This window comes from Somniosus microcephalus, chromosome 11 (assembly GCF_052327205.1).
Source record: "Somniosus microcephalus isolate GS21.2 chromosome 11, FLI_Smic_1.0, whole genome shotgun sequence".
Taxonomy (NCBI): Eukaryota; Metazoa; Chordata; class Chondrichthyes; order Squaliformes; family Somniosidae; genus Somniosus; species Somniosus microcephalus.
This window is the reverse complement of record NC_140997.1, coordinates 206986704-207275061: the sequence shown is the minus strand read 5'-3', so window position 1 is coordinate 207275061 and position 288358 is coordinate 206986704. Positions and strand designations below refer to the sequence as shown.

The 288358-nt window shown below is 45.7% G+C and overlaps 1 protein-coding gene across 2 annotated transcripts; it reads left to right on the top strand.

Annotated features, from left to right (window-relative positions):
- The first annotated feature begins 54991 nt into the window (after positions 1–54991).
- On the top strand, positions 54992–275422 carry slc6a11b (solute carrier family 6 member 11b). Of its 2 annotated transcripts, XM_086001773.1 has the most exons (15): positions 54993–55493; positions 55798–56033; positions 56344–56478; positions 56580–56720; positions 56867–56957; positions 83535–83667; positions 110516–110650; positions 227969–228072; positions 239678–239802; positions 245864–245976; positions 252079–252216; positions 258037–258139; positions 267004–267104; positions 271614–271784; positions 274306–275422. In XM_086001773.1, exons 2-15 carry the CDS (start codon positions 55814–55816, stop codon positions 274462–274464), a joined length of 1869 nt encoding a protein of 622 aa, XP_085857899.1. In that variant the 5' UTR covers positions 54993–55493; positions 55798–55813; the 3' UTR covers positions 274465–275422. The 2 variants fall into 2 exon arrangements, with proteins under 2 accessions (XP_085857900.1, XP_085857899.1); XM_086001774.1 differs by lacking the exons at positions 245864–245976; positions 252079–252216; positions 258037–258139 and having other exon boundaries at positions 54992–55493.
- Positions 275423–288358: the final 12936 nt, after the last annotated feature.

Here is a 288358-nt window from a genome sequence, read left to right as displayed (position 1 = left end):
GGGGAGAGAAGGGGGGAGGGGGGGAAGGAGAGAGAGACAGATAGAAGGAGAGAGAGAGGGCGAGAGGCCCGCGGCCGCAAATGGAGCCAAGCCCCGGGAACAGGCGTGAGCCGGCTTGAGGCTGTGAGAGACGGCCACGCCCGGTTGCCGGGGTAACCATTCTGCCCCTTCCGAGCCCCCGTCCTCCCAAGCACCGGCCCCGCACTCCCCGCCCCACCCTGCCCCGCACTCCCGAGAGCCCCGCTCTCCCAGCCCCGGCCGCCCCGCACTCCCGAGTGCCCCGCTCTCCGAGCCCCGGCCGCCCCGCCCCGCACTCCCGAGAGCCCCACTCTCCGAGCCCCGGCAGCCCCACTCTCCGAGCCCCGCCCCGCCCTCCCGAGACCCGCCACGCCCCGCACTCCCGAGAGCCCCGCTCTCCGAGCCCCGCCCCCCCCGCCGGAGCTGAGCGGGGAAGAGAGAGAGACGCCGCATTTCAGCTGCTCCTGCTGCGTGCGCACCCTGTGTATGTCCCGTGACCCTCGTGGCCGACGCCGTTGCCCTGGGTAATGTGACGGGGGGGGGGGAACTTGGGGGGGGAGGAGCTTACCAGAAGCCGTGGGACAATTACCTAGCTTGGGCGTGGCTGGGCAGGAGAGGCCCAGGCTTTGAGGCCTAGGTTCTGAGGCCTTACAAAAACGGGGAAAGGTCGGAAAAAGAATCATCAGGTTAGAGAAAATATTTACAAATGAATGAAGTTTTTTTTTTAAACAATTTAATAAAAGCAATTTTTTTTTGCTGGAAATGTAGGTTTGAAAAGAAACACGCAGAAAGCGGGAAAAAGAATGGAATCAAGATGGCTGACACTCACCTCGGTTCAAAACGATTAGGCCCGCCCACACACGCACCGATTGGTCGACCGTCATGTCACCGAAGCGTAGGATTGGTCAATCGTCCTGTCACTCGACTCTAGGAGGGCCCGCATGCGCGACGAACCCGCCCCCGCCACGCAGCGATTGGTCGACCGTCGGGTCGCTCGACCGTACGATTGGTCGACCTTAATGTCACTCTATGCTAATGAGCAGATAATGAGCAGAATTTTGAACGTTTTTTGGATACCGCGGGCGCAATTTTTGTCTCGCCGAAACGTAAATACGCTTATGACCGTTCTGGAATCGTAAGCTTTCTTTTGATGTGACGCACGTGTAGGTACGCTCTATAACTTTAGAGTGTATAGCCGGACAGACAGACGGAAGGACAGACAGACAGACAGATCGATCCTTTTATATATATAGATATTTTTTAAAACTGATCTGCGTTTGGGTACAGAAGGCACAGTATCAAAATTTGCATAGGACACAAAGGCACAGAGCATGGTTAATTGAAACGGACTGTAAATGACTCCAGGTTGTAAGCAGGTTAATAGTCAGCAGATGGAATTTAATATGGAGAAATGTGAAGTAATACATTGGTCAATGGTACCCCCGGGATGTTGATGGTGCGGGATTCGACAATGGTAATGCCATTGAATGTCAAGGGGAGGTGGTTAGGCTCTCGCTTGTTGGAGATGGTCATTGCCTGGCACTTGTGTGGCGCGAATGTTACTTGCCACTTATCAGCACAAGCCTGAATGTCATCCAGTAAAAGGTACTAATCCACATTTTATCCTTTTCCTTATAACAGCTGACAATTTGACTTCAAGTTAATCTGCATGCGGGCACTGGCTGTTTCATTGTCTGAGGAGTTGTGAATGGAACTGAACACTGTGCAATCATCAGCGACCATCCCCACTTCTGACAACACTAGATAACACTTTGCATTTTGTCAGGACATCCCAAAGCACTTCACAGATACTGAATTACTTTTGAAGTGTATTCGCTATTGTTATGTAGGTGAATGCAGCAGCTAATGCACAGCAAAGTCCCACCAGCAGCAAATGAATAAATGACCAGATAATCTGTTTGCGGTGCTGGTTGAGGGAGGAATGGTGGTCAAGACACTAAGAGAACTTACTGCTCTTTTTCAAATAGTGCCATAGGATCTTTTACATCCACCAGAACATGCAGGCAGGGCCTCAGTTGAATGTCTTAACTGAAGTGTAGCACCTCTGATAGATAGTGCAGAACCCCTTCAACACTGCACTGAAGTGCTGGTCTAGATTATCTGCTCAAATCTCAGAGTGCAGCTTGAGCCCACACCTTCTGACTCAGGGTTGAGAGTGCTACCATTCAACCAAACTGACACTTGGTTGGGTTAATGTTGCTAAACAGGAAACAATTCTCCTCTCCTTTTATTTATTGTCATCTTTCAGCTCCACCACTCAAAATACATTTAGAGGAAACTTTCGTTTAACCGGAGGTTAAATGTCCGGAAAGCTCGATCTACCGGCAAATTTCAGGAGCCGTTTCCTATAAGTTTTTTTACTTCTCGTTGCTTTTTTTTTCCAGTCAGGCTCTGCAAGGTCTAGCTGAAGCTGTTGCTTAGCTACAGAGACGCTTTTAAGCTGCGGCTGACTGTTTTGAAGCTGTTGCTAAGCAACAGGGTTTGTTGATTCACACGGAGCTCAAAAGCTCCGTATGTTTTAACATTAGCGCTGGTTTCTACGGCAGTTTTGATGGTACGGCACCAGCTCGGTCCCGTCAGTGCCGGATACCAGAAAGTTTCCTGTATTAATTTTCTGTTTTTAACTTTGATACTACAATCTCTCTATAGCACTTCCATATTTCACCACCTCTATTTTCTATTAGCAATTTTGTTTCTGTTTTCTTCTCATTCACAGTCCAGTCGAAGGTACTAAACACATTTTGTCCTTTTCCTTGTAACAGCTGACAGTTTGATTCCTAGTTAATCTGCAGACTTCTGCAATTTGACTCTGGTTTTCAGGATGCTCTGAGTTGTTGCCTAGGGCTTCTAACCAGCTCTCTTAGTTCTCAATGGAACTGTTATTCAATTTCACGCTTGCCTAGTTTGGTGTCACCAAAATTTTTAGTGTCATCAAGATTTAACAAGGACGCAATTTTTTGAATTGGTAACATTTTAAATGGGTCTGAGTAGTGTCGGGTAACAAGCGATTCCTCCACTCCAGATCATATAGGAATGTCCTCTAGTCTCCACCAACCGACATATGGTCTGGTAACTGGTTACAATGTTTAAATAGATCTGCAAAAGACATTCAGCATGATTTTCTGCTGTAAGACTATGAAAATTAATGGGGGGGGGTTATATTGAACACAAAGTGTCATGGTGGGTCACCTGCTGATGACTGATAACCCTGAGCCACAATCTCTCTCTCTCAAAATGGAAGATTTATATTCTTTTTGGTCTGTTATGTGGATGCAGTATTTGAACATGTGGTACGGTGACAGTTGTTAATGATACTAAGGGTCCTATTTTCAGACATAAAGGCACTGTTTCAAACCACTGAACTATGAAACAACTGCATACTGTTTTTGGCTCCCTGCATTTTGTTACATTAATGGAAATTTAAGCTACCCAACCGTTGGGGACTGGTGGTGTTTGCAGCTGAGCAATCAATCCCTTGAAATGAAGCCCTTGACCTCTATAAGTAATTGCACAGTAATATCGATGGCAGAGCTGATCGAAAAATGGCGTCCTTTTCTAAAACTACACTGTCGTGTATTGATTGCGAGTTTGACACCAGTCAATACGGTAATGTAATGTGCGAGTTTAACACCAGTTAATACGGTAATGTAATATGCGTTGCATTATGGGAATTACCCGGGAAAGCAGCAGTCAGCCATTTTAGAGAATAAAGAGAACATCGCAGTTGTAAGCCTGTCTGCCTGATTCTATGCTTGAATGCGTTCATACAACATTGGCGATGAGGATAACGAACGGAATCATTTTAAATAAGTAGTTGCCCAAGTTTTAGTTAGCTAGGATGGAGAGGACCGGCATTCAAAATTTTGCATGCTTCGCCGAGCCAGCCACGTTGGGTCCAAGATGGACGAGGTGGTTAACGTCTTTTGAGCTTTATGCCGACGGCAAAGGACTCATTATCGACGATACCTCTACAGCTGCCATGAAGCAGAGGAGAAGCGCTCTACTTCTACACCTAGCAGGACCAGATGTCCAGGATATCTTTTCAACTCTGCCGGACACAGGAGAGCCAGCAGACTACACGGCGGCGGTTAGTGCTTTGAATCACTACTTCATGCCCCAGGTCAACGCAGCATTTGCTAGACAACCTTTTCATAAGTTGTCCCAGAAGACAGGTGAGACTGTGCAACAATTTGCTACTCGCTTGCGGCAGGCTGCTAAAGACTGTGCTTTTGGGGGGGATGCGGATAATCAAATAAGAGACGCTATCCTGAGTAGGTGCACGTCAGCCTATGTGCGGAGGAAATTGCTAGAGGAAGGGCATGGTCTAACGCTCGCCCGCACGTTTCAATTGGCCTCACAATGTGAAAACGTCGAGGAGCAGATGTCAGCCATGTCATGTACAGAGAAGGCGGAGACAGATACTGTTCGTCATGTTACACAGAAAAGAGGGTATTATGCGAAAAGCTCGACAGAGAAACCAAAGAGAAATGGCGATAGGAACGAAAGGAAATGTTACAGATGTGGACACACAGACCACATAGGCAAAGATCCGAAATGCCCAGCACACGGACAAACGTGTCATAAGTGCAAGGGAAAGGATCATTTCTCCAAAGTATGCCGCACAAAGGGTACAAAGAAACACAGTGTGAACAATGTAGAGGAACAAAATAACTGTGCATTTGCTGTTACTGGAAATAACGTGACAAAGAGACTTACCTTTTGTGTGGGGGGAGTAAACCTGAGAATGTTAATTGATTTGGGTGCAACTAATAATGTGATAGATGAGAATACATGGGAAGGATTAAAGTCAGAACACATTAAGTGTCAGTCACATGCCCTAAGACAGAGAGAAAGTTATTCTCTTATGCTTCTAGCCGACCACTGTCAGTTAAAGGTGTATTCACATGTGGGATTACAATAGTTAAGAGAGCTGAGCAGGCGGAGTTCATTGTGGTTAAAGGCCATGGAGAGCCGTTGCTAGGAAGGGAGACAGCCATGAAACTGGGAGTTTTAAAAATAGGCGCAGATGTCTCAGCTGTGGTGGATGTAAGACAGCTACTAGAACAGCGGTATCCAAAGGTGTTCCAGGGAGTAGGAAGGCTGAACACAAAACAGATCAGTTTGTATATCGACCCACAAGTGAAGCCTGTGGCCCAGCCACTCAGGCGTATACCATTCAACTTAAGGGGGGCAGTAGAGGCCAAAATAAAACAATTGAGGGACATGGACATTATCGAACCTGTAACTGGTCCCACCCCATGGGTAAATCCTGTGGTTATTGTACCAAAAGCGGATAAGGATGTAAGGTTATGCCTAGACATGAGACGAGCAAACCAGGCAATAGTGAGTGAACGATATCCAATCCCCACCGTTGATGAGATACTCCAAGGTATGAACGGCTCGATGGTGTTTAGTAAGCTAGACCTGAAATGGGGTTATCACCAGCTAGAACTGACCCCTGAGTCACGAGAAATCACAACGTTTGCAGTACATAACGGAGTATACAGGTACAAGAGGCTGATATTCGGTGTATCTTCAGCTAGTGAGCAATATCAGCACGAGATAGCTAATGCCTTAGCTGGAATAGAGGGTGTTGAAAACATCTCAGACGACATTATTGTACATGCACACGACCAGGAAACGCACAACAGACGCTTGCACGCTGTCATGACCAGACTAATGGAAAGTGGACTGACACTAAACTCAGAGAAGTGCCAATTCAACATGGACCGATTGATTTTCATGGGAATCCTGTTGTCTGAAAAGGGCATCGGACCAACAGCAGAGAGAGTGTGAGCAGTGGCAGAAGCTCGGGAACCAGAGAATGCTACAGAGGTGAGGAGTTTCTTGGGACTCGTTGGGTACAGTAGCAGATTCATCCCGCAGTTTGCAACGCTATCAGAGCCACTGCGACACCTGACGAGAAAAGACACACCATTTAAATTTGGATCACAACAGAGACAGTCATTCAGTGCACTCAAGGAAGAGTTGGCCAGAGCTGGCACTTTAGCATATTTTGATAAGGACGCACCAACCAAGGTGATAGCAGATGCCAGTCCTGTAGGTTTAGGCGCAGTACTAGTCCAGGACCAACAGGGACAAGAGGTGCCAATATGCTATGTAAGTCGTAGTTTAACAGACTGTGAGAGGAAATACCCTCAAACAGAGAGAGAAGCCTTAGCTCTTGTATGGGCTTGTGAGAGGCTGCATCCATATGTGTATGGCCGAAAATTTAACTTGGTAACTGACCATAAGCCATTACAAGTGATATACGGCCCACACTCTAAACCCTGTGCCCGTATAGAGAGATGGGTACTTAGATTACAGCCGTATGATTTTAAGGTGATACACATTTCAGGCAAGCAAAACATTGCAGACCCACTGTCACGATTGCTGGGGGAGACAGCAAAACAGGAGAGACATTCTCATGGCTCAGATGAATACGTGAGATTTGTAGCTGTGAGTGCAACACCAAAAGCACTCACTACTAGAGAGGTGGAGGAAGCCTCTGCTACCGACCCAGAGCTGATTGGTATCACAGTATCACAGTATGGTATGGCAGCTGTAGCTACTATGACCGGAAAGCCCTGCAGCGGGTAGTCAAAACTGCCCAACGCATTACCAGCACCCGGCTACCGACCATAGAGCACATATACCAGAAACGCTGTTGACGGAGGCCACGGTCCATCATCAAAGACCCTACCCACCCCAGCCACAGTCTGTTCGCCCTCCTGCCATCTGGGAGACGCTACAGATGCATTCGCACCCATACGACCAGATTTAGGAACAGCTTCTTTCCCAGGGCTGTCATCCTACTGAACTCCACAAATAAACTCTAAAGTCTGCACATCTGCCAATGCACTTTATTATGGCTATGTTTATGTTAATGTATTACAAGCCAAATGTATGTTGAATGTTTAAATGTCTTAATCTAAATGTACACTCTCGGGAGCCGCAAGCCTGCATTTCGTTGTACTGCACTTGTGCACTAACAATGACAATAAAAAAGTTGATTTTGATTGAGGTACGGAAGGCAATCACAAACGGACATTTTGTGAACTGTAAAGCTTATGCAGCAATTGCAAATGAGCTGTGCGTAGTGGGGTATCTAGTTCTTCGGGGAACACGCATCGTGCTACCCACAGTGTTACACGCACGAGCCCTGGTGTTAGCACATGAAGGACACTTGGGAATAGTTGGAACAAAGCAACATCTCAGAACCAAGGTTTGGTGGCCTGGCATGGACAAGGCAGCTGAAAAACACTGTAAAGCGTGCCACGGCTGTCAGATAGTAGCCAGACCCGACCCACCTGAACCGCTGAGACCAACACCATTACCGGAGGGCCCCTGGCAGGATGTAGCTATAGACTTACTGGGACCCTTGCCATCCAACCACTCCATTCTTGTGGTAGTTGATTATTATAGTCGCTACTATGAATACGACATCATGACCTCCACAACAACAGAGAAGGTTATTGATAGTTTAGAGTCAATCTTCAGCTGTCATGGTTTGCCAATCACCTGCAAATCTGATAATGGTCCCCAATTCAGATCTGAATTATTCAAAGGATACTGTGAAAACAACGGGATCAAACACCTGAAAACGACAGCAAAATGGGCTCAGGCTAATGGAGAAGTCGAGCGCCAGAATGCATCGCTGATGAAGAGAATCAGAATTGCTCAGTCAGAAGGACTAGATTGGAAACGTGAAGTTAGAAAATATGTGACTGTGTACAGGAGCATTGACCATGCCACGACAGGAAAGAGCCCGGCAGAGCTGCTCTTTAAACGGAAAATGAGAAGAAAGTTGCCAGACATCACAGAGTCGTGCACAGACATGGAAGTACGTGACCGGGATGCAAAACAAAAAGGCAAGTCCAAACTGTACGCAGATGAACAGCGGAGTACACAATACTCAGAGGTGGAAGTTGGCGACACGGTGCTGGTACGGCAGGACAAAGTGGACAAGTTCACCACTCCTTTTAATGCCACACCCCACAAAGTTTTGAGTAAAACAGGAAGTCAAGTAGTAGTAGAATCTCCAGATGGAGCACGCTACTCGAGAAACACTACGTTTGTGAAGAAATACAGAACCAATAGACCAAAGGAGACACTCCATGAGCAGGAGGAAACACAAGAGACTGAGGACAGTATAGTAGACCCTGACACACATACCACTGTGACACAGGCAATACCCACTGACATCAACATGTCAGACATACCCAATACAGCCAGACCTCAAAGGGTTAAAAGAAAACCCCAAAGACTGTCTAATTATGTCACAACATAAACTGTGCAAGAACTGCATGGGTGATGTTAAATGTTTAAACCTGGGAATTATTTAGTTGTGTGGTAAGACACAAGTTTGTAAAAAGTTTATAAACCAAATAAGTTATGCAGTGTTATTGTAAGCAACTGTTTGTAAACTGCAAGTTTGTTTCCAAGGAAAAGGGGGATGTCGTGTATTGATTGCGAGTTTGACACCAGTCAATACGGTAATGTAATGTGCGAGTTTAACACCAGTTAATACGGTAATGTAATGTGCATTGCATTGTGGGAATTACCCGGGAAAGCGGCAGTCAGCCATTTTAGAGAATAAAGAGAACATCGCAGTTGTAAGCCTGTCTGCCTGATTCTATGCTTGAATGCGTTCATACAACATACACCTTGCTCATATTTTTCAGAGCGCGGAGTGGACTTCCTGGACAACAACCAGGAGCACTAGAATCTTTGGCCCCAGGCTCCGACCCTGTGGTCAGGAAGGAAACCGGAGAGGAAGTCAAGTGGTTTGGGTCACCTAGCAAGTTCAGTGAAAAGTAAATCTCAGTTAGGTCGAAAACTGCATTCAGTTGCCTAGCTGGGAGGAAACTAGGGCCCCAAAAATTCCTTCTGTTCTTTGGCCAGTGCAAGGCCATAAGGTCTATCAGCACTTGCACAAGCTATGGTTGCCAGTAAAGGTTTCAGGCACCCCTCTGCTGATCTCTGAAAACTGCATGCCTGGGCCTAAAGATTGACCTTTGCATCCAGTATTGGAGGACGGAATTCCCTCATTTGCATTTGTTTTATATTCTGTGCCAACAGGCCGGGACACCGGGAAGTGGGAGAGAGGTGCAAGGAGCCAAGGATGTGGTGGAGCACATCAATCACAGAATCACAGAATCCTCACAGTGCAGACAGAGGCCATTTCGGCCCATCGAGCCTGCACCGACACATATCCCACCCTATCCCCGTAACCCCACGTATTTAATCCCCTAACACTAAGGGTCAATTTATCATAGCCAAATCAACCTAACCTGCACATCTTTGGACTGTGGGAGGAAACCGGAGCACCCGGAGGAAACCCACGCAGACACAGGGAGAATGTGCAAACTCCACACAGACAGTCGCCTGAGGCCAGATTTGAACCCGGGTCCCTGGCGCTGTGAGGCAACAGTGCTAACCACTATGCCACCATGCCGCCCTTGGTGGCATCTCCGAATACTTTTCTGGACCCACCTGCCTTATATCTACCAATAAATTGGCAGGGGGCAGCTGGACAGTCTAAGCCAATGCACTTAATGTGAAGGGTCACCCTTGCTTACCTTCTGTGACATGTATTCGTTATTGTGAGTCCTCTTCTAACTCCAGCTTTAGATCTAGCTGTAGCTCTATCTCTATCTATTACACAGAATTACATACGAATTACAACATGGAAACAGGCCGTTCAGCACGACCAGTCCATGTTGGTGTTTATCCACCATCGTCCACATGAGCGGTAGTCCTAATCCCATGTGCCCACCCTGTTCCCATATCCCTTTATTCCCTTTTCCTTTAACCACATATCTAACTTATTCTTAACTATTGACATGGTCTCTGCTTCAATCACTAACTGCAGTAGTGTAGTCCATAGCCTCACAAACCTTTGTTTAAAAAAGTTTCTCCTGCCCTCTGTCCTAAATCTCATATATTTAATCTTATATCTATGTCCCCTCATTCTATAGCTGACAGAAACTGGAAAAAAAACTGTTTCTATCTACTTTGTCCCATCACATCATAATTTTAAAGACCTCTTATCAAATTACTCCTTAATCTCCTCAAGTCTTTCTGTAAGACATCCTTTGTGACTGTGACAAAGGCAAATAATCCCCCCTCGTCCATCTTGACCTGTCTGCAGCCTTTGACATGGTTGACCACTCCATCCTCCTCCAATGCCTCACCACTGTCGTCCAGCTGGGTGGGACTGAACTCGCCTGGTTCCATTCTTGTCTATCTAATTATAGCCAGATAATCACCTGCAACGGCTCCTCTTCCCACTCCCGCATCGTTACCTCTGGTGTCCCCCAAGGAGCTATGCTTTGCCCTCTCTTTTTTCTCATCTCCATGCTGCCCCTTGGTGACATTATCCGAAAACACAGCATCAGTTTCCACATGTACACTGATGACACCCAGCTCTACCTCACCACCTCTTCTCATGACCCCTCCACAGTCTCTAAATTGTCAGACTGCTTGTCCGACATCCAGTACTGGATGAGCAGAAATTTTCTCCAAGTAAATATTGGGATGACTGAAGCCATTGTCTTCGGTCCCCGCTGTTAGATCCGTGTGTTAATGGAGACACGGAATGCAGGAGTTGATTTAACAAGTGTTTACTGAACAAAGTCTGGAGGTGAACTAACTACACAAGACGCTATACAGGCTTATATACCCAAGTGGTCACTACCGGTACTACAGTATACAGGGGCTTCAAAAACATAGTTCCTCTTAAAGGTACATACACTACAATTCCTCCCCTTTTAGATAAATAGTACATAACATTTTAAGTTATCATTAAATAACATTTTTACAAGAACAATAATATACACATTTGCTGAAGTTAATCAATTACAAATTCAGTCTCTCTGGAGGCTTCCTGACTCGGTCTGGATAACGCCTCGGTGGTGTAGTAGGTTCTTTTGGCAAGGTCGATTCGGCTTCAATGCCAGTGTCGGGTTCATCTGGTCCCAGTATCACCGGATCGGAGGTAGATACTATGGGTATCTCTGCTTCATCACTAGGCGTATAGAGTTGTGGTGTAGGTTGTCCTTTTTCGGATGACTCTATGATCTGGTCAGCATGGCGCCTTATTATGCTTTCTCCAATGTCCACGGTATACATCAGCGGTCCTAGTCGTGTGCAAATAGTTCCAGGCTGCCATTTCTCGGTATGGTAGTCCCGGGCCAAAACCGGTTGACCTATCTGGAAGGTTCTAGTTGGCCTTTCATTCATGCTTTGAAATTGTCGGTTCGCTACGTCCCTTCTGACGCTTGGCTTGACCAAATCCAGCCGGCATCTTAGGCTTCTATTGAAAAACATCATGGCGGGGGTTTGGTTTCTAACCACATGTGCTGCATTCCTGTATGCAAACAAGAAGTTATCTACCTTATGTTGTAGATTTATGTCTTCATTACCCATGGCCTTTATGGCCTTCTTGAAGGTCTGGACAAACCTTTCAGCCAATCCATTGGTGGCGGGATGGTATGGGGCGGACGTGTAGTGCTTAACCCCATTGTTTTTTAAGAACTTCCTGAATTCTTCGGATACAAATTGCGGTCCATTATCAGAACAGATCTGTTCAGGCAGCCCATTCCTGGCGAATATGGTCCTTAATACTTTGATGGTTTTTGCCGTGGTGGTGGAGGACATCTTTATTACCTCCGGCCACTTGGAGTGTGCATCCACCGGGATTAAGAACATTGAGTCCATAAATGGACCAGCAAAGTCGATATGTACCCTTTGCCATGGAGATGAGGGCCACTCCCATGGATGTAGAGGGGCTTGTGGTGGGGCGTTTTGGACCTTCTGGCATCCTAGACAGCTCTTGGTCATTTCTTTGATGTCTCCATCGATACCTGGCCACCACACAAACGCTCTGGCTAAGTTCTTCATTTTCACTCCACCCAGATGCCCCTCGTGAAGCTCCTTTAGCACTCTATCCTTGAGTTTGGGTGGAATCACCACTCTGGATCCACGCATCAAGGTTCCTCGGCACACTGACAGCTGTTCTCTTCTTTGCGAGAATGCTGGCAACAATGGTTCGCCATGTGCTGGCCATCCCTTCACCGTTAAATCGTAGACTCGTGAGAGAGTCGGGTCATTTCGCGTTTCCTTTTCAATGGTAGAATTTGTCACCGGTAGACATTCCAATATGGTCGAGTGGAACATCTCCACTGGGTCTACTGTAGGCGCCTCTTCCACCATTGGCAATGGTAGGCGCGATAACCCATCAGCATTCCCATGCTGTTTTGTTCCTTTGTATTCTATGTCATATTGGTGTGCTCCTAGGAAAAGGGACCACCTCTGTAGCCTTTGCGCTGTCATAATGGGAACGCCTTTTTAGGGTTGAATATGGAGACGAGGGGTTGATGGTCAGTCAACAAGGTAAATTTTTGTCCGTGTAGGTAATGGTTGAATTTCTTCACCCCCCACACCAGGCTGAGTGCCTCCCTGTCGATCTGGGCATAGTTACGCTCAGCTGAGTTCAATGAGCATGACGCAAAAGCTATCGGCCGCTCCGAGCCATCAGGGAATCTATGCGATAATACCGCTCCCACGCCGTAAGGGGATGCATCGCACGCCAGTCTGATTGGCAGTGATGGGTTGTAATGAGCCAACACTTCCCTGGACGTGATCAAGCCTTTGCATTTATGGAAGGCACGTTTACAGTCTTCGCTCCATTTCCAAACTACTCCCGTTTGTAGCAGTGCATTAAGAGGGTGCAGAACCGTCGACAAGTTTGGTAAAAATTTATGATAGTAATTTACTAATCCCAGGAACGACCTTAATTGTGAGACATTTTCAGGCGCTGGGGCCTTTACGACCGCTTCAATTTTTTCAGGTGACTTATGCAACCCTTCTTCGTTAATGACATGGCCACAATATGATATTTGTTTCTGGAAAAATTCGCACTTGGGGCGATTTGCTCGTAGGCCCCGTTCTCTCAGCCTCGTGAGCACCCGCTCCAAGTTGGCAAGGTGCTCGTTGTTGTTTTCTCCTGTTACAAGGATGTCGTCTTGGTAGCATTGAGTCCCCGGAATCCCTTGCAGGACTTGCTCCATAGCTCTTTGCCAGATAGCCGGAGCTGATGCCACTCCGAAAACCAGTCGATTGTACTGGTACAGGCCTTTGTGTGTGTTTATCGTGAGATACCTTTTAGAGGCCTCCTCAACCTCCACCTGTAGATATGCCTGTGCTAAGTCAATTTTGGTGAAACGTTTCCCTCCGGATAGTGAGGCGAAAATATCTTCTATCCTCGGAAGAGGATACTGTACCGTGTGAAGAACCGGGTTTACAGTCACCTTGAAGTCCCCACAGATGCGAACTTTTCTCTGTTCTTCAGATTTATCATTATTCAACGTTTTCTTCATGACCGGGACGATGGGTGATGCCCACTCGCTCCAATCTACCTTGGATAACACGCCTGCTTTTTCCAAATTCTCCAGCTCTGTCTCGACAGCTGGACGAATTGCGTATGGCACCGGCCTTGCCTTAAAAAACTTGGGAATTGCCGCATCTTCCACTTTTATTGAGGCGGTGGCGCCTTTCAGGGTTCCTAGTTCCTGTTGAAACACTTCTTTGGCGTTAGCCAAGATGTCTTTTAATCGTCCAGGTATGATGTCATCATCGTTTTTTTTCTTACTGGTCACCGTCAGTGCCTGAATGGAGTGCCAGTCTAAACGTATCTTTCTGATCCATTCACGTCCCAACAACGGTGGACCACCATCTTGCAGAACGTATAAATACAACTTCTGTATTTCCTTGTCGTTGTATACAACAGGCACCCTTATTTTCCCTCTGGGGTATACTTTCTGCCCCGTATATGTCTTCAAGATAATGGATGTGTCTTTCAAAGGTATATGCGGAAATAGCCGCTCGTAATCCCATCGACTTATGACGGTCAGAGCTGATCCTGTATCTAGCTCCATTTTGACTGGGGACCCCGCTATCGTGAGGGTAACCCAAATGGTCTGGTAATCTTCTTTGGCAATTACATTATGTAATTTGAGACAGCTTAGTCTCTTGTTTCTGGAGTCGCCATCGCTCTTCTGGTCTTCGGAGCTACTGTCCGTCATCATTTGTACCTTTCTGTACTTTTCCTTATTGACCTTTTTACTGTCAGCGGATTTCTTTCCAGATCTGCATACATGTGCAATGTGTCCCATCTTTCCGCATTGCCTGCATGTTTTGTCCTTGAACCAGCAGTCCTTCTGGTCATGGGTGGATCTGCCGCAGTGATAACATCTCTCAAAACCCCGTGTCATTTCATGGGTGCCGAAGTCCTGTGGCTTTTGCTGTATCTCTGCAGCTCCTCTTGCTGCTGCTTCGTATGATACAGCCACACTGAAAGCCTTGTCCAGTGTCAAATTTTTCTCAGAAAGTAGTCTTTTCTGTGTTCCTTCGCTTAGGAGACCGCAGACGAATTTGTCTCGTAGAGAATCTGACAGTCCTGCCCCGAATTGGCAGTGCTTTGACAGCTTTCGTAATTCGGTGAGGTAATCAGCGTTACTTTCATTCTTGTGCTGATTCCTCCTGAAGAATTTGAATCGTTCCGCTATCAGCAGCGGTGTTGGGTTTAAGTGCTCCTGTAAGGTATCAACAATCTCCTTAAAATTCTTGTCCATCGGTTTGGCTGGAGTGATCAAGTTTCGTAACAGCCCGTATGTCCTTGCGCCCATCAGATTTAGAAGTACCGATGCCTTTTTATCATCCGCTACTTCATTCGCCTTGCAATATACCTCCACTCTTTCCACATATGTGGTCCAATCTTCTATATCACTATCGAAAGCAGTAATATTGCCAGTCTTCGGCATCTTGAAAATCTAAAATGGCGCTTCCCGCGCTTTTCCTCCTTCCCCGATGGATCAAAATGGCGCCTCCCGTGCTTTTCTTTCTTTCCCGCCGAGTTAAGATGGCGCCTCCCGCGCTTTCCCGCCGCTGCCGCTGCTGCCAACGCTGTTCTCCGCGGTTCCCGTTGCGACCTGCAGCTTTTCGCGGTATTTCTATTTTTTTTTAAATATATCGCTTCAATAGTTTCTCCGTTACTTGGAGAACCGTTCCTGTCGTGGAGCCGACCCTCTGGGACTTTCCCCTCCCTCTGCTCGGTCTGAACGCCGACCTGCTTTGCAGCACCGGCCGCGCCCTGAGTGCTCCACCCTCTATCTCTCTTTGTTTCTGCTTTCCGACTCGCTGCCTGGCCCCGTTGCAGAGCCACCCGATCGAGCTCTAGCCCGCCGCAGCCCAGGAAGGATCAGTGCACTACCTGCCACCAGCCCGTTTAGCTGGTGAAACCACAGTTTTTTGGGTTTTTTTCTTGCTTCTGGCTTCGACCTTCGTCTGAGGAATCGATCTCCTTGAGGTGCTGCCGAATTGCAGGTAAGTTCGTTTCTAACTCGTCGCCACTGTTAGATCCGTGTGTTAATGGAGACATGGAATGCAGGAGTTGATTTAAGAAGTGTTTACTGAACAAAGTCTGGAGGTGAACTAACTACACAAGACGCTATACAGGCTTATATACCCGAGTGGTCACTACTGGTACTACAGTATACAGGGGCTTCAAAAACATAGTTCCTCTTAAAGGTACATACACTACACCCGCCACAAACTCCGTTCGCTAGTCACTGACTCCATCCCTCTTCCTAACATCTGTCTGAGGCTGAACCAGACTGTTCGCAATCTTGGTGTCATATTTGACCACGTATCCGCCGAATAACTAAGACCACCTATTTCCACCTCCCTAACATTGCCCGTCTCCACCCCTGCCTCAGTTCATCTGCTGCTGAAACCCTAATCCGTGCCTTTGTTACCTCTAGACTTGACTATTCCAGCACTCCTGGCTGGCCTCCCCCATTCTACCCTTGAGATCATCCAAAACTCAACTGCCCATGCCCTAACTCGCACCAAGTCAGGGTCAGGTGGATCAAGTTTCAGTAGGTGAACATTTAGGGAATAGTGATCATAGTATCATAAGGATTAGGTTAGCTGTGGAAAAGGACAAAGAGCAATCTAGAATCAAAATACTAAATTGGAGGAAGGCCAATTTCAGTGGGTTGAGAATGGACCTGGCCCAGGTAAATTGGAATCAGGCAAAACTGTAATTGAACAATGGGCTGCCTTTAAAGAGGAGATGGTTCGGGTACATTCCCATGAAGGGGATAGGTAAGGCAACCAAAGCCAGAACTCCCTGGATGATAAAAGAGATAGAGAGTAAGATAAAGCAGAAAAAAGGGATGTATGATAGATACCAGGTTGAGAATACAAGTGAGAACCAGGCTGAATACAAAAAGTTCAGAGGGGAAGTGAAAAAGGAAACAAGAGGGGCAAAGAGAGAGCATGAGAATAGAATGGCAGCTAACAAAAAAAGGAATCTAAAAGTTTTCTATAGGCACATAAATAGTAAATGGGTAGTAAGAGGAGGGGTGGGGCCGATTAGGGACCAAAAAGGAGACCTACACATGGAGGCAGCGGACATGGTTGAGGTACTAAATGAGTACTTTGCATCTGTCTTTACCAAGGAAGAAGATGCTGCCAAAGTCATAGTAAAAGAGGAGGTAGTTGAGATATTGGATGGGATAAAAATTGATAAAGAGGAGGTACTAGAAAGGCTGGCTGTATTTAAAGTAGATAAGTCACCAGGACCAGATGGGATGCATCCTAGGATGCTGAGGGAAGTAAAGGTGGAAATGAAAGAGACACTGGCCATAATCTTCCAATCCTCCTTGGATACAGGGGTGGTGCCAGAGGACTGGAGAATTGCGATTGTTACATCATTGTTCAAAAAACAAGGAGCCAGCATGGATTTGTTAAAGGCAAATCATGTTTAACTAACTTGATTGAATTTTTTGATGAGGTAACAGAGAGGGTTGATGAGGGCACTACGGTTGATGTGGTGTACATGGACTTCCAAAAGGCATTTGATAAAGTGCTACATAATAGGCTTGCCAGAAAAGTTGAAGCCATGGAATAAAAGGGACAGTGGCAGCAAGGATACGAAATTGGCTAAGTGACAGGAAACAGAGAGTAGTGATGAACGGTTGTTTTTCGGACTGGAGGAAGGTATACAGTGGTGTTCCCCAGGGTTTGGTACTAGGACCACTGCTTTTCTTGATATATATTAGTGATTTGGACTTAGGTGTACAGGGCACTATTTCAAAATTTGCAGATGACACAAAACTTGGAAGTATAGTGAACAGTGAGGAGGATAGGAATATACTTCAAGAGGACATAGGGTGGTGGAATGGGCAGACATGTAGCAGATGACGTTTAATGCAGAAAAGTGTGAAGTGATATATTTTGGTAGGAAGAATGAGGAGAGGCAATATAAACTAAAGGGTACAATCCTAAAGGGGGTGCAGGAACAGAGAGACCTGAGGGTATATGTGCATAAATCGTTGAAGGTGGCAGGACAGGTTGAGAAAGCAGTTTAAAAAGTATACGGGATCCTGGGCTTTATAAATAGAGGTATAAGAGTACAAAAGCAAGGAAGTTATGACGAATCTCTATAAAACACTGGTTTGGCCTCAACTGGAGTAATGGCCCATATTTCCGATGCCTACGGGCGCGTGTACGTGGTGCGTACGCACCCGGAAGGGCCCCACAATTTCCGGGTTTACGCAGTGAGTGGTTATGATCTGGAATGCACTGCCTGAAAGGGTGGTGGAGGCAGATTTCAATCATGGCTTTCAAAAGGGAATTAGATAAGTACCTGAAAGAAAAAAAATTGCGAGCTTTAGAGAAAGGGCAGGGGAGTGGGACTAGCTGCAGTGCTCTTGCAGAGAGCTGGCACAGGCTCGATGGGCCGAATGGCCTCCTACTGTGCTGTAACGATTTTATGATTCTATGATTCTAAGTCCCGTGCACCCATCACCCCTGTGCTCACTGACCTATATTGGCTCCTGGTTAAGCAACACCTTGATTTTAAAATTCTCATCCTTGTTTTCAAATCCCTCCATTGCCTCGCCCATCCCTATCTCTGTAATCTCCTCTAGCCCCACAACTCCCTGAGGTATCTGCGCTCCTCTAATTCTGGCCTCTTGAGCATCCCTGATTATAATTGCTTAACCATTGGTGGCCGTGACTTCAGCTGCCTAGGCCCTAAGCTCTGGAATTCCCTCCCTAAACATCTCCGCCTCTCTACCTCTCTTTCCTCCTTTAAGACGCTCCTTAAAACCTACCTCTTTGACCAATCTGTCCTAATTTCTTATGTGACTCGGTGTCAAATTTTTTGTCTTTTAATACTCCTCTGAAGTGCCTTGGGATGTTTTTACTACGTTAAAGGTGCTATATAAGTACAAGTTGTTGTTATATATGTATTTTCCTCATACTAGGCAGCAGCATCCTCGTAAATCTGTGCTGTGCCCTCTTTATTACCTCAACATCCTTTCTATTAGTTTGGAGCCCAAAACTACACACTGCACCAACTGAGGTTTTGTACAGCTTCACCATTACAGCTCAACAACAACTTGCATTTATATAACGGCCCAGAAATTCGGGTCGGGAGCTTCCCACGAGTGCAAGCCCCCGACCTGCACTTACCTAGCGCGCCGGCCGTTGAGCTGTGGGCCCACGTGGGATGCCGATCCTGGGCCTCCTCCAGCTGCCAGCGCGCAGTGCTTGTGTATCCCAGGGGCGCAGTTAGTTAGATGCGTCCCCTGGGATCACGTGGGCCATGGAGAGCCAATGGTAGCAGGGAATGCTTCATTCATAAGTTTAACAGGAAGAGCTGTCAAACCTATAAATACTATAAGCCCCAAAACATCACTAAAACTTCAAATAATTTTTTTTTTAAATCACATTTTTAAAATAAACTATAAATTACATGAAATAACTATTTTAAACAATAATTTAAATTTTTGAAAAAATTAATTACATTTTCTAACGGGGCTAAAAATAAACTTACCTTTCTTTAAAGTATTTAAAAATAATAAACCTGTGGAAAAAATGTTTTAATTTTAATTAATTTACCACTTACCTTGTTAAAAGCAGGCCTTGCGCCTGCTTTTTAAAAGTGTAGCTGCTGGAGGCTTACCCTCCCGGAGAAAGCTGCAAAAAAAACGTAAGTTCAATGTGCATGCGCTGCCTCTCTGGCGCACGCGTTCGACTTCTGAACCCCTTCTTTCAGGGGAACGGAAGTGCCGGTTTCCCGCGCATGCGCAGTGCATGCACGAAACCGGCACTTTAGTTGGGCCTACGTATCAGTATCCCGTGCGTACTCACCCGTGGAGACCCGAATTTCTGGGCTAATGCCTTTAACTTGGTAAAACATCTGAAGATGTTTAAATCTCAGCTTTTATATTCTCCACCTCTTGTCATGAAACCCACTATTCCGTTAGTTTTTTTTATGGCCTTATACAAAACCGTCCGAAAATGACAGTCAGGAAAAGATGGGCTGGCCCATCAAGCCTACCCCACACCATGGTGGCTTGGCTGAACAGTCATGGCTATACACTCATTCCCCATCCCCGACCCACTGCAGCCATGTCATCTCCTGGGAGAGGCAAAGAGCAGAAATAAAACAGGGCCAATAAGGGAAAAACTACTCTGTAACATTCCTCTCTGACTCCCTTAGGCAATGGAATCCAGTCCAGGAGATCACATGGACTAAATATTACTTATAAAAACACTTACCTTCTATATGATGCGACCTCTGCCCCACTCAGGAACTGGTCCAGCTCCATCTTGAAGGTGTGCAGAGAGTCAACACCTCTTATGTTCATTAATAAATAGACATTCTTATTATGAACACAGCTAGCTTTTGCTAGTTACTTTATTGAGCACATGTGGACTAGGTATTGTATCTGTAGAGGCTTCCATCTTGACTGCTGCCTTGTGGGTAGCCTAGTGCCTCATGGGTAATGTAGTCTTAATATATATACAGCTGGGTAGTGTAGTCTTATATACAGCTCTACACAGCTCTACGGCTCCACCTAGTGTCCACTATAGAATGACATGTTATTGATCATTACATCCCCCTTTCTTTGAGGTTTAACAAAATCAATATCAATCAACTTTCAAGAAAACAATAAAGATAATATCAGTAACACTTTTGTTAGTGCTCTATAAACATAAACATTTTCAAAACAGTCAACACATTTTCAAAGCTTTACATTGTACTCAAAGATTAAGTCTATCAGGCTCTTTTACTTCACGTGTGGATCTTCTCAACACGGGTAAGTCTGATGTGTCTTCATGAGATTGTTCTGGTGGTGAATGACAAGATGCAGTTGCGGCATTGTCATCAATCTGGTCTTGAATAGTCTCTTGTGTTTTTAGGAGGGAACGGCGGTTCCTCCTGAGAATCTGTCCTTCCTCAGTTCTAACAGTGTATGACCTTGGTCCTACTTCCTCAAGAACTGTAGCTTTCCTGTTCCATGCATCTGGATCCTCAATCCTGACAACATCATCCCTTGTCAATGGTTTTAGAGTTTTGGATGACTTGTCATAGTATGATTTCTGTTTCAGCTTTAACAGTTGAAGTCTCTGTCTCAGTTCCTCACTTTGCTGTTCTTTTGCACAGCAGGGTAGTGTGGTGCACAACTTGCGACCCATTAGTAGTTCAGCAGGTGAAGAACCACAGTCTAAAGGTGAGGCTCGGTAGCTCAGCAGGGCGAGATAAGGATCAGACTTGCTTTCTGTCGCTTTCTTCAGTAGCTGCTTGAGAACTTGAACACCTTTCTCTGCCTTACCATTTGACTGAGCATACAAAGGACTTTATGTGATGTGCTGAAAGTCATAATGTGCTGCAAACTGTTGCCACTCCTTACAGATGAAGCACGGACCATTGTCGCTAATGGCAATCCTGGGAATTCCATGTCTGGCAAAGATGGATTTCACATGCATTATGACACTGCTTGCTGTGGTGCTTGAGAGCAGCGCCATCTTAGGATAGTTAGAATAGTAGTCAATCACTATTAGATAGTCTTTACCATTTAAATGAAAAAGGTCCATACCAACCTTTTGCCATGCTGCTGTTGGTATGTCAGCTACTATCATTGGTTCCTTTGCTTGTTTGTTTTGGTGTTTCTGACATGTCTCACATTTGCCTATCATGTTCTCAATGTCCTTATTTATGCCAGGCCAATAAACAGTGTCTCATGCTCTCCTTTTGCATTTTTCAATTCCGAGGTGTCCCTCATGAATCCTTTTGAGCATGTCTTGACGTAGAGCCTGTGGAATGACTATTCTGTTCTGTTTTAGTAATAGTCCACTTGCAACACTCAATTCTGACCCTATGTGAAAATATTTTGGACAGGAACCTTTTGGCCAACCATGATGAATGTTCTCTATTACTGTTTGTAATACTGTATCTTTTACTGTTTCTTCTGCTATTTGCTTTGATTTTGTGTCTGACACGGGCAGCGCAGCAGTGACCATACTCACATGAACATCCACGTCTTCTTCAGTAGAGCTCACATGACTCATTGTGGGTGCTCGGGATAGTGCATCTGCTAACACTATGTATTTGCCTGGTGTGTAGATCTGTTCAAAGTCATATCTTTGCAGCTTCATCATGAGTCGTTGAATCCTTGGAGACATCTCATTCAGGTTTTTTTTTATGATGGCAACCAGAGGGCTGTGGTCTGTCTCAACTGTGAAGGTGGGAAGTCCATATATGTAGCCATGAAACTTTTCTAGTCCAACTACCAAGCCTAGACATTCCTTTTCAATCTGGGCGTATCGACACTCAGTATCAGTCATAGACCTGGAGGCATAGGCAACAGTCTTCCAATCTTCACCCTCTGCTTGTAGCAAGACCGCACCTAGGCCATCTTTTGATGCATCCGTTGACACTTTGATTCTTTTTGTTGGGTCAAAGAAGGTGAGTACAGGTGTGGTTGCCAGCACTGTTTTGCGGTTTATCCACTCTTGTTCATGTCTTTCTGTCCATGCGAACTCATTTGTTTTATGTAGCAGGTCTCCCAGACAGGCTGTCTTGGCTGACAAGTTAGGAATGAACTTTCCAATGAAGTTTATCATCCCCATGATGCGTAGCACTCCTTTTTTGTCAGTGGGTCGGGGCATTTTGAGTACGGCGTTTACTTTTTCCATATCTGGCTCTATTCCTTTACCAGATAGATTATCTCCTAGGAAAGTGACTTCCTGGACGCCAAACTGACACTTGGCTTTGTTGAGCTTCAGTCCATTCCGGCATATGCTCTGTAGCACTTTAGTCAGTCTCTCATTGTGTTCTTTCAGTGTGGAGCCCCAGATGATGATGTCATCAACATAGACCCGAACTCCTTCCAGACCTTCAATTATGTGTTCCATCGCTCTATGAAAGATTTCAGATGCAGATATTATCCCGAAAGGCATTCTGAGGAAACAATACCTGCCAAATGGTGTGTTGAAGGTACAGTATTTGGTGCTCTCTTCATCCAGTTTTAGTTGCCAAAATCCTTGTGAGGCATCGAGCTTTGTAAAGTATCTGGCACCTGACATTTCACTGGTGATTTCTTCTCGCTTGGGAATCTGGTAGTGTTCACGTTTTATGTTTGCATTTAAGTCCTTTGGATCCATGCATATTCTTAGATCATTGTTCTTTTTCTTTACACATACCATGGAGTTAACCCAGTCTGTTGGCTCTTCGGCTTTCCTGATGACTCCTAGCGTGGTCATTCTGTCCAGTTCATTCTTGAGCCGGTCACGCAGGGGTGCTGGAACTCTTCGTGGAGCATGTACCACTGGCTGAGCATTCTGCTTTAGCTGGATCTTGTAAGTGAATGGTAGAACTCCAAATCCTTTGAACACATCCTGGAAATTATTCGCTACAGAATCCACCGAGTCATCTGGTCTGCTTATGGCACAGTTTATACGGTAGACTCTTTTGACCAGTTCTAAGTCCTCACAAGCTTTATCACCCAGTAGTGAATCAAGCCTTTCAGCCACAACAGAAAACATGAGATGATGCACTTTGTCTTTGACTGTCACTTTAAGTCTGCATACACCTAAGCTATCTATTTTCTGTCCATTATAGTCCTTCAGTAGTACTGACTTTTTCTGTATTTTGGGCTTTTTCATATTGTTAATGTCACTCATACTGATTAAGTTTGCTTTTGCCCCAGTGTCTAGTTTCAAGGTAACTAATGCTCCATTTACCTGCAGTGGGATCATCCATTTGTCCTCTTTTACTGCATTAACTTTATGTTCAGCCTTGTCCATTTCTGAGGGCTGCACATTTTCTGTATCCTTTTTGATATTGTCACATGACACCATTCCTACAAAAAATGTCTCACTTAAATCAGTGTCCTCAATTACATTAACTCGTCGCCCTTTCTTAGTTTGTACTTTTGAAAAGCATTGTTTGGCAAAGTGATTCTTTCCACTACACTTTGTGCACATTTTTCCAAACGCTGGGCATTGTCTTAACTGGTGTTTGTAACCACAACATTTACAATTAAAAAATTCATCCTCCGATTGCTTTTCATTTCTGTTCTGCCCATGTTTCTTCCCCTTATAGGACACAGCACCGACAGCAGCATTATCACTCATTACAATCGCATCATTATTGATTTCGCTGAAAGTCTTCGCGTGCTTTCGAGCTAGCTCGCTGGCTTGGCATATTTTCACCGCATTTTCCAAATTTAGTTCGGTTTCTCTCAACAGACGTTCCCTGACTTTTTTTATCATGAATACCAAACACAATCTGGTCACGAATCATGGATGCTTTGAGCTCAGAGAAATTACATGTCTATGCTTTCAGTTTCAGATCAGTTATAAAGCTATCAAAAGTCTCATTTTGCTGCTGTGTCCAAGAACAGAAGATGTATCTTTCATAGGTCTCATTCTTTTTGGGAGAGCAATGTGCATCAAATTTTTTTAGCACATCTTCTAATTTTTCTCTGTTCTCCACTGGATTAAATACAAATGTCTTAAATACCTCTATCGCCTGTGGGCCTGCAACCGTAAGCAGCAACGCTATTTTTCTTGCATCTGGCTTCGTACCGAATCCGATGGCTGCAATGTAGAGTTCGAATTGTTGTTTAAAAATCCGCCAATTGTAGTCGACATTTCCCTCGAGATTCAAACGCTCTGGTGGCTTCAAATTCTCCATGTCGCTTTTCACAATTTTCAGCAGATCTTCACCACCCTGGTACCATCTTATGTTCATTAATAAATAGACATTCTTATTATGAACACAGCTAGCTTTTGCTAGTTACTTTATTGAGCGCATGTGGACTAGGTATTGTATCTGTAGAGGCTTCCATCTTGACTGCTGCCTTGTGGGTAGCCTAGTGCCTCATGGGTAATGTAGTCTTAATATATATACAGCTGGGTAGTGTAGTCTTATATACAGCTCTACACAGCTCTACGGCTCCACCTAGTGTCCACTATAGAATGACATGTTATTGATCATTACAGTGTACAGAGAGTCAACACCCACCACATCAGCTGGCAACGTATTCCAGAGGCTCACTACTCTCTGGGAAAAGATGAACAGCCTAACATCCAGTCTATTCCTACTTTTATATAGTTTAAACTCATGTCCCCATGTCCTCCTCAATCTGTTAAACTGGAATAATCAATCAATAGGGACTCTATCCAGCCCTTTCATTATTTTATAGACCTCTATGAGGTCACTTCTAAGTCTACGCTGCTCTAAAGTAAATAGACCAAGGTCCTTAAGCCTATCTGAGTAGCTGAGATTCTTTAAGCTAGGAATCATTCTTGCAGCTCTCCTCTGTACTTTTTCCAAGGCCACTATATCACCCACCAGATGAGGGGACCAAAGCTAGGCACAACACTCCAGATGTAGTCTGAGCAGACACATAGCAGATGACGTTTAATGCAGAAAAGTGTGAAGTGATATATTTTGGTAGGAAGAATGAGGAGATGGTGTCCTTTGATTTATGGTTCTATTAATATGACCCAATACCATGTTTCTCTATATTGATCTTGAACCTTTAGTGATTTATTCACAATAATACCAAGATCTTTTTCTTTCTCGACCTCTTTCAGTATTGTTCCCTCCAAATGATACGTGTATTCTGTGTTGGCCTGACCAACATACGTGACATTATCTTTATCTAAATTAAATGCCTTTTGCCAATGTGTGGCCCACTTCCATAGCACATCTAAATCTTTTTGGAATTGATTGCACTCCTCTACTGTCTTAGTCCTTGCACAGATTTTAGTGCCATCTGCAAACTTACTTACCGTACTCCCAACACTGCTGTCCAGGTCATTAATAAAGACTGTGAAGAGTAGCGGGCCTAGGGGGATACCACTTGTAACGTGTCTCCAAGCTAAACCATATCTGTTAACTACAACTTTTTGGCTGTGGGATTGAAACCAATTCCTAATCCACCATTCACATTTCTACTGATACCACAAGATTCCATCTTGTGAAGTAACCTAGTGGGAGGAACCTTATCAAAGGCTTTCTAAAAGTCCAAGTAGACAATGTCTATCAGATTTCCCTCATCCACTACCCTAGTGACTTCATCAAAAAACTTATCAAATTTGTTAGGTTCGACCTATTTTTTTCGGAAGCCATGTTGTGCATTTCTAATGACCCCTTCCCTTTCCCAGTGATCATAAAGGACATCTCTTATGATCCCTTCTAGCACCTTCCCAATAATGGATGTCAGGCTGATAGGCATATAGTTCCCTGGCTCTGATTTGTCCCCTTTTTTTGAAAATAGGAACTAGCTTCCAGTCTAAGGGAACTATCCCTGACTCCACTGAACTATTGAAGTACAGGTAATGGGCAAGCGACTCACAAAGCGCCTGTCCAATCTTCTTAATTACTCTTGGCTGGATATTATCCGGACATGGAGCCCTATCAATTTTGAGCTTCCCTAATCTATCCAAAATTACATTACTATCTATTTTAATATTAATGGCCCAGAAATTCGGGTCGGGGGCTTCCCGCGGGTGTAAGCCCCAGACCTGCACTTACCTTGCACGCCAGCCGTTGAGCTGTGGGCCCGCGTGGAATTGCGATCCTGGGCCTCCTCCAACTGCCGGCGCGCAGTGCTTGCGTATCCCAGGGGCGCAGTTAGTTCGATGCGTCCCCTGGGATCACGTGGGCCATGGAGAGCCAATGGTAGCAGGGAATGCTTCATTCATAAGTTTGACAGGAACGGCTGTCAAACTTATAAATACTATAAGCCCCAAAACATCACTAAATCTTCAAATAATTTGTTTTTTAAATCACATTTTTAAATAAACTATAAATTACATGAAATAACTATTTTAAACAATAATTTAAATTTTTGAAAAAAATAATTTTATTTTCTAACGGGGCTAAAAATAAACTTACCTTTCTTTAAAATATTTAAAAATAATAAACCTGTTGAAAAATGTTTTAATTTTAATTAATTCACCACTTACCTTGTAAAAAGCAGGCCTTGCGACTGCTTTTTACATGTCTAACTTCTGGAGACTTACCTTCCCGGGAAAACCTGCAAAAAAAACGTAAAAACGTAAGCCTCTCCTGCGCACGCGTTCGACCTCTGAACCCCTTCTTTCAGGGGAACGGAAGTGCCGGTTTCCCACGCATGCGTAGTGCATGCAGGAAACCGGCACTTCCATTGGGCCTACGGGTGAGTACCCAGCGCGTACTCACCCGTGGAGACCTGAATTTCTGGGCCAATAATGCTATTCAATACTGAGTGCTCCTCATCTGGAATATAAGCATCATCTACAGGTGTATAGACTGATGTGAAATAGTCATTCAGCACTTCTGCCATAACCTGAGAATCATAGAATGGTTACAGCACAGAAGGAGGCCATTCAGCCTGTCGAGCCCGTGCCGGCTCTCTGCAAGAGCACTTCAGCTAGTCCCACTCCCCTGCCCTTTTCCCATAGCTCTGCAATTTTTTTTTCTTCAGGTACTTATCCAATTCCCTTTTGAAAGCCACAATTGAGTCTGCCTTCACCACCCTTTCAGACAGTGAATTCCAGATCCTAACCACTCGCTGAGTAAAAAAGAATCATTCTGAATCTGCCCTACATAGGTCCCATACGGTCCTTAATGGTCTTTTGACTTCTGACATATCTAAAAAGCTTTTGCTATTACTGTCACAATTATGCACCATCTTCTTTTCCAAAGATCTCTTGGCTAATCGTATGGCTATTTTTGCCTTCCTTAATTGCATGCAATCAGTTATCCATTTGAAGTGCTGCTTTTAACATCTTGTGAACGTGAATCTCCAATTTCTTTCCTTCTTTTACATCACCCAGCTTTCTCCCATTCAAAGTATAATGACTACTTTTACTTTGTTTTAAACCTAAATGTACCACCTCAAATTTACTGACATTAAAATACATCTGCCACCTTTTTTGCCCATTCCACCATCTTATCAATATCCCCTTTGCCAATTCCTTTGATCCTCAAAATAATTTACTATGCCTCCAATTTAGTATTATCTGCAAATTCAGATGTCATTCCTTCTAGCCCTATGTGTAAATCATTGATGTACACGGTGAACAGAAGTAGTCCTAGAACAGAACGTTTAAGTGCTTTCTGTCCTGTGGGTGTATCTGCAGACACTGCCATCTCTTCTGCAGCCTGAGGGCTTCCAGATGAAGGTCTGCTGCCTCTGTGTGCAAACAATGCAGAAGGAACATAGGAACAGGAGGTTGCAATTCAGCCCCTCGAGGTCATGTACTAGTCACAGGACTCACCCAGAATGTCGTTGCAAGGATTTGGAGCTGTGCAAATCAGGCAGTTACTCACAGGAGAGTCACCAACAAGCAGACTGGGGCTCAGACTATGCTTGAAACCCCATTAGCAGGGATCTTTGCAAATGTACAAGTGTCTGCATTCCTTAGCTGAGATTCTCCATTCCTTCCCTCAAAAGCCAAAGCCACTCTTGATAGCCTCTTGTGTTCTGATGCCCAATGTATCCAAAGAAGTTTTGTGTTCAGGCTCTAAGCTATCACATGCTGTAGCTGCGCCCTTGGAGACTACAATGCAAATGTGCACAATGTCAGCATGAATCTGGGAGAACCTCTGCTCCATGGTTCTAGCCAGTTGGCCTACATTGATGGACATCCAAGTATGCTCCTTCATAGCATCTAGACTTGCTTCACAGAGCCAAGTGATCTTTCCACATCTGCAAAAGGTTCCAACATTCTCCATTCCCAGGGATGCTATCAGAGGTCTCTATTCCTATTAATACGGCAGTGGCATGAGGTTACATAAACCTCTACAAAGGGCCTGCTGTGCTCTCTGTAGACTGTCTTGTGTTCACTTTCTGCCTGGTGCTATCATCTCGAAGGTGAAGTGTGCCCTTGTTGGGAAAGGGAGGTGCTAGTGGTCCTAGGAGTATAGGACATGGCGTACATAGTGCAGTCATAGCAATAACATTGATATAAAAGGGAGAACGACATGCTTCTGAAAGCAAATCTACCATATGCTCATCAGACACCATTACTATACAAACACATTTGTGGATATACAACCCACCTTGGGGGGCGGGCATCCATTGAGTGTTGCAGGCCCAATAAAATCAAGCATGCACTTTATCCAGGGGTGCAGTGGTTTGCAGTTAAACTGCTGCCACCAGTTCCTGCCTGCTCTGGCACTGTGTGCAATCTCACCCTGCAACAAGCCGAATGTTAGCAAGATTGCTTTAATGCAAACAACCCGCTGTCCTTTTCTCCTCACTCCTCTGTGAAGTGCCTTGGAATATTTTTTCTATGTTAAAGGCACCATATAAATGCAAGTTGTTGTTGCCACAAACCTTATTTCCAATTGCAAGTGCTCAGCTTAGTGGAAAAATAATTAATGCCAGTTGAAAGGATTTTCAAAAAATATTTGGACTGATTTGATTTATCTTCTTCCTTTTACTGGTAGATTTGGATGACTGCTCATATTTGATTTGTTGTTTTTGGATGACCTTGCTAGTTACTCATTGAAATTTTATGGGGGAGAAATTCATTATCGTCCCGTTTGGGGTGCTAACTTTTAAAAGTTGAGAAAATTAGCCTCAGGCGCTAATGTTTCTAAACTTTTGAAAAATTTGGTTTTGCGCTGCAGGAAGGAAGTGGAGCGCTAAATCAAGCTCTCCACTTCCTTCTTGGAGTGCGATCGGCAGCAGGCAGGGCGGAGACTTCAGCAGCACTGCACACTGGGCCGTGCAGCGCTGCTGCGTTCAAAGGCTCCTTCCCTCCCTTAAAAGGAAGGGCCATCGCTGCAGGCTCTGCAATTTAAAAAGTACCTACCTGGACCACCAAGGCAGCCACGATCCCACACGATCAGCCCGGCACTCAAGCAGAGTGCCAGGCTGATTGATCGCAGGCAGGAACCCGTGAAAAAAACTGGAAGAAGAAAGGTAAGTTTATTTTTACTTATTTCGACCACCTCGCCTTTAATCATTGCCCCCCTTAGTGGCCGGCCGCCCGATGCACGCCTCCTGCAGCTGTCGGTGTTTTTGCCCGGCACTGCTGCAGGGGGCGCAAGTCAATTTCGGGTCTGGGGCGCTACCAGGGTGATGCGCCGGCGATGACGGCACGATCTCCGGGTGAAGGAGATCGGGGCGCAATGCCATAGCGCCGCCGCAAAACTCCCACCGAATATGGCGGGAGTCAATGTCAGCACCGCGCCCAGTCGCAAAGCCATTTGCGCCCTGAACAGGAAGCACAAAGGCACCCAATTTCGCCCCCTATTTAGCTGCTTTCCTGGTGTTTGATTGGTACATTCCCTACCTCTTCACTTGTGATTTTCTGTGTTACAAATATGAAGTTTGTGTCCATCAGGTGCAACTATGGCACAAACATTTGCATGTACAAAGATGCGATAATTGCAATGTCATGCCAAAGTGTGATACTGAAGTGTGATGCCTGAGGGGTGATAGACATAGGCGTGCACATTTTGCAAGACATAAAATTACTGAATACTTGAAAGCTAGCTGTAGCGCTCAACTGCAGATGTGACACTATCGCCCTGATTTTAACCTAATCCTGCCCAGTTTAGGTCAGCCGCCCGTTTTTGCACCCCACCCCTTTTTATGCCCCATTGCCTTCAGGCGCAATAGGTTAAAATTGGGGCTTATATTCATTTTAATGGTGAGGATGAAATTGGGAAGAAAAGAATCAAACCAAACTTTGTCAATTTGATTAAATCAAGGCAAATACATTATTTTCTTTGTTTAATATTGGATTTTATTTTTGTTTCATCATGACACATTATGGCCCCAATATTTACGGGGAGGTGGGGAGAGTGCGGGGTGAGGGGGTGGGGGCTGTCATAGTGGACTGGAAGCCCGGAAATGCAGGTAACGTGGAGGTCCTGCTGAATTTAACGGAGCTTATTTGAATTTTTTTTCTCTCCATTTCCCACCCAACAGCCAGCCAGATTGAGAAGCTGGCTGACTGGCTGGCGGGCGGGAAGGCCTGCACTGGAAGGCTGTAGCCGGGGAGCGGAGGGGAGGGAGGGAAAGATTGCAGGGGTTGAAGAGATTGCGGGGGGGGGGGAGATCGCGGGGGAATTGAAGAGTTCGCTGGTGGAAGGGGGGGAGATCATGGGTCGAGGGAGATCACGGGGGGGGGGGAAGCGGGGCGGGTGGTTGATAAGATCGCAAGTCGGGGGTAGCATATTTAAATAACTGACCTGCCTCTTGAGACCAGGTTCATTGCCTCCCCATCCCACCTCCGTTAAAACCAGAAGTGGTGGGTACGGGATGGGTGTCTGATTTTTGAAAATTTTAACCTACCCCTCGCTCCACTCCTGCCCGATGTGGGGGGTTTAAAATCCCCCCCTTATGTTTTGGAGCCAGATATTAATTGTTGCTGCTGTGACAGCTAACATGAAAACTGTGAAAATTCCACATGGTAATTCAATGCACAGGGTCAGATATTGACATTTACAGCTTCACGCATTCTAGATATTGCCTCATTGTACCTTTGCATTAAAAAGAATATTGCTTGTGCTCTCTGCAAACAGTTGCACCATTGCATTTTGATGTTTGAAGTTTGACTGGGCTTTTAATCAGTTTTAATGACTAACTGAAACAGACTCGAACAATCTTTCAATCTCTCTGTTGAAACACGAAGGTATACAATGACCCATTCAAGGCTGCATCTGCTGGTCAAAAGAACTTGAAGCTTTTCTGCTTATGATCATATTTCTGAGTAACTCCATAACTATAAATGAAAATGAAACTAGGGGGACGAAAATGCAGTCAGACTGGGAATGTGTCTGCTGATGCCCTCTACTCTGACCCTGCCAGAGCTTGCATTGTCAGTGAGAGGGCACCTCATTTTCACCAGCCAGTCCCATGCTGCTGTAAACTCTGGGATATCAGCTAACCAGAAAAGGGTGCTTTGCTCCCCTTGGCAAGGGGGCTTATACTAAAAGTTTTTTTAAGAAGTCTTCAAGGGTGCAACCACTTCACTGCACAGGATTAGCTATATTCATCTGCTTTTTTTTTTAACATTGCCGTTCATCTATTTGAAGAGTGTGCAAGGGTGTTGGGAAATTTATCTGTTGCAACAGTTCCCAGGCCGCATCCATACCAGGAAAACCAAGTGTAGCAGGCCTGATGCCTGGCTCCGCCGGGGTAGCCCAATTTCTCAGTGGGGTCCTAAAACAGGCGTATGTAATGCCTAACACCTGTTTTAGGTGGCTGCCCAGATACCTGAAAATCGTCCAACGCTAATACGGCATAGGACGTTTTTCAGGCATCCTTGGGGTGCAGGGCATAGCCCTGCAAAATTGGTCATTCCTGCCCCTGTTTTCCGTCCAGAAAACCAATGCAACAATCACCAATTTCTACACCAACTCAGACTGATTAAGGCTGCAAAAGCAACGATCTGAGTTTTGCACCATATTTTGCAACTGCTTACTTCAGTGACAGGACCAATACAAACGACCGTCTCCTGGAGCCAGATTTTGGCCAGTCGGAGACTGATTAAATGTATGTCTTACAATGCATTCTCAAACAGGAGGATGAAAGAGCCAGAGAAAACCAGGTGAGGACTTTACTTAAACTTAAAGCGTGCAAAAGGTATCAGCGGACTAAAGTCTTTAACGAACCTGACCTGAAGCTCATAAATAATGTCTACTTTTGCTTGTCTACTTTTGCATCCAAGTATTTTTGACATTGCTTATAATCTGCATTTAGCAGTGAGATGGGACCATAACCTTTGCACTGAAGAAAGTCCTTAAACTTCTCAGTCACCTAACAGAGTGTAAAAGCCGGCCCTCTGAGAACGTGTGAGTGACAGCTAATAATAGATGGAATTCCGTTTTTGGCAATAACCGCTGATTGAAATTCAAGCATAAGTCTGTCTGTACCCTATGATTTTCCGCAGCTGCATTTCATTAACCACTCTTTGAACCTTATTCCACTCAATTGGTCCCTGTCAATCATGATTTGTCCCCTGCTTCCAATGTGGCAATAATCAACTCTGAGAAAGCAGTCTTATATTGCTCTATATTTCCCTGAGATTCTGTGTTGTAGGTGTATTTGAACATGTGAAACTCCCTATAAATTGCTACTGAGTTTATATGAAACTTTGCCTTCTTATCTGTTATAGATAGTATCATTGTTGTCCCCTCTATCATTTCAGCACAGCTCCTAATGGTCATCTGGTGTTTCAGCCTAATTGCAACTTCTATTACATACAAAGCTAAATCCTAGCCTGTTCTATCAGAACAGAATTTAAGGCAAAGTAGGCTTTAATTTTTGCCTCATTTCTTCTATATCAGTCATGTTCTTTTCTTTCTCACACTCTTTAACATTCTTCTACTCTAAAGCAACTCCCTAGCTTTCATCTTATTACTTCTGTATAGACCAAAATATGTCCCTCAAAACTATCAATGGTTCTCCCATACAGTTATTCTGGATGCCATTGATCCTTGGGTCTCCTAACATAAGAACATAAGAAATAGGAGCAGGAATAGGCCACTTGGCCCCTCAAGCCTGCTCCGCCATTCAATAAGATCATGGCTGATCTTGGGCTCAAAGCCAGTTCCCTGCCTGCTCCCCATAACCCTTCACTCCCTTATCTTGCAAAAATCTATCTCCACCTTAAATGTATTTAATGACCCAGCCTCCATGGCTCTCTGGGGCAGAGAATTCCACAGATTTACGACCCTCTGAGAGAAGAAATTCCTCCTCAGCTCAGTTCTAAAAGGGCGACCCTTTATTCTGAAACTATGCCCCCGAGTTCTAGATTTCCCCACGAGGGGAAACATCCTCTCTGCATCTACCTTGTTGAGCCCCCTCAGCATCTTACATATTTCAATAAGATCACCTCTCATTCTTCTAAATTCCAATGTGTATAGGCCCAACCTGCTCAACCTTTCTTCATAAGTCAACCCCCTCATCTCAGGAATCAACCGTATGAATCATCTCTGAACTGCCTCCAATGCATGTACTGTAGATCCTTCCTTAAATAAGGAGAGCAAAACTGTACGCAGTACTCAAGGTGTGGTCTCACCAATACCCTGTACAGTTGTAGCAGGACTTCCCTGCTTTTATACTCCAACCCCCTTGCAATAAAGGCCAACATTCCATTTGCCTTTTTGATTACTTGCTGTACCTGCATGCTAACTTTTTGTATTTTATGCACAAGGACCCCTAGGTCCCGCTGAACTGTAGCATTTTGTAATCTCTATTTAAATAATATTTAGCTTTTTTATTTTTCCTGCCAAAGTGGATAACCTTGCACTTTCCCACATTATACCCCATCTGCCAAATGTTTGCCCACTCACTTAGCCTGTCTATATCCCTTTGCAGATTCTTTGAGTCCTCTGCACAACTTGCTTTCCCACCCATCTTTGTATCATCCGCAAACTTGGCTATATTACACTCGGTCCCTTCATCCAAGTCATTAATGTAGATTGTAAATAGTTGAGGCCCCAACACTGATCCCTGTGGCACCCCACTAGTTACCGTTTGCCAACTGGAAAATGACCCATTTATCCCGACTCTCTGCTTTCTGTTGTTAGCCAATTCTCTATCCATGCTAATATATTACCCCCAACTCCGTGAGCTCTTATCTTATGCAGTAACCTTTTATGTGGCACCTTATCGAATGCCTTCTGGAAATCCAAATACACCACATCCACTGGCTCACCTTTGTCCTCCCTGCTCGTTACATCCTCAGAGAACTCCAGCAAATTTGTTAAACATGATTTCCCTTTCATAAAACCATGCTGACTCTGCTTGACTGCATTATGATTTTCCAAATGCCCTGCTACTGCTTCCTTAATGAAGGACTCCAGCATTTTCCCAACGACAGATGTTAGGCTAACTGGTCTATAGTTTCTATGAAGTGTTCCACAACCATCTCTGTTTAACAAACTTTGTATTATTAAGTTCTGACGAAAGGTCATCAACCTGAAATGTTAACTCTGTTTCTCTCTTCACAGATGCTGGCAGACCTGCTGAGTATCTCCAGCATTTTCTGTTTTTATTTGTATTATCAACAATTGTTCTCCATTTTATCTTACTGCCAATGGGTCAAACATAACTGTAGTGGGGGAATGATTTGAGATAGCCTCAACAATCTCCCTAGAATCCAGAAAATCTGTGGGATTGCCATCTCAGCATATTTGCTAAGATTTGCATGCTGGTGACCTTTGGCGCTAACCCTGGCAAAGAATGCAGGCTCTGGGGAGGTCATCTCATTTTAATATGCCAGGCAGGCACGAACAACCAATAGAAGTACATCTTTGGTGTCCCCTAGAGGGGCACGGGGGGGGGGGGAGGAGGGAGGTTGCCAGCACCCTGTGCCCCCTCCCCCCCGGCCACCTCAAGAAGATTCCAGGAGTGTGCCTTTATAAGAGGTCTGAAAAATAATGTCACTTACTGTTTCCCACTCTTTCAACTTAGAGTGCACCATGAGGATAACTGATATAGTTATTCTACTGCTGCACTGGGTAGGCCATGTTAAGCATTACTGTGCCAAAAAAACTTACTACTCCAGGATCATCTTATAGAGCAAGGACAAGTTAAGGCTCTTTTTCTCCACAACTAAGTTTTTCCTCAAACCCCTTTCCCTCACCATCAGTAACAAGTTTGAAGAGCTGATAGATACCTTTGTCTCTAAGACTGAGACCATCTGTGCAACTACATCCTGCCACTTTCCTTTCCTCTCCTCCCTTGTTCCCAACCTCCCTAGTCTCCCACCCACTCTAGCCCCGATCACTTATTCCTGCAGCTTCTTTCCCATCTCTCCTTCCCAACTCCTCCACCATCTCCATGTTCTTCTCTTTCATTAGATCCACCTCCTGCCTCCTTGATCCCCTCCCATCTCAACTCCTGAGCACTCAACTAACCCTCCTGGACTCCATGCTAGCTGACATTGTTAATTGCATCTTATTCTCAGACACCAATCCTCTCCTTTCAAAACTGCCATCATCAAAAAAAACAATCATTGGACCCATCCTTCCTCTCCAACTACTGCCCCCAATTGCAAACCTTCCTTTCATCACTAAGATCCTTGGACATATCATCAGCATACCCATCATCCCAAAAACTCTCTGATCCAACCACTGCAACCTAGCTTCCAATCTTTTCATGCACTGGAATTCCCTGGCCAAAGTTATGAATTACATCCTCTGTGACCGTGATGCCTTACCCTCCTTGATCTCTTGTAGTGTTTGATATGGTTGACCATGCCATTCCCTTACATCGCCTCGCCTCCACTGTCCAGCTCTGTCTATCTTTGTGTGGTTCCACTCCTACCTGTCCGAATGCAGACAGCACATCTCCAGCCTCTGTTCAATCGTCTTCAGAATCCCTCCCTAGGGCATATTTTTGGCTTCCTCCTCCACCTCTCAGCATGCTGCCCCTTGATGACGTCATCTGCAGGCACGGGATTACATTCTGTATGCATTCTGATTACGCCCAGATCCACCTCTCCACCACTTCTCTTAGCCCATGACCATATTTCTACTGTCAGACTGTCTATCCAACATCAATTCATGGATCAGCCAAAAATTCCTCCAATTGATCTTCGGGAAGCCCAAAGCCATCATCTTTGGCCCTTGCCACAAAATTCTCAAACTTCTCTGTTTTGTTACTGTCTCCATCTTCCCATCCCCGGCCATTCACTCAGGATGAAGCAGGGCCATGCCCGAAATAGACATTAGGATATGCAAATAGGGGACCTAATGCCGGGTTGAGGCCCCCTTCCTGAAAATGGGCTGCCCTGAATGCAGCTGGCACCACTGGGTTGGCTGCATTCAGGATAACCATGTCTACATGTGCTCCTACTGCTCGAGAGCAGTCCTGAAAACTGATGCAGGCACCCAATAGGCACCCTCCACCCCTCCTGATCATCCCCCTCCCTCCCAATTGCCTCCCCCCAAGGGTCGTTCCCAGGGAGTAAACCGGTCCAACACGTGCAACCAGCAAGCTGCCTCTGGATGCCCATTTGCTCGCCAGCAATGTGCTGATGAGGCCCGAGGTCCAATTTTGGATGAACCTTGGGCCTCTGGCACATGCTCCAAGCACGCCGCCTATTTGAGGGTCTAAAATGACCTAAAACAAATTTGCATTTCCCCATCCCCACCATATTTTCAACCAAACTTTCATTCAGCCCTGCTAATGTCTTCCTCTGTGTCTTGGGGCAGGATTTTCATTGAGGAGGCGTGTAGGAGGCGGGACTACAACTTTCGGGGTTGTAGTCCCGCCTCCATCGAGTTGTGGCCAACCCACGCGATTTTTTACTTGATTGACCTTGTTAGCAGGCCAATTAAGGACCACCTGGCAACATGTGACGTAAAAGATTGACATTTCAACTGTCAAGAGCTTTTGACAGATGAAATATCAGCGTTTGACAGCTCTTTGAAGCTGTCAAACACTGACAATCTGTACTCCAAGTTAATTCCTTCCTCTCAGGCTGATTTAGAAATCTCTCCAGAACAGAAAGCTGAATGCTGCAACTTTTGACAGCTCACGGCCATTCTGCTTTCTGTGCCGGTGAGATGAGGGACTCCCGAGACCTGAAGGAAGGAAGGCTGTAAAGGTAAGTAAAACGTCTTTAAACACTTTACACACATCAAACATACTTACCTCTGCACTCATGCACCCATCACTCACCTGAACACCGGACATCTCAAACCCTCCAAGCCCTTCAGCCCGACGGCCCGCCTCGCTAACTTGGCGTGGTTTGGAGCCATCGAGAATCCCACACTTCAGCAATAAAAATAGGGATTAGGCTAAAAACTGCTTGTTAACAGGCAGTTAATTGGCACTAATCCCCTTCCTGCCTCGGGGAGGCGGGTCCCAGCACAGGTCGGGTATCTGCCTCCTTTGAAACTGGCATGGAGGCGGGTTGGGGGCGGGATGAGTTCGTGCCCCCCAATTTCGAGATTTTAACCCCCCACACGCCTCCAATCCCGCCTCCACGGCCCAATGAAAATCCTGCCCTTGGTGTCTGTTCCCTTATATATTTCTTTTTTTCTCCCCTTCCGTAAAAAACCTTGGGATGTTTTCAATGTCAAAGGTGTTATATAGAATTGTTTAGATGAGCATTATGAGTGCATGAGTATTATATCATCCAATAGGGATGTTTTTTTGCACTTTTCAGGCTTGCAGCAGGCTTTTCTAATTCCTCTTTAGTAAGTGAGATGTCGTCATCTAAGGCACAGAAACGAGCATTTCAAGAGATTCATCCAACAGTGTCATCATTGAGAGCTCAGTGGTGAATTCTTTCCAGCATTTTTTATTTTAGTGCTAGTATTTATTATTTGATCAAAAGCATTCCATGAAGAAGAAAGACAGGTATTTATATAGCACATTTCATGGCCTCAGAAGCTCCCTTTAGAGCCAATGAATTACTTTTTCAAGTGTTGTCAGTATTGTAATGTAAAAAGCACAGCAGCCAATTTGCATACAGCAAAGTCTCACAAACAGCAATGAGATCATGAGCAGAAATCTGTTTTAGTGGTGTTGGTTGAGAGATAATATTGGCCAGGCTACCGGGAGAACTCCCCTGCTCTTCTTTGAATAGGGCCATGGGATCTTTTATGTCCACCTGAGAGGGCAGATGGGGCCTCGGTTTAACATTTCATCTGAAAGACGGCACCTCCGACAGTGCAGAGCTCCCTCAATACTGCACTGAAGTGCCAGCCTAGATTTTGCACTTAAGTCTCTGGAATGAGACATGAACCCACGATGTTCTGACTCAGAGGCAAGAGTGCTACCACTGAGCCATGGCTGACGCTTGAGCAGGCAAATCCTTTACTAATCATGTTTGATTACGCGTACTATTTAAATTGGAAGTTTCACAGAACTCAGTCACATAAACTGAGATTCAGGTAGACAGAGTTTGGCTAGATTCCTGCTTCAGTATCAGTAACTTTGTAACTTGTACATATTTATTTACCCTATTACTGTTTGAAGTGCTGATATTGTACTGCCAGTTCTGTTTTTTGTTATTTAACATTTCATTTATCTGAATTACATTGCTAAGTGACATCCAAAATGTATTTAAAATCATTTATACGTAGCGACAGAATGCTATCCATTTGTATACCGCATATCAATTTATTCATTAATGAATCTGTGCGATTACTTTTCTAGTTTTAATAGTTAATGCGATAAGCTAATAACGGGTAACCCTTTCTGTCTGTACATAATATTCACTTTATGCATCTTCTATTTATGTATGGCCGTTTCAGATGACATGGTGAGTGCTGATTTTTCTAGCAGCTGGATCATCCGTCATCTACTGATATACCTGGATGATAGCCAGCAGATTCCAACAAGATATTGTTTCTTCATATCAGATTGTTACTTAGCCCCCATTTAGCCCTACCCCTTCATAAGTCCAAATCAATCACAATGAATATCATTTTTAGTGTTTCTTAGAAATATTATCTTAAACATTCTGCTTAACAAGAAGCTTTAAATCAAAGATCAATGCAGCTTTCTTTCAGGATCACCTCCACTTATTCCAACTTAACGTGATACACGTCTTGGTAACTGTTTCCCTGGCCCTTCCAGTAGCTTACGGGAAACTTTTACTTCAGGGGGGCTCAGAAATCTTATATTCTCCCAAAGTCATGAAGGAGCTTCCATAGTGAATGGTCAACATAGAAATGCTATAATTAATGTCTTACTCTCACATGCCCAACTCTTTTTTTCTTACAGAAACAGACCCTTTCAAAGGCCGGATGCTCCAGAGTCCACCTTCAGCAAACTCATATTTTGATCTGAGAACAAACAACAGCTGAGATGTTGTTTAGAAGGAAAAGTGGGTGGTCTGTTAACTTGTATTTCTCAGAACAATTAGGCTTTCTGTGAGGTCCTTCCTCTGTGGTCCTGTGTGTATTCAATCTAGGCTTTGGAAAGTGAAGCTTACACCCTGGTGGGCAGAATAGAGCTAGGGTTCAAGGACTGACCGGAAAAAAAGAGATCTGAAATTCTGATAACCTGAAGAACAGCATCCAGTTTTGCCATCATATTTCTAGATATTGTTTCGCTGTGACCTATGCATAACAGAATCATAAACCTCGGCTTTAGAAATGGGTTCATAATTTTGTTACATGTAACGTACAGAGAAAATTTCTCAATATTTGTAGCATTTAGAACAGGATTTCTTTTTTAAAATGGTCAGATAGAGTGCTAAAATACATTTGAATGACTTAGCATCCTGGATAGTCCTTATTCTATATTCTTATAATCTAATAGGGTGAACATGCATTGAGACTTAGGCCATGATTTTGCCTACCAAGGCGGGTCTGGTGCGACTGGGGTCGGTGGCGGGATGCGACCCCGCTGCTGGCTCCATCCCACTCTGTGAAATGAATTTTATGCTTATTGGTTTGATAAGCCTGCTCAGCGAGTTTCCCGGCCAATTGAAGGAAGCTGGTCTGATGACGTCACTTGATGACGCGTCATCAGCCTTAAAGTGACCATGTCCAAATTGATTTTGACAGTTCTACTGTCAGTGTTCGACAGCACTGAGGTGCTGCAAACACTAACAATCACTGCACAGAGGTGCACGGCTGCACCCAGGCTCTCCCATGACTCCCGTCACAGCACGCAGGGAGGTTCTCTTCCCTTACAATAGGCGGAGGAGACCTCCCCAGGAGGTCAATGCAGCCTGGTTGCACATTGCACAGGAGGACGCAAGCAGGGATGTCGTCAGGAGGACCAGGCTGCAGTGGGGCAAACCCTTCAATGATCCCAGCACCCCATCCACCACCTTAAACATTCACTCCCTCCACCACCCGGTGCAGTGTCTGCAGTGTGTACCATCTACAAAATGCACTGCAGCAACTCACCAAGGCTTCTTCGGCAGCACCTCCCAAACCCGCGACCTCTTCCACCTAGAAGGGCAAGGGCAGCAGGCGCATGGGAACACCACCACCTGCAAGTTCCCCTCCCAGTCACACACCATCCTGACTTAGAAGTATATCGCCGATCCTTCATCGTTGCTGGGTCAAAATCCTGGAACTCCCTACCTAACAGCACTGTGGGGTACCTTCACCACACAGACTGCAGTGGTTCAAGAAAGTGGCTCACCACCACCTTCTCAAGGGCAATTAGGGATGGCCAATTAATGCTGGCCTTGCCAGCGACGCCCACATCCCATAAATGAATTTTTTTTTTAAATCAGGAATTGTTACTGCAAAGCCACACTCAACCTCACCCTGCTGTGCCTCTCATCACATCCTCATCACTCTGCCTTCCCTACCCTACTCCTGCACATCCTTACACTAACTTACCTTGCACCTCCACCCATCCCTCTCTATCTACATTATCACTTCCCCATCTCACTAGCCACCCCCACACTCACCTTCATCCTAGTCCAATCATACCAAGTAACAACACACTTGGGTGCTTTAGCCAATGTTCATGTGAAGTTTCTGTTGATGTGCTGTCAAACATTGAAATTTTCAACACTTTGCGTTCTTGGACAGATTTGTGTGCACCTTTGGAAGTGGCTTAGTGAGTTGCAGTGAATGGTGAGACATAATGGTATCCCCTACAATGGCAATGAATGTGAAAGGAATGGCTTGGGCATTGTAGGGATGCTTTATGGCGTTGGTGTGAGGTGGTGCCAACCTGGCGCATCATGTGGCAGAAAGGGTGTACAGTGTTAAGTGAAGCTAAGGCCATCCCTAGCGACCCAGGCAGCAATGTGGTCGGGTGCTGATGTCCTGTGTCCTGTACAGCATCAGTTGATTATGGAGAAGGTTGATGTTGTTGTTGGTGCTGCTGGTGTGCCTGGTACTGCTGATGTTGGGGCTGATCGTGGTGGGATTCTGAGGACCAAGGTGAGATAGTTTCAAGGGCACCGATGCTGATGTAATAAATGGCAGGTGAACTTGAGATGACAGAAGTGATCTGTCAATGGTGAGAGAGGTTGTTCCAATGAGGTGACACTGGATAGAGAGTTTGCTCCAAACAGTTGCAAGCTGCATAAAGCTCAATCTGTCTTCCAAATGCAGTAAGCAACAGCTTCTAACCTTGGAAAGTGAACAGCTATGAAATGGGAGCTTTTATAGCACATTTGCAGCTGTCAAGTTAAGAAATCATCCCATGATGACACAACTCCCAACCTTCTTACTTGACGTGATTCCCGAGCAGCGGGGAAGCCGTTGGCGAACTCTTAAAATCTAAAGGTGAGCTTAAAATTGTTTTAAAGTGCCTGTTAACAAGCTCTTACTAATCTAAATTGCCTCCCCTGCCGCTTGGTGTCGGGTCTGTTCAGCGATGACAGACCCGACATCTGGGAGACTAGCGTGAAGGCGGGTTGACAGTGGGTTCCCTACCCGCTGTCAAAAAAAAATTTCCCCACCCAACCCACCACCAAATGCGCCCGCTGACCCCCCGGAAAATTCTCCCCTTAGTCTCCATTGAGAAAATGTTTATCACACCTAGGCATGAAGGGTGTCACTTCAAATACATTTCTATTAGAAAGAACTTGCATTTGTATAGCGCCTTTCAGGACCTCAGGAAACCCCAAAGCATTCTACAGCCAATTAAATACTCTTTTTGACTTTTATAATGTAGTAAACATGGCAGCCAATTTGTGCACAGCAAGCTCCCACAAACAGCAATGTGATAATGACCAGATAATCTGGGTTTTTTTTAGTGATGTTGGTTGAGGGATAAATATTGACCAGGATACCGGGGAGAACTCCTCTGCTCTTCTTCGAAATAACGCGTGGTATCTTTTACATCCACCCGAGAGGAAAGAGGGGGCCTCGGTTTAACGTCTCATCCAAAAGAAAAGCTTATCTCCTTTATGTTATGAAAAGCGTTCAAGTATTATTTGGACAGTAACAGTTTAATTATGAAAGGAGGCAGTTCCAGCATTTCATTGGTTTATTAAGATACAGTATGTGTTTGTAAAGATTTCCTTTGATCCATATTACAATGAAATTGTAAACATGTTCTAAAATGCTAAAAGATTTACAATTTCACTCAAAATATAAAACAGAAGAGATCTTCACCAAAACATTTACAGTGCTGCTACACATAGCAACCAGAGGAATTCTTGTCAACCTGTGGTAGAGTTTGTGAAGATTAATAAACTCAAGGAAAGGGCTACAAAAAGTTGCTATTAGGAACACAGGAGAATTACATGGAATCAGATAACGGGGACCGTTTTTGAGAAAACAATGTAACAGAAGGTACCTTATCACGAGGAATGTGGCAACCTAAAGGTTAGTTCTAAAATCTAATCTCCGGCTCACTGGAGAGAATAGTAGGGGAAAAACCTTCTTCAAAGAAATTACATTAATACAAAAGTCACAGATTGCAACAAGTTCTTTTTCACTGTGATTTGCAAGAGCTAAATCAACTAGCTATTGATTTGAAGGTGCCTAACAAGAATTACATTAAAGAACCACATAGGGTGGTCTTACTAACAGTTTGAAAATCAGATTGTACTTTGATACTCACCCAATGTGGATACAAGTGCACCAATGAAAGTCAAAAAACATCTTCAGTGGGAATAAAAGATCCTTCCCTTCTGGAATTCAGTCCCTGGCATTCCCTCTCTAGGAGTATGATTGTTGATTTAAAGTCCTTTGACCACGCTGGCTCTGATCCATTGTTGCAGCCTGTAATGCAGCAAACTCTTTAATATTTAACTTTTGGTTATATTTATCCAGTATTCCCATACGATAGGAGCAGGAGTAGGCCATTCGGCCCCTCGAGCCTGCTCCGCCATTCAATGCGATCATGGCTGATCATCCAAATTCAGTACCCTGTCCCTGCTTTCTCCCCATATCCCTTGATCCCTTTAGCCTTAAGAAATATATCTAACTCCTTCTTGAATATATTTAATGAATTGGCCTCAACTGCCTTGTGTGGTAGAGAATTCCACAAGTTCACCACTCTCTGGGTGAAGAAATTCCTCCTCATCTCTGTCCTAAATGGCTTACCCCTTATCTTTAGACTGTGACCCCTGGTTCTGGACTCACCCGCCATCGGGAACATCCTTCCTGCATCTAGTCTGTATAGTCCTGTTAGAATTTTATATGTTTCAATGAGATCCCCTCTCATTCTTCTAAAGTCCAGTGAATATAAGCTCAATCGACCCAATCTCTCCTCATACGTCATTCCTGCCATCCCAGGTATCAGTCTGGTGAATCTTCGCTGCACTCCCTCCATGGCAAGAACATCCTTCCTCAGATAAGGCGACCAAAACTGCACACAATACTCAAGGTGTGGTCTCACCAAAGCCCTGTACAACTGCAGCAAGACATCCTTGCTCCTGTACTCGAATCCTCTCACTATGAAGGCCAACATACCATTTGCCTTCTTAACCGCCTGCTGCACCTGCATGCTTACCTTCAGCGACTGGTGCACAAGGACACCCAAGTCTCATTGCACTTCCCCTTCTCCCAATCTATTGCCGTTCAGATAATAATCTGTCTTCCTGTTTTTGCCACCGAAGTGGATAACCTCGCATTTATCCACATTATACTGCATCTGCCATGCATCTGCCCAATCACCCAACCTGTCCAAATCATACTGGAGTTTCTCGGCATGCCCACCCAGCATTGTGTCGTCTGCAAACTTGGAGATATTGGCCTAGAAATTCAGTTGGGCGCGCCAGCCGTTAGCGCCTTAGGAGGAGTAGATCTCGAGCGCTAGGCACTTAGCGCCCGGGCGCAGCGCGATCTGCGCCTCGCCCCAACTTCAGTAGACATTTAGCGCCGGCGCAAAGTCTTAGCGCGCCCTGCTGCGCGCGCAGATCATGATGTCATTTCGTCGTGCAACGCCCTTTGTGCGCCCGGAACCGGAACTTCACTCGCACCGCCCCATTGTGCGCCGGGCGGCCCTAACGACTGTGAAGTGGAATGGTACACAGCCGAGGCGTGCCGCGGGGAGCGCAAATTAAAGGGCACTTACCCTGCACTATAAAGGCCAGCCATTTTGCAGCATTCACTCTTGTGCAACGGTTTTTTGGAGAGAGACCAAGGAGGAGAGCTTACTGCTTTGGCCCAACACTAGGACAGGTATTTTTGGCTCAGGCCAGAGCTTACCAATTATCTTTGCCTTCATTGAGATCTCAGTGTTTGCCAGCATATAATGGGGGCTGCATTGGGTGCCAACGCTGAGTTTCAGCCTTATGCCGGAAGGGCTTACAGATGCCGTGAGAGAGTGGCAGCCCTGGCTAGACGCAGAGGGGGCAACAGGCGTCGCCAAGTGAGGCCTTACCCACCCAGGGTATACCGCCAGCAGTCCTCCTATCTGACCATGTCTGCCGCGCAGTGTGTTAGGAGGCTGCGATTCAGAAGGGAGGTGGTTGCAGACATCTGCCAGCTGCTGCACAGAGATCTGCGTCCACAGCTGATGCGCAGGACATCTCTGTCGGTGGCAGTGAAGGTGACGGCGGCTCTCAACTTCTATGCCACCGGCTCCTTCCAATCCGCTGCTGGGGACATCGCTAACATCTCCCAGTTCGCCGTGCATTGCTGCATCCGCCAGGTGACCAATGCCCTTTTCAGAAGGAGAGGTCAATTCATCTCCTTCCCCATGACCCTGGACAAGCAGCAGCAGCGTGCAGTGGGATTTGCAAGAATAGCGGGCTTCCCCATGGTGCAGGGCGCCATTGACTGCACGCATGTGGCTTTGCGGGCACCTCTGGAGCATGCCGAGGATTACCGCAACCGGAAGGGCTACCATTCCCTCAACGTACAGCTGGTCTGTGACCACAGGCAGCGCATCCTAGCTGTCAATGCCCGCTTTCCAGGCAGCAGCCACGATGCCTTTATCCTGCGACAGACAACTGTGGCTGACATGTTCCAGGCACAGCCTCACCCAAGAGGATGGCTTATCGGGGACAAAGGCTATCCTTTGTGTACCTGGCTCATGACCCCGCTCCGCGCACCCACGACCCCTGCTGAAGAGGCATACAACGAGAGCCATCAAGCGACTAGGAACATCATAGAACAATCGGCGTCCTCAAGCAACGGTTCCGCTGTCTGGATCGCTCCGGGGGAGCCCTCCAGTATTCGCAGGAGCGAGTCTCCCAATTCGTCGTCACTTGCTGCATGCTGCACAACCTGGCTATCCGCAGGACTCAGGCACTGCCACCTCACGTTGGACCACCACCTCAGGAGGAGGAGCAGGAGGAGGAGGAGGACGAGGAGTACCAGCCCAGGAGGGAGGCAGAAGGTCCAAGGGCCGCCCGTCGGCGGCTTATTGACCGTCACTTCTAGGCCCCCTGTCAGGGAATGGCTTGTGCCAATGAAAGAACATGATTGCAGCCGCTCCGCAAGCCCTCAGCCGGTTAAGGCAACAAACACTTCAAAGATCAAACATGGACAATGTGAATAAATAAAATGCTTTATTGTACAAACTCAGGGCCCTTCCCACATGAAAACCAAAAACAGACGAAAACCCCAAAAAACACTCACACACATGACTCACTCCCACAGCCTGGGGAGCATTAACAAAAGATGTAAACAAAAATGGCCTTCATCCTCGGCCTTCACAAAACACACATTCCAGAAAACACAACATTTGGACACACCCTCTACTTAGTGGCCTGCGAGGGCGATGCCTTCCGCAAACTTTGGCGGCCCCTGCACGCCCTGCTGCTCCTCCTCAAAGTGAGGCCATTGGCTGCTGCAAGGCTGGGGGCAGGCTCCTGAGGGGCACATGTCGTGACGGCAGATGCCCTTGGGGGTCGGCCTAGACGAGGTCTGGCCGTCGAGGGGCCGGCTGGTGAATGCTGCAGCTGTGGCTGGCCAGCATCAGTTGCTGCAGCAGCTCCTGGCAGCTCCACTGGGGGAGTGGCAGTGGCGGCTGGAGGAATGGGGGCAAGCTGGCGGATGGCAGGCGCTCGCTGGTCGCCTGAGACACTGGCACTCGGCCGGGCCAGCACTGCAGCATGCGCACCAATCTGCCGAGGGACAGACCGCTGTGCTGCTGCAGCGCGCCGGGTGCCCTGGCGATGCCTGGCTGACACAGCGAGTGTGGCAGCAGTGAGTGCCCGTGTTGACCTGTTCAGTGACCACATCAGAGCACCCAGTGACTGCATGGCACCACTGATCACCTGGCCACTCGCTGCCTGAGCTGCCCCAAATTCCGCCCGACTGGTGGCCTGTGAGGCCCCGAACTCGGTCACACTCCGAGACAGGGGCTCGATGGCCTCAGGCAACCGTGCCACTACCCCCATGAGCTCCGTGTGCCGGCGCTCCGAGTCCGCGGACAAGTTCTCGAGGCGGCGCATCTCCTCGGCGTTGGCCATCTCCGGACTGGAGGCCGGACTCTCCCTCTGGGGAGAAGGCCGCCGAGCTGGCCGACCCTTCCTGCGTTGCTGGACGCCGCTGGGCCCAGCAATTGGACTCCCCTCCGACCCTTCCCCCCTCTGGGGAGAAGGCCGCTGAGCTTCCACCCCCCTCCCGCGTTTCTGCAGGCCGCTGGTCCCAGGAGCTCCCCTCCCCTCCGACACTTCCCCCACGCTCCCCTCCAGGGAAGACGTGTCCCCTACATTGGCATGGGTTGCTGCGGCTGAGGGTTCCCCTGATGGGCCGCCTTCCTCTTGCTCCTCCTCCTCCTCCTCTTCTGAGGGGCTGTCACTGGCAACTTCAGGGACCTCCTCCTCACCATCTGAAAGCAGGAAGGCACAAGAGTAGCTTTAGAGTGAGGAGAGGGCGTCAGCGAGGGATGCATGAGTGGTGGCATTCAGCGCATTGGTCGGACAGTGGCAAAGGATGTAGATCTGATGCGCAAGTGGGACGAGAGAGGTCCAAAAGGTGATGTCCTTACCATTGGTGCCCAGAACAGGGTCGGCATCTCCAGATGCAACGGGGCCAATCACCTGGGCACCCATGATGCGCTCCACGCGATGTTGCAGCTCGGTGAGCGGCTGGATCTGGGGTCCGCCTCCCCCGGTCGCATTCCGGCTCCTCTTATTATTGGCCAGCTTGGCCTGCAAGAGAAAGGACGGCCTCTAAGTACAGTGTGTAGCCCTGATCTTGTGTGCACTGCCTCCCATGGTCGAATAGCCTGGCCAGTGTGTTAAGTGCACAATGTGCAATTGATGTTCATGAGTGTCCCATAGCTGCTGCATGAGGGCTGGCCATTAGGGCTTTCAGGTCCCTTTGCCCATAATGTGAGGTGCACATGCAAGGATGAGGAGGACACTGGAAAGGGCACTCACCCTGACAATCCTGGCGAGGTCATTCAGCTTTTTGTGGCATTGGACACCGCTCCTGGGGACCTCGCTGTTGGATGACACCTTGGTGGCGACATGCCTCCAGGCTCTCCGGTAGACGCGGGCCGGCGGCTTCCTGCCATTGTCCGGAAACAAAATATGGCGTCTCTTCTCCACAGCACCAACCAGCACCCTCAGATCAAGCTCTGAGAAGCGCTGCGCTCGTTCATGGGCCTTCTCCATGGTTTCAGGCGCTATTTGGGTCCAGCAGCAGTGTTCAGGCCTAGCTGCAGGGCTCCACTATCCAGGGCGTGGCAGCAGACCAAGTCGACCCTTCCCCCTTAAGAGCTGGCCGGCGCCAGGGTGTCTGCTGTCAATCAAGAAATGGCCGCACCTGTGCTGCGCCCGGCCTCGGCGCTCTCGCTCAGGAGCTCCGGCTTAGCGCCTAAAGAGAGGCGTGCATCGCCAGTTTTAGCGCTCGAGCAAACTCTTAGGGCGAAGCTAATGCATATCGGAGAAGTGGCCTCGAATTTGCGCCGGGCGCAAACTTTAGCGGCCGCCCGACTTTACCGCCCCAAAAGTGGCTATAATGAATTTCTAGGCCATTACATCTAGTTCCCTCGTCTAGATCATTAATATATATTGTGAATAGCTGGGGTCCAAGCACCGATCCCTGCGGTACCCCACTAGTCACTGCCTGCCACTCGGAAAGAGACCCGTTTATTCCAACTCTTTGCTTCCTGTCTGCCAACCAGTTCTCTATCCAAGTCAGTACCTTATCCTCAATCCCATGTGCTTTAATTTTACATGCTAATCTCTTATGCGGGACCTTATCGAAAGCCTTCTGAAAGTCCAAATACACCACATCCACTGATTCTCCCTTATCTATTCCACCAGTTACATCCTCAAAAAATTCCAGTAATTAGTCAAGCACGATTTACCTTTTGTAAATTCATGTTGACTTTGTCCGATCCTGTCACTGTTTTCCAACTGCTCTGCTATTACATCTTTTATAATGGACTCTAGCATTTTCCCCACTACCGATGTCAGGCTTACCGGTCTATAATTCCCCGTTTTCTCTCTACCACCTTTTTTGAATAGTTGGGTTACATTAGCTACCCTCCAATCCATGGGAACTGTGCCAGAGTCTATCGAATTTTGGAAACGCCCCTCAATCTCCTATGCACACAATGAGTTGTCATTAAAGCAATGAGAAAGCAGTTTATCTGTAGCCCTGAGTGGCCAGCCTGAAATCAGAATCCATTGTGTTCTAAATTGTAGCAGTTTCAAATCATTCAGAAAATCCAAAGTTGGATGCAGTTTGTGAATAACCGTTTTATTAGGTTTCTGATAATAACAGGTTCTTTTACCCTGTCATTGCAATCTTGACAGGGCACAAGAATTCCATACAGCCCCTTCAGCCCAAAAGGCAGGATAAATGTGTGCACTCTCAGTCCACTGATGTCGTGCCATCCCATTCCTATATGCCAATATATGTTCGCATAAACTCTAATCTACACTAACCATCAACCCTTGGTGGCTTGTACATAGTGCCCAAGTACTCTGTTCTCTAGCCCATTAAACACCATCTAAATTTAAAGGTTCTCCAATTTGAGGGTCTCTTTAAGTCCAAGTCTCACCAATTATTATGGTTCACCATAATTATCTAGTTCACTTCACCTTTTCTTTTTTTGGTGGCTGGCACCCAACCCATATTCTGCAGAGTTTGAAAGCAAAATACTGCAGCTGCTGGAAATCTGAAATAAAACCGAAAATGCTGGAAATACTCAGCAGGTCAGGCAGCACCTGTGGAGCGAGAGAAACAGAGTTAGCGTTTCAGGTTAATGACCCTTTCACCAATTTTAGTGGGGGATAAAAATGGTTGCGAGAAAGAGTAGTGTGGCACTGGTAGAAAATGCTAATGGAACAATTGTCTGTGTTCAGCACTGCTCTGAGGGTGTTGCCTCTTCAAGAATGCATTAACAAACAATTTCCTCACCATTGGAATATTGTAGTATCTATGTCACAGGACCGTTTTCCAAAGGTGGATATGGAAAAGTTGTTTCCACCTGTCTCCGCACAGGCCACTCACCAGCTTTTACACTGTAAATACCACACAGGCACAGAAATTTAAAGGGACCGCACATTAAAATAGGCCATGCAGAACAAAGTGCAGCTTCCAGGGAACATTGGTGACACCTATCAGCCTATATCATGGCACAAACTACTTTTGACATATATGCCTCTCTGCTGTTCCTGTGAAACTTCAAGCATGCCACAGCTGAAGGACATCTATGTAAGCAAAGTGGAATCTACAAAATGTTGGAATCCCTCTATCATGGTTGTCTGTAACTGTTCTCTAAGCCAGCTGGTCATGGCTTGGACCCCAAAGCCTTCATAGTAGCAATGGGAGTATCTGTGAGAAAAGGTTCGAATGTGTCTTTGTCCTGCACAACGGAGGTCTCGATTGAAGATGCCACCAGTGTTAACATGTACTCTGTGGCAGACTGTGGTGCATATAACAGTTGCTCCATGGCATTACTTATAGAAAATGGCATTGAACTGCTATTTATTACTCAGATCACCACCACATATTTCTACCATACCATGGTATTCTTTAAGTTGTGAAACTTCTTCCAGATCTCCAGCCACACTTTCAGTGATATATTGCCATGCTTGTCACATCCTTTGCATATGTGAGAATAGAGCTCCCCACCAAAAATCTGCTCACGTTTCTCCAGAACACAGGTAACTAGCGTGCGTATTGTCTCCTTTGTAAAACTGCATCTTTCAACTTGCAATTAAGGCATTGTCCTGAAAGACTGCAAATGATTTCACATTTATACTAGTTAAATGGCTTGTTAATTTCTTGAGATGCTTTAAAGGATCATTATTTTAGGTGCATCATGATTGGCTCCCAGCTTTTTGTAACCATTATATATAAAAAATACCTTTATAAAATGCAGTGGGGGATAAATTGGATAGCCCCTGAAAATGGGCGTGGGGATTGTGAGGTGCCCATTGATTGCAATGCAGGCAGCAAGCCAACTTTGTGCTGCCTGTTCATTTGAATGTTCTCTGCATCCAGCCAGCACTAACTGCGCTGTTCATTGGCTGGACGCAACAGCAGGGGGGGCAATATGCTGAACTGGAGGTCTTGGTGGAGGAGGTGGCAAGGAGGAGAGATGTCTTGTATCCGCAGGGGGGAAAGGAGGCACGGTGGCATAGTGGTTAGCACTGTTGCCTCACAGCGCCAGGGACCCGGGTTCAAATCCGGCCTCGGGTGACTGTCTGTGTGGAGTTTGCACATTCTCCCCGTGTTTGCGTGGGTTTCCTCCGGGTGCTCCGGTTTCCTCCCACAGTCCAAAGATGTGCGGGTTAGGTTGATTGGCCATGATAAAAATTGGCCCTTAGTGTTAGTGGGGATTAAATACACGGGGTTACGGGGATAGGGCTTGGGTGGGATGGCTGTCGGTGTAGGGACCGGGTGCTAGGGTTTGGATGATCAGCCATGATCTCGTTGAATGGCGGAGCAGGCTCGAAGGGCCGAATGGCCTACTCCTGCTCCTATCTTCTATGTTTCTAAGACACATGGTCAAAAGGCAGTGGGAGCAGATAGCCATGGCGGTCAATGCCAGGAGTCAAGCCCCGAGGACCTGGATGCAGTGCCGCAAGAGTTCAATGACCAAACACGAGTGGTCAAGGTCAGTGAGTGCATCTTCAAGTGCCAAATCCTAACAACTGCACCACTAGCCTCAGCCACTGCTCAAATCACCATAGCCCAATCACTCACCTACCAACAATCTCTAGCAATCAGGCCTCATACCTAGCAGTCATATGCTTCACCTCACCCTCACACACTTAGCACTGCTGCAAGCTTCACACTGACATCTCACAGGTTGCACACACTGGCAGCTATTCAACCATGACAGCCACATTACCTAAACAGATTGCACGACACTCACTGACTCACTTCCCTCTCTCTTGCAGGACAAGGTGGCGCACAACTGGAGGCAGCAGGAGCTAACCGGAGGGAGACAGCTGCACCTGCATGTCCTAACCCCCATGGAGGAGATGGTGCTGGCCATTGCTGAGGCTATGGCCAGTGGCCCGGCTGAAACCATCAAAGATGCCGGTATCCTCATACCTTATCCTCCTTTTCACATCCCACTTCCCCCTCATCCCACACTCTCTTCTGATTTACAAGCTGCAGATGGTGTAAGCATGCACTTCTTACTTTCCCCTCTCCACTTACCACAACCTTACCCTTGAGCCTTTTTCCTTTCAGTTACCCAAGAGGTGCAACCTGGCCAGGCAGTGGGGCAGCACCAACAAGAGAGTGATGATGAAGACACAGCACCATCACTTGGTATCACACTCGCAGCCACCAGCTCAGATACTGACACTGTGCGCATCTTAGAGGATAGATTAGAGGTGGGATCTGCACGTGGTGAGACACCGGGCACAAGTGGGCTGCAGCCAGGGCAGGGGGCAAGTATAGCGCAGGTGCCAGCTCGCCGGAGGGAGAGGTCACACATGGGTCCCGCTACAGAGGACTCAGATGAGGACTTCGATAGGGCAGCCTACAGAAGAATGCTGATGGGTATGCACAACAAAATGCTTGGAGCATTGGGAAGCCTGCCTGAAAGCCTGCGGTCAATGTCAAGTAGCATGGAGGAGTCCAGCATCAACTTGGCATCGGGCTTTGCGCAGAGGTTGGAACACAACCTTTCCAGCATGGTAGTGGTGGCCAACTCAGTCCGCAAACTTGTGGACTCAACCATGATGCAGCATCTGATGGCCGAAGTCGCAGCTTCCATTGCAGAACAAGCAGCAGCCACCCAATGTCGGAGTGCTGCAGTGGAAGCTCAGGCTGATGTCATGCAATGTCAGCTTGCTGCACCATGGCTGTGGATTGTAGTGTTCAAAGAGGCTTGCAAGATGCCACAGCTGTCCAGCAATCTGTCCTCCAACAGATTACTAGGATTGCTGAGGTGCCGTCCCAGGGGAGTGGTAGTGGCACCATGGAGCACGAATCCGCAGTCCCCTCTCAGGAAGATAGCATTCGTCCTCCCACCCCTGCCACTCCGCCAGTGCTGTTGCCTGTCAGCCAGCCAGCCCAGACTGCGGCTGTCCATGCTGAGATGGTGCAGTCCGCAGCCGGGCCTTCTAGATCCAGAGCTGCTTGCGGTCGTCTGGCAAGGCCATCCTTGGTCTCCAAGGTCTCCGCCACTGAAAGTGAGCAGCCTTCCGCCAGCCATGCTGCAGCCACTGGGGTAGCACTGCATACAGGCACGGGCACACGGACAACAGGCACTAAGGGAGTGCGCATGGGTGATTAGTTGACTTTTGTATGTAATATGGCATGGTTTCATTTATAAATTTGGTTTGGAATGTTTATTTTGTGGTGGTTTTTATTTTAGCATTGTGATGGTCAGTGACAGACAGACGTTAAGGTGAGGGTCTGTTGGTGAACGGGGAATTGGGGCTATGGTTACTGGTATCGCACTCAGATGAGTTCTTCACGGACGGCCTGGGCAGAAAGGGGCTGTCTAGTTTGCCTCCTTCCTTCCTAGTCCCCCTCTTCCTGTTCCTACTCATGCTCCTCAGTTGCTCGCCGTATAGCTGGTGGCAAGGGCTGTCTTCTCATGATGGTGAAGTTATGCAACATGCAGCAGACCACCACAAATCTTGACAACCGCTCCGCCGAGTACTGCAGGGCTCCTCCAGAGCGGTCCAGGCAGGGGAAGCGCTGTTTCAGCAAGGCCAATGATCTGCTCTATGATGTTTCGTGTGGCAGCATGGCTCTCATTGTATGCATGCTGCCCTCAACTCCACTTTCCTGCCCTATCCCCTATCAGTGAGGACGTCCTCACTAAAGCACAGACATCTTACACACAGTTCCTCGCTGATATGGCTTCCTGCTGAGAGTCCTTCACCCCCTCCTCCTCCTCTCTCTTCAAGCAGCTTGTCCTGCTCTGCATGGGCTCTGTTCATTCTCCAAGTCATGCTGTATTCCAAGGAGAATTCCTACTAGTGCACCCATGTCTGGGAGCAACTGGTTTGTGCCGATGCCTTGAAGTCAGCAAAAAGCCTTTCAGCACCTGCCACACCACTCCCTGTAGACATTTGCAACGTGAAACTGTAGAAAGCACTAAAAAATTGTAGAATTGTAGCAACAGCCAGAAGAGATCAACTAGCAAATAACCTGTAAGTAGTTGATGATCCCTTTAAATAGTGCTGGTGGGGGGTCCTTCCTGCTGCTGAATGTGTGTTCAGCTGTGCGAAGTTAAGAGAGGGTGTTCGCTGGAGCTCCAAAATAGCACCGCTGGCGTCAAATCAGATCTGCCTGCTCTGCATACTTCCAGTGGACATTCACTACGCCATGCTAACGCCTGCACCAATATGGTGTCTGGTGCGATTTGCCCCACAAGTTTGCGCGCACGCCACGGGCCTCTTTGGAGCTCTAAGGGCACTCGTAGGGCCCAAAATATGGGTGCTAACGAGCCCAATTTCTCGCCCTTCACATTTTAGTTCCTTTAGTGGAGACACAATACCACTTTTTGTTGCATCAAATATTCCTTATGCTGAAGCCCATAGTGGTGTATTGAACTATCATTTCTGTTTCTCGTGTCTTATTTGTATGGTAGTTGAGTAATTGGACCTGATTTACCTGGTAGTCTGGTATCTGACTGCATTGCAGTGAGGGATGTAGATGGAGCTTCACTGGTGATGAGAGGAGAGGCTCTCTATCGTGTCATGCACTGGCCCCTGCGTATTATTTTAGATTTGGAAAATATTTTCTGGGCGAGGGAGTTCTCGGGAACCTGCTTACTTGGAAACTTGAACTAAAGATAGACTATAACATCTGAGAAGATACATTACACCGTTCTTTTTTCCGCAAAAGTAGTAACTTTTACAGGTTGCAATTAACGCCTCTCCCACAATAAAGCGCGACAGATTCTGTACAGAAGATTCTTACAGGTTACAAAAATTACGTTTCTATTCATAAGTGGTAAAACAAAAAATAAACGATTACGATCACAGCAGTGCCGATTCTACAGACCTTACAGGCACTGCCATGCGGAACTGTACACAAGCACTTCAAACATTTGTATCGACATAAATATTCATGACTGCCTCGTTGTGTTTGCCACAAGCCAGGCTCTGAGGTTTGTGGGTGCTGTTAAATTGTGAAAGCGCGGGAGGATCCGCAAAGGAAAGAATTATTGCAACTTTGGAAGTTAAACAAATCATCCTATTTGTTTTGATCCGACATTCGAATCTCCCCCCTTCTGTTACCAAACACTCCCCTCCCCTGCGTATCAGTGAGGACTATGGACATTAATCACCTCGAAGTAGCTGGCTGCTCACTTCTACCGGGACTCCCGCATGCACCGCATGCCCTTCGAGTCAGAGGTGTTAGTTTGGTGATCTCTCTCTCTCTCTATAGATTTAAACAGTTGCATTTCCTTTTTTCCTTCCTTTAATTTGCCGGCTGGAAATCCAGTTTTCAGAACCACTCGCCCCCTCATCTTGTAAAGATGCAACAGCTGCTTTTCGACTTCCCTCCAGTAACTCGGCTCACGATGTTGCGCCATTAATTGATACATTCCGTACGGCAAGCGAGGGGGCTCAGTTAGCACATGGCTCGGCTCCAGTGAACCGCAGCAGCATCTGAGAAAAGAGTGCGTTTGTTTGCTCAAGTCAGTCGTTTCGCAGAAGGCATCAGCAGAGTACCAAGTGCATCTGAACTGATCCGCACACACACACACGCACAAAAAATAAAAGCCGTTGCGGCATTCCCTTGGACCGGCTTTCGGGCAGTCAGAAGCTCAGGGGCAGTGCAGCAAGGCAGCAGGAGCGCCGTTCCAAGCAGGCGGGTTTACAGCGCCAACTCTTACCGGGTGAGTAATTGATCATCATCATGTCACTTTCAGCATTCGGTTGCGCTGTGAGCAGATCTTCATTAATTTATCAATGAAGACCTGCATCTCTAAATAACGGGAGGGAGGGGGGGGGGGGGTGTTGTTTTTGGTTGAGCTGGTCACACTTTTTTGGGGGGGTCTCTGCATTTTCCAGCCCACTGCAAATTATAGTTTTGATACTAATCGATTCGCGGGAGAGAGAACAAAAGTGGAAGTTTTCAGCGTTGATCGGAAGGAAAACAAGGCGACGGGCCGGCACCTAAACTTTCCGTTCTCCTTTCAGGCCGTTTTCAAGCGTCATGACAACGGATAAAGCTATTCCAATAATCAATGGGAAACCAGAAGATGCGATGGACACCGAAGCTTCCAACGTCAATCTAGTTCGCACCAACGACAAGAAAGTGTCAGAAAGAGGCCATTGGAATAACAAAATCGAATTTGTCCTGTCTGTGGCGGGGGAGATCATTGGATTAGGAAACGTGTGGCGATTCCCTTACCTCTGTTACAAGAACGGAGGCGGTACAGTTACATGGAATTTCATTTTTTTTAAATCTTAAAATTAGTATATTTTAATAGTCACTCGTTGAGAGTTCTTTCTGCTTAAAACTGCAACGTGCGCAGAATCCAGAAAAAAACCCTCCCTAAGATGTGCTGTGTGCAGTGTGACTGAACAAATGTATATGGAAATAAGTTTTACCCTCACAAGTAAATTTAAGCTGAGGTGTTAACTGGTAGAGTAACTATGGTTACGTAAAGGAGTGAAATACATTTGCTGATTTGATTCTGTGTTCAACTCTTAGTTAAGATTGTTGGCCTCGTTTGCTTCCAGGGGCTTTTCTTATCCCATACGTGATTTTTTTCATCGGGTGTGGAATACCGGTGTTTTTGCTGGAGACTGCACTGGGCCAGTATACCAGCCAGGGAGGGATCACATGTTGGAGGAAAGTTTGCCCGCTTTTTGAAGGTAACTTTAGTGGCGCGTTGAGTCTGAGCATTACTGGCGAATTGCGTGGATAAAACATTTACGCACAGCTAATGGAAAACAAATTTGACCTTCATTTGCAGGTATCGGATATGCCACCCAGGTGATCGAGGCACATTTGAACGTGTTTTACATCATTGTTTTGGCGTGGGCCATATTCTACCTATTCAACTGCTTTACAACTGAACTCCCTTGGGCTACCTGTGGGCACTACTGGAACACAGGTAAGGTGTGAAGACTGCTGCACCTCTCTGATACAGTTAGTTAAAATAACCTTTAAAAGTGTTACAGATTTAATTTGGGTGCATTCACCTTCACTGATTGATGGTTATTGTTTTAATCATGGATTGTTTCTTTATTTCCCTTGAAGACAACTGTTTAGATTTTCAGAAGCTGAATTCCAGCAATTGCAGTGACACAGCCGCACAAAATTCAACTTCGCCTGTCATTGAGTTCTGGGAGTAAGTATAGAATAACCGGATTAAAGAAAAAACATCAAATAAAGAATTTCATGCAAAATATACATTTTAGAAAACGTTTGAATGCGTATTGAAAGTATGTATTAAGCATTTCAATCGATCAAGTTTACCATATATTTTGTAACTAATTAGGAAGATTGCACATTCTCCTTCACTTAGAATCATAGAGGTTTACAGCACAGAAGGATGTCCATTGGGTTTGTGCCAGCTCTTAGATGGAACTAGTTGCTATTTGTTAATGGGCTTTTCATGTAGGTACAAAGAATTTTAGACACTCAAGTTTCCCCAGTGTTTTATAGACTCCTGTTTTCAAATTAAAATGAATCATAAAGTTTTTCAATGCATATGGACAGACACATACGCAAAGTACTTGGTACAAAGCTAATTGTGGCGATTCTAAATGCTTTTCTGAAGATTTCATATCTAATCAGGGCAATTTAACACACCATTACCTTTTAGATCTAGTTAATCTTTTATACTACCCTTTTATGGCTAATATACTCTGCAATTTTTTCTGGGGGGAAAAAAGCAAACTTTAAATATACACTTGAGATAATTATGAAAAACAGGTAGTCAGGGAAGGAATTACAACTGTGTGGAGTTACTGCCCATAGAAACCCAAAGGCAATAAGAGACATCATGTGCATCTGTAATTCATCCTTTGACCATTTATTATCGAGTACATTACTTATAAGGTACTTATATTCATGCAAAATTGCCTCTAGGCAGTAGAATAACCTGCCAGTTATTATTTTCTAAGCTCACCGATGAAGCATGTTCACTTAGGTGAGGTACTACAGAGCTTCTGGTGTCGGCAACTTTAGGAAAGGAGGGGAGAAACATGGAAACATATTTTTTAAAGGAATCTATGAAATTGTTTCAGAATGCAGCTCCACAGGTAGTGCATATGGCCACACTGCCTCTTTCCAAGTCAGTTCAGCAATGATATGGCGTGGGCCATATTCTACCTGTTCAACTGCAAAAAACATTATAAATGAAAGCAATGCACACCATTTGATACTGTCCAATAGCTCACAATTAGTTTATTATTGCTGGACGTACATCAACCAGGCTTCTATTTTATTGACGGTAATTTACAGGGATCAAAGTGTGTCACTGTATCAATCTGTAAATAAATTCACAGGGACTTGTAATAGTATAAAGTTCAAAACCTATGGTACTTTACTTTTGTTATTGTGCTGACTATACTTTTATATTTAATATATTTTAGTTTAATGTTTTCTGAATATTAATTCTGTCAGGTGGGACAAGTATTATCCAAAGACATTGAAAGTTGTCTTGCTAATTGAAGCTTCCAATATGGTCGTAAAAGGCAGTAGAGGCCAATACATTAAATATATTCAAGAAGGAATTGGATATATTTCTTAAGGCTAAAGGGATCAAGGGGTATGGGGAGAAAGCAGGGACAGGGCACTGAATTTGGATGATCAGCCATGATCGCATTGAATGGCGGAGCAGGCTCGAGGGGCCGAAAGGCCTACTCCTGCTCCTATCTTCTATGTTTCTATTACAATGTAGGATTTAAAAGTGATGAATGGTTCATTGGTTATCATGCTGGAGCATTAGACTTTGAGCTATGGGACCCAAGTTTAAAATACAGTCTTGATTAATATTTGCATTAGGGAAGAGTCATTAGTTTATGCAAGGCTGCATTCTTGGAGGAATGGAAAGGTGGTGAGAATGGATTCCTTCTCATATATTGTTGAAGCACACCCTTTGGTGTAGTAACCAAAAAATAACATTAAAAGCATCCGCACCAATGTGGCTGGTCTAGAATAGCTCCTAATGAAGAGAAAATGGATGTTAATGGTGGGAAACTTAGAGAAGGGAAGCAAACAGAAAAGTGTTGAAGCATTATGAGAATTCGTTAACAAGCATAAAAAATCTAAGCTCTGAATAAGACAAGAGCAAGTGAGTTATTATAGCCCTTTGTACAAGTGAACCAGTGTAATGCACCGTTGATTGTGCGGTGCTTAATTTATTGTGTGAGTTCAAAATGTTATAGAACAAGTTGCTCCTTACATGATTAATTAACCACAGCTCATTATGATTTTAGTTAACCACCATTTTCCCAGCAGGTAGAGTTAGCTATTACTTTATTTTTTCAATGTAGTTAATTATCATGTAACTTGCTTCTGGAGTTATCACTGACACCCAAAAGATAAATTGAGATACTGATGTTAGCGTAAATGTTTATATGCATCATTTTGTAAGGGATGTAATAAAGGGCAGGGTGTATTTTTAGTATATAGTATGTTAATCCATCTTCCTTACTATAAAACTAAATTGGAGTGAGAGAGAATCTTAACTCCGTATACTGAATGTGTTCTTGATAGAGATCAAATAATTTTTTAATATTAACCAATACAAAGTTCACGGTGTGATGTACTGTGAGACTTGAAACCAACTTGCTAATATAGCATTATGCTTTTCTAGACCTAAATATAATGAAAATTGTGTATGACAATTAGGCACAATTTTCCAGCTGATTCAGTACTGAGATTGAACATAGCCCTAGCGACAGTTAACCGATCCTAATTACATGCAGTGACTGACAGCAATAGAGACACTCCTCTTAATATAGTATTAATTTGTCATTCAATTTATGTTTGTGAATTAACAAGTTGCTACAAGAAATGTTTCATAGGTAGAGTTGTTCGGTGTCAGCAGTTGTTCAGTGGGTAGCACTCTTGTCCTGAGTCAGAAGGTTGTGGGTTCAAGTCCCACTCCAGAGACTTGAGCACAAAATCTAGGCTGACACTCCAGTGCAGTACTGAGGGAGTGCTGCACTGTAGGAGGTGCTGCCTTTCGGATGAAATGGTAAACCGAGGCCCTGTCTGCCCTCTCAGGTGGATGTAAAAGATCCTACGGCATTATTTCGAAGAAGAGCAGGGGAGTTATCCCCGGTGTCCTGGCCAATACTTAACCCTCAATCAACGGCACTAAAACAGATGATCTGGTCATTGCTGATTGTGGAACCTTGCTGTGCGCAAACTGGCTGCTGCTTGTCCTATATTACAAAAATGACTACGCTTCAAAAGTATTTAATCGGCTGTAAAGCTCTTTGGGACATCCTGAGGTTATGAAAGGCGCTATGAAAATATAAGTTTTATTTATTTCTATAAAGACATAAGGGGTGACTTTCCTTACCATTTTTGCATGCAGGAATTGTGCAGAATTGTCTTTTAGTGAGTAAATTTGGGTGGAAGCTATTTTCACTAATTGTGCACTTTTAATGCGCTTCCCTTGAATTTCCTCGTGCTTCTTGAGTCTTCACGCAATCTGCTCACAGCTTCCCCAATGGTCTGATTTGCACACATCAGAGTGAAGGGCCAGTGGTGTGGCAGTTCTGACTTTCCTGGGTTTGCATTGCTATTGCACTCTGGGCAGCTCAGACTGAGATATATGAGGTGTAGTAGCTGGCAGGATGATCTGATCAGGACAGAAGTGAGGAGTTTGTGAGCTCGAAGAGTCTGGAGACTTCAGAGTGATTTCTGCAGCTTGGAAATGCAGTTTTAACCTGTTTTAAAAAAAAAAAAAATCTACATAGACCTGAACTTGATTCTGACCGCTTCTCATATGGCTTTTCCTATGGACATACCACTGTGTGCTGTTATCATGGAGGGGGTGAAGGAGCAACACAGGATAAAGGAAAGGAAAGTCAGGCACCATTTAAGGAATATGCAGTCCCCTCTCACCCCCTCCAAAAGGAATATACAGGCAGCACAGGTCATATTAGGACCTCTCTTAAGAACTCTGCAAAAGAATCGTGTCAATGTCTGATATACAGGAAGTTGCCATGATGCCTTCATCCTTCGGCATTTGAGACTCCTTGGACTCTTCAGGGAAGAGAACTAGATCCACTGATGGATTCTGGGTGACAAAGCAGGCCTCCAGCTCCCACAGCTGATGAGACACAATCAGAACACCCCAAACAGCAGCAGAGGAGCACCACAGTGAGACACAATCAGAACGCCCCAAACAGCAGAGGAGCACCACAGTGAGACACAATCAGAATACCCCACACAGCAGCAGAGGAGCACCACAGTGAGACACAATCAGAACACCCCAAACAGCAGCAGAGGAGCACCACAGTGAGACACAATCAGAACACCCCAAACAACAGCAGAGGAGCACCACAGTGAGACACAATCAGAACACCCCAAACAGCAGCAGAGGAGCACCACAGTGAGACACAATCAGAACACCACAAACAACAGCAGAGGAGCACCACAGTGAGACACAATCAGAACACCACAAACAACAGCAGAGGAGCACCACAGTGAGACACAATCAGAACACCCCAAACAGCAGCAGAGGAGCACCACAGTGAGACACAATCAGAACACCCCAAACAGCAGCAGAGGAGCACCACAGTGAGACACAATCAGAACACCCCAAACAGCAGCAGAGGAGCACCACAGTGAGACACAATTAGAACACCCCACACAGCAGCAGAGGAGCACCACAGTGAGACACAATCAGAACGCCCCACACAACAGCAGAGGAGCACCACAGTGAGACACAATCAGAACACCCCAAACAACAGCAGAGGAGCACCACAGTGAGACACAATCAGAACACCCCACACAGCAGCAGAGGAGCACCACAGTGAGACACAATCAGAACACCCCACACAGCAGCAGAGGAGCACCACAGTGAGACACAATCGGAACACCCCAAACAGCAGCAGAGGAGCACCACAGTGAGACACAATCAGAACACCCCAAACAACAGCAGAGGAGCACCACAGTGAGACACAATCAGAACACCACAAACAGCAGCAGAGGAGCACCACAGTGAGACACAATCAGAACACCACAAACAACAGCAGAGGAGCACCACAGTGAGACACAATCAGAACACCCCACACAGTAGCAGAGGAGCACCACAGTGAGACACAATCAGAACACCCCACACAGCAGCAGAGGAGCACCACAGTGAGACACAATCAGAACACCCCAAACAACAGCAGAGGAGCACCACAGTGAGACACAATCAGAACACCCCAAACAACAGCAGAGGAGCACCACAGTGAGACACAATCAGAACACCACAAACAACAGCAGAGGAGCACCACAGTGAGACACAATCAGAACACCCCAAACAGCAGCAGAGCAGCACCACAGTGAGACACAATCAGAACACCCCAAACAGCAGCAGAGGAGCACCACAGTGAGACACAATCAGAACACCACAAACAACAGCAGAGGAGCACCACAGTGAGACACAATCAGAACACCCCACACAGCAGCAGGGGAGCACCACAGTGAGACACAATCAGAACACCCCAAACAACAGCAGAGGAGCACCACAGTGAGACACAATCAGAACACCCCAAACAGCAGCAGAGGAGCACCACAGTGAGACACAATCAGAACACCCGAAACAGCAGCAGAGGAGCACCATAGTGAGACACTATCAGAACACCCCAAACAACAGCAGAGGAGCACCACAGTGAGACACAATCAGAACACCCCAAACAGCAGCAGAGGAGCATCACAGTCAGACACAATCAGAACACCCCAAACAGCAGCAGAGGAGCACCACAGTGAGACACAACCAGAACACCCCAAACAGCAGCAGAGGAGCACCACAGTGAGACACAATCAGAACACCCCAAACAGCAGCAGAGGAGCACCACAGTGAGACACAATCAGAACACCCCAAACAGCAGCAGAGGAGCACCACAGTGAGACACAATTAGAACACCCCACACAGCAGCAGAGGAGCACCACAGTGAGACACAATCAGAACGCCCCACACAGCAGCAGAGGAGCACCACAGTGAGACACAAACAGAACACCCCAAACAGCAGCAGAGGAGCACCACAGTGAGACACAATCAGAACGCCCCAAACAGCAGCAGAGGAGCACCACGGTGAGACACAATCAGAACGCCCCAAACAGCAGCAGAGGAGCACCACAGTGAGACACAATCAGAACACCCCACACAGCAGCAGAGGAGCACCACAGTGAGACACAATCAGAACACCCCAAACAGCAGCAGAGGAGCACCACAGTGAGACACAATCAGAACACCCCACACAGCAGCAGAGGAGCACCACAGTGAGACACAATCAGAACACCGCAAACAGCAGCAGAGGAGCACCACAGTGAGACACAATCAGAACGCCCCACACAGCAGCAGAGGAGCACCACAGTGAGACACAATCAGAACACCCCAAACAACAGCAGAGGAGCACCACAGTGAGACACAATCAGAACACCCCAAACAACAGCAGAGGAGCACCACAGTGAGACACAATCAGAACACCACAAACAACAGCAGAGGAGCACCACAGTGAGACACAATCAGAACACCCCAAACAGCAGCAGAGCAGCACCACAGTGAGACACAATCAGAACACCCCAAACAACAGCAGAGGAGCACCACAGTGAGACACAATCAGAACACCCCAAACAGCAGCAGAGGAGCACCACAGTGAGACACAATCAGAACACCACAAACAACAGCAGAGGAGCACCACAGTGAGACACAATCAGAACACCCCACACAGCAGCAGGGGAGCACCACAGTGAGACACAATCAGAACACCCCAAACAATAGCAGAGGAGCACCAAAGTGAGACACAATCAGAACACCCCAAACAGCAGCAGAGGAGCACCACAGTGAGACACAATCAGAACACCCGAAACAGCAGCAGAGGAGCACCATAGTGAGACACTATCAGAGCACCCCAAACAACAGCAGAGGAGCACCACAGTGAGACACAATCAGAACACCCCAAACAACAGCAGAGGAGCACCACAGTGAGACACAATCAGAACACCCCAAACAACAGCAGAGGAGCACCACAGTGAGACACAATCAGAACACCCCAAACAGCAGCAGAGGAGCACCACAGTGAGACACAATCAGAAAGCCCCAAACAACAGCAGAGGAGCACCACAGTGAGACACAATCAGAACACCCCACACAACAGCAGAGGAGCACCACAGTGAGACACAATCAGAACACCCCAAACAACAGCAGAGGAGCACCACAGTGAGACACAATCAGAACACCCCAAACAGCAGCAGAGGAGCACCACGGTGAGACACAATCAGAACGCCCCAAACAGCAGCAGAGGAGCACCACAGTGAGACACAATCAGAACACCCCAAACAACAGCAGAGGACCACCACAGTGAGACACAATCAGAACACCACAAACAGCAGCAGAGGAGCACCAGTGAGACACAATCAGAACACCCCAAACAGCAGCAGAGGAGCACCACAGTGAGACACAATCAGAACACCCCACACAGCAGCAGAGGAGCACCACAGTGAGACACAATCAGAACACCGCAAACAGCAGCAGAGGAGCACCACAGTGAGACACAATCAGAACGCCCCACACAGCAGCAGAGGAGCACCACAGTGAGACACAATCAGAACACCCCAAACAACAGCAGAGGAGCACCACAGTGAGACACAATCAGAACACCCCACACAGCAGCAGGGGAGCACCACAGTGAGACACAATCAGAACACCCCAAACAATAGCAGAGGAGCACCAAAGTGAGACACAATCAGAACACCCCAAACAGCAGCAGAGGAGCACCACAGTGAGACACAATCAGAACACCCGAAACAGCAGCAGAGGAGCACCATAGTGAGACACTATCAGAACACCCCAAACAACAGCAGAGGAGCACCACAGTGAGACACAATCAGAACACCCCAAACAGCAGCAGAGGAGCACCAAAGTCAGACACAATCAGAACACCCCAAACAACAGCAGAGGAGCACCACAGTGAGACAGAATCAGAACACCCCAAACAACAGCAGAGGAGCACCACAGTGAGACACAATCAGAACACCCCAAACAGCAGCAGAGGAGCACCACAGTGAGACACAATCAGAACGCCCCAAACAACAGCAGGGGAGCACCACAGTGAGACACAATCAGAACACCCCACACAACAGCAGAGGAGCACCACAGTGAGACACAATCAGAACACCCCAAACAACAGCAGAGGAGCACCACAGTGAGACACAATCAGAACACCCCAAACAGCAGCAGAGGAGCACCACGGTGAGACACAATCAGAACGCCCCAAACAGCAGCAGAGGAGCACCACAGTCAGACACAATCAGAACACCCCAAACAACAGCAGAGGACCACCACAGTGAGACACAATCAGAACACCACAAACAGCAGCAGAGGAGCACCAGTGAGACACAATCAGAACACCCCAAACAGCAGCAGAGGAGCACCACAGTGAGACACAATCAGAACACCGCAAACAGCAGCAGAGGAGCACCACAGTGAGACACAATCAGAACGCCCCACACAGCAGCAGAGGAGCACCACAGTGAGACACAATCAGAACACCCCAAACAACAGCAGAGGAGCACCACAGTGAGACACAATCAGAACACCCCAAACAACAGCAGAGGAGCACCACAGTGAGACACAATCAGAACACCACAAACAACAGCAGAGGAGCACCACAGTGAGACACAATCAGAACACCCCAAACAGCAGCAGAGCAGCACCACAGTGAGACACAATCAGAACACCCCAAACAGCAGCAGAGGAGCACCACAGTGAGACACAATCAGAACACCACAAACAACAGCAGAGGAGCACCACAGTGAGACACAATCAGAACACCCCACACAGCAGCAGGGGAGCACCACAGTGAGACACAATCAGAACACCCCAAACAATAGCAGAGGAGCACCAAAGTGAGACACAATCAGAACACCCCAAACAGCAGCAGAGGAGCACCACAGTGAGACACAATCAGAACACCCGAAACAGCAGCAGAGGAGCACCATAGTGAGACACTATCAGAACACCCCAAACAACAGCAGAGGAGCACCACAGTGAGACACAATCAGAACACCCCAAACAGCAGCAGAGGAGCACCACAGTCAGACACAATCAGAACACCCCAAACAACAGCAGAGGAGCACCACAGTGAGACACAATCAGAACACCCCAAACAACAGCAGAGGAGCACCACAGTGAGACACAATCAGAACACCCCAAACAGCAGCAGAGGAGCACCACAGTGAGACACAATCAGAACGCCCCACACAGCAGCAGAGGAGCACCACAGTGAGACACAATCAGAACACCCCAAACAACAGCAGAGGAGCACCACAGTGAGACACAATCAGAACACCCCAAACAACAGCAGAGGAGCACCACAGTGAGACACAATCAGAACACCACAAACAACAGCAGAGGAGCACCACAGTGAGACACAATCAGAACACCCCAAACAGCAGCAGAGCAGCACCACAGTGAGACACAATCAGAACACCCCAAACAGCAGCAGAGGAGCACCACAGTGAGACACAATCAGAACACCCCAAACAGCAGCAGAGGAGCACCACAGTGAGACACAATCAGAACGCCCCAAACAACAGCAGAGGAGCACCACAGTGAGACACAATCAGAACACCCCACACAACAGCAGAGGAGCACCACAGTGAGACACAATCAGAACACCCCACACAGCAGCAGAGGAGCACCACAGTGAGACACAATCAGAACACCACAAACAACAGCAGAGGAGCACCACAGTGAGACACAATCAGAACACCCCACACAGCAGCAGGGGAGCACCACAGTGAGACACAATCAGAACACCCCAAACAATAGCAGAGGAGCACCAAAGTGAGACACAATCAGAACACCCCAAACAGCAGCAGAGGAGCACCACAGTGAGACACATTCAGAACACCCGAAACAGCAGCAGAGGAGCACCATAGTGAGACACTATCAGAACACCCCAAACAACAGCAGAGGAGCACCACAGTGAGACACAATCAGAACACCCCAAACAGCAGCAGAGGAGCACCACAGTCAGACACAATCAGAACACCCCAAACAACAGCAGAGGAGCACCACAGTGAGACACAATCAGAACACCCCAAACAACAGCAGAGGAGCACCACAGTGAGACACAATCAGAACACCCCAAACAGCAGCAGAGGAGCACCACAGTGAGACACAATCAGAACGCCCCAAACAACAGCAGGGGAGCACCACAGTGAGACACAATCAGAACACCCCACACAACAGCAGAGGAGCACCACAGTGAGACACAATCAGAACACCCCAAACAACAGCAGAGGAGCACCACAGTGAGACACAATCAGAACACCCCAAACAGCAGCAGAGGAGCACCACGGTGAGGCACAATCAGAACGCCCCAAACAGCAGCAGAGGAGCACCACAGTGAGACACAATCAGAACACCCCAAACAACAGCAGAGGACCACCACAGTGAGACACAATCAGAGCACCAGAAACAGCAGCAAGGAGCACCAGTGAGACACAATCAGAACACCCCAAACAGCAGCAGAGGAGCACCACAGTGAGACACAATCAGAACACCCCACACAGCAGCGGAGGAGCACCACAGTGAGACACAATCAGAACACCGCAAACAGCAGCAGAGGAGCACCACAGTGAGACACAATCAGAACGCCCCACACAGCAGCAGAGGAGCACCACAGTGAGACACAATCAGAACACCCCAAACAACAGCAGAGGAGCACCACAGTGAGACACAATCAGAACACCCCAAACAACAGCAGAGGAGCACCACAGTGAGACACAATCAGAACACCACAAACAGCAGCAGAGGAGCACCATAGTGAGACACTATCAGAACACCCCAAACAACAGCAGAGGAGCACCACAGTGAGACACAATCAGAACACCCCAAACAGCAGCAGAGGAGCACCACAGTCAGACACAATCAGAACACCCCAAACAACAGCAGAGGAGCACCACAGTGAGACACAATCAGAACACCCCAAACAACAGCAGAGGAGCACCACAGTGAGACACAATCAGAACACCCCAAACAGCAGCAGAGGAGCACCACAGTGAGACACAATCAGAACGCCCCACACAGCAGCAGAGGAGCACCACAGTGAGACACAATCAGAACACCCCAAACAACAGCAGAGGAGCACCACAGTGAGACACAATCAGAACACCCCAAACAACAGCAGAGGAGCACCACAGTGAGACACAATCAGAACACCACAAACAACAGCAGAGGAGCACCACAGTGAGACACAATCAGAACACCCCAAACAGCAGCAGAGCAGCACCACAGTGAGACACAATCAGAACACCCCAAACAGCAGCAGAGGAGCACCACAGTGAGACACAATCAGAACACCACAAACAACAGCAGAGGAGCACCACAGTGAGACACAATCAGAACACCCCACACAGCAGCAGGGGAGCACCACAGTGAGACACAATCAGAACACCCCAAACAACAGCAGAGGAGCACCACAGTGAGACACAATCAGAACACCCCAAACAGCAGCAGAGGAGCACCACAGTGAGACACAATCAGAAGACCCGAAACAGCAGCAGAGGAGCACCATAGTGAGACACTATCAGAACACCCCAAACAACAGCAGAGGAGCACCACAGTGAGACACAATCAGAACACCCCAAACAGCAGCAGAGGAGCATCACAGTCAGACACAATCAGAACACCCCAAACAGCAGCAGAGGAGCACCACAGTGAGACACAATCAGAACACCCCAAACAGCAGCAGAGGAGCACCACAGTGAGAGACAATCAGAACACCCCAAACAGCAGCAGAGGAGCACCACAGTGAGACACAATTAGAACACCCCACACAGCAGCAGAGGAGCACCACAGTGCGACACAGTCAGAACGCCCCACACAGCAGCAGAGGAGCACCACAGTGAGACACAATCAGAACACCCCAAACAATAGCAGAGGAGCACCACAGTGAGACACAATCAGAACACCCCAAACAGCAGCAGAGGAGCACCACAGTGAGACACAATCAGAACGCCCCAAACAGCAGCAGAGGAGCACCACGGTGAGACACAATCAGAACGCCCCAAACAGCAGCAGAGGAGCTCCACAGTGAGACACAATCAGAACACCCCACACAGCAGCAGAGGAGCACCACAGTGAGACACAATCAGAACACCCCAAACAGCAGCAGAGGAGCACCACAGTGAGACACAATCAGAACACCCCAAACAACAGCAGAGGAGCACCACAGTGAGACACAATCAGAACACCACAAACAGCAGCAGAGGAGCACCAGTGAGACACAATCAGAACACCCCAAACAGCAGCAGAGGAGCACCACAGTGAGACACAATCAGAACACCCCACACAGCAGCAGAGGAGCACCACAGTGAGACACAATCAGAACACCGCAAACAGCAGCAGAGGAGCACCACAGTGAGACATAATCAGAACGCCCCACACAGCAGCAGAGGAGCACCACAGTGAGACACAATCAGAACACCCCAAACAACAGCAGAGGAGCACCACAGTGAGACACAATCAGAACACCACAAACAACAGCAGAGGAGCACCACAGTGAGACACAATCAGAACACCCCAAACAGCAGCAGAGGAGCACCACAGTGAGACACAATCAGAACACCCCAAACAGCAGCAGAGGAGCACCACAGTGAGACACAATCAGAACACCACAAACAACAGCAGAGGAGCACCACAGTGAGACACAATCAGAACACCTCACACAGCAGCAGGGGAGCACCACAGTGAGACACAATCAGAACACCCCAAACAATAGCAGAGGAGCACCAAAGTGAGACACAATCAGAACACCCCAAACAGCAGCAGAGGAGCACCACAGTGAGACACAATCAGAACACCCGAAACAGCAGCAGAGGAGCACCATAGTGAGACACTATCAGAACACCCCAAACAACAGCAGAGGAGCACCACAGTGAGACACAATCAGAACACCCCAAACAGCAGCAGAGGAGCACCACAGTCAGACACAATCAGAACACCCCAAACAACAGCAGAGGAGCACCACAGTGAGACACAATCAGAACACCCCAAACAACAGCAGAGGAGCACCACAGTGAGAAACAATCAGAACACCCCAAACAGCAGCAGAGGAGCACCACAGTGAGACACAATCAGAACGCCCCAAACAACAGCAGAGGAGCACCACAGTGAGACACAATCAGAACACCCCACACAACAGCAGAGGAGCACCACAGTGAGACACAATCAGAACACCCCAAACAACAGCAGAGGAGCACCACAGTGAGACACAATCAGAACACCCCAAACAGCAGCAGAGGAGCACCACAGTGAGACACAATCAGAACACCCCACACAGCAGCAGAGGAGCACCACAGTGAGACACAATCAGAACACCCCACACAGCAGCAGAGGAGCACCACAGTGAGACACAATCAGAACACCCCAAACAACAGCAGAGGAGCACCACAGTGAGACACAATCAGAAGACCCCAAACAGCAGCAGAGGAGCACCACAGTGAGACACAATCAGAACACCCCAAACAACAGCAGAGGAGCACCACAGTGAGACACAATCAGAACACCCCAAACAGCAGCAGAGGAGCACCACAGTGAGACACAATCAGAACACCCCAAACAGCAGCAGAGGAGCACCAGAGTGAGACACAATCAGAGCACCCCAAACAGCAGCAGAGGAGCACCACAGTGAGACACAATCAGAACACCCCACACAGCAGCAGAGGAGCACCACAGTGAGACACAATCAGAACGCCCCAAACAACAGCAGAGGAGCACCACAGTGAGACACAATCAGAACGCCCCAAACAGCAGCAGAGGAGCACCACAGTGAGACACAATCAGAACACCCCAAACAGCAGCAGAGGAGCACCACAGTGAGACACAATCAGAACACCCCACACAGCAGCAGAGGAGCACCACAGTGAGACACAATCAGAACACCCCAAACAACAGCAGAGGAGCACCACAGTGAGACACAATCAGAACACACCAAACAACAGCAGAGGAGCACCACAGTGAGACACAATCAGAACGCCCCAAACAGCAGCAGAGGAGCACCACAGTGAGACACAATCAGAACACGCCAAACAACAGCAGAGGAGCACCACAGTGAGACACAATCAGAACACCCCAAACAGCAGCAGAGGAGCACCACATTGAGACACAATCAGAACACCCCAAACAGCAGCAGAGGAGCACCACAGTGAGACACAATCAGAGCACCCCAAACAGCAGCAGAGGAGCACCACAGTGAGACACAAGCAGAACACCCCACACAGCAGCAGAGGAGCACCACAGTGAGACACAATCAGAACACCCCAAACAACAGCAGAGGAGCACCACAGTGAGACACAATCAGAACGCCCCAAACAGCAGCAGAGGAGCACCACAGTGAGACACAATCAGAAGACCCGAAACAGCAGCAGAGGAGCACCATAGTGAGACACTATCAGAACACCCCAAACAACAGCAGAGGAGCACCACAGTGAGACACAATCAGAACACCCCAAACAGCAGCAGAGGAGCATCACAGTCAGACACAATCAGAACACCCCAAACAGCAGCAGAGGAGCACCACAGTGAGACACAATCAGAACACCCCAAACAGCAGCAGAGGAGCACCACAGTGAGACACAATCAGAACACCCCAAACAGCAGCAGAGGAGCACCACAGTGAGACACAATTAGAACACCCCACACAGCAGCAGAGGAGCACCACAGTGAGACACAGTCAGAACGCCCCACACAGCAGCAGAGGAGCACCACAGTGAGACACAATCAGAACACCCCAAACAATAGCAGAGGAGCACCACAGTGAGACACAATCAGAACACCCCAAACAGCAGCAGAGGAGCACCACAGTGAGACACAATCAGAACGCCCCAAACAGCAGCAGAGGAGCACCACGGTGAGACACAATCAGAACGCCCCAAACAGCAGCAGAGGAGCTCCACAGTGAGACACAATCAGAACACCCCACACAGCAGCAGAGGAGCACCACAGTGAGACACAATCAGAACACCCCAAACAGCAGCAGAGGAGCACCACAGTGAGACACAATCAGAACACCACAAACAGCAGCAGAGGAGCACCAGTGAGACACAATCAGAACACCCCAAACAGCAGCAGAGGAGCACCACAGTGAGACACAACCAGAACACCCCACACAGCAGCAGAGGAGCACCACAGTGAGACACAATCAGAACACCGCAAACAGCAGCAGAGGAGCACCACAGTGAGACATAATCAGAACACCCCACACAGCAGCAGAGGAGCACCACAGTGAGACACAATCAGAACACCCCAAACAACAGCAGAGGAGCACCACAGTGAGACACAATCAGAACACCACAAACAACAGCAGAGGAGCACCACAGTGAGACACAATCAGAACACCCCAAACAGCAGCAGAGGAGCACCACAGTGAGACACAATCAGAACACCCCAAACAGCAGCAGAGGAGCACCACAGTGAGACACAATCAGAACACCACAAACAACAGCAGAGGAGCACCACAGTGAGACACAATCAGAACACCCCACACAGCAGCAGGGGAGCACCACAGTGAGACACAATCAGAACACCCCAAACAATAGCAGAGGAGCACCAAAGTGAGACACAATCAGAACACCCCAAACAGCAGCAGAGGAGCACCACAGTGAGACACAATCAGAACACCCGAAACAGCAGCAGAGGAGCACCATAGTGAGACACTATCAGAACACCCCAAACAACAGCAGAGGAGCACCACAGTGAGACACAATCAGAACACCCCAAACAGCAGCAGAGGAGCACCACAGTCAGACACAATCAGAACACCCCAAACAACAGCAGAGGAGCACCACAGTGAGACACAATCAGAACACCCCAAACAACAGCAGAGGAGCACCACAGTGAGAAACAATCAGAACACCCCAAACAGCAGCAGAGGAGCACCACAGTGAGACACAATCAGAACGCCCCAAACAACAGCAGAGGAGCACCACAGTGAGACACAATCAGAACACCCCACACAACAGCAGAGGAGCACCACAGTGAGACACAATCAGAACACCCCAAACAACAGCAGAGGAGCACCACAGTGAGACACAATCAGAACACCCCAAACAGCAGCAGAGGAGCACCACAGTGAGACACAATCAGAACACCCCACACAGCAGCAGAGGAGCACCACAGTGAGACACAGTCAGAACGCCCCACACAGCAGCAGAGGAGCACCACAGTGAGACACAATCAGAACACCCCAAACAATAGCAGAGGAGCACCACAGTGAGACACAATCAGAACACCCCAAACAGCAGCAGAGGAGCACCACAGTGAGACACAATCAGAACGCCCCAAACAGCAGCAGAGGAGCACCACGGTGAGACACAATCAGAACGCCCCAAACAGCAGCAGAGGAGCTCCACAGTGAGACACAATCAGAACACCCCACACAGCAGCAGAGGAGCACCACAGTGAGAAACAATCAGAACACCCCAAACAGCAGCAGAGGAGCACCACAGTGAGACACAATCAGAACACCACAAACAGCAGCAGAGGAGCACCAGTGAGACACAATCAGAACACCCCAAACAGCAGCAGAGGAGCACCACAGTGAGACACAACCAGAACACCCCACACAGCAGCAGAGGAGCACCACAGTGAGACACAATCAGAACACCGCAAACAGCAGCAGAGGAGCACCACAGTGAGACATAATCAGAACACCCCACACAGCAGCAGAGGAGCACCACAGTGAGACACAATCAGAACACCCCAAACAACAGCAGAGGAGCACCACAGTGAGACACAATCAGAACACCACAAACAACAGCAGAGGAGCACCACAGTGAGACACAATCAGAACACCCCAAACAGCAGCAGAGGAGCACCACAGTGAGACACAATCAGAACACCCCAAACAGCAGCAGAGGAGCACCACAGTGAGACACAATCAGAACACCACAAACAACAGCAGAGGAGCACCACAGTGAGACACAATCAGAACACCCCACACAGCAGCAGGGGAGCACCACAGTGAGACACAATCAGAACACCCCAAACAATAGCAGAGGAGCACCAAAGTGAGACACAATCAGAACACCCCAAACAGCAGCAGAGGAGCACCACAGTGAGACACAATCAGAACACCCGAAACAGCAGCAGAGGAGCACCATAGTGAGACACTATCAGAACACCCCAAACAACAGCAGAGGAGCACCACAGTGAGACACAATCAGAACACCCCAAACAGCAGCAGAGGAGCACCACAGTCAGACACAATCAGAACACCCCAAACAACAGCAGAGGAGCACCACAGTGAGACACAATCAGAACACCCCAAACAACAGCAGAGGAGCACCACAGTGAGAAACAATCAGAACACCCCAAACAGCAGCAGAGGAGCACCACAGTGAGACACAATCAGAACGCCCCAAACAACAGCAGAGGAGCACCACAGTGAGACACAATCAGAACACCCCACACAACAGCAGAGGAGCACCACAGTGAGACACAATCAGAACACCCCAAACAACAGCAGAGGAGCACCACAGTGAGACACAATCAGAACACCCCAAACAGCAGCAGAGGAGCACCACAGTGAGACACAATCAGAACACCCCACACAGCAGCAGAGGAGCACCACAGTGAGACACAATCAGAACACCCCACACAGCAGCAGAGGAGCACCACAGTGAGACACAATCAGAACACCCCAAACAACAGCAGAGGAGCACCACAGTGAGACACAATCAGAAGACCCCAAACAGCAGCAGAGGAGCACCACAGTGAGACACAATCAGAACACCCCAAACAACAGCAGAGGAGCACCACAGTGAGACACAATCAGAACACCCCAAACAGCAGCAGAGGAGCACCACAGTGAGACACAATCAGAACACCCCACACAGCAGCAGAGGAGCACCACAGTGAGACACAATCAGAACGCCCCAAACAACAGCAGAGGAGCACCACAGTGAGACACAATCAGAACGCCCCAAACAGCAGCAGAGGAGCACCACAGTGAGACACAATCAGAACACCCCAAACAGCAGCAGAGGAGCACCACAGTGAGACACAATCAGAACACCCCACACAGCAGCAGAGGAGCACCACAGTGAGACACAATCAGAACACCCCAAACAACAGCAGAGGAGCACCACAGTGAGACACAATCAGAACACACCAAACAACAGCAGAGGAGCACCACCGTGAGACACAATCAGAACGCCCCAAACAGCAGCAGAGGAGCACCACAGTGAGACACAATCAGAACACGCCAAACAACAGCAGAGGAGCACCACAGTGAGACACAATCAGAACACCCCAAACAGCAGCAGAGGAGCACCACATTGAGACACAATCAGAACACCCCAAACAGCAGCAGAGGAGCACCACAGTGAGACACAATCAGAGCACCCCAAACAGCAGCAGAGGAGCACCACAGTGAGACACAAGCAGAACACCCCACACAGCAGCAGAGGAGCACCACAGTGAGACACAATCAGAACACCCCAAACAACAGCAGAGGAGCACCACAGTGAGACACAATCAGAACGCCCCAAACAGCAGCAGAGGAGCACCACAGTGAGACACAATCAGAGCACCCCAAACAGCAGCAGAGGAGCACCACAGTGAGACACAATCAGAACACCCCACACAGCAGCGAGGAGCACCACAGTGAGACACAATCAGAACACCCCAAACAACAGCAGAGGAGCACCACAGTGAGACACAATCAGAACACACCAAACAACAGCAGAGGAGCACCACAGTGAGACACAATCAGAACACCCCACATAACAGCTGAGGAGCACCACAGTGAGACACAATCAGAACACACCAAACAACAGCAGAGGAGCACCACAGTGAGACACAATCAGAACACCCCACACAACAGCAGAGGAGCACCACAGTGAGACACAATCAGAACACCCCAAACAGCAGCAGAGGAGCACCACAGTGAGACACAATCAGAACACCCCAAACAGCAGCAGAGGAGCACCACAGTGAGTCACAGTCAGAACACCCCAAACAACAGCAGAGGAGCACCACAGTGAGACACAATCAGAGCACCCCAAACAACAGCAGAGGAGCACCACAGTGAGACACAATCAGAACGCCCCACACAGCAGCAGAGGAGCACCACAGTGAGACACAATCAGAACACCCCACACAGCAGCAGAGCAGCACCACAGTGAGACACAATCAGAACACCCCAAACAGTAGCAGAGGAGCACCACAGTGAGACACAATCAGAACACCCCAAACAGCAGCAGAGGAGCACCACAGTGAGACACAATCAGAACACCCCAAACAGCAGCAGAGGAGCACCACAGTGAGACACAATCAGAGCACCCCAAACAGCAGCAGAGGAGCACCACAGTGAGACACAATCAGAACACTCCACACAGCAGCAGAGGAGCACCACAGTGAGACACAATCAGAACACCCCAAACAGCAGCAGAGGAGCACCACAGTGAGACACAATCAGAACACCCCACACAGCAGCAGAGGAGCACCACAGTGAGACACAATCAGAACACCCCAAACAACAGCAGAGAAGCACCACAGTGAGACACAATCAGAACACCACAAACAACAGCAGAGGAGCACCACAGTGAGACACAATCAGAACACCCCAAACAACAGCAGAGGAGCACCACAGTGAGACACAATCAGAACACTCCACACAGCAGAGCAGCACCACAGTGAGACACAATCAGAACACCCCAAACAGCAGCAGAGGAGCACCACAGTGAGACACAATCAGAACACCCCAAACAACAGCAGAGAAGCACCACAGTGAGACACAATCAGAACACCCCACACAGCAGCAGAGGAGCACCACAGTGAGACACAATCAGAACACCCCAAACAACAGCAGAGAAGCACCACAGTGAGACACAATCAGAACACCACAAACAGCAGCAGAGGAGCACCACAGTGAGACACAATCAGAACACCCCAAACAACAGCAGAGAAGCACCACAGTGAGACTCAATCAGAACACCCCAAACAGCAGCAGAGGAGCACCACAGTGAGACACAATCAGAACACCCCAAACAGCAGCAGAGGAGCACCACAGTGAGACACAATCAGAACACCCCAAACAGCAGCAGAGGAGCACCACAGTGAGACACAATCAGTGCACCCGAAACAGCAGCAGAGGAGCACCACAGTGAGACACAATCAGAACACCCCAAACAGCAGCAGAGGAGCACCACAGTGAGACACAATCAGAACACCCCAAACAGCAGCAGAGGAGCACCACAGTGAGATACAATCAGTACACCCCAAACAGCAGCAGAGGAGCACCACAGTGAGACTCAATCAGAACACCCCAAACAGCAGCAGAGGAGCACCACAGTGAGACACATTCAGAACACCCCAAACAACAGCAGAGGAGCACCACAGTGAGACACAAACAGAACGCCCCAAATAACAGCAGAGCAGCACCACAGTGAGACACAATCAGAACACCCCAAACAACAGCAGAGGAGCACCACAGTGAGACACAATCAGAACACCCCAAACAGCAGCAGAGGAGCACCACAGTGAGACACAATCAGAACACCCCAAACAGCAGCAGAGGAGCACCACAGTGAGACACAATCAGAACACCCCAAACTGCAGCAGAGGAGCACCACAGTGAGACACAATCAGAACACCCCACACAGCAGCAGAGGAGCACCACAGTGAGACACAATCAGAATGCCCCAAACAACAGCAGAGGAGCACCACAGTGAGACACAATCAGAACACCCCAAACAGCAGCAGAGGAGCACCACAGTGAGACACAATCAGAACACCCCAAACAGCAGCAGAGGAGCACCACAGTGAGACACAATCAGAACGCCCCAAACAGCAGCAGAGGAGCACCACAGTGAGACACAATCAGAACACCCCAAACAGCAGCAGAGGAGCACCACAGTGAGACACAATCAGTACACCCCACACAGCAGCAGAGGAGCACCACAGTGAGACACAATCAGAACGCACCAAACAACAGCAGAGGAGCACCACAGTGAGACACAATCAGAACACCCCACACAGCAGCAGAGGAGCACCACAGTGAGACACAATCAGAACACCCCACACAACAGCAGAGGAGCACCACAGTGAGACACACTCAGAACACCCCAAACAGCAGCAGAGGAGCACCACAGTGAGACACAATCAGAACACCCCACACAGCAGCAGAGGAGCACCAGTGAGACACAATCAGAACACCCCAAACAGCAGCAGAGGAGCACCACAGTGAGACACAATCAGAACACCCCAAACAACAGCAGAGAAGCACCACAGTGAGACACAATCAGAACACCACAAACAACAGCAGAGGAGCACCACAGTGAGACACAATCAGAACACCCCAAACAACAGCAGAGGAGCACCAGTGAGACACAATCAGAACACCCCAAACAGCAGCAGAGGAGCACCACAGTGAGACACAATCAGTACACCCCAAACAGCAGCAGAGGAGCACCACAGTGAGACACCATCAGAACGCCCCAAACAGCAGCAGAGGAGCACCACAGTGAGACAGAATCAGTACACTCCAAGCAGCAGCAGAGGAGCACCACAGTGAGACACAATCAGAACGCCCCAAACAGCAGCAGAGGAGCACCACAGTGAGACACAATCAGAACACCCCAAACAGCAGCAGAGGAGCACCACAGTGAGACACAATCAGAACACCCCAAACAGCAGCAGAGGTGCACCACAGTGAGACACAATCAGAACACCCCACACAGCAGCAGAGGAGCACCACAGTGAGTCACAATCAGAACACCCCAAACAGCAGCAGAGGAGCACCACAGTGAGACACAATCAGAACACCCCAAACAGCAGCAGAGGAGCACCACAGTGAGACACAATCAGAACACCCCAAACAGCAGCAGAGGAGCACCACAGTGAGACACAATCAGAACACCCCAAACAGCAGCAGAGGAGCACCACAGTGAGACACATTCAGAACACCCCAAACAACAGCAGAGGAGCACCACAGTGAGACACAAACAGAACGCCCCAAATAACAGCAGAGCAGCACCACAGTGAGACACAATCAGAACACCCCAAACAACAGCAGAGGAGCACCACAGTGAGACACAATCAGAACACCCCAAACAGCAGCAGAGGAGCACCACAGTGAGACACAATCAGAACACCCCAAACAGCAGCAGAGGAGCACCACAGTGAGACACAATCAGAACGCCCCACACAGCAGCAGAGGAGCACCACAGTGAGACACAATCAGAACATGATCGAGAAATCCAGCGATGTGTTGAAAGCTGCCTGGGCAGGTCGGGAGATGGGATCGGCAGTATGCTGCAGATCAGGTGTCCAGAACAGAGATCGCCTATTGTGCTCTTCACAACTTTGCCATTCTGGTAAAACTGCGTTGTGACATGGCTAAGGAGGAAGCCCTGGCTCTGGTGGATCTAAGATTGCATAGAACAGACCATCAGGGTGATGTGCACACAGAAGAGTCCTCGCTGACTGCTGCATGGAGCACCAGAGGATAAGCCTTTGTAGAAGTTTGCTCCTATGTCTAACTTGGTATTCCTTGGATACCACAGTCTGACCTCCTTTTCCCCTCACTTGCAAATAAAGAGACATTCACTCAATCCACTACCCATCCTATCATGTGATAACACATCAACTGTCTTTACCCTGATGTGTTCAAGCCAGTAATCATCACCTGAAATGAGCCAGCACCAAATGAGCACCTTTCCTGTATTGACTGTATCCTCCATGAATAACAATGTGCCATGTCAGTGCACACTCTATGTTAATAAAATAATTGCAAAGTGCAGGCAAACAATCACCTAATTATTGCCTAACTATGCTTCCTCTAGGCATCTACATGTGCCTTTCTATCATCTATTCTAGTGCTCCTTCTAAGTGCCATCTGAGGGCCAGGATCACAGAAAGTGATTGGCTCATCATGCTATACAGAAGAGGCATAGGACAGAGTTATCCCTTGTCTCATTGCAGCTAGCTCCTGGCGTAGAGCCACTGCTGGCTGTGTCTCCTGGGCAGCCTGGTCTTGCCTCGCATGTTTCACTGGCATATTGTTCTGAGGGGCAGTGGCGGATTCACAGCATGTGCTGCTGTCCTCCGAGACAGTAGTATCAGGCTAGTGGACTCCAGCATTCCATTGGGCCCTGTGGTCCCAATGATAAGTGGCATGGCTGGTATAATGGCTAACAGATTCTGAAGGCCCTGATGCACAGCAATCACTATGGTCTGAAACCCACGCTCCAATCTATCTCCTATTACTTCCAGAGCTGCAGTTTGTGCTTCAGTGGACATGGAGGCGCCAACTGGTTGCTGGCCGCTTCTTAGCTGGGCTTCTGCTGCAGATTGCAATGAAGCTGTCACTTGCTCCATTGGTACCCACACAGAGCAGAAAGATTTTGCCACAAAGGAGATTTGTAGACTGAAGATGTCACACCCGCCAGTTGTTGTACGACCTCGGAGGTTGACGTAGGTATAATGTTCCTCAAACATCCTTTTATCAGGTGAGTACCCATGAATTCTGGGACCCTTGTGCAGAGGAAGATGGGGACGGATGAGTCAGCTGCAATTGGTGGGTTGATCTCATCTTATCGTAATAAGGGAGTAAAAACTCTCCAGGTCCTCCTCCTCCTCCTGCTCCATTATCATCTTCCTCCTCCTGTGCTTCCCTACTACTGCAGTGGATCTGCAGGAAAGAATGGGTAGAAGATAAGAATGGTTGAGCATTACTTCCTGAGGATTAAGGAGACAGAAAAAGGTGTGCTTCAGGGGAAATCCAGGGTGACACTAACCTGGCACCAACAAGATGCCACCAAACTTGCTATCTCTCATGATAGTAGCTAAGTGAGCACCCACAAGCTGCATGGGCTTGTCCTCGACGGATTTGAGGGGTTTAAAGAGGGGATGCCCCCTCCGTTGGCCTGCCTTCGGCGGGCATTGTGCGCCAATTTGTCCTGCAAAAACTTGAGCAAATTATGGTAAGGCTAGAAGTTGAGGAGTGTGTGCCAAGTGTCAAGTGAAAGCTGAGGTGAGGTGTCAAGCTGTTAAACTGGATGATGGAGTTCTAGGGTTGTACATGTAAGAAATTGCTGTGAGGGTTGCTGGGTAGCCATAGAGCCACTTTTCACCAGAGTACAGTACAAAGAGTGTGCTGGTGCTCGTTCAAAGTGGGCAAGGAAGAAAATTAAAGAGTGCCGAGTGTATTACCTTGCTAGCCCTGGTGAGGCCACTGAACTTTTTGTGGCACTAGTCTGCAGTCCCGGAGATGAGAGAGTTAGTAGCCGGTGCTAGTGTCACATCCCTCCAGCCAACACGAGTTACAGTTCTGGCTAGCTTGGTGGCACCCACACCAAGTGCGTCCTGCCTTCGATTTCTTTGAGGAGGGCTCGGAGGTCTGAATCAGTGATGTTCTGTGTTCTTCCTCACTGGCTTGGTGCCATGCTCTGCTGCCCTCTGGGTCCAGATGGGGTGTGTGTAGGTATAATCCTGTACAAGTAAACCATAAATATCACAAAGACATGCAGTGAAGGTACTTGAGAGTGAAGTGAAAGGCCCAAGCACTTCTCCTCTCTTGCCAGTTTGTCTCCTAGTCCGCTGATGAAGAATGCAGGCTGAGCTGTGACTTTAAAGGATGCACAGAAGTTTCCAAGTAGTTCAGCTGTTTTTACATGGGTTTTGCACCAATGTCTTACCAATGGCAATGCAAATGAGCAGACCCAGGAAACTTGTGTGTAACCTCCTCCAGAGGCCACCAACAGGTGCAATTTTATTTTTAAGGGGCAAAAGCTGTTTAACACATTTCGAGGAAATGCTAGGCCGTATCTTTGGCAGCTGCATCACAAACTGCTCTGGTGTAGAGTTTTATTAATGGCAAGCAAACACATTGTATTCACATTTACATTTCTAATTTAACATGGCCTAACCACAAAAATGATTAATTCTAATTCATTTTGAATGTTTAAAGTCAAAACCCTGTAATAATTTTTGGGCTGACCATGCTGTGAAAGCTAGATTATAACAAAGCAAATAAAGTATTAAGGTCACTTTAAGAATTACTAAAGGAGTAACTATTGATCCGATTGTTTTAGAATCATAGGATCATAGCATGGTTACAGCACAGAGGGAGGCCAGTCGGCCCGTCGAGCCCGTGCCGGCTCTCTGCAAGAGCACTTCAGCTAGTCCCACTCCCCCGCCCTTTCCCTGTAGCCCTGCAAATTTTTTTCCTTCAGGTACTTATCCAAATACCTTTTGAAAGCCACAATTGAGTCTGCCTCCACCACCCTTTCAGGTAGTGCATTCCAGATCATAACCATTCGCTGCGTAATTTTTTTTTCCTCATGTCGCCTTTGATTATTTTGCCAGTCACCTTAAATCTGTGTCCACTGGTTCTCGACCCTTCCGCCAATGGGAAACATTTCTCTCTATCTACTCTGTCCAGACCCTCATGAATTTGAACACCTCTATCAAATCCCCTCTCAACCTTCTCTGCTCTAATGAGAAAAAGCCCAGCTTCTCCAGTCTATCCACGTAACTGAAGTCCCTCATCCCTGGAATCATTCTCGTAAATCTTTACTGCACCCTCTCCAAGGCCTTCCTAAAGTGCGGTGCCCGGAATTGGACACAATACTCCAGTTGAGGCCGAACCAGTGGTTTTTAAAGGTTCATCAATGGAATCTGTTTTTCAATGGAATGTGAGAACTTACCTTTGAACCACTATTGAAACAAGGTTTGCAGTAGTAGAGGCACTGCATCTAGGACAGAATATCAACTCCTTATCTTTTCAATGGTTCGGTGGACAATGGTTTAAGATTGTTTTCACTCCACCCTCAGTTTTAATTCCACCAAACGGTGATCATGAATGTTTAACCACACCGTATAAGAACAAAATAATGAACTACAAATTCCATGAAAAAATTCTCTTGTGTCTTGAAATATCAGAGTGTAAATCTTCAGGCGTGTACTAATCTAGGTATGTATCTCACAAACAGCAAAAGTTGCAGCTCCCCTTACCAGGCAGTCTTTCCAGGTAACATCAGTTTGGGCCCCATAACATGAAGGCTCGACCTGGGAGCCAGCTAGTGGGAGCGTCGGTGGATGTTCTTATCAGTCCCTGCACAGTTATTCTTGCCCCCAAACCCTTTCTCTTGTGATAGTTAATAATTCATCCTGATGACCTCTCCACTGCACTCAATTCTTTTCATTACACTATCAGCCTTTGTTCCTCTCAACCCTAACCTTGAGAATCTCCCAATCCATGCTTCTCAACTCCTAGGGCGTGCACTTTATAGTTATTTTGCTAGTCACTGTACAGATATAATGAGTTGGAGTAAATACACAAATGACCATGCGATGTAAATTTTGCATTAACTCTCTGAAATCCTAATTTTCTGTGTTCCAAAAGCTGTATTACACAGTGGGGAATCAGGATTATTAGATAGATTTTAGATTTGGAACAACCTAATTAACTTGTTAATATAACAGAATTCGATAAAGACAGGTTATCAAGGTTCGTGACTTGTGGTAACTTTATCAAAATACGAAACGCAATTTTTACTGTCTATATAGAGTTACTCATTTGGTATGTACGTTCATATTTATTTCCAACTACTTGTAACCTTTTGCTAAAAATGAAAAACTGACAAAATGTAACTGAGCTAACTGGTGCGTATTGTAGCATGATGAAAAAGATTGGTTTAAAGAGGTTTGTAATAAAATATTATTAATGATCCTCAGACGTAGAGTGCTTGGATTATCAAGTGGAATCGACCATATTGGAAGTATACGATGGGAACTGGCCCTCTGTCTTCTTGCTGCTTGGATAATCTGTTATTTCTGCATTTGGAAGGGACCAAAGTCCACCGGAAAGGTGAGTTTATACATAACTACTTAGTTATATTTAACATTCGAAACTATAGAAATATAGGCATCATCTGAACACTGCTTTTATAGTCTGAATGGAAGAATCCACTTTCCTCAGCAATAGTATTTAATGCGGTTTGACATCAATCAATAGTATAGTATCTAATTCTACTGCTGGCTGTGTAATTCCTTCAGTTATTACTGGTGGTTTAGGGTAATTTCCTTTGCAAAGCCAATTGGCTCAACATCACCAAATAAAATGGTTTTATAAAAATGCTGATCAGCTCTTGTACTTCCATATAAAGTGGTTCTGACATACATAGAAATAATTTAACATTGATTTTGTTTTTAGGACATTTTCATATTTTACATACTGCATCACTGTTAGTTTTAGGTCTGAAGAAAGCCAGTTTGTACTGTACAATGAATTGGTGTATAGGTTTCTCATGGACTAGCCTCTTTCTTGTACTTAATGCTGTCACTGCATTTGATAGGACGCTCGGTGTTACCTTTCACTGCTGTGCTAAGCTCTTTAGCTGCAAGGGAATAATTGTCGGAGATATGTGTTTATCCATGGCCATGATAAATACTGTTCAGTGATCACAAGGTCAGTTTTTCCTCTCGCCCCAAAAAGGAGCATCCCATTGCCACACAGTGTTCCCTCTAGCGCCCAGCGAAGCACTGGCAAACCTTGCTCACTGAAAACAGGCACATGTGAATGCGAGCCAAGGCTGAACTGTGATCTCCTGACTCTCTGGTTTAGTTGGCTCTTGACTTCTAAATTTACATTGAATAATGTGCATGCCGCATAGGGTATTTTATTTATAAACCTTGTTACAATGTATATATCATAAAACGTAGAAAAGTTACAAAGTCAATGTCAAATGATAGCCACATATAATAGGCTTATGAATTTGCAGTCCATAACTCAACTGACACAGAAAGAGATGGAGTAGTGTTGTGATCAGAACCTTTTACAATACTACACTGTAGTAGGGAATTATATAGTAGGCTATAATGATGCAATTTATAATAATAAAAGTTTGTACCTATACTTTTATTAATTAGTTGAAACATATTTGGTAAGACATTTAGAAATGACTTAACGTGACAACAACACAAAATGCAACCAGTCGTATCAATATGCAGGAGTCTAAAAGCCCTGATTTATCCCCAATCCCCACTTGTGTGTTTACAAGCCCAGCCTCATACGTGGTCCATGCAGGTGCCACTGCAGCTTGTTTAGCTGCAGTAAAGATAGCAAATTGAGCTTGTTGAGGTTTCAAAATAAGTTAACAGTTTGAATGAATTCCGTAGCAGGATTAACATCAAATTGATATTGATAGTAAAACCATGGCGGACTTGGTTTGTAGGCTGGCGTTGTCTTTATTAACATCAACACTAAGTACGCTGCCATATCAGTGACCAGAACCTGACGCACCACTGTGTTTGTGATCATTTGTTGTGTTCCTTGCAATGTAAGAAATTACAAATGATTAAATTTACGAATATTTCAGTGGGCTCCACCCTTCCTATACCAGATAAGGTCCTGGTTGCGGTTTCTTCTCCACATTTGAGTTGACTGGACTGTTCAGTTACAGTATTAATTAACTTTTGTTTCAGAAGAAACTGCCTCTTGTGTAGATGCAAATTGCCCTTTGATTACTAAGAAGTCACTGTTTTAGTGAACAGTCAAAGTTATTAAACGCATATTAATTCCACCTATCACTGCCCCAATAATGGGCAATAATGCTGGAAATGTTACTTTGAAAATGTTTAATGGACAACTTAGACAGAGCACTGTTAAAAATTAAAAATAAGCGATTGTGAACCAGATTGGAAAATGAACGCGAGCTGTGGACGCCTTCTACCTTTGCATTTTGTCCAGTTTCCCTCACATCAGAGGAAGCCTTACTTACCCTGATGCCAGCAGCTCAGATTCTGTCATTGGCTGCACTCAGAAGGGTTTTCAAAAGCACACTATAACGAGCCTAATGGATTCAATGAGGCATAAAGGAACACTGAAGAAAGGAAAAGAGATGTGTGAAAAAAAGGAATGAGCTACATTGTGATAGCCCAGGAAAAGGAGCTAGGCAGCAATGATTATATCTCCTGAAGTGTCTTTTGTTTCAGTTTGCAGTACTAGCAAAGAATGGCCCTTCACGGAGAGGCATTAATAGTAGGGCAAAGATTGATCTCTGTATTCACAGGAGGGAAGAAGAACGTTCATGAGATGCATGCAGAGTTTCTGCTCTCCAACCTCCCCTGTGTGAGGAATTAAAGCAGCTAGTGAAAGATTTTTTTCCCCGTTGAGATCTAAGCATTCAAGGCTGTCTCCAGGCTAGTTGCTGGATGTCTTTGTATTTGTCGTTGGAAAGTTTTTCACATATTTGTCGACACAGGAGTAGTGGTAAACTGCTAATCCGAATCAAATGGCTCAAGAACTAACAACATTCTGAGAACCTTGTACTGCACAGGCTGATCTAAAATAGAATAAACTGGCAAAATCATTACAGAAACAGACTCCTAAAAAGATAGCCACTAATTATTTTCTAACTTGTAGAAAAGAAGTTGTAAAAAGCACAGCAAATATATACTTGGAAAAGAACAATTTGCATGGCTATGGGGAAAGAACAGGGGAGTGGGACTAATTGGAGAGCTCTTTCAAAGAGCTGGCACAAGAACGATGGGCCGAATGGCCTCCTTTAGTGCTGTACGATTTTATGAAATATGGAGGTATGCGTTTTCATTTTCTGGTACTTTGTATTAGGATTGAACTGTACAGTTAAGGCTGCAAAGAAGGAATAAGTCAGGCATGAAGCCACAGCTAATGTTACATCAAACACTAGATAATGGCATTATACTAACAGAAACACCCAGGAACAAGTTCAATCTACACATACTGCACAGCATCCAAATTAGTGGAATGTTAGTGTTTGAAGGTGGATCGGGGAGGGGTCGTATTAAGAGGCTTAAGTTATTCCATTCAGTATATAATAATGAATTAAAAGTGCATTTCTTTCTAAATCCAATTAACAGTATCTAAAAACGAGAACATTACCCGATTAATGTATACGTGAATGAAGTTATGAGCGTTCATCATTCACAGAAAGTAATTAAAGGAATAACATTTTAATGAAGCAGGTGTCTAGAGGTTATATTAATTAAAGACAACTCACGAAATGTTTATATCAGAAGGAAATTCAAGAACGGTTTTATTATGCCCAAGTTATTGAAGGTGTGATTTTTGGGCTTTGAATAACTATCAAATGCTTGCTCTTAGAAAATGTCAGACAGTTTTCTTTGCCTGAGAAAACATATAGGGGGCGAATTCCCCTTGTTTGCGCCTCTGATGGAAGGCGCTAATGGGACGCAAATTGTGTTGCGTCCCCCCGAGGCGATAACCGCACCTCCCGCGAAATTCGGCGGGCAGTTAGCGGCGGTGCTACCGGTTTTCGGCCCGATCTTCTGCGCCCGGAGATCGTGACGTCATCTCCGGGCGCATCGCCCCGTTAGTGCTCCCAATGCAAAATTCCCGTTTTTTCTCCTGCCTGTGCGCCTCTGTTTTTTAGCGACAGGTTCGGCAGGCATTTTCCAGTCGGGAGGCCTGTGGAGGAGCGCTATTTAAAGGCGTCCACTCCCGGTTCTTGTTTGTGTCGGCCAGGACACCAAACTTATTGCTGCTCAGAAGCAAAGAGCCCTTTTGATTATTGGAAGCGTTTTTGAGATTTCAGAGTTTGCTGCTGAATAAGGAATCTTCATTTGCATTCGGGTGTGATTTGTTGGTTATTAGGCAGTTCTTCTCAGAGCAATGAAAAGGGTCTGCAGTCTGTGTCCATTCTCCTCGAAGCAAGCAAAACTGCAAATGAGCATCTGGTGAATGATCGGATCTCCCCTTTTAAGAGTAGCAAAGAAGCAGCGCGAGTGATCAAATCTGTTTGGAACTCACCTGAAATTCGGCTGCTCTCTGGTGTTAGCACCCCTGTAGCGCCCCACTGAGGACAATAGCGCCCCTCTCCCTTGCTGGGGCGATGCCAGGGAATTTAGGTGAGGTTCAGAATCATTCGCGCCGGGTGCTAACTTTTCAAACGTTTTACAGTTAGCGCCCCAGATGGCCCTTATGGGGAATTTTGCCCCCATGGTTGTGATTGACTAGAATGATGCAATATTTTGGTGCTGTAAGAATCAATTTATAATAAACGATTAAAGGGCAAGTGAGGGAGCACATTAAATATTGTTAGTGGGATTTACAGAGCTAACTTGAGAATGTATCACTTCAGTAAAATCTGCCTTCCACGAAGCTCAGCAAGAATATAGCTATGAATCTTTGCTGGAAACTACCTATTGCCATTCGGCCAGCTGAGGAATCGTTTTGATACGTTGTGTGAACACTGAGGTGATACGCAGTTCCATACTTTAAGACTGAAAGCTATTTGTATCAGACGGCTGTGAGGTAGGACAGGCTGTATTGAGAGCCTTTGCTGTTGAGATCACTTTCTATCTCTGCATCTTTGATGTATCCGTCTGTCTCACTGTAAATAAGGCTGTGCCAAACCTAGCGATCACTCACTGAATTAAAGGTCATGTATGATTTGTGGATCCAGTGTGCCATTTTTCTATAACAAAGACTACACATAAACCACAGTTAAGTTGTAGCATTTTGATGGATCTTAAATCTAAGATTATTTTAAATGTTTGGAACAGTTGCTAACTTTGTGCATCAAAATGTGACTATAAGTGAAGAAAATCAGGAAATATGAGGCAGAAATATCAGGATTATGCAGCATTAAACATTATTATGATTATATTTTAGTTCTTATAGGCTGCAATTGATGTCTGGGATACAAATATTGTAGAGTACTAGTCATCGAATTCTGAATCTTGCATTTGATAAATGTTAAATTTTCCTGCACAATTGCTGTATGTAATGAAATCCAAATTCAAAATCACAATCGTTAGATGTTGGAATGATCCCTCCCATGCATTTTCTTAGCACGAATGTTAAAGGGCCTAGTAATGATTGGTATTAATTGTTGCCTGTTAGTTGGAGCATCATCCTCACTATATAAACAGCAAGAACATGTTATTATCTACAGAAACAGTTTAATTGTGCGGCATTCGATTTCCTAAAACTGCTCTTGGATTAATGCTGCAGCGTGTATTATTGAGATAGGCTAATTGAGAGTCTAAAGCTTGTACAGCATTTAAACAAGAGGTGAACTTTATTTTGTATAACACTGAATAGCCTGGTTTGAAATATACTGCCATAAGTCAGCTTAATAAATCTTATTGACATGTACTGTTCACTGTGCCAATTTCAATCAATACTAAAAATATAAAGTATGGTAACAATCTCATTTTAACACTACCTTTAGGAACCATATAAATGTGTGCTAGTGAAGAGCATTTTGCAGAGGCAGTTTTAATCACTCTTTCTGTTGGTAAGATAGCTCGAAGCAGCGAATGTTATACCCAAGATCATGGAATATCAGAAGGAATCCCCGTGAGGGATTGTCTTATATGTAGGACAGCAATCGGTACCTTATTTGATGTTGCATATAAATTGTTGTTCCTTTCATAGCAAGTATCTGTACAGAATAGATGTAAATGAGTTTGATTACTTTGCGTGACTTCAGATTTGTTGCACTTGATAATTTTCTAGATCACAAAATATTAAAAGAAAGGTATTCAGTAAATACCAGCAATCAAGTGGTTAAAGGTGAAGGAAAGTCAAGGAGGACTGATTTTTATTCAAAGTACTCCCTCATTCTATATTGAAAAAACATATGCTCATAAAATATTTGTTGACTTTTTATGAAATGTTTACCCCCGTGGAATGGTTTGATAGAATTTGCATTTCTTCCAGGCTTTTGTTGGTGCAGGCAGAGATTAATACAAGAGAACCATTTCCCCAATCTGCTTAGTGGGTGTTCTTAAGTAACGTGTTTCTCTAATTGAATGGTTTATGATTTGTTTTCCTGTTTTCTTTGGTTAAGCTCTTGAGTCACAAGTTTGGACAGTGGCCATAGCTAGTCCATAGAACAGAGCTTTCATCCTTCCTGACTTGCTTCATCAGTGGGAGAGCATTATTCCTTTTTATGGAATGTCTAATTTTTTTTCACTTGGGATTTACCTTCAAAATATCATAGCTCACTAAGGTAAGGCTCAGAAAAAAAGGTTTCCTCTCAGATATTAGCTAAGTTAGGAGCGTGGATTCATTCCCTCAGAATGTAACAGTTTCTCTTCATGGTAGCGTAGACAGGGACTATATTTTGTTCTCTTTGGCCTCTATTTAAAATAGTGTAATCAATTGAACTCTGATCCATTTAATCAATGTAGTGCCTTAGAGTTTCCACTTAGTGGACTCTCAGTGGCACTATCACCTACCTGGCACTTTGTATATTTTTCACTACTCACAGTAACCCGCCAGATTAAACTATTCAATTGACCACATGGATATGTAATTTTGGCCAGAAATAGTGCCACAACCAATGATAAAAATAGGCCTAGAATCCCAGTTCAAACAGATAAGTAGGGATTGAGTTACATCAATGGAATATTTTTTGTGTTGCAAGCCCTCTCTGAAATGCTGTTGGATACTTGAGTCCTCCCTGATATGGACAGGGCCCAACTATGTCACAGACAATTCAGGCCATTCAAAAAAAAGCTCACCAGTGCCAAAATAAAATTGATCTCTGGTTAGTAGAGTGGAAAGTCAGGACATGGGTTTCTCCTGACCAGCTTAGCAACTGTATTCCACACCATTATCAGTAAGCAGTTACCATCATTGTTAACCCTGGTAGCAAAACCATTTGTTAATCGGTTATATTAGCATCAGGTAAAAAAAAAACATAAATCAGTTAATATACTTTAACCATCATAAGGAACATCTAGACCAGTGTAGTTAGCTAAAGTGGTGGCAGATTAATTTCATTAAAATATTAGACCACCACAGCTAAGACGAAGCTTAAGAAGAAATGCCTCTTGTTACTCACTTTACATGCATTAGTTAGCCAGTTTTATGGCTCTGATTTCTCTCATCAAAGCTGAAGGGAGAATGTTTTTCCATTCAAGATAGTGCAGTTGGATGAACTAGCCACCCTAATTCATTCAGTCAGAGAAAGGATAACATTATTCCATCCAGCTAGAGGGCCTGGACTGGGCCTAACAAGATCTTCGTTTTTTTTACGATCACTTAAATGGTACTTTCAGAATGAAGACAATAGCAGATTTTTTTTCATTGCTATGAAGGTTTCTTCCTCCCCTCAATTTTTCCTGAAGGTGTTGATTTCTCAGTGGGACATGGTACTATAGGTGGCAGTTGTCTTTCTTACCTCACCCAATGTTGATGTGTGTGAAGGTTTCGCTAATTTTATGAACAGCCTTTTGCAATGATTAAAAAATGTATTTATTTTAATATAGAGCTCGTTCCACAGCAGCTTCAAACATTATGTTGAAAAACAAAATACTTGCTGCCTAGCAACCACAAAAATAAATCACACGGGTACTTGAAGTTTTACTGTCTTGTGCCATCGCTGCAGCGTCTAAATGCCCCTAGTAAGAACACTCAGACGTGGAAATGTTTATTAACATTTGCTGCAATTTCTTCTTCAAGCTCCCCCATACATTTAAAATAAATGAGCTCAGTTTTTGCAAAAATCACAAGATAATTACAATGAGGAAGAACCCTGAGAGTCTTGTTGCTGTGTGTGAAACGGTTGCTGGAAAAGGTGTTCTAAGTCTTTACAAAAAAAATGTGCCATATGCAGGGACTGGAATTAATGTACAAAATCACCCACGTACCTAGTTTGTAAATTTTCTCCAATTAAATATTGGGAAGACCGAAGCCAATGGCCCAGAACTTGGTGTCGGGGGTTTGCCACGCGTGCAAGCCCCCGATGTGCACTTACCCGGCGCGCCGACATCTGAAACCTGGCCCACAGTGGATTTCCTGTCACTGGCCCGGTTCAGATGTCGGCGCACAGTGCTTACCTGATCCAGCGGCGTACTTAGTGCGATGTGCCGGCTGGGATCAAGTGAGCACTCTGCAGCCAATCAGGGGAAGGGAAACTCATTCATGAGTTTGATAATAAAGACTGTCAAACTCATGAAAACTATGGGGGCCCAAAACACTAGTTAAACTTTAAATAAAATTTATAAAAACATCCCACTGATTATAATAACTATAAATAAGTTTTTAAAAATGTTTTAAACAACTAATCAATTTTTTGAAAAAAATAAATTTTTAAAAAATAGGGTCTAAAACTAAACTTACCACCCTGTAAATTCTTTAAAAATAACAAACCTGTGGAAAAAAAAATTCTACATTGTACTAAAAGCCCACTTACCTGAAAAACGACATACTTACGTCTTGTTTTTCCATGCGTAAAGACCGGAGGCCTTTACACGCGCACAACTTTGAAAAAAAAAAGGAATTTTACTGCGCACGCGCTGCCTGTGCAGTCGCACGCGTTCTGCCTCTGATCCCCTTCGTTCAGAGGACAGGAAATGCCGGTTTTCCCCGCATGCGCTGTGCATGCTGAAAACCGGCATTTCCTCCGGCCAGACGCGTGAGTACCCCGACCGTACTCACGCGTTTGGAAAGGAATTACTGGGCCATTATTTTCGATCCCTGCCACAAACTCCGTTCCCTAGCCACTGACTCCATCCCTCTCCCTAACATTTGTCTGAGGCTGAACCTTGGTGTCATATTTGACCCTGAAATGAGCTCCCAACCACATATCCGCGGCATAACTAAGACCGCCTATTTCCACCTCCGTAACATCGCCCGTCTCCACCCTTGCCTCAGCTCATCCGTTGCTGAAACCCTCATTCATGCTTTTGTTACCTCTAGACTTGACTATTCCAACGTACTCCTGGCTGGCTTCCCACGTTCTACCCTACATAAACTTGAGGTCATCCAAAACTCAGCTGCCCATGTCCTAACTCGCACCAAGTCCTGTTCACCCTTCACCCTTGTGCTCGCTGACCTACATTGGCTCCCGGTTAAGCAAAGTTTCAATTTCAAAATTCTCATCCTTGTTTTCAAATCCCTCCATGGCCTTGCCCCTCCCTATCTCTGTAATCTCCTTCAGCCCCACAACCGCCCCCCCCCCCGAGATATCTGCGCTCCTCTAATTCTGCCCTCTTGAGCATCGATGATTCTAATCGCTCCACCATTGGTGGCCGTGCCTTCTGTTGCCTAGGCCCTAAGCTCTGGAATTCCCTGCCTATAACCTCTCCGTCTCACTACCTCTCTTTCCTCCTTTAAGACACTCCTTAAAACCTACCTCTTTGACCAAGCTTTTGGTCACCTGCCCTAACTAAACCTACTATCACCTTATATGGCTCGGTGTCAAATTTGTTTTGTCTTAGAATACTCCTTTGAAGCGCATTGGGACGTTTTACTATGTTAAAGGTGCTATATAAATACACATTGTTGTTGTATGGATAAGCTGTGCTATGGGGAGAGGAGCTAACAAGATCAATGTGAAATTCAGTGTGGGACCAATTGACATCAATTGCATATATAACATTGAGGGACATGTTGGACTGACCAGCATCTCCCAGAAGCTGGCCCAGTGATTTGGGTGCATGTATGCTTGACCACCCAATTTTGCATTCACGCTCCCCATTAGCATCGCTCTGGCGGCCAGCAGATCCTTGTAAAATAAGGAACCTTTCTAAATTGAGACAGTCGAGCCACCTAATTCTCTCAGCGTGGAGGACCATCACACTTTCCTGCTGCATTATGTTACAGAAATCGGTTTTCTGCAGCATTTGTAAAATTGTGGTAATAATTATTTTTTGAATTTCATCTCCTCCAGACAGCTTCAGAATATACCGATAATTCAGGTTCCATGATTTTACTCATTGCAATGGCTACAATTTGCTGAATGTAAATCGGGTTGTTTCACTATTGAGACTGCGTAGAATCACTGTCAGCAAACAGAGTTCCCTAAATAATGCACACGACAAGATCCAGGGTTTTATGAGCTACACATTTTGGATTGATATGAAGTACTGTACAACCGATAGAATTTTATCCAAATGGACCATAATGACAAGTTTGAGTTTTACACCAGTCAAACTTTTATATTGGGTTCGCTGGGTGTCTTGTAGAGCAGACATACATTGGAGCAGTCGTCAGACTGATGCCAGTCAATGAGCTCATGGCTGACCTGTACCTCAACTCCATTTACCTGCCTTTGCTTTACAATCCCTTGATACCTTTACAAAAATCTATCAATCTCGGTCTAGAAAATTTTACTTGACCCAGTATCCACAGCCTTTAGGGGGAACGAATTCCAGATTGCCATTAACTTTTATATGAAAAAGTGCTTCCTGATTTCACTGCTAAATGGCCTCGCTCTCATTTTAAGATTATGCCCCTAGTTCTAGATTCCCCCACCAGAGGAAATAGTTTCTCTGTATCTACCTTATAGAATTGCTTTATCATTTTAAAGACCTTGATTAGATCACCCCTCAACCATCTAAACTCAAGGGAATACAAACCAAATGTAGAGAATGTTGCATTAGTGATGGTAGTGTACTGTTTCTTTCTTGAGTGTGAAAGACTAACTGGAGAAGTTTAATATTTACAAGGGTATATAGATGACTGAATGAAAACAGCATCACAACTCCTCCAGCGGCAGAATTGGTAAAGTCAATACTTAACTGAGCCATACAGGACAAGAAGGTCCACGGGTTTATTCCTGGTCTGTGGTGAGATGGCAGATGTCTGCTGAGTTGGGGTGGGGTGGGGGGTGGGGCTGTAGGTTTAGTTAGGGTTCCTGCACCAGTTTGCAATCCTGCTGGAAAGTATGCATGTGTGGTTTCAGATGAAGCCAGAATTGGACTTTGTTGTGTCCCACATTCATCATCCCAGACAGACAGTACTCCCTGCCCAGGAGCTGAATGGTCACTCAGGGTATTCCAGTATTTTAATATCTTGAGTGGAGAAGGGGTGAAAATTGAAGTATGAGAAAGGGATGTGCAAGGCAGCATCATTGAGTGAGCAGGGATTTGTTTATTTTAATCTAAAATAGATGATGTGGTCAGGGCCATTAAGTTATCAACTGTAATTAATAGTTTTACAGTCCTTAGAAATAATTATCACATTTTCAATTTGCAAAAAATCACTCGTACACAGTGTCTATTACCTTAACCCCCTCTCTGGTTTGGTCCTGCAGTATATAATTTCTGTTCTTAGTCAAAGTTCCGCTAATTAATTGCGTGCAAATATGAGAGCTTTATTTCATTGATTTAGTCCAATAGGACTAAAGTAAAGAAGTCAAATGATGTGGAGTGTTTTGTTGATATATAATTGATCATAACAGGCGAGCTTCGTACAGAACATTCAGTGCTGATACATAATTAAATATGATGAAGTCAGAATTGCGGAGAGTTTAATTACCAGAAGCTTAAAAAAAACTTGTGTAAGAAAACGAACAATCATTTACCTGTCAGGCTGTTTTCAACATTTAAGTTATCTGGCAAGGCTTCCAGCTTTTGATTTGTGTATTGAAAAATGTTTACATTTTTTTGACTTCCTTATGAGTATGTTGACTGATTTTTGTGTTTTATCTTCTCCTGAATTCAGTCAGAAATCTGGTGAAATCAGCTGCAAGGACATCTTTGGTGAAGCAGCAGTTTTGGGTGCCCTGCTTTAGGCAAGATGTCAAGGGTTCAGAAGAGATTTACCAAAATGACAGCAGGGATGAAAGCCTTTAGTTATGAGGAAGGACTAGAGAAACTAGGACTCTTTTCACTGGAACGGAGAATGATAGAGCTGTTTAAGATGATGGGGGTTTTGATCAAAGTAAATGGGGGAAATACTATTTCCACTGGTCAGTGGGTCAGTAATCAGAGGACATGTGTTTAACATGGAAAAGAATGAAGGGAGAAGTTAGAAGAGTTTTTTTTTACACAGCGGGTTGTTAGGACATGGAATGCCTGACTAGAAACAGTGATAGAAGCAGAATCCATAACAGCTTTTTAAAGGGAAGTGATTAAATATTTGGGAAAAAAATGATATAGGCATGGGGAAAGAGGAGCAAATGGGTCTAAGTGGATCGCTCCTTTTGAGAGCTGGCATGGGGGCAATGGGCTGAATGGCAGCCTTTCTTGCCTTAAGATTCAATGATGGTGAAATTGAACTTTGGCAGGGGTACGAAATGGGTGGTAGTTGGCCATGTTACATGTTTTTCGTAATTTAAGCTCAGTAAGGAGAAAATAATTTTTTTACCGAAACCGGTTTAGATAAACTGTTGTATTGGCTGGCTAGAAATTGTATTATCCTGTTTTACTTGCAACTCTATACCAATTTGAAAGCGGTACTGAATGCTTACTGGAGCAAAGCCAGACTAATGTAATAGCAGTTTAAAAACTTACCTCTGAAGATCTGTCAAAAATGATTTTCTATCACTTTTGCATTGGTGCCTGTAAACAGTGTTCAGCCACCAGACACATACCTGCGCAATGCCTCAGACGTTATTGTGTATGTGTGATGTGGACTGATTGCCTGTAGTAGACAGTTGCTGCAGCTATGTTGCCCTTCCTGTGATGACCCCATTATTTTGAGTATTTTGCCAGCAGTATTCAGCCATCAGACTCTGAAATGATGAATGCTGTTTTCTTAAAAGGGTGCAGCAGTGAAGAGAAAACGGGATAGAAACATTTTTGAAAATCCGCCCCCTATAGCTGTGAAAACACACAGCTGGCGTCCTATTTCGTGGGATACATGATCACGGCCGTGATTTTTTTTACTCCCATTATTGTCACCAAGGTTTCAATAGGATAAATCCGGAATGGATAGTAATTCCTCTGATCCCCAAGTCAATGAACAGGCAACACTAACAAAACAATTGAGACAGGGCCAGTTTGATGGAATGAGGAGGGGCTTTTACAATTTTCTTTCATTAACAATTAGAATAACTCCTCTGGTCTTGGCGGAAGATCATTATGAAAAATTATTAAGGGGCCCTCACGATATCCAGCCAGCTCTCCCTCAGTCATAATGCCCAGTCTGTAGTTTCCAGCCTGGTACCCTATTGCTACCTTTCTATCTGGCTTTCCTTCCCTTTTCTTTGCATAATGACTGTTGCTGACACTTCCCTTGGAGTGCTGGAGCTGGCAAATTGCAAAAATAAATCTCAGTGAGATGAATAAGCAGGATGTCAAGCCTCACCTGATCCTTATCCAGCCATCTTTTGCAAAAAAAAATGTAGAGACTACAAAATGCTGTTTATATATTTTGTGGGTGATTTTATCATGCCTCTGCATGCAATGCTAACAAAACAGTTAGGGCAGGGCCAGTTTGATGGAATGTGGGGCCCATTAAATCACTGTGGTATCACTTGCAGATTGAAATTGTGCAATCGGCTATAAAACAGTGGGACTCACCGAAACAAAACTGCGGCTGGAGTTCACAGCGCGGACCACCTTCCTGAGCTCATTTTCCCTTTGAATAGTTCATGTGCTGTTCTCATTACATAGTGAGGGGCTTACACAGAACGCTCTATATGTATTCATAATTATAGCATGGGGATATGCATGCAACATTATACCTGCGGTATGACGGGAGATGGGGCAGAGGGTTGGAGACCAACTCAAAAGAAGTAAAGAATACTTAAATATTTGAAGAGTGTAGTAATATATATTAACAATTTTAAAAAAATGTATATAATAGCATCACATTTAGCTTGTTATGTAGTCTTGCATGGGCTGGAAATTGCTGTCAGCATAATGCATTAACACCATCAATATCCTGGGGGGGTCACCATTGACCAGACCCTCAACTGGGCCAACCACATAAATGCTGTGACTACAAGAGCAGGTCAGAGGCTGGGTATTCTGCGGCGAATGTCTCACCTCCTGACTCCCCAAAGCCTTTCCACCATCTACAAGGCACAAGTCAGGAGTGTGCTGGAATACTCTTCACTTGCCTGGATGGGTACAGCTGCAACAACACTCAAGAAGCTCGACACCATCCAGGACAAAGCAGTCTGCGATTCAAGAAGGCTCACCGCCACCTTCTCAAGGGCAAGTAGGGATGGGCAATAACCGCTGGCCTTGTTAGCGATGCCCATATCCCAAGAATGGATAATTTAACAAACAATAGTGGAATGGAGAGCAGCAGTTCCCAGGGTTGTGAGTCTCGTGCTCCTTGCCCTGGTTGAACGTCAGGACTTTTCAACAGGCCATGCACTCCATGCACGAACTATGCAGTAAAGTTATTTGGAATGCAGATTAGGGGATCATTGGTTACCTGTTCATCCACAGCTACACATGTCCAGATGGAATCCTCCACACTCTTAGCCACACCTTACAGGGGTCTGCGAGAAGCTTTTAGGAAGTCCGCCAGTTGGTTTGTCCCCATCAATATACAGGTTGTCATCGCCCGTGCAGCGGAGCGAGGCGCTACCGGTTACTGCCGCCTCTAAACTCCCACTGAATTTAACGGGAGTCATTAGCGGCGCCGCGCCCAGGTGAAAAGTCGCTTGCGCCCCCGGAGGCGCTAACAGGAGGCGCAAATGCGCCGAATTTTTAGCTCCAGACATTTCCCCACAACTGAGGTAAGATTCACTGGCCTATAATTTACAGTTTTATCCCTTTCCCCTTTCTTGAACATTTGCCACCCTGCAGTCCTTTAACAGATTTCCATTTCCAAATACTTTAGGAAAATTATGGTTAATGCCGCTGGTGTCTTTTTCCCAACCTAGAATCTTAGGGGGAGTAATTCATTATAGTCCCGTTTTGGGCGCTAAATTTAAAAGTTGAGAAAATTAGCCTCAGGCGCTAATGTTTCCAAACTTTAAAAAATTGTGTTTTTGCGCTCCAGTAAGGAAGTGGAATGCTAAATCAAGCTCTCCACTTCCTTCTTGGAGCGCGATCGGCTGCAGGCGGGGCAGAGACTTCAGCAGCGCTGCACACTGGGCCGTGCAGCGCTGTCGCGTTCAACGGCTCCTTCCCTCCCTTAAAGGGAAGGGCCATCGCTGCAGGCTCTGCAGTAGAAAAATTGCCTACCTGGACCACCAAGGCAGCCACAATCCCGCGCCATCAGCCCGGCACTCAAGCAGAGTGCCGGGCTGATCGATCGTGGGCAGAAACCCGTGAAATAAAGCGGAACAAGAAAGGTACATTTTTTTTTACTTACCTCGGCCATCTCGCCTTTAATCATCACCCCCAAAGCGGCCGGCGCCCGATGCTCACCTCCTGCAGCTGTCAGTGTTGTTGCCCGGCGCTGCTGCATGGGGCGGAAGTCAATTTTGGGTCTGGCGCGCTTCCGGGGCGATGCGCATGCCGATGACATCACAATCTCCGGGTGAAGGAGATCAGGGCGCAACACCGTAGCGCTGCCGCAAAACTCCTGCCGAATATGGCGGGAGTCGATGTCAGCGCTGCGCCTGGTCGCAAAGCCATTTGCACCCCATTAGTGCCCCCCGGGGTAGCTAACGGGAGGCTCAAATGCACCCAATTTCACCCTCATAGAATCATAGAATGATACAGCGCAGAAGGAGGCCATTCGGCCCATCGTGCCTATGCCGGCTCTTTGAAAGAGCTTTCAATTAGTCCCACTCCCCTGCTCTTTCCCCAGAACCCTGTAATTTTTTTCCCTTCAAGTATTTATCCAATTCTCTTTTGAATGTTACTGTTGATTCTGTTTCCAGATCACAGTGCATTCCAGATCACAACAACCTGCTGCGCAAAAAAATGTTTCCTCATGTCACCTCTGGTTCTTTTGCCAATCACCTTAAATTTGTGTCCTCTGGTTACCAAACCTTCTGCCACTGGAAATAGTTTCTCCTTATTCATTCTATCAAAATCGTTCATGATCTTGAACACTCTGGCCTAGAAATTCAGTTGGCGCCGCGCCAGGGCTTTAGCGCCGGAAATTTAGCGCCGGCGCTAAGTCCCCCTGCGCGCGCCAAAAATTCAGTAGCGCCGCGCCCAAACGGCTGCCGGCGCTACAGGAGGGTGTCAGCGCCTCGAAATGGGCGCTGACTGCCGCATTGCGGCGCAATTCCGGCGCTGCGGCACCCGATGCGGTGCGGCAGGCTGGGGAAGTGCAGGCCTCCTCCTTCAGTTAAGGAGGAGCTGCCTGCACCCGCCCGCTGGCCGTTGAAATCTTGAAAAAAATGAGCCCGGCACCTCGGAGAAGTGCCGGGCTCGCAGGCCAGACGCATCTGTTCCGCGGGGGGGGGGGGTGGAGGAGTCCGGGGAGGGAGGTGCGGGCAGGTGGCCGGCGGGAAAGCGGCCGGCCGCTGCGCGACCTTAATGCGCCGGCGCTAACTCGCGTAGGACTCTGCTGAAACATCGTTAGTTGCGGCTGCCACGGGCGAGGCGGCCGCAACTCAATTTCGGCGTTGGGGCCCGTCACCACGGCAACCGGGACGCTGCGCACACCGATGACGTCATCGGTGCCGGCGCAGCGCAACCGGTCTAACGCCGATGGCAGGGCCCCATTGAATTTACAAACCGGCCATAACTCCGGCGCTAGGCCCTCTAGCGCCTCAAATGGGGCGCTAACCCTACTGAATTTTCAGCCCTCTATCTCTTAACCTACTCTACTTTGAGGAGAACAACCCCAGCTTCTCCAGTCTCTCCACATAACTGGAGTCTAACCAGTGTTTTATGAAGGTTTAGAGTAGAAATAGTCAGAGTAGAAATAGAAGGATACTTCAGATGAATACGTGGCTAGAGGAATGGTACCAGGGGGAGGGATTCAAGTTCCTGGGACATTGGAACTGGTTCTGGGGGAGGTGGGACCAGTTCAAACCGGACGGTCTGCACCTGGGCAGGGCTGGAACCAATGTCCTAGGGGGAGTGTTTGCTAGTGCTGTGGGGGAGGGTTTAAACTAAAATGGCAGGGGGTTGGGAACCTGAGCAGGAAGACAGAGGAAAGGGAAACAAGGATAAAAGCAAAAGATAGGAAGGAGAAAAACAAAAGTGGCGGTCAGAGAAATCAACGGTTTAAATCAAACATGGCCACAGTAAATAATAATTCTAATAGGTCTAAGAGCGTTAAAAAAACAAGCCTGAAGGCTTTGTGTCTTAATGCAAGGAGCATTTGTAATAAGGTGGATGAATTGGCTGCGCAAATAGAAGTAAACAAATACGATTTGGTTGGGATTACGGAAACGTGGCTCAAGGAAGGCCAGGACTGGGAACTCAACATCCAGGGGTATTCGATATTCAGGAAAGATAGGCAAAAAGGAAAGGGAGGTGGGGTAGCATTACTGGTTAAAGAAGGGATTAACACAATTGTAATGAAGGATATTAGCTCTGATGAGGTGGAATCTGTATGGGTAGAATTGAGAAATACTAAGGGGAAAAAAACGTTAGTGGGAGTGGTTTATAGACCTCCAAACAGTAAGGCGGAGGTTGGGGATGGCATTCAAAGACAAATTAAAGAAGCGTGCCATAAGGGCACAGCAGTCATCATGGGTGACTTTAACCTACATATAGATTGGGCCAACCAAATGAGTAACAATACTGTGGAGGAGGAATTCCTGGAGTGTTTACGGGATGGTTTCCTGGACCAATATGTCGAGGAACCAACCAGAGATCAGGCCATCTTAGACTGGGTATTATGTAACGAGAAAGGATTAATTAGCAATCTTGTTGTAAGAGGCCCCTTGGGTCGGAGCGATCATAATATGATCGAATTCTTCATTAAGATGGAGAATGAAGTAGTTGACTCGGAGACGAGGGTCCTCAATTTAAATAAAGGAAACTATGATGGTCTGAGGAGCGAGTTGGGTAGGATTGATTGGGGAATGGCACTCAAAGGGTTGACGGTGGATAGGCAATGGCAAACATTCAAAGACCGAATGGATGAACTACAGAATTTGTTCATCCCAGTTTGGCATAAAAATAAAACAAAAAAGGTGACACAACCGTGGCTAACAAGGGAAATTAGGGTAGCTTAAGGTCCAAGGAGAGGGCATATAAATTGGCCAGAAAAAGCAATAACCCTGAGGATTGGGAGCAGTTTAGGATTCAACAAAGGAGGACAAAGGGATTAATTAAGAAAGGGAAAATAGAATATGAGAGTAAGCTTGCAGAGAACATAAAAACTGACTGTAAAAGCTTTTATAGATATGTGAAGAGAAAATGATTGGTGAAGTCAAGCGTAGGTCCCTTGCAGTCAGAATCGGGGGAATTTATAATGGGGAACAAAGAAATGGCAGACCAACTAAATACATATTTTGGTTCTGTCTTCACAAAGGAGGACACAAATAACCTCCCAGAGATGCCGGGGAACATAGGGTCTGATGAAAGGGTGGAACTGAAAGAAATCAGTATTTGTAGGGAAATGATGTTAGGAAAATTGATGGGACTGAAGGCCGATAAATCCCCAGGGCCTGATAATCTACATCCCAGGGTACTTAAGGAAGTGGCCCTAGAAGTAGTAGATGCATTGCTGGTCATCTTCCAGAACTCGATAGACTCTGGAACGGTACCCATGGATTGGCGGGTAGCTAATGTTACCCCACTATTCAAAAAAGGTGGTAGAGAAAAGGCAGGGAACTATAGACCGGTAAGCTTGACATCGGTAGTGGGGAAAATGCTAGAGTCCATTATAAAAGATGTAATAGCAGAGCACTTGGAAAGCAGTGACTGGATCGGACAAAGTCAACATGGATTTACAAAAGGTAAATCATGCTTGACTAATCTACTGGAATTTTTTGAGGATGTAACTGGTAAAATAGATAAGGGAGAACCAGTGGATGTGGTGTATTTGGACTTTCAGAAGGCTTTTGATAAGGTCCCGCATAAGAGATTAGCGTGCAAAATTAAGGCACATGGGATTGGGGGCAAGGTATTGACTTGGATAGAGAACTGGTTGGCGGACAGAAAGCAAAGAGTTGGAATAAACGGGTCATTTTCCGAGTGGCAGGCAGTAACTAGTGGGGTACCGCAAGGATCGATCCTAGGACCCCAGCTGTTCACAATATATATTAATGATCTGGACGAGGGAATTGGATGTAATATCTCCAAATTTGCAGACGACACAAAGCTGGGGGGGAGGGTATGCTGTGAGGAGGATGTCGTGAAACTCCAGCACGATTTGGACAGGTTGGGTGATTGGGCAGAAACATGGCAAATGCACTATAATGTGGATAAATGTGAGGTTATCCACTTTGGTGGCAAAAACAGGAAGGCAGATTATTATTTGAATGGTAATAGTTTGGGAGAAGGGGAAGTGCAAAGAGACCTGGGTGTTCTTGTACACCAGTCGCTGAAGGTAAGCATGCAGGTGCAGCAGGCGGTTAAGAAGGCAAATGGTATGTTGGCCTTCGTAGCAAGAGGGTTCGAGTACAAGAACAAGGATGTCTTGCTACAGTTGTACAGGGCCTTGGTGAGACCACACCTTGAGTATTGTGTGCAGTTTTGGTCGCCTTACCTGAGGAAGGACGTTCTTGCCATGGAAGGAGTGCAGCGAAGATTCACCAGGCTGATACCTGGGATGGCAGGAATGACGTATGAGGAGAGATTGTGTCGATTGGGCTTATACTCACTGGAGTTTAGAAGATTGAGAGGGGATCTCATCGAAACCTATAAAATTCTGTCAGGCCTGGACAGACTAGATGCAGGAAGGATGTTTCTGATGGCCGGGGAGTCCAGAACCAGGGGTCATAGTCTAAGGATAAGGGGTAAGCCATTTAGGACTGAAATGAGGAGGAATTTCTTCACCCAGAGAGTGGTGAACCTGTGGAATTCTCTGCCACAGAGGGCGGTGGAGGCCAGTTCATTAAGTATATTCAAGAAAGAGTTGGATATATTTCTTAAGGCTAAAGGGATCAAGGGATATGGAGAGAAGGCAGGGACCGGGTACTGAATTTGGATGATCAGCCATGATCTCATTGAATGGCGGAGCAGGCTCGAAGGGCCGAATGGCCTACTCCTGCTCCTATCTTCTATGTATCTAGCATAACATCCTTTTATACTCTATTCCTCTATTAATAAAGCCAAGGATCCCGTATGCTTTTTTAACAGCCTCCTCAACTTATTCTGCCGCTTGCAAAGATTTGTGTACATACACTCCCAGATCTCTTTTCAGTACGCTGGGATGCATACTATCTGGGCTAGGTAACTTTAATATGTTGCATATCAGGAGACGTGTGTATTTTTCAAGCTGCCCTTCAGAATTTAAAAGGTTAAGAGAAGCAGGAAATAGTTACCCAGATTCATGACAGCTATTTAGTCTGTGTGAAGAAAACTATTTATACTTGTATATGACTGTCGATATCAACGTAAAAATATCACTTCTCAGGCCCAGATGACTTAGAGGCTTGTAAAATTTTCAACATTTGAAATATCTACAAAGGGGTTTGACAATGAGATGGTATACTTTCCAAATTTGGAGAAAAGGTAATGCAGAGGCAGCATTTTGCACAAGATGGAGGAAAAATTAGACAATGAAAAACTTCATAAATGTTGAAAAATGTATAAAGGTATTAATAGCACTTAGGAATTTGATTGTAGAAAGACATTGTAAAGTCATAACTGAAGATGCACATAGATTTATAGTATCTAAACAGTGAAGACCTTGGTTGTTCACCAATTAAATATTGGGAATTTTTTAAAATATTATCTATAAAGCTATTTATTCATAAATCTCAAAACTCTTACAAAGTATAACTAGGAGAATGTAGAGAACCATAAGATAATTCTATAATTGATGGTAATTAATAAAAAATGTGGATTTTGGCTTTAAATGAAAACACAGTTTTGAAAGTTTTAAAAGGAACAAATGTATAAATAAATTTAAAACAAGAAATGCCTGATACAATCAACTTTGATGTAAATTAGAGAAATGTAAATTCCCTTTATGAATATGTTTTTGAATGTGTAATTTTCCCTGTTGTATTTTTTTGGTTTATATTTTTTCTTTATGGGGAGTGAGCCTTTGGCTTAATGATAGCATTTCTGCCTCTGAGTGAGAAGGTGAAGGGTTCGAGCCCCACTCCAGACAGCTCTGGCAAGTGGAGACTAGAATGTGGGGAGTGAAATTGGTTTTACACTTTGCTCGATTTTCCCCAGTGCACTGAGTCACAACTGAACTCCAAGTGGCCCGAGCAACAACTCAAACTGCCCATGCTTCTGCACTAACAAGCACTTAATTGACAGTCTACCACATAGAAGTTATAAAAGTTTAACAAATTTCCGTTTCCAAATACTTTAAGGAAAATTATGGTTAATGCCTCTGCTGTCACCTCCCGAACCTAGAATAATAGAAACATAGAATGATACAGCACAGAAGGAGGCCATTCGACCCATCGTGCCTGTGCTGGCTCTTTGGTAGAGCTACCAATTAGTCCCACACCCCTGCTCTTTACCCATAGCCCTGTAATTTTTTTTCCTTCAAGTATTTATCCAATTCTCTGTCAAATGTTACTATTGAATCTGCTTCCATCACCCTTTCAGGCAGTGCATTCCAGATCACAACAACTCGCTGTGCAAAAAAAAGTTTCCTCATGTCGCCTCTGGTTCTTTTGCCAATCACCTTAAATTTGTGTCCTCTGGTTACCAAACCTTCTGCCACTGGAAACAGTTTCTCCTCATTTATTCTATCAAAACTGTTCATGATTTTGAACACCTCTATCAAATCTCTTAACCTTCTCTGCTCCAAGGAGAACAATCCCAACTTCACCAGTCTCTCCACATCACTGAAGTCCCTCATCCCTGGTACCATTCTAGTAGATCACTTCTGCACCCTCTCAAAGACCTTGTCATCCTTCCTAAAGTGTGGTGCCTGGAAGTGAACACAATACTCCAGCTGAGACCTTACCAGTGTTTTATAAAGGTTTAGCATAACTTCCTTGCTTTTATACTCTATTCCTCTATTAATAAAGCCCAGGATCCCATATGCTTTTTTAACAGCCTTCTCAACTTGCCCTGCCACCTTCAAAGATTTGTGTACATACACTCCCAGATCTCTCTTCAGTACGCTGGGATGCATACTATCTGGGCTAGGTAACTTTAATATGTTGCATATCAGGAGACCTGTGTATTTTTCAAGCTGCCCTTCAGAATTTAAAAGGTTAAGAAAAGCAGGAAATAGTTATCCAGAGTCATGACAACTATTTAGTCTGTGTGAAGAAAACTATTTATACTTGTATATGACTGTCGATATCAATGTAAAAATATTACTCCTCAGGCCCAGATGACTTAGAGGCTTGTAAAATTTTCAACATTTGAAATATCTACAAAGGGGTTTGACAATGAGATGGTATACTTTCCAAATTTGGAGAAAAGGTAATGCAGAGGCAGCATTTTGCACAAGATGGAGGAAAAATTAGACAATGAAAAACTTCATAAATGTTGAAAAATGTATAAAAGTGTTAATAGCACTGAGGAATTTGATTGTAGAAAGACATCGTAAAGTCATAACTGAAGATGCACATAAATTTACAGTATCTAAACAGTGAAGATCTTGGCTCTTCACCAATTAAATATTGGCAAAGTTTTTCTTAATAGCTAAACAGCTAATTATTCATAAATATCAAAAACTGTTACAAAGTATAATTAGTAGAATGTAGAGAATCATAAGATAATTCTATAATTAATGGTAATTAATAAAAAATGTGGATTTTGGATTTAAATGCAAACAGTTTTGAATGTTTTAAAAGGAACAAATGTATAAATATTTAAAACAAGAAATGCCTGATACAATCAACTTTGATGTAAATTAGAGAAATATAAATTTCTTTTATGAATATGAGTTTTCCCTGTTTGTTGTATTTTTTTTGGTTTATATTTTTTATTTATGGGGAGTGAGCCTTTGGCTTAATGATAGCATTTCTGCTTCTGAGTGAGAAGGTGAAGGGTTCGAGCCCCACTCCAGACAGCCCTAGCTAGTGGAGACTAGAATGTGAGGGGTGAAATTGGTTTTACACTTAGCTCGATTTTCCCCAGTGCACTGAGTCACAACTGAACTCCAAGTGGCCCGAGCAACAATTCAAACTGCCCATGCTTCTGCACTAACAAGCACTTAATTGTCAGTCTCCCACATAGAAGTTATCAACGTGTCTGGTGTGAAAATTCAAAATGGGCCAGATTTTGCTGGCGCGTGCCCCATTAGACTTGTTTGTGCACATTTAGGCTTGAAAATATTTTGCCCACAAAGTTGCTGAAAGTGCGAGCTGATAACGGCGTAGTGTTTTCAACAGGGCACCTGGAACCTTGGAGAACAATGGGACAAACAGTAGCCTGTATTTTCCGATCCTGGGCCTCGTCAAACTCCAAGTGTGCAGGGCCTATGTATCCCAGAGGCGCAGGTAGTTCGCAGCATCCCTGGGATCACTTGAGCCATGGGGAGCCAATCACAGAAGGGAATCTCTCTTCATACATTTGACAGGAAGACCCGTCAAATATATGAATGGAGATTACCCCAAAAACATAGTAAAACTTTAAATACATTTTTTTTAAATCACATTTTTAAAATGACTTGAAATTACAATAAATTAAACATTTTAAACAAAAATTAAAGTTTTTTACGGGGCTAAAAATAAACTTACCTTTTTTTAAAAGTACTATATTTTTTAAATTATAAAGCAGTGAAAATTTAAAAAAAACTTTTTTTCAACTCTTATCCTTGTAAAAGCAGGCCTTACGCCTGCTTTTACCAGGCATAAGAATTGTAAGGGTTTTCTGCGGGCGGAGGGGCTCCAAAAAGCGGAACTATCCGCCCGCAGAGGCCCTTCTCCAGGGCAGCCAGAGGATCTGTCAAGACCATTCTTGACAGATTGGAAATGCCGGTTTTCAGCGCATGCGCTGTGCATGCCTGAAACCAGCATTTCCGATGTCCCTTTGGGTGTGTACACAGCGTGTACACCCGTAGGGATCGGAGTATCTTGGCCAGTGTATCTCCTTAACCAATGCGATTTAAAGATTGAGAAATAAACAGAGGAAGGACTGAGAAGGAGGGTGAATTAGAGTGGGTGAATTCAATGCCAAATCAGGTATAGAAAGAGAAATAAAGAGTGGGAAAGAAAGATTGGATTAAGTGAGATTGAAATGGAGACAGAAAGGAAACGTAAGGATCCTCAAGATTATAATTGCTCAACCTTTGATGGCCGTGCCTTTTGTTGCCTAGGCCCTAAGCTCTGGAATTCCCCGCTTAAACCTGTCCGCCTCGCTACCTCTCAGACGCTCCTTAAAACCTACCTCTTTGACCAAGCTTTTGATCACCTGCCCTAATTTATCCTTATGTGGATTGGTGTCAATTTTTTTTTGTCTTAAAATACTCCTGTGCAGTGCTTTGGGATGTTTTACTATGTTAAAGGTGCTATATAAATACAAGTTGTTGTTGTAAGAAAATAAGAATAAAAATATAAAATTTGACATTTTTGAAATCTCCTAAAACACTTCACAACCTGAAGGAATGTGACTCCACACTTATAATTGTTCACTTTCTGGGCAAGAGAGGTCTATTGGTAGTTATTAACACTTATCACATCGTTAAAAGAGTACTTACGCTGTTAATTACTAGACTTAACTTTCTGTGGTGAGTTTAATGGGCAATTAATGTGCAAATGCAGCAAGTTCATCAAACTCACGGGAAGGTTAAGGGCGAGATGCTGTTTTTTGCAAAGCTAACAGTGGAGTGACGCAAATCGACCAGCAACTTGTGCCGATTCGCAATTCACGGGGTATCCCTTCCTCGCTACAAGTTGCTAGCCGATTTGTGCATTAATAACGGCGTGAGTTGTCAGATGCTGTTATTTTGTCAGTGAAATGTTATGCTAGTGCAGCAGGAGTCTGTGAAAGTTGGAGGTTAAGGCACATTTGGAGACAGAGTAGAGAAGCTTTGCTGTGCAGCTGACCAACGCTACACATACCCTGGACCTGGCTTGTACTGACACCGGGTGCCAGTAGTGTTCCCTCCTCTAACACTGACATCTTTCCCTTTGATGAATAGAAAAACACCCAACACATCTGCCCACTTTTAGTTTGATGTATAGTGTGACATGTCATCCATTACTCCTGATATTGATGTGCAGAATTAGTCTGATATCACTTTTTTTATCGTGGTCTTTCTACTTTCTACACTGGCACTACCATGGTGTTATAGTTGAGTGCTTATTCAATACTGGTTTAGCCATTGCTATTGCATGCAAGTTTGCTTCTATAGTGTTTTCACGATGTTGACCTTCCCGGGACAATGTTCCGAATGTGCGCTACTGCGGGAGCTTTGTCTGCCAGCTGTGTGTACTGGGACAATGTGATAAGCGCAGCCCTCAGCGATGCTCCCCATCGATCGCCCACTCGTGTAAAATCAAACCTAATTGGGACCGAATTTAACTTGTGTGCAACCAATCGACGGAGACCAATAGGTGCTGGCCGGCCGCCTCTTAAGTTTAGTGGGTGTCAAAAAGGCGGCCGGCCAGCAAGGTAAGTTGTGGGGGGGGGGGGCGCGGACGGGGTTCGTGATTGTGGATGCTGGGGGTCCTGGGGCGGCAGTGACCTGGATTATTTTTGTAGGCCCCGGTGAAGCATTTCTGTTCCTCTGGGGCCCACAATAGTAATTCGACACTTACCTTTGGCGGGCCTCTTCAGTTCCATTGCCTGTGGAATTGGTCACCAGTTCCGACCAAAAATGGCAGTCTGGGCTCTACTTAAGTCATAGGGCCCCGATTTCTATATTAAACGGGGCCTATCTCCTGAAACAGGCGGGCCCTTTGAACATCCAGTGGTAGGCACCCTTTCAAAATGGAGCCTGGCACATCGTCGGTGTTAACGGGGTGGTACGTCTACCGAATCTATTTTGAGGCTGTCACCGCTCCGTTAATGCCAGACGAAGGCAGTGAAAATTGACCCTATTGTGCATAGCCTTTTGCATAACGTAACAATATATATTATTTCCATCTGCCGGGTGAAATCACACTAAGCGATATCAGCACATACCAATGCATTAACGCATTTGTAAGAAATTCCTTTGAGCTGTTGTAATAACGGCATTAACCCAACAGTTTTGAACAAATTAACACCTTTGTTAAAAAGTGGCCACAGAAATTTCATCTGCGGCATCACGTTTGATATTGGACAGTGTGATCTCATCCCATTTTGTATTTTATGTCATTCCCTATTCATAGAACCACAGAAGTTTACAGCACAGCCATTTGGTTCATTGCGTCTGCGCCAGCTCTTTGTTACCGCAATCCAAAATTAATCCCCTGCCCTGCTCTCTCCCACAGCCTGGTATCTTCCTCTGCTTCAAATATTTATCCGACTTTCCCTTAAAAACACATGCAAGGGCCTCTGCCTCAACCACTTCCTGTGACAAAGCGTTCCAAACTCCAACAGCCCTCCTTGGAAGGAAATTTCTCCTAATTCAGTCTTTCGGGGTAAAAACCCTCTTTTAATGAAAAACAGGTGAAAGAATAAAGTTTTTCCATAACAACCTGTTACTGAAATCGTGGGAAAGGCTTTGAAAATGCTGTTTCTCAGAACATGATTGCATAAGTACCCCCTTAAATATGGACATTATAGGGACTCTCATTTTTTGATGCTGAAAGAGGAATCTCAATTTGAAAAATGCCCATATTCACTTTATAATTGTAATTTGACGATGTGTTTCTATGCATTTCTGAACGTTAATGGAATGGCATCACACAAGTGATGGAATCATGCATTTTGTTACCCCATGTATCATTTTTTTTAAATGCATGAGTTATGTAAAGCTAAATTTTTAAAAACACAGAAAAACCGGTGATTTTCATATGGTCGGGCGTTATTGCAGATAATGCAGGGTGTGTAACAGTTGCCAGGTAATGCTGATTATTATCCTTTTGTTGGAGAATAGTACAAAGGCAGAGCTGATGGCTTGTATCCTCTGTTTTCAGGTGGTGTATGTAACAGCAACGTTCCCCTACCTGATGCTGCTGATTTTATTGATTCGAGGAGTGACTCTTCCCGGAGCTGCAGATGGAATCAAGTTTTACCTTTACCCGGACATCTCACGTCTGTCAGATCCTCAGGTAGGAACACCAAGTACAGATATTATATTTCAGTCCTCACCTTCAGCCGACACAAGTAATGAACGGAGTGGCGAGCAGGCCCCATATTGATAAAGTTCAGGGACTAGTGACCCAGTTGCTGTAAGTAAAGTTCACTGAATGCATAATGAAAACAAACCATTATACACATGATCACTGATCTATAGGGCCGTCGTGGTAACTAAGTTGAATTGAGGGTTGGAGCCTGTAGGCAAAATACGGAGGAAACTGTTGCACAATTCATCATAATTTCTATAAATTGAAGCAGTTTACTGTTTCTAATCCCAAAAGGCTAATTTCATGATTAGTTCCTGAAAAGTGGATATATTGTTTATCAGCATTTGTTGTCATATTAGAAATTAAGGGGGAAAAATTGAGTCGCGCCCCCTTTGGGGCGCTAACTTGGCCGGGGCGCTACTTTTAGCGCCCTGACAAAATTAGCGCCCCCGCGGCCAAAATTCATCGGTAGCGCCCCAAGAGAGAAGTGGGGTACTACAGGAAGTGCCCCGCCTCCCTCTTGGGGCGCTGCGAGTGAATACCGTGGTGCTACGTGCAGCAGCGCCACGCTCTGCGCCACGTCGCGCCGCGGTACTGCAGGCCTTGCTCCCCTTCTTAAAGGGGAGGGGCCTTGCGCAGCATGACCCGGGGCCCAGCTGGGCCACCAGCGATTGGAGTGCCGGCAAAAGAGGCCGGCACTCAAGAGAAGTGCTGGGCTCACGGAGCGCAGCCGGCACTCCGTGGGGGGGCTTCATAGGAGGCCGGGGACGGCAGAGGGGGCAGGTGCTGGCAGGCAGCCAGCAACAAAAATGGCCGCCCGGCACCTTCCCTTTAATTAGCGCCGCCCCAGCCACAGGTATGCCCCCCCTCACCCCGTCGGACATAGCATCCAGCGGTAAGTCAGGGGGCGCTACAGAAGATCGTGGCCGGTGCGCAATTGGGGCGCTGCGCACGGTGATGACGTTATCGCCGGCTGTGCAGTGCCGTGGGGCACTAACGGTTACCGCTGCTGCTAACCCCCCTGCTGAATTTCACGGGAAGCGTTGGCGGCGCCGCACCCAGGCGCTAGTTGCTTTGCGCCCCGTTAGCACCCTCTTAGGGCGCTAATGGGAGGCGCAAAGCAACCGAATTTTTAGGCCTAAGAATATTCTGTCGCAGGAGTTCTTCTGTACTTTTGACAGTGAAAAAAGTGTTCCATTATGGTGTTCCAAAGTGTAAACATTGTTGTCATTACTTTTAATTGAGTCTAATCTGGTAGATTTATTCAATAAAAGAATCAGTGAGACATTGACAGAAGGCAACTGTGTGTTAGCACAGTATAATGTATAGCCTGGACAAAGACAAAATAAAGTTCAATGTACAGGAGTTAAACCAATGGACTAAGTTGTAATTGTCCTTAAACAGAAGCTGTGGGGTCTTTGGTAGGAGTTTTGTTCTCTGTGAAACATGTTTCTGGCATCAGTGTTTATATCGAATTAATTTACTGCCAGTTTGCAAGGCATATGCAGTCCTGGGGCAACCTGCTGCAATTCTCAGCCTCTCTTCAGTGGCGTCCCTTGAAAGTACAGTCAAGACCGGGAACTCAAAATCCGGGCTTCACACCTGCATTTCACCACTCTCTGGCACAATGTGTTGGAGTCACTGTAACACCTGTACATACTAGTAGTTTTAATTGGGTTTGAAGCCCATAACTGTCTCAGCAGCACCACTTGTAGAAACTGCCACAACTGTCTATAATGATTTTCTTTTAAGTATATCTTGGATTGGAAAAACACAATCAGAAAATGTACGCCACCCGCTGCTTCAGTTGGCAGCAGTCAGTTACACATCACAAAACAGTTTCTTGGGCCCCCACTGTGACACACAAAGCTTGCACAAAACCTTAAAGATCATTGATAGAGCTCTCACTGAAGGCATAGCTAGCATCAAGTGTCCCATGGTTCATATTATTATAATACTCATGAGACACACAACATTGCCCTTTCAACGGTAATAAATATAAATTAATTTTAATGAGACAAGAAGAAAAATGCCACACAATATACCAAAGCTCGTGCAGCACTTCTTTTTAAAGCAATAGAACATATATGGGGCCAGACTTTGAATTGTTGTTCACTGACTATAATTCTGTGCACTGATCTCCATGTTCAGTTGTCCAATCTGCCCTCCCATTGAGCGAGGCTCCATGCCAGGAGCACGAGCCCGTAAAAGTTACCCCAAAGACTATTTGGTAACTTGGTAACTCTGAACGTCTGCCTATTAGAGTCCAGTTGTAACAGGGTGGGTGGAAGGAGAAATGGCAGGAGAGGACTGAGGGGAGTCAGAGCTCCCTGGAATAATTCTAATACTTGGACTTTTTTGATTCCTTATCAGGGTGAGACGTCTCAAGATCTTTACACGATGAATAACTTTTGAAGTGTAGTGACTGTTATTACGTAGGCAAATACATTTTGCAGTTTGAGACAGCGGGTGTTCTAAAAATAAAAATAACACATCTTGGTACAGAAGGTATTGCACGCAGCACCAGTTCATTGAACTGGAATCTGTTGTCTTAGTTTCACTTTACTCTTCAGAAAGAGCCTGCATTGGAAGATAAATGGGAATGCTGAGGTGCATCTTCCATGATTTCTGAAAGAAATTTTAAAGTAAGTCAGTGAAAGATAGCTGTTTGGACATTGTCAAATGGTATTTTCCAAAGAAACGGTGGTTACTTTGAGAGGAACTTGTGTTCACACGTATGGATATGAAGCACTGGCAAAGTGCTTGGGGGTTTTCAGTCCATCTATTCCAACAAAGGCTGTGGCCCCTCTAAATAAGGCCCACTTATATGTCCTATATATTTGTGTCAGCTAATGTTAGTGATGCTTGCAATTGGCGGATAGATACCAGCAAACACTAGACTAACTTATATGTGAAAAGATAGAAGTGATTAAAATAAAAATAGTGTCTTTTTATCCTGAGCAATGCTGAGGTTCTGTTACAAACCAAGAGATTGTTCTGTCTGCTGTTGATTTGTAAGTTGCAACTATACGCACTTGACTCTTATAAATTCTTCATCTGATTGCTTGAAAGAGCCTTTAATTAGCTGACTCTGGTATTCCATAGAGCAGCAGCCCAGAGGATGTTGATTAAACAGAATCCAGATGTGAGAGGAGTCAAAGTAAATAAAAATAGTGTTCAGAGGTCCCACAAGCAGCCGTGACGTAATTGCTGTAAGTGCAGAAAATCTAAACAATTGTAAAGAGAAAAAGGCAGAAGTTCAAGGATCTCTCGTTCAATCACAACGGTCAACTTTGAAAGGAGAGCAGAGAAGTCAGGGCAACTGGAGAGCAGTGGTAAATGTGAGCGATCACTGATGCTGATGAAAGCCAAAAAGACTTTGTCAGCTTTTAATAGCTTTATCGCTGAACGTATAGGAGAGGCAAGAAAAATGACTGTACAGAGAGTAATGGATACAATTTAAGATCACGAGGTTGACAGGCTACCTACATTACAAAAACAAATGCAGAGGCGGCTAGTGAAAGATCAGCCAAAATGCATATGCAAATACTGTTAACTGTTGACCAATTAAAATGAGATCCAGCACATGTCAAACACAACAGGCAAGGCGCACGTAAAGGAAACAAAAAAGTGGAGGAAATTATCTCCACTAACTGAAAGAAAAGCTACAACTCAGAGAAAGCTGCAACTTCAGATATACCTGGTGGGTAAAAATGGCTAAAAAAGTTGATTGTGAATGGGGAAAAAAAGTTTTATTTATATAGCGTTTTATCATATCTGTCAGGTAAAGTGCATTCACTATTGTTATTTAGACTAAAATGGCAGCCATTTTGCTCACAGATGGTGACACTGAGATGAATGGCCAGTTAATCTGTTTTTGGTGGGATTTGAGACAAAGATTTTAGCCTGTACAAGGACAATGCCCAAACTTATTACACCATCCAATTCCTCTGCCTCCTGCCACGCAGATTATTGAATCATTGGATCTGTTCTTAAAGTAAACTGATTGAACTATTTGTTAGGATTTTAAAAAGTATGTCGCACAAAAGTGCATATTTTGAAATATGTTTTGTGGTCCGTGTATATAGCTTACAGGCACGTACTACCACTTATTGTGGTTTTCCACTGCTAGACACAGTTAGCACTATAGATGAACCTTCCGTAGTGCACTTGTGCACTAACAATGACAATAAAGTTGATTATGATTATGATTATGATTATGAACTTTAGTACGTACAATCATGCAATGCTGGATGAAACTATTTGATCAGGATTAAGATTTGGTTTAAATATTTAGCTTAGCTCAACTATATTGAGTCCATATGAATATGTTTAATGAACAATGCTGATTTGATGCAGACATTCTCTGGTAAAGTCTGAAAGATTTACTACTCGTATCATGTTTAACTAAATTGATTGAGATTTTGATGCGGTAACAGAGAGGGTTGATGAGGGCAATGCAGTTGACGTGGTGTACATGGATTTCCAAAAGGCGTTTGATAAAGTGCCGCATAATAGACTCACCAGCAAAGTTGAAGCCCATAGAATAAAAGGGACAGTGGCAGCATGGATACAAAATTGGCTAAGTGACAGGAAACAGAGTAGTGGTGAATGGTTGTTTTTCGGACTGGAGGAAGATATACAGTGGTGTTCCCCAGGGGTCGGTACTAGGACCACTGCTTTTCTTGATAAATATTAATGACTTGGACTTGGGAATACAGGGTACAATTTTGAAATTTGCAGATAACACAAAACTTGGAGTAAAGTGAACAGTGAGGAGGATAGTGATAGACTTCAAGAGGACATAGACAGGCTGGTGAAATGGGCAGACACGTGGCAGATGCAATTTAATGCAGAAAAGTGCGAAGTGATACATTTTGGTAGGAAGAATGAGGAGAGGCAATATAAACTAAAGGGTACAATTCTAAAGGGGGTGCATGAACAGAGAGACCTGGGGGTATATGTGCACAAATCATTGAAGGTGGCAGGGCAGGTTGAGAAAGCGGTTAAAAATGCATGCGGGATTCTGGGCTTTATAAATAGAGGCATAGAGTACAAAAGCAAGGAAGTTATGATGAACCTTTATAAAACACTGGTTTGGCCTCAACTGGAGTATTGTGTCCAATTCTGGGCATCGCACTTTAGGAAGGATGTGAAGGCCTTAGAGAAGGCGTAGAAAAGATTTACGAGAATGATTCCAGGGATGAGGGACTTCAGGTACGTAGATTGACTGGAGAAGCTGGAGTTATTCTCCTTAGAGCAGAAAAGGTTGAGAGGAGATTTGATAGAGGTATTCAAAATCATGAGGGGTCTTGACAGAGTCGATAGAGAGAAACTGTTCCCATTGGTGGAAGGGTCAAGAACCAGAGGACACAGATTCAAGGTGATTGGCAAAAGAACCAAAGGCGACATGAGGGAAAACTTTTTTATGCAGCGAGTGGTTATGATCTGGAGTGCACTGCCTGAGAGGGTGGTGGAGGCAGACTCAATCGTGGCTTTCAAAAGGGAATTGGATAAGTACCTGAAGGAAGAAAATTTGCAGGGCTACGGGGAAAGGGCGGGGGAGTGGGACTAGCTGAAGTGATCTTGCAGAGAGCCGGCACGGGCTCGACAGGCCGAATGGCCTCCTTCTGTGCTGTAACCATTCTATGATCCTATGGGGGAAAAATTGAGTTGATTTGCACCTCTTGTTAGCGCCCCCGGGGGATGCTAATGGGGCGCAAATCCCCTAGCGCCCGGGCACAGTGCCGCTAGCACCTCCTGTGAAATTCAGCAGGAGGTTAGTGGCGGTGGTAGCCGGTAGCACCCCGTGGCGCTGCGCCGCCGGCGATGACGTCATTGTCGTGCGCAGCGCCCCACTTGCGTCCCGGCCACAGACTTCACTTGCGCCCCCTGAACTATCGCCGGACGATATGGCCGACAGTGTCAGGGGGGGCGTTTTTGCAGCCGCGGCGGCGGTGATATCAAAAGCGACAGATGTCGGGTGGCCATATTTTTTGTCCGACTGCCAGCACCTGCCCCCTTCCCCTTTTTTCCTCGGGGTGCCGGCCGCGATCACTCAGCCCAGCACTTCCCTTGAGTGCCAGGCTGTTTTCACGGCACTCCGCTCCCTGGTGGTCCAGCAGGGTCCCGGTGCGCGTGGCGCTAGGCCCCTCCCCTTTAATCAGCGGAGGAGGCCTGCAATGACGTGGCGCTATGTGCCGATGCGTGTGGCACTGTTGCACGTAGTGCTGCGATCTTCAGTAGTAGCACCCCAAGAAGGAGGTGGAACGCTTCCAGTAGCGCTTCACCTCCTGCTTGGGGCGCTACTAATGAATTTCTGGCGGAGGGGCTTGTTCAGCATTGTGTTAAGTCGTTTCTTTGAAGCATCTATACTGAAGACGTTTTTTCCAGTCTAGTTTTAACTTTCTCAACCAGTTTTGCCCATGAGGGTTGGCCTGTTGTTGTAGCTCGCTACAATAATAAGCAGCTTTACTGACTGGCCATTGTGTTGAACTGTACATTCCATTTGTCCACATGTCTCTATGGTTTCTCCGGAGTAGGTTTTTAACTCTATGGTACTCTTTGTAAGTGGTACTTGATTAAACTTACTCTCATATGTGCCCTTACTCATGATAGAGCAGTCCGCTGCCATGTCGATACACATATCAATATATCGCTCGTTGATCAAAAGTTTTGTACGGAAGTCTTTCTCACGACTGCTAATGTTGCCGCTAGTGGCACTAGATACTATAGATGCCTAGTTCTTCAACATCAGGTGTGTTCACTTCAATATTGTGAACTCCTCCCTTTTGTTGTCGCTGCTTTGCATTGCCACTAGAATGGTTCTTACTTCCTACTTTAGATCTAGCTCTGCAAGCTGTTGAAATATGGTCTTGCTTCTGGCAGTGAAAACACTTTGCATTTCTGTATTGGCAGGGCTGTGGTGAGTGATTTCCATTGCAGTGATAACCAGTCACTGAACTGCTCTCTCTGACATGCTTTTGACCCAGTCTCACAGCTTTAGGTTTGGCGGTGGCTTTGTGACTGTAGACCTCAGCTGCACTAGTCACTTGAGTTGGACGGAGCTCCCTAGCATTCTTAGACGCCATCTCCATAGATAGGGCAATTTTGCATGCTGTGTCAAACGTTAGGTTCGGAGTGTTCAGTAACTTGGACTGTGTGCGCTCATCAACCAGCCCACACACAAACTTATGTCGCAACACTCGATCCAAAAATGTGCCGAAGATACAATGCAAAGACAGGTTTTTAAGAGCTACAATGTACTCACTGATGGTTTCACTTTGTTTTTGGTTTCTGGTACCAAACTTATAGCTCTCTGATATTTCTAACGACTTTGGGTTGAAATGGTTCTCGAGTTTCTCGACAATGTCTTCAAACGACCCATTCTTCACTTTCCCTGGCCTGAGTAGGTTTGTCTCCATTAGAAAAATTGCTTTCCTCCGTTCATGAATTAATTTATTTTGACTTGAACATTCTCATCTGCACCTTCAGTCTCAATAATGTTATTGGCCCTAAAAAAATCTCCACCCGCTCAATGTAAGAACTGAATGGTTTGCGAGCTCAGTCATACATGCCGAGGCTTCCGATGAATCCCGTAGGCGCGGCCATGATTGTCCCGATCCCATTGAACAGTCACTCGGCACGCTATCTGCATACCTTTGCGAATCAATGCCGCTGTTGCTGTGTATACATACACGCGAAGGCGAAGCACAGACGATTCTGCATGAGCATTAACAGTAAAACAGCGCAAAAAATTCAGTTCAGGTGTCACAAATTCACCTTAAACTTGTCCACTCGAAGGTTGAACACTGTGTCCTTCCATGATCCCTAAAAATGGTTTTGGGATCCCATTGTCGTCGGCAAAATGTAATACACTGGGGTAGAACAAATGAAGGACTGAGACAGGATGAGTTGCTCGTTCATGTGCTTGCTTTATTAGGCCAGAGCGAACTGAGCATGCTCATACCAAATCATGTAATAATACATTACAACTGCAGGAAGATATCAATGAACTGGTCTGGTGGGCAGAAAAGTGGCAAATGGAATTCATTATGAAGAAGTATGAGGTAATGCTTTTGGGGAGTGCAAACATGGCAAGAAAATACACAATAAATGGTAGGCTACTGAGAAGTGTAGAGGAACAGAGGGACCTTGGAGTGCATGTCCACAGATCCCTGAAGGTAGCAGGACAGTTAGATAAGACGGTTAAGAAGGCATATGGATACTTTTCTTTATTAGCTGAGGCATAGAATATAAGAGCTGGTAGGTTATGCTAGAACTGTATAAAACACCAGTTAGGCCACAGCTAGAGTATTGCGTACAGTTCTGGTCTCCACATTACAGGAAGGATGTGATCACACTAGGGAGGACACAGAGGAGATTTATGAGGATGTTGCCAGGACTGGAGAATTTTAGCTATGAGGAAAGATTGGATAGGCTGGGGTTGTTTTCTTTGGAACAGAGGAGGCTGAGGGGAGATTTAGTTGAGGTGTATAAAATTATGAGGGGCCTAGATAGAGTGGATAGGAAGGACCTATTTTCCTTAGCAGAGAGGTCAATAACCAGGGGCTGTGGATTTAAAGTAATTGGTAGAAGGATTAGAGGGGAGTTGAGAAGTTTTTACACCCAGAGGGGGATGGGGGTCTGGAACTCACTGCCTGAAAGGGTGATAGAGGCAGAAATCCTCATCACATTAAAAAATTACTTGGATATGCACTTGAAGTGTTGTAACCTATAAGGCTACGGACCAAGAGCTGGAAAGTGGGATTAGGCTGGATAGCTCTTTTTCGGCCGGCACAGACACGATGGGCCGAATGGCCTCCTTCTGCGCTGTAAATTTCTACCTATGATACAGTATAAAAGCAGAGTCCCTTTGGTGCTAGATCCTATTTAATTTGCTCATTTTATTAACTAATTCACAAAATGCATTTACAGTATTTTCCTTTACAGCATTACATAAACCATCTGGTTTAGTTCCAAATGATGATTAAGTTTGTTCAGTGTTATGATAGCCTCGAGGCAGTAACTGAGATTGAAACAAGCTGTGAGGATCATGAGACCGTGACAGGAATAAAGCTGTACTAAATTTGAAACTGCAGAGGTATCTGGTGTGAGGATTTAAGATAGAAAGGGGTATAACTTTTAAAAGTTTGGAAATGTAGCTCCAGGTGCTATGTTTTTCTCACTTTTAAAAAATTTGAATTTCTCGCTCTAAGAGGGAGGTGGAGCGCTAAATCAGCAGCAGGCGGGGCGGTGAGTTCGGCGGCGCTGCACACTGGGCCGTGCAGCGCTGCCGCGTTGGAAGGCTCCTTCCTGCCCTTAAAGGGAAGGGCCATCGCTGCAGGCTCTGCAAAAGAAACGGCTCCTACCTGGACCACCAAGGGAGCGGCGAATCTGAGCGATCAGCCCGGCACCCACTCAGAGTGCCGGGCTGATCGATCGCAGGCAGGAACCTGCGGAACAAAACAGGTACTTTTTTACTTCGGTCACCTTGCCTTTAAGCATCGCCCCCCCCACCCCCCCCGAAGCGGCCGGTCGCGCGATGCACCTCCCCTGAAGCTGGACGTTGTTTTCGCCCGGTTATACTTCAGGGGGCGGAAATGAATTTTGGGCACAGGGCGCTACTGGGGCACTGCGTGGCCGGATGACGTCAGGATCTCTGGCCGCAGGCGGGCATGGCGATAGGGGTTACCGTCGGGAGGCGCTAAGGCACCGAATTTCTAGCCCTTTAAAGTCTCCCATATTCCTATCTAATATTAACTTCAGTTTTGGGAAAGGCATAAGCAAGCTTATTTGTTTGCTTATTTATATTTTCAATAATGTATGTTTGTGAGTTCAATGATTTGGTTTCACTTTCCATTAACAATTGATGATTAATCAATTGACCGAGAAAGAAACGAGAGTAGGTTATTTCAGTTGGTTTTTTTCACTGCAGAGATAGCTTTAACTCATGGCAACCTCTGACCTCTTCATGGTCTGGACTTTCCTCGAAAACCCCCAGTATTTAGGTGGATCCGCAGCAGTAAATGAAGGGAAATGGGGCAGTGAGGTGTTCACCGCAACCCCACCTCACAAATGGCTGGTCAGTATTTTCCTCCCAGGAACCCGAGCCTTCTGCCCTGAGTTTCCCTGTGTATAAATGGTGGCCGGTGGGCTTGGGTTTAATGAACCTCTCTACTTCTCTCTCTATCCACCCTTATACCACCACCAGCAAACAATGTGACTGCAAACTTGGCACTGTGAAGGCCAGTACAGTGTCTCAGAGGTGGGAGTGTAGAGTGGGGCCAAGGTTTCTGGAATATTTTCTTACCTGCGGGTCTTTCAGAGTCTGAGAAGGGACTATGATTTCTGAAACTTTTTTTTTACATCTTAGGCCTTTAGAAGTACTTCAGAAATTTAAAGTGAGTACAGAAAAAAAAAATCAAGAATTTGTGGGAAAATAATGGATTTCCTTATGGGAATACCCTGATGCTGCAGGTGGGCCTTCTGTAGTGTATGTACCCGTCTACCTTTAAGGGAACTATTGAATGTAACCGTTCACCTTTAAGAGAACTACTTTAGGTGTGGCACTATTTGTTTGGCTTCTGTATACTGTAATACCGATAGTGACCACACCAGTATATAAGTGTTGTGGCCGGATTGCTGGGGCAGATTCGCCCGGACCTTCGAATAGTAAAGACCTGTTTGTTTGTTACTTCTGAAGTCTGTGTATTTATTAACTGCACAACCCACAGACTTTACAGTGGCGACGAGGCCGATCGTACCCTGCGGCAAGACTACCAAAGCAGCGAAGGGCGTCGAAGAGAGGCAACCGCCCTCGTCGTGCTGCTGGGAGAAAACACGAGGCTGCAGCAACAGAAAGAGAAAACACGAGGCGGCAGCAACAGAAAGGAAGCAGACTAGCAACAAAAGTTCATCAGCAACAGGCACTGACTACCCTTTTACCACGGTGCGGAGTGAGCCGATCAGCAGGAAACAAGGCGGCCGCGGAGACTGTGAGTAGGGGAAGGTGTAGAGAATATCCGGAGGATAAGGGCTGTGCACTCGACCACGGTCGAGGGGGGAACGGAGCCGGTCAGAAAGTCGGGTCCAACGGCGTCGTGAGACAGTCAGACCTCGATCGGCGGGAAAAGCTGGGCAGCGACCGCAGCCACGAAGCGCTGAGACTGGGAGTAGGCGCGGGAAGAGAAACCCAGCCGCAGCCGGGGAGGGAAACACCGGTCTGCGAGAGGGCTGGGAGGCGAACAGGAACCGTGCGGGTGGGAGAGAGAGACAGAGCCGAGCAAGGGGAGAGAGACTGCGCGAGAGCCAGTCCAGTGGCTGAGCTGTCCTCCACCAACGGGGTAACCAGAGCCGGTAGAACCGAACGTGCGGGAGAGGGAGAGACAGAGCCGAGCAAGGGGAGAGAGACTGTGCGAGAGCCAGTCCAGCGGCTGAACTGTTCTTCACCAACGGGGCACCCAGGGCCGGTAGAACCGAACGTGCGGGAGAGAGAGCGACAGAGCCGGGTACGGAGAGAGAGGCTGCGCGAGAGCCAGTCCAGCGGCTGAACTGTCCTCCGTTAACAGGGTGTACCCAGCGCCGGTAGAGCCGTGCGGGCAGGAGGAAAAGACAGAGCCGAGTAAGGGGAGCTGTGCGAGAGCCAGCCCAGCGGCTGAACCTGTCCGCTGTGGGGAAAGCGTACCCCTTCCACCAGGAAGAAACGCGGGAAGCCGCCATTAGGCGGAGGAGACGACAGAAGCGGGAAACCGCCATTGAAGTGGGCGGGGCGAGAAGGAAAGAGCGGGAAACCGCCATTTTCGCGGGAAAACCGCCATCTTAGAAATAAACAAATAAATAAGAATACTTAAAGAAATACTGGTGCTGCTCCCAAGGGAAGAAAGATGCCTAAGAGAGGGAATATTAACGATTTTAATTCTGAAATAGAAGACTGGGCCACGTACGTGGAACGCATAGAGATCTATTGCGAAGCCAACAAAATAGAGGAAGACGACAAGGCAATAACATTGCTAAACTCGATGGGGGCAAAAACATACGGGCTCTTGAAGCATCTAATAGCACCAAATAAACCAGCGGATCAGACCTTCGAAGAGATTGTGGCTGTGCTGAAGGACCACTTGAACCCCACACCGTTGATGCTGGCTGAACGATTCAAATTCTACACAAGAACGCAGAGGAAAGACGAAAGCAATGCGGAATACTTGGTCGAACTGCGTAGGCTAGCGAAATACTGCCAGTTCGGAGGGAATCTGACAGAAGCGCTGCGGGACAAGTTCGTATGCGGATTGTCCAAAGAAGGGACGCAGAAGCGACTACTGGAAGAGAATGACCTCACACTGGACAGGGCTGTCCTTAGAGCTGCATCGCACGAAGCCGCAGCGAAAGGAACGGCGGAAATGCAACTAAAGGCGGCGGCACTCGGGGTGGACCAAATTACTTCAAGCACAACAAAATGCTACCGTTGTGGGAAGACAACGCATGACCAGAATCAATGCTGGTTTAAGAACCAAGAGTGTAGGAAATGTGGCAAACTGGGTCACATCGCGAAGGTATGCCGGTCCGGGAAAAAGACCAACAATCAAAGGAAGCCACCACAAGAAAAGTACAACAAGGTACACAAGGTGGCTGAGAAGAGTTCAGACGAACAGAATTCAGACTCAGACCCAAACAACCAGGAGCTGGGTAGTCTGAGAATCCACAATGTGGGTAAAGAAACGGATCTACAGACCATCTGGGTCATACTAAAAATAGCTGGAGTCCAAGTAAGAATGGAGCTGGACACTGGATCAGCTCTATCAGTCATCAACCGAAGGGACTACCACCGGCTATTCTCTCACATACCTTTAAGAAATACCAAGTTCGTATTACAGACATACACGGGGCATAACGTATACCCCGTGGGGAAAATAAGAGTCAAGGTGAGAGATAGGGGTAAAGAACACCCAAGAATGAACTTGTACGTATTACCTGAGGGAGGACCACCACTTCTAGGACGGGAGTGGATTAAGAAAATAGACATGGAATGGCATTACCTAAAAGCCATAATGAGGGAGGACTCGGTGCAAGCTATTAGCTCAGATTCTGAAATGGATGATGATAAGACCAATTCGAATATGGAAGACAAGGCTAAAAGGGACTTGCCGACGATGGGGAAGAAAACGAAGACATGCAGAAGGACTTATGGTACCAAGAAGAATAAAGCTGCAGAGCAGAACTCCAGGTTGACAGAGAATTCTGAGCCTGTTCAAGCAAAGGATTCATCCACGACGGAAGAACACCGAGCTCGGACGCAAACTTATGTCAAAGTACGACAACAATTAGAACAGTTGAGTGACCGTCTCGTACAAGAGATGAAAAATATGGAAAAGTTCTGGGACACCGAATGGGAGAACCTGGAAAGACAACAGAGACAGCTAGCTCAAGCAGAGAGCGACCATAGAGCCATCGTGGCCAAATACCAATCACATTCCCCTGATGCTGTTCAGGAACTAGAATATTTACAGAACGAACCAAAGGAAGAGGAATCTTCAGGAAGCCAGGATTTTATTCCAGTTCTTCTCTACGACTCCTTACAAGCAGAGTGTGAGAAGTTGAAAGAACAGTATGAACAGGCCCAGGCTACAATTCTGGAGGGGGTTAACTCGGCAACCTCCGAAAAGCTAGTTTCAGTAGAAGCATATGAACAACTAAAGGTTGAACATGAGCAAGAAGTCCAAAGGCTGCAGGAAATTCTTGATGGGCTCAAGGCCAAGACAGACTCATCGGTAGAAGTTCCATCCATAGATGAGAAATTAGAGGTGAAAAACATGGCAGAGCATGAAAGACAGGATGTCCAAGAACTCATAAAAACATTGAAGGACACCCAAGACAAATATGAGGCGGCAATGACCGAGGTTCAACAACTTGAAGAACAGATTCAACTGGGAATCCTTTCAGTGGAAGAAAAGGAAACTGTAAGAAACTCAGAGACTGTAAGAATGGTCCCTGAACATGAACTAGAGAGCATCAGGGCGCAACTTTTCCGAGCGCTGAAAGCCAAAGTTCAAGAGGAACAGAAGGTGGAAGTATTGGAGGGAAAGGTGGATGAAATGGAGAAGACTCTGATCCACCGTGTTCCCAGGGAAGAGTTAACGGTCAGCCAACTCCTTCATATGCTGAAGGACAAGACTCTGCAAGGGGAACAATCTGAACACGAGCTTCAATCTTCAGGGGGAACGAGTTCGGAGCTCTCAAAAGTCACGGAGATAGCTGAGGTGGCAACACAAATTTTACAAGGATGCCAAAAGTACGTTGAATCACGTCAAGGTGAACAGAAGAATGTGGAAACCGTTACTTCAGTAGAAGGATTAAATAGCCTGATAACGCAATTCCCGATGGAAGGGAAGGTATTGAACTCACAAATGAGGTCCGTCGTGAAGGAATGGCAGATAACCCAGGAAGAGCGGGATGAATATGAATGCATGAAGAAGTCTTTTCAAGAAAGATGTCTAGGGAAGGAACCACCGTCAGCTAACGTCCAGACGGGTGAGGAGGAAGAAGAAGGCTCTCTCGCTGGCCTAACTCAGGACGAACCCGAATATTACCATGACCTGTTGAGTGACACTGAATATTACGAGGATGTGGTCTGCCCAGCTTGTGATGAAAACTCCCAAAGTGCTGAAATCCGGATGAAGCACTTAAGGTCTAAGGAACATAGAGAGTTGGTGGCGCTACAGCTGGCAGCCGAGAAAGGAGCTCCGAGAGTTTCAAAAAGGCAGAAAAGAAAAAGAAGAAGCAGAAGATAATAACTGTCTAAAATATTAGCACTTCTACCATCTCAGGCGGGACACTACGAAAGGAGCTAAATTAGTTGAAAAACTGGAAAATGTCAAGACAGCCAGTTGGTTGTAAAAGTCCGCACTGCTGGTTCAACAGGACGAAAGTTCAAGCTGTTACGTCAAGAAAAAGGCTATGGAGGAGTCACGCTAGCCAGGTGAACCGGCTACACCAAAGAAATGTTGTTCGGAACGAGTCAAGATCAGAGACTGAATCTATGAACTGTTTCCGCAGAGACTGAACCTGTGAACTGTTCCACCGAGATTATATCTGTAATTTGTTTTATAGGAAGTTGAAGATATGTATGTTTAACGGGGACTCTGTAAGTAATAAGCTAAAAAGGGGGGATTGTAGTGTATGTACCCGTCTACCTTTAAGGGAACTATTGAATGTAACCGTTCACCTTTAAGAGAACTACTTTAGGTGTGGCACTATTTGTTTGGCTTCTGTATACTGTAATACCGATAGTGACCACACCAGTATATAAGTGTTGTGGCCGGATTGCTGGGGCAGATTCGCCCGGACCTTCGAATAGTAAAGACCTGTTTGTTTGTTACTTCTGAAGTCTGTGTATTTATTAACTGCACAACCCACAGACTTTACACCTTCTGCTTGCACTGCTCCACAGCTCTGTCTCAGGTGGGAGCAGGGTTGGGGACAAGACCGTACACATAGCCAGGGTAGACTGCCAGCACCTGCATGGGCACATCAGTCGCAGCTTCCAGAGTGAAGTTCACCAGAAGCCCATATGGGCTGAAGAATTAATTTTAAAAACTTTTCAGCTGCCTTTGGAGCCACTCTGACTAGAGAAGGAAATTTATTCCCTCTGCGGTCGATCACCTTACTCTAATAGTGGTTAGAGGCCTTCAGAAGGCCTCAAAGGGACTCGCGCCAGGTCTCGGTTAGCATGAATTCCGCCAGTCCTTTCAAGGGTGTAAAGGGAAGAGTTTCCCGTGGAAGTCTAGGAACTGCCCTCAACATGCTCCCTTGATATGGGGATGTGGGTGGAAGATCCCTCTGCTCATGCCCTCCAACAGCCCCCCCCCCCCAACTCTAATTTAAAGGTCAGGTCCAAATGATGCAAAATCCAGGCAGAGTCAGGTTCTGGCCCAGATTCTGACCCACCCCCCAGTCCCAGGAGTTTTGGAGCCTGAAGAGAAGCTGGAGGTGTTAATACAAGCTCCCACACCCCGTATAAAATGTGTCAAGAGTTAAAAACATTTCTAGCATTACAGAATTCGTAGAGGAAATTGATGCTAAATCAGTCTACCACAGTCATTCCTTCAGCGAAACTGTGACAAGACACAAGCAGTAGCTGTAGTGTGACAAATGAAAAGGTTGCCATTGAATTGGGATATTAATGTGCAAAGATCCCGACTTACCAAATCATTTAGCACACATGTTTCACCATATGGTTGGATGTTGTAACTTCTTACACAGTAAAGGTGGTCCAGAAAAAGAAAGCAATTATCATTGAATGTCAAGTTTTAACAAGGGCAAAGAAGAGAAAGCATCAGCCATTGTATGCGGTGTCACTGAATTTCACCAATATCGTCAGGACAGTAAATTTACTATGAAGGTGTTGATAAATCTTTACAAGATGTTGGTTAGGCCACAGTTGGAGTACTAATATACAGTTTTGGGTTCTCCTTTATAGTGAAGGTATTGGAGCCACGGAAAAGGTGCAGTGTAGCTTTAGTCGGATGACACCACAGCTAAAAGGATCATGATGACAGACCAGGACTGTATTCACTGGAGTGGAGAATGCTGAGAGAGTATCTGATAGAAGTGTTTAAAGTTTTGAAAGGATTTGTTAGGATAAATAGTGGAAGATTATTTCCACTGATTAGTGAATCAATACAAGGAGGCATAAATTTAGGATTAGTACCAAAAGCATAAAGGAGGAGGTTAGAATTTTTTTTTTTTCATGTAACACATTATTAGAATATGGAATAAATTACTGCAACTGTTTATTGAAGCTGAGTAAATCACAGTGTTTCAGAGAGGATTAGAAAACACTTGAGGAATAATATTGAAAGGTACAGGAAAGAGCAGAGAAAATGGAACTGGAGATAGCTCCAGTGTCACAGGCATGATGGAGCAAATTACTTTCATTGGTGCTGAAATTTCTATAGTTCTTATGATAAGAAGGGGCATGTTCCTGCTCTGTAAGAAGAAACACGAGCAAGGAGGCCATTGGGGTATGAGGGAAGAGTTAAGTTTGCCTAGTGAAGTGCCAGGAGTAACCATAAACTCTTAGAGTTTGCTTAGCTGCCTTATGAAGTTCAGGATGAACCCTTTATGAAATTGGTTACCATGTTTTTCTCTTTTTTTAGTGGTTGGAGAGACAATGCATATTGTGACACTGCCTATCACTGTGCATTCCATTATTTCCGTACTGGGCAGCTTTGGCCCTTATTCTAACCTAACTTGCCTGGCGAAAACAGGGAGAGGTCGGATTGGACACCCGATTTACACCTCGCCAGGTTTTGCGCTGTGTTTTGGGGTGTAACCTTGGGTGGAGTGTAAATCAGGCTTCCGACAGCAAATATCCACCCAGTTCTTGCCAGGTAGGTTCTGTTAAAATCAGGGCATTGACGTAGTCCTGGAGACCTGGTCTATGATTTTGGCAGCAACCAGGAGGCCGAGGTGATCAATGCTGTTGTTTTTATACCAGTATGTGAAAGTACAAAGCACCAGCAAAGGCTGACAATCCAATGCATATTTCATTTGCCATTTTATCTGTACAAATTCCAAGGTAAAATCAATTTGTGTGAAATTTCTTTTATAGGTGATCTGGTAGTGACATAAAATATGCTGCTGCTGCAACTAAGAAGTCCCGATACAGTACTGCTAAGATAGTAGTTGCATAGCTTAAATGAGTTTTTTTTATAACTGTGGAGGAAATATAGTGTAATACAGTGGGGGGGGGGGGAAAGAGAACAATTTGACCAGAGATGGAACAGTATTGCACAACTATTATTAATAATATAGAAGCTTCCTGCATACGTTTAAACATATGATTGACCAGGCACTTCCATGAAAATCAATTAGGTGAGCCAGTTGTGCTAAAAGTGCAAAAATATATAAAAGTTGATTTAACGAATTTGGACTCTGGGCATCGAGCTTCGCGCCTCAGGAGTGCAATCAGGAATGAAGGCAAGGAGGCCAGCATGCCCCGCAGGATTGTCTGTCCATTAGTGCAAATTTGTAAAGTTACCCCTATAGTGACTGGATGGCCTAAAAATATCCATAATGATGCCTTGGCATCACACTTTGCACTGATCGCGAGAACTGTCTGCCTGTATGAGTTGTGTGCTGTGGCGATTATGTGTGAAAATTCCTTCGGTACTACAACCAGGGCTGTTATTTGAGCTACGTGAGGCACATTCCTGACCTGGTTAAAATAGAAATGTGGAGGCCTCAACTGGATGATATGGGGCCTCCCACGTAAACAGCTGCAAAATACATTCGTCGCACAGAAGTACCCCTGCTATTGCTCAGTTCTATACTTGGAAGCAGACAAGTGAACTGTGGCAGAGTTCAGGTTGGTTTAAAGGCAGACTGATGTATCTCACTGTTATTGATGCTTATTCCAGATGGCGAGATGTGCTTGCCATGTTCTCAGCTTTCACTGCCAAATCCACAGGGATCAAAATTCTTCCTGCTAATAATTTTCGCAGAACTGTTGTCATGACTACAATGGGATTTCCCAGCTCTTTTAGCTAAATTTGTCAGCAGGAGAGTTTTAAGCATTAAGTCGGTTGGTGTGGCACTGTTTAAGGTTGTTTCCTATCATCCTGCATTGGGTGAGTAATTTGTGCAGGTGATAAATTGTTGGAGACATTTGCCTTCCAGCAGTGGCAATCAAACTTTCTGTGTGTTTATTGAAACATATGCAGCTATGAATGAATTCACCTGTGGAGTAAATTTTGAATGAACTAACCAGAATCAGGATCAAAGTGGTTTGTTTGTTAGTTTTGTCCGGTTTTGAAGAAAGAATGGTGTCCACCTTGCTTCTGCCCACTTTCGGCCCGGCCCGGCCCGCGCTAAACGCTACCTTGGTGAGGGCAATAGCGTGGGCGATGCGTGCATGCGCTGGCAGTATGCAGAGTAGGCAGATCGTGACGCCAGTCAGCGTCTAACACTGATTTGACGCACAACCTGCCATTTTCAACCTCGCCGCTCTATTCAACACCCTCTCCTAAACACACGCGGCTGAATGTGGCCCCCCCCCACCCCCACCCACACCCCCCACCAGCACAATATAAAGGGACACATCTCATAAACGAATTAAAAAAAACTTGCAGGTAAGTTGATTATTTCTCTTGTACTGGCTCTTGCAGAGTTTATATAAACACTGGCTTGCTGGAAGACATTTATAATATTGTTAAAGTATGCAGGGAGTGCTGCTGAATGTTGGGACGGCGTTGGCTGCTACTGGACGCCCTATGACTAAACCAATTGCTCCCAGTCATGGGGGCTCTACGTGCAGTCCCCCTCGTGCCGCAGCATGACAGGGAGATGGAGCAGAGGTAATAAAGCATGCAAGCTGCTCGCAGAGGGAAGAGCAGGAGGGGGAGGAGGTCTCTCAGCAGGAGGCCTTACCCACCGAGGGTCTTCAGGGAGCACTTCTCCTCCCTGCACCTAAGCCAGGAGCAGTGTGTTCAGTGGCTCTGCGTCACCAAGGAGGTGGTCATGGAACTCTGCCACCTCTTGGAACCAGACCTGCAGCCTCAGAGCAGGGCGATGACAGTATTCAAGGTGACCGTGGCCCTGAATTTTTTTCTCCAGCAGATCCTTCCAGACTAGAACAGACGACATAGCAAACATCTCGCAGTTCGCTGTCCATTGCTGCATCCAGGAGGTCACAGAGGCTCTGTACTCTAGGAGAGGGGACTTCATTGTCTTCTCTCAATGGTTCTGCTGCCTTGACCGCTCGGGAGAAGCACTCCAGTACTTACTGGAGTGGGCCTCCCAATTCGTAGTGGTCTGCTGCATCCTCCACAACTTGGAGCCCGGTGACTCACCACATGCAGATCACGCCTCTATATTACTTATCAAATCACCCCTCAACCTCCTCTGCTCTAATGAAAACAAATCCAGCTATCCTCTAAAATTCGTGCAGTGCCATTTTCTGAGCTGGTGCCTGGGAGTGTCAGATCGAGTGACGGTGTCGCTTCTTAGAGTCATAGAATCATAACGGCACAGAAGGAGGCCATTTGGCCCATCGAGTCCGTGCCGGCTCTCTGCAGAGCAATCCAGTTGTAGTGTATGTACCTTTAAGAACCCCTGTGTACTGTAATACCGGTAGTGACCACTCGGGTATATAAGCCTGTATAGAGTCTTGTATCTTTTAGTTCACCTCCAGACTTTGTTCAGTGAACACCTGTTAAACCAACTCCTGCATTCCGTGTCTCCATTAACACACGGATACAACAGTGGCGACGAATTGGAAACGGACTTACCTGCAATTCAGCAGCACCTCAAGGAGATCGATTCATCAGACGAAGGTCGAAGAAGAAAAAAAAAACAAAAAAACTGTGGTTTCACCAGCTAGCCGGGCTGGTGGCAGGTACTGCACTAATCCTTCCTGGGCGGCGGGCTGGGGCTCGATCGGGTGGCTCTGCAGCGGGGCCGAGCAGTGAGTCGGAAGGCGGAGGCAAACAGAGACGGAGGGTGGAGGACTCGGGAGACGGCCGGCACTGCAAAGCAGGTCGGCGTTCGGACCAAGCAGAGGGAAGGAAAAGTCCCAGAGAGTCCGGCGGGAACGAGTCTCCAACTATTAAAAATATCTGTGTAAATAAAAACCGCAGAGAACAGCGTTGTCAGCAGCGGCAGCGGCGGGAAAGTGCGGGAGGCGCCATTTTTTTCTCGGCAGGGAAGAAAGGTAAGCGCGGGAGGCGCCATTTTTGATTTTCAGGATGCCTAAGACTGGCAATATTACTGCTTTCGATAGTAATATAGAGGATTGGACCACATATGTGGAAAGAGTGGAGGTATATTGCACAGCGAATGAATTAGAGGATGATAAAAAGGCATCGGTACTTCTAAATCTGATGGGCGCAAGGACATACGGGCTGTTACGAAACTTAATCACTCCAGCCAAACCGATGGACAAGAATTTTAAGGAGATTGTTGATACCCTACAGGAGCACTTAAACCCAACACCGCTGCTGATAGCGGAACGATTCAAATTCTTCAGGAGGAATCAGCACAAGAATGAAAGTAACGCTGATTACCTCACCGAATTAAGAAAGCTGTCAAAGCACTGCCAATTCGGGGCAGGACTGGCAGATTCTCTATGAGACAAATTCGTCTGCGGTCTCCTAAGTGAAGGAACACAGAAAAAGCTACTTTCTGAGAAAGATTTGACACTGGACAAGGCTTTCAGTGTGGCTGTATCATACGAAGCAGCAGCAAGAGGAGCTGCAGAGATACAGCAAAAGCCACAGGACTTCGGCACCCATGTAATGACACGGGGTTTCGAGAGATGTTATCGCTGCGGCAGATCCACCCATGACCAGAGGGACTGCTGATTCAAGGACAAAGCATGCAGGCAATGCGGAAAGATGGGACACATTGCACGTGTATGCCGATCTGGAAACAAAAAATCCACTGACAGAAAAAAAATCAATAAAGAAAAGTACAGAAAGGTACAAATGATGACGGACAGTAGCTCCGAAGACCAGAAGAGCGATAGCAACTCCGGAAACAAGAGACTAAGCTGTCTCAAATTACATAATGTAATTGCCAAAGAAGATTACCAGACCATTTGGGTTACCCTCACGATAGCGGGGTCCCCAGTTAAAATGGAGCTAGATACAGGATCAGCTCTGACCGTCATAAGTCGACGGGATTACGAGCGGCTATTTCCGCATATACCTTTGAAAGACACATCCATTATCTTGAAGACATATACGGGGCAGAAAGTATACCCCAGAGGGAAAATAAGGGTGCCTGTTGTATACAACGACAAGGAAATACAGAAGTTGTATTTATACGTTCTGCAAGATGGTGGTCCACCGCTGTTGGGACGTGAATGGATCAGGAAGATACGTTTAGACTGGCACTCCATTCAGGCACTGACGGTGACCAGTAAAAAAAAATGATGATGACGTCATACCTGAACGATTAAAAGACATCTTGGCCAACGCCAAAGAAGTGTTTCAACAGGAACTAGGAACCTTGAAAGGCGTCACCGCCTCAATAAAATTTGAAGATGCGGCAATTCCCAAGTTTTTTAAGGCAAGGCCGGTGCCATACTCAGTTCGTCCGGCAGTCGAGGCAGAGCTGGCGAATTTGGAAAAGGCAGGCGTGTTATCCAAGGTAGATTGGAGCGAGTGGGCAACACCCATCATCCCGGTCATTAAGAAAACGTTGAATAATGATAAATCTGAAGAACAGAGAAAAATTCGCATCTGTGGGGACTTCAAGGTGACTGTAAACCCGGTCCTTCACATGGTACAGTATCCTCTTCCGAGGATAGAAGATATTTTCGCCTCACTATCTGGAGGGAAACGTTTCACCAAAATTGACTTGGCACAGGCATATCTACAGATGGAGGTTGAGGAGGCCTCTAAAAAGTATCTCACGATAAACACACACAAGGGCCTGTACCAGTACAATCGACTGGTTTTCGGAGTAGCATCAGCTCCAGCTATCTGGCAAAGAGCTATGGAGCAAGTCCTGCAAGGGATTCCGGGGACTCAATGCTACCTAGACGACATCCTTGTAACAGGAGAAAACGACAACGAGCACCTTGCCAATTTGGAGCAGGTGCTCACTAGGCTGAGAGAACGGGGCCTACGAGCAAATCGCCCCAAGTGCGAATTTTTCCAGAAACAAATATATTGTGGCCATATAATTAACGAAGAAGGGTTGCATAAGTCACCTGAAAAAATTGAAGCGGCCATAAAAGCCCCAGCACCTGAAAATGTCTCACAATTAAGATCGTTCCTGGGATTGATAAATTAATATCATAAATTTTTACCGAACTTGTCAACTGTTCTGCACCCTCTTAACGCACTGCTACAAACGGGAGTAATGTGGAAATGGAGCGAAGACTGTAAACGTGCCTTCCATAAATGCAAAGGCTTGATCACGTCCAAGGAAGTGTTGGCTCATTACAACCCATCACTGCCGATCAGACTGGCGTGCGATGCATCCCCTTACGGCACAGGAGCGGTATTATCGCATAGATTCCCTGATGGCTCGGAGCGGCCGATAGCTTTTGCATCACGCTCATTGAACTCAGCTGAGCGTAACTATGCCCAGATCGACAGGGAAGCACTCAGCCTGGTGTGGGGAGTGAAGAAATTCAACCATTACCTACACGGACAAAAATTTACCTTGTTGACTGACCATCAACCCCTCGTCTCCATATTCAACCCTAAAACGGGCATTCCCATTATGACAGCGCAAAGGCTACAGAGGTGGTCCCTTTTCCTAGGGGCACACCAATATGACATAGAATACAAAGGATCAAAACAGCATGAGAATGCTGACAGTTTATCGCGCCTACCGTTGCCAACGGTAGAAGAGGCACCTACAGTGGACCCAGTGGAGATGTTCCACTCAACCATAGTGGAATGTCTACCAGTAACAAATTCTACCATTGAAAAGGAAACGAGAAATGACCCGACTCTCTCACGAGTCTACGATTTAACGGTGAAGGGATGGCCAGCACATGGCGAACCACTGCTGCTAGCATTCTCGCAAAGAAGAGAACAGCTGTCAGTGTGCCGAGGAACCTTGATGTGTGGATCCAGAGTGGTGATTCCACCCAAACTCCAGGATAAATTGCTCAAGGAGCTTCACGAGGGGCATCTGGGTGGAGTGAAAATGAAGAACCTAGCCAGAGCGTTTGTGTGGTGGCCAGGTATCGATGGAGACATCAAAGAAATGACCAAGAGCTGTCTAGGATGCCAGAAGGTCCAAAACGCCCCACCACAAGCCCCTCTACATCCATGGGAGTGGCCCTCATCTCCATGGCAAAGGGTACATATCGACTTTGCTGGTCCATTTATGGACTCAATGTTCTTAATCGCGGTTGATGCACACTCCAAGTGGCCGGAGGTAATAAAGATGTCCTCCACCACCACGGAAAAAACCATCACAGTATTAAGGACCATATTTGCCAGGAATGGGCTGCCTGAACAGATCTGTTCTGATAATGGACCGCAATTTGTGTCCGAAGAATTCAGGAAGATCTTAAAAAACAATGGGGTTAAGCACTACACGTCCGCCCCATACCATCTCGCCACCAATGGATTAGCTGAAAGGTTTGTCCAGACCTTCAAGAAGGCCATAAAGGCCATGGGTAATGAAGACATAAATCTACAACATAAGGTAGATAACTTCTTGTTTGCGTACAGGAATGCAACACGTGGTTACAAACCAAACTCCCGCCATGTTTTTTTTTCAACAGAAGACTAAGATGCCGGCTGGATTTGATCAAGCCAAACATCAGAAGGGACGTAGAGAACCGGCAATTTCAAGGCATGAATGAGAGGTCAACTAGAACCTTCCAGATAGGTCAACAAGTTTTGGCCCGGGACTACCGTACCGAGAAATGGCAGCCTGGAACTATTTGCACACGACTAGGACCGCTGATGTATACTGTGGACATTGGAGAAAGCATAATAAGGCACCATGCTGACCAGATCATAGAGTCATCCGAAAAGGGACAACCTACACCACAACTCTATGCGCCTAATGATGAAGCAGAGATACCCATAGTATCTACCTCCGATCCGGTGATACTGGAACCAGATGAACCCGACACTGGCATTCAAGCCGAATCGACCTTGCCAAAAGAACCTACTACACCACCAAAAACTATTACACCACCGAGGCGTTATCCGGACCGAGTCAGGAAGCCTCCAGAGAGACTGACTTATAATTGATTAACTGCAGCAAATGTGTAGATTATTGTTCTTGTAAACATGTTAATTAATGATTACTTAAAATGTTATGTACTAATTATCTAAAAGGGGAGGAATTGTAGTGTATGTACCTTTAAGAACCCCTGTGTACTGTAATACCGGTAGTAACCACTCGGGTATATAAGCCTGTATAGCGTCTTGTATCTTTTAGTTCACCTCCAGACTTTGTTCAGTAAACACCTGTTAAACCAACTCCTGCATTCCGTGTCTCCATTAACACACGGATACAACACCAGTCAGTCCCATTCCCCCGCTCTATCCCTGTAACCCTGCAAGCTTATTTCCCTCAAGTGCCTATCCAGTCGCCCCTTGAAAACATTGAGGCCCCGATTTTCGGGCAGCTGTCGGGCGGCTTTTCATGCGGCCGTGGTCCGAAAATCGCGGAAAAAGCGGGTCGGGACCCCCCCCGCCTGATTCCCCGCCCCCGTCCGACTTTCGGACCGCCGTTTCACGTGCCCCGCTTCAGTCCCGCCCGCCGCTGGCGGGACTGCTCGTCGGCACACTAATCACCAATGATCACCTTGTTAAGGACGATTTTCCCGTGCCGTTGCGACTTTGGGGCTTTCCCCAGCTGAAACCCGCCTGCGGGGAACCCCGCCGATGAGAGCTGGCGTGAAAACAGCTGGCTTGCTTGCTTGCAGCAGCAGGTCGCTGAGGGCTGAAGAGATTTAAAGAGGCAGCATTTACAGGCTGCAGGAACTTGTTGATCAAGGCTTGGGGGAACTATTTGAAGCCTTAGGAGCAGCTGCAGAAAGTTGGAGCCTCACACACTTCTTCAGTGTGAGCTCCTGGGAAGCCCCTCTCACCACCCTAACTCAGGACCTCCTCAACCGAGGCATCTGCTAGAAGCATGGGAGGCCTTTGGCACCTTCCCTTCCTGGCATTAGAGGATCTCCAACAGCAGAGGTGGCAGCAGCAGAACCAGGAACAGCAGGATGATTACCAGGAGCACCAGGCTGCTGCTCACTCACCTGAAGCTGCACAATCCAGAAGGGGCCAGCGCTTGGAAGTGGCTTGAGAGCACCTTGCTGCGCTTTAGGGGGCCAGTGGGACCCGTTTCTGCACTGGCAGTCCTACTCAGAAGGACTTCCATGAAGATCTGGTTTCTCTGTTCAACAGATGGCCAACGCTCCTCAAGAGATGTCATTCTCTTATGAGCACTCACCATGTTTTCCGTATGCTGGCGAGTTATCTCCTCCATTGAGGTTGCCAACCTTTCCATGGTGCTGCGTTCATGCACCAATGACTCCACAAAGGCTCTGCTCATGGTCGCTATGGACTCCTCCATTCGCTCCACACTCGCAGCGACCCTGGAGACAAAACCTGCCAGAGACTCCTGCATCTGTGCATGGAGATTCATCAGCTCTTCTCTTGCGGATGGACCCAGAGGCAGAGGGTCGAGATGCAGCGCAGCTGAGCTGAGCTGGCAGAGCCCTGCGCCCTCCGACGAGGACTCTCCACTGCTGTCCCTGTGTCCAGAATCTGCTGAGGCTCACTTGTCAGCTGTGAAACACCAGGTGACAACACTACTCTATGTCCCAAAGGTCCCCCCGAGGTGTGAGTGTCTGCGCTGGTGCTGGGTGCGCTTACTTCTGCTGACGCTGCACCCTCAGAGGTTGGAGCTTCCTCTGAGGAGTCTGGCTGCACAGCCTCTTCCTCCTCCACAGTGAGGACGGGGGATCTGGATGGTACTGTGGGGGAGTAAAGGAAGGAGTTACAGATGTAATGCCAAGGTTCCTCTGGTGACTCCCAGCGAGTTGGCATCTGCTGACACCTGCATCCATGCAGCATTGGTCTCAGTGGGAGGCCTCTTCCTCCCTGACCTAGGGAAGAGGACCTCCCTGTGGGCCCTAACCCTATCCAATAATGCCTGCAGTGAAGCCTCGTCGAATTTGAAGGCAGCTCGGGGTCTGGCACTGGCCACAGCTGCTGCAGGCTCCTCTGCCATCCTGTATGGTTCATTTGGAAGCCTTCAGAGGATGCAGTGCTTGACATGGACCTTGAAAGCACCACGAATGATGACATCATACTGTGGGGATTTCTGACTCGATTTAGACAATTAGCAAGGCTTCCCACATGCTGGGAATTAATTGGCCAATTGAGGGAAAATTGCATGGGGCTGGCTGACACTTTTTTATGTGTGTCAGAAACCCCACATTCGGGGAAATCCGACCATTTCCCACACAAGCCGAAAATCGGGGCCTGAGTGTCTCCGCCTCCACCACTTCCATCGGCAGCGAGTTCCAGGTCCTCACCACTCGCTGAGTAAAAAAGTTTTTCCTCACATCCCCACTATATCTCTTGCCCATAACCTTAAATCTGTGTCCCCTAGTCCTCGTACCATCAACTAGTGGGAACAGCCTTTCCCCGTCTAGCCTATCCAAACCTGTCATAATCTTGTACACCTCTATCAAATCACCCCTCAACCTCCTTTGTTCTAATGAAAACAAATCCAGCTTCTCCAACCTGTCCTTGTAGCTAAGATCCCCCATCTCCGGAACCATTCTGGTAAATCTCCTCTGCACCCTCTCAAGGGCCTTCACTTTCTATCACTCTCCTCCTCTACTTCTTCCTGCACAGGCTGGGCTGGTGGCAGTTCTTGGGTATCTAAAAAGAGAAAGGCGCAATGGTCGGGTTATGGTGAGGGGGGGAGGAAAGCAAGATGTGCATACTTACACCATCAGCAGCTTGTAAGTGAGGAGAGATTGCAGGATGAGGGGAAGTGGGATGTGAGAAGAAGGATTAGGTATGAGCATACCGTCATCATCAATGCTTTCAGCTTCGTCGATCACCACAGCCTCAGTGACGGTTCCTCCAATTATATCTAGAACCATCTGCTCCAGTTGGGTCAGATTCTGCAGCCATGCTTGCCCCCTGCCTGTTAGCTCTTCCTGGTGCCAGTGAAACGTCACCTTGGCCTTCAAGAGAAAGGGAAGTGTGTCAGTGAGTGTGGTGCAATGTGTTTGAGTGATATGCCTCTCATGTTTAAATATCTGACATTGTGTGCAAGGTGTGAGATGTGGGTGTGAGGCTTGCAACAGTGGTTAGTGTGTGAGGAGGGTGAGTTGAAGCTATGATTGTGAGGTATGAGTCGTGATTGCTAGAGATTGTTGGTAGGTGAGTGATGGGGGTGTGGTACATTGAGCAGTGTGTGAGGCTAGTGGTGCAGTTGGTGGGATATGGCATTTGAAGATTCATTCACTCACCTTGACCACTCGTGTGAGGTCATTAAACTACTTCCGACATTTGATCCCTGTCCTGGGGGAAAGACTGGTGACACTGACCGCTTCAGCTATCTTCTCCCACTGCCTTCGTACAGTGTGCCTGGAAGGCCTCCTGGCCCTCTGCAGGTAGAGGACCTGTCTCCTCCTGCACTAAGGCCTCCAGCGCTGCATCCGAGAATCGAGGTGCCCTTCCTCTGCCCCTGTTGTGACATTGCTTACTTCCCCTTTGCGTACCTCCAGTCAGAATGAGGTACTTCTGTCACAAAGCACCTCCCCTTTAAGTAGTGCAGACAGCGTTTCACTCTGCAGGCAACCTTTAAATACAGAACAGGTTCCCACGATATTGGGCCCCCTGATGAGGGACTGAGCCAACCAGCAACGCGTTCAGCGCTGTGCTCAAAGCTTCAATCATGTTACTGAGCAGTCAGCACAAATTTCATGTGCTGCCTGCATTACTTTAAACAGGTGTGGGCAGATTGCGCATCGCGATTCCCGCGCCCATTTTCAGGCCTAATCCACTTTAGCCCCCTAAGACCTTTCTGGGGAGGTGATTGGCACCAAAGATCAAGAAAACCTTTGGGAGAGTAAATGAGTGATTTTGTTTAAATAGTAGCTGCATTGGTTAAAATATTTTTTTTTTAGTTACTGTGGAGATAATGTAGTGTAATACTGTGGGCGAGAAAAACAGAACCTGTCAAGAAGCAATATTGCACAACGATTGTACAACAATATAGAAGTTTCCTGCGTCAGGCACTTCTGTGGAAATGAATTTGGTGAATTGAGCAGAGATCAAAGCAGTGTGTGCATAGTCAACCAGTAGCCAGATTGGACCTAGGCAGAGCAGGAGAGCCTCTGTACTATGTAGCGTTTATGTGGGAAAAGTCAAGACAACTGGTTTGTCTGGAAGTTTATGTTCTCAGTAAAGAAACTTTTTGTTCAATAAGTATAAATAGACGTGTTTATGGAGCTGACTGTGCGAGTGTGGAGAACAAGCAGTCATCCGAGAAAGGTTACTGGGTTTAATGGGGGAACTAGAGTGAAAGAACAATCCATCAAAACTGAGAAAAGGGTTTGAAATTGAAGCATGAGATGTTAGTAACATATTCTTATGTGGAATTAGATATATACTTGAAAAGGAAAACATTTGCAGGGCTATGGGGAAAGAGCCGGCACAGGCACGATGGGCTGAAGGGCCTCATTCTGTGCTGTATGATTCTATAATATGACCTCTATAACTGCATTTCAAAGCACTTCGTTATGCAAAGTGTTTTGAGATGTTTTGATGTGATAAGCCACTATGCAAGTATATGGTTACAATGGGAAAGGAAGGAGAAAGGTGACAGTCGTTCAAAGAAATTTAGAATCTCATTGCATGACTCTACAATCCAGTGCTCCCAGTGGGGAGCAGCACTCGCAAGCAGCGAATCTCGGGGGATATTAAGTGCGAGTCCATTAGCTTGAATAGATGAAAACCACAGGCTGTGCATCCGTAAAATGTCCCCCATGTCCTGCTTAGTGTAGGTGAAACGGTTTCTTTCAAAACAGCGAGCAGCCGAGGAGGAGCGGACCGAGCCGGGAACCGGAGCAGAGGCCAGTACGGGGATCCAGGAGGTAGTGTTGGAGGAGCCGCAGCCCTTGCTCTTGTCCAACAGGTTTGAGGCTCTTACTCCCTATGAGGATGGGAACGGGGACTGCGGGGAGGATGAGCAACCCGGCCACAGCACCGTGGAGCGGGGGGCCATTCAAATGGGGGGAGATAAAAGAAATGTTGTAGTGGTAGGGGATAGTATCGTTAGGGGGATAGATAGAGTTCTTTGCAGCCGAGAGCGAGAGTCCTGAAGGCTGTGTTGCCTGCCCGGTGCCAGGGTTAAGGACATCTCCTCTGGGCTGGAGAGAAACTTGGAGTGGGAGGGGGAGGATCCAGTTGTCGTGGCCCATGTTGGTACCAGCGACATAGATAGGACAAGGAAGGAGGTTCTGCTGAGGGAGTTTGAGCAGCTAGGGGTCAAATTAAAAAGCAGAACCACAAGCGTAATAATCTCTGGATTACTACCTGAGCCACGTGCAAATTTGGCTAGGGTAAATAAAATTAGAGAGTTAAATGCGTGGCTCAAAGACTGGTGTGGGAGAAATGGGTTTTGCTTCCTGGGACACTGGCATCAGTACTGGGACAGGAGAGAGCTGTTCCGTTGGGACGGACTTCACTTGGCCAGTGCTGGGACTAGAGTCCTGGCGAATCGAATAACTAGGGCTGTAGAGAGGGCTTTAAACTAATTAGTGGGGGGGAGGTTTTAAGAGTGAGAAAAATAAAAATGACAGCGGAGAAGGCAATAGAGCAAGGTAGCAGTGGGGGAATTAAAAACCAGAGCGTGTCAGGAAGGGACAGACTGGATAATGATAAAGGTAAAGTAGTAAAAGGGGTAAAAGCAGGAATAAATTGTCAGAAAACATATTTGAAAGTTCTTTATCTGAATGCACGCAGCATTCGTAACAAAATTGACGAGTTGACAGTACAAATAACTACACATGGGTATGATCTGGTGGTCATTATGGAAACATGGCTGCAAGATAATCATGACTGGGAACTAAACATACAAGTGTATTTGACAATTAGGAAGGACAGACAGGAAGGAATGGGAGGTGGGGTTGCTATGTTAATCAAGGATGGAATCACTGCAATAGTCAGAAATGATATTGGGTCAAAGGATCAGGATAGTGAAATAGTTTGGGTGGAGATAAGGAATAATAAGGGGAAAAAGTCACTAGTGGGCGTAGTCTATAGGCCTCCTAACAGTTGCAACTCTTGGTCAGAGTATAAATCAGGAAATAGTTGGGGCTTGTAATAAGGGAACTGTAAAGTCCGCGCCTCAATAATACACGGACTTCGGGAGAACAGTTTAACAGGTACTTTACTGAACAAGAGGCAGCTTGAAACTGAAACTACAGAAGCCTGCTAGGGCCTTTTATACAGGGGTGGTCACTGCCGGTACTGCAGTCTAAGACCAGTTATTCCCTTAAAGGTACATACACAACAATTCCTCCCCTTTTAGATAAACAGTACATAACATTCATTTAACAACTAAATAATAGCTAATTACAATTACAATTTTCTCAGTAATATATACATCAACTGAAATAGTCATTTATAAGTTCAGTCTTTGAGGAGGCTTCCTGATCCGGACTGGATAGCGCCTTTCTCGAGTATCCTGTTCTGGCGGTGGAGTCAATTCTGGCTCATTGTCATTGGTTGGTTCGTCAGCTTCCAATACCCCTGCTTCTGAGGTAGACGCAATCTGTACTTCGGGCTCATTACCAGGTGCACATGCTTGTGGTACAGGTTTGGCTTGTTCCTGTGACTCTAGAATCTGGTCAGCATGGCGTCTCACGATGCTCTCTCCAATGTCCACTGTGTACATTAGTGGTCCCTGCTGTGTGCATATCGTGCCTGGCTGCCATTTTTCTGTTCGGTAATCGCGGGCCAAGACGGGTTGCCCTATCTTGAAGCTCCTGGTTGGCTTCTCATTTATGTGCTGGAACTGCTTATCCTCAACATCTCGTCTTATGTTTGGTTTGAGCAAATCCAAGCGACATCTTAGTCTTCGGTTGAAAAACAGTACGGCTGGAGTTTGGTTGGTTACTGCATGTGTCGCATTCTGGTAAGCAAACAGGAAGTTATCCACCTTGTGCTGTAGTGGTATGTCGTCATTATACATTGCCTTTATGGCCTTTTTAAAGGTCTGAACAAACCTCTCAGCCAATCCATTTGTGGCTGGATGATATGGGGCAGATGTGTAATGTTTCACCCCATTATTCTTCAGGAACCTCCGGAAATCCTCAGACACAAACTGTGGGCCATTGTCGGAACAGATCTGTTCTGGCAACCCATTCCTGGCGAAGATGGTCCTTAGGGCTGCGATAGTTTTCTCCGTGGTGGTGGAGGACATTTTAATGACCTCTGGCTATTTCGAATGGGCGTCCACAGCGATTAGAAACATTGAGTCCATAAATGGACCAGCGAAATCAATGTGTACCCGTTGCCATGGAGATGAGGGCCACTCCCATGGATGTAGCGGGGCCTGTGGTGGAGCGTTTTGGACCTTCTGGCATCCTGTGCATCTCTTGGTCATATCCTCAATTTCTTTATCGATTCCCGGCCACCACACAAACGCCCTGGCTAGGCTCTTCATTTTTACCCCTCCCAGATGACCCTCGTGAAGCTCATTGAGTACTCTATCTCTCAACTTGGGTGGAATTACGACTCGGGATCCACACATCAAGGTTCCCCGGCACACTGACAGCTGTTCCCTCCTTGGCGAGAATGCTGGCAACAGTGAGTCGCCATATGCTGGCCATCCCTTCACCATCAAATCATAGACCCGAGAGAGTGTCGGGTCATTTTGGGTCTCCTTCTCAATACTTGCGTTTGTAACAGGCAGACATTCGACTATGGTCGCGTGGAATATCTCCACCAGGTCCACTGCAGGTGCTTCTTCCGCCATAGGCAACGGTAGGCGCGACAGCCCATCAGCGTTTCCATGTTGTTTCGTACCTTTGTACTCTATGTCATACTGATGTGCCCCTAGAAAAAGTGACCATCTTTGCAGCCGTTGCGCCGTCATCACCGGAACGCCCTTCTTTGGGTTAAAAATTGAGACCAGGGGTTGATGATCAGTCAGTAGGGTGAATTTCTGCCTGTGCAGATAGTGATTGAACTTCTTCACCCCCCACACCAGGCTGAGGGCCTCCCTGTCAATCTGGGCGTAGTTACGCTCGGCTGAGGTTAGCAAGCGCGATGCAAAGGCTATTGGCCTCTCTGAACCGTCACGGAATTTATGTGACAGCACCGCTCCAATGCCGTAAGGTGACGCATCACATGCCAACCGAATCGGTAGTGTTGGGTTGTAGTGGGCCAATACTTCTTTTGAAGTGATTTGGCATTTACATTCCTGAAAGGCACGCTTACACTCATCACTCCATTTCCATGTTACACCAGTTTGAAGGAGGGCGTTCAGTGGGTGCAGAATTGTAGATAAATTCGGCAAGAACTTATGGTAGTAGTTCACCAACCCGAGGAACGACCTCAGTTGCGACACATTTTCTGGTGCTGGAGCCTTGACTACAGCCTCAATCTTGTCCGGCGACTTATACAACCCTTCCTCATCAATCATGTGGCCACAATACGAGATTTGTCTCCTGAAGAACTCGCATTTGGGACAGTTGGCTCGTAGCCCATATTCCTGCAATCTCGTGAGCGCCTGTTCCAGGTTGGCAAGGTGTTCATTGTCATTTTCGCCCGTAACCAGGATGTCGTCCAAATAACACTGGGTCCCCGGGATCCCTTGCAGGACTTGTTCCATTGCCCTCTGCCACATAGCCGGGGCCGATGCTACCCCAAATACCAGTCGATTGTACTGGTAAAGGCCTTTGTGAGTGTTTATCGTGAGGTATTTCCTAGATGCTTCTTCCACCTCCATTTGTAGATACGCTTGAGCCAGGTCAATCTTTGTAAAACATTTCCCTCCAGATAGTGAGGCGAAAATATCTTCTATCCGTGGAAGCGGATACTGTACTGTGTGCAGGACTGGGTTCACAGTCACCTTGAAGTCCCCACAGATGCGAACCTTCCTTGGCTCCCCAGGCGTGCTACAGGAACGATGGGTGTGGCCCACTCGCTCCAGTCCACCTTAGACAGCACCCCCGAACGCTCCAGACTCTCCAGTTCAGCTTCCACAGCTGGGCGTATCACGTATGGCACCGGTCTGGCCTTGAAAAATTTTGGGGTTGCGTTATCCTCAATCTTTATGGTTGCCTTTACTCCTTTTAGAGTCCCAAGTCCTTGTTGGAACACCTCTTCCGCGTCAGATAGAATTTGTGACAGACGTCCAGGTGCAACATCATCATCTTTTTTTCAGTCACAGTTAGTGCCAGAATGGAATGCCAATCCAATTGTAGTCTTCGGATCCATTCACGTCCCAATAATGGTGGTCCTCCATCTCGTAGTATATACATGTATAGTTTCTGTGTTTCCTTTCCGTTATATTCAACTGGCACCCTTATTTTTCCTCTGGGGTAGACCTTTTGCCCCGTGTATGTCTTCAATACAATGGACGTGTCCTTTAAGGGTATGTGTGAGAATAGCCGCTCATAGTCTCATCGATTCATGACAGTTAGGGCTGATCCTGTGTCCAATTCCATCTTCACTGGGGACCCTGCTATCATGAGGGTGACCCAAATGGTTCGGTGATCTTCTTTTGCGATCACGTTGTGTAACTTTAAACAACTTAGTCGCCTGCTCCCGGAGTCCTTATCACTCTCCTGATCTTCTGAACTATTATCTGTCAGTTTCTTTACTTTCCTGTACTGTTCCTTAGTAGGTCTTGTCGTGTTGGTCTTCTTTCCCGACCTGCAGACTCTTGCTATATGTCCCATTTTCCCGCATTCCCTGCATATTTTGTCTTTAAACCAGCAGTCCTTCTGCTCATGGGTTGTTCTGCCGCAGCGATAGCACTTTTCGGCTCCATACGCCATTTCGTTAGCGCTGTATTCTTGTGGTTTCTGTTGTATTTCCGCAGCTCCCCATGCTGCTGCTTCGTAGGATACTGCCACGCTGAAAGCCTGTTCTAGCGTCAGGTCCTTTTTTGAAAGTAGTCGTTTCTGGGTTCCTTCATTCTGGAGCCTGCAGACAAACTTATCCCGTAAGGTGTCTGCCAGTCCTGCTCCGAACTGGCAGTGCTTCGATAACTTGCGTAGTTCCGTAAGATAGTCAGCATTGTTCTCATCTTTGTGCTGGTTTCTTTTATGGAACTTGAATCTTTCTGCTATCAGCAGTGGTGTAGGGCTTAGATGTTCCTGTAAGATATGAACAATCTCCTCAAAACTTTTCTCCATTGGTTTAGCTGGGGTAATTAAATTCCGCAATAGGCCGTACGTACTCGCACCCATCAGATTTAATAATACCGACGCCCTCTTTCCATCAGCCACCTCATTTGCCTTGCAGTACACTTCAATTCTTTCTACATACATGGTCCAGTCTTCTACCTCGTTGTCGAAAGCAGTGATACTGCCACTTTTCGGCATCTTGGGCGATTTAAAATGGCGCCTCCCGCGCTTTTGCTTCTTCCCCAATGGAATAAAATGGCGCCTCCCGCACTTTTGCTTCTTCCCCAACGGGATAAAATGGCGCCTCCCGCACTTTTGCTTCTTCCCCTTACTGCCACGCTGCTCCTAGCGTTCTAAGGGGTAATGGCGGCGACCCGTAGCTTCGGCACGTCTCGCTTTCCTTCCCCCCCGTTTAGTTTCTCTCCGCTGTCCTGTTCTCGAACACCGACCGCGCCCTGTGCGCTCCACCCTCTCTTGTTTTCTTTTCCCGGCGACGCTGCGCGGCCCGATTTGTAGAGCCGCTCGATCGAGCTTGAGCCCGCCGCAGTCCAGAAGGGTCAGCGCACAGCCTGCTACCAGCACGATTCGCTGGAACCACAGTCTCTCCCGCAATTCTCCAAACACCGATGGATTCTTTGGGCGGTTGCCCTCGGTCGACGCCCGTTGCTCAGACTACGACCTTCCAGGACCTTCCTTTCAGGCGAGATCCCCGTGAGATGATGCCACACTGCAGGTGAGTTCGAACTTACTCGTCGCCACTGTAAAGTCCGCGCCTCAATAATACACGGACTTCGGGAGAACAGTTTAACAGGTACTTTACTGAACAAGAGGCAGCTTGAAACTGAAACTACAGAAGCCTGCTAGGGCCTTTTATACAGGGGTGGTCACTGCCGGTACTGCAGTCTAAGACCAGTTATTCCCTTAAAGGTACATATACAACAGGAACAGCTATAATCATGGGGGATTTTAACTTTCATATTGACTGGACTAATCAAATTGGGCATGGCAGCCTTGAGGAAGAGTTCATGGAGTGTATTAGGGACGGGTTCCTTGAGCAATATGTAACTGAACCAACCAGGGGGCAGGCAATCTTAGATCTGGTCCTGTGTAATGAGACAGGATTAATAAAAAATGTCCTAGTAAAGGATCCCCTTGGAATGAGTGACCATAATATGGTTGAATTCCAAATTCAGTTTGAGGATGAGAGAGTTGGATCTCAAACCAGCGTACTGAGCTTAAATAAAGGAGACTATGAAGGTATGAGAGTAGAATTGACTAAAGTGGACTGGGAAAACAGATTAAAGTGTAAAACGGTACAAGAGCAGTGGTCTACATTCAAGGAGATATTTCACATCTTTCAAGATAAATATATTCCACTGAGGAAAAAGGGGAATAAAAGAAAAGACAGCCATCCATGGCTTAGTAAAGTAATAAAGGATAGTATCCGACTGAAAACAAGGGCATATAAAGTAGCCAAATCTAGTGGGAGGATAGAAGATTGGGAAGCATTTAAAAGCCAGCAAACAATAACTAACAGATTAATTAAGAAAGGGAAGATAGATTGTGAAAGTAAACTAGCAAAAAATATAAAAACAGATAGCAAGAGTTTCTACAGCTATATAAAAAGAAAAAGGGTGGCTAAAGTGAACGTTGGTCCCTTAGAGGATGGGACCGGGAAACTAGTGGTGGGGAACATGGAGATGGCAAAGACGCTGAACAAATATTTTGTATCAGTCTTTACAGTAGAGGACACTAAAAATATCCCAACACTGGACAAACAGGCGGCAATGGTGGTGGGGGGGGGAGCTAAACACGATTAAAATCACTAAGGAGATGGTACTCAGTAAAATAATGGGACTTAAGGCGGATAAATCCCCTGGACCTGATGGCCTACATCCTAGGGTCTTGAGAGAAGTGGCGGTAGGGATTGTGGATGCATTGGTGATTATTTTCCAGAACTCCCTGGACTCAGGAAAGGTCCTGGCAGATTGGAAAACTGCTAATGTAACACCCTTATTTAAGAAGGGAAGTAGACAAAAAGCTGGAAACTATAGACCAGTTAGCCTAACATCTGTGGTTGGCAAAATGTTGGAGTCCATTATTAAGGAAACAGTAACAGAGCATTTGGATAAACATAATTTAATAGAACAGAGTCAGCATGGTTTTATGAAGGGGAAGTCATGTTTGACAAATTTGCTCGAATTCTTTGAGGATGTAACATACAGGGTGGATAAAGGGGAACCAGTGGATGTAGTGTATTTGGACTTCCAAAAGGCATTTGACAAGGTTCCACACAAAAGATTACTGATCAAGATAAGAAATCACGGGATTGGGGGTAATATACTGGCATGGGTGGAAGATTGGCTATCTAACAGAAAACAAAGAGTTGAGATAAATGGTTCATTCTCGGGCTGGCAATCAGTAACTAGTGGTGTTCCGCAGGGGTCAGTGCTGGGACCCCAACTCTTTACAATCTATATTAACGATTTGGAGGAAGGGACCGAGTGCAACATATCCAAGTTTGCCGACGATACAAAGATGGGAGGGAAAGCAGTGAGTGAGGAGGACATAAAAAACCTGCAAAAGGACATAGACAGGCTAAGTGAGTGGGCAGAGATTTGGCAGATGCAATATAACGTTGGAAAGTGTGAGGTTATGCACTTTGGCAGAAAAAATCAAAGAGCAAGTTATTATCTAAATGGAGAGAAACTGCAAAGTGCTACAGTACAAAGGGATCTGGGGGTCCTGGTGCATGAAACACAAAAAGTTAGTATGCAGGTGCAGCAGGTGATCAGGAAGGCCAATGGAATCTTGGCTTTTATTGCAAGGGGGATGGAGTATAAAAACAGGGAAGTCTTGCTGCAGTTATACAGGGTATTGGTGAGGCCACACCTGGAATGCTGCGTGCAGTTTTGGTTTCCATATTTAAGAAAAGATATACTTGCTCTCGAGGCGGTTCAGAGAAGGTTCACTCGGTTGATTCCGGAGATGAGGGGGTTGACGTATGAGGAAAGGTTGAGTAGGTTGGGACTCTACTCATTGGAGTTCAGAAGAATGAGAGGCGATCTTATCGAAACATATAAGATTGTGAGGGGGCTTGATCGGGTGGATGCGGTGAGGATGTTTCCACTGATGGGTGAGACTAGAACTAGGGGGCATAATCTAAGAATAAGGGGCTGCCCTTTCAAAACTGAGATGAGGAGAAACTTCTTCACTCAGAGGGTAGTAAATCTATGGAATTTGCTACCCCAGAGAGCTGCGGAAGCTGCAACATTAAATAAATTTAAAATGGAGATAGACAGTTTCCTAGCAGAGAAGGGAATTAGGGGTTACGGGGAGAGGGCAGGGAAGTGGACGTGAGTCTAGATTTGGATCAGCCATGATCCTATTGAATGGTGGAGCAGGCCCGAGGGGCCGTATAGCCTACTCCTGCTCCTACGTCTTATGTTCTTATGTTCTTATGTAAATAAAGAGCGCGGTCTGAGAGAGGCCTGAACTCACTGCGAGCAGCTGAGGAGGAGCAGACCGAGCTGGGAACTGGTGCAGAGAGGAAAAAATCCAGGAGTCCAAAAAACAAGGAGTGACGTCACAGGAAAGCAGGGAAGTGATTGGTTGGTCAGTATTTCTCTCTTTATCTTGGGCATTGGTTTAAATTGGTTTAAACAGAAGAGGAGGACCAGGCAGGTAGTGCAGGAGTTCCCTGAGCCCATCTTGCTCACCAACCAGTATTCGGTGCTGAGTACTGGTGAGGGCGATGGTTCCTCTGGGGAGTGCAGCCCGAGTCAAGTCCACAGCACCATGGAAGGCTCAGTTGCGCAGGTGGTGGGGAAGAGGAGAGGGAGAGCAATAGTGATAGGGGATTCAGGGAGAGCAATAGTGAGAGGGGATTCAATAGTTAGGGGAGCAGACAGGCGTTTCTGCAGCCGCAGACGTGGCTCCAGGATGGTATGCTGCCTCCCTGGTTCCACGGTCAAGGATGTCATTGAACGGCTGCAGGGCATTCTGAGGGGGGAGGGTGAACAGCCAGAGGCTGTGGCCCATATCGGTACCAACGACATAGGTAGGAAGAGGGATGAAGTCCTGTAGGCAGAGTATAGGGAGCTAGGAAAGAGGTTAAAAAGCAGGACCTCAAAGGTAGTAATCTCCGGGTTACTACCAGTGCCACGTGCTAGTGAGTAGAGAAATAGGAAGATAGAGCAGATGAATGTGTGGCTGGAGAGATGGTGTAGGAGGGAAGGCTTTAGATTCCTGAGGAATTGGTACCGTTTCTGGGGGAGGTGGGACCTCTACATGCCAGACGGGTTGCACCTCAATGGGAACGGGACCAATATCCTCGCGGGAGGGTTTGCTAGTGCTGTTGGGGAGGGTTTAAACTAGTTTGGCAGAGGGATGGGAACCTAAGTATAGAGTCAATAGGGAGGGAAGAAAAACTGAAATTGGAAAACAAATATGTAGAAAGTAAATTGGAAGGACAGAGGAATCAAGGGCTAGATAGTAGTCAACAAGGAGGTTTGCCTGTACTAAATGGTATATACTTCAATGCAAGGAGTATAGCGAACAAGGCAGATGAGCTGAGGGCACAGGTAGATACTTGGGACTATGATATTATAGCTATTACAGAGACGTGGCTGAAAGAGGGGCAGGTATGGCAGCTCAACATTCCTGGTTACAGGATTTTCAGATGGGATAGAGAGGGAGGTAAAAAGGGAGGGGGGGGTCGCAGTATTGATTAAAGAAACTATTACAGCTGTGAGGAGGAATGATATGTTGGAGGGATCATCAAACGAGGCCATATGGGTCGAATTGAAAAACAAAAAAGGGGCGATAACACTGTACTACAGACCCCCAAACAGTGAGAGGGAGATAGAAGAACAAATATGTAGACAAATTTCTGTGAAGTGCAAAAACTATAGGGCAATAATAGTAGGGGATTTTAACTACCCCAATATTAACTGGGATAAAATTAGTGTGAAGGGTATAGAGGGTGCGGAATTCCTAAAATGCACCCAGGAGAACTTTTTTAGCCAGTATGTAGCAAGCCCAACAAGGGAGGGGGCGGTTCTGGACTTAGTTTTAGGGAATGAAGCTGGGCAGGTAGATGGCGTATCAGTGGGGGAGCATTTTGGTGCTAGTGATCATAATTCTGTTGGATTTAAAGTAGTTATGGAAAAGGACAAGGATAGACCACAAATAAAAATTCTAAATTGGGGAAAAGCAAATTTTGCTAAGCTCAGAGGGGATTTAGCCATAGTGGACTGGAAACAGCTACTTGACGGTAAATCAGTGTCAGAGCAGTGGGAGGCATTCAAGGAGGAGATCCGGAGGGTTCAGACCAAATATGTGCCCTTAAAGAAAACAGGTGGGACTAACAAATCTAGAGCCCCCTGGATGTCTAGAGACATACAGAGTAGGATAAAGAAAAAAAGGGAGGCGTATGACAGATACCGAGGGCTAAATACTCCAGAATCTTTAGAGGAGTACAGAAAGTGCAGGGGTGCAATTAAAGATGATATTAGGAAAGCAAAGAGAGAGCATGAAAAATTATTGGCAAGTAAAATCAAGGAAAACCCAAAGATGTTTTATAAATATATTAAGAGTAAGAGGATAACTAAAGAAAGGGTAGGGCCTATTAGAGATCATGAGGGTAATCTGTGTGTGGAGGCGGGAGACGTCGGTAGGGTTCTTAATGAACACTTTGCGTCTGTTTTCACAAAGGAGAAGGGCGAAGCAGACATTGCTATCAGGGAGGAGGAGTGAGAAATCTTAGATTAAATAAACAGTGAGAGAGGAAGTATTAAGGGGTTTAGCAGCTTTAAAAGTGGATAAATCCCCAGGCCCGGATGAAATGTATCCCAGGCTGTTAAGTGAAGCAAAAGAGGAAATAGCAGAGGCCCTGACCATCATTTTCCAATCCTCTCTGACTTCAGGTGTGGTGCCGGAGGACTGGAGGACTGCTAATGTGGTACCCTTGTTTAAAAAGGGAGAAAAGGATAGACCGAGTAATTACAGGCCAGTCAGCCTAACCTCGGTGGTGGGAAAATTATTGGAAAGAATTCTGAAAGACAGGATAAATCTTCATTTAGAAAGACACGGATAAATCAAGGATAGTCAGCACGGATTTGTTAAGGGAAGGTCGTGTCTGACAAACTTGGTTGAATTTTTTGAGGAGGTAACAAGGAGGGTAGATGAGGGCAGTGTGTTTGATGTAGTGTATATGGACTTTAGCAAGGCTTTTGATAAGGTTCCACATGGCAGACTGGTCCCAAGGTTAAAAGCCCATGGGCTCCAGGGCAAAGTGTCAAGTTGATTCAAAACTGGCTCGGAGACAAGAAGCAGAGGTTAATGGTTGATGGGTGTTTTTGTGACTGGAAGGCTGTTTCCAGTGGGGTTCCGCAGGGCTCAGTACTTGTTCCCTTGCTTTTTGTGGTATATATCAATGATCTTGACTTGAATATAGGGGGTATGATTAAGAAGTTTGCAGATGATACTAAAATCGGCTGTGTGGTTGATACTGAAGAAGAAAGCTGTAGACTGCAGGAAGATATCAATAAATAGGTCAGGTGGGCAGAACAGTGGCAAATGGAATTCAATCCGGAGAAGTGTGAGGTAATGCATTTTGGGAGGGCTAACAAGGAAAGGGAATACACATTAAATGGTAGGACACTGAGCAGTGTAGAGGAACAAAGGGACCTTGGAGTGCATGTCCACAGATCCCTGAAGGTAGCAGGCCAGATAGATAAGGTGGTTAAGAAGGCATACCGAATGCTTGCCTTTATTAGCCGTGGAATAGAATACAAGAGCAGGGGGGTTATGCTTCAACTGTATAAAACACTAGTTAGGCCTCAGCTAGAGTACTGCGTGCAGTTCTGGTCACCACATTACAGGAAAGATGTGATTGCACTAGAGAGGGTACAGAGGAGATTTACAAGGATGTTGCCGGGAGTAGAGAATCTTAGCTATGAGGAAAGACTGGATAGGCTGGGTTTGTTTTCCTTGGAACAGAGGAGGCTGAGGGGAGACCTTATTGAGGTGTATAAAATTATGAGGGGCATAGATAAAGTGGATAGAAAGGAACTATTTCCCTTAGCAGAGGGGTCACAAACCAGGGGGCACAGATTTAAAGTAATTGGTGGAAGGTTTAGAGGGGATTTGAGGGGAAATGTCTTCACCCAGAGGATTGTGGTGGTCTGGAACTCACTGCCTGAAAGGGTGGTAGAGGCAGGAACCCTAACCACATTTAAAAAGTACTTGGATGTGCACGTGGGATGCTGTAACCTGCAGGGCTATGGACCTAGAGCTGGGAAGTGGGATTAGGCTGGATAGCTCTTTGTTGGCTGGCGTGGACAAGATGGGCTGAAATGGTCTCCAAGCTAGGCCTCCTTCCGTGCTGTAACTTTCTATGATTCTATGAACAGAGTAACTTTACCTGACGTTTACAGCTTGGGTAACAGGTCTGGTCAGATAAACTGATAACACCCAAAAGAACAGTATAATGGGTTACCATAGTTACATGACTCCATATATCTATTCTGATTGGCTAATGCTTGCATCATACAACACAGTACAAAATACACAGATCACAGTAATCACATGTAGTGAACCCACTGCTTTTGACCAGTAAAGTTTCTTAAAGAAAGACACACAACTTGAATTTTGTATCAGAGCTTTAATAATCATCATGTGCTTCTCAAAATTATTATTTTCCTAAAATTTCAGTTGAGGTAAACTTATTATTTTCAACAGTTAATTATTAATAACAGCATTTAGTGGTACATCACCGACATTGCTGGGCTGCATCACAATTAGAGATGAATCAGTTTGTCATAATTAAAGTGTCAGGAGTTAGACTTCGGGTGGATATAACAGTGATAATACTTGTTTGGGACGAATTGAAACACTTTAATTACATTTTCACTAATAGAGATGTTTGTATCTGGCCAATTTTCTTTCATATATGATCTCAGCTGCACCTTGGACTGCAGTCCTAGTTGCTCTGAGGTTCAATTAAAATGTGTATTCATTCAGTTGTTTTCAGCTGGAGTTTTTTTTAAATTTCATTCTTGGGATGTGGACATCACCGGCAAGGCCAGCATTTATTGCCCTCAAGAAGGTGGTGGTGAGCCACCTTCTTGAATACAGCTGAATGGCTTGCTAGGACATTTCAGAGGGCAGTTAAGAGTCAACCACATTGCTGTGGGTCTGGAGTCACATACAGGCCAGACCAGGTAAGGACGGCAGATTTCCTTCCCTAAAGGACATTAGTGAACCAGATGGGTTTTTACAACAATCCGGTAGTTTGATGGTCACCCTTACTGTTACTGTTATGTATTGTGTGTTCTATTGTGTGTTCTCCTCCCACCTGTGGTGGCGCTGTCACAGGAGATAAATGGTTGGGTGTTCTCGGTTAAGTTTAGCTCTCTTTGTTCGGAACTTTCCAGAACTTCCTTTCCTTCCAATAAAGCACTTCATGTTTGAATCTCTGAGTTCTGAGTCCTAAATTGTGTTTAGGTAGAAAGGTACCGACACAACAAGTGGCGACGAGGATGGGATGAATCTGCGTTGTGGGAACTTTCTTGTTTTCGACTACAAAAGACTCGGAACAGAGATTGCAGCATCACATTAACGTTACGGCAGTGAGTAAACAGAAATTTTAATTTGAAACGTCAGATGGCTACTATATTAGGAAACATCGGTGATTTTGATGAAAATGTGGAGCAATGGAGCACGTATACGGAACGTTTTGACTATTTTGTATTGGCAAACGCGGTGGCAAATGAAAAGGTCGTGCCTACCGTTTTGAGTGTAATTGGGCCGAAGACATTCAATTTACTTTGCAGCCTCGTGCAACCAGATAAGCCAGGAACTAAAACATATAAGCAACTAGTGGAAATTATTGGAGCACATTTTTCACCAAAACCTCTGGTTATTGCTGAGAGATTTAGATTTCACAAACGGAATCAAGAGGAGGAGGAATCAGTGACGATGTTTATTGCTGCTTTAAAAAGGTTATCAGAACACTGCGAGTTCAAGGAGTTGCTGAAGGACACCATTAGAGACAGACTCGTGTGTGGTCTGCAAAATGCAGCCACACAGAAGCGCCTTCTTACTGAGGACAACCTTACTCTTGAAAAGGCCATTGAATTTAGTGTCTCCATGGAGATGGCGGAAAAGGAGGCTCACCAGTTGAGTTCAACAGGGAGAGTTCACAAGGTGTCGTCTGAGCCTAAAGGTGCGTGGAACGGCACATGTTACCGTTGTGGGAAAACGGGCCATCACGCTAATGACTGCTGGTGTACGGAGCTGGAATGCCGAAATTGTGGCAAAAAGGGTCACATTGAACGCGTCTGTAGAGGTAAAAAAAGAACAGACAGAGCTGGGAAGCATGGAAGCAAAATGTCTGTATTTGGACAAGAGAGGAAAAAGAGTGTTCATTCAGTGCAGTATGATGGAACAAGCAAAACAGAGGGGAGCGACACCTCTGAGGAGGAAGAGGTGCACATACTGACGGTTGCAGGTGATTCAAATGGCTACTGGGTGTCACCACTGGTGGAGGGACAATCAGTGCGGATGGAGGTGGACACAGGCGCGGCTGTGTCCCTTGTTTCAGACACTGTCTACAACAAAATGCTAAATCATCTTACCCTTCAGCCAACAAACATTGTGCTAAAGACGTATACCGGCGAACCTGTGGCCATGAGAGGCGCCATTGAGGTGACAGTTAAATTGACCGGACAGACTGCAAAACTGCCACTATATGTGGTAAAGGGAAATTACCCATCGCTACTGGGACGTGCATGGCTAGAGAAAATCACGCTGGACTGGCCTGCAGTCCGCATGATGTCAAAAGGGGAGTCAGGTCTGACTGCAGTGTTAAACAAACAAGCAGAACTCTTCAATGGGGAACTTGGGAGCATGAAAAAGATCAGTGTGAGACTGGACATTAAACCTGACAGCAAGCCGAAGTTTCACAAAGCCCGACCTGTACCCTATCCAATTAGGCCAAAAGTTGAGGCTAACTTGGAGGCCTTAGTCGAGAATGGAGTCCTGGAGCCTGTGAGTGTGAGCAAATGGGCCACACCCATTGTTCCTGTCCTGAAAAAGGATGGATCTGTTCGAATCTGCGGGGATTTTAAAGTGACTATTAACCCGGTGCTGTCTGCGGAACAGTACCCTCTTCCCCTCATTGATGATCTTTTTACGGGCCTGGCCGGAGGGCAAAAGTTCAGCAAAATAGACTTATGCCAGGCTTATCTACAAATGCATGTCGATGACAAATCAAAGGAGCTGCTGACAATTGTGACACACAAGGGGCTATACAGGTACTGCCGCCTTCCGTTTGGAATTACGTCGGCCCCTGCTCTATTCCAAAGGGCAATGGATCAGATTTTGAGTGGACTGCCAGGAGTCCAGTGCTACCTGGACGATATCCTTGTCACTGGGACAAATGAGGAGGATCATCTTCTGAACTTGGATGCGACACTACAACGACTGAAAGAGTACGGACTCAGAGTTCGTAAAGACAAATGTGAATTCTTTCAGTCTTCAGTTGAGTACCTGGGGCATGTGATTGACGCTACTGGCCTGCATAAGGCGCCGTCAAAGGTCAAGGCGATCGTGGAGGCCCCAGCACCCCAGAATGTGAGCCAGTTACGTTCATTTCTGGGGCTACTTAACTACTATGGGAAGTTTATTCCAGACTTAGCAACATTGCTGAAGCCGTTACATCAGTTGCTATGTCAAGGCAAAACATGGAAATGGACTGAACTGTGCAACGAAGCTTTCGCCCAAGCAAAGAAAGCATTGCTGAAATCGGAGGTCCTGACACACTTCGACCCAACGCTACCCGTGCAGCTAGCATGTGATGCATCACCATATGGTGTGGGAGCAGTCATATCCCACATCATGCCTTCGGGTGAAGAGAAATCTATCGCCTTCGCATCACGCACCTTGAACAAGGCCGAGAGTAACTATGCGCAGATCGAGCGCGAGGCCTTGGGAATCGTTTTTGGAATTCGAAAATTTCATCAGTACCTGTTTGGGAGAAGGTTCACACTCCTGACGGACCACCGTCCATTGACTTCAATCTTCGGGCCCCACACCGGAATTCCGTCTCTCGCTGCAAGCAGGATGCAAAGGTGGGCTTTACTGTTGTCAGGACACACATACGACATCAAATATCGCAAATCAGACTTGCACGGCAACGCAGACGGTCTCTTGAGGCTACCCTTGCCTGTTACACCCCCAGAGCCTCGTCAGATAGACATCTTCTACTTTAGACAAGTGGAGGGAGCACCTGTCACTGCAGTTCAGGTGCGAAGGTACACCCGCAACGATCCAGTCCTGTCTGAGGTAATGGACGATGTCATTCGAGGGAGAGCTATAGGAGATTCCCCTAGTTTGAAACCTTATGTTTCAAAAAGAAATGAGCTCTCCGCCCAGACAGGTTGTCTTCTTTGGGGACGCCGTGTCATCATTCCGCCACCTCTGAGGGAACCTATACTGCAACAACTTCATACAGGCCACAGTGGGATGGTTCGGATGAAGGAAATGGCAAGAAGCTACTTCCGGTGGCCAGGTCTCGATGGGAATATTGAGGAGAAAGCCAAAACATGTTCCCCATGTCAAAGGGTCCGGAATGTTCCACAGCTGGCAACCCTACACCCCTGGGATTGGCCTGCAGAAGTGTGGCAGCGAGTACATGTGGACTTCGCCAGTCCTTTCGAAGAGAAGATGTTTATGGTGGTTGTAGATGCTCGTAGCAAGTGGCCGGAGGTCGCTGTGATGAGGTCTACCACGGCAGAGAAAACAATTGAGAAACTTGGTGAGATGTTCAGCCGTTATGGCTCACCGGAACAACTCGTAAGTGACAACGATCCACAATTTGTATCACAGGAGTTTGCAACCTTCCTGCATGTGAATGGTGTCCAACACATCAGGTCTGCGCCCTATCATCCCTCCACTAACGGCCAGGCAGAAAGGTTCGTGCAAACTTTGAAGCACGCCTTGAAGGCATTGCAAGGTCAGGGCTCAATCCACCAATGTCTGAACAGCTTCCTGTTGTCCTACAGGAACGAGCCGCATGCCACAACCAAAACTTCCCCCGCTTCGCTCATGATGAAGAGGCAGTTGCGGACAAGTTTTGACTTACTCAAACCTCCAAGGGCAGAGCAGGTTGTCCATCGTCAATAACAAGCTCAAGTTGAAAAGAGAGAGAAAAGAGCCAAGGAGAGACGGTTTCATCCGGGAGAGCACGTCCTAGCTCAAAACTACAACACTGGACCAAAATGGTTTTCTGCTAAGTTGATCGCGCAGACGGGCCCTGTGTCTTACACGGTTGAGACTGCTGAGGACGTCGTCTGGAGAAGACACACAGACCAACTGTTGCTAGGAGCAGAGACAGCCACAGAGGCTCCAACGGCTGGTTGGCCTGAACTGTTTCCGGATGATACCGCAAACCAGCATCCTTTGCCACAGTGCTCTTCTCCAACACAGGAAGTCAAAGGGACTGTTCCACCTGTGCAAACTCCTGACTTTCAACTGACACAGGCACCTTCTCCATCTAGGCCTGTGTCAATGCCTACTGCTGTGGAAGCCAGTGATGAGCGCCGGTATCCTGTCAGAGAGCGGTGGCCTCCAAGACGCTTGGATCTGTAGGCTTAGCGACTTACCCACAAGACTGGGGCAGAATAAACCCCAGGGTAAAGTCAGGGTTTGAGGCAGTCTACCTCTACCCTTGGTTAGTTGAGTGCATTGAAAGTAACTTACCTGTTGAGGAATAATGTGGACCTTCCATTTAAGAGGGGAGGAAATGTTATGTATTATGTGTTCTATTGTGTGTTCTCCTCCCACCTGTGGTGGCGCTGTCACAGGAGATAAATGGTTGGGTGTTCTCGGTTAAGTTTAGCTCTCTTTGTTCGGAACTTTCCAGAACTTCCCTTCCTTCCAATAAAGCACTTCATGTTTGAATCTCTGAGTTCTGAGTCCTAAATTGTGTTTAGGTAGAAAGGTACCAACACAACAGTTACTAGCTTTTTATTCCAGATTTATTTAATTTACTGAATTTAAATTCCCCAGCTGTCACAGTGGGATTTGAACTCATGTCTCCAGATCAGCATAACTGGGCCACAGGGTCCTGAAAACTAGACCAAGACTTTGACCGAACGCCTCAGCTGGTGTAAGTGATCAGAGAGAGAGAGGTGGTCTCTGTCTCAGCCTTCTCCCGCCATCTGTCACATATGGGACTGCTACTCGGAGCTACTGCCATGGTTCACATGCTGGTCCCATATGATGGACAGGGAAGGAGTGGCCAATGGTGGTCTTGGCAGGAATGGAAGGAAAGAAAATCAGGTCAGGGCGGTGAGGCAGTGCTAGGGGGGATAACAGAGGAAAATCCCTCTCTCACTATCTAAGGCCAAAGATTTGGCTGAGGTACGGAAGGGCTGCCAATAAGTTTGGAGCTGTATCACAGTGAGAAGCCGTGCCTTGAGGAGAGGACGGTTGAATACTGTTAGACCCGTGTATCTTAATGTTGTGTCCTTCAATAATCAGACAACAGACTGCAGGGAACGATTCAACAGGTGTTTACTGAATGAGGGTTACTCTAGAACTAATTGTACAGATCACTACTCAGGGTTTATATACAGGTGTGGTCACGGCCGGTACTACAGTATACAGGAGCTGTAAAAAGTAGTTCTCTCCCCTAAGGTAAATATTACATTACATACATTACAATTCCTCCCCTTTTAGATTAACAGTACCATAATACTCATTTAACAATTAACATTTTTAATATACAATGTTATATGAAAATAGTCCATTCATATATTCAGTCTCTGGGGAAGCTTCCTGATTCTTTCTGGATAACGCCTTTCCCGAGTGTCTTGCTCTTGGTGCGGAGGCGATTCTAGCACCCTGTCGTCAGTTGATTCATCAGCTTCCAATGCTATTGTTTCTGAGGTAGATGCAACCTGTATGTCGGGTTCCTCACCAGGTACGTATGGCCGAGACATGGGGTTGACTCATTCCTGTGACTCTAGGATCTGGTCAGCATGGCATCTCACAATGCTCTCCCCAACATCCACTGTGTACATTAGTGGCCCCTGCCATGTGCATATCGTTCCTGGTTGCCATTTCTCTGTTCGGTAGTCGGGGGCAAGACTGGTTGCCCTACATTGAAGCTCCTTGTCGGCTTCTCATTGATGTGCTTGAATTGCTTACTCTCAACATCTCTTCGTACATTTGGTCTGAGCAAATCCAGATGAGATCTCAACCTTCGGTTAAAGAACATCATGGCCGGGGCCTGGTTGGTGACTGCATGTGTCGCATTTCTGTAGGCTAACAGGAAATTATCCACCTTATGCTGCAGTGGAATGTCGTCATCGCACATGGCCTTTACTGCTTTTTTAAAGGTTTGTATGAACCTCTCAGCCAATCCATTTGTGGCTGGATGATACGGGGCGGATGTGTAATGCCTTACCCCATTCCTTTTCATAAATCTTCGAAACTCTTCGGACACAAACTGTGGTCTGTTATCAGAGCAAATCTGCTCTGGCAAGCCGTTCCTGGCAAAAATGGTCCGTAGGACTGCAATAGTTTTCTCCGTTGTGGTGGAGGACATTTTGATGACCTCAGGCCATTTCGAGTGCGCATCCACGGCTATTAAAAACATTGAGTCCATGAATGGACCAGCAAAAATCAATATGCACCCGTTGCCATGGAGATGAGGGCCACTCCCATGGGTGTAGAGGGGCATGTGGTGGTGCATTTTGGACCTTCTGGCATCCTGAGCAACTCTTTGTCAGGTCCTCGATTTGCTGATCGATTCCCGGCCACCACACATAAGCCCTAGCAAGGCTTTTCATTTTCACCCCTCCCACATGACCTTCGTGAAGCTCATTGAGCACTCTCTCCCTTAACTTGGGTGGAATTACCACTCGGGATCCACACATCAAGGTCCCCTGGCATACTGACAGCTGTTCTCTTCTGGATGAGAATGCTGGCAACAGTGAGTCGCCATGTGCTGGCCATCCCTTCACCGTCAAATCATATACCCGAGACAGTGTCGGGTCATTTCGGGTCTCCTTCTCTATACCAGCGTTAGTTACCGGCAAGCATTCAATTATAGTGGTATGAAATATTTCGACAGGATCCACTGCTGGTGCTTCCTCCGCAGTAGGCAGTGGCAGGCGTGATAGCCCATCAGCGTTTCCATGCTGTTTCGTGCCCTTATATTCGATTTCATACTGGTGCGCCCCTAGAAAAAGGGACCATCTTTGTAGCCGTTGCGCAGTCATCACCGGAACGCCCTTCTTTGGATTAAAGATGGAGACAAGTGGTTGGTGGTCAGTCAGCAAGCTGAACTTCTGCCCGTGCCGATAGTGATTGAACTTTTTCACTCCCCACACTAGGCTGAGGGCCTCCCTGTCAATCTGGGCGTAGTTATGCTCGGCTGAGGTTAGTGATTGTGACGCAAAGGCTATTGGCCTCTCTGAGCCGTCCGAGAATTGGAGCGACAGCACCGCTCCAATGCCGTAGGGTGACGCATCACATGCCAACCAAATTGGTAATGCTGGGTTGTAATGGGCCAATACCTCTTTCGATGTGATTAGTGTTTTGCTCTTCTGGAAAGCTCGTCTACATTCGTCACTCCACTTCCATGGCACCCCAGTTTGCAGTAGGGTGTTCAGTGGGTGTAGTATTGTAGACAAATTTGGCAAGAACTTATGGTAGTAGTTTACCAGCCCGAGGAACGACCTCAGTTGTGACACATTTTCCGGTGCTGGAGCCTTGACTACTGCCTCAATCTTCTCTGGGGACTTATGTAACCCCTCTTTATCGATAACGTGGCCACAATACGAGATCTGTTTTCTAAAAAACTTGCATTTAGGGCGGTTAGCTCGGAGCCCATATTCCTGCAATCTAGTGAGCACCTGCTCCAGGTTGGCAAGGTGATCACTGTCATTTTCGCCCATGACCAGGATGTTGTCCAAATAACACTGGGTCCCTGGGATCCCTTGCAGGACTTGTTCCATTGCCCTCTGCCAAATAGCCGGAGCTGATGCTACCCCGAATACCAGTATTGGTAGAGACCTTTATGGGTGTTGATTGTGAGGTATTTTTTTTATGCTTCTTCTACCTCCATTTGCAGATACGCCTGGGCCAGATCAATCTTAGTGAAGCGTTTCCCTCCAGATAGCGAGGTGAAAATATCTTCAATCCGCGGAAGTGGATATTGTACGGTGTGAAGGACCGGGTTCACTGTTACCTTAAAGTCCCCACAGATGCAAACCTTCCTTGGTTCCCCAGGCGTGCTGCTCAACGACTTTTTCATCACAGGGACGATGGGTGTAGCCCACTTGCTCCAGTCTACCTTGGACAGTACACCTGAACATTCCAGACTCTCCAGCTCTGCTTCGACGGCTGGGCGGATCGCATAAGGTACCGGTCTGGCCTTAAAAAATTTTGGGCTTGCGTTTTCTTCAATTTTAATCATCGCTGTCATGCCTTTTAGTGTTCCGAGTCCTTGCTGGAACACTTCTTTCGCATCAGTTAGGATCTTTGACAGTCGCCCAGGTGTGACGTCGTCATCCTTTTTGTCAGCCACAGTCAGTGCCTGTATGGAATGCCAATCTAGCTGTATCTTCCGGATCCATTCACGTCCTAGTAGTGGTGGTCCTCCATCTGGCAATACATATAGGTCCATTTTTGGTGTTTCCTTGCCGTTATATATAACGTTCACCCTTATTTTTCCTTTGGGGTAGACTTTTTGCCCCGTGTACGTCTTCAAGACAATCTTTGTATCTCTCAAGGGTATATGTGAGAATAGCCGCTTGTAGTCCCTTCGGTTTATGACTGTTAGGGCTGATCCTGTGTCCAATTCCATTTTCAATTGGACTCCTGCTATCTTGAGCGTGACCCAGATAGTTTGGTGATCCTCCGTTTTGATCACGTTATGTAGTTTCAGACAACCCAGCTCCTTGCTTCCGGAGTCTGTATCACTCTTCTGTTCGTCTGAACTACTCTCCGTCACCTTATGTACCTTCTTGTACTTCTCCTGTGGAGATTTCTTGCTGCTGGTTATCTTTCCTGACCTGCAGACTCTTGCTATGTGTCCTACTTTTCCACACTGTCTGCACACTTTGTCCTTGAACCAGCAATCATTATGGTCGTGTGTTGTTCTGCCGCAGCGATAGCACTTCACTGTTCCGTATGACATTTCATTTGTGCCATATTCTTGCGGTCTCCGTTGTATCTCTGCAGCGCCCTATGCTGCTGCTTCGTGTGATACTGCAATGCTGAAAGCCTTGTCCAGCGTAAGATCCTTTTCTGATAGAAGCCGTTTCTGGGTTCCTTCACTTTGAAGCCCACACACAAACTTGTCCCTTAAAGTATCTGCTAGTCCCGTTCCAAACTGGCAGTGTTTCGATAGCTTGCGCAGTTCCGTTAAACACTCAGCATTACTTTCATCTTTATGCTGGTTCCTTTTGTGAAACTTAAATCTTTCTGCTATCAGCAGCGGTGTGGGGTTTAAGTGGTCCTGTAGGATTGACACTATGTTTTCAAAATCCTTTTCTACTGGCTTCTCTGGGGTTACTAGGTTTCGCAGTAAGCCATACGTTTTTGCACCCATTGAATTCAACAATACCAGCGCTTTCTTGTCATCTGGCACTTCATTCGCCTTGCATTATACTTCTATGCGTTCGACATATGTCGTCCAATCTTCGACTTCATTGTCAAACGCTGTGATACTGCCACACTTCGGCATTTTTGGGTGTGGTTAGACAGGCTTAAAATGGCGTCTCCCGCGCTTTCCTTTCTTCCCCGCTGCGGCTTAAAATGGCGTCTCCCGCGCTGCTGCCAACGCCGCTCTCGGCGGTCCTCGTGGCAAATGGCGACGCCCTGTGGGTTTCGTGCGCTGCTCCTGACGCCGCTCTCTGCGGTCCTCGTGGCAATGGCAGCGCCTCGCGTTTTCCTGCGCGCCTCTCTCCCCCGTCGACGCTGCTCGGCCCTTGAACACTGGCTGCGCTCTGCTCTCTCTCGTCTCTCTCCCCGTTGACGCCGCTCGGTCCTGAACACCGGTTGCGCCCTGTGCGCTCTGCCCTCTCTCTCTCCCCCGTCGACGCTGCTCGGCCCTTGAACACCGGCTGCGCTCTGCTCTCTCTCGTCTCTCTCCCCGTTGACGCCGCTCGGTCCTGAACACCGGCTGCGCCCTGTGTGCTCTGCCCTCGCTGTCCGGGAAGGGTCTGCGCAGTACCTGTTGCCAGCCCGTTTCGCTGGACCACCGTGACTGGAAAGCCAAGCCTGGCTCTCGACAGCCTCCCCTGCGATGCTCAAATCTCTGCTGGATGACTGGGCGGTTGCCCGTGGTCGACGCCCGTGCTTCTGGACTCGACCTTCTTCCACTGTTCTCCAGGAGCGAATCCTTGGGAGGTGATGCAGAGTTGCAGGTAGGTTCGAATCTGCCTCGTCGCCAATGTTAGATCCGTGTATCTTAATGTTGTGTCCTTCAATAATCAGACAACAGACTGCAGGGAACGATTCAACAGGTGTTTACTGAATGAGGGTTACTCTGGAACTAACTATACAGATCACTACTCAGGGTTTATATACAGGTGTGGTCACGGCCGGTACTACAGTATACAGGAGCTATAAAGAGTAGTTCTCTCCCTTACATTACATACATTACAAATACCGTTGAAAAAAACTCAAATAAATTATTGTTGCCGTCGCATTTATAAAGCATGTAAGATAAGGTCAGGCAGATAGAAAAGCTTATGAGATGATGTTTACGTTGGCTGAGTTGTTCTTAAAGGGGAATCATTTTTTCAAATTCATTCTCTGGATATGGGCATCGTAGCAAGGCCAGCATTTATTGCCCATCTCTAGTTGCCTTTGAGAAGATGGTGAGCCATATTCTTGAACGGCTGCAATCCATGTGGTGGAGGTACTCCCTCAGTTCTGTTAGAGAGGGATTTCCCAGATTTTGACCCAGCAACAATGAAGGAACGACGATATATGTCCAAGTCGGGATGGCGTCTGACTTGGAGGGAAACTTGGAGGTGATGGCGTTCCTCTTTGTAGTTCGCTGTATTGGTGATAAGTTATCAGTTATCAAGGCCCTGATATTTACGGGGAGGCGGGGAGGGTGTTTGGGAAGCTGAACACGAATGAAGATTCTGGTAAAGCAGATGACACGGAGCTCCTGTTAACAGCAGGAGCTCATTATCATTTTTTTGATCCATTTGCTGCCCAGCTGCTGGCCAAATGGATAGCCTGGCCGGCGGCCGAGAGGGAAAACCAGGGGCAGGAGGCCGCAGCCGGGGACCCTTGGGGACAGAGAGGGGAGCGAGGTTGCGATGTTGGAGGAGGGAGAGAGGCCGCGATGTTGGGGGGGGAGGAAGAGAGGCCGCGATGTTGCGGGGGGGAGAGAGGCCGCGATGCTGGGGGGGGGAGTGAGGCCGCGATGTTGGCGGGGGGGTAGAGAGGCCGCGATGTTGCGGGGGGGGAGAGAGGCCGCGATGTTGGGGGGGGTGGGGGCGAGGTCGCGATGTTGGGGGGGGAGAGAGGCCGCGATGTTGCGGGGGGGAGAGAGGCCGCGATGTTGGGGGGGGGCGAGAGAGGCCGTGATGTTGGGGGGGGGGCGAGAGAGGCCATGATGTTGGGGGGGGGAGAGAGGCCACGATGTTGGGGGGGGGGAGTGAGGCCGCGATGTTGGGGGGGGGTAGAGAGGCCGCGATGTTGCGGGGGGAGAGAGGTCGCAATGTTGGGGGTGGGGTGGGGGGGAGTTCGCGATGTTGGGGGGGGAGAGAGGCCGCGATGTTGCGGGGGGGGAGAGAGGCCGCGATGTTGCGGGGGGGAGAGAGGCCGCGATGTTGGGGGGGGGCGAGAGAGGCCATGATGTTGGGGGGGGAGAGAGGCCGCGATGTTGGGGGGGCGAGAGAGGCCGTGATGTTGGGGGGGGGCGAGAGAGGCCATGATGTTGGGGGGGGGCGAGAGAGGCCGCGATGTTGGGGGGGGGGCGAGAGAGGCCGTGATGTTGCGGGGGGGAGAGAGGCCGCGATGTTGGAGGGGGGAGAGAGGCCGCGATGTTGCGGGGGGGCGAGAGAGGCCGCGATGTTGGGGGGGGGAGAGAGGCCATGATGTTGCGGGGGGGAGAGAGGCCGCGATGTTGTGGGGGGAGAGAGGCCATGATGTTGCGGGGGGAGGGGGGCAGTGGTTGGGGAGAGGCTACAATGTGGATGGGGGACAGAGGTTGGCGATCAGGAGGGGGGTCGGCCGAAGGCTTCCTTGTCAGGCCTGGGGGAGAGCACTCCTGCTCTTCCTGACCCACAAGGAGTGCTGAAAAAGATTTTACAAGGATGATACCAGAAATGCGAGGTTATACCTATCAGGAAAGGATGAACAGGCTGGGTCTTTTCTCTTGAACAGAGAAGGCTGAGGGTTGACCTAATAGAGGTCTTTAAAATTCTGAAAAGTTTTGATAGAGTGGATACAGTGAGAGCGTTTCCACTTGTGGGGAAGAGCAAAACTAGAGGCCATCAATATAAGATAGTCACCAAGAAATCAAATAGGGAATTCAGAAGAAACTTCTTTACCCAAAGAGTGGTGAGAATGTGGAACTCGCTACCACAGGGAGTGGTTGAGGCGAATAGTATAGATACATTTAAGGGGAGGCTAGATAAGCATATGAGGGAGAAGGGAATAGAGGGTTATGCTGATATAGTTAGATTAGGAAGGACGGGAGGAAGCTCGTGTGGAGCATAAACGCTGGCATGGACTGGTTGGGCCGAATGGCCTGTTTCTGTGCTGTATATTCTATGCAATTCTATGTTACATGTAGGGCTCAATTTTCCAAGCCCCAAGGAGGCGGGTTTGGAGGCGGGAGTGGTGGAAAAATTGCAGAATCGGGGGCAGGAACCCGTCCCGCCCCCAACCCGCCTCCGTGCCAATGTCCCATGAGGCGGGTACCCGACCTGTGCTGGGAACCGCCTCCCCGAGGCGGGAAGGGGATTAGTGCCATTTAACTGCCTGTTAACAGGCAGTTTTTTGCCTAATCCCTATTTTTTAGCCCTGAAGTGTGGGCTGTCCGGCGGCTCCGAACCACGCCAAGTTAGCGAGGCAGACCGTCAGTCTGCAGGGGTTGGAGGGGTCGAGATGTTCGTTGTGCAGGTGAGTCATGGGTGCATGTGTGCAGAGGTAAGTGTGTGAGGTAAGTGTAAAGTGTTTTAATAAGTTTTACTTACCTTTACTTTCTCCTGCAGGCTTCCTTCCTTCAGTTCTTGGGAGTCCTTCAGCTCACCGGCACAGAAAGCAGAATGGCCGCTGAACTGTCAAAAGCTGCAGTCTCTGCTTTCTGGTCTGGAGAGTTCTCTAACTGAGTCTGAGTAGAAGGACTCAAGTTAGAAGACAGATTGTCAGTGTTTGACAGCTTCACAGAGCTGTCAAAATGCTGATTTTTCATCTGTCAGAAGCTCTTGACAGATGAAATGTCAATCGCTGACGTCACCAGTAACCAGGTGTCCCTTAATTGGCCTGATGAACCGGCTGGGCGGGCTTAACAAGGTCAATCAAGGGAAAATAGTGTGGGTTGGCCACAAGTCGATGGAGGCGGGACTACAACCCAAAAAGCTCCCCATTGACAAAATCGAGCCCGTAATGTTTTACCAAAAAATTATTACTTTCGAAAGGTTTAAGTATCACAATGAACTTGTCACTTAATGTGGGATAATGTAGTGCCACTGATATGCGGGACCAGTTAGGCTATCCCAAATGAGATAGAAAATCAATGGAGAAATTACCATTTGAAAGAAAATAATTTATATAGCGCCTTTCACGACCACCGGATGTCCCAACGCACTTTACAGCCAATGAAGTACTTTTTTTGAAGTGTAGTTACTGTTGTAATGTAGGAAACGCAGCAGCCAATTTGTGCACAGCAAGCTCCCACAAACAGCAATGTGATAATGACCAGATGATCTGTTTTAATGATGTTCATTGAGGGATAAATATTGGCCAAGTCACCGGGGAGAGCTCCGCTGCTCTTTTTCGAAATAGTGCCATGGGATTGTTTACATCCACCTGAGAGAGCAGGTTTAATGCCTCATCCGAAAAACGGCATCGCCAACAGTGCAGCGCCCCCTCAGCACTGCAGTGTCAAGCCTAGATTTTTGTGTTCAAGTCTCTGGAGTGGGACTATGAACCCACAACCTTCTGACTCAAAGGCGAGCGTGCTACCCACTGAGCCACAGCTGACACCATTTGTTCTACTAATGTGCTGACAGATGGCAAATAAAGAAAAAAATGGTCTAATGAAAGAAATACAATGGAAGGAAATTTGTCCCAGATTTTTTGGGGGGTGCAGATTAATGTGAATGCTATAGTAAGGAAAGATTGTACAGTGTTCGTCAAAATATTTTGTATACTGAGCTATGAAGTCAAAAAAGTGCTCAAGAAAGTGGGCCATAATTTGCTGTCAAAATAACGGTGAGGCGAGTAGCACTTGTCGTTATTTAAGCGCAAATGCTACAGCAAATTCAGGTGGGGTCAGATGCGCGGTTAAACAAGGAAATCCGAAAGTTGCTGTCCGAGCTGCGCCGTCCTGCCATTAACGCCACGAAAACGGCATCTCGCTGTCTGGTTCACCATTGGACGGCGTGAAGTTGCTGTATTTGCGTGGTAGATACAAACTAAACTCGCCATGGAAAGTTAAGTCCTGTCCATTTCAGTCTAAGTACCCTTTAAATGACATGTCTGCCAAACAACCTCTCTGGCACTGAAAATTAACTATTACAAGTGTGGAGTCTCATTTCTTCAGGTTTTAATTGTTGAAGATTTAAAAATCATAAAATTTAAAATAAACTTTTTTTAATTTTTCCTTTCTGCTTTTTTTCTCTCTCTTAATCTAATTTTTATTTCCCTGTCTTTATTTCTCTTTCTGTACCTGATTTGACATTGAATTCACCCACTCTATTTTACACTTTCCTTCTCAGTCCTTGCGCTGTTAATTTCACAATCATTCAATCTGATTGGTTAAGGAGATACACAGTTGCTTGCCCTGTTCACTCTGGTCCCAGATGCCCGGTTTCCCTCGCCGCGGAGTTAGCAGCTCGACCTTTCCGCAACTTGTGGTGCAAAATATCATCGTGCTTAAACGGGCAAGGGCAAGTCTAACTGCAGCAGATCAGTGTATATTGGCCCAGAAATTCGGGTCGGGGGCTTCCCGCGGGTGCAAGCCCCCGACCTGCACTTACCTAGCGCGCCAGCCGTTGAGCTGTGGGCCCCTGTGGAATTCCGATCCTGGGCCTGCTCCAGCTGCCGGCGCGCAGTGCTTGCGTATCCCAGGGGCGCAGTTAGTTCGATGCGTCCCCTGGGATCACGTGGGCCGTGGGCAGCCAATCGGAGCAGGGAATGCCCCATTCATAAGTCTGACAGGAAGTGCTGTCAAACTTAGAAATACTACGGGCCCCTTCTTCTTACAAAACATCACTAAATCTTCAAATACATTTTATTTTAAATCACATTTTTTAAATAAACTATAAATTAAATGAAATAACTATTTTAAACAATAATTTAAATTTTTGAAAAAAATAATTTTATTTTCTAACGGGGCTAAAAATAAACTTACCTTGCTTTAAAGTATTTAAAAATAATAAACCTGTGGAAAAAATGTTTTAATTTTAATGAATTCACCACCACCCCGTGCGTACTCACCCGTGGAGATGCAAATTTCTGGGTCATTATGTAGTGTATAGTGTGGTTTTGTGATCAGTGTATATTATGTAGTGTATAGTGTGATTTTGCATTTAACTAAGTGACTGGTTATCTGAGGTTTGGAGTAATTAACATTAATTTATTCTACTGGAATGGAAATGCATATATAAAGATGAAGAGGACAGCACCTAGCTCCAGGCAGTGAGCAAGCACTCCTGTTTTGTGAATGTGCTGAGTGTGCTGTGGCAAGTCAAGTACTGTTAAGTACAAAGATATTTTGGAAACAAGACATTGCATCTGCCAAGATTGATTGCGCATTCATTTTCAAAAAGATTATGAACCAAACATCAAATGATTTTCTGAGTAAGAAAGGGCTTGAAGTGTTTACCTGTTAGTTTTTGCAATTGCTTCTTCCAAAAAACAATGTTATTTATGCAGTGCCTTATGGTATTGTATTTCTGAAACCTCAGTGCACTTCACATGCAATGAATTACTTTGAAACTCAATGACTGTTGCTATGTAGGCAAATGCGTTTCTTCAGAACTCAAGTGCCAGAGTCAGCGATTTAGGTCAGACGCCATTGTGTGACAATCAAAATAATCGTGTCCAAATATTTTTGCTGTCATTCTCCTTAACCTAGTTGCCCATTTAATTTATTGCAAAGTCAATGGGACTGATTTTCCCCTGCATGCACCCGTGAGCACATAGTTCAGGGACATAATGCAGAAGAATTAGGGACATAGGGGTGATTTTGCCAATGGGGGCGCGTTGGAGGCGGGACTGCTGCTTGTCGGGTTTTAGTCCCGCCTCCCATCGACGTCCGGCCAACCCACGCTATTTTCCCTTGATTGAACTTGTTAAGCCCGCCCAGCGGGTTTAGCAGGCCAATTAAGGGGAAGCCGGTTACAGAGAACGTCAGTGTATGACGTTTCATCTGTCAAAAATTTTTGACAGATGAATTGTCATCATTTGACAGCTTTGAGAAGCTGTCAAACACTGACATTCTCTGTTGTTTGGTGAGTTCTTGTACTCAAGGCTCACCAAACCTATTTCCAGAGTAGAAAGCAGATGGCTGTTGCATTGGAGAATGCAGCAGCCATTCTGTCATCTCAGCCGTAGAGATACCGGAGCCTCCGGATCCCCAATGATTGAAACCTGCAGGAAAAAACAAAGGTAAGGAAGCTTTTTCCAAGTCTTTTCACTCACCTCACATAATTACCTCTCCACACTTGCACCCATCACTCACCTCCACAGCGCACTTTTCGGCCCCTCTGACCCCCGCAGACCCACTGCTCGCCTCGCTGACCCTGGCAGGGTTTCCCGACGTCGGGAAGCCCGCACTTCTGTTGGAAAAATGGGGATAATCCTCTTAACTGCCTGTTAACTACCTGTTAGCAGGCAGTTAAGTGGCTGTAATCCCCTTCCCGCCTCGAGGAGATGGGACCCAGCACGGGTCGGGTACCCATCTCCTGGGAAGATGGTACGGAGGTGGGTTGGGGGCACGATGGGTACCCGCCCCCAGATTCTACCATTTTACCAGCAGTCCGGCCTCCGAACCCACCTCCCCAGGGCTGGCAAAATCACCCCTGTAGACAAGTTACATTGGCTGTCCAACTCTTTTGTGCTTGATGTGTATTCCCTGGGGAATTACCAGACATGGGCATGAGCATTTAAATCCAATACTAATGAAGTGCTGTCAAAGCACTTTCCCGGGTTTTCATCAAACAGACGCTCAAGAAGATCACCCATTGAAAGTGGGCCTTCGAGGATGTGGTCAGCCTCTTCGAGATTGGAGAATTGAAAAAAGGCTGCCAGAGACTGCTTAGACCTCCAGATTATAGAATTTTGCATTGTACCAGCCCAGCAAGGAGGAGGCTGCAGACCATCTGGCTGTGGTTTTTAACAGCAGCCAGAATGTCCCGAAGCCAGTAGGCCAAGTGGCCTCCCTTGATCTGGGGGCACCCACACATTTTTGGTCATTTCCGTGTCCGAATGAAGGTCAGGCATGCAAATGAGCTGAATCCCGACACTCATTGGGCTTCAGCTCTGTGCTCCTTTCGAGCGCAGTGCAGCAATTTACACGGAGGGAAAGCTGCCGAGGAAAACCAGCATTAGACACAATCACATACTCACTTTTTACAGATTGAAATAATGTTTTTTTCTTTGTAATCAACTAACCCCTGTTGCATCTTAAATTAAGTCCTGTGAACATGAGAGGAAAACGGCTAGGAAAGTCTGCCCATATTGTTGGCAGATCACGAGTTGGGACTCCCTTCTCGTGCTCACATAGCAGCTTGCTGTGTTTAAACAAGTATTATTGAAAGCCACCATTGAGTTCTGCTGGTTATGATTTAAACACGTTCCAGATGAATTATTTGATCTATGATCTTGGCATACCTTGACATTCAGTTCATGACAGAAGAAGGAAAATTTCCATTTCTTGTTGATCTTATGAAGATGCCAATTGATTTTGTGATTACACAAGATGCTGGATTTTACAATATAATGTTTCAAAACCTTTTCAACTGTTGCCAGGCATTAAAAATAGTCTACAGCAAGGTCAATAAAAAGCGTAAAGGAGAAAAAAAAGTACAGCACAATGTAATACAAAGTCATAGAATCATAGAATGGTTACAGCACAGAAGGAGGCCATTCGGCCCATCGAGCCCGTGCCAGCTCTCTGCAAGAGCAGTTCAGCTAGTCCCACTCCCCTGCCCTTTCGTCGTAGCCCTGCAAATGTTTTTCCTTCAGGTACTTATCCAACTCCCTTTTGAAAGTCATGATCGAGTCTGACTCCAGCACCCTTTCAGGCAGTGCATTCCAGTAATAAATATAGTTAGGTGGAGTAGATACAGTTAAAATGTAAAGATTGCACTGCCAGGTATAATTGAGGTGCAGATTCCCTGAAGCTTTTAACGTAACAGTGTCTGTTTTTAAGCACATGCACAGTGCAAAACAGCGTATTTCCATGTATGTTATATGCACAGACATAAGGGAGGCCAATGCTAGTTGTGTAATAGAACAAAACAGTGGCTGCTCTTTAATCAAAGCAATCTGTCCAGCATTTGAGTACGAACGAATCGGGGTCCCGCACAGTTGGGCTCACTCTCGTTTACTAATTCCTCCGCTGTGAGAGGATGTGTTGTGGATATGGAAGTTGGTGAGGAGACATTCACTGCCTGCACAGCAACAGATATGTATGAATAGTTACTTTTTATCCAGTAGGTACTGCAGATGCCTTTCCAACAACTTGGGTCGTTTCCTCGATCTGAAACTTGGCCTGTTGCCATATGGAGTGCCCGAAGTAGAACAATTCACTTCATTTAGGAGATGAAGCTGTGCATTTGGTTATTTCAGCTGCAAAAACAATCCCACACAATGACAGGCAACATACATGTTTATTTTCAGACTAGTAATCCAGAGGCCTGGACTAATGATCCAGAGACGAGAGTTCAAATCCCACCACGGCAGCTGGGAAATTTAAATTCAGTTAATTAAATAAATCTGGAATAAAAAGCTAGTATCAGTAATGGTGACCATGAAACTACCGGATTGTTGTAAAAACCCATCTGGTTCACTAATGTCCTTCAGGGAAGGAAATCTGCCATCTTTACCCGGTCTGGCCTATATGTGACTCCAGACCCACAGCATGTGGTTAACTCTTAACTGCCCTCTGAAATGGCCTAGCAAGCCATTCAATTGTATAAGGCGGCTCACCACCACCTTCTCGAGGACAATTAGGGTTGGGCAATAAATGTTGGCCTTGTCAGTGACTTCCACATCCCGAGAATGAATTAAAAAAAAGATTAAGTTTATAACCAGCATTAAGCCTCAGTATTGAGGTAAAAACAGAAAATGCTGGAAATACTCAGCAGGTCAGGCAGCATCTGTGGAGAGAGAAACAGAGTTAAAGGCTGGAATTTTACCGGCGCTGAGAGGGTGAGATCGGAGGCGGGTTAGCTGTCAAAATAGAAAAGATTGACAGCGGGTTGGGAACTCCCAGGTGTCGGGTCTGTCAGCGCTGAACAGACCCGACACCAAGCGATGGGGGAGACAATTTAGATCATTAAATGCATTGTTAAGAGGCAATTAAGTCTTATTTTAAGTTTACCTTTAGATTTTTAGAGTTCACCAATGGCTTGCCTGCTGCCCAGGGACTCACGTCAGGTAAGGAGGTCAGGAGTTGTGTCATTTACTAACTTCACAGCTGCAAATGGTCTATAAAAGCTCCCATTTCATAGCTGTTCACTTTCCAAGGTTAGAAGCTGTTGCTTACTGCATTTGGAAGACAGATTGAGCTTTATGCAGGTTGCAAGTGTTTGGAGCAAAATCTCTATCCAGTGTCACCTCATTGGAACAACCTCTCTCACCATTGACAGATCGCTTCTGTCATCTCAACCTCACCTGCCATCTATTACATCAGCATCGGTGCCCTTGAAAAAATCTCACCTTGGTCCTCAGAATCCCACCACGATCAGCCCCAACACCAGCAGCACCAGACACACCAGCAGCACCAACAACAGCACCAACCTTCTCCATAATCAACTGATGTTACACAGGACATCAGCACCCAACCACATTGCTGTCCGGTAACCCAGGGATGGCCTCACCATGGCCAGGTTTACTTCACTTGATGCTGTACACCTGGCTGCCACATGATGCGCCAGGTTGGCACCACCCCACACCAACACCATAAAGCATCCCTACAATGCCCAAGCCATTCCTTTCACACTCATCACCATTGTCTTACCATTCACTGCAACTCACGAAGCCACTTCCAAAGGTGCACACAGGTCTGTCCAAGAAAGCAAAGTGTTGAAAATAAAGATTTCAATGTTTGACAGCACATTACCAGAAACTTTCGTGTAGAACATTAGCTAAACCACCCAAGTGCCTACCCTTGTGTGTTGTTAGTTGGTATGCTTGCAGTAGGATGAGGGTGAGTGTGAGGGGTGGCTAGTGAGATGGGAATGTGATAATATACTGTAGATAGAGAGGGATGGGTGGAGGTGGAAGGTAAGTTAGTGTGAGTAAAGATGTGCAGGAGTAGGATAGGGAAGGCAGAGTGATGGGGATGTGATGAGTGGCTCAACAGGATGAGGTTGAGTGTGGCTTTGCAGTAACATTTCGTGATCTACTGAGATCATTGAAAGGTTTGCGCCACTGCAGCCTGGTCCTCCTGATGACGTCCCTGCTTGTGCCCTCCTGTGCAATGTGCAACCAGGCTGCGTTGGTCTCCTGGGGAGGTCTCTTCCGCCCATGGGAAGGGAAGAGAACCTCCCTGCATGCTGTGACTCCCTCCATAAGCATATGGAGGGAGTCGTGGGAGAGCCTGGGTGCAGTCATGCACCTCTGTGCAGTGCTTGTCAGTGTTTGCAGCACCTCAATGCTGTAGAACACTGACAGCAGAACTGTCAAAATCAATCCCTTTAAGGAAACCGGCTGATGATGCGTCATCAAATGATGTCATCAGACCCACTTCCTATTAATTGGCTGGAAACCTTGCTGGGCGGGCTTAACAAGCCCCATCAATGGAAAATCATTTGGAGAGTGCGGGCTGGAGCAGGCAGCGGGCTGGGACCGTGACACTGACCCCGGCCGCCCCGGACCCACCTCGGTCGGCAACATCGTGGCTAACGGTTCAGGTCGATGACCTTTCGTGAGGTGAAGCATTTAGCGATGAGATCTAATTTATGGTATAGATTAAACCCCTTCTACTCGAGTGTTGTTATACTTCCACAGAAGGTTTCATGGAGGCAGTTACAGAACGTCTGAACATGATCTGATTTATTTTAGGGAAGAAAAAGGATCCTTTCAATTTTGACGGCTGCAGCTATTTTATGACACATTATTTTGCCCGGCAAACAGATGTCTGCTGTTCAATCTGAGTGTTAAAGCAGACAACATAAACTAAAATGCAGGCAATTACAACACAAACTATGATAAAGGCACTAACATTGTTGTTAACAAATCTAAGTGAACAAAACAATGCACATATTTTAAAGCAATATTGCTTCCTTCATTCTTATTTTGATTTTAAGTTTGATTTTAAAGAATATTGGTTAGGAAAAGGAAGACATAGCAGCCAAGGCCACTACCTGTAAGTCTACATCTGCCTTTGGAACCACAAACCGCACTAGCTCCCATTTTCATCTTTCCCGACTTTCATCTATTCGCAGAAAAGCTTTTATATTTGTTTTCAACAGTTTTTTGTTTTGTTTTTGTAGTAATGCACCTTTAGGGCTCAGTATTGAGGTCCAGCATTTAGTGATGAAATCTAATTTGTGAACAGAAAGCTTACTTACCCACATACACAAAAAAAAACTGTTAAACCCTTTGGTGAAGGCTAATTTTGACAAAATCTATTGGTTTTCCTGACGGTTGGATGAATGCAGGGATTGTGTTCAGTACCCATGAGTTCGACCAACAGGGAGAGAGGTTGCACCACTAAGTTCTCCCAACTCCATCAGTTATGCCTCAGATGCACACCTAATGGACTTGAAGGGTTTTATGCATTTTTCTGCCACAAGACCATCAAAAACTTCCCCTCCCCCATGACATCTACAAACTGCAGGTGTTTCACTCTTGCAGTTTAGGACACAATCTTAGCTCCAGGATTGTGCTGCCACCTTCAAACTCCTTCCCAGTCCAGTGGAAATGCAAGCAAAGAGCTAAAGATCTTTCAGTCCCTCTGACATTAAAGGTGAATTGAGTTATAATTGCAAAACTGTACATTAATTTCAGATGTTCATGTTGCCATAGTCTGAGTTCTTATTTTGGTGAAAATTACAATGATGGGGAGTAGAATATTACAAACGGCAGATAGGTGGGGAGACAGTAGGATCACTGGAATTTCTGACAGTTTAAAGGTTAACAGTATTCCAGCAATCTGACTGTTTCGATATTTGATGAAATATTCCATTTTAGCACTTGGAAAACAGTGACAGGATCGGACAAAGTCAACATGGATTTACAAAAGGTAAATCGTGCTTGACTAATCTACTGGAATTTTTTGAGAATGTAACTGGTAAAATAGATAAGGGAGAACCAGTGGATGTGGTGTATTTGGACTTTCAGAAGGCTTTCGATAAGGTCCCGCATAAGAGATTAGCGTGTAAAGTTAAGGCACATGGGATTGGGGGCAAGGTATTGACTTGGATAGAGAACTGGTTGGCAGACAGAAAGCAAAGAGTTGGAATAAACGGGTCTTTTTCCGAGTGGCAGGCAGTGACTAGTGGGGTACCGCAGGGATCGGTGCTAGGACCCCAGCTATTCACAATATATATTAATGATCTAGACAAGGGAACTAGATGTAATATCTCCAAATTTGCAGATGACACAAAGCTGGGTGGGCGTGTGTGCTGTGAGGAGGATGCCGAGAAACTCCAGTATGATTTGGACAGGTTGGGTGATTGGGCAAAAGCATGGCAGATGCAATATAACGTGGATAAATGTGAGGTTACCCACTTTGGTGGCAAAAACAGGAAGGCAGATTATTATCTGAATGGCAATAGATTGGGAGAAGGGGAAGTGCAACGAGACCTGGGTGTCCTTGTGCACCAGTCGCTGAAGGTAAGCATGCAGGTGCAGCAGGCGGTTAAGAAGGCAAATGGCATGTTGGCCTTCGTAGTGAGAGGGTTTGAGTACAGGAACAAGGATGTCTTGCTGCAGTTATACAAGGCCTTGGTGAGACCACATCTTGAGTATTGTGTGCAGTTTTGGTCGCCTTATCTGAGGAAGGATGTTCTTGCCATGGAAGGAGTTCAGCGAAGATTCACCAGGCTGATACCTGGGATGGCAGGAACGACGTATGAGGAGAGATTGGGTCGATTGGGCTTGTACTTGCTGGAGTTTAGAAGAATGAGAGGGGATCTCATTGAAACTTATAAAATTCTGACAGGACTGGACAGACTAGGTGCAGGAAGGATGTTCCCGATGGTCGGGGAGTCCAGAACCAGGGGTCACAGTCTAAGGATAAGGGGTAGGCCATTTAGGACAGAAATGAGGAGGAATTTCTTCACCCAGAGAGTGGTGAACCTGTGGAATTCTCTACCACCGAAGGCAGTAGAGGCCAATACATTAAATATATTCAAGAAGGAATTGGATATATTTCTTAAGGCTAAAGGGATCAAGGGGTATGGGGAGAAAGCAGGGACCGGGTACTGAATTTGGATGATCAGCCATGATCGCATTGAATGGCAGAGCAGGCTCAAGGGGCCGAATGGCCTACTCCTGCTCCTATCTTCTATGTTTCTATGTAAATGTCCAGTTGTAAAATTCAGGTTAATTTGTAGTTTCCTCCCTCCAGACATACATTTAAAATGTGCCAGACAAACGAGCCTGGATTTTAACGTCCAACGGGAATGATACGGAAGGGGGCCGCGGTGGACAGGAGATTTTAAACTCACTGGTCTCATTTGCATGAGCTGTAGTCTCCTGCCCAAACCCAGCGGGAAGCGATAGCTGACCAGCGGGCAGGAGTGAATAGGTTTCCTGCTGCTGCTGGCCCACAAGGAAACAGGAAAAAACATTTGCTAACCTGCTCTCCCAATGCTCCGCACTGTATAATCTAGGCTATAAAACCAACTAAACTTTGGCCTTATTTCCTTTGACTGAATTTTAAAAATAGACACTCTCCATTCAGACACAGCTGGAATCAGGTTTTCAATAGCGCTGGACTCCAGCCATATGTTTAGCCAGTGGGGGTTAGGGGCCATCTCATTTCCCTTGCTATAATTTAGCTCTCCAGTTAGTTGCTCAGGTGAACGTCCCTGCCCTCTCCTTTGTGCCAACACTGGTCATTTGAATATTCATATCTGACGGCTTCTTACTGTCGTGAAAGTGAAAGTCGATTGGTGGATCTATCTACTTGCAATAACGCTTTACAGTTCGCACAGAGAGAAACCAGTCTTATCAGCAAAGAATATTTGCTTATTTTGCAGGAGGAAGGTTAATAGAGTCCCCTGCATCCACTAGGATTGCTGCTTCATATTCTTCAAGAGTGTGTTATGCTGTGACCTGAATCCACATCTCACCTCCCTCTTCATTTGAGCCTGTCTTTAATCTCTGGAATATAATTAGTTGTCCGTTTCATGTGTGACATTGAAAATGATGCCCTCCGAGCTCAAAGGGGAATCCGTACATTGATTATGTAACTGATGTATCAATTTTGAATCAGACATGGGGGTGAGTAATAGTTCTCCAATGGTGCATTCATGCTACAGCTTTAGGAAGCAGCTTTGCCTGAACCTGCAGACTGTAGCTCTGAAGTGAAGTGGAGTGAGACTACCTCCTCCAGACAGCCTCACTCCTCTTCACTCCAATGTCAGCTCAGGCCCTAACTCCAGAGTCAGTCTGCATTTACACTGTGACTGCAGCATCGGAACAAAGTGAACTTGCTTCACACAGACACTACAGCTGAGAGAACCCTGACATACATGGTAATCAAGTTTATTGTCGGTTTCTTTAAGCAAATATCTATCACTTCCCCAATATCTGCCCAGTAAAGTATCATCAACTTTTTACTGTCTTGTCTAATCTGGACATTAGATAGCTTTTGCAATTTCTGCCACATTTATATTGATGATTTATAGAAAATGTTCAAAATGTAACCAAATGCTCCATTTCTGCAGTAAACATTTATCACAAAGTAAATTCTGGCTAAAGAATGATTAGATCCCTCAGCCAAACAGATTCAGACTCCAGCAGTTCTTTGAGATACTCTTCCACTACTCCTGCTGTTACATTCCTTCAACAGGTACAGAATACAAAACAATGCCATGCGCCAAATTCAATTGATTACATTTTAATTTCCTCTTAGTGAACCGCAAGTGCGTTAAATAAATGAGTTGATTTTTCTCCTTTTTTAAAAAAGAAATCACACTGGCAGATCTGCACATTCCTCAGTGTAGTTTCTGTGATATTAGGTGGATCACAACCAACTTACATTTTTTGAAATATATTTTTGGATCTTTCTTTCTAGAACTAATGCATCTAATACTATTGTTGAGCCACTTGCTAACCATGGACTTAATGAACTCAAAATATGCAAATGTTGGCTAATTCTCCCATGTAGTGTGCATGCCTGCTGTGCTTCTTGTTCTGATTAAGTAAGTGTAGTAAAACGAGTAGGCCCTGCATTAGTTTCTGCTTACATTGGCAGACGCCTATGTTGAAGTAACTATTTGTGGCTGCTCTTTGCTGTCTGTTTTCACATTTGACCAGCTTCAAAGTACGCAGCCACTGACTCCTGGACCAGGTCAGTCATTTATCAAAACTGTGAGGATGAATGCATATAATGGATATGTTTTCTGGCTGCCATAGCCAGTGGCACAGAAGTGGAACAAGCAATCACGTCAACATAAACGCCTGACAATGTAAGCACAAACTAATGCAGGAAGATCAGTGTTGCCAGATCTGTGTCACTTTTGCACCTTGAACAAGCTTCCATTGGCCTTTAAGGCCAGACTAAAGTGCTCTCACCTGAAACAAGTGAGAGTTTCATTTTTAAAATGCATTTACGTTAAGCATAGCACAATTTTCTGTCCATTTAAGACAGGAATGTGTTGTACTCTCCGGCTGGGCTGGGCCTACAGGTTTGGTCCAGTAGAATTTGGGGTCCTTCATAAATCGTATGTTTGAATGTTACAGTAACTGCCATGGGAAATACAATATTCTGTCACATACTGTTGGCCAAAAGACATTTTATAAATTTACCCTCTGTTATAACATGGCTCTATAGATCTTCCTTTAGATTCACTGTAATCCACTTTCCCAACACACCATTCTGTGATGTTTAGGTGAAATTTGTTTTTTATTGAAAAATTGGAGAATTCCTATTTTTCTCCATGATTAAAGACAAACTAACGTAATTGTGTGAATGGGTGTCTTTGAAATGTGTGATTCTGAGTATACAGTTTTGTTAATTGGTTTGTAAATTATGGAATAAAATAGACATTCGCCAATCACGCATTCACAAAGGAATTTCACCATATATGAACTCTAGGCAGTCAAAAACCTTCTCAGAATCAATAAATGATCCTTGAGTCTCTACGTATTTGTAACAACTTGTTATAAAACAAATATTTTACAAATGCACATTCTCCTCTAAATCTCTGAATTTCTCAAAGTTCGTCATCTGTAACAATCGTCAAAATTGGCCATTTTCTTTACAGCGGTTAAAAACAATGCAAAAATCCTACTGCAAATGTAAAGTTTCCTGGAAAATGGAATTGCGTCCAACTAAAGTGGCTTTTTATCACGTTGATTCGATACTCTATTTTCAGTTGGATGTGGCTGCAGAAATCATTTGAGCTCTTTATCTGAATCATGCTTTCAGGATTTGACTTTTCCCCAACAACATCTTTTTGTACAGTGTTTCGAATGAACACAACCAGAATCTGTTAAAAAATGAATGCAACTAAGAAGACTGCAATCATAAGACCACAGTTACTAATCGCATTAGCATTAGGGTTTTCGAGCTAAATACATAAACTAAATTCCGAATTGATAACAGTGATGGCAACTAATACGAGTGAAGTTCATATAAATACTCAGGGGCCAAGATTCCTTGTGGGAGGCAGGGGTTTCCTGTGGAACTAGATCTCCTGTGCTTCTACCCAAAGAAGATTCCTCGATAAACTCCAGTCAGTCAGTCGGGATTGGGGGGGGGGTGGACAGCGGGAGGGGGGTGGGGGGTCTGGCAGGTTGGCAAATTAACCTTCTACCAACTCCCTTTATGTCTAGCAGAGAATTTGGGGGCATAGCTGGGAGCATTCCCAGGCTATCCCAGGAACTCTGCCCAATATGCCCTCCTAAGATCCAGTGGAAGTCTCGGCTACTGAGAGCAGCCCTGGGTTCAGTACTGTACCTTCTCAAAGCCCCAAACTTTTCAAGGAGCAAAGGTAATTGATCCTAAGAAGGAACTACGATATTCTAGCATTTCTTCAGGGCAGACGTCTTTGTAGGCATGGACCACACACTCGATTATTAAAATGATGACTATCCCTTGGATTTGGGATGGGCTCAACATTGCTCCCAGTATGCAGTCAGTAGTCCCACTCTTGCTGCAGTTCCGGCAGTAGAGCAGGGACCCCAGAATTTTGGGCTCCTACTGTTTAACTCATAACTCATGTTCAAATGTTATAGTAACTATGGGACTTAAAGTACTTTGTCACAAACCAGTTGCCAAAATTTCCGGTTGTTGTGTTCTGCATCTATTTATTGGTTATTTATTTAGTTATCATTAGTGATGAACACATTCGGTTACGAGAGTTCCTATATTACAGAAGCACGAGAGATTAATCACATTGGCATTTTTTGTTCAAGCTATACTTTTCTGGGATTTTAGATTAATCATTACGCATGCACACAGTATAGAAAAATTGCACGGTTGATTTGCAGAGCAGTGCATTGCATAAAGGCTAGATCTCACATTAAAGAACAGAATCACAGTATTTTCAATTGAAAAAATGTATATTCCTACCTCTTTTGTAAGTTTATTTCAGCCTTATTCTGTACACAACTATGCACACTACCCACTTTTCCGTTACAGTTTTCAGACAACCTGTTCTGAGGCCTCTCCCGCTATTGAAGCCCAGGAAACTCAGTTGTTTTTGCAATGATATTTCTTTTTCTAGTTTGTCCTCTTTGAACTTTGTGAACCCTAGAGGTTGGGAGAGGGTTTTTCTTGAAAGGGCTGTTCTTAAAACTGTTGGCTAATTGGTAAGTGAACCCTAAATGAGAACACTAAGATCTGTTGGTATGAGCGATTCAGATATATACAAATTAATGGAAAATTAATAGGTGATCCCTGAGGCTCCATGGATCTGAAGAAGATAACAGGGAATGTGCAATAATTGTTTGACTCCCCTCATGCCGTCACAGATGGCTCAAACTGAGAATAATAGTAAGGAAACGCTTTTCCTAAAACTTTATAGTGCAGTATGCTGCTGCAGTAATAAAAAAGAAAGACTTGCATTTATATAGCACATTTCACGACCTCAAGACGTCCCAAAGTGCATTACAGTCAATGAAGCACTTTTAAAGTGTAGTCACTATTATAATGTAGGAAGGGTTCCCCCCTGCCCTAGCCCTGAATTCGCATCTTTCTCCAGTTTCTCTCTGATCTCCCCTCATGGCCTCTCCGCACTCATCTTGTCCACTTCCTGCTCCCTCGACCCTATTCCCACCAAACTGCTGACCACCCAACTTCCTTTTCTGGCTCCCATGTTAGCTGACATTGTTAATGGTTCTCTCGCCTCAGGTACTGTCCCCCTCTCCCTCAAATCTGCCGTCATCACTCCTCTCCTCAAAAAAACAACTCTTGGCCCCTCCGTCCTTGCAAACTACCACCCCATCTACAACCTCCCTTTCCTCTCCAAAGTCCTTGAACATGTTGGCGCCTCCCAAATCCGTGCCCATCTTTCCCGCAATTCCATGTTTGAATCCCTCCAATCAGGTTTCCGCCCTTGCCACAGTACCGAAACCATTCTTATCAAAGTCACAAATGACATCCTTTGTAACTGTGACCAAGGTAAACTATCCCTCCTTGTCCTTCTTGACTTGTCTGTAGTCTTTCACATGGTTGATCACTCCAGCCTTCTCCAACACCTCTCCACCATCGTCCAGCTGGGTGGGACTGCACTCGCCTGGTTCCATTCTTATCTATCTGATCATAGCCAGAGAATCACCTGCAATGGCTTCTCTTCCCACTCCTACATTATTACCTCTGGTGTCCCCCAAGAATCTAACCTTGGCCCCCTCCTATTTCTCATCTACATGTTGCCCCTTAGCGACATCATCCAAAAACACAGCGTCAGTTTCCACATGTACACTGATGACACCCAGCTCTACCTCACTACCAGTTCTCTCGACCCCTCCACAGTCTCTAAATTGTCAGACTGCTTGTCCGACATCCAGTTCTGGATGAGCAGCAATTTTCTCCAGTTAAATATTGGGAAGACCGAAGCCATTGTTTTCAGTCTCCGCCACGAACTCCGTTCCCTAGCCACTGACTCCATCCCTCTCCCTAACATCTGTCTGAGGCTGAACCACACTGTTCGTAACCTTGGTGTCATATTTGACCCTGAAATGAGCTTCCGACCACATATCCGCAGCATAACTAAGACCGCCTATTTCCATCTCCGTAACATCACCCGTCTCCGCCCTTGCCTCAGCTCATCCGCTGCTGAAACCCTCATCCATGCCTTTGTTACCTCTAGACTTGACTATTCCAACGCACTACTGGCCAGCCTCCCACGTTCTACCCTACATAAACTTGAGGTGATCCAAAACTCGCACCAAGTCCCGTTCACCCATCACCCCTGTGCTCGCTGACCAACATGGGCTCCCAGTTAAGCAACGCCTCGATTTCAAAATTCTCATCCTTGTTTTCAAATCCCTCCATGGCCTCGCCCCTTCCTATCTTTGTAATCTCCTCCAGCCCCACAAACCACTCCCCCCGCCCCCGGAGATATCTGCGCTCCTCTAATTCTGCCCTGTTGAGCATCCCTGATTATAATCGCTCAACCATTGGTGGCCGTGCCTTCTGTTGCCTAGGCCCAAAGCTCTGGAATTCCCTGCCTAAACCTCTCTGCCTCACTACCTCTCTGTCCTCCTTTAAGACACTCCTTAAAAACCTACTTCTTTGACCAAGCTTTTGGTCACCTGCCCTAATTTCTCCTTATGTGGCTCAGTGTCAAATTTTTTGTCTTATAATACTCCTGTGAAGCGCCTGGGGACGTTTTACTTCGTTAAAGGTGCTATATAAATACAAGTTGTTGTTGAGTAATATTAGGCCTCCCCTTAATTCTACTCTAAAATGTTACAAAATATAGAATAAAAGGTAACTTTGCAGACTTGAATTACATATATTTATTCCTAGGAGATAGTTACCATTTATAGAGGAGAGGTCTATTCTGCTGTACCCACCTGGCATAATATGCAAAGAAACACGGGCTCCTCTATCACTGACACAACTTGTGCTCAGCCCCTGTTCTGTGCATACAGGTTACCCAGTTTACAGCAGACATACAGCTATACAGTACATACAACATTGACACTGATACATAAACTACTTGTACCTTATCACATACTTGTGAATAGTTCCTGTTTACCTACTGTACATGACTCTGTGAAGGTTAACACTTGCATGGCAAGTCAAGAAATAACTAGTGAGTATCCTAAGGCAAAATTTCGTATTTTAAAATAGGCTTTAGATATTCAGTTGACATTAAAGAACATGCAAAATTTTAGATTCAGAGAGAGGGTGGACCGAGATAGAAAACAAAGAATAAAACATTGTAATTTGGAGTTTATCTACAGCAGGGATGTCCAGGTTTTTGTCTTTATGGACTGCATGGGTGCCTACCGTGGAGCCTCAGGGATCACCTATTAAGTTCCCATTAATTTGCCTATATCTCAAATGCTCATCCTAATAGATCTCAGTGTTCTCAATTAGGGTTCATTCACCAATTAGCCAACAGTTTGAAGAAGAGCTGTTTCAACAAACACCCTCTCCAAACACAAAGTTCAGAGAGACCAAACCAGAAAAAGAAATACAAATGCTGAAACAACTGAGCTGTCTGGACTTTGAGAGCCAGGCACCAGGTTTTGGGAACCACATGGGTCTGTATATCTGTACCCCAGGTCATTCAGTTACTCTTCTCGATTTAAAATGTTACCATTTAAGTGCATTTTGTTTCCCTATTCTCACTGCAAAATGTATTACTTCACATTTTCCACATTGAACTGCATCTTATCTGCCCACCTTGCTAGCCTATCCATGTCCCCTTGCAGTCTTTCATAATGTCGAGTTGCTACAGCTGGGAGTGTTTTATCACAAGGGAACATTTTTTTGGTAGTCTGGTGAGGTCAATGATCACTTAACATTGTTATCAGTCAATATAACTTGGAGGGAGAAAGGGTGTTGTTGATAGTAGTGGTCAGCATGTTAGTGGGTATGCAAGCAATTTTGTTTTTATAAGTGAAGAGTGTGGGACGAAGGACTGTATCCATATTCCCTGGTGTTGCAGGGATGCTGGCACACGTGAAATATTGTAAAAGGCCATCATCTTTGCCTTTGAAATTATGCTGTGTGGTTAAATAAAAAACTTTACAATAGAGCAAAAGGAGTCCATATGAATGGAACAAGCATCAATATTTATATAACATAATTTCAAGCTGTATGACTTCCAAAACCGAGGATGAAAGTTTTTTTACTTACTTGAATATGGACCCAGGAGAACCAGGCATGCTTCTCCTGGCTCCACTTTAAAGCTTTTGGTCATTGCTTGTTCCCGGTTGAGTCCTCAGTGATGCAAGAGGACCAATTTTGTGCGGTACTCTTGTGCATCAGTTTCAGCGCAGCAGTTCGTGCTCACCATTGGTTACACGCCTGCCTTCAGGCACAAACCGATTCCGAGGCCCACGTGTTTTCATAATGAACCTCATAAAATCCAATTAGATATGTACTACTGCTTCAATTGAGGGACTATGATAACTCTTTCTCTAGTGTACAGTTTGTATGCATATTCAAAGTGTAGTGCAGACAAAGAGATGGTGGGAGATTTTCAATTTCCCTCTGAAATGGGCGCGAGATTAGCGGAACAGCCACGCCACCCGCCCAAAGCCGGCTCCGTTCTGGAAGAGTGGGAAATCGGCCAGCTCTCTGCTCCTCCTGACTCCAGAGAAAGAAAAGAAAAATAAGATTGGGGCTCTTTGATGGAGCAGCCACCAATGGTCCCTTTAATATATACATGGGAAAAGCATATTTGATGTATGATCAGCCCATCAGCCTCAGTTGTAGTATTGTGTCCATTTCTGGTCATCGCACTTTAGGGGAAAGATGTGAAGGCCTTAGAGAAGGCATAGAAAAGATTTACGAGAATGATTCCAGGGATGAGGGACTTCAGTTATGTGGATAGACTGGAGAAGCTGGGGTTGTTCTCCTTGGAGCAGAGAAGCTTGAGAGGAGATTTGATAGAGGTATTCAAAATCATGAAGGGTCTAGACAGAGTAGATAGAGAGAAACTGTTCCCATTGGCGGAAGGGCTGAGAACCAGAGGACACAGATTTAAGGTGACTGGCAAAAGAACCAAAGGCGACACGAGGAAAAACTTTTTTATGCAACGAGTGGTTATGATCTGGAATGCGCTGCCTGAGAGGGTGGTGGAGGCAGATTCAATCGTGGCTTTCAAAAGGGAGTTGGAGAAGTACCTGAAGGGAAAAAATTTGCAGGGCTACGGGGAAAGGGTGGGGGAGTGAGACTAGCTGAAGTGCTCTTGCAGAGAGCCGGCACGGGCTGGAAGGGCCGAAGGGCCTCCTTCTGTGCTGTAACCATTCTCTGATTCTGTGATTCTATGATTGTACTTCAAAATTGCAATCGGGTTCCTACTACGGCATTGGTCCCCGATTTTGCATATTTAAACAGGTGGGTATGCTGTGTGCCTATTTCCAGGCCTGGCTGAAAATTGCATCAGATGGGCCTTGGGCAGCCATGAGGTGACTGAGCGTTCTTCCCGCCTCCCCCCCCCCCTCAATTCTCCTCTACCAGCCGCCCTTACATCAAGCAAAAAATGGGCAGGCAGCAGCTAAAACCGCCCCTCTACAGTTTGGTATTTGTCTCAGATATGAGGAGAGCCAATGCCATCCACTTTGTGGCTTGTGTCAATAAACACCGGTTGACCTTTAAAACCTGCAAGGCAAATTTTATTTGCTAGTACTCTAGTATGACTTTATGTGTACTTTCGACATGATGCCGCATACCTTAGCGTCCCAGGGCACCACTGTGTTTAAGACACTTACGTATTATGTTGGCATCTCTACCGTGAGGCCTACCAGCCACATAAAAAAGTAAAAAGAACCAAATGTTATGTAAAAGCTTAGGTTAATCGTAAATAGCTGGCAATGAATCTGTAAACATTTTGCTTTGTTTTATACAGTTACTGAGTTTGACTGTGCGAGGGAGTTGAACTAACATCAGTAGAAATCTAATCAATAACCCAGGACACTTTGGTCAGCTTGGTTCAATAGTGTGTGTGTGTGTGTGTTCACTGAACTACCTGCAGATCCTGCTTCTGTAACTCTCCTAAGCTACTACTCCTGATGTTATCGGCACTCACTATTTAAATACAAATATTCCAAAGTAAACAGAATTTGACTGAAGAAACAAAGGGTTGAACACATTGTACAGGATTTTTTCCATTGATATTTTTTAAGGAGAACCTTTTTAACTTGAGTCTTGTTAGGGACTTTAATAAAATTGTCTATCAGCGCCTCAGTATCCAGTTGGAGCAAGATCCAACAAACAGAATGTGGAAACTGAACAAATTATAAAATGCGGAAACGCCATCAAAAGCAAAAGCTGGTGTAGGTCAAATGAGTTCATTGTTTTGGAATAAAAACAGAAAATGCTGGAAACATCCAGCAGGATGAAAGTTGAAAGCAGGTCGATGCTTCGGGTGAGACCCTCCTCAGGACTGGATCCAAGCCTGCGTCTGACCAGTTTCTGAGGAGGGGTTTAACCCGTCCCTTCTCTCCCAGATGCTGAACGCCAGCTGTGCATTGACAGCAATCTCTTCCCTTATTTCAGATTATCCAGTTTTGCTTTTTCTTTCTTTTTGGGGAGTTATTTTAATACTTGTTGAAATTCTGAGTCAGAGCACACAAGAGAAACGATGCTTATTTTATTGTAACTTGTGTCTGTGGCCTCGATGCTCCACTGACCCGAGAAATCTGTGACGCCCCGATTGTATGGTGGATGTAAATTATTGACGTGTGACAAGTCATAAGGCAGAGAAATCTAAAGGTAGAAAGAAAAACCGTGAATCCTGGAAAATAAAAACAGATAATACTGAAAATACCCAGCAGGTTGATCAGTGCCTGAAAGAGACAGACAAGTTAATATTTCAGGCTTGACTCTTCAGAAAAATGTGATTAAAGTCAGGAATTGCATTTATATAGCACCTTTCACATCCTGAGATGTCCCAAAGTGCTTCACAGACAATGAATTACCTTTGGAGTGCAGTCATTTTTGTTTTGTAGACAAGAGTCAATTTATGCACAACAAGATCCCGCAAACAGCAATGAGTTGAACAATCAGTTATTCTGTTTTTGGTGGTGTTGCTGAGGGATGAATATTGGCCAGGACACTTTTGGTCTTCTTTGGAAAAAATGCCATGGGATCTTTTATGTCCATCTTAATAGGTGGGGAGAGCCTCAGTTTAATGTCCCATCCAAAAGATAGCACCTCTGACAATGCAGCACCCTGGTAGTGTATTGAAGTGTCCTGGGGTGGGGCTTGAACCCACAGTTTTCTGGCTCAGCAATGGGAGTGCTCCCACTGAGCCACTGGCACTTCAACGTATTACAGTAAGAGTTTACATTCATTTTAGTTGTTACTAATAACAGATAGATACCTAATATCTTCTTCTTAGGCAGTCCCTCGGAACCGAGGATGACTTGCTTCCACACTAAAAATGAGTTCGCAGGTGACTGATGAGTCCACTGCGGGACCTACAGTCTCTGTCACAGGTGGGGCAGATGGTGGTTGAAGGGGCGGGCAGGTGGGGTGCTTGGGTTGACGTGCGCTCCTTCCACTGTTTGCGCTTGGCTTCCGCTTGCTCCCTACGAAGAGACTCGAGGTGTTCGGCGCCTTCCCGGATGCTTCTCCTCCACTTTGTGTGGTCTTGGGCCAGGGATTCCCAGGTGTCGGTGGGGATGTTGCACTTTTTCAAGAAGGCTTTGAGGGTGTCCTTGAAGCGTTTCCTCTGCCCACCTGGGGCTCTCTTGCCGTGCCAGAGCTCCGAGTAGAGCGCTTGTTTTGGGAGTCTCATATCGGGCATGCGGACAATGTGACAAGTCCATCAGAGCTGATTGAGCGTGGTCAAAGCTTCGATGCTGGGGATGTTGGCCTGAGCAAGAACACTGACATTGGTGCGCCTATCCTGCCAATGGATTTGCAGGATCTTGCGGAGGCAGCGTTGCTGGTACCTCTCCAGTGCTTTGAAGTGCCTGCTGTACATGGTCCATGTCTCTGAGGCATACAGCAGGGCGGGGTATCACTGCTGCTCTGTAGACCATGAGCTTAGTGCTGGGTATACCTAATATGGCAGCAAGCAGTAAGCAAGGTTCAAGTGTAGGCTTTTCAGTGAAACTGTATCCTGAAATGTTTTAAGACTATTATTGTAACATCTGAATATTTAAAAAAAAACTCTGTTGGAAACATCATGTGGATTCATTGGGGGGCATTTTAATTCCCAAGAACGGGTGGATTTGGGATGGGTGGAAAGTAAAAATTTCAATCCCGGCTCCAACCCGCCCACGGCGGCGGATCACGGGGAGGGCGGGTCGGTCATTGAAATCTTTTACGGCTGCTGTGTGCCTCCATTTTTACATTACTTTTATTTTTAACTAATGTTGGCCGGGTTTCCCGGGGCTCGGGAAACCCGGCAGGTAAAAGGAGGCAAGAAGGGCTGATCCTTAAGGTTATTACATTTATAGCACTGTTTGAGGAACAGGAGTATTCCCGCCAGGCCCAACAAACAAACCTCTTCACAGACACAATGACCAGCCGAAACCACCCCCCCATCCAACTCCCCACGATCTCCACGATCTACCTCCAATGATCTATCACTGACCTCCACGATCTCCTCCCTACCTCCACGATCTCCCCCTGTGATCTCCCCCCAAACTCCACAATCTCCCCCCCCCCGCAACTTCCACGATCTCCCCCCCGTGATCTACCCTCAAACTTCATGATCTCCCCCCAACCTCCATGATCTCCCCCTGACCGCCACGATCTCCCCACCTATGATGGCCACACCGTGATCTCCCCCTTGACCTCCACGATCCACCCCGACCTCCACAATCCACCCCCGACCTCCATGATCCACCCCCGACCTCCACGATCCATCCCCGACCTCCACGATCTAGCCCTGGTGACCTCTGCCCCCTCGCATTCTCCCCCCACTCCGCGATCTCCCCCCTCCCCTGTGATTTCACCCTCCCCGCGCGATCTTCCCCTCCCTCCCATCTCTCTCTCTCTCCCTCCCTCCCTCTTCTCAACTCCCTGGTTGTGGCCTTGTGTTGCAGGCTTTCCCGGCCAACAGACAACCAGCCTATCAATTAGACTAACCTGCAGAAAATATTTAAAAGGCATAGTTTCAGCAGGACGTCCAGGAACCCTTACTTCCGGGTTTCCCATCCGGAAATCCTCCCCTTCTCCCCGGCTCTCTCCACAGCCCAAAGTAAATATCAGGGCCGCTGTCTGCTGTTTTATTAAACAGTACAGAACAAATAGTTAATTTATAATAAAGATCATCTGACTTGCATGCTAGAAATTCCTTAAGGCAAATAAACTATCCAGACAAGAATGCTCTTTTAAAGTGAGTTGGCGTATTAGTTTTAAGTTGGTTTTGGCCAGCTTTAACCAAAACAACATTAAACAGGCTCTGTCATGCCATAAAAGTGGATCAATGATGAACAATTAAATAAGTAAAGGTTTGCGGTTATGTTATTCTGTTCTAACTTATATTACTACCAGCAAATTTAGAGTGACCATTGTATCTTTGAGAAGCCACTTGCACATTATGCAGTTGGAGGAGCAGAGAGATCTAGGGATGCAAATATATAGGGGGCAAAATTCGGTTGGTTAGTGCCTCCGGGAGCGCTAGGAACTTAGCGCCTGAGCGCAGTGATTTTAGCGCCGCTCGCAAAATTGACCAGTCATTTTGCAGCGGCGCTAAACACTACCGCCACGATCTCCTGCGCCCGCAGATCGTCAAGTGTGCAACGCCCTGGACCGGATATTGAGTCTCGCCCCCTGCCTTAACGCCTGCCACTAGGAATGACAGGTAGCGGGGAACGTTTTCAAGTCGGGAAGGGGCTGGGGGAGCGCTATTTAAAGGCAGGCGCTTCCTGCCTTTTCTTGTCGGCAAGATTTTTGGTTTTAACGCTGTCCTAAGGAGTTTTGGCCCTCAGCACCACTTTTGAGGTTCTTAAGTGCTGAGCTCTTTCCCTGGGCCTATCCATTAGTGCTTCCAACACAATTGCTTTTGAGGTCTCTCCAGGCTGAGATTCAAGGCTGCAATGAGCAGGGAATTGCTGACCAGCAAGATGGCCCCGCCCCTTTAAGAACTGGACGGCGCCAGTGTGTCTGGCTTCCATGGTAATTGGCATCGCCTGAGCTTTGGTAGTGTTCTGAGGTAGTGCCTTGCTCCCCGACGTTTGTGCCTTAAGAGAGGTGTGTAGCACCTGATTTAGTGCTCAAATCACCTCCAGGGGCGATAGAGGTGAATTTTGCAGTCGGAGGCGATAATTAACGCCGAGCGCTAAACTTTGCGCCCGGCCGATATTAGTGCCCCAAAATGGGCAATACCGAATTTTTCCCCCTTAGACCTTTAAAGAAAAGACCATAAAAAAGCCAAATGCAATTCTGAGTTTTATAAAAAGACGCATTGAATACAAAAGCAAGGAAGTGATGTTAAATCTGTACAGGACATTGGTTAAGCCACATTTGAAGTCCTTGTGTAGTTCTGGGTGCCCCATTGCAGGTAAGATATTAGAGCCATGGAAAAGGAGACAGTGAAGATTTACCAGAATGTTACAGAATGAGAAGCTATAGACACAGAGAAAGGTTAAACAATTAGTGCTTTTTAAACTGGAATAGAGAAGAACAGGCAAAGATCTAATAGAGGCCTCCTAAATTATGAAAGGTTTTGAGATGGTAAAAGGTGGTATCTGCTGGTTGGCAAAGTTGCAGCAAGGAGGCATAGACTGAGGATATTCATTATTATAACAAAGAGGGGATGGTTGAAGAAATGGTTTTCACACAGTTATTAGAACACAGAGAGGTAGCATTTCCACGGTGGTTCTACCAAGTTCCCATTTGCATAGTTGCTGCAGGGTTTCTGCCGTAGTTATAATGGGAGAACTTCCATGGAAATCGTACCCGGGAATGCTTTAGCACAAATGGCTAATGAGACAGAGATTATCATTTAAAATGGAAATATAAGTATTATAAAAGGATACAAGGAAAAGCAGTAAAATGGATTAAAGCAGATAGTTCCAGTTAAAGAGCTAGCGCCTGCACAGGCTAGATGGACCAAATTGCTACCATGACCAATGTTCCCCCTAAGCGGCCGCGCACCGACCGCGAGGTCCCATGCAGGCCGCTCACCAGTGCTGCAGTTGGAAGAGATACGGTGCAGGCGTGGCCGCGCAGCAAGGATAAAGGGCCTGCGCAGGGAAATAGAAATTAAAGGGAACATTGACCACGGCTATTGTAATTGAATCGATTCTAATCTTGCCACAAGGCTGCACTTTAAAATAAACATGCATTTCACATGCTAAAATAGGGAAGGACTTCCCAATTCATTTACACTCGGGCACAGAAATTCTGCGGCCTCAGAGCCAGGGTCTTCTTGGAAAACAAACTTATTTGAAAATGTTGCCCTTGAGATTATCCAACCAGGATTTAAGGAAAATTCAACAATAGGAAAAATGAGGTTCAGCTGACCTATTGTAAGGACTCTTCTGTGCCTGCCGGGCAGAGGGCAGCCCTGCCCCAAATTCAAATAGAAGACAGGCACAGGAAAATCTTTCCCAGAGAGCTTGACCTGCAGCACACTTGGCTAGGAGCAGCTATTAAAGGGCTGCAGCTACCCATTCAAAAGGAAGTTAGAGAAGGGGCGAAAGTAGAGGCATTGATCACAATGACACACCGGGGATGTGTGAGCAACATTGCTGCCTTTGACGCTGAACGAGCGTGGCCGTATTTGGGGCTGAAGACCACCCTCCCATAAAAGTTTGGATACCAGCAGTATAGAGATTTCGGACCCAGTTAAGGCAGCCACTCTGGTCTCTTGCACCTGTTTGCAAATGAGGGTATTTTCTGGTATCAGAAGGAAGGTGAAGATAAGTGTGTGCCTCACTTCAGCAAACATTTCCTGTGGTGTCCTTCAAGCAGGCACACACCTAAGCTGAGAATTCCTGCATCCTCTGGGCGGTACCATTTCAAATATTATACATGACATTTGCTTGTTTGCATGCACTCTTTTATTGTACCATGGCTAGAAGGCACACTTTTCTTACAGGTGGAGATGATGGATATATAGCTGCAAACAGATGCTCAGGCTGCCAGGCCAAGCCTTCCTGTGCTGTTAGGGCATTTCTCAATGGGGTCAGCAGACATGGATACAGAGGTTAGGCTTTATCTCCTATGAGCCATCTCTTAACCCCCCTCCCAGTGTTTTTTCTCCTTCCAAACGTACAGACACATTAGACTGTTGCTTACTGCTGCCATCATGGCTGCCTCCTGCATAACTGCTATTGCTGTGCATATTGATATTTCTGAGACCATTTATCACCTGATCATTAACCCTTTCTTTGCACGTGGGCCATAGGGTTGATGTAAGGAACCCTGCTACTCAAAAGTGCCATCTGTGACACCTTGCATTCGAGGGAAGCCTACCACAAGGATATTCATCCCATCCAGCTGATGCCTCCTTTCTACAGCAAAGGCGATGAAGAACTGATAATAAATTTGTCTAAGCGTTAATCTGTTAATAATAACTGTGAGTCAGCCTATTTGCATCTTTATTCCCAGATCCAGGGGCATCTTTATTTTTCTTTATCCTTTGGTACTCCCGAAGTGTTTGTCACTTGCTTGATAAAGATGGGCACTGTAGACTGCCTGATGTGGCACATGTCCTTGGAGTGGCTTGAAAGGATTGAGAGCATGAAAGCTTCATGCTGTGTAAACCGTTACTACTTTGGGCAGAGTCTTACTCTTTCTAGATATTGTCCGCAGGCCATCCTGCAGCAGATGGTACAGCTATGTGACAGCCTATCACGTGAAGCCTCCTCTAGCATGCCAACGTAACTGTGCTGGTCCTACATAAACTCCTTTTCCTTATCTGAAATATCGGGCGTATTCAGAATCCAGCAAGAAATGTCCATGTGTGGCGTGCTACTTAAATGCCAGCAGGAAACAAAAAACACAAGAATAAATCCCCAAAATGAAAAAAAAGTTCCCAGCAAAAAAAAATGCACAGATAAAATACAGTAAAAATTGTACCAAAAATGCAACCCTCTTCCTCCCCGCCCCCACCAAACCCCAGACTTTAACAGCTTACAGGACATATGCCTACCTTTAAGAAGCCTGCTTGAGGAGGCCAACCCCTAACCCCAGGATCCCCCAAACCACCTATTTCAACTGGGAAAGCAGCCCCTTGTTCACAGGCAGGAGTTCCTGACGGCAATGATGTTCAGGGCACGCACAGGCACCCTATAAAAGCTTTTACAGTCAGTTTTTATGTTCCCTGGTAGCTTACTCTCATATTCTATTTTCCCTTTCCCTTAGTGAAGGATATTAGCTCTGATGATGTGGAATCTGTATGGGTAGAATTGAGAAATACTAAGGGGAAAAAAACATTAGTGGGAGTGGTATATAGACCTCCCAACAGTAAGGCGAAGGTTGGGGATGGCATGAAAAGGGAAATTAAAGAAGCATGCAATAAGGGCACAGCAGTCATCATGGGTGACTTTAATCTACATATAGATTGGGCCAACCAAATTAGTAACAATACTGTGGAGGAGGAATTCCTGGAGTGTTTACAGGATGGTTTCCTGGACCAATATGTCGAGGAACCAACCAGAGATTAGGCCATCTTAGACTGGGTATTATGTAACGAGAAAGGATTAATTAGCAATCTTGTTGTACGAGGCCCCTTGGGTCGGAGCGATCATAATATGATTGAATTCTTCATTAAGATGGAGAATGAAGTAGTTGACTCAGAGACAAGGGTCCTCAATTTAAATAAAGGAAACTACGATGGTCTGAGGAGCGAGTTGGGTAGGATTGATTGGGGAATGGCACTCAAAGGGTTGATGGTGGATAGGCAATGGCAAATATTCAAAGACCGAATGGATGAGCTACAGAATTTGTTCATCCCAGTTTGGCATAAAAATAAAACAAAAAAGGTGACTCAACCATGGCTAACAAGGGAAATTAGGGATAGCATAAGATCCAAGGAGACGACATATAAATTGGCCAGAAAAAGCTATAATCCTGAGGATTGGGAGCAGTTTAGGATTCAACAAAGGAGGACAAAGGGATTAATTAAGAAAGGGAAACTAGAATATGAGAGTAAGCTACCAGGGAACATAAAAACTGACTGTAAAAGCTTTTATAGATATGTGAAGAGAAAAAGATTGGTGAAGTCAAGCGTAGGTCCCTTGCAGTCAGAATCAGGGGAATTTATAATGGGAAACAAAGAAATGGCAGACCAACTAAATTCATACTTTGGTTCTGTCTTCACAAAGGAGGACACAAGTAACCTCCCAGAGATGCCGGGGAACATAGGGTCTGATGAAAGGGTGAAACTGAAAGAAATCAGTATTTGTAGGGAAATGGTGTTAGGAAAATTGATGGGACTGAAGGCCGATAAATCCCCAGGGCCTGATAATCTACATCCCAGGGTACTTAAGGAAGTGGCCATAGAAATAGTAGATGCATTGCTGGTCATCTTCCAGAACTCGATAGACTCTGGAACAGTACCCATGGATTGGATGGTAGCTAATGTTACCCCACTATTCAAAAAAGGTGGTAGAGAAAAAGCGGGGAATTATAGACCGGTAAGCCTGACATTGGTAGTGGGGAAAATGCTAGAGTCTATTATAAAAGATGTAATAGCAGAGCACTTGGAAAGCAGTGACAGGATCGGACAAAGTCAACATGGATTTACCAAAGGTAAATCATGCTTGACTAATCTACTGGAATTTTTTGAGGATGTAACTGGTAAAATAGATAAGGGAGAACCAGTGGATGTGGTGTATTTGGACTTTCAGAAGGCTTTCGATAAGGTCCCACATAAGAGATTAGCGTGCAAAATTAAGGCACATGGGATTGGGGGCAAGGTATTGACTTGGATAGAGAACTGGTTGGCGGACAGAAAGCAAAGAGTTGGAATAAACGGGTCGTTTTCCGAGTGGCAGGCAGTGACTAGTGGAGTACCGCAAGGATCGGTCCTAGGATCCCAGTTGTTCACAATATATATTAATGATCTGGACGAGGGAATTGGATGTAATATCTCCAAATTTTCAGATGACACAAAGCTGGGTGGGAGGGTAAGCTGTGAGGAGGATGTCGTGAAACTCCAGTACGATTTGGACAGGTTGGGTGATTGGGCAGAAACATGGCAAATGCACTATAACGTGGATAAATGTGAGGTTATCCACTTTAGTGGCAAAAACAGGAAGGCAGATTATTATTTGAATGGCAATAGATTGGGAGAAGGGGAAGTGCAAAGAGACCTGGGTGTTCTTGTGCACCAGTCACTGAAGGTAAGCATGCAGGTGCAGCAGGCGGTTAAGAAGGCAAATGGTATGTTGGCCTTCGTAGCAAGAGGGTTCGAGTACAGGAACAAGGATGTCTTGCTACAGTTGTACAGGGCCTTGGTGAGACCGCACCTTGAGTATTGTGTGCAGTTTTGGTCACCTTACCTGAGGAAGGACGTTCTTGCCATGGAAGGAGTGCAGCGAAGATTCACCAGGCTGATACCTGGGATGGCAGGAATGACGTATGAGGAGAGATTTGTGTCGATTGGGCTTATACTCACTGGAGTTTAGAAGATTGAGAGGGGATCTCATCGAAACCTATAAAATTCTGGCAGACCTGGACAGACTCGATGCAGGAAGGATGTTTATGATGGCCGGGGAGTCCAGAACCAGGGGTCATAGTCTAAGGATAAGGGGCAAGCCATTTAGGACTGAAATGAGGAGGAATTTCTTCACCCAGAGAGTGGTGAACCTGTGGAATTCTCTGCCACAGAGGGCGGTGGAGGCCAGTTCATTAAATATATTCAAGAAAGAGTTGGATATATTTCTTGAGGCTAAAGGGATCAAGGGATATGGGGAGAAGGCAGGGACAGGGTACTGAAATTGGATGATCAGCCATGATCTCATTGAATGGCGGAGCAGGCTCGAAGGGCTGAATGGCCTACTCCTGCTCCTACCTTCTATGTTTCTATCACCGGAGCTGCTCAGGAGAGGAGCCACAACCCCAAATGGCAGTCAGAAATACTGTTTACTAATTACTTTTAGATGAGGGACTAAGGTTAAATAATTAGCAATGATAACGAGGCCCATTCATGCCTGCAGCAGGGCCTCACCATTTGAGAAATCAGGCGTGTGCGTCTGTGTGCCCAACTTCTCCACCCACTACCACTTCCTGTGAGACTGTGTGAGACTGCTGGAGCCTCAGAAAATTTACCTCCATGTAAACGCAACCATTCTTGATGCTATTAATGTGACTCCCTGCAACCTTTTAAAGAGGAATTCCTAAAAACACAGGCTCTTTATGTGTTCTGTGATGTAAGTGAGGGGTTTGTGCAGCTATTATATAAATACATGTGTGTTCATAAATCGAATGAAATATAGGTTCAAAGTAAGGGCACTGAGAACTGCCAGGGGATGAACAAGGGGCATTTGTACTCTCCCATTTCCTAGTAATGAATTTATTCATTAGGGTCGATACCCAATAAAAGTAAGAACACACAAAACCAACTGCCTAGCAACCTAAATAAATCTGAAAATGGAGTGAAAAAGAAGTCATTTTCATGTAATTGGGTTCTTTCAAAAAATGCTGTCAAGTGTACAGTACAAAAGCAGCTGTTTCTTTATTTTCTCTGATGTATTTCCTATTTTAACAGAATAAAAAGAGCTGTATTCAACCATTTTCCCAAATAAGATCCAACAACCAAGACCTCTGTGTATTTCTGAACAAAATACATAAATGAACACTGTGAAGGTTGTTACGAGAGAAGGGAAGACTGTGAGGAGTGTTTCCTGTTTGAAACACTACTTCCTCCCCCAGCCCCGCCTCGCCCCCACCCGCACCCCCCCCCCGCCCACCCCCAGCTCGAGCTTAAAAAGTATAGGGGAGAATTTTACACTTCAGCGCTCCCAGCATGGAGCTATGTGTGAGGGAAATGGATGTTGGGAATTCAGCCTGCCTGATTCTTGGCCCACTTGATTCATTGTCCATTCATTTTAACCATGCAGGCAAAAAATTGGGTGTACTGGCCTCCACACCCAAATTCCTGATAGGCTCTCCCATTGCGTGGAGCCCTGCAACATGAAGTGTATAATTTTACCCCCAAACATATGCCCAATGTATCCGCACCAACACATGTCCCAACCTGTATTTTTTGTAAATACAATGGGGCAAATTTTCCGCTTTGATGCTCACGTGGATGGAGAGCATAGAGGAAGATTGGGCAGGAAGGAATGCATGGCTGTACTGGAAAATCAGGTGAGTTTCGTTATCAGCGTGTGATACTCCCGTCCCAATTTTCCTCGATGTGTTTTACACAGATGATGCATTATACTCGAGCACTAAAGAGGAAGATCTCACCTCCGCCCCCTCCCGACCAAAGGGACCTGCTTTTTAGGCCGGGATTTTGCCAATGGAGGCGAGTTGGAGGCGGGACTGCTGCTTGTCGGGTTTCAGTCCCGCCTCCTACGACTTCCGGCCAACCCACGCTATTTTCCCTTGATTGACCTTGTTGAGCCCGCCCAGCGGGCTTAGCAGGCCAATTAAGGGGAAGCCGGTTACAGAGAACGTCAGCCTATGACGTTTCATCTGTCAAAAGTTTTTGACAGGTGAATTGTCATGGTTTGACAGCTCTGTGAAGCTGTCAAACACTGACATTCTATGTTGTTTGATGAGTTCTTGTATTCAAGACTCATCAAACATCTTTTGTGAGCAGAAATTAGATGGCTGTTTCATCGGAGAATGCAGCAGCCATCTGTCATCTCTACCGGTGAGATGCGGGACACTCTGGTTCCCCAACTGTTGAAGCCTGCAACCGCCCCCATTTTCTGCCATTTTCCCGGCAGTCCCGCCTCCAAACCTGCCTCCCCAGGGCTGGCAGAATCCAGCCCCTAGTGTTAGCCTTGCTCAGTGGCAGCGCTCTCACCTCTGAGTCAGTAAGTTGTGGTTTCAAGCCCCACTCCACTGTTGAGGCAGTGCTGCACAAGTTGAGGTGCCACCTTTTGCCGAGGTCCCGTCTGCCCTCTTTGGTGGACGCAAACGATCCCTTGGTACTATTCAGAGAATAGCTGGGGCGCTCTCCTGATGCCAACATTTATCCCTCAACCAACAACTCCCAAATCTCTGGATTACTCCCGGTGCCACGTGCTAGTGAGTATAGGAATAGGAGGATAGAGCAGATGAATGCGTGGCTAAAGAGTTGGTGCAGGAGGGAGGTCTTTAGTTTCCTGGATCACTGCGCCTGCTTCTGGGGAAGGTGGGACTTGTACAAGTCGGACGGGTTGCACCTGAACCAGAGCGGGACAAATATCCTTGCGGGGAGGTTTGCTAGCACTGTTTGGGGGGGGTTAAACTAAAATGGCAGGGGGTTGGGAACCTGAGCAGGGAGACAGAGGAAAGGAAAACAGAGACAAAAGCAAAAGATAGGAAGGAGAAAAACAAAAGTGGCAGTCAGAGAAATCAACGGTTTAAATCAAACGTGGCCACAGTAAATAATAATTCTAATAGGCCTAAGAGCGTTAAAAAAACAAGCCTGAAGGCTTTGGCCTAGAAATTGAGTTGGCGCCGCGCCAGGGCTTTAGAGCCGGAAATTTAGCGCCGGCGCTAAGTCCCCCTGCGCGCGCCAAAAATTCAGTAGCGCCGCGCCCAGACGGCTGCCGGCGCTACTGGCGGGCGTGAGCGCCTCCCAATGGGCGCTGACTGCCGCATTGCGGCGCTAATCCGGCGCTGCGGGACCCGATGCGGTGCGGCAGGCTGGGGAAGTGCAGGCCTCCTCCTTCAGTTAAGGAGGAGCTGCCTGCACCCGCCCGCTGTCCGTTCAAATATTGAAAAAAATGAGCCCGGCACCTCGGACAAGTGCCGGGCTTGCAGGCCAGACGCATCTGTTCCGCGGGGGGGGGTGGAGGAGTCCAGGGAGGGAGGTGCGGGCAGGCGGCCGGCGGGAAAGCGGCCGGCCACCGCGCGACCTTAATGCGCCGGCGCTAACTCGGGGAAGACTCGGTTGAAAAAATCTTAGTTGCGGCTGCCACGGGCGAGGCGGCCGCAACTCAATTTCGGCGCTGGGGCCCGTCACCACGGCAACCGGGACGCTGCGCACACTGATGACGTCATCGGTGCCGGCGCAGCGCAACCGGTCTACCGCCGATTCTAGGGCCCCAGGGAATTTCTAAACTGGCCATAACTCCGGCGCTAGGCCCTCTAGCGCCTCAAATGCGGCGCTAAGGCTACTCAATTTCTAGGCCTTTGTGTCTTAATGCGAGGAGCATTTGTAATAAGGTGGATGAATTGGCTGCGCAAATAGAGGTAAACGAATATGATTTGGTTGGGATTACGGAAACGTGGCTCAAGGATGGCCAAGACTGGGAACTCAACATTCAGGGGTATTCGATATTTAGGAAAGATAGGCAAAAAGGAAAGGGAGGTGGGGTAGCATTACTGGTTAAAGAAGGGATTAATACAATTGTAATGAAGGATACTAGCTCTGATGATGTGGAATCTGTATGGGTAGAATTGAGAAATACTAAGGGGAAAAAAACATTAGTGGGAGTGGTGTATAGACCTCCAAACAGTAAAGCGGAGGTTGGGGATGGCATTAAAAGGGAAATTAAAGAAGCGTGCAATAAGGGCACAGCAGTCATCATGGGTGACTTTAATGTACATATGGATTGGGCCAACCAAATTAGTAACAATACTGTGGAGGAGGAATTCCTGGAGTGTTTACGGGATGGTTTCCTGGACCAATATGTCGAGGAACCAACCAGAGATCAGGCCATCTTAGACTGGGTATTATGTAACGAGAAAGGATTAATTAGCAATCTTGTTGTATGAGGCCCCTTGGGTCGGAGCGATCATAATATGATCAAATTCTTCATTAAGATGGAGAATGAAGTAGTTGACTCAGAGACAAGGGTCCTCAATTTAAATAAAGGAAACTACGATGGTCTGAGGAGCGAGTTGGGTAAGATTGATTGGGGAATGGCACTCAAAGGGTTGACGGTGGATAGGCAATGGCAAACATTCAAAGACCGAATGGATGAGCTACAGAATTTGTTCATCCCAGTTTGGCATAAAAATAAAACAAAGAAGGTGACTCAACCGTGGCTAACAAGGGAAATTAGGGATAGCATAAGATCCAAGGAGAGGACATATAAATTGGCTAGAAAAAGCAACAATCCTGAGGATTGGGAGCAGTTTAGGAGTCAACAAAGGAGGACAAAGGGATTAATTAAGAAAGGGAAAATAGAATATGAGAGTAAGCTACCAGGGAACATAAAAACTGACTGTAAAAGCTTTTATAGATATGTGAAGAGAAAAAGATTGGTGAAGTCAAGCGTAGGTCCCTTACAGTCAGAATCAGGGGAATTTATAATGGGAAACAAGGAAATGGCAGACCAACTAAATACATACTTTGGTTCTGTCTTCACAAAGGAGGACACAAATAACCTCCCAGAGATGCCGGAGAACATAGGGTCTGATGAAAGGGTGGAACTGAAAGAAATCAGTATTTGTAGGGAAATGGTGTTAGGAAAATTGATGGGACTGAAGGCCGATAAATCCCCAGGGCCTGATGGTCTACATCCCAGGGTACTTAAGGAAGTGGCCCTAGAGATAGTAGATGCATTGCTGGTCATCTTCCAGAACTCGATAGGCTCTGGAACGATACCCATGGATTGGAGGGTAGCTAATGTTACCCCACTATTCAAAAAAGGTGGTAGAGAAAAAGCGGGGAATTATAGACCGGTAAGCCTGACATTGGTAGTGGGGAAAATGCTAGAGTCTATTATAAAAGATGTAATAGCAGAGCACTTGGAAAGCAGTGACAGGATCGGACAAAGTCAACATGGATTTACCAAAGGTAAATCATGCTTGACTAATCTACTGGAATTTTTTGAGGATGTAACTGGCAAAATAGATAAGGGAGTAACTGGTAAAATAGATAAGGGAGGACCAGTGGATGTGGTGTATTTGGACTTTCAGAAGGCTTTCGATAAGGTCCCACATAAGAGATTAGCGTGCAAAATTAAGGCACATGGGATTGGGGGCAAGGTATTAACTTGAATAAAGAACTAGTTGGCGGACAGAAAGCAAAGAGTTGGAATAAACGGGTCGTTTTCCGAGTGGCAGGCAGTGACTAGTGGGGTACCGCAAGGATTGGTCCTAGGACCCCAGCTGTTCACAATATATATTAATGATCTGGACGAGGGAATTGGATGTAATATCTCCAAATTTGCAGACGACACAAAGCTGGGTGGGAGGGTAAGCTGTGAGGAGGATGTCGTGAAACTCCAGTACGATTTGGACAGGTTGGGTGATTGGGCAGAAACATGGCAAATGCACTATAATGTGGATAAATGTGAGGTTATCCACTTTGGTGGCAAAAACAGGAAGGCAGATTATTATTTGAATGGCAATAGATTGGGAGAAGGGGAAGTGCAAAGAGACCTGGGTGTCCTTGTGCACCAGTCGCTGAAGGTAAGCATGCAGGTGCAGCAGGCGGTTAAGAAGGCAAATGGTATGTTGGCCTTTGTAGCAAGAGGGTTCGAGTACAGGAACAAGGATGTCTTGCTACAGTTGTACAGGGCCTTGGTGAGACCGCACCTTGAGTATTGTGTGCAGTTTTGGTCACCTTACCTGAGGAAGGACGTTCTTGCCATGGAGGGAGTGCAGCGAAGATTCACCAGGCTGATACCTGGGATGGCAGGAATGACGTATGAGGAGAGATTGTGTCGATTGGGCTTATACTCACTGGAGTTTAGAAGATTGAGAGGGGATCTCATCGAAACCTATAAAATTCTGTCAGGTCTGGACAGACTAGATGCAGGAAGGATGTTTCTGATGGCCGGGGAGTCCAGAACCAGGGGTCATAGTCTAAGGATAAGGGGTAAGCCATTTAGGACTGAAATGAGGAGGAATTTCTTCACCCAGAGAGTGGTGAACCTGTGGAATTCTCTGCCACAGAGGGCGGTGGAGGCCAGTTCATTAAATATATTCAAGAAAGAGTTGGATATATTTCTTGAGGCTAAAGGGATCAAGGGATATGGGGAGAAGGCAGGGACAGGGTACTGAAATTGGATGATCAGCCATGATCTCATTGAATGGCGGAGCAGGCTCGAAGGGCCGAATGGCCTACTCCTGCTCCTATCTTCTATGAATCTATGAATATGTGGTCATTTATCTCATTGCTGTTTGTGGTATGTTGCTGTGCACAAATTGGGTGCCACATTTGCCTACATAACAACATTGAGTGCACTTCAAAAGTAATTCATAAGCTGTGAAGCACTTTGCGACATCCTGAGGACGTGAAAAGCCCTATATAAATGATATTTCTTCTCTTTCCTGTTACTGTGTTGTCTCGGAATATACACAACCTCTACTTGGCACTGAAGGAGAAGGCTGTATTTGACCTGTGAACTCAATCTGAAAATTGAAGATTCAGTAAATAAGTTAGGTATTCAAATATATCAAATTAGTTGAGCACTTGTTTGAAGGGCATGTGCAGTATTCACTGTTTTGTACAGATTATAGAAAATTCTTGTAAAGAGAAGGCTATATCACCATCAGTTCCTAGTCAATGGGCAGAAATGTATAGTACGTGCTATATTTCTAAGAACAAAGAACAAGCTTTGGAATCTACATAAAATTGCAGAAATTACTATTATTATGCCAATCACAATCTGAGAATATCAACTGTGCTGTAATTATCAGGCTGCTGTTGCATATGACTCGAGGTTAAGAAAAAAGGTCAGCTCACTTGAAACCATAATGGGGAGTGATCATCTATTTTCAATTTTGCAACAGGACAATACTTGTATTATAACTTTTGTAAAATAAAGAAAAACATTGACAGCAGCCATTTGAAACCCCAAGCATGAAGTATAATACTTTAGTGTTCCTGGAGCAGTGTTGCTTGTGACTGGAGAGCATACTGGAATTTTGACCACCCCCCAGTTCATTGCCCTCACAATTCTGTATCGATTACTTTAATGAGTAGAAAATCATGGGCACCTTGAATTGAATTCCAGATGTTGCTCATGTTGCAAGCAGCTCTGCACTGGGAGTGCTAAAGACAAAGACCTACCCTTTGAATATATCAGCAGCCAAATTTAAGGGGCAGGGTTAATATTACTAACATAGTCACTGCAATAAACCAGAAAACACAAAAGGAATATTATAGCCCCAAAGAATTTACATGGAAATTCTTGGCAAGACGCCTGCAATTTTCTGATTGCACACCTGGAAGGGTATGGAACCTGCTGCTGGCACACATTCATAAAATCAGCCCTTATATTTCAGTTTTATAAAATGTGGGTCAGTCTGCACTTGGAGTATGATGCATTTTGGATATCGAGGCACTGGAGAAGATGCAGAGGATGACACTTAGTTACAAGGATAGAATTAGAGAGTAAGTTGTTTACTGAAGAAACCTAGGCTCAAGGAAGAAATAATTGGAACTTTTTAAATTGTAAAGGATTGTCAGAGAGTAGTAGTAGGACAGGAGGACATGTCAATAAAAATGTAAGTAACAGGTCAGAATGCCAGTAAGTAAGTCCACTCCAGGGACTTGAGCACAAAAATCTAGGCTGACACTCCAGTGCAGTGCTGAGGGAGTGCTGCACTGTCAGAGGTGCTGTCTTTTGGATGACACATTAATCCGAGGCCCCATCTGCTCTCTCAGGTGGACGTAAAAGATCCCATGGCACTATTTCGAAGAAGAGCAGGGGAGTTATCCCCGGAGTTATCCCTGGTGTCCTGGCCAATATTTATTCCTCAATCAACATAACAAAAACAGATTATCCGGTCATTATCACATTGTTGTTTGTAGGAGCTTGCTGTGTGCAATTTGGCTGCCGCATTTCCTACATTACAACAGTGACTACACTCCAAAAAAAAAGTACTTAATTGGCTGTAAAGTGCTTTGGGATGTCCGGTGGTCATGAAAGGCAAATATAAATACAAGTCTTTTTTTCTCGGAAGACTGTCACCCATTGGAACAGCTGGGTGTGGTAAATATGAGTACAGTACGGACCTTTAAGAAGGTACTTGGCAAGTTGATGAGTGAGAAGAACAATGCAGCCTCTTGTAATTCTGGGTGGGATGGCATTAGTTAATTAAATCCACCAAATCATGGTTAACCATTGTCTCCCAAAGCTTGCTCAAAATTACCCAATGGAGTTGGAAAAGAATTTCCACAACTTTTTCTTAAAATTAGTCACTTTTTTTTTGTTTCCTCAAGGATTTAGCATTACTGGTGGCTAGGGAAGACAGGTAATCACTGATAGGCTTCACAACCATTTCTCACCCTCCTTTTCATCTATTTATATGATGCAGTACCAGCCATGTGGGCATTGAACCATAGTGCAAAATTTGGAGTATCTCTATCATGTGAACACAATAGAGTCATAGGGCTGGATTTTAATTCAGGGGCGGGCTGGGGTCATGTAATCCGCATTTCGTGTTATCCACCTGAATCTAAATCGATGTGGGAGGTTGATGCGACTTTAACTTAATTGGCCAATTGAGTTCCAACGTGTGGGAAACCATGGCAAATGAGTTTTTCCAGTCTGAAAGTCGCCTCCGATGACATCATCATTGCTGCTGCATTTAAGGTCTGCAACAAGCCTTGCTTCTTCTGCAGACTGCCAACTTTTTGGCCTTTCATGCTACAGGGACCTGGAGGCAGAATGACCAGCGAGAGACCTAGGTCTGCTCCCAGGTTTGATCATGTTGCCTTGCAAGCTTTAGTTTAGGGAGCAAGAGCTCATAAAGAGGTGCTCTTCCTTTCTTCAGGGAGGAAGAAGCCTCCCCAGCAGACCAAGGCTGTGTGGATCCAGGTGGCAGAGGAGGTCAACTCATTGTCAGTAACCCGCAGAACCTGGATTCAGTGCAGGAAGAGATTTCATGACCTTCTGCGCACTGGAAAAAATGAGTATGAATTTCCCATCACCCTCAATCTGATCCTCATTGCCTTTCCTCACCAGCACTCAGCTTTAGCAATCTCTTCCTCCACATCCCACTTGACACTGACATCCATGTACCCTTTCCCATTCCCTCTCTCTCTATGGTCACATTCACCTAACTATTCGACTATGCAGCCCTCACACCCCCCATCACTGTGATGCTATGAAAACAACTGACAACACACAGGGAGGGCCCTTGGTCTTGCCACCTCACTCCATCTTTGTCTCCTTCTAAGTATCTATGCTATGGAATCTCTACACTCCTTCGTTCTCACTCAACCTCCACTTGTCTCGCTCATTGCAGGAAAAGAGAGCTCACAATAAGCGAGAAAGAGCGAGGACAGGAGGAGTGACACCCTCAGTAGACCACCTCACCCACTGGGAGGAGGCGGTCCTGGAAAATCGTAGGAGTGGAGGAAGATGCGCAAGTGGGGGACGGACAGAGGGGTGCATCACAGCAAGCTGGTGACAGAATAGTTTCCATCTCATTGACATTGCATGAGTCACTGATAATGATTCTGAAGCTCTAACAGATGAACTAATGATCATCTGCAATATGCAATGTGCATGTAACCTTGGCATCACATCTCTGACTCTCCTTTACTCCCCCACAGGACCATTGCAAGCACCCGTCCCCACTAGCCAGGAGGAAAAGCATGAGCCTCAAGACTCCTCAGAGGAAGCTGCAACCTCTGAGGACGCAGCGTCAGCAGAATTCAGCGCACCCAGCACCAGCGCAGACACTCACACCTCGATGGGACCTTCGGGACATAGAGTAGTGTTGTCACCTGGTGTATCATAGCTCACAAGTGAGCATCAGCAGATTGTGGAGGCAGGGAAAGCAGTGGAGAGTCCTAGTCGGAGGGCGCAGGACTCTGCCAGCTCGACTCAGCTGCATGTCGACCCTCTGCCTCTGGGTCCATCCATAGATGCAGGAGTCTCTGGCAGGTTTTGTCTCCAGGGTCGCTGCGAGTGTGGAGCGAATGGAGGAGTCCATAGCGAACATGAGCAGAGCCTTTGTGGAGTTATTGGCACATGAACGCATCACCATGGAAAGGATGGCAACCTCCATGGAGGTGATAAGTCGCCAGAGTGCAGAAAACATGGTGAGTGTTCAGAATAGAATGATATCTCTGGAGGAGCGATGGTCATCTATTGAACAGAGAAACCAGACCTTCATGGAAGTCCTTCTGAGTAGGACTGCCAGTGCAGATACGGGTCCCCATAGCCCCCCTGATGTGCAGCAAGGAGCTCTCAAGCCACTTGCAAGCGCTGAGAGGGACCTGACCTTTGAGAGGGAAGTTGGTGGCAGACATCAAGGAAGTGGGGGCTCCTCTCCAAGCGCTCACACTTCCATGCCACTGCAGAGCCCTCGGTCAGAGCCCCACCAGAGTCCACACCCATCTGAGATCGGCGTCTCAACCCCTGCACAGCCGCAGGAGCAGCAGACTGTTGCCGATCCCTCACAGGTTCGCATCCCCAGAGGACGCCTGCCAAAGGTTTCGAGACAGGAGCAGCAGGAAAGTGAGCAAGGAGCCTCCACATCTGCTGAAGCCACAGGGGAAGCACCACATAGGAGCACGCGTAAGAGAAAGATACTGCACAAATAGTCACAAGGGTAGTCACTTCGGTGAAATTTGATGTTTTCTGTGAAAAAGCCATCAGATGAATAATGTAAATAAAAAATCTGATGCCTACTGCTGTAGTTGTGGCGTGTGTCATTTCGCGAATGGGACTTTCACATTGAGGGCTTAGGATTACTTGCGATTGTCAGTATGGTGGTCAAAGTGCTGGGAATCCTCTGGTCCTTGGCCATTGTCGATGTTCAGGTAAGAAGCTGCGAGGCAAAAGTGCTTGATTGGCTAGGCTAAGCAAATCTGGCCAAGATGAGTGCGTTCCTTGCATCCCGGGTAGCAATGTTCTCGTGTACTGCTGCCGCTGGTTGATGGGCCTCTGCAAGATGTTCGTTTTTGCTCTCTTCCTCCTCCTCCTCATCTGAGGAGGATATGTGAGAAGCCACTTGGTCCTCAGGAATCTGCAAGCCACGACGCTGTGCCATGTTTTGAAGTGCACAGCAAACCACGACGATTCTGGAGACCCTGGCTGCTGAGTACTGTAGGGCTCCACCTGATCTATCCAGGCATCTGAAGTGCATCTTCAGCAGACAGATGGTTTGCTCAATTATGGCTCTGGTGGACATGTGGCTGGAGTTGTAGTGCTCCTCAGCTTCGTTGGATGGGCTCCTCAACGGCGTCATTAGCCACGTCCTCAGGGGATAGCCCTTGTCTCCAAGTAGCCATCCGTTAAGTTGGTCTGGCGGACTGAATAGCGGAGGCACACTAGACTGGCGCAGTATGAAGGAGTCAAGACAACTGCCAGGGTGCTTGGCACAAACATGCAAAATTTCCTTCTTGTGGTCACACACCAGCTGAATGTTAAGGGAGTGGAAGCCCTTGCGGTTGACAAAAATACTTGGATTGCGATGGGGTGCCTTAAGGGCCACATGTGTGCAGTCAATGACGCCCTGCACCCTTGGAAAGCCTGCCAGATTAGTTAATCCAACCACACGTGCCGTGACACTTGCTTGATCCTTGGTGAAATGGATGTGATTGTGCGCGATGGCAAAGAGGCCATCGGTTACCTGCGTGATGCAAGTGTGTGCGGCCGCCTGGGAGATGCCGCTGATGTCTGCTGCTGATCCCTGGAATGAGCCTGAGGCAAAAAAGTTGAGTGCGGTGGTGACTTTGACGGCCACTGGTAAGGGTTGTCCACCTGGTCCTCTGGGCTCCAGGTCTTGTTGCAGCATTGCGCAGATGTCACCCACTACCTCTCGCGAAAGTCGGAGCCACCTTTGGCACTGCTGCTCAGACATGTTGAGGTAGCTGACCCTGTGTCTGTAGACCCTGTTTGGGGGTATCTCCTGCGCCTGGGCTTCCATCCGCTGGCCCCTTCTGGCCTGTGCAGCTTCAGGTGGGTGAGCAGCAGCTTGGCGCTCCTGTTGTTGCTGCTGCTGTTGGTGCTGCTGCTGTTGGTGCTGCTGTTGTTCCTGGTTCTGCTGGTGCTGCGGCTGGTCTTCATCCTCATCTAATGTCCAGAAGGGAAGGAAATAAATGGCTCCCATGCTTCTGGTATATGCCTCAGTTGAGGAAGCGCTCAGTGAAGGTGGCGAGAGGGGTTTCTCAGGAGGTCACACAGGAGATGGGTGTCAGGCTCCAAACTTCCACAGCTGTGGTTATGCCTTCTAAAAGTTCCCCCAGACCTGAGACTACAAAGTCCTGCCACCTGCAAATGATGGCTGATCAAATCTCCTCTTTAATGGTTGAGCTGCAGCTGATAGTCAGCAATCCAATTGTGCTCCCGCCAGGTTTCACCGTCGTGTTTCAGAACAGGCGTGTTTCACGTGGGAAAAGGGTTAAAATCGCAAAGGCCTTTCAAAATGGCATTATAGAGGCAATTTAGTGCTTGTTAAGGGCCTCTTGGAGGTGGGACGGAGACAGGACCATTAGACACAAATGAATGAAAATTGCTTGGGGGCGGGGTTAGGCCCGCATGCCAGTTTTTGCAATTTTAACCCCCACACGCCTCCAATCCCACCTCCATGGCCCCATGAAAATCCTGCCCATAGAGTCATACTTATACAGCACAGAAAGAGGCCCTTCAGCCCATCGTGTCCGCGCCAGCCATCAAGCCCTGTCTATTCTAATCCCATTTTCCAGCACTTGGTCCGTAGCCTTGTATGCTATGGCGTTTCAAGTGCTCATCTAAATGCTTCTTGAATGTTGTGAGGGTTCCTGCCTCTACCACCCTTTCAGGCAGTGAGTTGCACATTCCAACCACCCTCTGGGTGGAAAAGTTTTTCCTCAAATCCCCTCTATGCCCCATATAATTTTGTACACCTCAATCAGGTTCCCCCTCAGCCTTCTCTGCTCTAAGGAAAACAACTCCAGCCTGTCCAGTCTCTCTTCATAGCTGAAGCGCTGCAGCCCAGGTAACATCCTGGTGAATCTCCTCTGCACCCTCTCCAATGCAATCACATCCTTCCTATAGTGTGGTGACCAGAACTGCACACAGTATTCCAGCTGTGGCCTAACTAGCGTTTTGTACAGCTCCATCATAACCTCCCTGCTCTTATATTCTATGCCTCGGCTAATGAAGGCAAGTATCCCATATGCCTATTTAACCACCTTATCTACCTGTCCTGCTGCCTTCAGGGATCTATGTACATGCACACCAAGGTCCCTCTGATCCTCTGTCCTTCCTAGAATATTTTACATTAGAATTATGGTAAACATAGTTATTACAGTACATGGTGTAAATAATTTATGTTGTACAAAAATTGAGCTTCAAGTAGCAATTCTTATTTGGTTAATATGCTGTAATAGTTCAAAGGTCCAAGAGCGTGGGTACATTAATCATTTCTGTTTATTGTAGTTACATTATTCACATTACATTTTATAATTTTGGAATTAGTATAATTGTGCGGTAAGTTAAAATTATAGGGCACATTCAGTGATCCTATGCTCCCAGCGGCGAGCACGGGGTCAGAGATCAACCCGCTCTCACTTTGAGTGGGCATTCTCCACTGGATTGCTGAATTTAACCTTACAGTTTTTTCTGCACTTGGTTCCTGAAAAGCTCACAATTTTTACAAAACAGTGGATTAAATAAACACAGGCTGTAAGAAATAAGGTGGTTGCTAATAGCAACAATGATTTTTTGGCATTAACCAGGTACAGAAATATTTTTCACAGATGTTATTGTGTTCTTAACAAATTCATCTGGGAGGATAGAATGAAGGCACTTCAGTCTTTCTCATCTTTCTTCGATGACAGCAAAGCCTCAATGTAGATTAAACTTGTGACATATAAGCCAGGTTTCACAACAGTTTTCCCACAGAACTCCTGGGTATTTTGCCACAAATCCACCTCATGCACAAGATCCAGGACAAGCTCTGAGGTAGATTTGTGGCAAAAACAGGAAAGAGTTGAATGGAGGAACACTATGACCTTCACTGACCTGTCACTGAGATTACTGGACCCACAGTCAGCATTATGACAGGCACATCTCTTTGCTAAAGCCCCTCTCATAAGCATCTGGATTAAGCAGCTAGTGCTGGGCGGGGGAGTGGGACTAGCTGAAGTGCTCTTGCAGCGAGTCGGCACGGGCTCGACGGACCGAATGGCCTCTTTCTGTGCTGTAACTATTCTATGATTCTATGTGCAAGCTTGATATATGGCACTAGACGGGACATTTAGAACATTAAAATAGCTTGTACTTTACAGTCAGCCTGCGTAGGTCCTTCAGCCATGTTAAAGGCCGATGTCCACTCTCTTTCCTTTTGGGTGGGAGGTAATGGGTGGCATGGCATAGTGTGGAAGGGAAAGGAGCTACCAATGGTTACAGGCTGCATATGGAGTGGGCGTTGTGTGGAAAATGTGACACTCAGCAGCTCCTTCATCCTCTCCCCTAACCACTCGTGCTTCTCCCCAACCCCTTTCTCCCATCGTGCTGTATACCCCTTCATTATCGCGCTGCACTTTCCCCTTCTGACTAATCCATTGTTTCACCCTGCCTGTCTTTATCTCTCACATCCTAGCCTTTCTCTCTTTTGCGCCCACTGAACTTAATACATTTTCTGAAGTTGCACGGTGGCATAGTGGTTAGCACTGTTGCCTCACAGCGCCAGGGACCCGGGTTCGAATCTGGCCTCGGGTGACTGCCTGTGTGGAGTTTGCACATTCTCCCCGTGTTTGCGTGGGTTTCCTCCGGGTGCTCCGGTTTCCTCCCACAGTCCAAAGATGTGCGGGTTAGGTTGATTGGCTATGATAAATTGACCCTTAGTGTTAGGGGGATTAAATACGTGGGGTTACGGGGATAGGGTGGGATATGTGTTGGTGTAGGGGTTACGGGGATCGGGTGGGATATGTGTCGGTGCAGGCTCGATGGGCCGAAATGGCCTCTATCTGCACTGTGGGGTTTCTGTGATTCTGTGAAAATAAAAGTTGCAGCAGGAGTGCAATTAGTACACTATCATTTTTTCTCACTTTGTCTCTCACACACAGACACAGCGACACAAACATACGCACACAGCTTTATTGTTTTTAAAAATACTCAATATAAATATTAACTCAGTATAGCTTTTGAAATGTGTCTACTTGTTTTCAACATAATTTAAAGAAAAGCTACTGGACAGAAACTGCTAGGAAGAAGCTAAGGAAAAATATTCACTCAATACAGCTGCCTGAATGGTACTGATGTATTCTGGGAAAATAGATACACTGCACATGCTCAGACTGCTCAATCTGAATTCAACCCACAACATCACAGCTCTGAGCAACAACATCAAGTCCAACCTCAGGCTCTTGAGAGAGACTGAGATGTTCAAGTAATGATGGCATTAAAAGGCACAAAAGACAATTCAGTGGCTAAACGTAAACATGTTATTGTGAAATATGTATTTTTAAAATTTTGTTTAAACTGTTACTTTGGACATTACGAATTTTAATTACTGAGAAAAAACTGGTAATGTAAATGTTTCCATAAAGCATCTTGAGTGATTTGTGAGGAATACTCACCAAGACTAGTGGGCTATGTGACAGGTAGGTGTTATGTGACAGATGCTGTGGCAACTGTAACATTGGAAGTTCCATCGAAACACCATCTACAGGCACTGGCGCAGCGTTTTGCCGGAGGCGTGCAGGCCGGGGCCTGCTTTTGCAATGTTAAAGTTCGTTCATGCGTGCAGCGCGAAGTTGTGAATGGGCCGTGCACCCAAAAAAAAAATGACGGGAACAGTGACAGGCATAACAGGAATTTCAAGAAAAGGCAAACACTTTTATAATGGAATTCACCATAAGAGCAATTTGATATAGAATTTTCCAATAAAATGTGTGCCCCACACACATAATAGCATTCATTAACAAACAACCCAACAGTTCAGAGATAATGCAACAATGTCTGGAGCACTAATTGTAAAAGCTTCCCCGTAGTCTCATTCTTGGATCATCAGCATTGTCCATGCTAGCCAGTGAAAGGGCTAAATATCTTTGTGATACCTTTCACATAATGTACACTTGTAGATCGGGGATATTTATGTTCAAACATGTATTTTAGCTGGTTATACAAATTCTGACGTCAAACGAATGTTTTAATTTATTACAAATAACAGAACTGGTTAGCATTAGCTGCTTACAAACATGGCAATTAGAATAACAGTATAATACAGCATGGCCTAGTTAATGGGATTCCCACAAAGGAGAGGATTCCTTGAATATGATAGCAAAATATTGCGGATGCTGGAAATCCAAAATAACAACAGAAATCCTTGAATGGTTGTTTAGGCATCTATTCATTTTCATATATCTGTGGCATTTGTTTAATTGGGATGACTGGAGAATGGAAATATATGCTCGTCATCAGAATGTTCCCATTAAGAGGCTTCAGCTGCACCAGAATCAACTCACACCGACAAAGATACGTTGCATTACGCAACACAGGGAATTATGGTAATGAGGGCTGTTTGTTTCTCTGAATGACAGTGGCACTTCCTGTTCTTTGTCAAAACAAACCCTTTTCTTTTCTCTTGACCTTTGGTGTGTACCGTTTGCCGGCGAGTTAGACACATGCTTGAATAAGTGTATCACTCAAAGCCACCCTGCAGACAACAGTGCTGTTCACCCATCTATGGTACTGCAATGAATAAACTGAGAGTGTGTTTTAACTGAGCTGACAACATCAAATCGAGCTAAATTACTAATGCAAATGGCACTGGAATTTTACATCTACTTTTGTCCTGGAAACTTGTATATTTTAATGAGAGTTAGCACACTGTCCTTCTAAATTAGGGGGAAAAGTAAGTATCAAAATGTAATCATTACAAAGCTCAGTGAAAAACCTCATACCATTTTTCAAAATTGAGAAATGCAGAATGTTTATTTGAAGAGTATAACATAATCATAAGGCTATCTTTGTGTTTATTTCCTTTATGTATTTACAGGTCTGTGCATGAGCACACCAACTGTTCCATGTTTTCACCCTCTTGAGTGGAGCGGAAAGTCATTTGACTCTCCTCCAGCCAGTTTTTCCTCCTTGCCCAAAGACCCTGTCAAAACTGTCAGAATTCACCCTGGAGGGGAAGCCCAAGTGTGAAACATTTTGAACCACACTGGTTTGTTTTGTAGAAAGGCTCGGATTTCTAAGCTAACTCATATGGATAAATTTTCCGGTGAAAAGAAACTAAATTTCTTTCTTTCTTTAAAGTTACGATACAATACACACCACAACAACTTGCATTTATATAGCGCCTTTAACTAGGAAAATGCCCCAAGGCATTTCACAGAAGACATCCCTAGATAGCAGAGTAGTGTCATGGACAGGAGAATTGATGGGCTGGATTTTAACAACCCCGGTGGGTCCCAGGCGGGCGACGTCTGACGTAATAAAGACTCACTACGCACTTGGTTGTACATAAAGCAAGGCTTTAATCGACTTGTAACAAGTAGCCACTAGCTTCCTGTTTCCAGACTGTCTCTGGCCAAGCTGGGCCCACGCCCTAGTATTTATACTCCTCGGGCGGCGCCCTCAGCTGGCCGTTCAGTAGTACTTCCTTGTAGAAGTTTCAATTTATGACAACGCCTGTGGCGGGTCCTGGCCCCGCTGCCGGCTCCAGCCTTCTGTGTAGAATGATTTTACATTGATTGGGCTTGTCAAGCCCACCCAGTGCGTTTCCTGGCCAATTGAAGGAAGGCGGTCTGATGACGTCATTTGATGACGCTTCATCAGCCGGTTTCCTTAAAGGGACCATGCACAAATTTACTTTGACCATTGTGCTGTCAGTGTTCTACAGCATTGAGGTGCTGCAAATACTGACAATCAATGCACAGAGGTGCATAGCTGTACCCAGGCTCTCCCATGACTCCTTTCATATGTTTATGGAGGGAGTCACAGCACGCAGGGAGATTCGCTTCCCTTCCAATGGGTGGAAGAGACCTCCCCAGGAGATCAACACAGCCTGGTTGCACATTGCACAGGGGGACAGAAGCAGGGCTGTCATCAGGAGGACCAAGCTGCAGTGGCGCAAACATTTCAATGATCTCAGTAAATCATGAAACATTACTGCAAAGCCACACTCAATCTCATCCTGCTGTACCACTCATCACATCCCCATCACTCTGCCTTCCCTACCCTACTCCTGCACATCTTTACTCTCACCAGCTTACCTTGCACCTCCACCCATCCCTTTCTACTTACATTATCACATCCCCGTCTCACTAGCCACCCCTCACACTCACTCTCATCCAAGTCCAATCATACCAGCTAACAACACACAAGGGTAGGCACTTGGATATTTTAGCCAATGTTCATGTGAAGTTTCTGTTAGTGTGCTGTCAAACACTGAAATCTTTATTTTCAACACTTTGCGTTCTTGGACAGATTTGTGTGAACCTTTGGGAGTGGCTTAGTGAGTTGTAGTGAATGCTGAGACATAATGGTACCCCCCACAATGGTGATGAGTATGAAACTAATGGCTTGGGCATTGCAGAGATGCTTTATGGTGTTGGTATGGGGTGGTGCCAACCTGATTCATCATGTGGCAGCCAGGCTGTACAGCATCAAGTGAAGTAAATCTGGCCATGGTGAAGCCATCCCTGGCCTCCCGGGCAGCAATGTGGTCGGGTGCTGATGCCCTGTGTCCTGTGCAGCATCAGGTGATTGCGATTGCGGAGAAGGTTGGTGCTGCTGGTGTTGAGGCTGATCGTGCAGGGATTCTGAGGACCAAGGTGAGATAGTGTCAAGGGCACCGATGCTGATGTAATAGATGGCAGGTGAACTTGAGATGACAGAAGCGATCTGTCAATGGTGAGAGAGGTTGTTCCAATGAGGTGACACTGGATAGAGAGTTTACTCCAAACACTTGCAACCTGCATAAAGCTCAATCTGTCTTCCAAATGCAGTAAGCAACAGCTTCTGAGCTTGGAAAGTGAACAGATGTGAGATGAGAGCTTTTATAGCACATTTGCAGCTGTCAAGTAATGAGACAATTCCATGGTCATACAACTCCCGACCTCCTTACCTGACATGATCCTCGAGCAGCGTAGACCCTGTGGGCAACCTCGTAAAATGTTAGGGTGAGCTCAAAATACTTCTTAATGGGCTGTTAACAAGGTCATAATGACCTGAATTGCCTCTCTCGCCACTGCATGTCGGGTCTGTTCAGTGCTGACAGACCCGACATCTGGGAAAGGCGTGTGGCGGCAGGTTGACAGTGGGGACCAGACCCGCTGTCAAAATAAAAAATTTCCCGCCCGACCCACCACCGATTGCGCCCGCTGAACCCCCGAAAAATTACCCCCAAGGTCTCTGGTAGTATAACTGGGCTACTGCCAACATGCATGTAAATAAGCTGCGGCCAGCATACATGTAAATGCAACAAAAGTCTGTCTTCATTTCTATTCATTTCCTCCATTCACTAATAATATTAGTAAAAGAGTTGGCTTTAGTATCGAGCAAGTTTCCCCCCTTTATATACTTTGTAATACCCAGAACTATCATTAGTAAAGGGAGAAGAATATATCCCAATAAATGGCTTGTGGTGAGCTTTGATAATGAGAAAAAAAGAAAAGAAAGGCTTGGATTTCTATAGCGCCTTTCACGACCACCAGACGTCCTAAATAAATGCTTTACAGCCAATGAAGTACTTTTTTTGAAGTGGAGTCACTGTTGTAATGTAGGAAACGTGGCAGCCAATTTGTGCACAGCAAGCTCCCACAAACAGCAATGTGATAATGACCAGATAATCTGTTGTAGTGATGTTGATTGAGGGATAAATATTGGCCAGGACACCGGCTTAACTCCCCTGCTCGTCTTCAAAATAGTGCCATGGGATCTTTTACGTCCACCTGAGAGAGCAGACAGGGCCTCGGTTTAATGAGGATGTATTTGTTTCCACAGACTGTTTAAAGTTGAAGAGGTAAAGTGTGATTTAGTCGGAGAACTCTGTTCTCCGCATAAGAAAAATAGTGCGGTAGACTGCATTTCAGTCCTTAAGGCTTGACTCATTACTGCATCTATCACATTGTAATTAGAACAAATAAAAGTGTTTTCTTGCAGCTATTTACTAATAAAAAAGGAAGCGTTTGCAAACATGCAGAGCTAAACGTGAATCTGATATTTGAAATAGCACACGTGATATAGTCAACTGGTGTTGCCATAGAAAAGGTGATAATATGACTGTGATTTATAATTAATTCTTGTCCACTGCTGCACTCTGAGATTTCAACATCTGTAGCTGCAGCTGCCTCTTCTCCCTGCACAGAACCCATATTAATGGTTCAACAACTCAACTGTTAAGGAATTTAACCTATATTACACAACAGCAAAGCCTAGTGTTATGTTTGTGTCTGACCTTTGGCTTTCTTCACGTTACCAAGCTGCTATCACCTCCAGACTATGGGATGCTGTCCTCAAGTTGTGTCTAAGCCTAAAGCCCTCACATGCCGTCTGTTCAGTACAATCTTTACTTTGTAGCCTGTCGTTTATTTTCATAAAAAGCACAATCAATAGCTAATGTTCTTGTATCATATCTTTACCTTTAGACCACACAAGTGCTCCCATTCTACCTCATTTTTCTAACATTATTTACATTAGTGATGGACAGTTTGTTTCACAGACTATTATTGGAAAGAGACTATAATTGCTTGAAGGAGCTGGTAACTAGTAGCCAGTACTCTTTGGATGAAGTGTGCAGCTCCTGGGGCTCCTGAGTTGCTCAGTGGGTCAATGCACTTTGCGATGTGTACTGCAGTCATCTCAGAGTTGAAGAGCATTGAAAATGCACCCATGAAAGGCATCAATCATTTTCGCATTAGTCTTCCTAAATGAAGGCTGAACAAATTCTAGATTCAGTCAATCTACGTCATACAAATACAGATTAATAAGCATGTTTTGGTAGTCGACAATAGAGATGTTGGATATTTTAATTGCTGACTATCACTTCATTTTAGAGGCAATACATCATGCATCATTAATCTATTGGGATTCTGTGAGGGGGCTAATTAATTTAGTGGATAAATATTATCCAGCAGACATAGAATATTATAATATTCAAAGTATATTTGGATTGTGGTATCTTGATTATAGCATATTTCAATTGGTATACTTCAATTAGGGTAGGCTTAGATGGTGTAGAAGTGCCTTACTTCTTAGCTCTGGGTAATGACTCAATACACACTTGGATTCGTCAGACGGACAGGCCTTTTATTTTACTTCTCTTGCAAGGGGAATCAGCACCTCCACTCAAGGGGTGAGGCTACTATTCCAATGATACAGTGTAAACGTTCTATATTTATACAGTGTAACAAACAAGTTTGATTGAAATCCCTTTGTTCCTCTATCAGGATACATTTTAGATTAATCATCAGGTAGACAGAAGGATCCTGGACACATAAGTCAACCGTTAATCTATAACAGGGCATGAATCGTGTAACCGGAGGTCCTCTTTAATCATATATAAGGGAGGCAAGCTTTGCTTTCGGTCACAAGTTATCAGGTCATTGGTACATCAAAGAAACTCATTATTCCACTTCTACATTCTCATTAGGTGGGCAGGCATCTGTTCTTGGCTGTAGTTCGAGTACGTGCAATAGCTCTAGTTACACATCGACACTTGCCCAGTGTCAAGTCTGAAAACTTTTACCCAGCAAGCACTTGAAATTAACCCCTTATATCATGTAGATTTCCTCATTCCCCCCTTTTGTCCTTTCTAAGGACAATCTATCTCGCTAAGTTTAAGAAACTCTACATCAAAGGTCTCACCCTTAATATCCTCATATTCAGACATTATTGGTACTGGAGGAGTTGACGCTAATAAGGAAAGGACTTTTGTACACAATAAAGCTTCCAAAATTTGCTTTCCCAATGCTCCTCCCCATCCTGAAATCCAATCCCACATTGACCATGGTTCAGGTTGACGTAGTTTCTCTACGGCCTTCTTTATGTGGTTTACCAGATTGGTGATCCAATTTTGTGGTAACCAGGGGTATGCTCTATGCCCACAGATGAAATAGGTGTTATTATAGGCTTCAAATTTGTTCCATATCTGGTGCATCATTCCTATTCCGTATTCTCCTTTCCAGATTTTTTTGCTAGTCAAATTTTGTACTGTGGACAGATTCCACCATCCCCAATAAGGCCATTCGATTGCACCTGGTGGTTTAGTAGTAGTTTTAGTCAAAGTGTAGTTACATTTGCACTTACTCCATCTATCTTCTTCTACTATCTTATCCTGCCTAATCCTAAGACTCAGGGGTTGATACGGGGGTACCTGCATAGTGTGATCCTGAAGCTGAACCTTCATAGTCTCGTTATAGCATATAATATAAAAGAAATCACTGTTTAAAAGTACACATTCTTCTATGCATGGTTTGCCCTTCAGGGGATCTGGGTAAATCAATATGGCAGTTTCAATTATCGTTGACAAAGAGAACAGTCTTGTTAAAGTCCAAATCCAGTTCATCTTGGCAGTGTATTATCTTCGACTGATGCCTTCTTACAATGGGACGCGTGTATCCATGTTGGTCGCTCCTTTACTTTTACAGCGGTGTTTGTGGTCAGGAGTACTTGGAAGGGTCCCTCAAATCTGGGTTGAAGGCTATTCTTTCGCTTGAAGATTTTTATATAGACGTTATCTCCTGGCTCGAAAGTATGGCACTTTCCTTCAGCGGGATCGACCTGGGCTTCCTTCACCTGTTGATGGAAACTAGAAATGCATTTGGTTAGTGCAATGCAATAACTCAACATATCTTCCTCCATTTTATGAATGTCCATTTGTTTAGCTGTTAAAGGTGCCGAAAAAGGCAATCTTTGTGGTCTTCCCATGACGATCTCGTGAGGCGACAATCCTGTAATTCTGTTGGTAGCAGACCGCATTGTCATTAAAGCTATGGGTAACAAATCAACCCATTTAAGTCCAGTTTCTTTACACAGTTTTGCAAGCTTGTTTTTCAGCATCCCATTATATCTTTCCACTAGTCCAGCCGACTGTGGATGATAACTACAATGAAGGTGCTGGTTAATCTGTAAAGCTTTGCATAGTTCCTTAATCACTGTTCCCGTAAAATGGGACCCATTGTCACTTGACAGTTTTGCTGGTATCCCAAAGCGAGGTACAATGTCCTTCAATAAACATTTAGCAACAGTAGTAGCGTCATTCTTTCTACAAGGAAACGCTTCAATCCATCTTGAAAACATATCAATAATAACTAATATATATTTAAAGCTCATACATACAGGTAATTCAATAAAATCCATTTGTAAGTGTACAAAAGGGCCCATGGGGTTTGGGTGGGATGCGGGCTGTACCTTCTTTATTTTCCCTGCATTTATGGTCTGGCAGATAGTACAATTTTCATATATTTGTTTTGCCAACTTTGAGATTCCTGGTGCATACCAGGTCTTGAGGATATAGTCCGCCATCCCCCCTTTGCCCGCATGGGTGAATTTATGAACACATCGGGCAATTGGTGATAGTAATGATTTGGGTGCCACCATGCGGCCGTCATGATGAACCCATAAGCCGTCAGTGTTTTTAAAACAATGATTAACAACCCATTCCTTTACTTCATCAGAACTGGCCCTATCTTGATGGGTCAGCACATCATCTAAGGACGGGGGCTGCGGTATCTCTGGCTTTTCACTAACAGGGAAGGCTGAAACTTGTCGTTCAGTACTTGATATAGCTACTGACTTAGCAGCGCTATCTGCAGCAGCGTTTCCAAGCGCAACCTTGTCCAAATGCCCCGTGTGCGCTTGGCACTTAATAATTGCAATCTGTTTACGTCTCTGAATAGCTAGTAAAAGATTTTGCACTTCTTGTGCATTTTTAATCTGGGTTCCCGAGGAAGTCAGGTAACCGCGAATTTTCCAAATTTGTCATGCTCATGTCTTCATTGTCTACAATAACCAGTCATTCCTAGAAAATGCTTCATTTCTCTTTTAGTTTTTGGCAACGATGTGTTGCAAACAACCTTTATTCTATCCGGCGTTAACTCCCTGTTTTAACAATGATTCCATCACTGGCTCAATTCCTTTTTCTGCTTTCTCTGACAATGGATACTGTGCAGCTGGATTAATTGTAACTTTATAGGGCTGTGCAGTCTAATAGTTAGGAGGTATTTTAAATCTTGTCCTGTTTTGTCATTGCAGGCTGTGCAGTGCAATTTTGAATGCCATTTCCCTAGTTTCAGGGATTCCTGGTATTGTTTAATGGAGCTTGTAACGAATCCCCACGCTCCTAACAGACTGACAAGTTTGGGACTCAAACTTGGGTCGGCAATTTCCCATGCGTAAAGAACAGGGTATTTTATTTCTGTTACTGGGTACGCATATGCCTTATCTACTTGGATTTCTACCGTTACTCCTGATGGGGAGCAAATGATTGTAGCATTCATTTTGCACAGCAAGTCTCTTCCACATAAATTCATAGAGACATCTCCTGATAACAGAAAGGAGTGTTCTTCCTCAAATTCTTCTACTTTTACTGTGAGGGGAGTCGATTGATTCAAGCGTTGTAGTATTCCAGCCAATCCAGCTATCGGGGTCTTTTTCCCATTAATAGGCAATCCTTCAGAATATCCTTTCCCTAACACTGAAAAGGTTGCTCCTGTATCTACTAAAATGACATAGGTCTCCCAGCTATTTGCATTTTAACTTCAGGTTCGCTGCATGAATTTAAAGAAACAACCGGCATTTGGTGGTCTGTGGCGCCTGGGGCTGCTGGTGTCAGTCAGTAATTCTAATCTCTATTTCTCCTAAATCCCTGTCCGTTTGTAGGGTAACCTCCTGACTGGTCCGAAAAAGGGTTATGGACAGTGAAATTAGGACCTTTATTCTCTAACGGAGGTCCATTATTGGAGGTTTGGTTCTGACAATTTTTCGCAGGGCATTAGTTTGCCCAATGTCCGGGTTGTCCGCAATTGTAACAATTACCAGATCGTCCATACCCTCTTATTCTACCACGTCTTCCTCTATATTCCCCTCTATTCATCCTTCTATAGTTACCTTGTTATCCTACCATAATAGAGGAGAAAGGTGTTTCTTCGGGGTAATTTTTTTTTTTCTGACTCAACAAACATAGAGGCAGTCTTTTTATCTGGCTGTTCTCTATTTCTCTCTTGTCCGTTAAACATTCCTTGAGGCAAGTAATTCTTTCTATGTTAAATGAACCATCTGCGGGAAAGGGTCTAGTCTTATTTACAGTCCATTTGGACCAATTTGGTAGGTGATCAATGGATGATTGACCAGTTCTTTAACATAAAGGCTGCTGGCGTGCCTTTCTCGGGTGGCTTACTGGCGCTAGCACTCATTTTAGCAGCTTAAATGGTTCACATAAAACAATCTAAACTCCCGTGACAATCCATGATCTGCGTTGTACGCCCCTACAGATCAGATTAATAAACTATACATACGTATAAAACTCGAGGGTTCTCAACCCTCGTGGAAGGTATTTCTAACTGGGGAAAATACTGAATCCACAATAGCTTAGTGGATCATGTAAAAGACATCACTATTTTCTCAACCATACATTCCGCCGCGGGACTCACTTCCCCGGCTTGGGTCTTTTCCAACCCCTTCTGCAGTTTTTTTTTCAGCTTAAATTTTTTAGTTAAAACATACAACAATTCCGTAACACTCTATGATCTGCGTGGGACGCCTCTACAGATCAGACATGACTAAACATTAATACATATAACAATAAACAATAAACAATACACTTGTTAAACAACAACCAAAGTGTTACTAAATCCCCAACCTATGCAGCCTTACTGGACAAAGCTGCAAAGTTGATTGATAATAACAAGTAGTTAAATACTCACTCTCATAAACATTAAACATTGACACTGTGTTTCAGACATCCGCCCACTCTTCTCTCTTTTTTTTTACCCTATTCCCTTTAGCCAAATCTTTAGCAAAAAGGGCCTTCAATTTGTCCCAGCTAACTTCAAGCTCTTCTCTCCTTCTACCCTACTCCCTTTAGCCAAATCTTTAGCAAAAAGGGCCTTCAATTTGTCCCAGCTAACTTCAAGCTGGAACCTTGCTAGTTCAATTTCCAGTAAATCGCTAGCTCCTTAGTTAATCAAATTCCTGACTTAACCTTCTCTCTCAGCAAGCTGGAACCTTGCTAGTTCAATTTCCAATAAATCGCTAGCTCCTTAGTTAATCAAATTCCTGACTTAACCTTCTCTCTCTGGTACCTTTATTTCAGCGCTTCCTACAGTCCTTTTCTGCACGATCCTGTTCGCGGGGCGTCAGCGCCTCATGGCTGGTCCTCTGTTCCGTTTCTGAAAGGGAAGCAGTCACAACGGCAGTTTAACCCCCGAACCTTGTGAGTCAATTACCCGATGGCAGTACTGTCCAATGGAATAAACAGACTGTGCGCAGCTATGCTTCTGGCAGGGAAAGTCCCAAAAATGTGGCAAAACACCACCTTCGGCCGATGGGATTTTCCCAACCGAGCAACGTACTCGGCGTCTGTTAACTCACCAATTGGTACAGCAAGCCATCTCGGTGGAACCTCCAAATTGTAGAAGTGCCTTACTTCTTAGCTCTGGGTAATGACTCAATACACACTTGGATTCGTCAGACGGACAGGCCTTTTATTTTACTTCTCTTGCAAGGGGAATCAGCACCTCCACTCAAGGGGTGAGGCTACTATTCCAATGATACAGTGTAAACGTTCTATATTTATACAGTGTAACAAACAAGTTTGATTGAAATCCCTTTGTTCCTCTATCAGGATACATTTTAGATTAATCATCAGGTAGACAGAAGGATCCTGGACACATAAGTCAACCGTTAATCTATAACAGGGCATGAATCGTGTAACCGGAGGTCCTCTTTAATCATATATAAGGGAGGCAAGCTTTGCTTTCGGTCACAAGTTATCAGGTCATTGGTACATCAAAGAAACTCATTATTCCACTTCTACATTCTCATTAGGTGGGCAGGCATCTGTTCTTGGCTGTAGTTCGAGTACGTGCAATAGCTCTAGTTACACATCGACACTTGCCCAGTGTCAAGTCTGAAAACTTTTACCCAGCAAGCACTTGAAATTAACCCCTTATATCATGTAGATTTCCTCAATGGGTACACTTGGATTTTTGTATATCTGGATCGTAGCATACTTGGATTAAAGGATACCCGAAATATAGTATATTTCTAATGTAGTATACTTGGATTATAGTATACTGTATATGGATTCATATACTTGGTTTATAAAATACATCGATTTGTAAACTTGTATTATAGAATTTTTGGATTTGTATAATTAGATTGTAGTATGCTTAATTATAGTGTGCTTGGATTATAAAATACTTGGATTTGCACATTTAGATTATAAAATACTTGGATCCGTAGACTTGAATTATACTGTACCTGGAGTGTAGAGTACTTGCATAATAATATACTTGGATTATATTATACAGATTTATACTGTATTTGGATTTGTATAACTGAAATCTCAGAGGTAAAGTTTGACATTTGAGGTTATTAAACAAGATATAGTACACAGAATTCATGGCATTTTTGTGGTTGGATTATAAATTGGCTTTGGAGTACAAATCAGAAAACATTAAATGTGCACAGCTCTGTCTAGGGACCAGTGGAAGTCTATCGGAATATTTTCTGGCTCTGTGCTCTTTACTTTATTCATCAGCGATATGAAAGAGGGTCTTTTTTCTCACCAATTTTCTCCTCTCCATTCCTCTCCTGAAGGCAGTGGACTTATCACTGGAGAACAGTTCCACTGTACCCTCCAGTAACTTATCCATTATTAATTATTCATGTGTGAGCCTTGACAGTGAATGCCAGGAAGCTATTTGACAATGGTAGTCGTAACAGCCAACACTGGATCTGTCCTCACCTGGAGTCTACATCATTACATAAATTTAAAACAGAAATAGACAGTTTCCTAGAAGTAAAGGGTTACGGGGAGCGGGCAGGAATTTGGACATGAGTCTAGGTTCGGATCGGACATGGCCCTGTGGGTAGCGGAGCGGGCCCAGGGGCCGTGTAGCCTGATCCTGCTCCTATTTTGTGTGTCTAATTCTGTTAGATTCAGGAGATGGTTCTGTGATAGTAGATTGGCGGTTAGGATCAGATCAGCCATGATCTTATTGAATGGCGGAGCAGGCTCGAGGGGCCGATTGGCCTACTCCTGCTCCTATTTCTTATGTTCTTATGAGTCCACGTACGCACCCTTTCAGCAGGGGTTGTTGGCTAGCAGTCAGGAGCAGGAACTATGACTGATTTTCCTTCGCCAAACTAGCAATGCTAAGACCAGTGGTAGCAGCCACACTGCCTTTCTGCCTGAGATCAGTTACTTAAGCGCCTACCTTCCTACTCTGTGTGGCTAAGCCACTGGAAGAGCAGGAGGAGGGGAGAGGTAATAATAATTATTAAGTTTGCTGATAACATTAAAGTATTTGGCCATATGACCCATGGGGATTTGGACAAACAAACAGATGGAGTAAGATATATCAGATCAATTGTGAAAAAGTGTAAATGAATGCACATTGGTACATGAAACGTGTATATATACAATGGTTGTTAGCAAAGGTGGAAAGGGGAAAAGAGTTAGGTGGGATTATCAACCATTTAGTAAAGCACCCAATCTATATTAAGCTATTAGCAGCAGCACTAAAGGAAATAGTAAGAATGCTCACAAGATTATTTATTTCAAATAAGTTAGTTCAATACTGAGGAACACATTGGTAAATTTGTATGTTGATTATGTACAACCTTAGGCATCCTAATATGACTCTGTCATAACATTGGTAAATGTAAGAATGTAAGAATAAATAAACACATAAAAGATCAGATGATATCGAGCAAATTTGGTTCCAGTTCTTTTGAGTCCATGGGTGTGTCACATTTGGATGCAGTTGGTCATGATTGATTATAATGTGGTATTGTAGAATTATGCTCACTTACTTTGGGGTCATGGAGAAAATGTTGTTTTCTCTTAGAAGCTTCACTCGCAGTCATTTACCTCCCATTGCAAATTACATGAATTAAGAAGTGTCCGTGACAGAGCCAATTGCAAATTGTTTGTGGAAATCAACAGGATAAATTGTCTTTTTTGGATCCGTAATTTCTAGGTTCACATTTCATGAACTTCATTTGAGTTCAGAGCTTTCTCTACATGTTGTACAGTGCAGTCTTTTCATTTCCATGGCATGAACCTGTAGCTCTGAATTTGTGGAACTCTTCTCCAGGCACAGGCCTAGAAATTGAGTTGACGCCGCGCCAGGGCTTTAGCGCCGGAAATTTAGCGCCGGCGCTAATTCCCTTGCGCGCGCCAAAAATTCAGTAGGGCCGCGCCCAGACGGCTGCCGGCGCTACTGGCGGGCGTGAGCGCCTCCCAATGGGCGCTGAGTGCCGAATTGCGGCGCTAATCCGGCGCTGCGGCACCCGATGCGGTGCGGCAGGCTGGGGAAGTGCAGGCCTCCTCCTTCAGTTAAGGAGGAGCTGCCTGCACCCGCCCGCTGTCCGTTCAAATATTGAAAAAATGAGCCCGGCACCTCGGACAAGTGCCGGGCTTGCAGGCCAGACGCATCTGTTCCGCGGGGGGGGGGGTGGAGGAGTCCGGGGAGGGAGGTGCGGGCAGGCAGCCGACGGGAAAGCGGCCGGCCGCCGCGCGACCTTAATGCGCCGGCGCTAACTCGGGGAAGACTCGGTTGCCAGAGTCTTAGTTGCGGCTGCCACGGGCGAGGCGGCCGCAACTGAATTTCGGCGCTGGGGCCCGTCGGCATGGCAACCGGGACGCTGCGCACACCGATGACGTCATCGGTGCCGGCGCAGCGCTACCGGCTTAACGCCGACGGAAGGGCCCCACTCAATTTCCCAACTGGCCATAACTCCGGCGCTAGGCCCTCTAGCGCCTCAAATGCGGCGCTAAGGCTACTCAATTTCTAGGCCACAGTGTCTTGCGTGATACAAGCATGATTCGCAGAATCAGGTATCAAAGGTCAGCATGCCTGTTTCATGATACTCCCAATTGTGCAGCCATTACAATTGGTGGCTGAAAAACTCGAAGCACTATAAATCACTGGGTTTATAGGTTCTGTAACGTCACAATGCCAATATTATGTCATAAAATAACATATTTGGTTCTAATGTTGGGAAAAGAAATCAGAAACAAACCCTACATATGTTATGTGATCATAAACTGGTAGTCATTACTTATTCAGAACTTTGCTCTTTATCTGATGGCTTGTGTAAATGTTGGCCCCGATTTGAACTCTAGGTGGGTAGCGAGGTGGTTTGGAAACTCACCTGCTGCTTCAGAAATGAGACCCAGGCTATTTTAACTCCTAGGCTTCATTTATATCTTGCCAGCTGAATTCCCGCCTGAAACGGGCGGGAAGCGGAGGAAAATCGTGCTGCCCGGAGGCTGCCTGCCAACACAGGTCGGTAGTGGGATTGGATTCCTGAATCATCTCACGGGGATGTTGTATTCAAGATGGCGGGGGTGGGTGGAGTCCAGAGCAGGGGAGGCCTAAGGTTTCCTTGGGCCCAGAGGAGCTGAAAGTGCTCCCTGCTGCTTTAATACTTTGATAGTATTGCTGATGATGGCCTTTTTTGGTTCTTTTTTTTAACATTTGGGTACTGAGTTTCTTCTGTTATTGAAGAATATTGACAAGTCTTCTATTTCCTTGCAGGTCTGGCTGGATGCTGGTACCCAGATTTTCTTCTCATATGCAATCTGCCTTGGATGTTTGACTGCACTAGGAAGCTATAATCCCTATCATAACAACTGCTACAGGTAAAAGAGTAATTTGTTAAAGTGAATTTTTGAACATTCAAGGCACTGGCTATTTTTCAACAATTGTTATTCTGAATATACTATTTTTTTATTCGTTCCTGGTATGTGGGCGTTGCCCTTGAGAAGGTGGTGGTGAGCCGCATTCTTGAACCGCTGCAGTCCGTGTGGTGAAGGTACTCCCACAGTGCTGTTAGGGAGGGAGTTCCAGGATTCTGACCCAGCGACGATGAAGGAATGGCGATATATTTCCAAGTCAGGATGGTGTGTGACTTGGAGGGGAAGTTGCAGGTGGTGGTGTTCCCAGGTGCCTGCTGGCCTTATCCTTCTAGGTGGAAGAGGTCGCGGATTTGGGAGATGTTCAAGAAACCTTGGCGAGTTGCTGCAGTGCATCTTGTGGATGGTACACACTGTAGCCACGGTGCGCCGGTGGTGGAGGGAGTGAATGTTTAAGGTGGTGGATGAGGTGCCGATCAAACGGGCTGCTTTGTCCTGGATGGTGTCGAGCCTCTTGAGTGTTGTTAGACTCTTGATTTGTGCCTTGTAGTTGGTGGAAAGGCTTTGGGGGAGACAGGAGGTGAGATATTCGCTGTAGAATACCCAGCCTCTGACCTGCTCTTGTAGCTACAGTATTTATGTGGCTGGTCCAGTTAAATTTCTGGTCAATGGTGACCCCAGGGTGTTGATGGTGGGAGATTTGGCGATGGTAATGCCATTGAATGTCAAGGGGTGGTGTTTAGACTCTCTCTTGTTGGAGATAGTCATTGCCAGGCACTTGTGTGGCGCGAATGTTACAGGAAATACCTGGGCAGTTTTCCACATTGTCGGGTAAATGCCAGTGTTGTAGCTGTACTGGAACAACTTGGCTAGAGGTGTGGCTAGTTCTGGAGTGCATGTCTTCAGCACTACAGCCGGGATGTTGTCGGGGCCCGTAGCCTTTGCTGTATCCAGTGCACTCAGCTGTTTCTTGATATAATGTGGAGTGAATTGAATTGGCTGAAGACTGGCTTCTGTGATGGTGGGAACATCAGGAGGAGGCCGATATGGATCATCCACTCGGCACTTCTGTCTGAAGATGGTTGCAAACACTTCAGCCTTGTCTTTTGCACTCGCGTGCTATGGATCATCCACTCGGCACTTCTGTCTGAAGATGGTTGCAAACACTTCAGCCTTGTCTTTTGCACTTGCGTGCTAGGTTCTGCCATCATTGAGGATGGGTATATTCATGGAGCCTCCTCCTCCCGTTAGTTGTTTATTTCCACCACCATTCACGACTGGATGTGACAGGACTGCAGAGCTTTGATCTGATTCGTTGATTGTGGGTTCGCTTAGCCCTGTCTATAGCATGCTGCTCTCACTGTTTAGTATGCATGTAGTCCTGTGTTGCAGCTTCCCTAGGTTGGCATCTCATTTTTAGGTAAGCCTGGTGCTGCTCCTGGCATGCTCTTCTGCACCCCTCATTGAACCAGGGTTGGTCCTGTAGCTTGATGGTAATGGTAGAGTGAGGGATATGCCGGGCCATGAGGTTACAGAATGTGGTGGAATACAATTCTGCTGCTGCTGTTGGCCCACAGTGCCTCATGGATGCCCAGTTTTGAGCTGCTAGATCTGTTATGAATCTATCCCGTTTAGCACGGTGGTAGTGCCACACAACACGATGGAGGATGTCCTCAGTGTGAAGATGGGTCTTTGTCTCCATAATGACTGTGCAGTGGTCACTGTTACCAGTGCTGTCATGGACAGATGTATCTGCTTCCGATAGATTGGCGAGGACGAGGTCAAGTAGGTTTTTCCCTCGTGTTGGTTCTCTCACCACCTGCCACAGGTCCAGACTGGCAGCTATGTCCTTCAGGACTATGGCCAGTAGTGGTGCTACTGAGCCACTCTTGGTGAAGGGCATTGAAGTCCCCCACCCAGAGTACATTCTGTGCCCTTGCTACTCTCAGTGCTTCTTCAACATGGTGGAGTACTGATTTATCAGCTGAGGGAGGGCTGTAGGTGGTAATCAGCAGGTTTCCTTGCCCATGCTTGACCTGAAGCCATGAGACTTGGGGTCCAGAGTCAATGTTGAGGACTCCCAGGGCCACTATCTCTCGACTGTATACCACGGTACAGCCACCTCTGGTGGGGGTATGGAGGTGTGTGGGACATTGGCTGAAAGGTATGATTCTGTGAGTATGACTATGTCAGGCTGTTGTTTGACTAGTCTGTGACAAGATGTTAGTGAAGAGGACCTTGCAGGGTCGACTGGCCTGGGTGTGCCAGTTGTTGTGTCCGAAGTCAGTGCCACGTGGTCCGTCCGGTTTTATTCTTATTGTTGTTTTCTGTAGTGGTTTGGTACAACTGACTGGCTTGCTAGGCCATTTCAGACGGCAGATTGCTGTGGGTCTGGAGTCACATATAGGCCAGACCAGGTAAGGACAGCAGATTTCCTTCTCTAAAGGACATTAGTGAACCAGATGGATTTTCATGATAATCCAGTAGTTTCATGGATACTAGCTCTTTATTCAGATTTATTTAATTAAGCTACTGTGGTGAGATTTGAACTCACGTCTCTGGATTATTAGTCCAATAACATGACCACTATGCTACCGTTCCCATTAAAGGGCCAGGCAGTTTACAAAGTACTCACTCCTACAAATTTGCCTGCTTTTACCAGCTGTATACACTAAAATAAAATTCTATCGCATTGTTTTCCTCAACAATGCAAGAAAAATGGCTGATTTAAATAGCCTCATTCTCCTATCTTTTAACATTTTCACAGTGACGCTGGGCTGTTATGTTATGCAGAAGCACTTTAAATACCGTTTCATAAATTATCCAGTTGTTTCTTCAATTACATATTCTTTACATGGTTACTTTATAGAATCTCTGATGTTTCTGCCATTCTAACAGGAATACAATAATAATTCATTTTAATTTATTCCTTAATGGTTTCCCTGATGGCTGAATGAGTAAGCATACAGTCTCTGAGGCACACAGACAACGACATTTCCAAGTTTGATTCCTAGTCTATGGTTGTTGTGGAGGCCTCAATATCCCTGATATAAGAGCATAAGAAATCAGAGCAGGAGTAGGCCATTCGGCCCTTCCGCCATTCAATAAGATCATGGCTGACCTTCTACCTCATCTCCACTTTCCTGAACTATCCCCATGTCCCTTGATTCCCTTAATATTCAAAAATCTATCAATCTCTGTCTTGAATATACTCAACAACTGAGCCTCCACAGCCCTCTGGGGTAGAGAATGCCAAAGATTCACCACCCCCTGAGTGAAGAAATTTCTCCTCATCTCAATACTAAATGGCCAACCCCTTATTCTGAGACTGTGACCCCTGATTCTAGACTCCCCAGCCAGGGGAAACACCCTCCCTGCATCTACCCTGTCAAGCCCTGTAAGAATTTTGCATGTTTCAATGAGATCACCTCTCATTCTTCTAAACTCCAGAGAATATAGGCCTAGTCTACTCAATCTGTCCTCATAGGAGAATCCCCCCATCCCAGGAACCAGCCTGGTGAGCCTTCATTGCACTCCCTCAGCAGCCAGGGTTTAAGTTCTTGATTACTATAAAGTGGCCCCTGTTGGAAAGTGTATGTATGTGGATGTCAGATGAGATAAGAATCAACTTGAGTGAAGATGCTCCCCATGGTTGATCTTCACTGACACTCACCATTTAGACTGGCACTCGAAGAATGGGTGCTTGAGTGAAGCACTGAATAGCTACGAGTGCGCATGACCCACACCCTAGATGATGAGATGTGAGTGGAAAAAATTGGGGAAAAAATGACACTGGCAACATGTTTGTTAGGATGCTATTACTGTATCCTGGGACCTACAAAATGTGTTATCTGTATGCTCAAGTAATAGGAGTACACTTGATCGATATAACTACAACAAGCAAAAAGCAGGTGTTGCTGAAAATTAGCAGACACTTGACATGATTTTAATTCCAAATAAGGCCCTTATCAATTTTTTTTTGATAGTTTTTTACCATTCTGGTCTGAAAATGAATTTAGGGTTCATTTATATTATGATGTTGCTACAAAGTTAAATTTAGTTCACATGGGGTTAACTCTCAGAAACAGACATGTTATCCTGGGATCTATTAGCTGGGGTGCCAGGCCATATCGTTAACTGAATTATGCAAACTAATATTACCGTATCAGTTTGAAATAATGAGGGATTTTTAGCACATTCCAGAGATTCACACCTATAATATTGGTTTCAATCATTGGAAACAGCAGGAGGCTTAAGGTAGCTATGGCTCCCACATTCAAGGAGGAGGGTGAATTCCTCATTTAAGGTGGTGGCTTTGATCGGCAGCTCAGCGAGCCAATCCCCAACAGGGAGCTGACGGAGTGGCAGAGATTAAGCTTTTTGGCTTTCTCTTTGGATGAAAAAGGACAGTCTGCAGGAGGTTGTGTGTGATGGACGTTAAGGCAGAGGCAGTGTCACCGTAAGACTAAGTCAGTGTCAGTCAGTTCAGCAATGCTGACTTCTAAAGTAAGACCTCACCGTCCGCGGCCTCTTGCATTGTTCCACGGAAGCTCAGCGTAAGCTCGAGGAACAGCACCTCATCTTCCAATTAGGCACTTTACAGCCTTCCGGACTCAATATCGAGTTCAACAATTTCAGATCAAAGCCTTGGCCCCTATTATATTTTTATATATTTTTTATCCACACCTTTGGTTTGTGCCTTTTCCTTTTTCTCTCCCACATGCCAGCTGTCTCTCACTCTGCCAGCGCATTTCACACTTCATCTAGAGCCATCTTTTGTCTCTTTACCTGTCCTATTACCATCTCGTCTTGTCTTGAATATCTCCTAATGTCTCTTCACCTCCCAGACCTTCCCTTTTGTTCTTTCATCCCCTCCCCCATTTCCCAGCCCCCAAACTGGCCTTTTAATCTGTTTCATTTCCTGCTTTTTTCTCAGTTCTGACCCAAAACATTGACTCTGTTTCTCTCTCCACGGATGTTGCCTGGCCTGCTGAGTTTTTCCAGCGTTTTCTGTTGTTATTTCTAAAGTAAGGTAGTTCCATAGCAAGGGCATGGTTTGTATAATTTAGTGTTTTTGATATTATGAGCAACGATAGAAATAGGTAAATCTCACTTTGAAAATGGTATTCCGTTCATTCATGCAATATATGTAAAATAAACCAGCTTCTTGATTTACATTTGGTCTTGTCGCACTCGAGTGCTTGTTAGCTTGCATTCCGAAAGATAGGAGAAGCATGTGGGGACGTGTGCAAGATCATGACAGCCAGTGCACACGACAAGAGATCTTATTGTTACAGCTCCCCAGCCATGCTATTCTTTATGTAGATATTGGGTCAGTAAAAGGTGCTTAAGGGAATACCTGGTGCTGCTGACCACAAGACAATATCTAATGCAGACCCAAAACTTGTAACAGGCCTAAAATAGTAAAAAATAGAGAGCCCAAAATTCCGAGGTTCCTGCTTTGCCGATGGAAGTGCAGCAGAGCGGGACTCCCAGACACTTGTAGAAGAGGACACGGAGATCTCCAAAATTCATGGGATAAGGTCATTTAAATAATCAGACTGGGCGGGTCTTGCCTGTACAGGCACAACAGAGGCACCCACCCTGACTGCTCAGTGGAAAATCAGAGGTGCACCCTGTCACTCCAATGAGAGAGCGGAAAGTCCTTATTGGGCCAAAGGTGTCGGGGCAAATCTTTTTGTTCTTTGCCCCAAAAGGAAGCCAGGGCCTACCTTCAATAGGTAATCGATCTCTTCTGCAATTGATTACTTTTGGAAGCATATTTGGAGGCTTTAGAAGGCCCAGTACAGAACACATACCAGCTCTCAGGTTTTCATTGAAGCTAAGGAGGGTGTAATGGGCAGAATTCACAGGAACACCCCCAGATATGCCCCCAGTGCTTTCTGTTGACATGTGGGGGAGTAGGGGCAGGTAGAAGACATCCTCCCCCCCCCCCCACCGATTGGGTTTCCCAGGTAAGTTGTACAGGGTAGAAACCCGGCAGATCTGGGTTCTGTCCCAAATTGAGTACCTCTAATGGGAATTCGGGGCTTTTTTTCCCTTCCCACACCCTGGAATTTTGGGTCATGTAGAATTAACAGTTTCCAGCTGATTTGGCAACTTGTACTTTACTCACTTACTCTGCTATGGGTAGATCATCTTTAGAATGCCAAACTGTGCCCAACATGAAGAACCCAAATTCCCATTGTTTGATTAGCTGCAACATATGTACAATTCCGAAGAGGTGTGATGGATTATTTTTTGAATTCTTTCTTGCGGGCTACAGTACAAATGGGGTTAACACCAAGCACTGTTAGTTGATTGTCAAGCTGCAGAGTACACATTATGTTCTGCACGTCAAAAGGACTTACCTGTGCCTCTGGAACAAAAGGTGGTTTGATATCCTAATGCCTGTTGAGTGCCATTAGTGTTATTCTGTCCAGCGCTATCTCAGATAACTGTGTAAATATGAATACCTTGCAATACATGCCATGAGCTTCAAAGAGCACTGGAGATTATCTTGCCTGGCAAATGTCCCGGGCATTTGGAAAATTGTGAATGACTGCCATCTGCTGTCAGGATGCCTGCAGGTGACATGCAGCATCGGGCTGGCACTGCCACTGGTGGGAATGGTCAGCTGTAGCCTTAAATATTCTGCTTCTGCCTCTTTCCAGGCATGCGGCAAAGCTGCCCTGTGATTCGGATCCTGCACTTTGAAGCAGCAAACAGAAGCACCCTCCTCACTAGCACCTCATGCAGCGTCACCTCCACTTCGCCAGCCAGCAAATCAACTGTTGTGCTGCCCCACCCCGTGATCATAGACCCTGTCCCCCGCCTCCACATTTACTGTGCCAGCTGCTAACATTTTCCAGCCCATTTCTATTACGCTGCGTTTGCAGAGGCTGAAATATGGATTAAAAATACCAGAAGCCTTTGTAAAGGCTGCCAATGTTTTTGTCCCCCATCTGCAGCCATTCACCATTAAATGCACAGTTCACATTATGTAACTGAAGCTGGCCTTACACAATCAGGCAGGGTCAGCGCACTAACAGTCAGGCCGGTGCTAATAACACACTGCATGATTAATGTACAATTGGAGCCCTGATAGGAAAATCTACCCTAATGCGCCAAAAGGAAGTATGTAGTATTGTGTCCTGAACATGCTGAATTTAGTTTCATATTCTTCTTTCGACAATACATCTGGATTGAGTAAGATGGATTAGTGAATCGGCAGAATGTGAAAGTTAACATGGGTCCCTATTGTGATACAAATTGCTGCTTATATTGAGGTATGCTTAGGTGTCAGCTGTGGCTCAGTGGGTAGCACTCTCACTTCTGACTCAGAAGGTTGTGGGTTTAAGTCCCACCTCAGAGACTTGAGCACATAATCTAGGCTGGCACTCGAGTGCAGTATCGAGGGAGTGCGGCACTGTCGGTGGTGCTATGATGAGATGTTAAACTGAGGCTTTGTCTGCCCTCTCAGGTGGACATAAAAGATCCCATGACACTATTCGAAGAAGAGCAGGGGTGTCCTGGCTAATATTTGTCCCTCAACCAACATCATTAAAATAGCTGATCTAATCAATATCATATTGCTGTTTGTGGGACTTTGCCGTGCGACATTCTCTACACAACAGGCATTACATTTTAAAAGTAATTCATTGGCCGTAAAGCACTTTGGGACGTTCTGAGGTCATGAAAGGTGCTATATAAATGCAAGTCTTTCTTTTACTAAATGACCTTATTTCCGAGCTTGCACTGATTCTTATGAGAGCAATTACAATCTTCTCTACATCAGGTATTAATTCATTTCACAATGTTCTTTACTTTCAGCTATGTGTTACTGAAGTATATACATAGGGGATAATAATACGACAGCAGACACCTCCCCCCCCCCATATTATTGGGTGCAGAAACCTGAGGCAGACAAGACACACAGTGGGGGCTAAATTAGATAGCCCCTGAAAATGGGCACAAGGATCACGACGCGCGATTATCCCGCGCCCATTCAATGTAATGCAGGCAGCACGCCAACTTTGTGCTGCTTGCTCATTATGATGATTGCTGCGTGCAGCCAACACTAACCGCGCTGTTAATTAGCTGCACGAGTCAGCCAGGGGGGCCCAATATCATAACTTGCTAGCTCTACTTAAAGCTAGCCTGCACTGCTTAAAGCTAGCCTGCACCTCTTAATGGGAAGGTGCATGGTGGCTGCTGGAGGTGCTGAGATAATTCAGAATAGTGCTGTGCAGTGGCTGACGATGGGAGAGTGCCTGCACCAAAGTTTTCCGACGCAGCACTGGAGGTCTTGGTGCAGGAGGTGGAAAGGAGGAGAGACATCCTGTATCTGCAGGGGGCAGGACGCCCTCCAGACACACGATGAGAAGGCAGTGGGAACAGATAGCCGTGGAGGTAAATGCCAGGAGTTTAGCTCTGAGGACCTGGATGTAGTGCCGCAAGAAGTTTAATGACCTCACATGAGTGTTCAGAGTCAGTGTTTGCATCTTCAAATGCTATATCCCACCAACTGCACCACTAGCCTCAGCCACTGCTCAATTCACCACACCCCCATCACTCACCTGCCAACAATCTCTATCAACCAGGAGTCATACCTCACATTCATGTGCTTCACCTCACCCTCACAAACTTAGCACTGTCGCAAGCCTCACACCCACATCTCACAGCTTGCACACACTGCTAGCTATTCAACCATGAAGCCACATCACCCAAGCATATTGCACAACACTCACTGACACACTTCTCTCTCTTTTGTAGGAGAAGTTGGCACACAACCGGAGGCAGCAGGAATGAACCGGGGGTGGGGGGGGGAGAAGCGCGCCTGCATGTTTTAACCCCCATGGAGGAGACGGTGTTGGCCATTATGGGAAGGACCATTGCTGAGGCCACAGCTGGCGGCGGGGCTAAACCCATTGAAGTTGACGGTATCCTCATACCTAACCCTCCTCCTCACATCCCACTCCCCTCTCATCCCACACTCTCTTCTGATTTACAAGCTGCAGATGGCGTAAGCATGCACTTCTTACTTTCTCCTCACCCCTCACCATAGCCTTGCCCTTGTCCCTCTTTCCTTTCAGGTAACCAAGAAGTGCAACCTGGCCAGGCAGTGGAGGAAGACCAAGAAGACAGTGATGATGAAGACACGCTGTCACTTGATTTCACACTCGCAGCCACCAGCTCAGATACTGACACTGCGCGTATCTTAGAGGATAGTATAGAGGCGGGATCTGCACGTGGTGAGACACCAGGCACGAATGGCCTGAAGCCAGAGCAGGGGGCAAGGGTAGCGCAGGTGCTAGCACACTGGAGGGCGAGGTCGCACACGAATTCTGCTGCACAGGACTCGAAGGAGGACTTCGATGGGCCAGGCTACAGAGCAGGTTGATGGGCGTACACAACAAAATGCTTGGTGCATTGGGAAGCCCGAATGCAATGTCAAGGAGCATGAAGAAGTCCGGCACCAATTTGGCACAGGGCTTTGCGCAGAGCATGGAGCCCATCCTTTCCAGCATGGAAATACACTTGTGGATCCAACCATGATGCAGCGTCTGATGGCCGATGTCACAGCTTCCATTGCAGCACAAGCAGCTTCCACCAAAAGTCTGAGTGCTGCAGTGCAAGCTCAGACTGCTGCCATCACTGCAGTGTTCAAAGGAGCTTCCAGGGTGTCACAGCAGCCTAGCAAATTGTCCTCCAACAAATGACTAGGATTGCTGAGATGCTGCCCCCGGGGAAGTGGCAGAGGCTCAATGGAGCACAAACCTGCTGTCCTCTCCTGGGATGACAGCATTCGTCCTCCCACCACTGCCACTCTGTCAGTCCCCTTGCTGTTGCCTGTCAGCCAGCCCAGCCCGGACTGCTGCCGCCCATGCCGAGATGACGCAGTCTGAAGCCGAGTCTTCTCGGCCCAGAACTGCTCGAGGTCGTTCTCCAAGGCCATCTGCAGTCTCCTCCACTGAAAGTCAGCAGCCTTCCACCAGCCATGCTGCAGCCACTGGAGTAGCTCTTTGTAGGAGCACTAGGACAGGCAAAGGCACACGAAAGACAGGCACTATGGGAATGCACAAGGGTGATTAGTTTAATTTTGCATGCAATATGGCATGATTTAATTTATAAATTTGGTTTGGAATGTGTATTTGTGTTGGCTTTTCTTTTGCATTGTGGCCAAGAGGGTGATATGATGGTCAGTGACGGAGGGAAGGTAAGGAGTGTGGGACTGTTGGTGAATAGGGAATTGTGGTTGAGGTTACTGGTATTGCACTTGAATTAGTTCTTCATGTACAGACCGGGCAGAAAGGGTTGCAACCTCCCTTCCTCTTCCTCATCCTCCTCTTCCTCCTGCTGCTCAGCTTCTCGTCTGATAGGTGTCAATAGGGGCTGTCCCCTCATGATGACAAGATTGTGTAGCATGCAGCATACCACCACAAATCTTGAGACCCGCTCAGCCGAGTACTGCAGTGCTTCTCCAGAGTGGTCCAGGCAGCGGAATCGTTGCTTCTGCACGTCAATAATCTGCTCTATCACATTTCTTGTGGCAGCGTGGCTCTTACTGTATGCATGCTGCGCACGTACGCGTGGGTTACGAACCAGAGTCATGAGCCATGTCGTCAGCTGATGGCCCTTGTCGCCCAGTAGCCACCCTTTGGTTTGTCGTGGTGGCTGAAATACAGCTGGCACTGCGGACTGCCGCAGAATGACCACATCGTGACTGCTGTCAGGATACCGGGCATTGACCTGCATGATACTCTGCCTACGGTCATACAGCAGCTGGACGTCGAGGGAGTGGAATCCCTTACACGGTAGAGTTGACATGCTGCTCACGCAAATCAATGTGCGTGCAGTCAATGGCACCCTGCACCATGGGGAAGCCTGCCATCCTTGCAAACCCTTGTGCTCATGCCGCCTGCTTCTCTCTGGCAAGAGGGAATGAAATTCTCTTTGAATAGAGGGCCTCAGTGACCTCCCTCAGGCAACAGTGCACTGCAAACTGCGAGATGTTGCTAATATCTCCAGCACCAGCCTGGAAGGAGCCAGACGCATAAAAGTTCATCGTCATGGTCTCCATCACAGCAACTGGCAATACGATACTTGCCCTGCTCTGAGGTTGGAGTTGTGGCTGCAGCAGTTGGCAGATTTCAGTGATGACCTCCTTAGTGAAGCGCAGACATCTCAAACATTGGTCATCACTGAGGTTCAGGTAGGAGAATTGCTCCCTGAACACCCTGGGCGGATATGGCCTCCTGCTGAGAGCCCTTCTCCCCCTCCTCCTCCTCCTCCCTCTTCTAGCAGCTTGTCCTGCACTGCGTGGCCTCTGCTCATTCTCCCAGTCATCCTCGATTCCAATAGGAAGGCCAACGTTTTTATCAGTGTAGATGATTATTATGAATTCTTCCCGATTTTGATGTGACAGAAGAGATTTTATTCTTACCAAAGAAATACTTGGAAGTTATAGCTGATATCCGTCTGTTTAAATATGCATTCAATATAGTATCACGCTGAATATTAACTGGACAGTTCTCTAGTTAAAAATCAAATGTTTATTAAACGCGAAAGCTGTTTGGAGCATTAATTAAATGTTGTTGCTCTTTTGCAGGGATTGCATAATGCTCTGCTGCCTCAACAGTGGCACCAGCTTTATTGCTGGTTTTGCTATTTTCTCTGTATTAGGATTCATGGCTTTTGAACAAGGAGTGCCGATTGCAGAAGTAGCTGAATCAGGTGGGTTGCAAGCAATCGTGTAAATTGTGAGTGATATAAACCAAGTGAACTGATCCAAACATGACAAACCAGATAATGTTAAAGGCAAATTTGGGCACACCATTGCTTTCTACCTCAACATCACTGCATGCATTCTTAACAAGTCTCCTGTCTCTTAGAGAGTAAAGGGTAGAAATTCATCTTGGGCGGTAGTGCAACACGGGTGGTATAGAATCGGCTGCCTGTTATAGTCCCCACTCGATATTCAGTTCATTGACTATAGGCTGGGCCTATAACAGGCGGTTCAATGCAATATCCCCCATTTTGCACTACTGCGCAAGCTGAATTGCTGCCCCATTGTCTTTATTTACGTTCCCTTGTCTGCTCCCCTTGGAGAGAAGGATAGCCCAAACTGTGAAGTTCCACTAAACGATCAGTGCTATTCTGTGACCTGCTGATAAGAGGTGAGCTTCTGCTGGGCAGAACTATCCCCGACTTTGTTCCTTGGCCCCGAGAGAGAATGTGCGGAACTGCAAACACAGACTGAGTTAGAAGCTGAGGATAAAAACAGAAGATGCTGGAAACACTCAGCAGGTCAGGCAGCATCTTTGGAGAGAGAAACAGAGGTAACATTTCAGCTCATCTGTTATTATTTCACATTTCCAGCATCTGCAGTATTTCGCTTTTGTTTTAGAAACTGGAGAAACATGTTGGGAAACAGTAGGGATGTCCAAATGATACTTAAAGCTGAAGCTTTAAACTTGCCACCTGATGATTGGGAGTCTAACGGTTTATTTCTAGGGCACCTGATAACAGCTTATATCTAAATTAACTTTTAATCTCTCAAAGGCTGCAAGGCAATGTTCCCTTTAATGTTAGCCTGGCATCAGCAGTAGGAATATTCCACCACCTGAGGTTAGATCTAGGAGACAGTGGGCCGGATTTTCCGACCCCCCCGGGTGTGTACGAGGTGTGTACACACCCATAGGGGCCTCGCAAATGCCGGGTTTAGGCATGCGAAGACATGTACTGAAAGCCGGCACTTGCGATCTGTCAAGAATCTTCTTGACAGATCCTCCGCCTGCCCGGGACAAGGGCCACCGCGGGCAGGGAGTTCCGCTTGCTGCACAACCTCCACCCATTGAAAACCCTTAAAAATCTTACGCCTGGTAAAAGCAGGCATAAGGCATTTTTAAAAAATGTTAAAAAATAAAAATTTTCACTCATTTATAATTTTAAAATACTTTTATATAAAGGTAAGTTTATTTTTAGCCCCTTAAACAAAATTTTGTTTAAAATATTTAATTTAATGTAATTTTAACTAATTTTATATGTGATTTAAAAAACTTCAATTATTTAATGTTTAACTGTTTTTTAAGTGATCCCCATTCATACTTTTGACAGATCTATGCCTAGAGACCTGTCAAAAGTGTGCATGGGGATTCCCTTCTTTGATTGGCTCCCCATGGCCCACATGATTCCAGGGGCACTTGCGAACCACCTGCGCCCCTGGGATAACTGGGCCTCTGCGCATTTCGTAGAGCAGAGGCCCAGGATCGCAAGTCTCGGGACCTGCGGAACCAGCAGGTAAGTGTGTAGATTTTTTCCAATCGGAAGCCTCCGATCGGAAAATCTGGCCCATTATGCAGGTTAAATTACTCGATTCTGCAGCTTTTGCTCATCCTGATGAGGCATTAGAGAATAGAGTTCCTCTCTTCCTATCCAGCATCAGCAACAAAGTTAGCAGCACCACAGACTTGGTGTAGAACAAAGATCTGCCTACACTGCCCCAACAATGTGGCTTAACTCAACCTCAAACACCTACTAGTGCACCAATGTGGTATTCCATTTCACACACAAGCTATTCTTTTGGACTTTCTGAGGAAGGTTTTCTTTTTATTAATCGTACAGCAGCTTTCCCCACCCCTTCCAATTTTTTTTTCCCTCATAAAATGTTGTTTATTTATCTTACCTTCTTTAATTTTTCCTGTTTCTTGAGTTTTAAAACATTGTTCCGGGTGTCTTATTTAGTTTTTTTTTTAAACATTCCTTTATTCCCTTTCATTTTCTTAAATCATTTTCTTCCGGCTCCTGTTTTGCTCTTTTGGTCTTGATTCATTCTGCAAGGTAGCAAGAAGCTGATAAGAGACTGGAGTGACTGAGGATAGAGGGAATAGAACAGGGAGAGACTGAGGCTCTATAAGGCTGTGGAAAAGCAGCAGAAAGAGGTTGGGAAATGATCACGGTGATGGGGCTGGTTGTAAACCTGGGCAGTTGTTTTATCTGCATTGCAGCTCATTTAAACTGGAAAATAACACAGTCCCCAGAAGCTGGAGAAGAGCATGCTTTGCTGAGCAGCTAAAGCTTTTGTCAGCTTCATATTTACAAGTCGAAAAGTTGCACCATCAAGTGGCAGCACTGAGGAACCGCACTGTGTTTACCATGAGAATGTGAACTAGTAAAAAAGAAATCACGGGGGAAAAATTTAGTACCTTAGCGCCTCCCGTTAGCGCCAGCAGATGGCGGTAATGGGGCGCTGATGCAGTAGCGCCGGGGCGAGGTGAATCCAGTGCCGCATGGCAAATCTGGCCCCCTTGTTGAGCCGCCGGTATGAGGTAGCGCCGGGGACTTCAACGCCAGGCAGATTGTGACGTTAGTGAGCCTCGACCAGACAGCAACAGGGAGAGCTGGCGCACAGCTCCAGGAAGCCGGCTCCAGCAACGTTATTTAAAGGCATCAGCATTAATCACTCCCAGCTGTCAGGACAGGTTCGTTTCAGTGGTTTCATGTCAGTTTCACCCACTGAACAGTTTCTATAAGTAATTTCAAGCTTTTTTTGTATCAGCAGCCTTCTGACAACTACAAAGTAGCTACATTTATTGTTCAAAGATTCAAACTGCTACACTTGGCAACATTAATGGGGGCTTTCAGCGGAGGGAGCATAGACAGCAAGAAATACGGGAACATGTGCACAGAGGGATGAGGAGGACCATCAGGGCTCTCAACAGGAGGCCTTACCCTTCGAAGGTATTCCGACAGCACCTCTCCTACCTGCAATTAAGCGAGGAGCAGTGTATTACATGGCTCGGCATCACCAAGGTGGTGGTCACAGAACTCTGCCACCTCCTCCAAACAGACCTCCAGCCTCACAGCAGGATGACTTAAACCCCAGATCCCTTTTGCTCACCACATCCCTATCATACCATCCCTGTGTCATGCCACATCACAGTGTCCTCCTGAGCGCAAAGGTGAAATGAGAGAGACCACAAAATATTGCAAACTCCATTAATAAATTTATGCATAAACGTATCACGCATATCACATTCATTCTAATAACTAATGACCCTTGTGCCTGCCATAGTTGAATAGCTGTCATTGTGTGCAAGGTGTGAGATGTGGATGTGAGTGTTGGTGGGTGAGTGCTGGGGGTCTGGTGCTTTGGGCAGTGTGTGAAGCTTGTGGTACAGATGGTGGTATGTAGCATTTGTTGAAGCATTCAATCACCCTGACCACCCGACTGAGGTGGATCTGCTATAAGCACACCTGCTTCAGTCCTCCAGCTCCTTCTCCTTGTTGTGCTTTTCCTTGCTGAGGCAGCTGCACAGCCAGCAATGCTGAGAATGAGGTGCTGCAGCATCAATGAAACTCCCCTTTAAGTACTAGGAAAAGCCTGTGGCAATGATGAGTTGCGATTAGACTTCACCCGATATTGGTCCATCCTTTAAGTGTAACGCCAATGAGCTAAGCCTTTAAGACTTGAATTGGCGCCCCCATCATTTCTTTGAGCCGTGAGCATGAATTTTGGATGCAGTCTAAAGGCGCTAATTCGCAAACGTTTCTAATGATACCACCCATTCCTGGGCTATAATGAATTTCTAGCCCCAGGTTTCCATGGAAGCCACATATAATATTTTACAGCCTACCTATTAAGAGCTGAGATTGCATTTGAAAGAAAAGAATAAAATAGCTCATTTCTGAGTCCTTCATTTGGGAATGCCAAATAAAATTATTTTCACCGTTGTTTATTATTGAAAAGGAAGTATGCTGTACTAAATTCTGCCAAACTACATATTTGAGGTAGATTAATTCAGATAGATATAACTGAGCAATACATCATTGATGTAATAAGATGCCATATTTTCCTTTATATGCAAATTTTGACAAAGAAGGCAGATCTGAGTAAATAGGGAACCTTCAATAAAAGGTGGTAATGGATTTTTGTTCATTTGTACTATTACTCTGAGTCTGGTTTGTATCCTAAAATGTGTTCACAGGAGTTTGCAGTAAAAACCCAACTCCATTGCTAAATCCTTTTTGTGGCTTGATGAAAGTTAGTCAAGAATAATCTTACATAGGGAGTGACGTAATAAAACTCACTACGCACTTGGTTTGAGCATAAAGCAAGGCTTTAATCAACTTGTTTCAGAACATGGAAGTCTAGTTGTATCCACTAGCTCCTTGTCTTTACAAAATGTCCCTGGCCAGCTGGGACCAACGCCCGAGTATTTATACTCCTTGGACAGCGCCACCAGCTAGCCGTCCAGTGTTATTTCATAGGTAGTTTCTCGATGATGAGATTTATGACAGGGAGGTATATATATTAATGAAAAATGAGTCTTGAACATCTGTCCATGATAGCATTGGTAGAAGTGACCACTGCACTGTCCCTGTGAAGACGTGGGCCCGGGTTTATCTCTCTATGCTGCCCCGGTTTTTAGTGGGAATGGGGCAGTAGCAAGGCTAAAATAAGCTTCACAGGGATGCCAGGGCGCAGTGTAGGTGCTCAGTCACTAACATGGCACAGGCAGAATGCTGCCAACCTCACCATCTCTGACAGCAAGAGCCGAGTGAATGCCCATAGCTGCATGGGCTGGTCCTCGCTGGGGTTGAAGGGGTTAAACGTGGGGATGCTTCCTCCAAGAGTCTGCCTTTGCTGGGCACCGTGTGCCAATTTGTCCTTCAAGAAGATAAAGAAAATGAGGGTAAGGTTAGCAGTTGAGGAGTGTATGGCAAGTGGCATGGGAAAGGTAAAGTAAGTATGTTGGAGTATCAGCCTATTAAAGTGGAGGAAGGGATTTTAGGGTTCTGCATGCCAGTTCTTGGTGTTAGAGGAGCTGTGTAACCATAGTACAGGATATGGAATTAGAGTCACCCTTAGCCAGAGTGCTGTGTGAAGGGTTAGTTGTGGAAGTGTTGCTTTAAGAGAGTGGGCAAGAAAGAAAAGGAGAGCATGCCCAGTGTATTACCTTGCCAGCTCTGATGAGGTCACTGAACTTGTTCTGGCATTGTTCTGCAGCACTGAGGCACCTACACCCAGCAGTCTGTGCCTCCTGATTTTGATTTCATCGAGGAGGGTTTGGAGATCTGAACCAGTGAAGTTCAATGTTCTTCTCTGGCTTGGTGCCATGCCCTGCTCTTCTCAGGGCCCAGATGGGGTCTGCATAGTCATAAATCTACATGTGGATAATAAAAACATTGCTAAAACATGCAGTGAAGTTATTAGAGAGTGAAGTGAAATAGCCAAGCACTGTTGCTCTCTTAACTGTTGGTCCCCCAGTCTGATGCAAAGTAGAAAGGAAATCTGTATTTCAGCATGTTAATGTGCATTAAATGAAAGCTGATAATTAAGAAGCAGAATCCAATAGCCATGCCCTATCTCAAAGGCACAATACTGCGGATGCTGGAAATCTGAAATAAAAACAGAAAATGCTGGAAATATTCAGCAGGTCAGGCAGCATCTGTGGAGAGAGAAACAGAGTTAACGTTTCAGGTTGATGACCCTTCATCAGAACTGGAAAAAGTTAGAGATGTAACAGGTGCAGTGGCAAAGAAAGGGGGAGGTGGGGAGGAAAGAACAAAAGGGAAGGATCAAACACAAGAAGGGAAACAAGAAAGCATTGAAGGTGAACAAGCCATGCCCTATCTATTTGATTCCCTGTTTAAGTCTCTACCATATGATTTTAACTTACTGGCACTATCCTTCAGAATTAATGAGACTTGAAAAATGTGTGGCTGCCTCAAAGTTTGCCTCGATTCTGGAAATATCTGAAATCATTATTAACACCTTCATCTTTATCTTTAGGTCCTGGACTGACATTCATTGCTTATCCGAAAGCTGTCACTATGATGCCTCTTGCACCATTATGGGCTGTTCTATTCTTTTTGATGCTCATTTTCCTTGGGCTGGACAGTCAGGTAAAATAAACATGGAAACGGTTTCACCTTAAGGAACGTACACGTGTTTTGACAACCCAGTGTAATTGAGCTAGAATGAGAGCTGTGGTACTGTCGGACTTTACAATCAGCCATTAATCACACTAGTTGACGGTTTACCACACTGGTAACACAGCTTATTTGTGGCTCCATGAATTTTTAGATGTAATTTCTGATTGATTTTTTTTCTTGTTGCAAGGTAACTCTAAAAGAATCCATTTTTAACTCGGGAATTATCATATCGTTAAAATGAAAAGTTCAAACAACTTCTACATAATGCATTTTAATAATAAAGTAATTACCATGACTATTCAGACTGTCCATTTTCTATCAAAACTTATAAAGGTTCACTTGTAGAGTGGGTGCCTCTTTGTGTTTGTAATTTTGATTGATGATTGCAAACAAAGCCCATGTATAACTAAGTGGCCAAAGATTCAAACTAAGCTGATGCCCTTGTGCCTATTTTCTGCAATGCATGGATCTCAATCCAATTTTCAGTGGAAGCAATGATGACTGTTCCTGAACTGAAAATTTGGCCCTTTTTTTGTTGTTGACCAGAATCTTAATGATGTAGAGGACCTTTCTCAAAACTGAAACAACCTGATACAATGCAGGCTCAGAGAAAGAATGGAGAGGAAAGTGGCCGGGGAAGTAGATTGGTTACGAAATAAGCTTAGAATTTCCGCTCCCTCTTGGGATAGAGGTTGGGTGCAATGGTGGCGAAGGATCCTGATATTGGGGGCAGAATCAGTCTCCGTTTGGTTCCCGCACATGGAAAATAGTAGAGGTATAGGCGCCTCTTGTGCCTGCACACACTATTTCGTTTTGGGAGTGTGTCTGGAAGCATTCCCAGGCTCCCCATGGGAATCCTGCCAGATACTCCTATGCCAGCCAAATGCAGCCTAAGTGCCTGCGTGCGGGCCCCACAATGAAAAATTCAAACGGCAGTCGATCCCAGAGGAAACAATTGCCGTTTGATTTGAGGGACCAACTCTCCTTGGGGGCCAAAGAAAAAATTGTAATTGGTCTAAGCTAATTGAAACATATAAATTTTTTAAGGGGCTTGACAGGGTAGATGCAGGGAGGATGTTTCCCCTGGCTGGAGAGTCTAGAACTAGGGATCAGTCTCAGAATAAGGGGTCGGCCATTTAGGACTGAGATGAGGAGAAATTTCTTCACTCAAAGGGTTGAGAATCTTTGGAATTCTCTACCCTGGAGAGCTATGGATGCTCAGTTGTTGAGTATATTCAAGACAGAGATAGATTTTTGGGCACTAAGGGAATTAAGGGATATGGGGATAGTGGAGTAGAGATGGAAGATCAGCCATGATCTTATTGAATGGTGGGGCAGGCTCGAAGGGCCGAATGGCCTATTCCTGCTCCTATCTCTTTTGTTCTTATGTGCAGAAATCTTCAGCCCGACAGGTCTGTAACCACCCCAGCCCTCGCCCACCAAAAACAGTACTGCCACTCTGAGATTGCAGCCTTTAGGTTGAGTGGGCTCATCTATAGCGCTGGTATTGGCACTACCGCACGTCCGGTAGTACAGCAGTGCTGCCAGAATTTCTACCCTATTCAGTTAATATCACAACAATATTTTTTTTCTGGAGATAAATATTGAGTCCCTGAGACCCTGCGGTATGGTATATCCTAACATAAATGCCGAACCTCTGTCTTTGACACTTGCCGCGCTTCTGTGGTCATGGGGAGGTTCCCTCATTAGCCGGCCATTAGGCACCCATGCCACTTAGGGGCACATCTAGGGTGCCAAAGTGACCAGGAAGTCCAGCTAAAGAGAGCCAGTGGTTTCCCCGGAAACACGTTGATGCCCTCTCGGAGCTGCTTTAAAAATTGAAAAACGACTTGCCCCACAAACCTTCGGTGGGGTCCAGGCCATAATCACGGCCTGGTTCCCCCAGGTATTTCCCACAGTTGCCATTCGTCAGTGAGGTACGTACCTCCGCCAGCGTTACGCCAGGTCCGATTGAGAGCCAGGAAAATGGGAACACCTGGCGTAGGAATCCCACTTCTTAGCTGATTGCAATGTTTGGGATGGGCAAACCCTCCACCCGCAACAGGCCAATCGGAATCCTCACTTAATGCCTGGTCCCATGGTCCATGTTGAAGAAGCCTTTGCTTTCAAAAAATACGGTTGTGCAAGGTGGTAACTGTAGGTTGGATAAACAATTGGCTGAACTGGAATTAGTCATTAAGCAGCGATCAACACCGGTGGCAACTGGCGTAGCGAGCTCCGTTACACAGGCCTGAGGCAGAGTAGTAAGAGCATCACTCGGGAATCCTCCCTCGCTCGAAACTGCAAGAAGCAGTCATGGGTTTGTTTCACGTTGCTTGGAAACAGATAACCCTGAGCGAGGGGTTCAGAGAACTCGCAGACACCCTGTGCTCTAGGCTCAGACAAATCAGTGGGCAGCTTGAAGAGATGGACACTGACAGTGACACGCGTGGAGACGACAGGAGCAGTCGGCTACCGCTCATGTCAGTGACATTTTAATGCCATCATGTAGCAAAGCGCAAGCAACTGAAGGTGTGTCTTCCAAAAGCAATGACCACCCCTGCCTCCTGCACCCCCCACCGCCCCCTCCCCCCCCCCCCCGCCCACATACATCATGGTTAGTTGCAGATAAAGTCACAGATCCTATTTGCCCAGGCTCAGCCGTTATCTAGGCAGCCGCACGCCCTTGTCCTCTCTCATGGGAGCACTTTTGAGTGGGATACATACACAAGGCTTATGTAATTCACAATTCATGAAATCCGGGCGTCACATTGGATAAAAACAAAAGGAAAACACAGCGAATGCAAAAACCAGAAACATTGAACAGAGTCATTTCACTTTTAATATATTTGCTCTCTGTCATTCTCTTATGCCATAGAAAAGACAGGGCTGGTTGTCGAAAGGTAAAACAAACAGAAGGTATGCAATTCTTAGCAAAAACTAAACTGGTAAAGCAATTAGCAGTTCTCTGATTGTAAATATGCACAGAGTGACCAGTTGCAGAACTCAGTGGAAGAACTGAGCAATGACACCCTCACCACCCTGCCTGCAGTGGCTGGTCTGTTACTGGTAGCTCCTCCAGCCCTTCCTCCTCCTGGTCTTCCATTGCGTGCTGTTGCTCCTTACCTAGGTATATGGTGAAGCCGGTGCCCAATGGCAATATTGTGCAGCATTGCCGCAGACTGTTACTACTTTGCTAACTTTTTCTGGGTTATATTGTAAACGGCTACCTTCCCTCCCGCCCCCCCCCCCCCCACCTTTCCCTCGGCTGACTGGAAAATGATCTGCATTGTTGCGTTAGCGCTCCAGATATCTGCTCAATGACGGCCTTCAAGTTTGCCCTTGTGCCTCGTTTTATCTGTCCTCGGTTGGGCGTGGGTTTTATGCAGAGCTATTATCAGTCATGGTTGCCTGCACTGAGGAATCAGTCTTCTATTCTTCCTTCTTCAGAAAGCTTGTCACATTTGATTGCCTTAGAAAGAAAACATCATGCTCCCAGGAAGCGTGCAGGATATTTTGTGACAGGGACCTCACATCTCCCCTATTTAGGTATGCGTAGGGTAGATACACAAATAGCTACGTGTGTACAGTCAATGATATTCTTTACTATGGCAGGGCCACTAATTTGGTACGACATTAACTTCCTTTTCAGCTTGCTGCCGAACTTTAGGTTGGATTGTAGAAAAACTCAGCTTTGGTTACCTCCTTTGTGCACTGAGAAATGACTGAGACCTGTGATGTTCCCTGTGGGTGTCTGGAAGAACCTTCGTGACATTAAAGTTGGGGTCTGTGGTGTCTTTCACTGGCACTGGTAGTGTGCTGCGGGTGGCTGACTGCGCTGGAGGTCTGTGTAAATCAGTCAGCGCCACCCCGCGGAACCTGAGCTTCATCAGGCACTGCTGCTCCCTGTTAGATCCACTGCCTGAGGTAGTTTATTCTGTAAGTGCTGCAGCTCCCATACCTTCCATACTCCCAGGCTATCCTTTCCTCCTGCCTTCCCTAGGGAGTGCACCTTTATGTAGTGGAAAGTTTGTGTGCACCTATGACCCCGAGATCCTAGGCTGACAGGAGTATAACTCCTGATAGGGCCATGCAAGCCAGACAGTTCGGAAGGTAGGAGCCAGATCAGGGGTGTCAAACTCATTTTACAGTATATGGTGGGCCTGATCCAATATCCTGGCATTTGGTGGGGGCCGCATTCAGCAAAAGGTATGGAAATTGATAGAAAGATAAACCATATTAGCTCCTTGACAATAATCCTTAATTAGGTATAATTTTCACTCATCTTCAATTATATTTTACAGATGTAACCCACCTGCACATTTTTTTAAATTATATATTTATTCCAAGTAGTTCCCCTTCCTTTCCCTGTTGGGTTTGTACAGTATGTTTTCTTCCTTATCTCCATTTTAATTTCTCTGTTCTTCCATTTTGAAGACAGCTTTTATCCCTTGTATTTATTTCTTTGGTATATATTTGTCTTTCACATTTCATATTAAATTAGCCAACTCTTTAAACAATAAATAATAATGAAGCTGCTGGTTGAATTTAAGAACTAACTTAATGAATTGCTCGCTGGGTTTATTGAGTGATTAATATGCTGATTTCATGTTGTTGGCTATGTACAGCGTTGACAGATTTGTTTTAAAATTGCTGAGGTGACCGTATGAATTTAAAGAACTCCTTTTTGGAAGTGCATTAAGTGCCAATGAGCTGTTGACAGTAATTAATTAATAAAGCAATAATTGGCCGGTTTTATTAATTAGCTGTGTTTCTACCAAACCATGCAAAGGCGCCCTTCTATTCTCGCCCCCCTGATCCCCATCCATTGAGTCAAGGTGCTGCCGCTATTTCAGATCAATTACCGCTGGCTTCTCTCTGGCATCTCTGAATGCTCGTTCCGCTTTTTGCATCTGCCAGTCTCTGCGACTGGTTTCGTCTCCAGATCTTTCCCCCTCAATTCAGTGCGCCCACTCAAAAACAGTCCCCAACTTTCCAGAAGATTTTCCCTGTGCATTCCTAACTCGGAACATTCGTGGAAAGCCCACTGGCCAGATGAAACTGTTCCGCGGGCCGTACATTTGATACCCCTGAACCAGACTTAATGCAGTCCACCAGTCCTCCTGGTGTGTGTCAGGCTCATGGCCTGTCCATGTAAAAATGCCTTTTGTTATGGAAATGACCCAGGGACAAGACAAAACTGTTACAGACTTGCAAATGTAAACATCAGCTGTGGAGAACCACGATCTGCTGGACGTAAGGCAAGATTATGCTCCGATGGAGTCAAATATTTTGCTCTGGACAGACTGCAATGGAAAAACTGGGTTGCCTCATGTTCCACTAGGCGCAGGAGACCCTAACTAAATAACTCTCGTCCTGCTCCTAGTACACTAACAGATAAACAGCAATGGCCGTTGAACCCACGTCGTGAGCTAGAAAACTTTCAGCTGAGTAATGTTAGGTTTGTCATGATTGGCTTGAACAAGGACTTAGCTATCAAAAAGTTTAATTTCTGTGATCCCATTTGAGGATGGAACATAGGAACAGAGAATAGGCCATTCAGCCCCTTGAGCCTGCTCCGCCATTCTATTAGATCATAGTTGATCCGAACCTCAACTCCATTTACCTGCCTTTTTTCCATTTCCCTTCATACCCTTGCCTAACAAAAAGCTATCAATCTCAGTCTTAAAAATGTCAATTGACCGAGCATCCACAACCTTTTGGGAAAGCCAGTTCCAGATTTCCACTACCCTTTGTGTGAATTATTTTTCCTGGTTTCTGTCTAATTGGCCTAGCTCTATTTTTAAGATTGTGCCCCCTTGTTTTGGATTCCCCCACCAGAGGAAGTAATTTCTTTGTATCTACCCTATTGAATTCCTTTATCATTTTATATGGCACAGCGACTGGATCACCCCTCAACTTTCTAAACTCAAGGGAGAATTACTCAGAGTTGTGGTACAAATAGATGCAAAGTCCGTTAGGGCTTTCTACTGGTCTTCATCCTCTCTTTACATAAATCTACATACAAAATCTGACCCATGTATTTCAACATAGTTCCTCTTTTCCTTGCAGTTTGTCTGTATGGAAAGTCTGGTGACAGCTATAATAGACATGTATCCTAAGGTGTTCCGTAAAGGATACAGAAGAGAACAGTTAATTTGTGTTATCGCAATTGCATCTTACTTGGTTGGATTAATAATGGTAACAGAGGTAAGCTAATTAAACTAAACTTTTTGTACATTTTTGGGATTTATACATAACTGAATGAATGTGTCGAGAAGAATTGCCGTCAAATTATTTACAGGTCATAACAATTTAAGTAACAATTTACATTTTAAATCGGATATAAAGCAACAGCAGCAATTTACATTTATATAGCACCTTTAACGTAGAAAAATGCTTCACCGAAGCGTCATCAGAAATAAAAGGACACAAAGCTAAAGAAGGAGATATTAGATGGGGAGCCCAGCAACTTAATCAAAGAGGTAGGTTTTAAGAAGGGTCTTAAAAGAGAAGCTGGAGGCTGAGGGTCTTAGTTCGAGAAATCCAGAGCGTGGAGCCTAGACAGCTGAAGATACGGCTGCCAATGATGAGAAAAGGGAGGGAGATGGCACAATAGGCAAGTTTGAGGAAGTGTCCATGAATATGGATAGGGGAGTTTATATAATGGGCGAGGTTTAGGGAGGACAGGAAGGCAGTGAATTCAGAGGGGAGGGGCAAAGGGGATCTGAGATTGAGATTGAAATCTCAAAGGCTGAGGAGTCACTCAGTGCAGAGGCTCAACGGATGAAAGTTGGAAGGATATCTTAGTGAGAAACTCAGGGTGGGGCAGGGGGTTGGTGGTAGATAATGAGGATTTTAAAGGAGCGGCAAGTAGGATGGAATAAGGTGAAGTGCTCAAAGGTGGAGAAGGTACCAGAGGAGTAAGGGAGAGACTCAGTTGTGACTTAGTGAAAGGGTCCACACTGCCACCACAGCAGTTTTGGCAGGGCAGGTGGTGGGAAGTATAGGCAGGTGAAGATACTTCAGTATGGTACAAAATGTCACCACCCCTGAACTATGTTTCAATCAAAACCAGGATGTCAGTGCATTCATCCATATTAAGGTCATGGATGGCAAGGGTCCTACTCGCAAGGAGGAGGTTGGTGAGATTAGCCCCCCCAGTGAGTATGCTGGGCATGAAGGGTGGTGAGAGATGAGGATGGGGCGCATGACATTGTTGCTCATAAGGAGGCAGTGATGGGTGCCTCAATGGGCTCTTTGGAGACTGGCAAGAAAAGCACAGAGGGTAGATGTGGGCTTATTCAAGGGTGATTCAAGCCTGGGACGGGGCAGGAAGGCAGAGTTTGATTTTTTGAGGTACGGATTTGGGGGAGCAAAGTTCTTGAGAGGGGAGAATTGAAAGGTGGCATGACTGGGTGACAGGAAGGGGATAAACAGGAGAGATGGGCCCAAGAGAAGGGAAATAAAAAGGGAGATAGAAGTAATGGGCTCATCTCCAGCACATCAGCCACAATGTGCACACAAATGGACAAAAAGGGATTTCAAATTACATAGTCTTGGCAGAGATTAGGTGTCTTGGTCGTAAACAGAGTACAGGGAGGAGACAATATGAAATAGTCCAAAGCTAGCCGTGAAGGAGTGGAGGGTTGGCCAAGAGCCAGCAGGGATTGATCCAGGGGACCAGTAGAGGAGGCCTCCGATGTTAGCAGTGTGCACCAGCAGATCAAGTAGACGACCAAAGGAGCGAGGAATAGTGAGAGTGAAACAGAAGGACCAAAATCAGGGATCTAGGGGAGGGTGTAAGATAAAAACACTGGATCAGTACAGATAAGGGAGCTGGTCCAAGGAACAGCTGTAGGGAGGTGAGGAGCACAAAAGATCAGGAAAACGGTGCTCATGATTGGAATCCTTGGTCACATGGCAAACCAACAATTGCTTTTTGGACTGAGTGTATGCAAAACAAGGAGCAAATTGTGCTTTCTTTTCAAAGATATTGGACCATTGACATCACACAAGTTGAATGAGAGCAACTCCAATTAAATTAAATTTGAAAAGCAATGAAGATAATAACATTCTGAAATATTACGGGTAAATCTTAATGGGCTCCTGAAAATCAGGTTACAAGCTCTAATCTGCTTAAACTGGACTAGTTTTAATTAAGTGAGTGATTTTAACTAACATTTTTATTGAGTGTGTTTTATAAAATGTTATTTAAAGCAATAAAATAATAATTCAGCTGCCATTTGAGTATGGGCTAGTTCCAAATTGGTGTTGTGAATACAATTTATTTGTCTTATATAGAGTACAAACTATTTTATTTCACAAAATGGCCATAAATTAATTTAAAATATATATTTTAGGAAAATGGAAAAAAAATGCTACTAAATTAGAATCTGATATTAGACGGTTTAAAAAAATCACAGTTTGGCCCATAAATTAGGCATGTAGTGGGCGCAGTGAACAGTGACTTGGATGGATAGGCCCATGGCTCACGTAATCTTGGGCCTCGAGCCTTATTATCATCCAGTCGGTGAGCTGCAGACACCTGATAGGCGTCCCCAGGCAGCTTTCTGACAAAGAGGAATCGAAGATTGGGCTGCTGTGAAGCCAGCAACGGCCCTCAGGTAAGTCCTTAAAAGGGACAGGGAAGCGGGGGCGGGGGGGGTGTGTGATTGGGTCGGGACGATCGGATTGGGAGGGTGGAAAATCCAGTCGGAAGGGTAGTAGTGGTGGCTGGAATGGGCTGGGTAGCGTAGATCAGGGAGGGTGGGGTGGGCAGGGGCTGGGATCGGTGGGGGTTGCTGAGGTAGCGATCGCGGGGGGGGGGCGCAGGGTCGAGGTCAGAGGTGGGGAGTGGTGGCTGGCGGGAGACCACGTGGTTTGAATATGGAGCTGGGTAAGTATATTTTAAACACTTATTGTGGCCTGCAGCAGTCCTTTTAAGGACTGTCTGTTAGGCCTCAGGTAGGCCTAATTTTCCTGAATGTAGCCAGTAAGGTGCCAACTGCGTTCAGGGCAACCCAGTATTGCAGAGGGGGCTGCAAAAGGTGTTAGGCCCCTTATTTGAATAGGAAACGGGCTTAATGCCTGTTTCAGGCTTAGCCCTGGACGCCAAATTTTTTGCCTACACCAGTCTGAAGGACGGCACACTTCTGGCTTGTAATGAGCGTGCGCTTCCTGCCTGCCATAGGAGGCTGTTTAGTGCCTGAAAAACAGGCACTGTGGGGCCTTTATAGAGAGTGACCTTGTCATGTAGAAGTACTTGCCCCTATCCTGTGTTGTGCATTGAAGTCCCAGTGGAGACAAATGGGGCAAAATTCAGTAGGTTAGCACCCTCAGTTAGCACCTGGTGGGGGCGCCGCTAATGGGGCGCTCAGGCAGTAGCGCCGTGGCGGGGCGAATCCTGCGCCGCACGGCAAATTCGATAACGGTTAGCGCCTCGGTCCCTTTCACTGTGCAGATCGTGACATCAGTGAGTGTGCATCGCTCGCTGGGCGCCCGATCTGCAAACTACAGTAGCACCACCTGCCTTACCGCCTCGCGCCGACAGCGGCAGGGGGCGGAGGCATGGACCACCCAGCTGGCGACTGGCAGGGCACTACTTAAAGGGATGCGTCCCAGCTGTCAAGGAACTTCTGTTCGAAAGGTCAGTTATGAGTGGCAGAGAGCGCCGGATGTATCTGCAGCCAGATAAAGGCTGCCTAGTCCCCAGAGTGTTGCGGGCCGTCAAAGCACTTTGCATTTCATCTCACAGCATATCGTCATTCTGCACTCCCCGAATCATTGGGGGCTGGTGTGCAGACTCCAGTGACCCTCCGCTTTAATGGCTGGAAGGCGCCTGCGCCAGTGCTCACTCCCGGTTACACAACACCTCATATTCGTTATCGCTTGGAGCCTAACGCCACTCACCTATGCCATTAGCGCCTGGTTTCGCACTCCCCTGAATTTTTTGAGCGCTGAGACTGAATTTAGCGGGCAGCAAGATTGATTAGCGTTTGGTGCTAAATTTCCAACTCCTCAAAAGTTAGCGCCCCCTTTTGGGCGCTACTGAATTTCTCCCCCAATCTCCCCTGCTTTCTTTTTATTTGTTTATGGGATGTGGGCATCGCTGGCAAGGCCAGCATTTATTGCCCGTCCCTAATTTCCCTTGAGAAGGTGGTGGTGAGCTGCTGCAATCCGTGGGGTGAAGCTACTTATGGGAATGGTAGCATAGTGGTAATGTCACTGGGCTGGTAATCTAGAGACCTGGATTAATGATCCAGCAACATGAGTTTAAATCCCATTATAGTAACTGGCAAATTTCAATTCAGTTAATGAATTAAATCTGGAATAAATAAAAAGCTAATATAAGTAGTGGTAACCATGAAACTATTGGATTGTCATAAAAAGTGATCTGGTTCACTAATGTCCTTCAGTGAAGGAAATCTGTTGTCCTTGCCTGGTCTGACCTATATGTGACTCCAGACCCACAACAATGTGGTTGACACTTAACTGCCTTCTGATGGCTTAGCAAGCCACTCAGTTGTAACAAACTGCTTGCCAATGCAGTCTATTCCACTTAAATTTATATACTCATTAGTGGATATTCCTGTTATATCTAAGATCCTTAAAGCCAAAGTTTTTATCTACTACATTCTGTTCTTTTAGGTTTATAATACAGAAAATAATTTTGCTGACCATACTCCCATTGGACTGTGCAAAAGAAAATATGTTAACCATTTGTATACGGTCTACTCCTGACAATTCACAGTTGATTAATCAACTTTGAATTAAGAGGAGTAGGCTGCATGAGCAAGCTATAATTAGTTTAATCATATTCTAAATTGTTCTTTAAGGAGTCCAAAAATATTAATTTATTCTAAAGAAATTACTTTTTCTACCACAGAATACATTATACTCCACTCCTCTTAAATAGATTCTCCCTGGAAGGGCTACCACAGGAAAAAAAAGGTAATAGTTTGTCAATGACACTGGATGCATGTCTCTCGGGCTGCATCTTATTCCAAGGGTCACTGTAGGATTTGGAAGCCACAGAGGTGTCTGTGTCCTCCATGAGTGGCTAAGTGGATATGACAAGGGACAGGAGCAGTTGAAAAAGTAAGCTAACCAAATAAAGTAACCGGCCTTAAAAGTAAACATACTGAATTACTAGGGGGCCATAGTCATCTCACTACTACCCTGTTTTTCAATGTGGACTGAGAGGAAAACAGGGGCCAATTTTTGTCTCATTATCACCCCATTTTTTGACGGGATGGTGGCAATAGTGGGACCACATTCACTGTGCGGTACCGCCCAGTTACCGCTAACACCCTGCCCATCGCAATTTCGGAACGGGCCGGGAAATAGGCATTCAGTGCCCCCGCCCGGAACAGACGGGAGCCTCCTTACTTTACACACATCAGGGTCCTATGACGTACATAGGACCCCGATACAACTTTAGCGTCCTGATGAGCTACGGGCGCAGTGCGCAAGCCCCCGCCTGTGGAACTCAAGATGGAGTGGTATAACCAGTGATCCTTAAAGGGACTGCCGGAAGCTGCACCCAAGACATTCCAGGTAAGTTCTTTTTCAGGAGGAGCATGAATGCGCTGGTAGCTCAGTATTCTTACTTAAATGAAGGCTGGTAAGCAAAATCGATCGGGGCTCCCGCTAACATCGTTGAACCTGCCTGATCTGCGCCCAAAATAAAAATCAACCTGACCCCATCAGCTCTTCTAATTAAAATAACTCGGATATTATGAAATCATGAGGGTTATAAGTAAGAGTACATTTACCTCAATGCTGGTTAGTTCTTCCGTTCTACAGAGACCAAACTTTTGAACTGACATTCATTGTATTGCTGAACATTTATTGGTTTACGGTTGACTGCCATTTTTTTAAGTGATGTTTGCTTAGATAACAATCGACTTAAAATATTTTCAGAGAGAGGAATATGTATAGTAAAGCAATTTTCAAATGTATAGTAGCAAAACAATGTAAACATTTTGTGAACAATGAAATACTAAACAGTTTTCTTTATTTTGGAAGGGAGGAATGTATGTTTTCCAGCTGTTCGATGCGTACGCTTCGAGTGGCATGTGTCTACTGTTTGTGGCCTTTTTCGAGTGCATTTGTATAGGCTGGGTCTATGGTATGTCATTTACAACATGTTTTATATTCACTCATTGCCAATGGGTTAGTGCTTAGTCCACGGATTATTGAAAGCTGAGACGAGTTAAGATAAAACTGATCAACTACTGGAGGATGTGTGCACCTCATTCATTGGATGGCACTGATACTTCTAGTTATGTGAAAGAATAATAATATTTGGTATCTATGTCTGCCATGCACCAATAGAAAAGTCAGAGGTCCCATAACTGGAGATAGACGAGCCAACATTGAATAAGATAAATATTTCATTCATATATACTCCTCTCCAAAGCTTACTGGATTGTTTTGGAAATAATAGTGTAGGTGCGTATTAAATACATCACAAAACAAGGAGCTCCTTCAGGAAGAAAGTCGTTCTCTTAGCTTGATCAAAGACTTGTTAGGAATTAATTTGTAATAAGTTCATCGTAACATACTCAGGATACTGAAAAGACACTGATTAGGACAAAATTGCACATACAATGCTTTAGTTGTGTGTGGGATGATGGAGGGGATTGGTACCAGCAAAGCTTTTGTAAAAACAGAATTGATGCCATCAATAAAGCTTACTATAGAATGCTGACCTACAGTGCCACTTGTTCACATTTATATATAAAAACTACAATAATATATATAATCGTGCCTCTACATCTGGCATAATTGCCTATTTTCTTAAACCTGGGAAGACAAATCAGAATATGTTTACAAGTGAGCTAGGGAGACTGCCACACTAGTGAAACTGTAGATGGCGCTGTTGCAAAACAACCTACATTTTTCTAATACGATAGCAAAATACTGCGGATGCTGGAAATCTGAAATAACAACAGAAAACGCTGGAAAAACTCAGCAGGCCAGGGCTGCATCCGTGGAGAGAGAAACAGAGTTAACGTTTCAGGTCGATGACCCTTCGTCAGAACTGGAAAAAAGCAGGAAAGGGAATAGATTTTAAAGCAAGTTGGGGGCTGGGAAAAGGGGAGGGGATGAAAGAACAAAAGGGACGGTCAGTGATAGGATAGAAAGCAGAAGAGATTAAGAGACATTGAGAGACATTGAGAGATATTCAAGGCAAGAGGAGGTGGTAATGGGACAGGTTACGGAATAAAGGATGGCTCTAGATGAAGTGTGAATGGCGCTGGCAGAATGAAGGACAGCTGCCATGTGGGAGGGAAGAAAAAAGGCCAAATAAAAGTGTGGATCTGAAATCGTTGAACTCTATGTTGAGTCCAGAGGGCTTCTAGCCTTTTTAGTGAACATGAGAGAGAAAAGAAAGACACAGGGGGCGATTTTCCCACTGGAGGCGAGATGGAGGCAGGTTTCAGTTTGGGTGGGTTTGAAACCCGCCTCCACTGATAGGTTTCAAAAATTTGCGATTTTGCCATGATTGGCCACTTGATTTCAGAGGTGTGGGATGCCCTTGCTCAATTAGTGTTTTGGGACTGAAACTCGCCTCTGTTGACAGCACTTTTCCAGTCTGATTTTATGGCTTCTTGCTCCCTTGGCTCATTCCACAGCATTTCTGCGTCTCCTGCACCGCCTCCAACATCTTTTGAGAAACCACTATGTCCAATTCCAAGGCAAAGGCCTACCTGAGGCTCTCGGATGAGGCGCTGCAAATGTTGTTTGAGGGGGTGACAGTTAGCAGGAAAGTGCTCTTCCACTCACCTCGGAGGAAGACGCCTGCTAAAGAAACCAAGGCTGTGTGGGTACAGCTGGCAAGGGATATAACATCCAGATCTGTGTGCAGATTGGGAGACTGTTTCTTTGTATTGATGAAATGCCACCCCTGTTGGAAAGCATTAATATGATTTGAAGCCAAAATGTTGGCGTTATGCCATCTGTTCTTTCACCTTAGGCAACTCCACATTGCAGGCTCCGCCACACTTGCATTGTCAGGTTGGTGGCCTGAGTGAAAGGAGGCCAGAGAGTCATGTCTGTATTGATTTCTTTGTGGGTTCAATGACGAGACATTTATGAAAGAGAATGACTTTTAATCTAAAGCTTGTTCAACTCTTTTATACAGCTTTTACAGGAGACACGATGCTTGTGATGCATCTAGAACGAAACTGAAACTAAAACTAACTGCCTTGCTTCTCTCGGTCACATGCCCTCTGCTGGTCAGGCACAAGCAATCAATACATGCAAACATGCTATTAAGGCATCATAATCGAACAGGCAAATACCATCTCTATTTGCTGATATCATTACATCTCCTTTTCTTAAAACAAAAGTATTTTACTTTTAACTAACAACATGTTTTCTTTGTATTAATCTGCATTTTAACTGTAACACTTAATGAACTTACATTATCATTATCATGATCAAGGTTTTTTAACCTTGCTTTGTGTGTTCACATGAAATATGTCAATACACTAGAACTTGAAGAAAGAATAAGATAACATTACTTCCTTCTATAACAATAGTCCTTAAATTTGCTCAATGAGTCTCTCAGGAGGCTTCACGTGTCTTGAGGATTTTCTGATTGATTGTCCTTGAATCTGAGTTGTTGCCTCAGATGATTGGTTCTCAGCTGTGTGATCAGGTTGTTCAACAGTATCAGTCTCTTGACCTGCTGTGGCTGGTCCCATGAGAAGATCTCGACGATTTCTTCTCAGAACAGCACCCTCATCTGTCTGAATGGTGTATGATCTTGGTTGAACTTCACTCAGGACAGTTCCCTTCTGAGACCATGTGTTTGTTTTGTCTTTCAACCTTACTTGGTCACCAGTGTGGAGTTCAGGTAGGTTTTGTGTTCCTCTGTCATAGTAGTACTTTTGCTTTTCTTTCTGTTCTTTGAACTTCCTCACTTTCTCCCCCTCTTTCGTTTTCAAGAGGTTCTCCGGGATGGGTAGGTTTGACCTTAGCCAACGTCCCATCAGGAGTTGGGCTGGTGACATACCACACTCGAGCGGCGTTGTGCGGTATACAAGCATGCTCTGGTAGAAGTCAGTTCCACTGTCTTTTGCCTTGTACATCAGTCTTTTCACTGTCTGGACTGATTTTTCCACTAGTCCATTGGACTGTGGATAGTGAGGACTTGACGTTGTGTGGACAAAGTCCCACTCTTTGGCAAAGTGTCGGAAACTTGCATTGTAAAACTGGGGTCCGTTGTCTGTGAAGACCTCGCTTGCCACGCCATTTCTGGAGAATATGGCTTTCATACATGTTATCACAGCATCTGCAGTGGTGGTGTACAGTCTACAAACCTCTGGATACAGGGAGTAATAGTCTGTGACTACAAGATAGTCCTTCCCTTGACATACGAATAGGTCAGCGCCTACCTTCTGGTAAGGTCTGTCTGGTGCTGGGTGTGGCTTTAGTGGTTCTACCGGATTGCTTGCTCGATATTTCAGGCATATTGTGCAGTTTGACACCTCATTTGTCACATCTTGGTTGATTCGTGGCCAGTACATCACCTCTCGTGCTCTTTTCTTACACTTTTCGATTCCCAGATGTCCTCCATGGATCTTTTTTAACATCTCTTTTCTCAGACACTTTGGGATAACTATTTTACTTCCTTTGTAGATGATGTCTTCGACCACTGATAGTTCTGCCCTGCAGTTCTAGTACTCTGCCATGTCAGGTGAGCAGTCTTGCTTCATGTTGGGCCATCCATCCAAGATGCTTTTTCTCAGTCGTCTCATTGTTTCATCTTTGTTTGTCTCAGTCTTTATGAGCTCCATTTTTGCAGCTGCTATGGGCAGTGCACTTGTGATCATGTCCACGTAGGCATTCACTTTTTCATCCATTGTGGTGTTTGCGGGCTCACTTGGGTCAACAGCTCTGGACAACGTGTCTGCTGTATACATCAGCTTACCCGGTGTGTACGCAACATTCAGTGTATAGCGTTGCAGCCTGATCATCATTCTTTGGCCTAGAAATTCACTAGCCTTAGCGCCGCTTTTGAGGCGCTAGAGGGACTAGCGCCAGAGTTATGGCCAGTTGAAAAATTCCCTGGGGCCCTAAAGCGGCGTTGCACCGGTAGCGCTGCGCCGGCACCGATGACGTCATCGGTGTGCGCAGCGTCCCGGTTGCCATGCCGACGGGCCCTAGCGCCGAAATTCAGTTGCGGCCGCCTCGCCCGTGGCAGCCGCAACTAAGACTCTGGCAACAGAGTCTTGCATGAGTTTGCACCGGCGCATTAAAGGCCCCGCGGCGGCCGGCCGCTTTCCCGCCGGCCGCCTGCCCGCAGCTCCCTCCCCGGACTTCTCCCCCCCACCCCCCGGAACAGATGCAAGCCCGGCACTTGTCCGAGGTGCCGGGCTCATTTTTAGACAGATTTGCGCGGGCCGCGGCCGGGTGCAGGCAGCTCCTCCTTAACGGAAGGAGGAGGCCTGCACTTCCCGAGCCTGCCGCACCGCATCGGGTGCCGCAGCGCCGGAATTGCGGCGCGAAACGGCAGTTAGCGCCGATTTACCGCCGCAAAGACCCTTCAGTAGCGCCGGCAGCCGTTTGGGCGCGGCCCTGCTGAATTTTTGGCGCGCGCAGGGGGACTTAGCGCCGGCACTAACTTCCGGCGCTAAAGCCCTGGCTAAGCCAAAACCCAATTTCTAGGCCTTTGTATTCTAAGCGGACAGCTATTTAGTGGCTTTTGGAACAATGCAATCAAGGGCTTATGGTCAGTCTCTACACTGATTGCTTGTCCTGCCACAAACTGGTGAAATCTTTCACAGGCGTATGTGATGCTGAGCAGCTCCTTTTCTATTTGAGCATATCGCGTCTCCGCGTCTGTCATTGAGCGCGATGCATATGCAATAGGTTGCCAGTAGTCATATTGTTGCAGAAGAACGGCACCGAGCCCACTCTGTGATGCATCTGATGATATCTTGATGGGTCTCGCTGGGTCATAAAACCTCAGAACTGATTCCTCTGTGAGCAGTTTCTTTAGATCGCTCCATGACTTCTCATGCTCATGATTCCATTCCCATTCTATGTTCTTTTCAGTTAGTCTTCTCAGTGGTGCCATCTTTTCTGAGAGGTTAGATATGAATTTCCCCATATGGTTGATCATTCCATTAAACCTCTGCACGTCCTTTTTGCATTGTGGCTTTGGCATATTCTCAATGGTGGACACCTTTCTGGGATCTGGTCTGATGCCCTCACTGCTAAGGATATCTCCCACGAATGTCAGTTCTGTCACCCCGAGCTGGCATTTCTCTCTATTCAGCTTCAGGTTTGTTTTCCTTGTTGCTTCCAGCACTTTTTTCAGTCTCTCGTCATGCTCAGTTCTCGTGGTTCCCCATACTATGAGGTCATCCATTGATGTATCAACTCCCTCCAGGTGCTCATAGATCATATGGATAGTTTTGTGATACACTTCAGGAGCTGAGGCAATGCCAAATGGTAACCTTAGGAATCTGTATCTGCCAAATGGACTGTTGAATGTGCACAGTCTTGAACTTGCTTCGTCCAGCTTCATCTGCCAAAATCCTGATGATGCATCTAACTTGCTGAAATATTTTGCATTTGCAAACTGTGCCATGATTTCCTCACGTGTAGGAAGCTTGAAGTGCTCTCTCTTTATTGCTCTGTTTAGATCTCTTGGATCCAGGCAAATTCTGAGCTTTCCATTCTTTTTGTCCACTACGACGAGGGAACTCACCCGCTCAGTTGGCTCATCTATCTTCTGAATCACATTCAGGCTTTCCATCCTGTCCAACTCTGCCTTCAGTTGCTTTTGAAGAGCAAACGGAACTTTTCTGCATGGATGTATGACCGGTGTCATACTTTTATCTACTCTGATCGTGTGTTCTCCTGGAATGCAGCCTAGACCCTTAAATAGGTCTTCGTACTCTTTCATGAGTTCATCATAGACTGTCTCTCCTTCGCTTTCCACAACGAGGACTCTCTTTACCAGGTTCAGTCTCTCACAGGCTTTTAAACCTAGTATGGCTTGCACCTCCTTTGGCACCACGATTAATGATAACGTGTGCTCTCTGTCCTTGTGTGTCACTTTGACAATGCATCTTCCTTTCACTGGTATTTCAGTACCTGAGTATCCTGTCACTTTCACTTTGATTCCATGTATCTTTGGTCTGGGTCTAATTTTCTTGAAATCAGTCTCTGATATCACATTAACTTGTGCTCCAGTATCCAATTTAAATGGAATGTATATGTCATTCACTTTTAGTGTCAACATCCAGTCTCTTTCTTCTTTTTTGTTTTCAGACACAACATCTACATAGAACTCCTCTATGTCGCTTTCATCTACTGCATGGACCTTGCTTTGTTGCATTTGGTTCTTACAGCAACGGGCATAATGGTTGTTCTTGTTGCAACTATTGCATGTTTTACCATATGCTGGACACTTTTTTGGTGGATGCTGTGTACCGCATCGACTACATGTCTTTCGATTGTCCCTTTCATTTTCGTTCGCTGGCCACGCCTCTTTTTTCACATTGGCGCTCTTTTTGTTAAACGGTTTGTGTCCGTTCTTACTCACTGCATCCACGTTGCAGCTATTGTCACTGAACAGCTCCTTTGCCTGCAACTTCACAGTCTCTGTAGCCCTACACAGTGCTATGGCTTTTCCCAGGTCTAGATCTTGCTCTCTTAGCAGTCTTTCCCTTAGACCATTATCTGGAATACCACACACCAGTCTGTCTTTTATCAGCGAGTCTGTCAGTCCCCCAAATTCACACGATTTGCTTCTGTTTCTCAGTTCAGTCACATACTGATCAATAGTCTCACCCGTTTTCTGAACACGTGAAAAATCTGTGCCTCTCAAACGTCACGTTACGTTTAGGTATGCAGTAGGCCTCAAACTTTTCCATTATTTTATCTAGTTTCATTTTGTCTCCATTAGCAACGAATGTGAAGTTATTATACACCTCCAGCGCTTCATCACCCACGACATGTAAGAACAGTGTCGATTTCCTTTTATTACTTTTCTCGTCAGCTCCGATTGCCGCTAAATACAACTCTAAACGTTGTTTGAATCTCCTCCAATTTTCAGCCACATTACCTGTCAACTGAAGCGTCGCCGGTGGGTGTAAACCTTCCATTTTTTCACTTCGTTAGCTATTCTCCAATGGTAAGCAACGATGTTCTCTTTTGGCTTGCTAATTTGTGGAGAGCTGATTTAACTTCAGATTTTTTCTCTTCATCTCTTTCAGCCACTTCTGACACCATGTATTGATTTCTTTGTGGGTTCAATGACGAGACATTTATGAAAGAGAATGACTTTTAATCTAAAGCTTGTTCAACTCTTTTATACAGCTTTTACAGGAGACACGATGCTTGTGATGCATCTAGAACAAAACTGAAACTAAAACTAACTGCCTTGCTTCTCTCGGTCACATGCCCTCTGCTGGTCAGGCACAAGCAATCAATACATGCAAACATGCTATTAAGGCATCATAATCGAACAGGCAAATACCATCTCTATTTGCTGATATCATTACAATGTCCATTGTCAATGATGTCCTAGGATGGAGCAAAGGACATGTGCCAACTATGCAAATCTGGCCATGATAAGTTCATCTCTTGCATCCCAGGCAGCCACGTGCTCGCGTGCTGCTGCTGCCGCTGGTCGATACACCGGCGCTCTGACCTCCTCCTGCTCCTCCTCCTCAGCCTCCTCCTCCTCAGCTTCCTCCTCCTCCTCCTCATCATCCTCATCTGAGATCCATGCAGAAAGAAAACAAATGGTTCCCATGCTGCTTTTAGATGCCTCCTTTGGGGAAGCGTTCATTGCAAGCGGGGAGAGGGTCTTCCAAGGAGGTCCCACAGTTGATGGAGTCAAGCTGCAGTACCTCTGACTTCGGAAGGCCTTCTAAAAGAGCTCAGAGACCTTTTAAAGCCAAAGTCTGCCACCTGCAAGTAATCCTTGCTGCAATAAACGATGTCTTGTTAGACCTGCAACAGTGAAGAGGCCACCCACAAGTCAACACCTGGCGTGGTTTAGGAGGTGCGTGGATCACGCCGAAAAGCTGGAAAAATCACGAGGGCCTCTCAAAATAGGCTTGGAGGGGCCCTTAACGAGCATTTAAGGATCTTTAATAGCGCAATGGCCAGCTGGAGGCGGGAGCGTTTCCCGATCTCCAAAACCGGCACCGGCAAAATCCCGCGGAGGCGGGTTCCGAACCCGACCTCTTTGAATCTGATTTTCCCGCCTCCAAACCCGCCTCCTCCGATGTCAGAAATTGTTTGTAATAATATGTCTCGAGTCTGGACAGAACTGAAGTCTCCTTAGCTCCCAATCACAGATTTTTTTTAATTGTTTTGTTAAATTGCAGGTCTTTCTGATCTGAGAAAATTGGCATTTCCCTAGAAACACAGGGCTGACCATTTTAGTTATAGAGCCTATTCACAGCCTCACTGTAAGTCACCATTGTTATTTTCTTTAGCACGTCTCCCTGGGTAGCTCATGAGTGATGAATTTATGAGTACATTACAGCTGGCCAGCAGCACAGTGGAGATAAGATAAAAATGTATTTCAAGGGGAAGATATTGAATGTTTTATTCCTCTCACTTGCTTTGTGCTTTGGATTTCAGACGTGTAGCTATGTAAGGTTTCTACATATTTGTGAAGCTAAATTAGGAAAGAAAAAAATCAGGCAGTTGCATTCATCCATTGTAATTTAGCAATTGCAGAAATATCCAATCTCTTTAGTGCGAATGTCTCCTGAGCTCCATACAACAGACTGGTGTAATCATTTATCTTAATTTCTGTGAAATAAAATATTTCCACAGTGTGTCAGTCCATACGCATACAAGAAAAATTACAAACCAAATATGTTACTCTCTCAGGTCAGGTGATAATGATTGTAAAATACTGCAATAATATTAAACCATACAGATAATGACACAGCCTGTTTTATGTATGGTGTGATAACTTGATATTCTCCCAATCTCTCATGTTCACAGGAAGTAATCGATTCTATGACAACATTGAAGACATGATTGGGTATAGACCATTTATTCTGATTAAATGGTGCTGGATGTTCATCACTCCTGGTATATGTACAGTAAGTTCTTAAACTGTTACTGTACTTTTTAACAACTGCTTTCATTTTACTTTCAGTTACGAAAAATATTAATCATATAAATTGGCCTCAATATTAAATAATCTTTTTAAAATATCAGTGGATTTTTCATCCCCTAATTGTAATAATTTACATTCATTTTTTAAAATTTCTTCTCTAATATTCAGTTTGTAATCTTCAGTTTACTTCTGTACCCAAAGCTATTGTCTTTTGTTTATAGTATGTTTTAAAATTATATTCTTACATTGCTGCACTGTCAGAGGTGCCGTCTTTTGGATGAGACGTTAAACCGAGGTCGCGCCTGCTCTCTCAGGTGGACGTAAAAGATCCCATGGCACTATTTCGAAGAAGAGCAGGGGAGTTATCCCCGGTGTCCTGGCCAATATTTATCCCTCAACCAACATAACAAAAACAGATTACCTGGTCATTATCACATTGCTGTTTGTGGGAGCTTGCTGTGCACAAATTGGCTGCCACGTTTCCCACATTACAACAGTGACTACATTTCAAAAGTACTTCATTGACTGTAAAGCGCTTTGAGATGTCCGGTGGTCGTGAAAGGCGCTATATAAATGCAAGTCTTTCTTTTTTCTTTTCTTAACAGCATAAATGTGATTGAGTTACTTTTTTATTACTAAAACATACGTCCACTGGATTTTTTTTTAAAGGAAGGGAACAGGGCAAACTGTGAAAGCTGGTACAAAAGCAAAATACTGCAGATGTTGGATATCTGTAATATAAACAGAAAATGCTGGAAATACTCAGCAGGTCAGGTAGCATCTGTGGAGAGAGAAACAGAGTTAACCTTTCAGGTTACTGTACTGTACCTTTCTGACTTTTTGTCAGAACAGTATATGCGAACAGTAAGTGCAAAATGCAACTCACAGCCAGCAACAGCCAAATATAGGCTGGAAATCTGGGTAACAGAATGCGTATGCACAGGTCCACTCCTGAAGAGTAAATTTTGAACATCCACTTTCTCAAACTATTATAAGCAATACTTCTGCTTCACAAATATGCCATAACGCTGGGCTGGAGTCATACTGCGTGTGGTGACATGCCAAAGCATTGGGCAATAACCTTCCCAAGGGAGTCCAACATCACTGCATTCTGGAGTCAGATCAGAACCTGATGTAATGATATCAGCAAATAGTGATTGTATTTGCCTGGCAGCATATTTGCATGTATTGATTACTTGTGCCTGACCAGCAGAGGTCATGTGAGAGACAAGCAGTCCAGAGGAGTTTGGTTTCAGTTTCATTCTAGATGCATCACAGCATGGTGTGTCCTGTAAAGGCTGTTAAAAAGAGTTGAACAGACTTTAGATTAAACAACATTCTCTTTCATAAATGAGTTGTTATTGAACCCACAAAGAACTCAATACATGATGTCAGAAGTGGCTGAAAGAGAAAACATCTGAAGTTAGCAACTCGCTGGGACAGTGAAAGGAGTTGTGGCAAGTAAGCGAAATCAGCTCTCCACATATTAGCAAGCCAAAAGAGAACATCGTTGCTTACCATTAGAGAATAGCTAACGAAGTGAAAGAATGGAAGGTTTACACCCACCGGCGACGCTTCAATTGACAGGTAATGTGGCTGAAAATTGGAGGAGATTCAAACAGCATGTAGGGTTGTATTTATCAGCAATCGGAGCTGACGAGAAAAGTAATAAACAGAAATCGTCACTGTTCTTGCATGTCGTGGGTGATGAAGCGCTGGAGGTGTATAATAACTTCACATTCGTTGCTAATGGAGACAAAATGAAACTAGATAAAATAATGGAACAGTTTGAGGCCTACTGCATACCTAAACGTAATGTGACGTTTGAGAGGCATAGATTTTTCACATGTGTACAGAAAACAGGAGAGTCTATTGATCAGTATGTGACTGAACTGAGAAACCGAAGCAAATCGTGTGAATTTGGGGGACTGACAGACTCGCTGATAAAAGACAGACTGGTGTGTGGTATTCCAGATAATGGTCTAAGGGAAAGACTGCTAAGAGAGCAAGATCTAGACCTGGGAAAAGCCATAGCACTGTGTAGGGCTACAGAGACTGTGAAGTTGCAGGCAAAGGAGCTGTTCAGTGACAGTAGCTGCAACGTGGATGCAGTGAGAAAGAACGGATACAAACCGTTTAACAAAGAGAGCGCCAATGTGAAAAAAGAGACGTGGCCAGCAAACGAAAAGGAAAGGGACAATCGGAAGTCATGTAGTCGATGCAGTACACAGCATCCACCAAGAAAGTGTCCAGCATATGGTAAAACATGCAATAGATGCAACAAAAACAACTATTATGCCCATTGCTGTAAGAACCAAGCGCAACAAAGCAAGGTCCATACAGTAGATGAAAGCGAGATAGAGGAATTCTATGTAGATGTGGTGTCTGAAAACAAAAAAGAAAGAGACTGGATGTTGACACTAAAAGTGAACGACATACACATTCCATTTAAATTGGATACTGGAGCACAAGTTAATGTGATATCAGAGACCGATTTTAAGAGAATTAGACCCAGACCAAAGTTACATGGAATACAAGTGAAAGTGACCGGATACTCAGGTACTGATATACCAGTGAAAGGAAAATGCATTGTCAAAGTAACACACAAGGACAGAGAGCACACGCTAGCATTAATCATGGTGCCAAAGGAAGTGCAAGCCATACTAGGTTTAAAAGCCTGTGAGAGACTGAACCTGGTAAAGAGAGTCCTCGTTGTGGAAAGCGAAAGAGAGACAGTCTATGATGAACTGAATGTTGCGTACACACCGGGTAAGCTGATGTATACAGCAGACACGTTGTCCAGAGCTGTTGACCCAGGAGAGCCCGCGAACACAGTGAAAAGACTGAAGTACAAGGCAAAAGACAGTGGAACTGACTTCTACCAAAGCATGCTTGTATACCGCACAACGCCGCTCGAGTGTGGTATGTCACCAGCCCAACTCCTTATGGGACGTATGCTAAGGTCAAACCTACCCATCCTGGAGAACCTCCTGAAAACAAAAGAGGGGGAGAAAGTGAGGAAGTTCAAAGAACAACAGAAAGAAAAGCAAAAGTACTACTATGACAGAGGAACACAAAACCTACCTGAACTCCACACTGGTGACCAAGTAAGGTTGAAAGACAAAACAAACACATGGACTCAGAAGGGAACTGTCCTGAGTGAAGTTCAACCAAGATCATACACCATTCAGACAGATGAGGGTGCTGTTCTGAGAAGAAATCGTCAAGATCTTCTCATGGGACCAGCCACAGCAGGTCAAGAGACTGATCCTGTTGAACAACCTGATCACACAGCTGAGAACACATCATCTGAGGCAACAACTCAGATTCAAGGACAATCAATCAGAAAATCCTCAAGACACGTGAAGCCTCCTGAGAGACTCATTGAGCAAATTTAAGGACTATTGTTATAGAAGGAAGTAATGTTATCTTATTCTTTCTTCAAGTTCTAGTGTATTTACATATTTCATGTGAACACACAAAGCAAGGTTAAAAAACCTTGATCATGATAATGATAATGTAAGTTCATTAAGTGTTACAGTTAAAATGCAGATTAATACAAAGAAAACATGTTGTTAGTTAAAAGTAAAATACTTTTGTTTTAAGAAAGGGAGATGTAATGATATCAGCAAATAGTGATTGTATTTGCCTGGCAGCATATTTGCATGTATTGATTACTTGTGCCTGACCAGCAGAGGTCATGTGAGAGACAAGCAGTCCAGAGGAGTTTGGTTTCAGTTTCATTCTAGATGCATCACAGCATGGTGTGTCCTGTAAAGGCTGTTAAAAAGAGTTGAACAGACTTTAGATTAAACAACATTCTCTTTCATAAATGAGTTGTTATTGAACCCACAAAGAAATCAATACACCTGACACTAGAGTTTGACTGATTCCTGGGATGAGGGGATTGTCCTAAGAGGAGATATTGAGTAGACTAGGCCTATAGTCCCTAGAGTTTAGAAGAATGAGAGGTGATCTCATTGAAACATAAAATTCTTAAGGGTAGATGCTGGGAGGATGTTTCCCCTGGCTGGAGAGTCTAGAACTAGGGGTCACAGTCTCTGAATAAGGGGTCAGCCATTTAGGACTGAGATGAGGAGAAATTTCTTCACTCAGAGGGTGGTGAATCTTTGGAATTCTCTACCCCAGAGGGCTGTGGAGACTCAGTCGTTGAGTATATTCAAAACAGAGATCGATACATTTTTAGATACTAAGGGGCTCCAGGGATATGGGGATAGTGCGGGAAGGTGGAGTTGAGTAGAAGATCAGTCGTGATCTTATTGAATGGCGGAGCAGTCTCGAAGGGCCTGCTCCTATTTCTTATGTTCCTATGTTATACTGTTACTTTTGCAAAACCGTTTTGTAGTGGTGCAGTGTAATTGCACCCTAAGTGAAATATTTGGGAAGTAAATTTAAGATATTTTGCATGAGCACATTAGAATATCTGAAGCAAACATTTATCTTAAATATTACTGAATCTTTCTTCTTTCAGGCGATTTTCATTTTCTTCATTGTGAGATATAAACCGCTCAAGTATAACAACGTATACACCTATCCAGACTGGGGTTATGCGCTAGGGTGGGCCCTGGCACTTTCTTCCATGGTTTGCATACCTCTGGGATTTATCATCAAACTATGGAGCACTGAAGGAACCTTTTTAGAGGTAATTACATGCAGATATTTCAATATTATCAGTTTGATTTAATTGTTTGCAATTCACTAAGTGCTGTTTGTTACGAACTGTCTGCCTCTCCTTGCCAAGTATCACCTTATCACCTTTGTGAATCTTGTCTCATGTTAAAGGTTGAGAATGTTGTACTTAAATTATGGTAAGAAAAATGGTTTTACATTTACACTCAAAAGGCTTGGTGTTCGGTACTTGAAAATCTAGTTAGTGGACTGGAAAGGGATTACATTCCAACACAAATAGCAACTTAATTCTGCTTTCTCCACATACACTTTGCAATGGTTGGTCTAAAGTAGTGTTATTGTGACATTTATTTTTTGAAAAAAGTTATAACTTTTACTAATGGCTCTGGGGTAATTGTAGAATACGGGTCAGAAAGTGCTACATTCAAGTTAGCTGTGTAACACCATACATGGGTGTTAGAAATGACCTTGATACTGCCAGATAGGGAGGGAGAAAATGCAGCTAGCAGTCTCACATATGCAGACATCAAATGAGGATAAGAGCACTCTTGGCTCTAATACCCTTTATGGTTAAAGCTCACTTCTCTCATCTTCCCTTCCGTGCTTCGTGGCACACGAGGCAACCCATTTCTCCCACTGAGGTCAATCATCTCAACCCCAGGACATCGCTGCAGGAGTTCCTCAGGGCAGTGTCCTATGCCCAACCATCTTCAGCTGCTTCATCAATGACCTTCCCTCCATCATAAGGTCAGAAGTAGGGATGTTCGCTGATGATTGCACAGTGTTCAGTGCCATTCGCAACTCCTCAGAATGAAGCACTCCGTGCCCACATGCAGCAAGACCTGGACGGCAATCAGGCTTGGGCTGATAAGTGGCAAGTAACATTTGCACCACACAAGTGCCAGGCAATGACTATCTCCAACAAGCGAGAGTCGAACCACCGCCCCTTGACATTCAACAGCATTACCATCGCCAAATCCCCCACCATCAACATTCTGAGGGTCACCATTGACCAGAAACTTAACTGGATCAGCCACATAAATACTATGGCGGCAAGAGCAGGTCAGAGGCTGGGTATTCTACGGAGAGTGTCTCACCTCCTGACTCCCCAAAGCCTTTCCACCATCTACAAGGCACAAGTCAGGAGTGAGATGGAATACTCTCCACTTACCTGGATGAGTGCAGCTCCAACAACACTCAAGAAGCTCGACACCATCCAGAACAAAGCAGCCCGCTTGATTGGCACCCCATCCACCACCTTAAACATTCACTTCCTCCACCACCGGCGTACCGTGGCTACAGTGTGTACCATTTACAAGATGCTCTGCAGCAACTCACCAAGGCTTCTTCGGCAGCACCTCCCTAACCCGCGACCTCTACCAACTAGAAGGACAAGGGCAGCAGGTGCATGGGAACGCCATCACCTGCAAGTTCCCCTCAAAGTCACTCACCATCCTGACTTGGAAGTATATCGCCGTTCCTTCATCGTCGCTGAGTCAAAATCCTGTATCGCCCCCGTAACAGCACTGTGGGAGTACCTTCACCACACAGACTGCAGCGGTTCAAGAAGGCGGTTCACTACCACCTTCTCAAGGGCAATTCAGGATGGGCAATAAAAGCTGGCCTTGCCAGCGATGTCCACATCCCATAAACGAATTTTTTAAAAATTACAACCAGCAGATCGAGCTCTGGTTTGTTTCCACAAAATGTCCCTTTTTGCATGGACAGGTGATTAGCCTGACTCACAAACCCCACCGGGAAAAACGTCTAGATATGATGGAGGGTGGGGCAGTCCGCTCCCATTGGACGTGAGGGTTCTGCTGGATGTCAACCCAGAACTCTTGTCAAAAGCAAAATACCGCGGATGCTGGAAATCTGGAATAAAACCAGAAAATGCTGGAAATACTCAGCAGGTCAGGCAGCATCTGTGGAGAGAGAAGTGGCCAGTTCTGACAAAAGGTTATCAGCCTGAAACGCTAAATCAGAACGATCGTCTCCACTCGCCGGGACTTATGCTTAAATAGTCCACCAATATTTACTGTCTAGTCTGACACATCAAAACTGGCTACAGGAAACTTTCGATTAACCGGCACCTAAATAACCGGAAATGTCGGTTAACCGGCAAAATTCAGGAGTAGGTTCAGGTAACTTTTATAACTTGCCTTCCTCCATGTGTTGCTGTGCAAGGGTGTGGCTGCAGCTGTTGCTAAGCTACAGAGACACTTGCAACTTGTGGCCATTGTTTTGAAGCTGTTAAGCAACAGGGTTTGTTGCTTTATACAGAGCTCTTAGCTCCGTATCTTTTACTATAGCGTTCGGTTATCCGGAATTTTTGATGAACCGGCACCACGTCGGTCCCGTCCGTGCCGGATTAAAAAAAAGTTTCCTGTACTTTGATAAGGGCTGCCAGTGCCCGTGGAACCGTATGCTAACATCAGCCCTACCTTCAAAGAAAGAGGGGTGGGCATGATTAGGTAAATAACCCGATACTAAATTGCTTTCTTTTAAGTCCTTGCTCTTTGTTACAATTTCAGAAAATTAAGAAGCTTACAACACCCAGTCCGGACCTGCGACGAAGAGGAATAGGATCACTTAATGTGGACACATGCTGCAGCACAATTAATGACTGTGATGGTAAACTTAAAGGTGATGGACGCATTCCTACCATCACAGAGAAAGAGACGCACTTCTGAGCAAATTCCCCCGTCTGTTTTTGTAAAAAAAAGAATGCAAAAATGACATCACTTAATTATAGAGGCCTGCTTGTTTTGCACAAACTTTATTAATGTGTTAATTCAAAATTAAGCATTATATACTTGTTTAAAAAAAAGTGACTTTTTAATGATTGTATAAGTAACTGATTATATATAGTACTTGATATTAGTGAGCTCATGTAATAATGTGACACTGGTAAATGTTTTATAGCGATTCTAGTGTGGAATCGATGTATAATGTGTTGTAAAACTTTTATACTTGGAACTCTTTTTCATTATGGAAGGCACAGTGTTTAATGGACATTTTTGCTCATCTGTAAGTATGTAAAAGGCCATTCCAAGTCACAGTGCATGTTTGTGGAGTCATTATTTTTGAGCCTCCTACCTATGTTCATGTAAGTAAGTACAACGAAGGTCTCCAATGATAAGGAGGCAAATTAAATACACTTCTTCAGTTGTCACTTCTGAATCATTTTTGATGGAATTTGTTATTTAAAGGCTTTTAAATTTACAATATTTCTATAGATATGATTTTCATCATTTGTATATTTTCCCTAACCAAAGCCCCATAAACATACATATTTGATTGGTGTGGTCCAAAATATTATATTACTAAAGTGCTCTGCTTGTAAATGTATGCTATTGATACCGAATAACCCACTACTGATATTTTTTACAATTTTTCAACTTTCCTACTGGTATTTGTTATTTTCTCAGACAAATATTCAAGAAAATGTGGGGAAAAAATGGTTCTTTTTAGTTTCTGTAAAGATTTTTGGTACATAGTAAGGCCAAGTAATCTTCCCTTTTTAAAAGAATTTGCATTATTAGGTGTGGTGCCAAGTTGTTTCACACACTGGAGAGTTTTGTGGCACAAGGTTTTATTGTCTGCTTACTCATCATTTTTAAAGATAAATAAAGTTATCAATTTACTTCACTGCTGCTTACTTTTTTGTGGAACTAATAGATGGCCTGGAGCGATGGGACAGCAATGTATCGCTGTATATATTGCTGCAATTAATGTTTCAAGGGAAATCGAAAGTCACAAACCTTAGAGATTGGTGTAAATCCTATGTAAAGTGGGTCTAAGCTGCTTGATTCATGGAAATTGGAGTGCAACCTTTAATTAGACAGTTCAGCCTACCCACTTCAGCCGCTGACTAGGGAAACTACCATCTAAGGGCGGAGCGGAGCTTGGCTCACTCTTTTGCCTCCCAGATAACTTCACTGCATCTCTCGTCAATCTTTTTCCTCTAACATTTCAAAAATACCGATAGCAGGACCGTATGGAGCAAGCACCCAATCGAAGCAGCAGAGCAGGGCACCCAATCACAGAAGAATAATACAGATTTTCTTGACTCCTTGAGGACATTGTAATAAGGAGACACAGTTCCTTGGTGTCTGTAGCAGCAAGCAGGCCAGGAATGGTACTCGCCACACCAGCAAGGGAGGTGGCACTGAATGCCAACCCTCTTACCCCAGGACTGCCAACCACTGCTACAATAAGTTTAATTATCTCACCAGGGTAGGCAAGGTAACTCACCTGTTCTTTCCTTATCTACCATGTGCACTATCACACTCTTCTCTCTTTTAAAGCAACACTTTGCACTCTGATTAAGTGGCCAGGTGTGGGGGGACCTGTAACTCAGCATTTTGATTATCCAGCGACCCTAACGGCAATTACTTACATGCACAATCTGAAAACCCCTTCCTCCATCTTAACTGGCTGATAACCCCACATCCTCAATTGCTATCCTTCCCCTCATTTACTCTATCTCCATGCTAGAGAAATGAAGGCATGAAGCCTGCCAGAGACAGGTGTAGGGGGGCATCCTTTACCTGGTTTACGGTAATTTACCTTCCTTTACCTGGTCAAGCAGCCATTTTTTCCCACTGCACTGTGACCAATACCAATCAGCGGTTTCGAATCGCTAAACCCACCCAGTTCTGACTGGAGGAACTTATAATTAATGATATATTAAAAACAGACAAATGGTTTGGATGCAAGAAAGTCAAACTTTATTAACTAAATAAACTACACCACATGATCAATGTAATCACAGTAAAATTGCTTAGATAGGGGAGGAAAAACGGGCATAACGAGGGAAAACGACTAAAATGACAATTCTAACGAAATTCCACTTTACTCCCTACCCCTATGCCTATCCTAAGTTGCCTTGTGGAAGGTCAGAAAAATATATGCTCACCACTGTAATGCCAACTCCGTGTCCCATGAGATCTTCACTGTCCTGAAGTAAAGAAACACCCCAGTGTTTTAAAAGTAAACTGCTGGTGTTCTTACTTCTTCAGACAGACTCCCACGCTGTAGAGGGCACACGGAGGCAAGCCAGAGAGAGAGAGAGGCCTCCGAGAAGCTATCTCTATATACCCCAATTTTGGGGCCGAAATGTTCCCGCCCACATCTGGAGTTTTCTGGGCTAAAACAAAGGGATCCAAACTGTCCACTTGTCTGGGATGGGTTTGAATAAAGTTGCCATTGTCTGTGATGGCTGTCGATAAAACTGCAGGGGTTTTGAATGTGTCTTCATTCTGGGGCCGAAATGTTCCCGCCCACATCCAGAGTTTTCTGGGCTAACAAAAGGGAAACTGTCCCCATTGTCTAGTAATGGGTGATTCAAACCCATTCATTCTTAAACTGTTCCTTTTCTTAGTCTAAAAAGTCTCTTCCGTAGTTTAGGTGTGTTTCATTGTGTATGATGGGTTTTGAATGGAGTTGGATTACTATGTAAACAGAAACCCATTCTCTTGTGGTCATTGAAACCGCAGTCAAGTGGTTTTAATCCCTTGTGCAAACATCCTTGTAAATAAACATCGATTGTCTCTGGAGGGAGGGGGAAACTCCCCTTTTGATTGACAGAATTTGACTGCCAACTTTGATCCTCCCCCTTTTCACAGACATACACGAGCTGCTTCCAAGCCCTTTGTCCTTGGCCATGCTTTTCTGACGGCCATTTTTATCCCTGGGCAATTTACCAAACTCAAGGGTACAATTTTTAATAAAAATGTACTGTCTTAAGGTGTGTGATTTTTTACAAAGTTCTTTGATTCCGGTGTTGTCCAAGTGCTGCTTAGCTCACGGGCCCCTTAACACAACCTTTTGCGGTTCTGGGCACGTTTTAAAACATTGTCCAACCCAGAGACAATTTAAATCACGCAAAATCTTTGTCCACGATGTGGATTAATATTTCCCGATCTTCGGGGGCTGAGGGGATTTTGCGAACCCCTACACAGGCCACTTCAGGGGATATCCTCACCTTTAAATCCCTCATATCATGCAATGAGAAGACAATGGATCTCATCGAGGAGCCTCTGCTTCTGTAATGGGAAATGTTGATGGTGGCATATTGCTAGCACCAGGTTAGTGAGTGAACACTTACACTGTCGCCCTAGCACCTCTATAAACAGAGACTTAACTACCTCCTGGTCAACTAGGATGGTAGATGACGGCAGATTGAAGCCCACCCATGGGTTCCTGCACAGACTTCCTGCCCCTTGTTCCACTGCCACAATTTCCCCCCAACTCACCCCGTGCATCATTTGCTTCTTTACTCCCAAGCACCAGTTCACTCAAATGTAATGAGAATGTGTTCGTGAGGATGTGGCACTGGGTGATTCACAGAGCATGACAGAGCCAGAAGATTGAAAAATGAGTGAAGGTGTGCCACCTTCGTAGCGGAGGCCAAGGAGAGGGCAGCTTATGGCTTTGGAGTCATGGGATCCAGAACTCATAGGAAGGATGTTCAAGGAGCATTGTACTAATGTGCAAACTCTGAGGTTGGTTCCAGGATGTGCAGCAACTGACAGGTGTGACTCTCGAGTTGACAGCTCTCCTTTGCAGCAACAGCAGGGAAGCTTTTTCTTTGTTGCAGGCACCAATGGATTGCATGGAAATTTAATTGGAAACTGCAGTAGACTGTTGGACATCCTAGAGAGTTGTATGTTGGAGCTCTTGAGAAGTTAAGGGTTAACAGTCGAACATCTTTGTATCATGGAGAAGACTTTCCAAGATAAACAGGATGGCTTTGAAGTGTGCGAGGAATGCATAGCTTGTCTTCTGATACAAAAAGTGCTTGTGCAGGGAAATAAGTGACAGTAATAACGTCAGCCATGAGTGATTAAAGTATAACTTTAGGGACTGGGGTAATAAACACAGGTAGAGGATTCATTGACTATAGTATAGAAAGATAACATTTAATAAAGCCTGTTCTTCAAAGAGGTTAAGAACAGTTACGTCAGGACATCTTGATTGCGAAAAGTAGCTTTGCAGGAAACAACTACAACGGTTTACATGAATAGACTGTCTTCAAAGGATTTGAGAATAGGTACGTCATGAAGTCTTGATCTGTGACATGTACCTGTGATGTAGGCAAAATATATAATGTATAAAGGAGCATGTTTTTCATAGGTTTTCAGAGAGCTCGAAAGATACAGAAACTGAAAAGCTGCTCTCTCTGTATACAGTTAGGCCGATCACTGCGCTGTATATCAATAAAGTCTGTTCCATATACTCTACCATCAAGTGAGCCGTGCTTACTCAAAAAGTGTTGTTGTGAACCATAGAAGGAAGGAGGTTGAATGCGAACATAGACACCCACCTAAGAAGCAGCCAGGGACCAGTTGGTGCCTCCACTTCCATGGAATGTATTAAAGCAGAATGTGCACTGACATGGTGCTTTGTTTTTCATTGAGGTTAGAGTCATACAGGAAAGAGTAAGCTTATTTGGTGCTGACTTATTGATTCAGGTGATGATTATTGGCATACTCATGTAGGGGGAAAGAGGGCTGATGTGATGTGATGATGAGGATTGAAGGAACTCCTGTTTATTGAAAAGTGGGGGAGAAGGAGGTAAGGCAAACTGTGTTACACAGAAGAGAAGACTTGAGTGATGAAATATGCTGTGATGCCCCTTGCAGCAGTAACTGAGGAATCCTCTGAGTATTGGCCATCATGATGCTCTCTTTCATTTAGTTCTGGTTCCAACAAAGCCAGGATCTCCTCACCAACAATGTCAACGTCCAGCCATTTTTGAATGGCGAAGTTATGAAGAGCACAGCAAGTTATAACTATTTGTAACACATGATCTGGAGCATACGCCAGCACCTTCCCGATCGGCCCAGGCAGCAAAACCGTAACCTTAAGACCCCAATGGTCCTCTTATTGACCTATCTTGTAGCAGCATGTGCCTCATTGTAGCGCTCCTGCTGCTCTTCGGAGCATTCTTACTGGGATCATTATCCATATGGGCAGAGGTGCAAGCTTTGTCACTCCAAAGCCATCCGTTGACTTGATTGAAGAGGCCAGGGAGGACCAAATTTCAAAAAATGTGGCACTGTGACAACTTGCAGCATATGGAGCCTGTTGCCACATTCTGTATATTGGGGGAGTGGGAGCCCTTCCTATCGCGGTGGTTGATGGGATGTTCTGTGGGACCACACAAAGCAACATGGGTGCTTCGATTGCACCCTGGGCTTTGGAGAACATAGGAATGGAGTAAGGCCATTCAGCCCCTCAAGCCTGTTCCGCCATTCATTTAGAGCATGGCTGATATGTACCTCAACACCATTTACCCGCCATTGCATCATATTCCTTGATGCCTTCCTCCTCCCTCTTTTTACAGCTTTTCCTGCTCTCTGCTGTCTTCTTCTTCTTGCTCCCCTTCTTCCTCCAGCCCCAAAGGCAGACCTACAAAACGACTCATGACTGCAATAAACTGTTTCCGAAGCAGACAAAAGCAGTCTAGCACCAGCACAAATGTCAGAATTCACTTGTGGAATGCAAAAAATAGCCCAAAAGACCCAGATATTAACTAGCAGCCTAAGAGGACAAACTAGCAACTAACCTGTATAGAGGGAATGAGTCCTTTGAATCGCTCTCATGCAGGGTCCCTCCTGACTCTTAGCACCATGAGTTACTGGGAGCATTCATAACTGGCGAGTCATAATTCATACAAGGTTCCTACAACCAGCGTAGGGCCCTTATTTAGTTATAATGAGCTTCTGAATTGTTCCAATGCCCTGATGCCTTCGGACGAGCCCAATCCAATATGCCGCACTTCCGGCACAAGATTGGCGCATATGCACTGCCCGCCATATTGGTCCCTTAGACCCACATTTTACACTTGAAAGATGGGCACAGCATGATTGAATTTGTAGGCTCAAGTGTCTATAGGCAGAATGACAAAAAAAAATCACTGAAAGTGTTTTCCAGCTGCAGAAATTGTTAGTCTAACTCTAGAATCTTCAGGCTCAGAAACTCCTGACTTCTGTCTGTACCAGCTGATCCTGGCAGCATCTGCACCTTATAAATCTCAGTCCGAGTCACCATGTCTGCATTGCAAGTGTAAAAGCAGGAAACTGGCAGCTCCTGCACCATTGGCCCTCATTAGCATATATTGAAATGAGGGGACTGGGGACTAAGCGGACGGACTGCGGGAACAGCCAAAAAGCATGAGAGAGCTTGGAAGAAATAATCTAAAGGCAGAAAAAGGGTGGGTAAATCCACTGGTTCCCCTTATCCATCCTATTAGTTACATCTTCGAAAAACTCTAACAGATTTGTCAAATATGATTTCCTTTTCATAAAACCATGTTGACTCTTGCCTAATCATGTTATGATTTTCTAAATGCCCTGTTACCACGTCCCTACTAATAGATTCTAGCATTTTGCCTACTACTGATGTCAGACTAACTGACCTATAGTTCCCCGTTTTTTCTCTTCCTCCTTTCTTAAATAACGGGGTTATGTTTGCTACCTTCCAATCCTTGGGGACTGCTCTAGAATCTAGGGAATTCTGGAAGATTAATACCAGTACATCCACTATCTCTGCAGCTACCTCTTTTAAAACCCGAGGATGCAGGTCGTCAGGTCCAGAGGATTTGTCACCACGTAGTCCCAGACAGCCACAAAAGCAGTACTAGAACATAGAATACAGAACTGGGGGATCTGAGTTCTGCCTAAATTCCTGCCCAACCACGAACCCCCCCCCCCTCCCCCATCCCCAACCCAAGAAAAATGTCTCATTTCCACTCTCTTCCAACCTAGGAAGTTTTGCGCCTTGGTCCCCTGCTCCTTGTCCGTGGTCATTGGTGGCAATTCATATTAAAATCAAATTTCCCACTTTTTGTGAAGCCGTGGCAACTGCTGGGAAGGCTTTATTTTGCAAAAAGCAAGGGATGAAAATCATGCAGAGATTCTCTCGATTGTCTGTTATAATTTCAACACAAGAGCCGTGAAAAGCCCTGAAAAAACGGGTAAATATAGTTTATGTCATGTTTCTGGGTGTGCGCAGCACTTCCCCCAAAGTTATGGTGGACAATCTCGAGAACCCCTGTGGAAATGCACCCTAATAGACTTTATAATGTTTTTGGCTGAGAACTAGCAGGATCATATTAGTGGGATAGCAAAATACTGCAGATGTTAGAAATCCGAAATAACAACAGAAAATGCTGGAAAAACTCAGCAGGTCAGGCAACATCCGTGGAGAGAAATTTGAGTTGACGTTTCGGGTTGGACCCTTCTTCAAAAGGGTCTGAAGAAGGGTCCAACCTGAAACGTCAACTCAAATTTCTCTCCACGGATGTTGCCTGACCTGCTGAGTTTTTCCAGCATTTTCTGTTGTTATTTCATATTAGTGGGATCTTTTTGTGGCTCATTCTCTGTGCATTGTACATGAATATTTCTGGTACTCTTTTGTCTTTTTTCATCCTCATCTCCACACGCATTGTCCCGAACTAGAAGTGACCTGCTTCAAGGGCTCCATCAAATGCTGTTCCTCATTTGGTTGCTCGAAATTGTCTTTGACAGAACATCTTCTCATCTGTTTTGGGTTCATAAACATATACAGAGCGAGCCACTTAAAATGCAAATCAGATGAATATGGAACTTATTTGCATGAATTTTTTTTGTAAACTGATTTTTCTTTGTTCAGTTAAATGTGGCGAGCTTTGTTCATGTGCAGCCCTGTGCATGCATCTGCAATTTATATGTAAATGACAAGTTACAAGTTACTGTTAATCACTGTCTAAAGCTTTTAAATGAAAGTGAAAGCATCGCTGGTATTATGTTGGTGCAATGGGGTATGAACATTGATGTAATCAAATCATCATGACTGCCTTCCTGCTGTGCACTTGGTACAAGTTTCCAATCACTACTACATCAACTTTTGTTTTTCAATTTATCAGGTGAGTGAAGAGTCAAGTTACAGTACTTTATAGTTTGCTTTAACTTCTATGTATATATGCTGTATGTACAGTGCAGTAACTGGTATTGTAGAACAAAACAAATTGGCCCAGAAATTCGGGTCTCCACGGGTGAGTAAGCACAGGGTACTCACCCGTAAGCCCAATGGAAGTGCCGATTTCGTGCATGCACTGCGCATGCGCGGGAAACCGGCACTTCTGTTCCCCTGAAAGAAGGGGTTAAGAGGTCGAACACGTGCGCGGGAGAGGCAGCGCGTGCACATCGAACTTATGTTTTTTTTCCAGGTTTCTCCGGGAAGGTAAGTCTCCAGAAGTTAGACATGTAAAAAGCAGTCGCAAGGACTGCTTTTAAAAAGGTAAGTGGTGAATTAATTAAAATTAAAACATTTTTTCCACAGTTTTATTATTTTTAAATACTTTAAAGAAAGGTAAGTTTATTTTTAGCCCCGTTAGAAAATGTAATTAATTTTTTCAAAAATTTAAATTATTGTTTAAAATAGTTATTTCATGTAATTTATAGTTTATTTTAAAAATGTGATGTTTTTTTAAATTTATTTGAGGTTTTAGTGATGTTTTGGGGCTTATAGTATTTATAGGTTTGACAGCCCTTCCTGTCAAACTTATGAATGAAGCATTCCCTGCTACCATTGGCTCTCCATGGCCCACGTGATCCCAGGGGACGCCTCAAACTAACTGCGCCCCTGGTATACGCAAGCACTGCGCGCCGGCAGTTGGAGGAGGCACAGAATCGGAATCCCACGCAAGCCCACAGCTCAACGGCCGGCGCGGTAGGTAAGTGCAGGTCGGGGGCTTGCACCCGCGGGAAGCCTCCGACCCGAATTTCTTTTGCAGAGTATCTCTTGCGGGAGTATTTCATTATCATTTTTCTTTTCTATTGCCCAGCCCTTTATGTTCTGAGATGTTGCTAAGAGACTTCTGTACTTGACTAATTCAGCCATTCTTTTTATTTTCATTGCAGATCATATGGGTGGCTGATATTAAATTGGGAACTGCGATGGACAAAAATGAGGAGACCTAATAACTGATTGGTGAATTAGAGTGGACTGAATTTACACGCCATACTTTCAACTGAGACCTGATGTGACAAGTGGTGCTCCCCAGGGATCTGTTCTGGGTCCTCAACTTTTCACCATATTTATTAATGAATTGGATGAAGGAATAGAGTGTTCTATGTCCAAGTTTTCAGATGGCATTAAATTAGAAGGGACACAGTAAGTAGTGCAAATGAGAGCAGGAACTTGCAAAGGGACATAGACAGATTAAATGAGTGGGCAAAACTATGGCAAATGGAGTTCAATGTGGGCAAAGGTGAGGTCATCCACTTTGGACCCAAGAAAGATAAATGGGAGTATTTCCTAAATGATGGCATATTAGGAACTGTAGAGGAGCGAAGAAATCTGGGAGCCCGTGCGCAAGTCATTAAAAGATAGTAGACAGGCACAAAAAGCAATCAAAAAGGCGAATGGAATGTTAGCCTTTAATTCAAGGGGGCTGTAATACAAACGGGAGGAAATTATGCTTCAGTTGTACAGAGCCTTGATCAGACCCCATCTGGAGTACTGCGTTGAGTTTTGGACACTGCATCACAGGTAGGATATATTGGCCTTGGAGAGGGTGAAGTGTAGATTCGCCAGAAAGATACCGGGGCTTCGAGGGTTAAATTATGAGGACAGATTTCATAAACTTGGCTTGTATTCCCTTGAGTGTAGAAGATTGAGGGGTGAACTCATCGAGGTGTTTAAAATGGTAAAAAGATTTGATAGGATAGATATGGAGAAAGTATTTCCTCTGGTGGGGAGTCAAGAACAAGGGGCATAATCTTAAACTTAGAGCTAGGCCATTTAGCAGCAAAATGAGGAAGTACTTTTTCACGCAAAGGATAGTAGAAATCAGAATCTCTCTCCCCTAAAAGGCCATGGATGCTGGGACAATTAGAGCTTTCAAGCCCGAGATACATCGATTTTTATTAGGTAAGTGTATCAAAGGATATCGAACAAAGGAGTTGAGGTGCAGATCAGCCCTGGTCTAATTGAATGGCAGAGCAGGCTCAAAGGGGCTGAATGGCCTCCTCCTGTTCCTATGTTTCGAAAACATGGGCGACAGCCACGCAAAAAAAAGTGAGAAAATGAGGGATTTTGAAAAAATAGAGCAAAATCTGCAAATGCAATAGGTTTGAAATGAAAGCCAAAAATGCTAATAAAATGTGCTGAGGTGATTATGGCCCACTCCTGGTGTTATGACAGAGAGGTCATTGCTAAGGCAGCTGAAGATGGTTGGGCTGAGGACACTTCCCTAAGGAATACCTCTACTGATATCCTGGAGTTGTGATGATTGGCCTCCGGCAACTACAACCATCATCCTTTGTGTCAGATATGACTCCAGTCACTGGAGGATTTTCCCTTCGACTCCCACTGACCTCAGTCTTGCTAGGTCTCCTTGGTGCCATGCTTGATTGAATGCTGCCTTGATGTCAAGAGCAGCTACTCTCATCTCTCCTCTGGCATTCAGCTCTTATGCCCATGTTTGGATCAAGGCTGCGATGATGACTGAAGCCGAGTGGTTCTGGTGGCACCCAAACTGAGCATTGATGAGCAGGTTATTGGTGATGCTATTGGTTGATGACACTGCTGATGATTCCTTGCATCACTTTACTGATCATGGGGAACTAGCTGGTAGGACAGTAATTGTCAGGTTAGATCTATCTTGTTTTTTGTGTATAGGACTAGCAATGTATAAGGGTTGTATACCGATGATCCCAGTGTTCAGATCTATTCACAGCCATATCGACATGGAAGCAGACCATGCCAGCCTACAGTAGGATCTGGCTAACATCCACCCTTCAACTGACAAGTAGCAGGTAACAGTCACACCACATAAATGCCAGGTAATAACCATCTCAAGCAAGAGGAAGCCCAGTCATCTCCCCTGACATTCAACATCATTACCATTGTCAAATGCTCCAGCATCAACAGTTTGAGAGTCACCATTGACCAGAAGCTTGCACAATGTGGTTTAGTGGAAGCTCCAAGACTTCAGCCTATTGGTAGGGTTGTTTTTGTTATCAATAAAAACTGAAAATATAGTCTGGAATATTTTCAAGATCAGCAATGCTAAACAGAAAATCGATAATATGAACCGTGCTCTCAATTTCTCCGTACTCTGAAGCTGCTGAAATACTTCTGCCATTAAATCTAGCATCAATTGGCCTATAATTTCCTAGATTGCAAAAGTACATTTCTTGGAGCATTGTATTTTATCCTTTCTGTTTGGCTTTGCTGGTTGTCATAGAAATGCAGTGAATTTATGTACTGCTGATGTGAATACCTGGCATGGCTACAAAGGAAATAGTAGTAATTGTTTTTTAAGCGGTAGCAATGGATGGTTTTCCTTAAATTAGCTGTCCTTATTTCTGTCATATTCCTTTTTGCGACATAGCCTTGCATCCTGCCATGATTTTAGTAGCCAAATTTATGATGTTTGTCCAAAGAATGGAAATTAGTTTGGCTTCTGTTTCAATCTATCTCTGCCATGTCTTTTATAACTAATGCTCTATCCTGAACATATTGAGGATCCATCCTGAACCATGGTGAGTTCAAGAGACAAAGGGGGAAAAATTGGTATCGACCATTTAGGGGCACTTACGTCGCCTGGATGCTAACTTTAGTATTCGGCGCTAACTAGCGCCAGTGACTGTGAAACTGAGTTTTAGCTCCCCAAGAGGGAAGTGGAGCACTAAATCAAGCACTCCACTTCCTTCTTAGGGCACTAACGTCGGAAAGCGAGGCAGAGACTTCAGCAGTGCTGCACACTGGGCCATGCAGCACTGCCATGTTCAAAGACTCCTTCCCTCCCTTAAAGGGAAGGGCCATCGCTGCAAGCTCTGCAACTTAAGAAGTACCTACCTGGGCCACCAAGGCAGCCGCCATCCCGCGCGATCAGCCCGGCATGCAAGGAACCTGCGAAAAACCTGGAACAACAAAGGTAAGTTGTTTTTTTACTTACTTCGGCCACCTCGTCTTTAATCATCACCCCCAAAGCAGCCGGCTGCCCAATGCACGCCTCCTGCAGCTGTCGGTGTTTTCGACCAGCACTGCTGCAGGGGGCGGAAGTCAATTTCGGGACTGGAGTGATGCGCACGCCGATGACGTCACGATCTCCGGACGAAGAGGATCGGGGCGCAACGCCGTAGCGCCGCCGCAAAGTTCCCGCCAAATCGATGTCAGTGCCGCGCCCGGTCGCAAACCCATTTGCGCCCCGTTAGCGCTCCCCCCGAGGCACTAACGGGAGGCACAAAGGCACCCAATTTCACCCCCAAAGCCACAGTGTTTGCAAGCATCTTCAGCCAAAAGTGCCAATGGATGATCCTACTCCCGGGGTCCCCACCATTACAGATGCCAGCGTCCAGCCAATTCGTTTCAATTTATGTGACGTTAAGGAGCGGCTGAGTGCACTGGACAGAGTGAAGGCTATGGGCCTGACAAGGTCCCAGCTGTAGTGCTGAAGACCTGCTGAATATCTAGCCACTGTTCCAGTACAGCTACAACAATAGCCTCTATCCAACACTGTGGAAGACTGCCCAGCTATACTGCAAAACTCAATTTTCACCTGACTCTTCCATTTTCTCATAAACCTCCATGTACCTGCAGCAGACTGATAAGGACAAAAACTTGCTTCCAGATCTCCAGCAAGGATTGTGCAGCTAGACATGCTCATGGAAAATTACAGCAGTTTCAGCACGTGTGAAAGGATGATTTTGCTAACTGGGTTTTGTACAATCTAGCAGGTAAAGGTCTGTCAAAAATTGTTTTGCTGTCTGGGTTTATTGCTACAGTGAGAAGGAGCCATGAAACAGAAATTTCTTATTAAACTTAAATATTTGCATTTTTCCCTTGCAGCCAAAAACTTTAAATTGAAGAATTTAAATGTAAATGAAGAGCATTTTTCATACTCTGACAGTCCGGGAGCTAATCTTTCTCAATATTTGATAGGTGCAGTGCGCCCAAAGTGTTCGGCCCTTGTCCAGGTTGAGCTGCATTTAATTTGGTGATACAGTAGCAGAATACTTAAATTCCTTCCGTCCCTCCTCTCCCCGCTTTCCCAGCCTCTGCACCTGCTTAAAATCTGTTACATCTCTAACCTTTTCCAGTTCTGATGAAGGGTCACAGACTTGAAACGTTAACTCTATTTCTCTCTCCACGGATGCTGCCTGGCCTGCTGAGTGCTTCCAGCATTTTCTGTTGTTATTATAAATTTGGTGAGCCTGGTCATTACCATGCACCCCCGGCACAAGCCCGTTCCCTGGTATAGCCTTGCACCAGGAAACAGGGGCAGAAAGAATAGCTCATCTGTAGGGCAGAGAGGCCTGCAACAAATAGCCTAGCCACCAGCCCTGGCTCTTTTGCCGGTTGTCAGAGAACAGAAACCGCTCCCCCCCCCCCGCCAAGGTCCCAAGATCCAGTGGGTCACTGAAAAAACAGGTCTGACCAACCTTTCTTTGCCTTGCTGCCAGGACACCTTTGAGCCTTCGGTCTGAGGGGGTCCTGGCACAAAGCCCACCGCCAGCTTCGTGGGTGTCCCTGCGTCCGGGCACTTCTGGGCCGCAAGCACAGGAAATTGAGCCAAGAGGCCTGGAA

Excerpts from the sequence above, each read along its gene's own strand:
- slc6a11b (XM_086001773.1), top strand. The coding sequence starts at position 55,814 with ATGACAACGGATAAAGCTATTCCAATAATCAATGGGAAACCAGAAGAT. Across the intron at positions 110,651-227,968 it reads CACGTCTGTCAGATCCTCAG|GTCTGGCTGGATGCTGGTAC; the intron begins GTAGGAACACCA and ends ATTTCCTTGCAG. Across the intron at positions 252,217-258,036 it reads GATTAATAATGGTAACAGAG|GGAGGAATGTATGTTTTCCA; the intron begins GTAAGCTAATTA and ends TTATTTTGGAAG.